At 36.0% G+C, this 288,358-nt stretch overlaps 7 protein-coding genes and 5 long non-coding RNA genes across 23 annotated transcripts in view; 4 read left to right on the plus strand and 8 right to left on the minus strand.

Annotated features, from left to right (window-relative positions):
* Positions 1 to 2,303, minus strand: part of LOC127949532 (CMRF35-like molecule 5) — a 3,688-nt gene extending 1,385 nt beyond the window's left edge. The window contains exons 1-6 of the mRNA XM_052546985.1: positions 2,065 to 2,303; positions 1,649 to 1,984; positions 744 to 875; positions 547 to 642; positions 334 to 389; positions 1 to 201 (exon numbers count right to left, since the gene is read on the minus strand). The exon at positions 1 to 201 is cut by the window's left edge and continues 1,385 nt beyond it. Coding sequence (XP_052402945.1) covers positions 40 to 201; positions 334 to 389; positions 547 to 642; positions 744 to 875; positions 1,649 to 1,984; positions 2,065 to 2,131 — 849 coding nt within the window. The 5' untranslated portion in view covers positions 2,132 to 2,303 and the 3' untranslated portion in view covers positions 1 to 39. The remainder of the gene's footprint in view (positions 202 to 333; positions 390 to 546; positions 643 to 743; positions 876 to 1,648; positions 1,985 to 2,064) is intronic.
* An 8,779-nt stretch (positions 2,304 to 11,082) lies between these two features.
* LOC127949505 (polymeric immunoglobulin receptor) lies at positions 11,083 to 13,929 on the minus strand. 2 transcript variants are annotated; one of them, XM_052546884.1, is made up of 7 exons: positions 13,634 to 13,928; positions 13,084 to 13,398; positions 12,654 to 12,983; positions 12,520 to 12,552; positions 12,054 to 12,155; positions 11,913 to 11,956; positions 11,083 to 11,749 (listed from the first exon to the last, which is right to left on the minus strand). In XM_052546884.1, exons 1-7 carry the CDS (start codon positions 13,716 to 13,718, stop codon positions 11,582 to 11,584), a joined length of 1,077 nt encoding a protein of 358 aa, XP_052402844.1. In that variant the 5' UTR covers positions 13,719 to 13,928; the 3' UTR covers positions 11,083 to 11,581. The 2 variants fall into 2 exon arrangements, with proteins under 2 accessions (XP_052402844.1, XP_052402845.1); XM_052546885.1 differs by lacking the exon at positions 12,520 to 12,552 and having other exon boundaries at positions 13,634 to 13,929.
* A 3,803-nt stretch (positions 13,930 to 17,732) lies between these two features.
* On the minus strand, positions 17,733 to 173,675 carry LOC127948417 (uncharacterized). Its single transcript, XM_052544850.1, has 16 exons — positions 173,513 to 173,675; positions 173,123 to 173,434; positions 118,839 to 119,153; positions 118,449 to 118,760; positions 93,355 to 93,516; positions 92,124 to 92,333; positions 30,800 to 31,108; positions 27,019 to 27,333; positions 26,629 to 26,940; positions 23,307 to 23,624; positions 22,951 to 23,229; positions 22,513 to 22,614; positions 22,198 to 22,241; positions 19,800 to 21,732; positions 18,047 to 18,330; positions 17,733 to 17,805 (listed from the first exon to the last, which is right to left on the minus strand). Exons 1-14 carry the CDS (start codon positions 173,673 to 173,675, stop codon positions 21,436 to 21,438), a joined length of 3,450 nt encoding a protein of 1,149 aa, XP_052400810.1. The 3' UTR covers positions 17,733 to 17,805; positions 18,047 to 18,330; positions 19,800 to 21,435.
* LOC127949594 (uncharacterized) lies at positions 61,436 to 62,377 on the plus strand. Its single transcript, XR_008152391.1, has 2 exons — positions 61,436 to 61,983; positions 62,023 to 62,377. It is a non-coding gene; the product is annotated as an uncharacterized LOC127949594 (long non-coding RNA).
* Positions 80,038 to 82,929, minus strand: LOC127949570 (uncharacterized). Its single transcript, XR_008152325.1, has 5 exons — positions 82,689 to 82,929; positions 81,990 to 82,244; positions 81,596 to 81,823; positions 81,403 to 81,467; positions 80,038 to 80,699 (listed from the first exon to the last, which is right to left on the minus strand). It is a non-coding gene; the product is annotated as an uncharacterized LOC127949570 (long non-coding RNA).
* LOC127949581 (uncharacterized) lies at positions 83,188 to 85,762 on the minus strand. Of its 2 annotated transcripts, XR_008152376.1 has the most exons (5): positions 85,702 to 85,761; positions 84,979 to 85,602; positions 84,708 to 84,775; positions 83,895 to 83,912; positions 83,188 to 83,362 (listed from the first exon to the last, which is right to left on the minus strand). It is a non-coding gene; the product is annotated as an uncharacterized LOC127949581 (long non-coding RNA). The 2 variants fall into 2 exon arrangements; XR_008152375.1 differs by having other exon boundaries at positions 84,979 to 85,762.
* A 17,225-nt stretch (positions 173,676 to 190,900) lies between the features above and the next one.
* Positions 190,901 to 288,358, plus strand: part of LOC127949439 (B-cell receptor CD22-like) — a 336,416-nt gene continuing 238,958 nt past the window's right edge. The window contains exons 1-5 of the mRNA XM_052546735.1: positions 190,901 to 190,961; positions 192,345 to 192,689; positions 192,788 to 193,036; positions 193,118 to 193,372; positions 193,446 to 193,694. Coding sequence (XP_052402695.1) covers positions 190,901 to 190,961; positions 192,345 to 192,689; positions 192,788 to 193,036; positions 193,118 to 193,372; positions 193,446 to 193,694 — 1,159 coding nt within the window. The remainder of the gene's footprint in view (positions 190,962 to 192,344; positions 192,690 to 192,787; positions 193,037 to 193,117; positions 193,373 to 193,445; positions 193,695 to 288,358) is intronic.
* Positions 198,753 to 199,539, plus strand: LOC127949592 (uncharacterized). Its single transcript, XR_008152389.1, has 3 exons — positions 198,753 to 198,841; positions 198,972 to 199,052; positions 199,222 to 199,539. It is a non-coding gene; the product is annotated as an uncharacterized LOC127949592 (long non-coding RNA).
* On the minus strand, positions 220,464 to 281,343 carry LOC127949492 (polymeric immunoglobulin receptor). Of its 8 annotated transcripts, XM_052546856.1 has the most exons (9): positions 281,197 to 281,343; positions 268,732 to 268,774; positions 248,997 to 249,134; positions 228,584 to 228,901; positions 227,733 to 228,065; positions 222,666 to 222,752; positions 222,472 to 222,567; positions 222,228 to 222,274; positions 220,464 to 222,149 (listed from the first exon to the last, which is right to left on the minus strand). In XM_052546856.1, exons 3-9 carry the CDS (start codon positions 249,034 to 249,036, stop codon positions 221,838 to 221,840), a joined length of 1,233 nt encoding a protein of 410 aa, XP_052402816.1. In that variant the 5' UTR covers positions 249,037 to 249,134; positions 268,732 to 268,774; positions 281,197 to 281,343; the 3' UTR covers positions 220,464 to 221,837. The 8 variants fall into 8 exon arrangements, with proteins under 8 accessions (XP_052402816.1, XP_052402812.1, XP_052402810.1 ...); XM_052546852.1 differs by lacking the exons at positions 228,584 to 228,901; positions 268,732 to 268,774; positions 281,197 to 281,343 and adding an exon at positions 240,551 to 240,889 and having other exon boundaries at positions 227,733 to 228,062; positions 248,997 to 249,151; XM_052546850.1 differs by lacking the exons at positions 228,584 to 228,901; positions 268,732 to 268,774; positions 281,197 to 281,343 and adding an exon at positions 240,551 to 240,889 and having other exon boundaries at positions 248,997 to 249,151.
* LOC127949537 (uncharacterized) lies at positions 258,783 to 261,166 on the minus strand. The gene is made up of 3 exons (XM_052546990.1): positions 260,199 to 261,166; positions 260,014 to 260,100; positions 258,783 to 259,366 (listed from the first exon to the last, which is right to left on the minus strand). Exons 1-3 carry the CDS (start codon positions 260,656 to 260,658, stop codon positions 259,146 to 259,148), a joined length of 768 nt encoding a protein of 255 aa, XP_052402950.1. The 5' UTR covers positions 260,659 to 261,166; the 3' UTR covers positions 258,783 to 259,145.
* LOC127949475 (uncharacterized protein DDB_G0271670) overlaps positions 261,466 to 288,358 on the minus strand; it is a 44,470-nt gene continuing 17,577 nt past the window's right edge. The window contains exons 2-8 of one of the 3 annotated variants that reach the window (XM_052546816.1): positions 282,592 to 282,779; positions 268,108 to 268,446; positions 267,214 to 267,546; positions 266,203 to 266,430; positions 262,699 to 262,794; positions 262,442 to 262,485; positions 261,466 to 262,355 (exon numbers count right to left, since the gene is read on the minus strand). In XM_052546816.1, the coding sequence (XP_052402776.1) occupies positions 261,993 to 262,355; positions 262,442 to 262,485; positions 262,699 to 262,794; positions 266,203 to 266,430; positions 267,214 to 267,546; positions 268,108 to 268,446; positions 282,592 to 282,631 (1,443 nt within the window). In that variant the 5' untranslated portion in view covers positions 282,632 to 282,779 and the 3' untranslated portion in view covers positions 261,466 to 261,992. Of the gene's footprint in view, positions 262,356 to 262,441; positions 262,486 to 262,698; positions 262,795 to 266,202; positions 266,431 to 267,213; positions 267,547 to 268,107; positions 268,447 to 282,130; positions 282,452 to 282,591; positions 282,780 to 288,358 lie in introns of all 3 variants that reach the window. The other 2 variants (XM_052546817.1, XM_052546815.1) reach the window with 2 other exon arrangements.
* On the plus strand, positions 269,700 to 271,316 carry LOC127949576 (uncharacterized). The gene is made up of 4 exons (XR_008152368.1): positions 269,700 to 270,033; positions 270,122 to 270,187; positions 270,858 to 270,994; positions 271,110 to 271,316. It is a non-coding gene; the product is annotated as an uncharacterized LOC127949576 (long non-coding RNA).

Here is a 288,358-nt window from a genome sequence, read left to right on the forward strand (position 1 = left end):
CTGTTAATCAACCCGGTGTCCATGAAGCTTCACAGTCTTTCATGGACTGAGAGTTACAGAGCCCACACTTTGATATATGACGGTGGAATAGGTCAGAGTATTATGAGAGTCACGTTCATCAAAAACAGGAAGACCCAAAATATAGCCAGAATGATTATCTGTGCAAACGATCTCTTCATAATGACAGACAACATGAGTGGCCTGAAATAAGAGAAGAAAGAAAACACACTTGAGATAAGCAACATTATGATCAGCAGAGTTAAAGATGATACGTGATTAGAGAGAGAGCGAGAGATTGAGATCCACCTCAGACGGACACATGATGAAACTCACTTCTTTAGTGGACAGATTTTCAGCCAAGACAAGAACGTCTCCTTTCAGCCGCTCTGCTGTTTGGTGACCCGATTGAGATTAAATGAATCATAGGCTTTAATTTGACAAGATGTCCAGTCATGAAAATGCCATATTGTGGCAAATGAAAACAGATAGTCTTTCTTCAATATATAATATGATGTGTGCGTCTGAGAGAGTGAAAGACGGTGTTACCTTCTTTCTTTCGTCTGAATCTGTTGTAAATTAACAATAGGAATCCAAACACCATCAATATCCCCATAACTGACATATTAACGATTGATGTGAAATCTTGAAAAATGGACAAAAAAATATATATTTTTAATGAAACTTGAGAAACGAATGTCTCTGCACATTTAATCAGACTCTCTAAGCCACAGGACTGATCGCACCTGAGAAAAGCATTAACACTGATGATGATGAAGATGAAGATGTGACGGTTCGGTCAGACTCAGTATCTGCTGTCGCTGGTTTGTTGGTCTGAAATGAAGCTGTTGTTGCTGATGGTTTGGGTGACATCCTCTCTGATGTGATTAAAACACAAATCATTAGGTTTAATTCATGTTACATTCACATATAAATGATGAAATCCACATAATCAGCGTGACAGTCCTCAGTGTATACAGATATTGCAGATATTGTGGGAAAAAAATACTTCTGAGATTATAAAAGCAATGCTTTTGTATATTTCAACAGAAACAAATACATGCAGTTTCATTTTACAGTGGCATGAGGTCACACCAGACACTCAGAACAATAAATCAGAGCATAAAATAACAATAATAATAATCAAGCACGTACAATGTCAATATTGGTGGTTTAATCAGAAATTAGTTGGATTAATATTAGCTCTTTCTGCTTTACGTTCATTGACGCTGTTTTCATTGGCCATCTGCTTATAAACACAGAATGTGAAAAATATAAGAAAAAAAAGAAGAAAATAAAAGTGACGTTTAGATTCACTACATGTCAAGAGAACTTGGAAAGCTGCCAAATGTAAGTAAGGCTGATGGCTGAATATATCTTTTACAAACACATAAATCTGAGAGTTTGAGTCGTGTACTTATTCTGTCTATTTTTGAATGAACTCTTTTTCTTCTCAGAGAAAAAGGAAGTGATGTGGGTCAGTATTTTTGTTAGGTGTGTGGTGAACACTCACTCTTCATCATCTGCAGAGGATACTGTGGTTAATTTTATCTCTCATCTCATCTTATATATATATATATATATATATATATATATATATATATATATATATATATATATATATATATATATACAGTACATTCTGACTTACCATGTTTAATTTCCAGGTAAATCTCTCTCTTATAATCAAAATATCCAAATCCAGTCTTTACTCCACACCAGTATTGACCTCGATCCTCTGTTCTCAGATCAGTGATGGTGATGGTGAAGATGTGGGCTGTTTTATTGTCACTCAGAGAGAATCTCTTGTCTTTTGCTGCTGATTCAGATTCAACAGGCTTGTCTTTAATAAACACTATTGGACATTTTCCTCTGCAGAGATACTTCTTATATTCTTCATATTTAGCCTCATACGGACACTGTATCTCAACTCTCCCTCCTTCATGTGCAGTGAAAGTCAAGATCTCACTCGTCTCACATGCCATGACTATAAAAACATGAAGAGAGAGAAACAGCTCATTGCAAACATGGACCTGATTGAGAACAGGCAGACAGAATAACTCTCACCTGACACGAGGAGCAGCAGCTGAAATATGAGGAGTTTATCATCACAGGTCTCCATCGTTCTGTTCATCTGTGTGCAGCTGCTGGTCTCTCAATGAAGAGCTCAAACTCTCTCTCTCTGTGTCTCTCTCTCTCTCTCTGTGTGCGCGCGTGTGTGCCGGTTGAGTGGGCGGAGCGATTGTGAGCGAGCGTTTAGCTGCTGTGAGCTTGGTGAATGTTGCTGAGAGCGTTTTGCACACTGTAAGTTTTTTCTTATACTTTTCTTTTCGCGTTGACCCCCCCCCCCCTTTTTCTGCCTGTTTTTGTGTTTTCATAAGGTTTTCAACGTTTGTTTGGTAGCGAAGAGTGCTGCCAGCGTTGCTGGCTAGCATGGCTTCGGGTGAGACTTTTAGCTTTCAGAAGCTGACGCGCAGGCACGCTGTTCGTTTGTCTCCACCTGGAGGGAGTTCAGTTGAAGAATGTAGTATAGCGGTGGGTGAAACTGTTGGGTTTGAGAGTATTAAATCTGCTGCAAGAATGAATAGTGCTGTTGTGATTTTTTTGGATAGTGTGGACAAAGCTAACCAGTTGCTTGAGAGTGGAGTAGTGATTCAAGGTACTTTTACACCTGTTCTGTCTCTAGTAAGTCCCACAAAAAAGATAATGATTTCCAATGTACCACCTTTTCTGAAGAATGAGATGTTAGAGAAGGAGCTAGGAAGACACGGAAAACTAGTGTCTCCAATTAAAATGATCCCAATCAGTTCCAAATCTCCACAACTCAAACATATAATGTCTTTTCGGAGACAAGTACTAATGATCCCTAAAAAGAGTAATGAGGAATTAAACTTGATTTTCAAGTTTAAAGTAGATGATTATGAATACACCGTGCATGTTACTTCAGAAACAATGAAGTGTTTTGGGTGCGGATCTGTGGGTCACCTAATTCGTTCGTGTCCGGACAAAACAAACAATAGCCAGTTAGCCGCTAATGTAGCGGAACAGACGTCTGTTAGTGCTGACACTAGTGATGTTCTACCGAAAGATCCACCAGGAAATGTACAAATGGTGCAGGGAGATGGAAATGAAGTTAACAATGAGGAGAACGAAGTGTTGGAAAACACAGTGAGTAAAAAAAGTGAACAGGAAGCATGCAGTGATTTGAATGCAGATTTAAATGTGGGTGAAACTGCGACCGGAGTGGCGGAATCTGTGTTGTGTAATGATACTGATGCTATGATTGACAGGGAAGTTGGCAAAATGTCAACTAAGAGGAAAAATCTTGAAAACAAAGCAAATTTGCAGCAAGTAACAAAAGTGTCAAAGCTAAATCTAATGTGTGCTTCCTCTCAGTCTGAGGATGGTTTGATGGAAACGCAAGAAAGTGAATATGAGGGAAGTAGTGACACGCAGGTGGATATGGATTGTGCTTACCCTTTCTCTAAGATTCGTTCCTTTTTACAAAGCACAAAAGGAATGAGATCTGTTAAAGTTGAGGATTTTTTCCCCGATCTAAAGTTGTTCCTTGATTCTGTCAGACTGCTTATGAAAAACCCTGAACAAAGTGATCAATGCATTTTTACTGATCAAGAAATTTACCGTCTAAAAAAATTACTTGTAAAAGTAAGAGCACAATTGAGTGAGGTTAAAGAATGATGTTTAAGAGATTTATTTTTATTAATTTCCTTTTTGTTTATTTTCAAGTGTTATTTGAAAGCAGATTTACTTTCAAAATGTGTGATTTCAAACTGGGCTCTTTAAACATGAATGGTGCTAGGGAGGATGCTAAGAGAGTTTCTCTTTTCAATCTGTTCAAGAGTAAGAGGCTAAATGTAATCTTTTTGCAAGAAACACATAGTACACATGACAATGAAGCTGCTTGGAGAAAACAATGGGATGGGGAAATTTTCCTCAGTCACAAGAGTAGTAACAGTGGTGGTGTTGGCATCTTGTTTTCTAGAGACTTTACACCTATCTCTTGTGATATTGATGAAATAATTGAAGGCCGTTTGTTAAAAATACAAGCTGTGTTTGAAAATGTTAAAATAACTTTCTTCAATGTTTATGCTCCAACTTTAGGCACAGAAAGAGCTATTTTTTTCAACACTCTTAACACTGCTATTAATAATTGTAACAATGATGGTTACTTTTTTCTGGGTGGTGATTTTAATTGCACGGTCAATGCATCCTTAGATAGAAACCATCAAGAACCTCATGGACCTAGTAAGAGAGTTTTAACTAGTTTAATTGAAATGCATGATCTGAGTGATGTTTGGAGAGTTTTTCATCCTACTCAGCATCAATATACTTGACTCATGTCAAAGATAATGTCCTGTCTATGGCTAGGCTTGATAGATTTTATTGTTTCAAGCATCAATTTAATATTCTTAAAAGTTGCTCAATACATCCAGTGGGAATTTCTGATCATTTTCTTGTACAAGTCTCAGTTTTCATCAAAGATGTGAAATGTAAGAGCGCTTATTGGCACTTTAATGTAACATTACTTTCTGATAAAGTTTTTAAAGAAGCCTTTAATTTTTTCTGGAACAATTATTCAAAGACAAAGTCTGAGTATACATCTTTACAACAATGGTGGGACATAGGAAAAATTCAGATTAAACAGCTGTGTATACAGTATTCTCTAAATGTCACAAAGGATATGACTAAATCAATGGAAGCCCTGGAGAATGAAATAGTGATGCTGCAAGATTTAGCAAATTTCACAGGAAATGGAGAACATATTAAAGCTCTCAAAAAGAAAAAATCAGCTCTGTCAAATCTGTTGGGTTTTTCTGCTAAAGGTGCCCTTGTACGTTCCCGTTTTCAAAACGTCATTAAAATGGATGCACCCTCCCATTTCTTTTTTGGCTTAGAACGCAAAAATGGACAGAAAAGACTTATACACTCTCTGCGGTCCAGCAATGGACAGCTGCTAAAGGAGTCTGAAGAAATCCGTAAGTGCGCAGTGACTTTTTATGAAAAGCTGTTTAAAAAAGAATATCAAGAAAATCCAGAGGTGGCACAGTGCTTTTACGAGAACTTGCCTAAGGTCACTGAGGAAGCCAATGCAGAGCTGAGGGCAAGGATCTCGGCTGAGGAGCTACATACTGCACTACAAAGCCTAGAAAATGGAAAGGCTCCAGGCCTCGATGGCCTTCCTGTGGACTTTTACAAAGCTTTTTGGCCTATCATAGGCAAGGACTTGTTGATTGTTCTAAGAGACAGTTTAACCAAAGGACACTTACCACTCAGCTGCAGGAGAGGAATTCTTACACTCCTCCCTAAAAAAGGGGACTTACAAGAAATTAAGAACTGGCGACCCGTGGCTCTGCTCTGCACCGATTATAAACTCTTGTCTAAGGTGTTGGCCATGAGACTTAAAAAAGTGATGGAAGATATTATTCATGTTGATCAAACCTACTGTATACCCAACAGATTGATATCTGATAATATTTTCCTAATTCGGGATATTTTGGACCTCTCCAGTTCATTAGGCTATGAAATTGGTCTGATTTCAATAGACCAAGAAAAGGCTTTCGATAGAGTCGAACATCAATATCTGTGGCAAACACTCGAAGCACTCTTATAGCCATGATCAAGGTTTTATATTGTGACATTGAGAGCTTATTAAAAATAAACGGTGGTTTAAGTGCTCCTTTTAAGGTCCAAAGAGGGATCAGACAAGGTTGCTCACTTTCTGGAATGCTGTACTCTATTGCTATAGAGCCTCTTTTGGATAAATTAAGACAGTCCCTTTCTGGTGTTATTTTTCCTGGTTGTGAGTCAAGTTTTAAACTATCGGCCTATGCTGATGATGTCATTGTCATTGTTAATCAACAAAATGATGTTAATTCCCTTAAAAAAGCAATTAATGACTTTGGTGTTTTGTCGTCAGCAAAAATTAACTGGGGAAAAAGTGAAGCATTAGCCGTGGGTGATGAGCTGAGCAAAGACCTTGTCTTACCTGGTGGGTTAGTGTGGAAAAAAGATGGTTTAAAATACCTTGGTGTCTATCTTGGTGATGACTTATTTTTATGTAAAAACTGGGAAAATGTTTTTGAGAAAGTGGAAGGACGCTTAAGGAAATGGAAATGGCTTTTGCCACACATGTCCTATAGAGGACGGACTTTAATCATAAACAACTTGGTGGCCTCTATGTTGTGGCACCGTCTGACTTGTGTGGATCCGCCAACACAATTGCTTAATAAAATACAGTCAGCACTTGTAGACTTCTTCTGGGATCGTCTGCACTGGGTCCCTCAAAGTGTTCTTTTTCTGTCAAAGGAAGATGGAGGACAAGGTCTTATTCATCTTGCAAGTAGAGGGGCTGCCTTTCGACTCCAGTTTATTCAAAGATTCCTTACTGGACCTGCACACCTTGTTTGGAGACCTTTGGCTCGGACAATACTGGGCCGAGGAGGATATCTGGGTCTCGCTGAATCTTTGTTTTTGATGGACTTAAATGCCTCGGAAATAAACAATCTCCCTAAATTCTACCTTGGACTATTCACAGTGTGGGGGCTGTTTATTAAACAGAGAGCAAAAAATTGCACTTCTCTTTCGTGGCTGCTGAAAGAGCCAATTATATATGGATCCCGCTTTAATGTTGAGCGTACAACAGGACATTCTGTGCTACAGCTTTTCCGTTCTGCTGGGGTAGTGACTCTGGGACATGTAGTTAACATATGTGGACCCAATTTAACTGATTCTGATGGTCTGGCTTCTCATGTGAGAGTTAGATCCACCAGGCTTTTGAATCAGATGCTTAAGGCTCTGAAGTGTGAACTCACAGAAACTGAACTCTCGTTATTAAAGAGTCCCTGTAATGATTTTTGTCAAACAAATGTTGAAGACCCTTTTCCTGTTTTGTCACTTTCTCCTGATTTTAAAAACTGTACTGGTCAACTGTTAGAGCTCAATGAGACTCTCACTAATGAGTTGGGTGTTATGGAGGGCAAAACAATGTATAACATATTTGTTAAAATTTTGAACAAAAACAAACTAAATGGTCGAGCAGTGAAATCAGACCTGTGTGGAGAACGATCTATAAACCACCGTTGACAAAAAAAGATTGGAGATTTACAGTGGAAGGTATTGCATGGCTGTGTGGCTGTAAATGCTTTTGTTTCTGTTATCAACCCTAATGTTAATGATAACTGTCCTTTTTGCTTAAACAGAGAAACAGTCTTTCATTGCTTTTTGGAGTGTGATAGATTGTCTTTTTTATTCGAGCTGTTACAGCAAATGTTCCGATTGTTTGGAGATGCTTTTTCTAAACAAGACTTCATCTTTGGCTTTAGGTACAATCAAAAGGGTAGAATGAAATGCCAATTGTTTAACTTTCTCTTTGGACAAGCAAAAATGGCCATTTACATTAGCCGAAGAAATAAGACAGAGGGGTCTTTGGACTCTGATGCAAATGCAATTTTTGTGAGAATGTTAAAAGCCAGATTGAAGATTGATTTTGATTTTTACAGCATCACAAATAATGTGGAGGAATTCCTGCACATTTGGGGTTACGAAAATGTCTTGTGCTCTGTTGTGGAAAATGTTTTGTTTTTTGGAAATCTATTGGTTTGAGTATATTTTGTGTTGTGTATTTTTATATATATATATATATTTATTTATTTTATTTTTGTTTTTTAGTCTGTGTGGTTTATAATTACCACTAATGGTATTCTTTTGATAAAATAAAGTGATTCAATATCAAATCTCTCTCTCTCTCTCTCTCTCTCTCTCTGTCTCTCTCTCTCATTTGCTTCTCCTACGAAATACAGAGTCAGCAGCAGGTCCCTCTGTTGCTATCTTAATAAATTAAATCTTACATTTACATATATTAATCTAGCAGACACAAATAAATTCAGCCTAGTGTTTAGAAGAGATCAGGGACTTTTTTAACACATATGGACATGAATGAATATATATTTCATCAAGTCGCTCACACTGACCACAGCCAAGAGACATCAAGCATCATTCAGATCAGAGTATGTGATTTTGAATGGAGCGAGGAGCAGATTTTTTAAATGTTGGAGTGTCTTGGTTTTCACAATGCAGTTCATGCCAATAACCTATAGTATAACTGCATATTTAGCAAGAATTCAGGTGTTAAATATATTTAGCTGTCTTGATCAGAGGTGGATGAAGTACATAAATCAAGAACTTGAGTAAAAGTACAGATACGAATAATAAAATATTACTCCAGTAAAAGTAAAAATACTCCTTGTTCACTTTTACTCAAGTGAAAATTCACTGTGAAGCTTACACTGCGATGTTTCTGAGAGAAAACAGAGATGACCGTCTGATCTTCACCAGGAAGAACAAAGTCTTTTAAAGTTTTTTGTATTGCAAAACATCACAGTTATATATGACATGAGAATGAGGCCTGAAGTTAGGAAGAACATTTTAAGGAAAATATAATGATATTTTCATAACGATTTTTTTCTTCTCAATCCTTGTCTGTGGTGTAAAAACACCCCTGATCTAATTCCCCCAGAGGACATCACTTCTCAATCTGATAATTACTGCATGTTCTGAACATCACAGTCTAGATGGTTGAATGAAAATATTTGGTCTTTATATCTAAAAATTACCTCAACTTACTGTAGCACCAGCATTTTTGTTAGCTAGGCAGTTAGCATCAGCTAACAATATTTACTTATTTCCCACATGGTTATGAATAAACATTCATAACTGTCTACTCTGCAAAGGATAGTTAATCCAAACAATACAAACATGTGTACTGTTGATATTCAATATAAAAACAGACGTCACATAGAGCATGCTGAGTATTTTAATAAAACTGTTAACATCACAGCAGTGGGGAATTCAAATGTGCACGAGTAATTTTATTTAATCTGTGCTCTGTTTTTATTTTCTTCTTCCTAAACTTAGATACACTGACTGATGTGTATGCTAGCTCATGCAAACACTTCAGTATCTTGTCATCTTCCACTATGATTAAGCTGTTATTAACCCTTCGCTGATGTCTGGTGTATGGTGGAAATAAAGTGGTCTATGTGTTTGTTCAAATTAATTGTTATTGAATTGATTTTACAATGAGATTCTGCTTTAAACAAAACATAAAACTTGTATTACCCATTCTTTGAATTGTTAAATGTAGACAGATAAAGTGACTCTCTTACATGTAACTGGATTTAACTGACATTTACATAGGCTACACGTGGCAGGAAGTGATGTGGGTCAGTATTTTTGTTGTGTGTGGTGAACACTCGCTCTTCACCATCTGCAGAGGATACTGTGGTTAATTTTATCTTGCCTCTATATCTTTGAGCTCATACAATACTGACACACATGCAAACAGACCTCTCTTATATTTCTTTTGAGTATATTTTTCAATACAGTACTTAACAACATGTACAGTATATTCTGACTAATAATCAGGATTAAACCATCCTGTCTTTACTCCACACCAGTACACAGCAAAATCCCCAGTGTTAATTTAACACTCTGAGTGTGGACTCATATAAACACTAAAGCAGTGTTAAAAGTAACACTGAAGCAGAGTTGAAGTTAATGAGATAATTAAGAAGTTAATTGAGTTATGATTAAGCATTATTGAAGACACCTGATGTTAACAAGCAGAATCACAAACGAGAAAATCACAATTTGTGTGTCACCATTATAGTGTTCAGTGTTTGCTTTAGTTGGGATCTTGACCCTTCAGTTATTAACTTTAGATTTTATGTGGCTGTGGTGACTGAATTATATCATACAGACAGACCACAGCAAAGGCAATCATGTGTGCCATTGATTGTGGTTTGAGCTATTTGTTATAGAGTGACCTGAATGCCTGAGTTTAAGTTTCTTTACTGCATGCATAAATTAAGTGAAAAAGAAAAGTAAGCAACCCAGCATTTCTGACATAGTATGACATACTTTTAATCGTTAGTTCTACGTAAAAAAAAGTAATCTTTTGTTTAGACACACATACACCAGGAATCAGCGTGAGCATCACAACAACGGTGACCATCAAAAAAGCATGTTGTAGCCAATAAAAACTCATCCATGGCTCCCATCATGCATTGCGGCATGAATAAATTATGAGCTGAACTGTCTTTTTAACTTTTTATTCTAACTATATTTTATTTTTGCTGTTTTTATGTTCATTTTTTGTATCTAGTTTTGTGATGTTCAGAGTAGGTCTGTTTATCTGAATATGTTGTTTGTCACCGTTGTTGAGATCCATACGCTGATTATTGTTATCTGTGTGTGCCTAAAATAAAGACTCTTTAATAAAAAATAAAAAAAAAATCAGAATCACTTGCAAGAGATAACTACAAAATGTATCGAAAATACGGATTTTTTTCATTGTGGAAACAAAGCTGTGACAATCAGTAATGGAAATTTTACTTTGAGAAAAGAATGTAAATGAGTTCAGTGACTCATGTCAAACAAGATCACATTAAAACATAATCATCAACACGCAATGATTTTTGCTTTTGGTTTGACACACAAACTTTAAAAGTAAAAAGTTACAAGCCAAGATCCCAACTAAAGCAAACACTGAACACTGTAATGGTGATACACAAATTGTGATTTTTCTCGTTTGTGATTCTGCTTGTTAACATCAGGTGTCTTCAGTAATGCTTAATCATAACTCAATTAACTTCTTAATTATCTCATTAACTTCAACTCTGCTTCAGTGTTTATATGAGTCCACACTCAGAGTGTTAAATTAACACTGGGGATTTTGCTGTGTATTGACCTCGATCCTCTGTTCTCAGATCAGTGATGGTGACGGTGAAGATGTGGGCTGTTTTATTGTCAGTCAGAGAGAATCTGATCATATTTCAGCAGCTGAATTATGAGGAGTTTATCATCACAGATCTGCATCGTTCTGCTTCATCTGTGTGCAGCTGCTGGTCTCTCAATTCTCAAGCTCTCTTCCTCTATTCTCTGAATCTTCATTCAGTAAATGCAATCTTGATCTTAGGACAGAATATGTGCTGCTGAGCACACACGATGAACATGATGAACTTGGCTCTAATGAGAAGGACTACAATATAATCAAAGCTGAGAGACAACAGGCATCGTTCATATTGGACAGTGTGTAACCTGCATGTGACACCTTGGTGTCAGTATGATCTAATAATGACATTAGAGCCCATAATGAGAGGATGAGCCTTCTTCAGTTACTTTAACATAAAACCCAAATGCACATTCATTTGTTCAGCTTTTCTGGTTAATATGTGTCAAAAAGGGAAACAAAAATGTATGTGTTTCTTTTATTGTTTCCCCCAAACAGTCCTTTTTTTATGAATCCAAGCTAAGGTCTTCAGTGAATGACTTGGTTTCAAAATTAATGTCTTTAAAATAATGTAAATTCTGCGCTCTTTAAAGAGCCAATAAACTGAGATTTGGACAATTTGATCTTACTGTGTAGATTTTCATACCAATACATTTATATGACAGTGGAGCACTGTTGATTATTTTATTGAACCAAACAGAACATCCGTAATTACAAAAAAAAAAAAAAAAAAAAAACACTGGCAAAATAGTTACAAACAGTATTCATATAAAGTCATATTTTGGGCTGTTCAGCCAATGAGTAGAAGTCACTGTCAGAGGGGTTTGTGGGTAAATGTGCCGTGTCATAAACTGTGTTTAATCGGAGAGTTTCCTGAGCAGATGTGTCTAATGATGTGTTTCCAGAGGCTGTGATCGTTGCATAATAAACAGATGAAACTTCCTGAAAGGGACAGATTTATTATTTTAATCAAATAACATCTGTGATAAGTTCTATTATGGTTTTTTATCTTTTGTATTACTTGTTATTAACACCAATATAGTTTTACACAGTTTAGTCAATACTGTATCATGCTGATAGATAAACATTGTAGATGCTCTCTTACCTCATCATTATCTCCTGTGCTCCTCTGATCTGACGAGCCTGAGCCTGAGGATGGACATAATGATGAAAGTGAACATATAAGAAATCAGAAGTTAAAACCATTTCAGCATCCGGTTTGGATTCAGAGCGTTGGTTTTCGTACCTTGTGTTTTCTTACACCTCCGCTTGAGCAACAACACACTCAGTCCTCCGGCTAACACCACAACCAAACACACACACACTGTAATGATGATGACGTTGAGATCTGGAAAACACACACCCCGCATTAAAAATGACATTCAAGAAGTCTAATACACAGTGTTATCATGGCCAGCAGGAAATATCTGACCACTGAATGCCATGACTGACAAATCAGACTCAAGTATTTCACAGAGCCATGTAATAAGATGCATTATACAAGACTTCCCAACCAGAATGTCAATTTTTCATTTGTCTTTTTTTTCTGTAATATTTAGCATGTTTTATTCATACTCCGGGCTCATCTGTTTAGCTGTATGTGGTTTGCATCATCACTGAGGTGTATATTGAGTCTGGTGTTTTAATATCACTGTCTTACTACATTAGCGCTGTTATATATTTGTGTGTGTGTGTGTTATTAATGAACTCACCAGACAGGACTGAAGGATCTCTTTGCTCTTGATCTTTCATTGTTGTCCGTAGATGATATAGACATTTAAATTCCACTGTATATCTGACATTATGTGTGTATGTTATATTTAATTTGTTGTTAATTGTTTCTCACCTGTGACATGAAGCTGAATCTCTGTGAAAAGTGGACTGTAGCCGATCTTTGTAGGATTGTTTGTGACACGTGCTCCACAGAAATAAACCCCATCATCATGTCTGCTCACGTTCACGATAGTCACAGTAAAGACTTGCTCCTGTTTGTTCTCATTCAGAGAAAATCTAGGATCGATTGCACCTCGAGGTGTGCTAAAATCAATCAGTGATCCATTCTGGAGTTTAAACAGCTGCTTGATATGATCGTTATATTTCTCTGGATATCTACAGCGGATGACAGCAGTTCCTCCTAAATAAGCAGTCTGTTCCTCTGACGTCCCACAACACGACTCTGAATCATGTAACATTGTGTTGGTGAATAACACGTCTCAGGATAAAGATGTTAAACGTAAAGGTGTGACAGATGAAATAATGTGAATATTCATTCTTACCTTCTGTCACTTCTAATTTCTTCTCCTGAATGGATTTACTGTCAGCTTTACATCTGTACGTCCCGCTGTCATTTACAGTCAGATTTCTAATGAGCACACTAATCAAACAAGTTTTATCATCAGTCAGAGAGAATCTCTCTTCTGGGATCCATAAATCATTATTTTCTTCTGTCATGGTTGTACATTCACTGCCTGACACTTTGCAGAAGCTTTTTGCACGTTGTTCTTTAGTTGTTTCAGGGTTATATTCACAGTGGATGATGACACTTCCTCCTGAGATGCCAGTCACAGCGTCAGCATCATCACCCATGTGACCTGTCAATCAAAATACACTTCCTCTTTTAATAAGGGTCTTATGATCAGAAACTGACAGCAAACTCAAACATGCGCATAAAGAGAAAAGACCTACACATAAATACATCTCTCTCTCTCTCTCTCTCTCTCTCCCTCACACACACACACACACTTCTTGAATTTGATCTCAGCTGAGTAAATATTAAAACACCACTGTCACACACAGACTGATACTGTAAAGAAAGCAGCATCTTACCTTTAATCAGGCAGATTGTGAAGAAGAGAAGGGTCTTCATCATCTTCACTGATGATAAAACTCTCGCTCCTGTGAATCTGTACATTCTTCAGCGGTCAGAGACACAGTGAGATCTTCTGATGTGTCTGATTGTGTCTCTATCTTGTGCTCTTAAAGAGCTTTTAAAAACAAACAGCTCCACCTCTTCCTTTTCCTCCTTGCTAAACTCTTCTGGCTCACAGTGATGAAATACAGTCCTGCTGTCACTGACTCACAGTGGAGTTAAACCAAAGAGACTGACCACGAGCAGCTTCATGTCTGTTAACTCCTGTGCATGATTGAACGTTTCTGCCACACAAATTAACACACACTTACAGAGAGAAGGAAACAAAAACACACAAAATAAAAACACACATGACGTCTGATGCTTGTGTGGTCTGAAATCATGATGCCACTAATCACTGACTGTTACCTAATACATGACCGCGTCAAACCACTGATGTTTAAACTGCACTTTCAAAGCTTGAACAGCAGAGGGGGGCAAACTCAAACAGAAGATATGAAGAATATAATGAAAACAATCTGTCAGACATTGACAAGTTAAAGGTTACTCTGTAGATTAGTGTTTACTGTAAAATCACTGAATATAAACCTTAAACCTACAGTAGTTGCACTGTTGATATCTGTGCAGGTATGAGTAGTGAGAAGTTGTATCAAGCATTACTGGTAGAAATCTGTTGAGCCCTTAAGGCGATAAGGTGGTGAAATAAAATCGGGGTGAGTGGAAATAATTTGGAGTGGGAGAAAGAAAAAAACTGTTTTCTTAATTTTCTTTCTTTATTATTTATTTTGCCTTATCTTGTAAAACTTGCGCGTTCCCTCAAGAAACTTTAAATTCCCTTGCAGAGACATATGCGTTCCTTCACAAAACTTTTGCTTCTCTTTCAAAACTTTTGCAGTCTCTCGCAAAGTCATTTGAATTCTCTCACAAAACCAGACGAGTTCACACAAACACTTCCTGTTTACTTTACAGACTGCAGTGAATCATACAGCTCCATACGTTTGGACTGTAGCGTTTCAGAGAGTTTTCATTTGAACTTTGTAAGATTCTAAAATCCTTCATATAGAGAATATGAACTGAACTGCATGATAAACGTATTCTTCCCCACAGAAAACCTTGTTTAACGTAGATCAATGTAAGAATTATAACTCTATTCAAGGTAAGGTTAATAGATATCTATAACGTTACAGATGATATTCTATAGTTCTTCATCTGGGACTTCATGAGTTTATGAAAGCTAATTATAAAATCATAAAAATGTAAAGTGGAATAAAAACACTTACTAAAATATATTAAATATGTTATCCATTTACCTGCATGTCATGTGACCATTAAAAGGTTAATTCAGCCAAAGATGAACATCAGCCCATGTTTTACTCATCCTCGAAGCATCCTGTATCAGATGAATCCATTCTGAGTTTTATTAAAAATGATCCTGGCTCTTCCAAGTCTTAGAATAGAACTTCGGGAATTGCAATTACCAAACAAGAATGTATGGATTTGCTACAGGAGTCCTTTATTCACGCCTTTGGTTGGGCTTGTTTTTTAACAAGACAAACTACAGATTAACGTATAATTAAAACGTTACAGATGTTTACATTTACTGTAAAGATATTGCACTGTACCATTATTTTATTAATATAAAATAAATATTTTACTAAATGTTTTTAAATCCAACATTGCTATAATATTAAAGCCTCGTGTATAAATAAGTGATGTTCCAAAAAAAAAAAAAAAGTTGCTGTGAGATTTTAAATAGGGTGTTATACCACAAACTGCCACATTAAATCTGCATTGAATTTTTTATGCATTTATTTCTGTCATAGAAGTTATAATGAAAGAAATATTTAGACAGTTATTAAAAAAGGAAAGAAAAGAAAGGCCACCAAATATGGAATCTTGAGACTAAGACCTTTCCAACAATATGTATTTTATCAAGATTATAAAGTATATGTATATATATATATATATATATATATATATATATATATATATATATATATATATATATATATATATATATATATATATATATATATATACATTTTGTAATATGACACTTGACTCCACACATTATTGGGGGCAGACCACTAAAAGTTTTGAAGCTTTAAATTGATATATAATTTATGAAAACTAAAATATGTGTGAAAAAAGAGCACATCTGAGCTCACTGGTGGGCCGGGGACACTAAAGGTGTTTTAATGTTCATCCACTGCTACCATATTCTCCTTTCCCAGCTTCAGTAGCTTGTCCTCCCTGTCACACACTGAACTGTAAAAGGTTGTGTAACAGGGTGGACACATTTCTTATACCACCTGTGAAATATTTGATTAGGTTTAGATTATATTTGACCTTGACCAGTTTATTTCACAATATATTTCACAATAGAAGTATGTTTCATGGGGTTTTCTGAACATTTTGGTAGGAATGAGGTTGATATGTTTGAACCCAGAGTGATAATAGCATGTCATGTGTCCACCCACATCACCTCAGCAGGTAACAGAGAAGGAAGAGTGCAGTAAGAAAGATGAGCTCCTCCTTCACACGAAGGAACTAGTGGAGTCTTGTGTGGTAAATGACCGTGGTGTAAATCTCTGAATTACTGAATCTGACTGTATCTTCACTGAGAGACTCTTCATGCTTCTGGAAACTGACAGCAGTGTACAGGAGCCCATCAGAGGGGATTGTGGGTAACTGTGAGTGAGCGTCGCCTCGTCTCTTGCAGACAGTCAGAGTGAATCCAGCGATCAGCAGCAGAATCACACACACACTAATAATGATGATAATAATGATGATCATGAAGAAATCTGAGAATAAAACACACAAACACAGTGTTTAGTGAAACCCATGAGACATTTATGAATGATATTTACACAGTTATGAGACTGATAATATTCAGGCCCAATTTACATCATTAACATGTTAAAGTGATGTCTAATCTGCAGCATAAAAGGTGAGGTTTGTGGTTTCATGGTTGATTATTTATTTAAATAAAAAATATATGTAAAAAACTTTAATGATTTTAATGCATGCGTTTACATCCAATACACATATCTGTTGTAACACTCAGGTTATAAATAAAGAGCTATTGTGAGACTAAAAACTTCTTATAGGTTTATATATATATATATATATATATAGATAGATAGATAAATAGATAGATAGAGATAGATAGACCTACTATATATATATATATATATATATATATATATATAGACTTATATATATGTGTGTGTGTGGTATAGAACTCACCAGACTGGGTTGAAGCTTCTGTTTGCTCTTGATTTTCCAAAGTCATCCACAAATGAAAGGTCAGGAATCAAAATGACATTGATTAACTTATATTGCATGTACATTTAATGTAATTTGTTGATAATTGTTTCTCACCTGTGACATGAAGCTGAATCTCAGTGAAAAGCAGACTGTAGCCGATCTTTGTAGGATTGTTTGTGACGAGTGCTCCACAGAAATAAACCCCATCATCATGTCTGCTCACGTTCACGATAGTCACAGTAAAGACTTGCTCCTGTTTGTTCTCATTCAGAGAAAATCTAGGATCGATTGCACCTCCAAGTGTGAAACAAGCAATCAGTGATCCATTCTGGAGTTTAAACAGCTGCATTAAATCATCTTTATATTTCTCTGGATATCTACAGCGGATGACAGCAGTTCCTCCTAAATAAGCAGACTGTTCCTCTGATGTCCCACAACACGACTCTGAATCATGTAACATTGTGTTGGTGAATAACACGTCTCAGGATAAAGGTGTCAAACGTAAAGGTGTGACAGATGAAATAATGTGAATATTCATTCTTACCTTCTGTCACTTCTAATTTCTTCTCCTGAATAGATTTACTGTCAGCTTTACATCTGTACGTCCCGCTGTCGTTTACAGTCAGATTTCTAATGAGCACACTAATCAAACAAGTTTTATCATCAGTCAGAGAGAATCTCTCTTCTGGGATCCATAAATCATTATTTTCTTCTGTCATGGTTGTACATTCACTGCCTGACACTTTGCAGAAGCTTTTTGCACGTTGTTCTTTAGTTGTTTCAGGGTTATATTCACAGTTGATGATGACACTTCCTCCTGAGATGCCAGTCACAGCGTCAGCATCATCACCCATGTGACCTGTCAATCAAAATACACTTCCTCTTTTAATAAGGGTCTTATGATCAGAAAATGACAGCAAACTCCAACATGCACGAATAAAGAGAAAAGACCTACACATAAATAATTCTCTCTCTCTCTCTCTCACACACACACACACACACACACACACACACACTTCTTGAATTTGATCTCAGCTGAGTAAATAATAAAACACAACTGTCACACACATACTGAAACTGTAAAGAAAACAGCATCTTACCTTTAATCAGGCAGATTGTGAAGAAGAGAAGGGTCTTCATCATCTTCACTGATGATAAAACTCTCGCTCTTGTGAATCTGTACATTCTTCAGCGGTCAGAGACTGCTAAAAGAGTCACACATCTAGACTAAAGAATCTCCACCTCTTCCTTTTCCTCTTTGCTAAACTCTTCTGGCTCACAGAGATGAAATACAGCCCTTCTGTCACTGACTCACAGTGGAGTTAAACCAAAGAGACTGACCACGAGCAGCTTCATGTCAACTCCTGTTCAGGTCTGAAAGCTTCTGCCAAACAAATTAACACACATTTACAAAAAAAATCAGTTACTGAAACCATGATGCTACTAATCACTGACTGTTACCTAATAAATGATCAAGTCAAAGCACTGATGCTTTAAACTGCATGTTTTTGTTCAACAGTCCAAAGGCAGTCAAATAAAGCATCTGTAATAAAACATGCCTTTTGTTGTATTTTATCAGTCGAGGGAATTCCATATATTATCTAATTCACATTCCTCATTCTCAGCAGATATAAACCATTTGCTCTTATCTCTGTGAGGGGAAGTCATGGCCTAATGGTTAGAGAGTTTGACTCCTAAGGTTGTGGGTTCAAGTCTCGGGCCAGCAATACCACGACTGAGGTGCTCTTGAGCAACCCCAACTGCTGCCCGGGTGTGAACCACAGAGGTCACACATGCATGTTAGTAAAGCCAAAACAGCACAGCTAGGTAGAGGTTCCATTCTGCAAGTTTGTTGTGAGATGTGTCCTCTCCCTTTTCTACCTGTTGCATAGGCAAAGCACATAGCAACTTCTAATCACCAAAACAACACCTATATCTATGGGGGTACAATAGGTGTGATATATAAAAAACATACATTTGAAACTCATATCTTCTTTTGGGTTTGAGCTTTAAGTTTTAAAGATTCTAGGTCATCTGTTAACACTTGCAGCTCCAGATTAATACTGTTATAGTCAGCCATCTCTTTTATCAGCTTCATTATTCTTTAATTCAAAGTTTCTTGTTTCCGCATTAACTTTATCACAGTTCTCAATTTGAAATTCATACTGTGCTGGTACTTCAGGTTTCTACAACAGTGTTCTGCGACTCTTTTCTGGCTTTCTTCCACTTGCAGCCCTTGAATGATGAGATCACCAAAGTCAACATTTATCTTATTTGCGTCACAGTTCCCTATAGAAATAGGCTCAGCCAGGAACTGATCTGAAAATCTCATATTTGCATTATCAACAGAGTATTCAGCACTTTTTAAAATGCAGTTTAAAATATATTTTCAATGGTTTTTTTTATATAATATATTTGCTACAGGATTCCTTTATTCACCCCCCCCCGAAGCCCCCCTGAAGCCATGTGAGGCACGCAGGACTGTTGAACAAAAACACCCCTATTCTAACACTTGGAAGAGCCAGGATCATTTTTAATATAACTCAGAATGGATTCGTCTGATACACCTAGAATGCTTTGATTGTGAGTAAAACATGGGCTGATTTTCATTTTTGGCTGAACTAACCCTTTAAATGATATGGGTCATTCCTACAATTTGCCATTTTTTATACGGGCCTTATGAACAGAAACTGACCACAAATTTAAATGTACAAATAAAGACAAAAGACCTACACATAAACGCACAGCACACACATACAGACACGCTTCGATCTCAGTTTAATAAAAAAAAAATAAAAACATTAAAACAACTGGCACATACAGGTTGACACTGCAATGAAAACAGCATCTTACCTTTAATCAGACAGATTGTGAAGAAGAGAAGGGTCTTAATCATCTTCACTGGTGATAAGACTCTCGCTCATGTGAATCTGTACATATATATATATATAAACAAACAGCTCCACCTCTTCCTTTTCCTCTTTGCTAAACTCTTCTGGCTCACAGTTATGAAATACAGTCCTGCTGTCACTGACTCACAGTGGAGTTAAACCAAAGAGACTGACCACGAGCAGCTTCATGTCTGTTAACTCCTGTTCAGGTCTGAAAGCTTCTGCCACACAAATTAACACACATTTACAGAAAAAAAGTATTATATATATATAAATAAGAGTAGAAAAACACATGGGTGTTTGCATTCAAATGTGGCTTAATTTCCGTCTTTGTATTGTTTTCATCAGTCATGATGCTGTTGACTGCTACTCAATAAATAATCGAGTCAAACCAAGGAAAGGTTTAAACTGCATTTTTTATGCTTGAACAGCAGAGGGCAGAAAACTAAGACGTGTGGTACACAAAGTGAATGATTAGCAGTCTAGTCAAACAACTGACCAGCTGAAGGTGATTGATTATGTGGGTTAGTGTTCCTGTAGGACTATCACTGTGATAAATGAAAACCAAAACCAAAAACTGTATATAACAAACACACACACACAACCTCAGGCGATGACCTGTACAATATACATGATATAAACAAGGCACATATTTAATTTAGCGTGTATTAATACCTCAGTCTCATAACTGGTACGGCTCTTAAACACTCTGCTTTATTTCATATGGTCCTTCTATGCCTATGAGGCATCTCTGAACAAACACAGTGCAGTTAGAACGAATAAATAAACAGTTGCAGTAAGTACATTCAAAATGAAAATACATATGTTATGGTTGCTTTTTCTTCCTTCATTTTTACGCATCAGTTGTTTGCAGATGCTTTTGGGTGCAAGGGTGTGTCGTGTGTGTAAAACAAATGTCCAGTCGAGTTGTTTTCTTCTACATTTCCAGCAGATGCTCTGCTCCTGTGTTTAATTTGTTTATCTACAGTTTCAGTTATCTGTAATTTCATGGCAGTGTGATAAAATGACTAACAATGGTAACCTGAACAGAGAAGATCATGTGTAAACAAATGCTACTAGTTTTTCATCAATTATGAATTTCTTTCACATTTATGAGTGTACAGAAGGGCAGTTCATGTAATACTTCTTATTTTGAGATAAAAAAAAAAATAAGAGAAAAAAAGTACTTTTGCTACAATAAATGGTATTTGATTTGTTGTACAGTATTTATTTATAATTTTGTATCTAATAAAATGCTTTTTTAAGTGTCACTGAAGTGTAAATAATGTTAGGAGTCACTGTACACATTAAAAGTTCACTACACTCGTGACCAGATTCCCAATAAATGTTCTTCATCAGCCTTGACAGTTCAATGAAGAGCATCAGTGGAATCTTCACAATGCACAAGCATTAGCTGAAAACATTCTTTACAATGTTAGAATGTTATCAACACTAAGAAAAACACAGCTCTTTTAAGAACAGTTTATAGAAAGGTTCTTTGGGGAACCAAAAAGGGTTCTTCTTTGGCATCACTATAGCAAATAAAAAAATAAAAAATAAAAAACACCCCTCTGAACCCTTTATTTTTAAGAGTTGAATTAGTTGAGTGACATGCGGGGACTGACCGTGGTGTAATTACAGTAAAAATCCTCTTTATTGGAGGTTACTGTAGCATCGCTGAGAGACTCTTCATGCTTCTGGAAGCGGACTGAAGCATACAGAAGCCCATCAGAGGGGTTTGTGGGTAACTGTAATTTAGAATAGAGTGTGTTGTGTGTATCTGACGAGTCTGTGGGATGCGTGGCAGTGGAATATAACACAGTTTCCTCAGTTCCCACGACTACGCACTGTCTGACATCTCTGATATTCTCATAGTCACATGCAGCATGAAAGGCCTGAAAATAGATGAGAGAAATAAACTAGATTGATTAGGAGGGTTGTGTGATTAATTTAGATATATAAGCTGCATGTTGCAGAGTGAAGCATGGCATTGTTTTCATTTACACATGAGCATTTACAATAATATTAAAAAACAATATTTAGAAACTTTTATATTTGTATTTAATAATAGTAATAATAACAGTTTATTATTATTTTTTATTATTTTATGTATATTTATAGTAACAAAATTTTGACCAAATTGTGCAGCTCTACAAACAAGCATGGCAAACATTGTACTCAGGAGCTGAAGTATTAAGTTTTTGTTTTGCATCACACATTTACTAGTGATCTGTTTTTTTGGCACTGCTGGTCAGTCATTTCTCATGTTCTGGAATTCATTAGATTGGTTCTAGTCCTGCATCATCTGCAAATGAAATTCAACAAAATGTTCAATAAACAAGAAACTAAAGCCCCCTCACCTCTCTGCCGCTCATCTCTGTCCTGTCTGGGGAAGGGTGCTGATCTGTGGATTATAACCAGAGTACAAATGCTCACAACAAAACTTAATACTTTTAATATTCAAAAATATACTAAAGTTGCTTTAAGAGAACAGAATATGATCTGTATAGTCAATTTGGGCCTGTGTGTGCAGTATTACAGTGTCTTCAGGTATAAGGTTGGAAAATTGTCAAATAATTGGTTACAGATAACAATGCAGGCACATTTTCCAATGAATCAGATGAGAACTGGCTAAACTGCTTCAATTTCAATTTGTGTGTGATTTTGATCATCACCTTTTGTCTTGATGTATCCTAATTTGTAAAGTAACAGGACAGACGCTCCCATCAGCAGCAGAGTCACAAAGATGCAAGAGGTGATGATTCTGTCAGAAGCCCCTGGAGAACAGGTGCCAGTAATACCAGTAAAGTAAAAAAAAAAAAAAAAAAAAATAAATAAAATAAAACAGTATGTGCATTAAACCACATTTTACATAATAAACACAGCACCTATATCTCAGCATGTAGTGTTTTAGTTTTGATATTATGTGATATAATTTGCATCTGTGAATTTCCTAAAATCTATTTGTGGCTGCTCAGTTCTTTCACTTCCGCTTTCATAACCTGAGGAAATCCCATAGCTATTAAATCTCTAAATCTACCACGTCAAGACAATCACAGATGCTAATCACCTTTAAATAGAAAAAATGTAGTTCAGGTAAAGGTAAAACATACTTTTGTTGACTTCTAGACAGACTTTAGTGATGACATGATCTCCACACCAGTATATCCCAGAATCCTCTTCTCTCAGATCAGTGATGTTCACAGTAAAGACTCCAGCAGATGCTTCAAAGATGCTGAAAGAGAATCGATCATCTCTGATCGTCTCCAATGAAACTCCATCCTTCACACACATGGAGACTTCATGTGCTTTGCAGAAGCGCTTCTGATCTTCATCCTGATGTTTGCACTGGATTGACACGTCGTCTCCTTCATACTTAGTCAAGTTCAGCTCTGGAAATGATTACAGACACAAGAACATCAATTCACAGCCGGAGTTTGACATCTTCAGATGAAGAAACCTTCCTCACCCTCATTCATGATGACCATCAGATGAGTGTGAAGATAATTGAGCTCTGTTTCTAATGTCACTGCACACCAGTATTTCCCAGCATCCTCTGCTGTCAGTGCAGTGATGGTCCCAGTGAAGACACTTGCAGTGACGTTATCTTTCAGAGTCAATCTGCCAGTCTTGGTCTCTTTCTCTTCTCTCACAGTCTCACTGAGAGGATTTCTGTCTCTAGTGGAGCACTTCCCCTTACAGAGAGACTTTAGCTTTGATTTATAGATTGAATCATAAGGACAGAAGATCTCAGCAGATTCTCCTTCACGTCTCACTACTGGAGGCACTTAAAACAAACATAACACAATCGCTGAATTATTCTGAATATGTTGCATCAACCATTGGCATGCACAGTGTCTACACTCTATTGCTAGTTGGCACAGAATTGTGGCTGTAGTAAGTGCACAGCGAAGAAATAGAAAACAAAACAGCATTGTTATAACCCAAAAGGAATACACAGATAATCGCTGTATAAAAACAATATTACATATAACACTGATGAGAAGGAAAAACTGAACAGGTCTGGGGACTAATTAACAACCACTGAAACTACACAGCAAAATCCCCAGTGTTAATTTAACACTCTTGAGTGTGGACTCATATAAACACTGAAGCATTGTTAAAAGTAACACTGAAGCAGAGTTGAAGTTAATGAGATAATTAAGAAGTTAATTGAGTTATGATTGACCATTATTGAAGACACCTGATGTTAACAAGCAGAATCACAAACGAGAAAATCACAATTTGTGTGTCACCATTATAGTGGTCAGTGTTTGCTTTAGTTGGGATCTTGACCCTTCAGTTATTATCTTTAGATTTTATGGGGCTGTGGTGACTGAATTATATCATACAGACAGACCACAGCAAAGGCAATCATGTGTGCCATTGATTGTGATTTGAGCTATTTGTTATAGAGTGACCTGAATGCCTGAGTTTAAGTCTTTACTGCATACATAAATTAAGTGAAAAAGAAAAGTAAGCAACTCAGCATTTCTGACATAGTATGACATGTTTTTAATAGTTAGTTCAACGTAAAAAAGTAATCTTTTGTTTGGACACACAGACATCAGGAATCATCGTGAGCATCACAACAACGGTGACCATCAAAAAAGCATGTTGTAGCCAATAAAAACTCATCCATGGCTCCCATCATGCATTGCGGCATAAATAAATTATGAGCTGAACTGTCTTTTTAACTTTTTATTCTAACTATATTTTACTTTTGGTGTTTTTATTTTCATTTTTAGTATCTAGTTTTGTGAATTTCAGAGTTGGTCTGTTTATCTGAATATGCTGTTTGTCACCGTTGTTGAGATTCATACGCTGATTATTGTGAAATCAATCTAAATCAAACACTGACCACTATAGTGGTCATACACAAATTGTGATTTTTCTCGTTTGTGATTCTGCTTGTTAACAGCAGGTGTCTTCAATCATAACTCAATTAACTTCTTAATTATCTCATTGACTTCAACTCTGCTTCAGTGTTTATATGAGTCCACACTCAGAGTGTTAAATTAACACTGGGGATTTTGCTGTGTATAGAAAACCAGCAGGCAACATAAAAAACATAAAAAAAAACAGGGAATAGAAAACAAAAACAGACTACATGTGACATTACACCCATCTCCCAGAAGGCATGTCTCCTTGCTCCTTAGAAGAGTCCAACTGAGAAGGGACTGAGGGGCTCTGGAGGTGGGCATGGAGCAGGCGAAGGACAGGAACCAAGAGAAGGATATGGTGGAAGAAATCGGTGTGGCATGACAGAGGAAAGTGCCAAAGAAGGGCCTGGAGCAGGAGGAGCCAGATGCAGACCGAGAGTCCAGCCAGGAAGAAGGCCCATGATGGAGTTGAGGGAGGGAGAAGGCAAGGAGGAGATTTGGATGATGACACCAAGAGGACAACTGACGGAGAAGTGAAAACTCAGGTGATACCGGAGACTGGAGGCTTGGTAGGCCGGGACAAAGTTAGAGCAACTGAGGACCAAGGTGGGAGGAAGAGCCCTATAGGTCTTGAGAAACAAGATGAAACCAGAGTAAAAGACTGTGGTGGAGGCAGGTTGACGATTCACAGAGTCTGAGTCAGAGGGACAAGGAAGCAAGGAAGGATTGACGGACCCTGGTGGAGCAGAGGGAGCATGGAGGAGCTGAAGGGTTTGAAGGTGGATTCCTGTGACCTGGGAATGGCAGACAAATTAGACTCAGGGCTGAGCAGAACCAGTGGGAATGCAGGAAATACATGGCTGGGAGGAACCAGTGGAGATGGGAGAAACAGGGAAAAATCATTAATTGAATCCAATAAATAAACAACCAAACCCTATCAGAAGCAGGCATGTGGGCAGGGCTTAATTCTGTACCCTCAATCTCTCCAAGGATTCCTATGGCATCCCATGATAGGCTCAATCACATCCTCTTGTGCAGGATCATGCTCTCAGTCTGCAGTGGGCATTGCAAATGTTTTTATGCAGGGGGGTGATGGCAGGCTGGTCCATGGATCAAGAGTGGGGCTGGCGATATCCTCTACCGGGCAGATAGTGAAAGTCAATATATTATTCTCAAGCACTCACTCCACATAAGCAGCGAAGATCCCTTGAGGAATTTCCCTTGACAACTTAACCTTTGACAAGGTGATCAGTCCAAAAAAATTAAAAAAATCCATAGGCAGCTGCCCAGGTAGCCAGTCAGGTATGCCATATCTAAATGATCTTTAGTGTGGTTCTTGAGGGAGTGATCATCTTGCTATAGACCAGGAAAGTAAATAGTGTAAAGGGGCAGTGGGTGCTGCAACAAAATAATCTTATCTAGGTTTTGTCTTTCACAGAACATTGGCTGTAGTAAGTGCACGTTGAAGGAGTATATATATATATACAATCACAAATAACACTGATGAGACCTAACAATGAACAGGGCTTAAATACATAGGGAGCAAAAAAATGGAACAAGAGTGGGGACTGAGAAAACAGACAGGAAACACAGGGGGAACAAAACCAATGCATACTGCACATGACACTAGTCACTGTTTTCATGTGGGCATTTATATAAATAGAAATAGAAATAGAAATAAACACAGTATATTTTCATGTGTTCTAAAACAAAAAAGTGAAATCCAAAATAAATATATATATTGTTAATGCAGGGTAATTGGGACATTTTCCCCAGTCATCTCAGTGGCTAAAAGTGGCCAAATGTATCTAAATTTGCCCCATTCCTACATAAGTTTGACATATATAAAGCATGCATTATCTGTTCACTTCATTATTTACTGCAGTGAAATCATCTGAATGCACTCACTGATGAGGTTGAGCTGAATTTGAGTGTTCAGGGAGATGAAAGTCAGATCTGTGTCTCTGGTTTCTGCTCCACACCAGTAAACTCCAGCATCTCTCACACTCACATTACTGATGCTCACTGTAACAACTCTCTCTTCATTTCTCTCTGATGAACCACTCATTTCTGTCACTTTAGATGAGCTGATGTTCTGGCAGATGTGATTATCATCCTCTTTACAGAAATGAACTTTATGTTCCTCTGGGATCTGACAGGTGATGATGACTTCTCCACCGAGATACACAGATCCTGTCACTCTCTTTGGGTATTTTGCATCTATAAACCAAGACAATTTTACATAGAAACTGAACAAATAATTCACATACACAATATGAAGTATTCTCTGTCCCTCACCGTGTTTGACGCTCAGCTGTATCTCAGTGAATCTCTCAGTATAGTCAGATTCTTTCACTCCACACCTGTATGTTCCTGCATCTGCAGCTTTCAGCTCTCTAAAAAACACCATCAAGACTCCTGCTCTGGTGTCGTCATATAAAGAAACATCTCCATTCTCTATCCATTCATCCTGAACTCCTGGACTCTTCCTCTCTGAACATCCGTCTGATTCTTTACAGATGTATTTTGGTTTGGTTTTGTATTGAGGATGTTCACACTTGATCATCAGACGACCTCCAGAGTAGCCACTCACTCTAGACACGCCCACTTTAGCTGTCAAAGTAGATGTTTAAATCGTTTAGAATACACCTTATTAACTCAACATCCATAGCTGAGTTTCCAACACCCTGCATTTTGAAGTATCACATCAAAATCGAGTGATGCATTGCAAAAAGAGATGTGTTAAAAATGACGTGTAGAATTTTAACACGTGTTGAGTGTGCTCAGGGACAACACATGTTATGTTGACTTTATCAACAGATGTGTAATCCATGTTAACACACATTGTGTCAGGTAATTAAATACTCAGAGTTGTTATGTTACAGTGAAACACGCAGATGTAAAAACATTAACCATTTAATCAATAGTCAAGTACAGAATGCATGTGCACACAAAGTACAATAAAACGTTTCAAATTTGATCAAAGGCTGGACAGACTCAATGTGCTGTAAATTATTTAATTAATCATTCCTGAACACCTAATCCACAACACTGCTTTTGCAAAAAATTCATGAAAAGGGAACAGTTATTCAAATTTGCATTAAACTTTAAATTAAAATGTAGCAATTGGAAAAATATTGTACGCAAATAAGTTATGTTTATATAGGTATTCTTTTTTGAGAACATAGCAAACAATGCATACAATGCATAATGATGGTGAGTGCATGTTGGCACTTAATTTAAAATAAAAAGGCCTTTCTCATTCCACAGCATCTGAAATGTTGTTCTACACCGTAAAAAATTGTGCCATTAAATAACAGTAATTTACTGGCAGCAGGGGTGCCAGTAAAGTACTGTTAATTTACAACTCTCAACCATTAATTTACCACTCTTAATTTTTTTTACAGTATTTTACTGTACATTCTACCATGGAGATTAACTCCACTCCCACTGCTTCAAACAGTGATCAGAATTTGTGGCTCATCATTGACTGAAGCACAGGCTCTACTCTCCAGCACAATGGTGAACAACAAAACTACATTAACATATCTCTCTTGTGCAAACACACATTAATACAGTTGAGTTCAATATTTACTCTCATTATCAGTGTATGACTTTGCATATTTTTTTTTCTATGGATGTTCACAATATTTTATTTAAATTAACTTTTTTTCATTTGGTAAATCTGACATTTACATTTTACAGTATATTACTGTTTTTCCTTGAGTTAACGGCAATAAACTGTAGAAAAAACATTTTTTTTTGCTGGCAACCATTAATTTACGGCAACAAACTGTAGAAAAATAACTGTTTTTCTACAGTTTGTTTCCTATAAATTAATTACAGTTTATTACTGTTAAATTATGATTCATGCTGTTTTTACTTCATCTTAAATCTTTTACCCTTTAAACACTGCAACAAAATCCTTAGTTTTAAGTGAACAATAATGTGTACACACTACAGAGTGTTTGAGTAACACTGAATTAGTGAAGTTAATGAGATAATTCTGTGATTAATTTATGATTGAGCATTAGTGATGAACACCTGCTATTAACAAACAGAATCACTAAAGGAAAGAGAAACATAAGGACTACAAATGACTTCAGCCACAGCCTTGAATTCATCAAATCTCTCAAGATCTGATTAAACAACTCCTAAAACAGCTTCACCAGATTCACATTATTAACCAGACTGACTTTTCTGTCCGATGTCTACAGAAGATCTTATTGAGAGTTAAATAGGTTTAGGTGTTTTTTTTTTCCACTACCATGATGGAGGTCAGTGTCTACTTTAGTTGGGCTCTTGAACGTGACTTTTCAACAAATAAGTTTTTTTTTTTTTTTTTACATGCTGTAACAATGCATCTTTGGAACTTGTTTTTTTTTTTTTTTGCTATAACAAGTCAATGGAAGAAATAAATCTGGTATTGTTGTTCATAGATTGACAAAAACAAACACTCTATCTCATCTGATTCAATCCTGTGTCCCTTCTCTTACTGGATACTACAGCAAAATAAGAAACACTGCTGAGCCTTAAGTTATGAAAGACTGTTAAGAAAATTTATCAATGCTTTGTTTTGCTGAAATTTAGACAGAAACATCAAGAATCAGCGTATGAATCACAACAATGGTGACAATCCACAAAATAAATAAACAGATATGTTCTGAACTTCACAAAACATGCTACTAAAACTTAAGACAAAAGCAAAATGATAAGCACATAATAATTCAAGAAAATAAGTGAACAATTCAGGGGCATAATTTATTCATGCACAATGCATGCTGGGAGTCATGGATGAGTTTTATCCTGTGCTGGTACCCAGCATGCTCTGCATCATAAACCTTTTGATTGTTGCCATTGTTGAGATTCATATGCTGATTGTTGATGTCTCTCTTTGAGTGTTGCAGACACCACTGCCCAAAATATTTAAAACTCAAATTGTTGTTAAATCCATATGTTCCGGTTATCACTTTACTGTTCAATCTTATAAAATTGAAGAAACAAAAAATGTATTAATATTTCATTACTATAGCAACACTTTAAGGCAGTCTAGTAGTTGATGCCTGACAGAAACAATCATAATCACTTGACTATCAATATTAATATTAATGTACCAGATGTACTATAAAGATATAAATACAGCAATGAAACAAATTTTAAAGTACAGAAGTCAAGGGTCAGGAGACCAACTAAAGTAAACACTGATCTCCACAATGGTGATGTCAAATGAAACAGTAACATTATCATCTAAATCTCTGTAATTCTCAATAAGATCTTTTGATCTCTGATCTGATAGAAATAAAGTCAGTCTGGTTAGTAATGAGTGAAGTTGGTGAAGCTGTTTGTTGATCGTTTAAATCTTTAGTTGATTTCATCTAAGGCTGTGGCTGAAGTCAGTTGTATTTCATGTGTTTGTCTTGTTATGTTTTTTTTTTCTTCAGTGATTCTACTCATTAACAGCAGCTGTTGATCATTGTCTGAATTCACTCATTAGTTTTCATTCTCTCTGTCAGGTGGACTATATTAGTAAACTCATGTAGGGAATAGTGAATGAGGGTGTAGGGTGTGATTTGAAACACAGCCGATGAGTGTCGACTTTGAACGTTGTTAATTTACGATATATAGCAGCAGGCTACCTTCTCGAAAATGATGAATATTACCCAGAATGCACTGTTTTAATGAGTTACTGTCGAAATTATAATTATATAATTATAATTATAATTGCCTTCCAGAACTGTTAAACGACTGCTTTCCCAAACAGCAGCATCCACCTCCGAAAGCAATTACAGAATTTATTGTTTCATCTGCTCATTCTGAGGAGAGATGTATTATATATGAAAATTATTATATTTAGTAGCTGCTACTTTTCTCAGTGATGTATAGTAGCAGTTTTTCAGGATGTGATGATTTTGTTCTCTTTGACTCATTGGATGGAAACGGTGCTTGTTCACAAATGTTTTGTGCGATATTCCAATTTTGCGCATAAGTAAAATTTACAACTTTAAATGGAAACCTGGTTACTGTGAATCTGCATAGAAATGTTTGATAGCTACATTGTGATTCATCTGAATGCACTCACTGATGAGGTTGAGCTGAATCTGAGTGTTCAGGGAGATGAAAGTCAGATCTGTGTCTCTGGTTTCTGCTCCACACCAGTAAACTCCAGCATCTCTCACACTCACATTACTGATGCTCACTGTAACAACTCTCTCTTCATTTCTCTCTGATGAACCACTCATTTCTGTCACTTTAGATGAGCTGATGTTCTGGCAGATGTGATTATCATCCTCTTTACAGACATGAACTTTATGTTTCTCTGGGATCTGACAGGTGATGTGAACTTCGCCAAGAAATGCAGTTTTATTCACAACCACTGGATATTTTGCATCTACAAACCAAGACAAGTAAACATAAAGATGAGAAAAATTACTTTATATATATATATAAGATTCAGTATTCCATGTCCCTCACCGTGTCTGAGGCTCAGCTGTAGTTCAGTGAATCTCTCAGTATATTCAGATTCTTTCACTCCACACCTGTATTTTCCTGCATCTGCTGCTTTCAGCTCTCTAAAAAACACCATCAAGACTCCTGCTCTGGTGTCGTCATATAAAGAAACATCTCCATTCTCTATCCATTCATCCTGAACTCCTGGACTCTTCCTCTCTGAACATCCGTCTGATTCTTTACAGATGTATTTTGGATTGGTTTTGTATTGAGGATGTTGACACTTGATCATCAAACCACCTCCAGAGTAGACGCTCACACTAGACACGCCCACTTTAGCTGTCAATCACAGATATCACTTCTAATTATAATCAAATCTGACACAAACACAGACTGTAAAAATCTTGATTCGGTTTAGTTTTACTCACTAATAATACGTAGATGAACAGTAGTAATAATGGAGTAACTGTACGAGTGTCTGTTGATCCAAACTCCACACAAATAAACTCCTCCATCATCTGGTGTCACAGCAGTGATTCTCACACTCAAGAGGTTTTGTCTGTTATCATAGATGCTCAATCTTTCTTTCTGATACCATTTGTCATCAGTGGAGATCATCTCATCAATGATGTCATTTCTTGTTTTGAATATGATCTTTCTAAGATACTTTTGATCCTTTGAGTATTCACAGCTGAAAGCAGCAGTTTCTCCACTATTTACTCTCACTGTCTCTGATGCTCCACAACATGAATCTGTCAACATTCAAAGTTTTATTTGTGATGTGAGTAAACTACAGAAAAATATGAATCAAAGCATTGAAAAACTGATCTGATTGAAAGCTTGTATTACTCACCAATAATATGTAGATGAACAGTATTAATAATGGAGTAACTGTACGAGTGTCTGTCGATCCAAACTCCACACAAATAAACTCCTCCATCATCTGGTGTCACAGCAGTGATTCTCACACTGAAGAAGTTTTTATGTTTCTCATCAGAAATACTGAATCTTTCTTTCATCTTCCATCTGCTGTAAATCGTCTCAATGGAGTCTTTTCCTTCTTTGAATATGATCTCAGGATCATGTATATGATTGTATGAATATTCACAGCTGAAGGTGGCAGATTTTCCAATATTCAGCATCACTCTCTTTGACACTTTACAACATGAATCTGTAATTTACAAAATAAGGAAACCAACGTGTTCTGTGTCATAAAACTGCTTATTTAATTTATGCATTTAGCAGTCACTTTTATTCAAAGCGACTTACAGTGCATTCAGACTATAATTTTTTACATATCATGTGTTCCCAGGGTATCGAGCCCCGAACCTTGCGCTTGATAGCGCAGTGCTCTACCAATTGAGTTACAGGAACACTACACTGAAAAAAGTAATATGTAAATTTACTTAATTTTTATTTGGCAAGTTTTTGCACAAGCATTTTTCAAGTAAATTTAACACATTTGGAAATTAAGTAAATCTACTTAACTAAGTTAAGTAAAAAAAATAAAATAATAATAAGTACATTTTCTTGAGTAAAATTTAATTAAATAATATTAAATTAATGCATTTAGCAGACACTTTTATCCAAAGCAACTTACAGTGCATTCAGGCTAACAATTTTCACCTATCATGTGTTCCCGGGGAATCGAACCCCCAACCTTACACTTGCTAATGCAATGTTCTACCACTGAGCTACAGGAACACTTTAAGATTTTGTGAAAAATAAGTGAAAACTTCACTTACTTACTTTTTTATTTTGGAAAAGTTTTTACACTAACAAAAAACCTGAAACAGATATTCTAGAAATTTCTAAATGTAAAATAATTTTTTTTCAAAACAGTTTTATCAAATGAGGGTAAATAAGTCTCTCACTTCTGTCCCTTTAAACAGACAAAAGAAATAGCACTGTAAAACCCGATAAGTAAACTTTACTCAAACCGTTTGAGTAAACAGATTGCCTTGATTTAAACCATGTAAGTTTTAAAACTTTGCATTTAAGTAATTAAGTGATTAACTGAGTGATAATTGTGAATTAGTGATGAACAGCTGCTGTTAACAAACAGAATCACTGAAGAAAAGAGAAACACAAGAACTACTACAACTGACTTCAGACACAGCCTTAGATGAAATCAACTGAAATAAAATACATGAAATCTCTCAAGATCTGATTAAACAACCCCACAAACAGCATCACCAGCTCCACTTATTAATAACCAGACTGACTTTATTTCTGTCAGACGTCTATAGAAGATCTTATTGAGAATGAACTAAGGTTTAGATGTTGATTTATTGTTTCATTTGAAGTAACCATGTTAGAGATCAGTGTTTGCTTTAGTTGGGCTCTTGACCCTTGATTTCTGTCTTAGTCTTTTCTCTGGCTGTTATAACCGTGTGTTTCTAAAACACATTTGTTGTAACTCAAAAGCCCAGAAGAAAAGCCATCAGGTGTTAACCTGTGCCTAGGTGTAGGTTGTTATACTTTATATCGGTGATGATAATCATCAATTATTTATCTGTATGGCGTCTAAAGAAGTAGGTGTTGTGTAATTAGTAGAAGTGATTCTAGTAAAAATGACACCAAGAACCAGTGATTTTGTAATAAACAGTTAATATATATATATATATATATATATATATATATATATTATTTTTTATGGTCACCATTGTTGAGGTTCATAATCTGATTATTGATGTCTTTGTGTGACTGTTTGACACTGTGGCAGACCACACTGTTTGAAAAATCATTCAGATTAACGGATTATCACAGAACCACTGGCTCTTTGAATCATTTTTACTATAATTAATCAAATTACACAACACCTATTTCATCAGAGATTAGACTCTGTACAGTTCAATAATTGATGATTATCATCACCAATATAAAGTATAACAACCTACACCTAGGTACAGGTTAACACCTGATGGCTTCTCTTCTGGGTGTTTGAATTACAACAAATGTGTTTTAGAAACACACGGTTATAACAACCAGAGAAAAGACTAAGAGAGAAATCAAGGGTCAAGAGCCCAACTAAAGTAAACACTGATCTCCACAATGGTGATGTCAAATGAAACAGTAACATTATCATCTAAATCTCTGTAATTCTCAATAAGATCTTTTGATCTCTGATCTGATAGAAATAAAGTCAGTCTGGTTAGTAATGAGTGAAGTTGGTGAAGCTGTTTGTTGATCGTTTAAATCTTTAGTTGATTTCATCTAAGGCTGTGGCTGAAGTCAGTTGTATTTCATGTGTTTGTCTTGTTATGTTTTTTTTTTCTTCAGTGATTCTACTCATTAACAGCAGCTGTTGATCATTGTCTGAATTCACTCATTAGTTTTCATTCTCTCTGTCAGGTGGACTATATTAGTAAACTCATGTAGGGAATAGTGAATGAGGGTGTAGGGTGTGATTTGAAACACAGCCGATGAGTGTCGACTTTGAACGTTGTTAATTTACGATATATAGCAGCAGGCTACCTTCTCGAAAATGATGAATATTACCCAGAATGCACTGTTTTAATGAGTTACTGTCGAAATTATAATTATATAATTATAATTATAATTGCCTTCCAGAACTGTTAAACGACTGCTTTCCCAAACAGCAGCATCCACCTCCGAAAGCAATTACAGAATTTATTGTTTCATCTGCTCATTCTGAGGAGAGATGTATTATATATGAAAATTATTATATTTAGTAGCTGCTACTTTTCTCAGTGATGTATAGTAGCAGTTTTTCAGGATGTGATGATTTTGTTCTCTTTGACTCATTGGATGGAAACGGTGCTTGTTCACAAATGTTTTGTGCGATATTCCAATTTTGCGCATAAGTAAAATTTACAACTTTAAATGGAAACCTGGTTACTGTGAATCTGCATAGAAATGTTTGATAGCTACATTGTGATTCATCTGAATGCACTCACTGATGAGGTTGAGCTGAATCTGAGTGTTCAGGGAGATGAAAGTCAGATCTGTGTCTCTGGTTTCTGCTCCACACCAGTAAACTCCAGCATCTCTCACACTCACATTACTGATGCTCACTGTAACAACTCTCTCTTCATTTCTCTCTGATGAACCACTCATTTCTGTCACTTTAGATGAGCTGATGTTCTGGCAGATGTGATTATCATCCTCTTTACAGACATGAACTTTATGTTTCTCTGGGATCTGACAGGTGATGTGAACTTCGCCAAGAAATGCAGTTTTATTCACAACCACTGGATATTTTGCATCTACAAACCAAGACAAGTAAACATAAAGATGAGAAAAATTACTTTATATATATATATAAGATTCAGTATTCCATGTCCCTCACCGTGTCTGAGGCTCAGCTGTAGTTCAGTGAATCTCTCAGTATATTCAGATTCTTTCACTCCACACCTGTATTTTCCTGCATCTGCTGCTTTCAGCTCTCTAAAAAACACCATCAAGACTCCTGCTCTGGTGTCGTCATATAAAGAAACATCTCCATTCTCTATCCATTCATCCTGAACTCCTGGACTCTTCCTCTCTGAACATCCGTCTGATTCTTTACAGATGTATTTTGGATTGGTTTTGTATTGAGGATGTTGACACTTGATCATCAAACCACCTCCAGAGTAGACGCTCACACTAGACACGCCCACTTTAGCTGTCAATCACAGATATCACTTCTAATTATAATCAAATCTGACACAAACACAGACTGTAAAAATCTTGATTCGGTTTAGTTTTACTCACTAATAATACGTAGATGAACAGTAGTAATAATGGAGTAACTGTACGAGTGTCTGTTGATCCAAACTCCACACAAATAAACTCCTCCATCATCTGGTGTCACAGCAGTGATTCTCACACTCAAGAGGTTTTGTCTGTTATCATAGATGCTCAATCTTTCTTTCTGATACCATTTGTCATCAGTGGAGATCATCTCATCAATGATGTCATTTCTTGTTTTGAATATGATCTTTCTAAGATACTTTTGATCCTTTGAGTATTCACAGCTGAAAGCAGCAGTTTCTCCACTATTTACTCTCACTGTCTCTGATGCTCCACAACATGAATCTGTCAACATTCAAAGTTTTATTTGTGATGTGAGTAAACTACAGAAAAATATGAATCAAAGCATTGAAAAACTGATCTGATTGAAAGCTTGTATTACTCACCAATAATATGTAGATGAACAGTATTAATAATGGAGTAACTGTACGAGTGTCTGTCGATCCAAACTCCACACAAATAAACTCCTCCATCATCTGGTGTCACAGCAGTGATTCTCACACTGAAGAAGTTTTTATGTTTCTCATCAGAAATACTGAATCTTTCTTTCATCTTCCATCTGCTGTAAATCGTCTCAATGGAGTCTTTTCCTTCTTTGAATATGATCTCAGGATCATGTATATGATTGTATGAATATTCACAGCTGAAGGTGGCAGATTTTCCAATATTCAGCATCACTCTCTTTGACACTTTACAACATGAATCTGTAATTTACAAAATAAGGAAACCAACGTGTTCTGTGTCATAAAACTGCTTATTTAATTTATGCATTTAGCAGTCACTTTTATTCAAAGCGACTTACAGTGCATTCAGACTATAATTTTTTACATATCATGTGTTCCCAGGGTATCGAGCCCCGAACCTTGCGCTTGATAGCGCAGTGCTCTACCAATTGAGTTACAGGAACACTACACTGAAAAAAGTAATATGTAAATTTACTTAATTTTTATTTGGCAAGTTTTTGCACAAGCATTTTTCAAGTAAATTTAACACATTTGGAAATTAAGTAAATCTACTTAACTAAGTTAAGTAAAAAAAATAAAATAATAATAAGTACATTTTCTTGAGTAAAATTTAATTAAATAATATTAAATTAATGCATTTAGCAGACACTTTTATCCAAAGCAACTTACAGTGCATTCAGGCTAACAATTTTCACCTATCATGTGTTCCCGGGGAATCGAACCCCCAACCTTACACTTGCTAATGCAATGTTCTACCACTGAGCTACAGGAACACTTTAAGATTTTGTGAAAAATAAGTGAAAACTTCACTTACTTACTTTTTTATTTTGGAAAAGTTTTTACACTAACAAAAAACCTGAAACAGATATTCTAGAAATTTCTAAATGTAAAATAATTTTTTTTCAAAACAGTTTTATCAAATGAGGGTAAATAAGTCTCTCACTTCTGTCCCTTTAAACAGACAAAAGAAATAGCACTGTAAAACCCGATAAGTAAACTTTACTCAAACCGTTTGAGTAAACAGATTGCCTTGATTTAAACCATGTAAGTTTTAAAACTTTGCATTTAAGTAATTAAGTGATTAACTGAGTGATAATTGTGAATTAGTGATGAACAGCTGCTGTTAACAAACAGAATCACTGAAGAAAAGAGAAACACAAGAACTACTACAACTGACTTCAGACACAGCCTTAGATGAAATCAACTGAAATAAAATACATGAAATCTCTCAAGATCTGATTAAACAACCCCACAAACAGCATCACCAGCTCCACTTATTAATAACCAGACTGACTTTATTTCTGTCAGACGTCTATAGAAGATCTTATTGAGAATGAACTAAGGTTTAGATGTTGATTTATTGTTTCATTTGAAGTAACCATGTTAGAGATCAGTGTTTGCTTTAGTTGGGCTCTTGACCCTTGATTTCTGTCTTAGTCTTTTCTCTGGCTGTTATAACCGTGTGTTTCTAAAACACATTTGTTGTAACTCAAAAGCCCAGAAGAAAAGCCATCAGGTGTTAACCTGTGCCTAGGTGTAGGTTGTTATACTTTATATCGGTGATGATAATCATCAATTATTTATCTGTATGGCGTCTAAAGAAGTAGGTGTTGTGTAATTAGTAGAAGTGATTCTAGTAAAAATGACACCAAGAACCAGTGATTTTGTAATAAACAGTTAATATATATATATATATATATATATATATATATATATTATTTTTTATGGTCACCATTGTTGAGGTTCATAATCTGATTATTGATGTCTTTGTGTGACTGTTTGACACTGTGGCAGACCACACTGTTTGAAAAATCATTCAGATTAACGGATTATCACAGAACCACTGGCTCTTTGAATCATTTTTACTATAATTAATCAAATTACACAACACCTATTTCATCAGAGATTAGACTCTGTACAGTTCAATAATTGATGATTATCATCACCAATATAAAGTATAACAACCTACACCTAGGTACAGGTTAACACCTGATGGCTTCTCTTCTGGGTGTTTGAATTACAACAAATGTGTTTTAGAAACACACGGTTATAACAACCAGAGAAAAGACTAAGAGAGAAATCAAGGGTCAAGAGCCCAACTAAAGCAAACACTGATCTCTAACATGGTTACTTCAAATGAAACAATAAATCAACATCTAACCCTTAGTTCATTCTCAATAAGATCTTCTGTAGACGTCTGACAGAAATAAAGTCAGTCTGGTTGTTAATAAGTGGAGCTGCTGATGCTGTTTGTGGGGTTGTTTAATCAGATCTTGAGAGATTTCATGTATTTTATTTCAGTTGATTTCATCTAAGGCTGTGTCTGAAGTCAGTTGTAGTAGTTCTTGTGTTTCTCTTTTCTTCAGTAATTCTGTTTGTTAACAGCAGCAGTTCATCACTAATGAACAATTATCACTCAGTTAATCACTTAATTTTTAAATGCAAAGTTTTAAAACTTACATGGTTTAAATCAAGGCAATCTGTTTACTCAAACGGTTTGAGTAAAGTTTACTTATCGTGTTTTACAGTGCTATTTCTTTTGTCTGTTTTCTTAATTGCAGAATATTTATCATGTGCATCCAGTCCTTCGTGCTGTCTTTGCTGTAAACTGGTTTAAAGGGACAGAAGTGAGAGACTTATTTACCTTCATTTGATAAAACTGTTTTGAAAAAAAATATTTTACATTTAGAAATTTCTAGAATATCTGTTTCGGTTTTTTTGTAAAAACTTTTCCAAAATAAAAAAGTAAGTAAGTGAAGTTTTCACTTATTTTTCACAAGATCTTGAAGTGTTCCTGTAGCTCAGTGGTAGAACATTACATTAGCAAGTGCAAGGTTGGGGGTTCGATTCCCCGGGAACACATGATAGGTGAAAATTGTTAGCCTGAATGCACTGTAAGTTGCTTTGGATAAAAGTGTCTGCTAAATGCATTAATTTAATATTATTTAATTAAATTTTACTCAATAAAATATACTTATTATTATTTTTATTTTTTTACTTAACTTAGTTAAGTAGATTTACTTAATTTCCAAATGTGTTAAATTTACTTGAAAAATGCTTGTGCAAAAACTTGCCAAATAAAAATTAAGTAAATTTACTTATTACTTTTTTCAGTGTATAAAGGTTGACGTCACTGTATTCTGTTTGCAGCTATATCTTTATTTGTGCTTTTTTTAGGCACATGATTGCCTGTTAATAAGCGGAGTAGGACGGGATTTAATGATGTAGGCGATTTGTGATGTGCTTCTTTTCCTTATTTTTAATCTTTATTGTTAACCATATTGATGAGAAATGTGATGCATATGCAAATAATGTAAAGTGCATAGGCTTATTTAATTCAGTTTTGTTCTATAATGTTGTAATCATTTTTTTTCTGCACACACACACATACACTACACTAACACGTTTTCAAACAGAAGCTTGTAACACACATGATATCTATCACAGCATATAATGACCACTAAAAATACAAATTATATATATTTTCATTCAAATAAAAGGAAAATTAAAAGTGAGTTTAATCCAAGCAGCTCTAAAAGATCTTAGAATAGTTCTGCATCCTTCTGAAGGCACTTCGTCTGTGTTCGCGGGGTTGCAGATGCCTGTCAAAGTTGATTTCATTACTATAGCAACAGTAAAACTGTCATGTTGTTATAATGAGAAAACAACTTTTGTTATGTCGAGATAACAAGAAAATTAAGTCGTTATAACGAGTAAACGACTTTCGTTATGTCGAGATGATGACAAAATTAAGTCATTATAACGAGAAAATAAGAAGGAAAAAAAATCATAATTCATGGCCACTTAGAACTTCTGTATGTATGTATATATATATATATATATATATATATATATATATATATATATATATATATATATATATATATATATAGACAGTGAATGCTAGATATATATATAGATAGATAGATAGATAGATAGATAGATAGATAGATAGACATATTGTTAGTAGTCTTATAGAGACTTAAAATGACTGACCTTCTTTCACATTTAAAATCATATCAATAGACCATTTGTCTTTAACTCTTATCATGTATCTTCCAGCATCTCGTTGGTTCAAATCTCTGATGTAGATCATAAGGTTTCCCTCATCGTTTTGAAACAGCGTGAATCGTCCTTCATTAATCCATTTGTAATGTTTCTTATATTTTATTATTGTTCTCCACTCAGATAATCTGGTCATATACTTATAATTTGCACTGAACCAAAGTTCCTTCGAATCAACAAGAACACTTCCTCCAGAATATCCAGTGACATCAATGACTTTTTCTGCAGCTGTCAATCAGATTAATACTGTGATCAGAAAGCTGATGAACAGAAAACAGCATCATTACTGCAGTGATGAAAGAGAAAAGCTCTGACCTGAGATCAGGTAGAAAGTGAAGAAGATGAGGAGGATCTTCATTGTGACTTGAGTTCAGTCTTCTTTCTGCTGAATGATCTCTGTGTGAATCTCTCTGTCTCTACATCTGTCTGCTTTAGTTACTTCCTCTTTATTCAGCTCTTTATCAGTAATGAACAGCCTTACTGGCTCCTCCCCCCATCACCATTGACTGAATATCACATTAATCACACTGAAAGAGTGTCACCTACTGGAGGATACAGTGTCTGATAGTGAGAGATCATACAGGCTTCATGTGCTCTATGTAAGCAAGTAGGGGTACCTGCAACCTGGAGCAATGGGCGTGCCAAAAGGTGGGCGTGCCGAAAGGTTTAGTGAAAACTGGCTGTTCCGCCTAAAGGTGAGCCATACTCTTAATCGCTATTGGCCTATAGATTAATAGAAAGCGATAAATTAAACACATAATCCTATTAAACCAATTGAAATTTATCCAATGTAAAAACAGCGTTATTGATGTGAAGAATATTATTTTTAATTGTAAAGTGTTACCCTAGAAAACTAGATTTTGCCTGATAGAAAAAAAAAAGATATAGTTGACAAAACCACTAAATTATGAAATTAGTCAGAAGAGTTTAGTAAGCTTATGTTACGTGACATAAGCTTACAAAAAGACAGCATTATCCACTACAACATTTATTTATCTTTGAGTTTCAGTTGTCAATTCAAGTGATCACATTCACAATTCACAACTAACATCTGGACTGACAGACTTGCAGTCAACGATACCTACACAAAAGAAAAAACTCATGTTGAGAGATTCAAAGGTCCGTGTACGTTTTGATAGTTTGTTTTCCAATTTGAAATGAAATAAGCAGAAACGAGAAAACGGCCCCTTTATTCGTTTTTCGTTTTTTTGAAAAAAAACGAAAAACGAGATTTCGGCTTGATTTTTTGTTTTTTAGTTCAGAGACATAAAACGAATAAATGACTTCAAAATTCGTTTTCCACATGTGGGCGGTGCTAAGACGCCCCCTTCCGCCGATTGGTCAAGCAAATCTGAGCATGTTACGTCATCAGTTGTCGCTCAGGTCTGTTCAACAAAATAATAGTCCTCTAACGTTACTATGGCTACCGATTCTTAAACTGTGCAGGGCAGGTCCTGTTGGGCTTTCTTCTGTGCAACTTTACGCGTTTTACAGAAATCTTTACATCAGAAATATTAAATATTAGTCTGCCACCAGCCCGTTTTAATTAGCGGTGCGGAGTTAAATCTGTGTGTTGAAGCTGCGCTAGACAGCGCCGAGCGGGAGAGGATCAATGACCAGTGTTCGGTCAGCAGTCAGAACTTGGGTACCGATGATGATGAAATACATTTTTACTGAAAATGACCCGCGAGTATGATTGACAGGACGATAGCGGAGACAATTAGAAGCGCAATATAACGTCTGTAAAAAAAAAAAAAAAAAAAAAAAAAAAAAAAAAAAAAAAAAAATATATATATATATATATATATATATATATATATATATATATATATATATATATATATATATATATATATATATATATATTCATATAAGTGACTTTGTCTTTGTTTTTAATAAAATAATTTTGAACCACAAACCGAGCCTTCGTTTTAAAGGGCGATTTGCAAATATATTTTATTTATTTGTTATAATATGGGTATTTTATGTCACCCGTCTTATTAGTTTGATTATAGTAGGCTTTACGCGATTTTCTTTTTATTATTGTACTATTTTACTGTTGTTTTTTAATTAACAATATATCATAACAACTTAAAAAGATCAAAATCTGCAGAAGATATTAACAAATAACATTGGTGTTGTCATAAGGCTAAATAGGCAAAACACATCTGCTTTACAGTGTGATGGAAATAAACTTTTCTTAAAGCGTGTTGTATGTCACCACAGCTTTATTGGCACCCTTCTATATGTGTTGTATACTGTAATAGACAATTATCCTGCAAAATGATGAGTTTTGGTAAAATAAAAATAAAAAAATCATTGCGATCATATGTCAAATTGTGTTTTGAAATTTAAATAAACAACGTAAGAGGCTTCAGGCTGTCTGATGAACTCTGTATGAACAAACACCCAGCTTTGCAGTATAGGTGGCACAGAAACAGCATCTATAAAAAATATTATAATATTATTATTATTATAATAATATAAATATATATATATATATATATATATATATATATATATATATATATATATATATATATATATATATATATATATATATATGTGTGTGTGTGTGTGTGTGTGTGTGTGTGTGTGTGTGTGTGTGTGTGTGTGTGTGTAAAAGCAGGAAGTCCAGTCCTGGCTGTATAATCAAACAATAAAACGAGAAACAATGAATGCCATCAAGAACATTTTTTTTTCCACAGGAACTTGATCCAGTTCACTTGTTAAAGGATACTCCACTTTAAAATAAATTCTGTCATCATATACTTGCTCTTATGTTTTTTTCAATCCTTTATGAATTTCTTTCTACTCTCAGTCCAGCCTCTCTCATTGTTAAACCATGGTTTATCACATGATCGACTACTGTAGGCCTAATCTCATTCGAGACCACTCTTCTTGTTCCTTGTCCTCCATTTCTGACTCGTCCTCTTCCTTCCCTTGCTCCCCTTCCAACTCCTCTTAGTCGAACTCATCCTCTGGCTCTCCCTCCAACTCCTCTTACTCTGTCTGCATTGTTTGCATCTATTGTCCAAAACCTATTACTTGACCTTTGGCCTATTTATAGGCCACTACTAAAGTTATGATTGGTTGTTGTTAAGTAAAGCAACAAGTGTCTGCACATGTGAGGAGTTAGTGTGAGGCACGGATGAATTAGTGTGGCATTTTGATTGGTTGTGTTTATAAAAGGAAATAAAGAAACTTCCTGTCAGATTTTTGTGTGTTGTATAGAAAATTGTGTGTCGTGTTTTGCAAAAAGTGTTTAACGAAATGAAAACTGAGTAAAAGGCCAAACATTTGTGTATGGTTTTGCAGATTTAGTGTGTGGTTCTGGTGTCTGAGTGTCTTTAGAAATTGGTTTTTAGAAATTGTGTGACAAGTAATAATTTTGTGTAAGCAGTTGAAAAAAAAACTGTAAGCATTTTAGAATATTCCCTTGCTTTGATAATAAATTCTTTGCTGAAATGTATTGGCTTGTGGCTGATCTGATTGATCATAAATGGGCAAGCAACCACAATTTTATCTTTTTTACAAAGTGTTGTTTTCATTTAATGTTTGCATTAGAGTTATTTAAATTAGTATTAAGCTTATTTAGATTAATTTTGTTTCTTACATCTGAAACTTATACTTGCATGATATTTTAATATAAATCACAAAAATTTAAACTTGTCATTACCAAAGACAATTTTTTAAAACCTGTTCTTTATTGCAATACTATTAAAAAACTTGAACCTTAAGTAATTACTGTGATATGAAATTTTGATACTTGTACATGCCTATTACATAATTCACATTTAAACTTTGTTTTACCTGGAATCCGGTGAGCATTCCAGGACTGCACCACACGGTCAAGACAAACTGTAGTAACCTGACAAGATAGCGCAGACACGCAATAACGTTTCAGGTCATCTTCCATGTCCAGTTCCTCCTGGTTCACTAATTGCATCAGTGCCCCTTTCACTGGATAATTCACTCTGTTTTTTACTTCAGGACATATTCTTTAAATTGTGTGATTCTGTTTATTTAAAAGGAAAAAAAGGAAAGCAATTAGACTAGCACAACAGCTACATACAGTTAAGGAAGTTAGTTTATTACATACAATCTTGGACCTCTAGAGCAGTGGATCTTAAATCTGGTTGCTTTAAGGAGGTATTTCTACCTGATTCTACATAGAAATTCTAATGTCGTCGTTGTGACCTACTTCAATCAGTTCATTGAAACATAAAACAGGGGAAAGCCGGTATAACCTAATTGAGTTACATTGACTTAACATACAATTTCCATTAATGCTTGCTCAGGATGGACACATTCGGCACGTGCACCTGCTCATGAGTTCAATCAAAGTGAAAATCGCAATTAACAGCAATACTCTTCAGCACAATGGTAACCACAAAATTTTATGACAGAAAAAATTGACAGAGTTGACACCCAATTAGATGTACAGTATCTGGAGTTGACCCTTTTCATTAACCATTTATGACAGTTAATGTGTCTGTCTCCCTTTTGCTATTTTTAGTTCAAGAACGTTTCCTCTAAAAATTGTAATGTTGAAAATCTTTGGATGTAAATTATTCTACAGCGCATTCAGGAAAATCTAACACTTTTGGCAAATATTATTTCATGATAGGCCCTGTTAATTATCACAGTAAATCTTACAGAGTACAGGCATATGTAATTGAATCAATCGACTGCCAATGCAAATGCCACAGGCCATGACTGTGTCAGAGTCAAGAATGCCTCCGATTTTGTAAATTACCTTCTATCATCTGTTAAAAGTCCCTTTCCTTATCAAATTACTGAAATTATGTTGATAAGATACATGTTCTTTTGTCTAATTAATATTATTATTATTATTAGAAAAGGGGGTTCCTAATGTTTTGGCTCATGGAGGATGCCAAAAGAGAGTGTCTGTGGATCTTTTGCCAAATGCAGTGGAGGCTGCAGACTGGTATGACCGTGAAGCAAGATCTTCATTGACACGAGTTTCAACTTTTGGGCAGAATCCATTTCAGTCAACAGAGGACCAGGTTGCTGTGGAGAGGCAGTTCTCTATGCAGTGTCCTGATATTGCATCTCTTTTTGAACGATGAGGGGGTGGTGTTGGCGCAGTAGATAAGACACATGCCTTTGGTGTGAGAGACCCGGGTTTGAATCCACTGTGAGACACAAATGTGTCCCTGAGCAAGACACTTTACCCCTAGTTGCTCCAGAGGCGTGCAACCTCTGATATATATAGCAATTGTAAGTCGCTTTGAATAAAAGCGTCAGCTAAATGTAAATGTAAATGAACGTGTTGTCAATTTCCAACAAGAAGAGTTCCAAAATGCTTTGAAAATACTAATTGATCTTTTTTGAATTCATGCTTAAGAAAGAAATTCATAAAGGATTGAAAAAAACATAAGAGCAAGTATATGATGACAGAATTTATTTTAAAGTGGAGTATCCTTTAACAAGTGAACTGGATCAAGTTCCTGTGGAATAAAAAATGTTCTTGATGGCATTCATTGTTTCTCGTTTTATTGTTTGATTATACAGCCAGGACTGGACTTCCTGCTTTTACACACACACACACACACACACACACACACACACACACACACACACACACACACACACACACACACACACACACACACACACATATAAATATTTATTTGAATTTTTTCATGGTATAATTATGTAATCTGCTTATTGTGAGCCTAAATTAGTAAATTGGTATTTAATCATTATCAGGGTGACTTGCTACCAACTGCTGGTGTTTTTTATATATATATTAAAAGTAGTGTTTCATGTTGTCACTTCACATTTAATAGCCTCTTAGAATGAAATTGCAATGTAAATTCACAGTGCCTCCTTTGAGCTGCAAAAGACAGTGTGTAAAGTACATCTAAAGCCAGGTCAGATGCTGTTTCTGTGCCACCTATACTGCAAAGCTGGGTGTTTGTTCATACAGAGTTCATCAGACAGCCTGAAGCCTCTTACCTTGTTGATTTAAATTGCAAAACACAATTCGACATTTGCTCGCAATTATTATTATTTTTTTTTTTACCAAACCTCATCATTTTGCAGGACAATTGTCTATTTCATTATACAACACATAAAGAAGGGTGCCAATAAAGTTGTGGTGATATACAACAAGCTTTAAGAAAAGTTTATTTCCATCACACTGTAAAGTGATCTAGAGGAAAAGCAGATGTGTTTTGTCTATTGGCATACATAGCCTATTACGTGTTTTTTTATTTATAATAATCACACCGGGTCACCAACTAATGAAAGATTGAATAAATTAACACATCCTTCTTGACTCTTCAACTGAATGTGATGGTATTTAAGAAGCCTTTAACATTATGTGCTCAACATTAAATCTGTAACATGTAGCCAACATTAAAAATAGGGTTGTGCCGGTGAGGAAAATTTCCCATTGATTAGTTAACTTATGACAACACCAATGTTATTTGTTAATCTCTTCTGTAGATTTTGATCTTTTTCAGTTGTTATGATATATTGTTAATTAAAAAACAACAGTACAATAGTACAATAATAATAATAAAAAAATCGCGTATAGCCTACTTTAATCAAACTAATAAGACGGGTGACATAAAATACCCTATATTATAACAAATAAATAAAATATATTTGGAAATCGCCCTTTAAAACGAAGGCTCGGTTTGTGGTTCACAATTATTTTATTAAAAACAAAGACAAAGTCGCTTATATTAATATATATATATATATATATATATATATATATATATATATATATATATATATATATATATATATATATATCGTCCTGTCAATCATACTCGCGGGTCATTTTCAGTAAAAATGTATTTCATCATCATCGGTACCCAAGTTCTGACTGCTGACCGAACACTGGTCATTGATCCTCTCCCGCTCGGCGCTGTCTAGCGCAGCTTCAACACACAGATTTAACTCCGCACCGCTAATTAAAACGGGCTGGTGGCAGACTAATATTTAATATTTCTGATGTAAAGATTTCTGTAAAACGCGTAAAGTTGCACAGAAGAAAGCCCAACAGGACCTGCCCTGCACAGTTTAAGAATCGGTAGCCATAGTAACGTTAGAGGACTATTATTTTGTTGAACAGACCTGAGCGACAACTGATGACGTCACATGCTCAGATTTGCTTGACCAATCGGCGGAAGGGGGCGTCTTAGCACCGCCCACATGTGGAAAACGAATTTTGAAGTCATTTATTCGTTTTATGTCTCTGAACTAAAAAACGAAAAATCAAGCCGAAATCTCGTTTTTCGTTTTTATCAAAAAAACGAAAAACTAATAAAGGGGCCGTTTTCTCGTTTCTGCTTATTTCATTTCAAATTGGAAAACAAACTATCAAAACGTACACGGACCTTCAAAGAAGAAGTAACCAATAAGTAGAATAAAATATAAAATAAAAAAGACTAACAGTGAGAACTGAAGATGAACACAGAGCTGAGCCAGATAACAAACAAAAGATTGACTCGTTACCGATCGGTTTTCCGATCACCAGTAGTTCTTTCGGACAGTTCGATTCAATAAACCGGTTGAAGAAAACGGTTCACCAGTTCTTTTGTGCTCGAACTAATGAATTCATTGGCGATGATTGCCCTTGATTCAGGGTCCGTGTACGTTTTGATAGTTTGTTTTCCAATTTGAAATTAAATAAGCAGAAACGAGAAAACGGCCCCTTTATTCGTTTTTCGTTTTTTTGAAAAAACCGAAAAACGAGATTACGGCTTCATTATTCGTTTTTTAGTTCAGGGGCATAAAACGAATAAATGACTTCAAAATTCGTTTTCCACATGTGGGCGGTCCTAAGACGCCCCCTTCCGCCGATTGGTCAAGCAAATCTGGGCACGTGACGTCATCAGTTGTCGCTCAGGTCTGTTCAACAAAATAATAGTCCTCCAACGTTACTATGGCTACCGATTCTTAAACTGTGCAGTGCAGGTCCTGTTGGGCTTTCTTCTCTGCAACTTTACGCGTTTCACAGAAATCTTTACATCAGAAATATTAAATATTAGTCTGCCACCAGCCCGTTTTAATTAGCGGTGCGGAGTTAAATCTGTGTGATGAAGCTGCGCTAGACAGCGCCGAGCGGGAGAGGATCAATGACCAGTGTTCGGTCAGCAGTCAGAACTTGGGTACCGATGATGGGGAAATACATTTTTACTGAAAATGACCCGCGAGTATGATTGACAGGACGATAGCGGAGACAATTAAAAGCGCAATATAACGTCTGTAAAAAAAAAAAAAAAAAAAAAATATATATATATATATATATATATATATATATATATATATATATATATATATATATATATATATATATATATAGCCTATATGTATATTAATATAAGTGACTTTGTCTTTGTTTTTAATAAAATAATTGTGAACCACAAACCGAGCCTTCGTTTTAAAGGGCGATTTCCAAATATATTTTATTTATTTGTTATAATATGGGTATTTTATGTCACCCGTCTTATTAGTTTGAATATAGTAGGCTATACGCGATTTTTTTTTTATTTTTTATTGTACTATTTTACTGTTGTTTTTTAATTAACAATATATCATAACAACTTAAAAAGATCAAAATCTGCAGAAGAGATTAACAAATAACATTGGTGTTGTCATAAGGCAAAATAGGCAAAACACATCTGCTTTTCCTCTAGATCACTTTACAGTGTGATGGAAATAAACTTTTCTTAAAGCGTGTTGTATATCACCACAGCTTTATTGGCACCCTTCTATATGTGTTGTATAATGTAATAGACAATTGTCCTGCAAAATGATGAGGTTTGGTAAAAAAAAAAAAAAAAAAAAAAAACATTGCGAGCAAATGTCGAATTGTGTTTTGAAATTTAAATCAACAACGTAAGAGGCTTCAGGCTGTCTGATGAACTCTGTATGGACAAACACCCAGCTTTGCAGTATAGGTGGCACAGAAACAGCATCTGACCTGGCTTTAGATGTACTTTACACACCGTCTATTGCAGCTCAAAGGAGGCACTGTGAATTTACATTGCAATTTCATTCTAGGAGGCTATTAAATGTGAAGTGACAACATGAAACACTACTTTTAATATATATATATATATATATATATATATATATATATATATATATATATATATATATAACACCAGCAGTTGGTGGCAAGTAACCCTGATAATGTTTAAATACCAATTTACTCATTTAGGCTCACAATAAGCAGATTACATAATTATACCATGAAAAATATATATATATATATGTGTGTGTGTGTGTGTGTGTGTAAAAGCAAGAAGTCCAGTCCTGGCTGTATAATCAAACAATAAAATGAGAAACAATGAATGCCATCAAGAACATTTTTTATTCCACAGGAACTTGATCCAGTTCACTTGTTAAAGGATACTCCACTTTAAAATAAATTCTGTCATCATATACTCACTCTCATGTTTTTTTCAATCCTTTATGAATTTCTTTCTTAAGCATGAATTCGAACAAGATCAATTAGTATTTTCAAAGCATTTTGGAACTCTTCTTGTTGGAAATTGACAACACGTTCATTTACATTTACATTTATTCATTTAGCTGACGCTTTTATTCAAAGCGACTTACAATTGCTATATATGTCAGAGGTCGCATGCCTCTGGAGCAACTAGGGGTTAAGTGTCTTGCTCAGGGACACATTGGTGTCTCACAGTGGATTCAAACCCGGCCCGGGTCTCTCACACCCAAGGCATGTGTCTTATCCACTGCGCCAACACCACCCCCTCATCGTTCAAAAAGAGACGCAATGTCAGGACACTGCATAGAGAACTGCCTCTCCACAGCAACCTGGTCCTCGGTTGACTGAAATGGATTCTGCCCAAAAGTTGAAACTGGTGTCAATGAAGATCTTGCTTCACGGTCATACCTGCCTGCAGCCTCCACTGCATTTGGCAAAAGATCCACAGACACTCTCTTTTGGCATCCTCCATGAGCCAAAACATTAGGAACCCCCTTTTCTAATAATAATAAGAATAATAATAATTAGACAAAAGAATATGTATCTTATCAACATAATTTCAGTAATTTGATAAGGAAAGGGACTTTTAACAGATGATAGAAGGTAATTTACAAAATCAGAGGCATTCTTGACTCTGACACAGTCACGGCCTGTGGCATTTACATTGGCAGTCGATTGATTCAATTACATATGCCTGTACTCTGTAAGATTTACTGTGATAATTAACAGGGCCTATCATGAAATAATATTTGCCAAAAGTGTTAGATTTTCCTGAATGCGCTGTAGAATAATTTACATCCAAAGATTTCAACATTACAATTTTTAGAGGAAACGTTCTTGAACTACAAAATAGCAAAAGGGAGACAGACACATTAACTGTCATAAATGGTTAATGAAAAGGGTCAACTCCAGATACTGTACATCTAATTGGGTGTCAACTCTGTCAATTTTTTCTGTCATAAAATTTTGTGGTTACCATTGTGCTGAAGAGTATTGCTGTCAATTGCGATTTTCACTTTGATTGAACTCATGAGCAGGTGCACATGTGTCGAATGTGTCCATCCTGAGCAAGCATTAATGGAAATTGTATGTTAAGTCAATGTAACTCAATTAGGTTATAACGGCTTTTCCCTGTTTTATGTTTCAACGAACTGATTGAAGTAGGTCACAACGACGACATTAGAATTTCTATGTAGAATCAGGTAGAAATACCTCCTTAAAGCAACCAGATTTAAGATCCACTGCTCTAGAGGTCCAAGATTGTATGTAATAAACTAACTTCCTTAACTGTATGTAGCTGTTGTGCTAGTCTAATTGTTTTCCTTTTTTTCCTTTTAAATAAAAAGAATCACACAATTGAAAGAATATGGCCTGAAGTAAATAACAGAGTGAATTATCCAGTGAAAGGGGCACTGATGCAATTAGTGAACCAGGAGGAACTGGACATGGAAGATGACCTGAAACGTTATTGCGTGTCTGCACTATCTTGTCAGGTTACTACGGTTGGTCTTGACCGTGTGGTGCAGTCCTGGTATGCTCACCGGATTCCAGGTAAAACAAAGTTTAAGTGTGAATTATGTAATAGGCATGTGCAAGTATCAACATTTCATATCACAGTAATTACTTAAGGTTCAAGTTTTTTAATAGTATTGCAATAAAGAACAGGTTTTAAAAAAATTTGCTTTGTTAATGACAAGTTTCAATTTTTGTGATGTATATTAAAATATCATGCAATATGGCAAAAAAAAGTATAAGTTTCAGATTTAAGAAACAAAATTAACCTAAATAAGCTAAATACTAATTTAAATAACCCTAATGCAAACATTAAATGAAAACAACACTTTGTAAAAAAGATAAAATGGTGGTTGCTTGCCCATTTATGATCAATCAGATCAGCCACAAGCTAATGCATTTCAGCAAAGAATTTATTATCAAAGCAAGGGAATATTCTAAAATGCTTACAGTTTTTTTTTCAACTGCTTACACACAAAATTATTACGTGTCACACAATTTCTAAAACCAATTTCTAAAGACACTCAGACACCAGAACCACACACTAAATCTGCAAAACCATACACAAATGTTTGGCCTTTTATTCAGTTTTCAATTTCGTTAAACACTTTTTGCAAAACACAACACACAATTTTCTATGCAACACACAAAAATCTGACAGGAAGTTTCTTGATTTCCTTTTATAAACACAACCAATCAAAATGCCACATTAATTCATCAGTGCCTCACACTAACTCCTCACATGTGCAGACAGTTGTTGCTTTACCTAACAACAACCAATCATAACTTTAGTAGTGGCCATAAATAGGCCAAAGGTCAAGTAATAGGTTTTGGATAATGGATGCAAACAATGCAGACAGAGTAAGAGGAGTTGGAGGGAGAGCCAGAGGACGAGTTTGACTAATAGGAGTTGGAAGGGGAGCAAGGGAAGGAAGAGGACGAGTCAGAAATGGAGGACAAGGAACAAGAAGAGTGGTCTCGAATGAGATTAGGGCTACAGTAGTCATTCATGTGATAAACCATGGTCAACGAGAGAGGCTGGACTGAGAGTAGAAAGAAATTTATAAAGGATTGAAAAAACATAAGAGCAAATATATGATGACAGAATTTATTTTAAAGTGGAGTATCCTTTAACAAGTGAACTGGATCAAGTTCCTGTGGAATAAAAAATGTTCTTGATGGCATTCATTGTTTCTCGTTTTATTGTTTGATTATACAGCCAGGACTGGACTTCTTGCTTTTACACACACACACACACACACACACACACGCACACACACACACACACACACACACACATTCACACACTTAAAAGTAGTGTTTCATGTTGTCACTTCACATTTAATAGCCTCCTAGAATGAAATTGCAATGTAAATTCACAGTGCCTCCTTTGAGCTGCAATAGACGGTGTGTAAAGTACATCTAAAGCCAGGTCAGATGCTGTTTCTGTGCCACCTATACTGCAAAGCTGGGTGTTTGTCCATACAGAGTTCATCAGACAGCCTGAAGCCTCTTACGTTGTTGATTTAAATTTCAAAACACAATTCGACATTTGCTCGCAATGATTTTTTTCTTTTTTTTTTTTTACCAAACCTCATCATTTTGCAGGACAATTGTCTATTACAGTATACAACACATATAGAAGGGTGCCAATAAAACTGTGGTGATATACAACACGCTTTAAGAAAAGTTTATTTCCATCACACTGTAAAGTGATCTAGAGGAAAAGCAGATGTGTTTTGTCTATTCGCATACATAGTCTATTACGTGTTTTTTTATTTATGCTATTACAATCACACCGGGTCACCAACTAATGAAAGATTGAATAAATTAACACATCCTTCTTGACTCTCCAACTGAATGTGATGGTATTTAAGAAGCCTTTAACATTATGTGCTCAACATTAAATCTGTAACATGTAGCCAACATTAAGAATAGGGTTGTGCCAGTGAGGAAATTTTCCCATTGATTAGTTAATTTATGACAACACCAATGTTATTTGTTAATCTCTTCTGTAGATTTTGATCTTTTTAAGTTGTTATGATATATTGTTAATTAAAAAACAACAGTAAAATAGTACAATATTAAAAAAAAAATCGCGTATAGGCTACTATAATCAAACTAATACGATGGGTTACATAAAATACCCATATTATAACAAATAAATAAAATATATTTGGAAATCGCCCTTTAAAACGAAGGCTCGGTTTGTGGTTCACAATTATTTTATTAAAAACAAAGACAAAGTCACTTATATTAATATACATATAGGCTATATATATATATATATATATATATATATATATATATATATATATATATATATATATATATATATATATATATATATATATTTTTTTTTTTTTTTTTTTTACAGACGTTATATTGCGCTTTTAATTGTCTCCGCTATCGTCCTGTCAATCATACTCGCGTGGTCATTTTCAGTAAAAATGTATTTCATCATCATCGGTACCCAAGTTCTGACTGCTGACCGAACACTGGTCATTGATCCTCTCCCGCTCGGCGCTGTCTAGCGCAGCTTCATCACACAGATTTAACTCCGCACCGCTAATTAAAACGGGCTGGTGGCAGACTAATATTTAATATTTCTGATGTAAAGATTTCTGTGAAACGCGTAAAGTTGCAGAGAAGAAAGCCCAACAGGACCTGCACTGCACAGTTTAAGAATCGGTAGCCATAGTAACGTTGGAGGACTATTATTTTGTTGAACAGACCTGAGCGACAACTGATGACGTCACGTGCCCAGATTTGCTTGACCAATCGGCGGAAGGGGGCGTCTTAGGACCGCCCACATGTGGAAAACGAATTTTGAAGTCATTTATTCGTTTTATGCCCCTGAACTAAAAAACGAATAATGAAGCCGTAATCTCGTTTTTCGGTTTTTTCAAAAAAACGAAAAACGAATAAAGGGGCCGTTTTCTCGTTTCTGCTTATTTAATTTCAAATTGGAAAACAAACTATCAAAACGTACACGGACCATTCAGCCTTCAGTTTACCCGTGCTCATAACATTAGCACAGAATCAGTTCAGAATCAATCACCAAAAGAATCAGTTCGGTTCAGACGCTCTGTGTCGGTCTGCTTCACGTTGAATCACACATGCAAAGTGTCGCCAGCTCCTCAGTTCTCGAATCGGACACGTCTGACAGAAACGGTTCTTGACTCGTGAACGAGTCATTATCTAACTCGGCTTGGTGTTCATCTTCAGTTCTCTCTTCACAGCAGTTCAGTCAGTGTACTGTTTGAGTAAATGAATTACTCCGGGATATCGGTTTGTTTTAACTCAGAGGGAGTGTCAGCCACATTAAACAAGTTAACAGCTTAAAGGTCCCCTTCTTCGTGATTCCATGTTTTAAACTTTAGTTAGTGTGTAATGTTGTTGTTAGAGTATAAATAATATCTGTAAAATTCTAAAGCTCAAAGTTCAATGCCAAGCGAGATATTTGATTTAACAGAATTCGCCTACAAAAAACGACCTGTTTGGACTACAGCCCTCTATTCTTTTGTCTGTTTTCTTAATTGCAGAATATTTATCATGTGCATCCAGTCCTTCGTGCTGTCTTTGCTGTAAACTGGTTTAAAGGGACAGAAGTGAGAGACTTATTTACCCTCATTTGATAAAACTGTTTTGAAAAAAAATATTTTACATTTAGAAATGTCTAGAATATCTGTTTTTTCCAAAATAAAAAAAGTAAGTAAGTGAAATTTCCAAATGTGTTAAATTTACTTGAAAAATGCTTGTGCAAAAACTTGCCAAATAAAAATTAAGTAAATTTACTTATTACTTTTTCAGTGTAGTTCCTGTAGTAATGACATCACTAAAACAGTTTTTTTGACTAACCTCCGCCCACATGAATTCACAAACAGGGGGCGTGGCCTTGTTGCGCTCCGACGGAGAAGAAGGAAGAGCTGTTTGTTTTTGTCGCCATGTCGTTGAAACGCTTTTTTTTTCATCTCTGAGTACAATCACCTTTGTTTGGGCTTCCCAGGAACGCTGTACTTTGACATTAATGGTTACAATTTATGTTTAACTCGGTTCCCGACCATTATAATGCACATGTAAAACTATGTGCAGCTCATTTTTTGCTGAGGACAGCTTGCTGAGGACAGCTTCCTCAATCTAAATCAGTTTAATGCCGGATTCGCACAAAGATTATTCCTGAAAGATGGAGCAGTTCCCTCTTTGTCTGGAGAAGGCGTTGTTTATGGACCACAACCGGTAAGTGTATTTTATTATTTAAGTTGGTGCGTTTAACAGTTTCTGTAACTTATTACACAAAGGGCAACACTGTTTAGCTTTGTTAACTAGATGTTAGGGATGTGAAAAAAAACAAACAAATGCGATTTTCATGCGCATCTCATCAGTAAAAACGCTCCTGTGATTATAAGTAAATCTCCAGCACATGCTCCTGCCCACTTGCTTCTCAAAACTAGTCCAATCACGTTACCAGGAGGACAGCCTGCTCTAAGCTGCTGTCAAATCACAGCACAGGTACCGCTGGCCCAATCAGAACTCTTTACGTATTTCTGAAGGAGAGGCTTCATAGACCAAGGAAGTCATCAGCCCGTTTTTTGTGACAGTGAAAACAGCAGTATACAGATAGGTGAACTGTGTGAAAAATACTGTGTTTTTTTTACACGCGAACCATGAACACATGTTATATTGCACATTGTAAACACAATCAAAGCTTCAAAAAAGCGCGTAAAACCGGACCTTTAAGTCATTTGTGGATTAATGCGTATTGGAGACGTAAACCTTTTAAAACAATTCAGTTTGATTTGGTGAACTGGTTCGAGAAGATCCGATTACATTGAATGATTCATTCGCGAACCGGATATGATGCTTTGTTTTGCTTTGTTTTGAACTCTCTCTCACAACAGAAGCAGAAGAGAAGACGATGCTGAATAAAGTCATAGTTTTTGCTATTTTTGGACCAAAATGTATTTTCGATGCTTCAAAAAATTCAAAAACTGACCCTCTGATGTCACATGGACTACTTTGATGATGTTTTTATGACCTTTCTGGACATGGACAGTATACCGTACACACAGTTTAAATGGAGGGACTGTTTGCTCTCGGACTGAATCTAAAATATCTTAAACTGTGTTCTGAAGATAAACGGAGGTCTCACGGGTTTGGAACGACATGAGGGTGAGTTATTAATGACATAATTTTGATTATAGGGTGAACAAATCTTTTAAATATATTTGATCAGTGTAATTTAAATCTTCCACTAGAGGGCATTAGTAAACTGAACATTTTGTTCACTGAGGTCATCAAGAGCAGATACTAGAGACTCCTGGAGCTGGAAATGCAGTTAATAATTTGAGTGTCTGACACTTTCATCAGTTGTAAAAAACAAAACAAAAAAACATTAGCAGCCTTTTAGAATCAAACAAACTAGATCTGACTAACATACGACTGAATTTGTTTGCACAGTTTATGCATAAAAAAATGATAGCAGTTTGAGGTGGATTCAGCACCACAGACAGCGACTATCAGGGAAACTTCAGCATCATTGATGGCAGTTGAACTTGAGTTTATCTGCTTCCTTCCCTTCACTTTGACTGTGGTCATACACTTCTGCACAATAATTCCATGCAATTATCAAATATTTGGCCCCAGATTAATTATGTCATATTGACTCATTTCAAACATACAGGAGGTGTGTAAATTAAAGTAACATTTACAACTCCTCCAACCAGCACAATAGAAAATAAATGTATGTTCTGTATCAACTAAAATACAATACAACTAAATGAAGCTTGTTTTAATGAAACAATATTATGTATGATATATATTATATAACAATAATAATATAATGTATAACAATATAATATTATGTCAAGTATATAATGTTTAACATATATTGTTTAGTTACAGAATTGTAACATTAATTTGAATTTGCCCCTAGATGGAGCCAGATGTTTTGTGTTCACGGTCTCGACCATGTGAGTGTTCTTAGGTTATCCTCACATCATGTGGTGGCAAGTTTTCCAAAAGCGCACAATAATCAACAAATTCCATCAGAAAAATGTATAAATCGTTTGATATTTTCTGAAATGAGTAATTTCATTATCTCAGTACATTAGAATATGTTGTTTAATATAATTATATACTGCATGAAAATTTGTTCATCTTAGACATATCACATTTGTATTAGTGAGTATAAATAAGGAGAAAAGCAGGAGTAAAATAAACGCTGAAATTAGCCCCCTCATTCAGCTGGTTCTGAGGCTCCACAAACAGACTTATCAGACTAACACAACTAACACCAGCCTCAGGACACTGGCACCCTCATCCACAAAAATTCGGCCCAACCAAATTATTAATGCAAACTACCAGTTTGTAAGGCCACAATATTGACGAACCAGTCACACCAACCACAATGTTTGCGTGTTTTAGTATTATTTTTTCATAAGGTTATGCTAGGCTGACACTTACGTCCTCTTTTTACCGGACATATCCTCTTTTTGGAGCTAAAAAAACACATCCAGACGGCATTTCTAAATCACCCAAAATGTCCGGGATTCGGCTTTTGCTTTCTAGTCTTTTTTTTTTGCATAAGATCACTGCTCAGGACTGTTTTCTTAATCCTGCTCTTGCTTAATTTCTGACCATTATGGCCTGATCCCGCAAGTGTGTGTTCCGCTCCCGATATTTTTGTGTCGAGTCCCACCTGCACCCACAAACATGCTCATTTTGCATATAATTATTTGCGCATCAGTGAGTCGCTATCAATATGCGGGGTATTGAAATGCTCTTTACCCCACGCCTGGGTTCTTTAAACCGGGGGAGAGGGAAGTGTTTTAATTTATTCTTGTGTTTATGAGAGAATGAATGGCGAGGGTGTGTGAAGGGCGATCATTATAAGAGGGGGGAGTCGGGAGTAACTCGGCTTTATTATGTGTGCAGTGTAGGTTAATGTGATGTTTTCAACAGGGGTCACCATTGTATTAATCTATTGCGTTTGAAGATTCACTGTGTGTGTAGATGAATTGACGTGGGGACTGCGTGTTGTCCCGTGCCTCTTTCCTCTGTCCTCATACTTGCACCTGTCACTTTTTTTAGAAGCTTTATTTATTCCAATTGTAATAAAGTAAGTGATTTCTGTGGTATAATGACTGTAGATTTTTCAGGGAAGTTGTGGCCTGATGGTTAGAGAGTTTGACTCGCAATCGAAGGGTTGTGAGTTCGAGTCCCGGGCCGGCAGGAATTGTGGGTGGGGGGAGTGCATGTACAGTGCTCTCTCCACCTTCAATACCACGACCTAGGTGCCCTTGAGCAAGTCATTGAACCCCCAACTGCTCCCCGGGTGCCGCAGCATAAATGGCTGCCCTCTGCTCCAGGTGTGTGTTCACTGCTCTGTCTGTGTGCACTTTGGATGGGTTAAATGCAGAGCATGAATTCTGATTATGGATCCCCATACTTGGCTGAATGTCACGTCACTTTCTAGTTTAATGATGGAAAAAAACGGTTGGCGCGACGAGGCACATGGTCTAAACAGGTTGTCCCCATTCTCTTAAGGAGCAATGTGTTTTTTGGGCATGACGTGCAATAAACCAATCAGAGTCTCATCTTCCATTCCCTTTAAGAGCCAGTTGCGCTCGTGCCATGAAGGAATTTACAATTTACATTTCGGAATTTGGACCGAGATTAAACGGAGCTGCTTGTATGCGACCAAATAGATAGCATAATTCTGATACATGTGATGACTATCCATTATGACATATAGCCATCTATATATATTGCAATCTTATATGAATTGCAATCCTTTAATTTTTTATATTTGGCAGGTTTGTGTGCTGCTGTGCATCCCTGTGTTTAGTAAGCAAAGTGTATGCGCGTTGTGGACTCGCCTATACTAACACACTCTTTAAATAACAAAGAAAAAACATTGTGACAGACTTTAGACCAGGTTTGAGTTGGTCTTTGGGTCAGTCTATTTTCAGCTTCTTAAAATAACATTGCACCAGTAATGCACCTGAACACACTTCTTTTTTAGACCAGCACGCCCATGGGCGCAAAATTGAGCACAAATGCATTTGCTAATTAAACTGCGAAAATGCGAACAGTGCCGGACTGAAAGTAGCAAACACTTGTGCTGTGCCTTGCGTTGCATTGAGTGTATTATAGGGCCCATATAGGCTTACAATAGCCCAAAGATCTTATTGTCAGGTTTATGTTCTCTTAACCTGGTTCGTGGTTTTGACATTCGCTTTTGTTTACTTCACTTCATAGTTTAATGCTATACTTATATATATACTTATATGTAAACACTATGCTAAATAATACTTTGTTATACATGCCAGGCCAGTAGTTGGCGATCATGAAACACTATACATGTTCACATTTTTGTTGCTTACATAGATATGATACAGGCATCATGTTCAAAAGTTATTGAAGACACCTAAGGTTCACAAACAGAATCACTGAAGGAAAAAAAGGGTACATTTATAGGGTTACCATTATAGTGGTCAGTGTTTGCTTTAGTTGGGCTCTTGACCCTTGACTTTTTAATGTTACATTTTGTGTGGCTGTTGTAACTGAATTATAACAGCTAGACTTGCTAAGAGAATTGCGGTGGTCCTGGTTACAATTTAGCACAATCTTTGTTTGGGCCTGAGCATTATAAATTGAGCCTGTTCTCGGAGACAAATTGACATTCATTAAAGCAACACCGGCAATTCTGCAATAAAAGACCTGGATTTTTATGTGAAATCCAGAGTTTAAGAATTCTGATTAAGAAAAAAAAAATATGACGGAGAAGGCAAACTTTCTCTTTGGCACTAAGTGACATCAAGAACCAGCGTATGATTCTCAAGAATGGTGACAAACAGCATGATGGGATTCATACATTAGTTTTCATTGGTGGCACCCAGAATGCAGTGCAACAAGTTTTTGATGGTCACCATTGTTGAGATTCTCAGGCTGATTCTTGATGTCTGTGTGCCTAAAATATTTTTTTTTCTTTTTAAATGTCCAGACCTCATGCTGTTCAAACATAGGACAACTGTTGCTTGTAAGACAAAACCAACTCCGAAGTCCAGACCAAATGCTGTCAAAAGAAACAACACCACCTGATCTTACTCTTTGTTGGTTTATCTAGTGGCAATCTCATTATTACAGCAACCAAAAAAAGTTTTGTTCAAAAGGTTAAGGGTCAAGATCCCAACTACAGCAAACACTGACCATCGTAATGGTAACCAAAATGTAGATTAATCTCCTGCAATGATTCTGTTTGTTAACATCAGGTGTCTTCAGTAACTCTGTTTTGGTAGCTTGACAACATGAGCTTTTGAACACGATGCCTGTATCATCTCCATGTAATAAACTAAAACATGAATTTGTGGATTACATTTTTGCGCTGTGTCTTAGTCGCCAACTACTGGCCTGGTATGCATTACATAGTGTTCATTAGCATAGTGTTTTGTTTTTGTTTTACATTGAATATATATATAATATATATATATATATATATATATATATATATATATATATATATATATATATATATATATATATATATATATATATATGAAAACTTACTAGCGGCAAGGTAGGCTACATTACTGCCTGCCATATTAAGAGGGAAAAGTCAACAGAACTGCTCCCATGTACACACACACACACACACACACACACACACACATAAACAAAGACACATGAACTCAAACTCTTATACATTCATATGTAAACACACACCACTTTTTGTACATATGGCTGTACTATTGTTTTTCTACACATGTTCATCATACAATCCACTTTTTATTCACTTTTATTTAACTTTATTTAACTGTTCTTTGCTTTTTTTCATGCAGTGTAAAATTTTTCATGCCAATAAATATATTTTGAATTGAATTTAATAAAAAAATTTAAAATTAAATGTTAAAGCACTTAAATCTTATTGGTTCTTGCGTCTGTTGTTAAAGTTCGATATTTGAATATTTAGATAAACAAGATCATACAGAAATACAAATATAACTTATTACTTTAGGAACCACATCTGCTACTGAAGAAGTGTTTTTATAACATAAAATTTATGTAAGTGCTTTCAGCAAAGGGGGCGTTTAGCATCTGATAAGTACAAATTATCTAACACACTCTAAACAGTTTTGATCATGTGCATCCCAATGATGTTGTAAAGGCCAACAGAAGCTATTACAGATGACCAGAATAAAACCTTTTGAAGGAAAAGCTGAAATGTATATTGTATTAATATATAACCATTCTCATAAATTACACACCCATAGTTTCTTTGTATGGAGTGGATTTATGTCCATGTAGGTTATAGAAGTGCAAATTGTTTTTACTGAAATAGTTTAAATTCAAGTGCTAAAGAAAACCACAAGGCAGCATGATCCCAGTGTTTAACAATCCTGCAAATACAAAACACTGAGACATTTACAAGCTAGTTTATTTAATAACCAAGTAAAGATACCCTTTTACGGTAAACCTGGAGATGCATATTTACGTGACATTAACATAAAATTACAAAATGTAACAGTACATATGAATAACATGTAAAAATGTTTAAAGTCATTCTGTGATTTGTAGACTCATTTTTTCTTACTATAAAAGTAACAGTCAAATTACACATGGACAGTCTGTTGATTATAAACATTAAGTCTTTTTTTCTCAATTGATCACTTTTAGTAAATGCTGAAGCTGCATCACTGAATGAGCAGCTCTTCTTGATTGTCTTCTGCTCACAACGATCGTCTTCTGTGACTTGTGTGTCTCACTGTGGGTTTCCTGAATAACCTTCACAGACTGTTCACTGTCTGTGTGATGTTCACAGTCAAACTAAACTTAGACCCTCAACTGACAAACTGTTTTCTGTGGCTTTGAGTTGGACAGAAAAACAGCCTGTTCATCACGCAAACACTCAAAACACACACACACACACACACACACACACACACACACACACAAAAACACCTCTAATGTTTAAGAAAACTTTAACACAAAATAAGAATATAATGTCATTTCGAAGTCTTCGATTATGGAAATCATTTAAAAAAAAAAGAAAAAGTGAATTAAAACTCTCAATAAATTTAATTACCTGATTGTTTTGGTAGTTTATATGTCAATATTTAGATCTGTCCTGAACATGATATAAAAAAAAAAAGTAAAAAAAAAAAGAAAACCATGAAATTATATATTTCAGGCTTTTTGCTTTGCACAAACTATTCATCTTTCTCACGGTCTTTCATGACAATAATCAGATAATTATATTCTTGTACTGTATTTCTAGATTTTTATCTGGGATCTGGCAGTATGTAAACTAGATTCACTCCCTGTGAATTGCTAATAATGCTGTCAATGTCTTCCCTATAATCTTTGTGTAACTATTTTGTATTTACAAATCTAAAGCAGGTCAAATATCGTCAGTATATGCAAAGAGATGAAAACAAGCCATTTTAACTGCTTTGAACAGAGTACAAATGATGATTCTCAAACTTCATGTGTCTCATCATGAAAGTCTGGTAAGTTCTGCTACTAAGAGCTTTAACTTTAACAAAAGCTGCTGTCTCTAGATGTTGAACGGAAACTTTATAGTATCTTCTAGAAGTGTCACTCAGGGCTTTTATTTCCTGTTTTCACCACACCCTCAGATAAACTGAGATGACAAACTATTTTAAACACGTGAAAGAAGCAACATGAGCAGCAGCGGAAACTTTAAACTTTCTCATGATTCACTGAACTGAACACATCTACTCCGATCAATAAAAACAAATGTTTCAACATTAAATTATGAGGCTATTTTATATCAATGAATTGTGAATGTAAACAATATATAAGTAAAAAAAAAGGTTCTGTTTTTTAAATTTCTTTGGTAATGTAATGATCTGTGAACTGTTATAGTTAGTTGAGTCTCATGTGGTACAGTCAGAGTGAATCCAGCGATCAGCAGCAGAATCACACACACACTAATAATGATGATAATAATGATGATCCTGGAAAAATCTAAAAATAAAAAAATAAAACAATCCCGAGATGAATTAAATAAAATCTACACAATTGTTAAAATGTATGAATGGTCCTAGTGTTTCTCTATTCCAACATAAACAGCTGTTTTAACATCTTTGGGTTGTAAGTACATTTAATAGAATAATTGCAAATAAAAGAAAATATATAACTCTGTAATGTTTGATGACCTGTGATCTCTGTCATAAAGGGACCAGTTGTAGAGTCTCCTTCACGTCTCACTACTGGAGCCACTAAAACAATCAAACACAGACATTTAACACACATGATTGTGAACAGTGTTTACTGCAGTGAAATCATCTGAATGGACTCACTGATGAGGTTGAGCTGAATTTGAGTGTTTAGGGAGATGAAAGTCAGATCTGTGTCTCTGGTTTCTGCTCCACACCAGTAAACTCCAGCATCTCTCACACTCACATTACTGATGCTCACTGTAACAACTCTCTCTTCATTTCTCTCTGATGAACCACTCATTTCTGTCACTTTAGATGAGCTGATGTTCTGGCAGATGTGATTATCATCCTCTTTACAGAAATGAACTTTATGTTTCTCTGGGATCTGACAGGTGATGTTGACTTCTCCATCAAGATACACAGATCCTGTCACTCTCGTTGGATATTGTGCATCTACAAAGCAAGAAAACCTTACATAGAAACTGAACAAATAATTCACATATACAATATAAAGTATTCTCTGTCCCTCACCGTGTTTGACGCTCAGCTGTATCTCAGTGAAGCTCTCAGTATAGTCAGATTCTTTCACTCCACACCTGTATGTTCCTGCATCTGCAGCTTTCAGCTCTCTAAAAAACACCATCAAGACTCCTGCTCTGGTGTCGTCATATAAAGAAACATCTCCATTCTCCATCCATTCATCCTGAACTCCTGGACTCTTCCTCTCTGAGCATCTGTCTGATTCTTTACAGATGTATTTTGGTTTGGTTTTGTATTGAGGATGTTCACACTTGATCATCAGACGACCTCCAGAGTAGCCGCTCACTCTAGACACGCCCACTTTAGCTGTCAATCACACATATCATTAAATCTGTTTCAAACACAGATTTTTGTTATTGTATTTATTTATTTATTTTTGCAAGATTTGATTTTTTTTCACTTACTAATAATACATAGATTAACAGTATTAATAATGGAGTAACTGTACGAGTGTCTGTTGATCCAAACTCCACACAAATAAACTCCTCCATCATCTGGTCTCACACCAGTGATGCTCACAGTGAAAAGGTTTTTATGTTTGTCATCAGAAATACTGAATCTTTCTTCCTTATTCCATCTGCTGTAAATTGTCTCAATGGAGTATTTTCCTTCTTTGAATATGATTTTAGGATTATTAATATCATTCTGTGAAACACACAGCTGAAAGTCTCAGTTGTTCCAGTGTCCAGCATCACTATATTTGACACGTTACAACATGAATCTGTGATGTTTTACAAAGATAAAAAATAAACCTTAGAAATTGTTAGTTTTATTAAACTTTGATCTTAAAAATGACTCACCTTCTACATTCAGAATCATATATATACGTTGATTGTGAAGAACATCAATTGCGTATCTTCCAGCATCGCGTTTGTTTAAATCTCTGATGTAGATCATGAGGTTTCCCTCATTGTTTCGAAACAGTGTAAACCGTCCTTCATTAATCCATTGAGCATGTTTCGTATAATTTATCATTGCTCTCCACTCAGGTAATTTGGCCATGTATTTAACAGAGTCACTGAACCAGAGTTTCCCAGAATCAACAAGAACACTTCCTCCAGAATAACCAGACACATCAAAGTATTTTTCTGCAGCTGTCAATCAGATTAAAACTGTGATCAGAAAGCTGCTGAACAGAAAACAGCATCATTACTGCAGTGATGAAAGAGAAAAGCTCTGACCTGAGATCAGGTAGAAAGTGAAGAAGATGAGGAGGATCTTCATTGTGACTTGAGTTCAGTCTTCTTTCTGCTGAATGATCTCTGTGTGAATCACTCTGTCTATACATCTGTCTGCTTTAGTTACTTCCTCTTTATTCAGCTCTTCATCAGTAATGAACAGCTTTACTGGCTCCTCCCTCCATCACCATTGACTGAATATCACATTAATCACACTGAAAGAGCGCCACCTAGTGGAGGATACAGTGTCTGATAGTGAGATATCATATAGGATTTGTTTGCACAGTGTATGCATTGAAAGAAAAGAAAAGAAAAAAAGAAAGGATTGCAATTTGAGGTGGATTCAGCACCATGGACAGTGACTATCAGACAAACCTCAGCATCATTGATGGCAGTTGAACTTGAGTTTATCTGCTTCTTTCCTTCACTTTGACTGTGGTCATAAACATCTGCACTCCATGCAATTATCAAAATATTTGGCCCCAGATTAATTATTTCATATGGACTTATTTCAACCATATGGGAAGTGGTTAAATTAAAGTAACATTTACAACTCCTCCAACCATAATAAAAATTACATGTATCATTTGTATCAACTAAAATACAATACAACTACATGAAGGTTATTTTAATGAAACAATATTATGGATAATATATATTATTTAACAACAATAATACTTTAATGTATAGCAATATTACATAATGTCTAGCATATCATGTTCAACATATATTGTTTAGTTACACAATTGTAACATTAAGGTTTTTTTGTGTTCACGGTCTCATGTGAGTTTTCTTACATTATCCTCACATTATGTGTCAGGCAAGTTTTCCAAGAGCACACAATAATCACCAATTTCCATCAGAAAATGTACAAATCGTTTGACATTGTCTGAAATATGCTGTTTGATATAATAATATAATGCATGATAATTTGTTCATCTTAGACATATTGTTGTTTGTATTTGTAAGTACGTTTATAAAAGCCTTAGCGCGACTGTCAGTTAAACCAGTGCATTCAAGCTCCAAACACTGTAAAATGTGTTGCCGTTAAATAACAGTAATTTCCTGGCAGCAGGGGTGCCAGTAAATAACTGTTTTTCTACAGTTTGTTTCCTGTAAATTAATTACAGTTTATTACTGTTAAATTATGTTGCATGCTGTTATTTCTTCATCTTAAATCTTTAACCCTTTAAACCCCACAACAAAATCCTCAGTTTTAAGTGAACACTTATAATGTGTGCACACTACAGAGTGTTAGAGTAACACTGAATCAGTGAAGTTAATGAGATAATTCTGTGATTAATTGATGATTGAGCATTAGTGATAAACACCTGCTATTAATAAACAGAATCACTAAAGGAAAGAGATACACAAGATCTACAAATGACTTCAGCCACAGCCTTAGATGAAATCAACTGAATAAAAGAATACATCAAATCTCTCAAGATCTGATTAAACAACTACTAAAACAGCTTCACCAGATTCACATTACTAACCAGACTGACTTTATTTATGTCTGATGTCTACAAAATATCTTATTGAGAGTTAAATATGTTTAGGTGTGTTTATTTTTTTTCATCACCATGATGGAGATCAGTGTTTACTTTAGTTGAGCTCTTGAACGTGACTTTTCAACAAGTTTTTTTACATGCTGTGAAAATGCATCTTTGGAACTTGTTATAGCAATATATATATATATATATATATATATATATATATATATATATATATATATATATATATATATATATATATATATATATATATATATATATAACAGAAGAAACAAATCTGGTATAGTTGTTTATAGATTGTCAAGGACAAACACTATTATTTCTGAACCAATCCCGTGTTCCTTCTCTTATTGAACATTGATACTACAGCAAAATAAGAAACACAGCTGAGCCTTAAGTTATGAGAGACTGTTAAGAAAATTTAACTCATTAAAAAAAAAACCTTAGCAGAAAAATAAAGACAGAAACATCAAGAATCAGCGTATGAATCACAACAATGGTGACAATCCACAAAATAAATAAACAGATAAGTTCTGAACTTCACAAAACATGCTACTAAAACATAAGAATTCAAGAAAATAACTGAACAATTCAGGGGCATAATTTATTCATGCTGCAATGTATGCTGGGAGTCATGGATTAATTTTATCCTGTGCTGGTACCCAGCATGCATTGTATCATTAACCTTTTGATTGTCACGTTGTTGAGGTACACATGCTGATTGTTGATGTCTCTCTTTATGAATATGAATCTCAACAATGGTGACAATCAACAAAATGCTTCATGCTGAAGTGCATGCTGGGTAACACCATAGTAAAAACTCCAATCATCAAAAAAGGGAAATTTAGTTTGGTATTTCAAGCTTTTAATTCAACACTGTGTTAATGTTAACTATGAAACACAACTGCAAGTGCTTAAAAGCAATTTTCCTTTTTAATTCTTAAAAGGGTCAAGAGCCCAACTAAATAAAACACTGATCTCCATGATGGTGGCATCATTTTAACCAATAAATAATCTGATCTTCTGTAATTATCAATAACAGCAGGTGTTTATCAATAAAGCACAATCATCATTTAATTAGTCACTTAATTATCTCAATAACTTTAACTCTTTTAGGGTTTTAACTTGAGACTCGTTTGTGACTTGGAAGAAATGACTTTGATCCTCCTCTGGTGAAATCAGCTGCTGAGTTCATGGGTGGAATAACATATGGCAGGACTTTTACTCTCTGACCCCTGGACTTTAGACCTCTGTATGTAATATATCGGCATGTGTAATATATTACACTTGTTGGCCACCAGGTGGTATTGTGAGCAAATGAAGCTTCGAGAAATTAACCCTTTTGTGAACCAATCGGCTGAAAAGCTTAAAGCTTCATGAGGTTTCATCTTTCCTTCACTAACTACAAATGACTTTAAGCACAACCTTGAATGAAATCAATTGGAAGAAAAAAAAAAAAAAAAAAAAAAAAAACAACTTTGTCACCATAATTGTGGTCAGTATTTGCTTCAGTTGTGCTCTTGAGCCTTTTAACAGCTTTGAAAAATCTGCATCTGAGCAAATGCATTACTATTTCACAGCAAACAATTGTGTGATGCAGAAACAAATCTTGATCTAACAGGTAATTTATGCTTTTGATGACTCTATGATCTTGATTTGAATTTCTACATTTTTCTCTAAAAAAAGTGATATCTTACTATACATTACCACAAAATACTTCAATGTAAAAAAAAAAGGTTTTATGAGAATTTGGCATTTAGCTATGGACATTTGTCATATGATTCTCAACAGTAGTGACAAATAATTATTCACCCTGCAGTGCATTATGCATTATGGTAGTTTTTCATGTATTACTCATGTATGATGCATTTTGTTGATTTTCACCATTGTAGAGATTCATATGCTGGTTCCTGATAGCTGTGTGTGTTTAAAAATCACTGGGGGTCAAAATTCTGAATGTGTTACACAGATTTACAATTTATTCCATGTAAATATTAACATTGTACTTTTTTGCGTGTTGTAGTTTCACTGGTATGATTATTTAAAATCTAAGCTAAAGAAAAATAAATATTTTGAATATTATTACACCAGCTCATTGTGCCTGTATGTTTATTGTAGATCACTGATCTCTCTTTTCTACAACACCACATATAAAGCTACAGAGAAAGATCTAGCACAACTAAATCAAACACTGATCTCCATGATGATGGCTTCATTTTAGCCAAATAAAACATCAACATCTGATCTTCTGTAACTTACAATAACAGAAGGTGTTCATCACTAATGCACAATCATCATTGAATTAGTCTCTTAATTATCTCATTAACTTTAACTCTTTGAGGACTTGGGATTTGACTTGAAACTCATTTGTGACTTGAAAGGAATGACTTGGTTCCTCTGGTGAAATCAGCTGCTAAGTTCATGTGTGGAATAAACATATGGCAGCACTTTTATTTCTTAGCCCTGGACTAACCACCTCTGTCTGTAATATATCTGCATATTGTTCACACTTTGGCCACCAGGTGGTATTGTGAGCAAATTAAGCCTCCAAAAATTAATCATTTTGTGAATCTCTTTGCTGGAAAGCTTAAAGCTTCACGAGGCTTCATCTTGCCATCACTACATATAGGCTTACAATAGCCCAAATATCTTATTGTTAGGTTTATAGTCTGTTATGTGGATCATGGTTTTGACATGCTCTTCTGTTTATTTAACTTCATAGTTAACACTATACTTAGTTCGGATTTCATGGCTTAAGCATTTCATCTCATTACATCTAAACACACACACACACACACACACACTATATAATATATATATTTCTTGGTGAAATACTAGTGGCAAGGTACATTAAGGCCTGCCGTATTAAGAGGAAAAGTCAACAGAACTTCTCCCATGTACACACACACATAAACAAAAAGACATTAACTCAAACGCTTGTACACTCATTTGTAAATACACATCACTATTTCTGTACTATTGTTTTTCTACACCTGTTCATCATGCAATTAACTTTTATTTAATGGTTCTTTGATTTTTCATGCAATATACAATTTGGCATGACAATAAAGATATTTTGAATTGAATTTCTTAAAAAAAATGTAAAACTCAAAACTGCACTTAAACCTTATTGGTTCTTGTGTGTGTTGTTACAGTTTGATATTTGAATATTTAGATAAACAAGATCAAACAGAAATACAAATATAACTTATTACTTTAGGTGAAACATCTGCTGATAAGTACAAATTATCTAACACACTATAAACATTTTTGATCATGTGCATCCCTTTGATGTTGGCCAACAGAAGCTATTACAGATGACCAGAATAAAACCTTTTGGAGGAAAAGCTGATATATATATATATATATATATATATATATATATATATATATATATATATATATATATATATATATATATATATATATATATATATAAAGCCATTTGTCATATATTACACACACTATATTTCTTTGTATGGAGTGGATCATTTGTGTCCTAAATGCTAAATAAAACCACAAGGTAGCATGATCCCAGTGTTTAACAATCCTGCAAATACAAAACACTGAGACATTTACAAGCTAGTTACAGTAAACCTGGAAACAGTACATATGAATAACATGTAAAGCATTGTATATGCATTCTGTGATTTGTAGACTCATTTTTTTCTAACTATAAAAGTAACAGTCAAATTACACATGGACAGTCTGTTGATTGTAAACATTAAGTCTTTTTTTCTCAATTGATCACTTTTAGTAAATGCTGAAGCTGGATCACTGAATGAGCAGCTCTTCTTGATTGTCTCCTGCTCACAACAATCGTCTTCTGTGACTTGTGTGTCTCACTGTGGGTTTCCTGAATAACCTTCACAGACTGTTCACTGTCTGTGTGATGTTCACAGTCAAACTAAACTTAGACCCTCAACTGACAAACTGTTTTCTGTGGCTTTGAGTTGGACAGAAAAACAGCCTGTTCATCACGCAAACACTCATGGACACACAAACACACACACACACACACACAAAAACCCCTCTAATGTTTAAGAAATACTTTAACACAAAATCAGATTATAATGTCATTTCAAAGTCTTCGATTATGGAAATAATATGGAAAAATAAAAAAAAAGTTAATTAATACTGTCAATAAGTTTAATTACCTGATTGTTTTGGTAGTTTATGTGTGGATATTTAAATCTGTCCTGGACATTATATTAAAACAAGAAAAAGAAAAAAAAAAAAAGAAAACCATGAAATTATATATTTCAGGCTTTTTGCTTTGCACAAATTATTCATCTTTCTCACGGTCTTTCAAGACAATAATCAGATAATTATATTCTTGTACTGTATTTCTAGATTTTTATCTGGGATCTGGCAGTATGTAAACTAGATTCACTCCCTGTGAATTGCTAATAATGCTGTCAATGTCTTCCCTATAATCTTTGTGTAACTATTTTGTATTTACAAATCTAAAGCAGGTCAAATATCGTCAGTATATGCAAAGAGATGAAAACAAGCCATTTTAACTGCTTTGAACAGAGTACAAATGATGATTCTCAAACTTCATGTGTCTCATCATGAAAGTCTGGTAAGTTCTGCTACTAAGAGCTTTAACTTTAACAAAAGCTGCTGTCTCTAGATGTTGAACGGAAACTTTATAGTATCTTCTAGAAGTGTCACTCAGGGCTTTTATTTCCTGTTTTCACCACACCCTCAGATAAACTGAGATGACAAACTATTTTAAACACGTGAAAGAAGCAACATGAGCAGCAGCGGAAACTTTAAACTTTCTCATGATTCACTGAACTGAACACATCTACTCCGATCAATAAAAACAAATGTTTCAACATTAAATTATGAGGCTATTTTTATCAATGAAATGTGAATGTAAACAATTTAAAATTTAAAAAAAAAAGAAAAAAAAAAACTGTTAAAAGTGAGTTAGTTGAGTCTCATGCGGTGACTGACAGAAGTGTAATCAGAGTGAATCTCACTCTTACTGAATCTGACTGTAGCTTCACTGAGAGACTCTTCATGCATCTGGAAGCTGACAGCAGTGTACAGGAGCCCATCAGAGGGGATTGTGGGTATCTGTGTGTGAGCGTCACCTCGTCTCTTGCAGACAGTCAGAGTGAATCCAGCGATCAGCAGCAGAATCACACACACACTAATAATGATGATAATAATGATGATCCTGGAGAAATCTGAGAATAAAAAACACACAATCCAGAGATTAATTAAATAAAATCTACACAATTATTAAAAGGTATGATGTTCTTACTCTTTTTCTATTCCAAGATAAACACCTGTTTTAAAATGTATGGGGTATAAGTACATTTTATAGAAAAAATTGCGGACCTGTGATCTCTGTCATAAAGGGACCAGTTGTAGAGTCTCCTTCACGTCTCACTACTGGAGGCACTAAAACAATCACACACAGACATTTAACACACACAGCAAAATCTCCAGTGTTAATTTAACACTCTGAGTGTAAAGTCTGTGGACTCATATAAACACTGAAGCAGTGTTAAAAGTAAAACACTGAAGCAGAGTTGAAGTTAATGAGATAATTAAGAAGTTAATTGAGTTATGATTAAGCATTATTGAAGACACCTGATGTTAACAAGCAGAATCACCAAACGAGAAAATCACAATTTGTGTGTCACCATTATAGTGGTCAATGTTTGCTTTAAAATTTGTTTTGGAAATCAAGAGCAACAGTCATTAGGTGGTGATGATTACGTTTTAATGTAATCGTTGTTTGACCTGAGTTACTAAACTAATTTACAGTGTTTTCTCTAAATAAAACTTCCATTATTGATTGTAACAGCTTTGATTCCACAATGAAAGCGTCTGCATTTTCTATTCATTTTGTAGCCATCTCTTGCAAGTGTTTTTTTTTTTTTTTTTTTAATTAAAGAGTCTTTATTTTAGGCACACACAGATAACAAGAATCAGCGTATGAATCTCAACAACGGTGACAAACAGCATATTCAGATAAACAGATCTACTCTGAACATCAAAAAACTAGATACAAAAAATTCACATAAAAACAGCAAAATAAAATATAGTTAGAATAAAAAGTTAAAAAGACAGTTCAGCTCATAATTTATTCATGCCGCAATGCATGATGGGAGCCATGGATGAGTTTTTATTGGCTACATGCTTTTTTGATGGTCACCGTTGTTGTGATGCTCACGCTGATTCCTGATGTCTGTGTTTCTTTATGTAGAACTAACTTTTAAAAACATGTCATATTGTGCCAAAAATGATGAATTGCTAACTTTGTTTTTCCAACTTAATTTATGTATACATTAATGAAACCTGAACTCACTCATTCAGATCACTACATGATAATTAGTTCAAACCACAATCAATAGCACACATGATTACCTTTGCTCTGGTCTGTATGTTATAATTGTGTTACAACAGCAATACAAAGTCTAAAGTAAACGTCTGAAGGTTCAAGATCCCAACTAAAGCAAACACTGACCACTATAATGGTGACACACAAATTGTGATTTTCTTGTTTGGTGATTCTGCTTGTTAACATCAGGTGTCTTCAATAATGGTCAATCATCACTCAATTAACTTCTTAATTATCTCATTAACTTCAACTCTGCTTCAGTGTTTTACTTTTAACACTGCTTCAGAGTTTATATGAGTCCACAGACTTTACACTCAGAGTGTTAACTTAACAATGGAGATTTTCCTGTGCACATGATTGTGAACAGTGTTTACTGCAGTGAAATCATCTGAATGGACTCACTGATGAGGTTGAGCTGAATTTGAGTGTTCAGGGAGGTGAAAGTCAGATCTGTGTCTCTGGTTTCTGCTCCACACCAGTAAACTCCAGCATCTCTCACACTCACATTACTGATGCTCACTGTAACAACTCTCTCTTCATTTCTCTCTGATGAACCACTCATTTCTGTCACTTTAGATGAGCTGATGTTCTGGCAGATGTGATTATCATCCTCTTTACAGACATGAACTTTATGTTTCTCTGGGATCTGACAGGTGATGATGACTTCTCCACCGAGATACACAGATTCTGTCACTCTCTTTGGATATTTTGCATCTACAAAGCAAAAAAACCTTACATAGAAACTGAACAAATAATTCACATATACAATATAAAGTATTCTCTGTTCCTCACCGTGTCTGACGCTCAGCTGTAGTTCAGTGAATCTCTCAGTATAGCGAGATACTTTCACTCCACACCTGTATGTTCCTGCATCTGCAGCTTTCAGCTCTCTAAAAAACACCATCAAGACTCCTGCTCTGGTGTCGTCATATAAAGAAACATCTCCATTCTCTATCCATTCATCCTGAACTCCTGGACTCTTCCTCTCTGAGCATCTGTCTGATTCTTTACAGATGTATTTTGGTTTGGTTTTGTATTGAGGATGTTCACACTTGATCATCAGACGACCTCCAGAGTAGCTGCTCACACTAGACACGCCCACTTTAGCTGTTTATCACAAATAGCACTTCTAGTTATAATCAAATCTGACACAAACACAGACTGTAAAAATCTTGATTCGGTTTAGTTTTACTCACTAATAATACGTAGATGAACAGTAGTAATAATGGAGTAACTGTACGAGTGTCTGTTGATCCAAACTCCACACAAATAAACTCCTCCATCATCTGGTGTCACAGCAGTGATTCTCACACTCAAGCGGTTTTGTCTGTTATCATAGATGCTCAATCTTTCTTTCTGATACCATTTGTCATCAGTGGAGATCATCTCATCAATGATGTTATTTCTTTTTTTGAATATGATCTTTCTAAGAGACTTTTGATCCTTTGAATATTCACAGCTGAAAGCAGCAGTTTCTCCAATATTTACTCTCACTGTCTCTGATGCTCCACAACATGAATCTGTCAACATTTAAAGTTTTATTTGTGATGTGAGAAAACTACACAAAAATATGAATCTAAGCATTGAAAAACTGATCTGATTGAAAGCTTGTATTACTCACCAATAATATGTAGATGAACAGTATTAATAATGGAGTAACTGTACAAGTGTCTGTCGATCCAAACTCCACACAAATAAACTCCTCCATCATCTGGTCTCACACCAGTGATTCTCACAGTGAAGAGGTTTTTATGTTTGTCATCAGAAATACTGAATCTTTCTTTCTTCTTCCATCTGCTGTAAATCGTCTCAATGGAGTCTTTTCCTTCTTTGAATATGATCTCAGGATAATGTATATGATTGAATGAATATTCACAGCTGAAATTGGCAGTTTCTCCAATATTCACAGTCACACTCTTTGACATGTTACAACATGAATCTATCAAATACATAAAGGAATATATTTTATTTATATATAAAACCTTTGAAATGATTAGTGGCTTTGCTACACATAGACGCTGATCTGAAAACTGACCGTCTGTCACATTCAAAGTCATATCAATGGACCACTGGCCATGATACCTAATCCAATAATCTCCAGCATCTCGTTGATTTAAATCTCTGATGTAGATCATGAGGATTCCCTCATCGTTTTGAAACAGCGCAAATCTACCTTCATTAATCCATTTATCATGTTTCTTATCATTTATTATTGTTCTCCACTCGGGTAACTTATACATGTATTTAGCCGAGTCGCTGTACCAAAGTTTCCCAGAATCAACAAGAACACTTCCTCCAGAATATCCAGACACATCAATGTCTTTTTCTGCAGCTGTCAATCAGATTAAAACTGTGATCAGAAAGCTGATGAACAGAAAACAGCATCATTACTGCAGTGATGAAAGAGAAAAGCTCTGACCTGAGATCAGGTAGAAAGTGAAGAAGATGAGGAGGATCTTCATTGTGACTTGAGTTCAGTCTTCTTTCTTGTGAATGATCTCTGTGTGAATCTCTCTGTCTCTACATCTGTCTGCTTTAGTTACTTCCTCTTTATTCAGCTCTTTATCAGTAATGAACAGCTTTACTGGCTCCTCCCTCCATCACCATTGACTGAATATCACATTAATCACACTGAAAGAGCCCCACCTACTGGAGGATACAGTGTCTGATACTGAGAGATCATACAGGCTTCATGTTACAGTATGAGAACGGTATAACTGCAGCCTGGAGATCTCCAAATAGGGGCAGAAAATCCAAAACGGGGTGGGAGCCCCAAAATAGGCTTTCTCCCATTGAGAGACAGGCGCATGACACGCATGCACAATCTTTCCACCAATCCACTTCAGTTTAAACTCCGGCCCACAGCTGATTCTGAAGTTTTTATTGGTTGTATCAGTTAAAGTGTTTCCTAAACTATGCAACAAAAAACACTTAAACACCCCTAAACCTACCCCACACCTTACCTTAACCAGTGAAATTGACTGAATGGCAGGACTGGCGCTGGATAGTGTGGTAAAGATAGTTGTAGTTCAGGATTTAAACAGTTAATAAGATTATGCGAAATGAGACTCACCAGACAATGGCACCTTTTTAGTTATACCCGGCATCACTACCCCCTCCTAGCCTGCGAATTTCATTACCCCATTCATGACCCCATTGCTTGGAATAAAGTGATAGAGTGAAATCTTTCCCCTTCACTGGGACGACTCCTGAGTGATTCTGTTTACAGCTTACATGAAGCAGAGGTTCAGACTTGGGTTCAAACACCACTGGACACAAGCTTTGGCCTCTGCTCTCATGGAGAATGTTTATTACATAGCATATTTTATTTTAGGTGAACTAGAATCAATGTTTAATTTATAAAGGTTTATAAATTAAAGTAACAGTTGAAACAGTAACAATTGGCTGAAGCCACAGCCCATGGTGAAAGTCTTTGCAAAAGGAGACCCCGCCCCATTTTGGAGGTTCTTCCCAATTTTAGAGTTCATGCTATATTTTGGAGATCTCCGGTCTGCAGTTACCCCAACTTGGAGAATATCAAGTCAAATGACATTCGAGCAGTTCAGATCGGCCTGAGCAATTTTATTTTTATTTTTTTATCTCCCACTAGAGGACAACTGTCGATATTAGTTCACTGTGCTTCATACAGTATACAACAAGGCACTCCTGGAGAGACAAAAATATATTTTTATTAGCGGCAAGAAACATCGACGTCTATTTATTAATCTATATATTTTTTATATGCTTTATGCATAACACTAGTAGTAATATGGTATATTTGTGGATTCAGCACCATGGACAGCAGCACTCAGACAAACTTCAGCATCACTGATGACAGTCGAACATAAGTTTTTCTGCTTCCTTCCCTTCACTTTGACTTTGAGCATAACAACATCTTCATTAAAATAATGCCTCTATACAATTATCAAATATTGGGACAAAGTTTCATTCCTCCAGATTCATTCTTTGTTTTTGAACATGCAGGAGGCAAGTAAATCAGTGTCATTTATAATTAATTGAACCAGAACAAAAGAAAATACATGTTTGTTCTGTATCAACTACCACACAATACAAGTCCATAAAACTAATTTGAATGATATTAAGAAATGTAATGTTTAGGCTAGTTTTAGAAATGTAAAATTACTTCATAATAATCACTAGAGGGAGCCAGAGGATTTAATAAGACAGCTGGTAGTGCGTTTAATGTGTGCTACAAAACCCAGTATCTGTCTTATTATGTATATAATGTATAATTAGTAAAGACTTAATTCATTTTATTATAATGTTGTTGTTTTTTGTGTATTAAGGTATTGTGAGACTAACGAGCCTCAGTGCGACCGTTGATAAGCTCCAGAAAGATCGTCCATAATTTCGTGATGTGTCATTGCAAGTCTTTTGAAGACATACAATAAGTTTATGTGAGGAAAAGATCTAAATGTAACAAATAGCTCACTGAAATCTTGTCCTTGCTGATATGTCTGTTCTTTCATAAGACGATTTACCCGCGAACAATCTTTTACATTAAAAACAGACTCGCTGCGCTCAGCGCCATATAAGGACAAATTGGCTCATTGGCTCTCGAGTGTGTGCGTCTTTCCATATTTGAATATTTATAATCTAAATAAACGGAAAGTGTTGTGTGCCATAGTGGATCACAGTAGAGTTGGGTCCGAGTCCACCTTTGTCGAGTACGAGTCAAGACCAAGTCCACAAACATCGAGTCCAAGTCCGAGTCCGAGTCCAAAAGGGGTCGAGTTGGACTCAAGTCCGAGTTCTTAAAGGCCGAGTCCGAGTCGAGTCCGCCCGAGTCCAGAAAGTAATTAAATTAAAAAAGATTATAAATTGGTATTGTAAATTTTTACATTCTATTAATATTTTAACCTTTCAACCCATTAAAACAATGGCAATATAAAAATGTAATAAAAAAAATACCACTGTTACATCTAATCATTGCCATTGAACATTTTTATTTTATGTCAACAGAACTAGTTTCCTATCAAAAAAGGTTTCAAAGGTTTTATTGTATTACAAGTGCATGAAAATACAAATGAACCTATTTTATTATTGTATCACACTATATTGTCCTCCAGTTAAAGATGACATTTCAGTTATTTAATGCCTCTCCCCCACATTCGACAGAGGTAAAGTGCAGCCAATGAGGAGATCCTTAATGATGGCATTATGAATTTCTTGTTGTCTTGGAGAACTTGCATCATAAAGTTGCATTGCTTGTTTGGTCAGTTCTGGTCTTGCTGAGCTGTGCAGCATCTGTTGGTTGCTGCTGCTGTCTTTGGTAGTCGGTTGCATCGGTTTTCGGATCACCAGTACACTGAACCGAAAACCGTTTCTTTCGGAGGCGTCCGATTTGAGAACCGATGAACTGATGATACTGCGCATGCGTGTAATTTTTCAAGTATTTTGTTAAACATCGGAAAGTGTGATAAAACTATAAATATATATATATACGTTTTTTTTTTAAGATAGGGGCTACATGTTTCTAATCTGTATATTGTAGATTATGTATGGGCCAAAGGGGTTTTCAGGGAAGTTGGACAATAATTAAGACTCTAAAGACTCCATGTTTAATATGAATAAGGGATGATTTATGAAATATCTGTTCTGTATTTATAGTTAATGATGACAGATTCACAAACTGAGTTTGTAGTAAACAGAACATGAACACGAGTAGAGCAGCTGATGATACTGAACTGCAGCATGTGCCGGTGTCCTGACATTTTATCCTACCCTGTCAGATTTTCCTACCCGGGTTTTGAGCGATTCTCGTTCTCGAGTCAAGAACCGGTTGTATCAGTTTTCAGATCATCAGTAAACTGAACCAAAAACCGTTTCTTTCGGACGCGTCCGATTCGAGAACCGAGGAGCTGATGATACTGCGCATGCGTGATTCAGCATGAAGCCGACTGACTCACAGCGCGTCTGAACCGAACTGATTCTTTTGGTGATTGATTCTGAACTGATTTTGTGCTAATGTAATGAGTGCGGGTAAACCGAGGGCTTGAATGAAGGGCAATCTGATGAAACGTAAGTTCATTTAATAACAAATACATCGCAATGGATTATGTATCCGGTGAACTGTTTTTTTTTCAACCGGTTTATTGAATCAAACCGTCCGAAAGAACCGGTTCGCGGAAAAGAATCGAACTTCCCATCACTAATCCACACCCAGATAGCAAACAGTCATTGAAACTATGCTGAATCAACATCCCGTTGTCAACATTTAGTCATTGAATCAACATCGAACTCTGATGTTGATTCAACATCATTTTGCACCCTGATTTAATATTGCACTCTAAAAACTGCTGGGTTGAAAACAACCCAATTTGGGTTATTTTGACAACCCAGCGCTGGGTCAAAAAGGGACGAACCCAGCGCTGGGTTGTTTTAACCCAACCAGTTGGGTTATCATATTTAACCCAGCATGCTGGGTTGCCTTTTTTATGGTTTAAAATGACTATATTGCAGGGTTTAAAAAACAGAGCGGGTGTTTTTTTTATCACTGTATTTCAGAAGGAAAACTACTGTATTTAGAAATTGTTCGATATCATTTCGCATGTGCTTGATAAGGCAGCGTTTGTGAGCTCAGCATCGCTCTGCAGCCTTTACCGGAGAAACCTACCTCTCCCGCTCTTAGCGCCTCCTGCTGGCAGAAAATAAACTCGCAGAGTGCAGCCATGTGGGGAAACAATGCATTTCTACGTTAAAATTAACCCAAATTGAGCTAGGCATTAAACCTACAAATGTTGTTCATTTTGAATATCACTTTTACACACAAATAATAATTACCAAAAGGAAAATATTTATTAAAAACAAGAGAAAAGTCAAAAAGTAACATGTTAGAAGAAATGCAGAAAAGGATGGCATTAACAGCTACAGAGTTCATAAACAAAGCATTGAACATTTGATGAATATAACTTAAGATCAAATTGGACTTTGTTCAATTGTATATATTGTATAAAAATATACGAAAACACATACAATAAATTTACAATTAGTTAGGTTTTTTTCCAACTATTCTGGCATGACCGTACACAAATAAATCACAACATTAACTTTGATATTATAACATTTAACAGACGCATGTGTGTGTGTGTGTGTGTGTGTGTGTGAAAGAATATGAGCAGGTGTATGAATGACAGAGTGTAAACTTTTCTACTAAACAACACAGAAACAGCATTTAACTTTTTTTTTTTAACAAATTATGCACTTACAGTTTTTTTCATTGTCCATGAATACAGATCATGCATCACGGTCAATTTTCATGATCTCTTTAGCATAACTGATGTAATCATGAAGAAACCCCATCAGCACAGCATGTGACATCTTCTACATCATCCAGGGCAGCGTCCTCCTTTAAAACCAGTGCTGTTTAGGGGAAAGAAGATTCTCCTCTCTGACCAGCATTCATCCCAGTCACCGCCTGCTCTTCATCAGTGGCCTAAGAGAAATACATTTGAAAAAATTAAACATTTAATTAAACTATCCATTTTCAGGTGGAGGTGTATTCACATGCGTAAGGATAGGTAAATAATCGGTTTTAAAGTTTCAACACTTTGTGAGGTTGTTTAATGTCTCAGTCCACCACAGCTCTCATGAAGTCTATAATGGCAGCACTAGTGTGAGGACATGCGATATTGTTTGAATAAATATTGCTTTCAGAAAGCTTCTTTACTGAAACATTAAAACAGACATGACATTCACATACCTCACAATATTCATGTACATGGAGGGCTGCTCTTCAAACCGTTAGTTCACCAAATAATTAAAATGTTTATAATTTACTCTCCCCATGTTTTTCCAGACTCATACAAACTCTGTTCATTTTTTGGAAAACATGAATATATTTAATATTCTCTTTTTGTGTCCTCCATTGCTGGTCTGGGAGACCAATATTTTATTTTGAACATACATGTTTGCTATCATATAATTTAAGATGTATTCATATATAAATATCAGAATTTACTTCTACAATAACTCTATATTTATGAAGCTTGAAAATACTGATTATCTAAACTATAAATGGATTAACAAATATTATGAGAAAACTAAAAATATATTAATTTATGTTGTAAAGACAGACAAAAGTCTTATAGGTTTGGAATGACTTGAGGGCAAGTAAATTATTTTTGTGTGAACTTTACCTCTAAGAGCGAAGACCAAGAATAATGACTCTCCAAATCAGACAACTCCAAAGTTGGTTTGAGTTCTGCAATGAAAAACACAGACATCAATGGTCTTAATGAAATGAGCACGTAATCACACTGTTGTTGCATCAAAATGTGACGTAAACTGGCAGGAGACAACAGAAAAATTTATTTTCTAAAAATAACTTACATAAAATCTCAAGAGAATGATGATCTCCCATGTCTCTTGCTTTTAACATCTACAAAAACAAAAAACAAACATTATTTTACTCTTAGTAAAACACAACAACAACTGATAACATGAAATTATGAAGTTTACTTGCCTTAAACGATCTTTCCCTCTCTTCAGAAGAAGCTGAGAAAACCTCCTCCTCACACAAGCAGACTTGTGTGTCCTTAACTGCAGTAAGTTTGAGTTCTGCAAAGAGGGGCATCAATGGTTTCAATAAAATATTAACATATACATACATACATATATATATATAAAATCACACTGTTTTTGCATCAAAATGTGAAGTTAACAGGCAGGACACAACAGAAACATAAATTTTCTAAAAAAAAAAAGTAATAATAATTTAACTTACATCAGTCTCAAAAGAATGAAGTTATCTTGTCTCTGGATTTCAACATCTAAAAAAACCACACACATTATTTTAGTCTTAGTAAAAATAAAGATAACTTGATGTTATTCTGAAGTTTACTCTCCTTAAACCGTCTGTCCCTCTCTTCAGAAGAACACCTCCTCCTCATCCTCACACAGGTCTGTGACTCCTCACACAAACAGCTTCTGTGTCTTTAACTCTCAGCGCGAGGACAATGAAGACAGGAGCTGGACAAGTCTGAAATATTACATGTAAAACATACTTTTAACAGTTACCACTTCAACAGCCTCAAAATAATTATGCTAGTCTTTACTACACAATGCCGTTTCCTTTAGGAGACAAACATACATTCAGTTTAACCGCGAAAAAAAAGACAAATTCACAGGAGCGTAACCGTGACCATAACCTTCTGTTAACGCCTCAAAGAGAACAGATAATGTAAAATCTTATGTAAATATGACAAAATACATTCACAGACGTTATATTAAAAGTACATCCTCCGTTCAGTAACGTTACATGAGGCAGTTAAGACCTCCGTGTCCGAGGCGAAAACCGCGTCCGTTTTTTTTTATATAACGTTAAGCTCCTTTGTTTCCGCCTTTCATAAAACCTTCCGCCTTTCATACAACCGGGTAAACAATAAAAGATAACTTTACATTTTGAATATTTAACGTTACTTACCATAGTCTTTCACTCGCTTCTCGCTTCTATCACGCTGAGAAAATGGCGGCTGCTCGCACTGGAGAGAAGTACGATTTTGACGTGACGTGCGTGCTCTCCTTCACGTCCGCGTCCTCAACCCACCCCGCTGGGTTAAAAAAGATAGTTATTTTCAACCCAAACTTGGGTTAAAACATCCCAAAGTCCTATCCAACGGCCTCAACCCAGCAGTTGGGTTGAAAAAACAACCCAGCGTTTTTTAGAGTGTGAAACAATGTTGAAATTCTGTCCATAGATCAACGGAATTTCAATGCTATTTCAATTATCAGGAATATTGAAACAATGTTGAAATTTCAACTGAACCAAGGATCAACGTGATTTCAATGGAATTTCAATCATTTTAAAATGTTAATTTTAAATGTAATGCCATAAATTAAATAGCCTGCTTTATCTACAGCCAGGATGTAAAAATTAATGGAACATTTAAAATCTTGTATAAAACACAGAACACACCACACTATTTAAAATCAAATTAATGTTTATTAGCCTCTCTACTCTTTATTTACACTTCATTGTCATCTGATGCCTGCATAAGTTGTCGTCCAGTCCCTGCTGCCCGGTCTGGCGCATAGCGCAGCCACTTTTGGGTGAAAATTGGGTGATGGTAGCTGTCCCCATCTGCTGAGTAAGAGCATCTAAAACAGAAGATAAAATCACAATGCAAAACAAATATAGCATTTAAGTTAAACAGAACATATATTTGAACAAATTCAGTAGCCTAGGCCTATGATTTTTCAATGATCGGATAAGGCAATAAGTCCTCGTGTTGTAGGCTAGATCATATTTCCCCTATATTCAAAGCACTTTTCAAAACTGCCTGTTCATGGATGTATTCGAATTAAAGGGAGGCAAAAAAGATTAGCTTGCAGTGACCTCTTTCATAAGGAAAATGTATGAGGCCAATTGACTCAAAAATTTTTATGTTTATTATTTCATTGCTTCAGAAGTAGTTGTTAACTCCACAAATGTAATATAACTGGATACTAATTAAATAGTTAATGTAGATTAGAGTTACCATAGACAAAAGATGTTTTGACAAAATAATCATAGACAAAAACCGTTGCATTCAGTTTTTGATGAGGTTTTGGGCTGGAAAACCAATTGCAAGTGGTGCAAGTTGTTTGCAGAAATAAAATAAAATGAAATCAAAAATGTTGTTTTGCTTACTTGGTGTGCAATAGTGATCTGTAAAAGAACAGAAAAGACAAAAATCTCTGTTAAAAACAGCAATTAAAATTCACAATCATACAGTGTGACTGTACTTTATACATATGTACTCAGGTAACCAATCTGTTATTAAAAATATAAAAACAAAGAATATAAACAACATAATATACAAATTAAATATACAGTGGTTTATTCTTTTCAGCTACAGTTGATGTAATAGTAGCATTCAAGAAATAAATGTAAAATATAAGAAACAAAATACACTTTAATGTAGGCCTATAAAATATACAATTCTCATTAAAGCTAATGAATTACGCCCCATTAACTGGACTCCCCCGGCCTCTCAGATCACTATAAATGTTAAAGGGATTTTAATGCTAAAATATGCTATTTTGTATGCTGCACTTTCTTCCTATAGTGAATATCAAGCTACAATATATCTGTTTGTCAGCTCAAATGTTTCAGTGGTAGAACTTTTGCCTGGCGTGTCAGAGGTCCGGGTTTGGGTATTAAAATGAAGTACAATAGTTGTGCAAGTACAATGCTGTATCACTTGCGACGCAAACATCCAAAAGCAAATGAAAGCCGATAAGTACAACTGATGAGTAGTTTACACTTTAGATTAGGGGGTGCAGAAAGCTTTGTAAATTATTTATAATGTTTATTGAGATAATAGTACAATGTTGACATTTCAATGATTTATAAGTGATTAATAATATATTAACTAGTAAATATTAACCCTTAAGGATTTTGTTTGACTCAGTTGTTTACTGAAGGCCCTGAATGAAACCCCAGGGTACTCAGGGTACTCACTGTCTGACAGCAGGTTCACTTAGACTCTGCTCATCATCACTGAAGAGTCCAGGAACAAAACAAGCAATCTGACACAGAGACAACAATATTTACTCTGCAGTTCCAGGTTCATTAGAAGGAAACAAGATAGAGCAGAGGTAAAATGCAGATAAAAGACAGAATAATATATAACAACAATAATAACATATGTGATATAAAAATTCTACTACTAATAATATAATCTTAAAATAACAGAATCTATATTTTTAATTTTAGGATGAGTGTGACTTACGTTTTGATGTCAGGGACTTCTTAAATTTGGTGAAATATATTCTGAAAAAGGCATATTAATGTATTTCATGAGCTTCTTTCATGAGTATTTCATGAGCTTCTTTCATGAGTTTGCCTGTATTTCTAAGTCAGTATCTCCCTTCAGCAACATTTCTGAAGGGAGATACTGACTTAGAAATACAGATTTACTGAAGAAGCTCATGAAATACATTAATATGCCTTTTTCAGAATATATTTCACCAATTTTCTTTTCAAAAATCTTGGAGTTTCACTTTGTTCTGTATAGTTTCTTTCTGTCATCCTGAAATCACAGAACAATTTGTATTAATATCTGTTTATCATGAAATATCAAAACTCATGTGAACTTGTTTTCAGCCGATTAACGTTACACTCTCAGTGTAAGTGACGTCATCGATTCAGTAAATCAGCCTTTTCTAAAAAAAAAAAAAAAAAAACAGACAAATCACCAGCAAAACATTCACAGAGCCATCAAAATATCTCACACACACGACGATTTGATGAAAAGCCCAGAGTTTCATCAACAAGAGCTCAAAATTAGCCTAACATTACCTGAAAACTGCTAAGATAGATGCTAACGGACTTTTTCGAAGACACTAAACCATTTCTATAAAATAAATTTAATTGAAACATGTCAATAACAAGTAAGAAACGTGTCAGAAACATTTGTATATCATATTTGTGTGACTTTAGCGACTAAACTTACCTAAAACAGCGTAAACCGCAGCGAGAGACGGAGATTACTGCTGGCCAGTAACGGTTTTTGTGTTGACGCCCCGCCGTTTCCATGGCAACTCTGCTCCCCGCTCGCGCAGAACTCAGCGCACACACAGCATTCACACAAACAAACATCTCGAGTTAAAACATTACATTTATAATGTACAGCCTCATTCAATAATCACTCACTATAGAGACGGATTATTTCTGGCAGCCTGTAAAAGAGTGAAAAACACGACGAAAAAGCAGTCAGGACTTCTCTTTAATAAACCGCTTTTACATTTTCCCTCTGAGAAACTGCTGGACACGAAAGGCTTTAACATTAATTTACCGTGACCGTTGTCTAAACAAGTTAACGGTAACATTATTTGAAAATGAGCCAGTCTCTTCAGCTGCCCACAGACTGTATAAAACACACCGCGTGCCTGTGCTGTCTGGATTCATATCGAACATTAAGCAAGCTTACCTGTACGCTTGTGCCAAGGCTCCAGAAATGAGCTGTGTCCGGTGCAGTACGTTGGGTATACCACCCGTTGATCTCCCGGTCAACCAAAAATCGATGGATTTTCAATCATATTTCCCGGTCAACTATATTTCGATGCATTTTCTATCATATTTCCTGGTCAACTATATTTCGATGCACTTTCTATCATATTTCCAGGTCAACTATATTTCGATGCATTTTCTATCATATTTCCCGGTCAACTATATTTCGATGACTTTTCAACAACCGCATCCTTTCTCTGTCCACTATAAATCAATTACTTTTCAACACATTCAGGGATCACCCGGTAACCAAATATCAATGCTTAATCAATCATAAAGATAACTATGGATCAATGTTGTTCCAATATTGTTGCCATCAACATTAATAACATCAGGTTTTCATCGATATGATAATGGTGATTCAACATTTATTTTGCATTGAAATTTCAATATCAACCATAATGATGATTCAGATGGAAAAACAATGTTTATTCAATGTTGGCTTGCTGTCTGGGCATTGATATCCAGTGAGTGGTGCGTGTGTTTCGTCTGCAAGCATGAGACTTCTGCCTGCCGGTGTGGTGCAGTAAAATGACAGAAGGGGAGACATTCATTAATTTATCATTTCAATTTTATGCTGATTTTATTTAATACACATGACGTGGACTCGACTGTACTCGGAATATTTTCCGAGTCCAAAATGTTCAAGTCCGTGTCAAGTCCGAGTACAAATTCACCCGAGTGCGTGACAAGTCCGAGTTCATTCAAAATTGGACTCGAGTCCGGACTCGAGTCCGAGTCCAAGTTCGAGTACCCCAACTCTAGATCACAGTTGGACAAAACAAAAAAACAAAAAAAAAAAAAAAAAACGACAGTTTCATACCCGTTTCAAAACACTGATGTATTATGTCGGGTCTTTTGAGTACAAGGTTAATTTACAACAACATGAGAAAATCCAGTGAGACTGAGAGCAAAAGACACCGAGGGGTTCAATATTTTATAATGCACACTTACTTCATTATTACTACAAATGGTTGTACTTGTTAGAAAAACATGATGAGCCTCCATCTAATAAATATTTCAGATGTCTATAGTAAAAAACATTTGAAGAAAGAACTGAGGCAGATATATATATATATATATATATATATATATATATATATATATATATATATATAGAGATAGATAGATAGATAGATAGATAGATAGATAGATAGATAGATAGATAGATAGATAGGTAGATAGGTAGGTAGGTAGGTAGATAGATAAATAAATATACTTTTTTCATATATTAGACACATCATATACATACTGTACAGCATATTTATTTTGGAGTGGAAAATTTGTTAAGGGTGTGTACTGAAAAAAAAAAAAAAAAAATTTCCTGTTTTTGTGATACATGTAGGGGGTCATTGGTTTAAAGGCAAAAGAAAACCACAAGCTGAAGAGCAGCACACTGATGACGTTTATCACACTGACCACATTAATAGAGAACCCAGCAAAGACAAACACTGAGACATTTACAAGCTAGTCACTTAAAAAAAAAAAAAAAAAAAAAAAAAAAAAAAAACATTATAATATCACAACAGAAACTGACATTACACATTCAGTAATTTTGTTACCTTATCTTCTATTCAAGTAGGATTGACATAATCTGTATATTAGTGTGTTTATGTAAAAGTACTAAATGCAGTTAACCATAAAATGGCTGTATTTAAAACCATTTTTTAATTTACATTTCTGTCATTGATTTGTGTTCTGAAAAGTACTGTAAAATCACATGTAGATAATTTGTTGATAATTAACATTTTAACTCTTTTTCTCAATGCATTATCTTCAGTAAATGCTGAAGCTGAATCACTGAATGAGCAGCTCTTCTTTATTGTCATTGCTCACAATGATGTTCATCTTCTGTCTGTGTTCAGTTCTTGTGTGTCACTGTGGGTTTCCTGAAGAAGTCTGCTTAATCTTCACAGTTTTCTGTGGTTTTGAGCTTGATGGAAAAAACTGTGTGTTTATCACACAAACACAAAAAACAACTCGTAAGAAACCTCGTAACAAAAACGATTGTTTATTCAGACTCAGACTTTCTCCTTTGCAGAAATACTAACACCTTTTTATTGTTAGAATTATATTCTTAATGTAAGACTTTTAATAAAAGCTTTGGACAATCAACAAGAAATTGTTTACCAAAATTATATATTTTATAATAAAAATTTAATTATATAATAAAGATAAAAGGAGTTATTGAATCAGAAAAAAAGAAATGAAATAAAACAAAGAGAACCAGATTGAACTGAAAACAACGTCACCAAAAGTATCTGCCAGTAAGTTAATGCAGAAGTTTTCACTGTGCTAAAATAATGACACTATTAAAATCATAAACACATTTATGAACAAATACTAAGAGTTTTAAATGTACAAAGAGTGAAACTCAGAGATGAGAAGAAGAAAACATACATTTTAAAAGCTCTGAACAGATAAATCTGTCTCATGAAGGTTGGATGGACTTGAGTCTTTTTATAAAATAAGTTTTATTAAATCTAATGTCAAAAGCGGCACTGTAAAAAATCTAATGAGCTATTTACTTAAAAACAAATTAAGATAACAATATTACACATATTTTTTCAAGCTTGATTTTTTTTAAAATGTAATCTACCTGAATAAATCATGTGAAATCTCCTAAATTAATTCATCTATGACACAATGAATTTAATATAATTATGAAACGTGCTAATTTATTTTACGTTAGTTCTCAACAGTCTGTGACTTTGAATGAGGTCTGTTTGTATTTTGTTATTTTATACTTTTACAAGACTGCATACAGCCAATCAGCTCAAGTAGGAAACTACTTGAGAAATGCTGGAAAGTACTGCACTAGCACTAGCAAAGCTATCTGCTCATTAAACTAGTCTTAAAGCCTCAGAGGAGTTTCATACATAACCACAAGCGCTACTCTTTTCTGCAATGGAAACTTCAATGTAACAGAAACTCTTACAAATGTCAAACATAACTGAAAATTAAACATTAATACATGCTTTCCTTCACTCAAAAACATAACATAGCATTTCCTTTCAAACTTTACTCTCCATATCCAGCCACATGCAAAGCATGCTGGGAACTAACAATCACCTCTAAAATTAAGCTGCAAAATTGAGCTAATTCTCTTAAAATAAATAGGCAGCCTTCTTTCCTTAATTATTTTAGTTTAATCAGTTCCCCAAATGCAAGCACCAAAACTGCTTAAAAAATTTGGAAAACACATCTCTTGGTTTTATTAGTAAAAAGTCAACTCTGAATCACAATGTCTTTAACAAGATCCACACATTATTTTTTTAATTATCACCTTAATTTATTAATACAAATTACAAGAGCTTAATTCATTTTTTTACAGTGTTCATTTAAATATACACTGTATGTCTCTGTATTTGGAGTGGAAACTTTACAGTATATTCTAGAAGTGTCACTCGGGTTTATTTTCAATCTTCACTGAACTACCTTGATCAAACTAAACGTCTTTTTAACACCAAGTTATGGATTTAAACATATTTTAAATTACTAAACTGCAAACCAAATGTAAAATGTAGGTAACATGATGATCTGTGATCTGTTATAGTTAGTTGAGTCTCATGCGGTGACTGACAGAAGCGTAATCAGAGTGAATCTCATTCTTACTGAATCTGACTGTATCTTCACTAAGAGACTCTTCATGCTTCTGGAAACTGACAGCAGCGTACAGGAGCCCATCAGAGGGGATTGTGGGTAACTGTGAGTGAGCGTCGCCTCGTCTCTTGTGTCTTAATTTGCAGACAGTCAGAGTGAATCCAGCGATCAGCAGCAGAATCATACACACACTAATAATAGTGATGATGATCCTGGAGAAATCTGAGAATAAAACACACAGACACAGTGTTAATAAAATATAATATCAGTCGTAAAGGAACACGTTTTTTTAAGAAGCTGAATTATTCTGCAATAACAAGAGTATTTTTGTCTCTGATCTGCTGACTTACTCATAACCTATATTGTACTTCATCTCTCTGTGAGTCTCATGTGGGTTTCCTGAATAAAGACTGTTAGTTCTTCACAGCTGAATTAAACTGAGAAGCTGTACCTTCAGCTCATCTCTGTGGTTTAAATGTGAAATGAAAAAACTAATGCTTTACTGTTAGTTTGGACACATCTTGTTTTCTCACCTCTCTCACTACAGAGGAAACTATTCACAGCCATATTTAGAGTTTCACAAGAAAACCAGTGACAATAAAGAAGAGACACAGGGCCACTGTCAGAATACAAATAATTAAATAAATTATATACTGTTATTATTTAATTAATTATTTTCTGTTTGGTGTGTATCAGAAGGTTCAGCATTATTACCCAGTGAGAACAAGTTAAACCATGCACTGATATCTTGCAGTTTAGAAAGTTGTCAGATATTGATTCGGTAAAAGCTCTGACTGAGTTTTTGAATTTGAAAACCTGTTTTGAACAATTTATTAAAATAACTGATGTGCTTCCAGAGTTAATTATTCATAAACACAATGTGCACTTGCATGTGCATGTTCTGTGAGGAAAACTTAATACAAACTTGTTTTTTCTTAAAACTATTTCTTGGTACACTGTCTATTTATCTCATCATATCAATGAACTGTTGCTGAAATGGCATTCATGTTTTATACATCAGAATAAACACATTCTACGTGCTGCCACAACGTGTGAGTGATTGTTATTGAGCTGATTTCTGAATATTTAACAATGAAGGAATGATAAACTATCTTACCCTTTTTAACAGTGAGTCTGACTTTAGTGATGATGTGATCTCCACACCAGTATATCCCAGAATCCTCTTCTCTCAGATCAGTGATGTTCACAGTAAAGACTCCAGCAGATGCTTCATCACTGAAAGAGAATCGATCATCTCTGATTGTCTCTAATGAAACTCCATCCTTCACACACATGGAGGCTTCATGTGCTTTGCAGAAGCGTTTCTGATCTTCATCCTGATGTTTGCACTGGATTGACACGTCGTCTCCTTCATACTTAGTCAAGTTCAGCTCTGGAAATGATTACAGACACAAGAAGATTAATTCACAGCCGGAGTTTGACATCTTCAGATGAAGAGACCTTCCTCACCCTCGTTCATGATGACCATCAGATGAGTGTGAAGATAATTGAGCTCTGTTTCTAATGTCACTGCACACCAGTATTTCCCAGCATCCTCTGCTGTCAGTGCAGTGATGGTCCCAGTGAAGACACTTGCAGTGACGTCATCTTTCAGAGTCAATCTGTCAGTCTTGGTCTCTTTCTCTTCTCTCACAGTCTCACTGAGAGGATTTCTGTCTCTAGTGGAGCACTTCCCCTTACAGAGAGACTTTGGCTTTGATTTATAGATTGAATCATAAGGACAGAAGATCTCAGCAGATTCTCCTTCACGTCTCACTACTGGAGGCACTAAAACAATCACACACATATATATAACACACATGATTGTGAACAGACAGTGTTTACTGCAGTGAAATCATCTGAATGCACTCACTGATGAGGTTGAGCTGAATTTGAGTGTTCAGGGAGATGAAAGTCAGATCTGTGTCTCTGGTTTCTGCTCCACACCAGTAAACTCCAGCATCTCTCACACTCACATTACTGATGCTCACTGTAACAACTCTCTCTTCATTTCTCTCTGATGAACCACTCATTTCTGTCACTTTAGATGAGCTGATGTTCTGGCAGATGTGATTATCATCCTCTTTACAGAAATGAACTTTATGTTTCTCTGGGATCTGACAGGTGATGTGAACTTCGCCAATAAATGCAGTTTTATTCACAACCATTGGATATTTTGCATCTACAAATCAGATTCAAGTAAACATAAAGCTGAGAAAAATTACTTTATATACACAATATAAAGTATTCTCTGTCACTCACCGTGTTTGACGCTCAGCTGTAGTTCAGTGAATCTCTCAGTATAGCGAGATACTTTCACTCCACACCTGTATGTTCCTGCATCTGCAGCTTTCAGCTCTCTAAAAAACACCATCAAGACTCCTGCTCTGGTGTCGTCATATAAAGAAACATCTCCATTCTCTATCCATTCCTCCCAAGGGTCATCCCTTGAAATCTGTGCCTTTGGTGTCCCTAAGAAATAATCAAATGTAGATTTCATATAACAACAAATAAATGTGCAATTTAAAAACATAACAATATGTTTTCATTAATATTAAATAAAAAAGGTCAATTATATATGAATTTAAATAATTTAATTAGCATTTATGCTGGTAAAAGAAAGTTTTTGGCTTGTCCCTCATTATGATTTTTCTTTTCCGACAGGACATTTTAATTTGCCAAATGAAGGCAAAATGATATAAAATCACATTTGGAAGATTTTTTTTTTTTTTTTTTTTTTTTTATTGTTAAGCACTGTTTTTGGCATAAGTATGCAGTTTTTCTATAACATACTAATAATTGTATTGGTTTAACCTGATTTCATGTCGTCCCTGTTACCCATATCAAAAAACCCTTGTTTTTACAAAATAATATATTCAAGTGACATCATTTCTAGGAGGTTGCATCATCTCTCAACCTGAATTCCAAACTTAAACACAAGCAAGTTATTTTTACTCTTAGTGTTCTTTTTACTATAGTGTTCTATTTTTGATAATTTATGGGGCTTGACTGAGACATCATGCAGTGTCAATCCTGTTATCATTTTTAAAATGTAAATTTATACAATTATTTCTTACATTTAATATAATCAATATCTACAAGTAAAATTATTTCAAAGTATACAATTTGTGCTTGTTTGAAATCATCAAACCTATTGCTGTCGACCTTTTACTTGTAAGAGTACAGGTTTTGACATGTGGGTAACAGGGGTGACATTTATTAGGTGTGACCCTGTGTTTAAAGATTGTGTGTGTAAAATTATATCATTGAGCTAATGCCTATAATATCATTCAGTGGCATATGAGTTCCAATTAAACTACAGTATCTACTAACGCTTGTATTGTTAACAGGTTTGACAAAAATACCAAACCATGAGGTAGAAAAGTACTCATAAAATATTAAATGATATGGCCTGAGATGGCACAATACAAATTCTTGTCACTTTAAGGTGTCTTAATTTCACGGATATTTAAAAACCAAGTGGAAAAGGCACCGATTTTGTGGAATGACCCCCGAACTCCTGGACTCTTAGTGTCTGAACATCCGTCGGATTCTTTACAGATGTATTTTGGTTTGGTTTTGTATTGAGGATGTTCACACTTGATCATCAGACCAGCTCCTGAGTAGCCGCTCACACTAGACACGCCCACTTTAGCTGTCAATCAGAAAATATCTTATTTAATCTCATTAATCAAATTTGACATCTAGGAAATACTGAAGAAGCAAACAGTGGCTACATGTATTTTCTAGAAGACATTGATACTTTGTGTTACTCACTCATAATGTGTAGATGGACAGTATTAATAATGGAGTAACTGTACGAATGTCTGTCGATCCAAGCTCCACACAAATAAACTCCTCCATCATCTGGTGTCACAGCAGTGATTCTCACACTCAAGAGGTTTTTATGTTTGTCATCAGAAACACTGAATCTTTCTGTTTTATTCCATCTGCTGTAAATACTTTCTATGGAGTCTCTTCCTTCTTTTAATATCATTTTGAAGTTAGTAATATGACGGTATGAATATTCACAGCTGAAGGTGGCACTTTCTTCAATATTCACCATCACTCTCTTTGACATTTTACAACATATTTCTGTAATACACAAACATTAAAAGTTTTGAAATGATCAGTTGTTTTATTGTAATTTGATCTTAAGAATTTGATCTTAAAATGGCTGACCTTCTTCCACTTTCAAAGTCATATCGATGGACCATTTGCCTTCAACCCTAATCTGGTATTTTCCTGTATCACGTTTGTTCAAATCTCTGATGTAGATCATGAGGTTTCCCTCATTGTTTTTAAACAATGTGAATCGTCCTTCGTTAATCCATTTTTCATGCTTCGTATTATACGTTATTTTTCCCCACTCAGGTAACATATGCATATATTTACCAGAGTCACTGAACCAGAGTTTCCCAGAATCAACAAGAACACTTCCTCCAGAATATCCAGACACATCAATGCCTTTCACTGCACCTGTTAGGCAAAGATTGGCTTGATTTTCATACAAAAACGGACTCAGGAACTTTCACAGAAATGGAAGCTGCTCATCCTTCCTGAACCCCCTTTCCCTCTTCTCCTACAGCAGGCTCAAGTCACTGAAAGTTCACAAACACTGTGTCTACACTGGACTCAACAAAGCAGCCAATTCAAATTTGAACTTTGTGTCAGTTTGTCATAAATAGATCAAAGCATTTCACAGAAGGGAATTTGTCGTGATTAGAAGAAAAACAAATTGAACTTGGACAAAAGAAGGAGTCGCTTATACAAAACATTCCAACCAGATGGAATTCGACTCTGGACATGATTTTCTGTTTTTCGCGCTAGCTCATCCCAAGCAGCCAGTAGCCTACTGATAAACATCCCACCCCTCCTGTGACCCATGTGTTGTATTCGGTTGTTTTATTACAGTCTAGCTATGTGTATTGAAACGCAGTGAGTAACAGACTTTCAAAATAAAAAGTACGTTAACGTGCGATAAACTAATTGTCGGCGTTAATTAATTAATGCGTTAACGCGATAAAAACGCGTTAACTTGCCCAGCCCTAATATATATATATATATATATATATATATATATATATATATATATATATATATATATATATATATATATATAATTTAATTTAATTCACTTTCTTGTTTGGTATCATTGGCCAGGAGTGACCTTTGGGTCATGGGATTCTGATGAACCAAAAAGTGTTCTTCTGTTTTAAAACTTACATTTTAAGATTTATTTTCTCTGTTATGAATATTTAAGGGAAAGTGGCAAAAGAGTCTGGGATTCTGTAGGTAAAAAAAAATTAAAAAAATAAAAACGTTTCTCTCTGGAGCTTTGTATCAAAAACACTCACATGCTGCTGTGTCTCTCTCTCCGTGTTCACGTATGCATCTCTCAAGCCTAAAGTAACCTTTGAGTATGAAGTTAAAGCAGAATTGCAGGTGTTTTCAGAAAACATTTCTGCGTTGGTAAACCAGTTCAATGTGTCTGTTTTAAAAATAGGCAAATTCCTGCTTTAAAGTAGCCATAAAGTAGTTTTGATTACTTTTACTTTTGGAATTTAAATGTTATATGACAAAACAGCAATAAACTAAATTTTCACACACTTTAATGATCTCCATGATGGTAATGTCAAATGAAACATCTAAACCTCTGTTAATTCTCAATAAGAACTTCTGTAGACGTCAATCAAACTTATTTGGTTGGCAATGGGAAATTGTATTGCAACCAACAAAGTTCTTAACTTAGTTAGCAACTATGGTTTTAGGAAACGCTCCCCTGGGTAGTAATAACTGAAGCTGGCGATTCTGTTTGTGGAGTTGTTAATCAGATCTTCTTAGAATGTTGATTTTTTTTAATCAAAATTAAGTTGACAGGATGTTTGAGGAACATCATACATTTTAAAAACTTTCCTCTAACATCAAGAAAACTGGACTTTTTATGTTCCTAGAACCGACACTGAATATTTGGAGAATGTTCTTGTAACAAAATTATGTTAGCTTGGATTATACCGCCACTGGATTCTGTGGTTGAGCCAATGGTGAATCCTGCAATACTGTGATCAGAAAGCTGCTGAACAGAAAACAGCATCATTACTGCAGTGATGAAAGAGAAAAGCTCTGACCTGAGATCAGGTAGAAAGTGAAGAAGATGAGGAGGATCTTCATTGTGACTTGAGTTCAGTCTTCTTTCTGCTGAATGATCTCTGTGTGAATCACTCTGTCTATACATCTGTCTGCTTTAGTTACTTCCTCTTTATTCAGCTCTTTATCAGTAATGAGCAGCTTTACTGGCTCCTCCCTCCATCACCATTGACTGAATATCACATTAATCACACTGAAAGAGCGCCACCTACTGGAGGATACAATGTCTGATACTGAGAGATCATACAGGACTCATTTTCCCTATATCAGAACAAATGGCACAATTTCATCATTTAAATTTCCTACTAGAGTGAGCCAGTATGATTTACATATACAACTGTGGCTTAAAGTATTGGCAATTATAGAAATTCTGGCATGCTGGATATCAGGTTCTGGACCAAATCCTGACTGATGGCAATTCATTCTTGCCTTATCTGCTTGTCCATTTGCCTTTTGAGGATTGACCCATAGTTCTCTATGGGATTGATATTCAGGGAGTTGCCTAGCCACAAATTCAAAATCTAACTGAAATGATATCTGAGGCACTTCAAAACCGCCCTTGCCTTGTGACATGGTGTTCCACCATGCTGGAAAATGCTCAGATCACGGCCAGATTGCTCCTGAGTCACTGGAAGAAGTTGTTCTTGCTGGACGTTTTGATACCAATCATGGAAGGTTTTTTTTTTTTTTTTTAAACATGATTTTTACTTGTTGATGTATGTATGTAAATATGTTTGCAAAACACAACATTTATTTCTGTCATAAATGTAAAAAAAAGTTCTTATTGAGATTAACAGAGGTGTTGGTGGTTTATTGAAAACAATAGTTTAGTTTGAAGTCACCATTATGGTGATCAGTACTTAGGCAGTATGACTCTTTTCAGTGTATCTGTTCATTTAACTGTTATAATTATATTTGTTGAAAGTTCTATATTTGTTGAAAAACAGTGAGTAAAAAATGTAATCAGGTGAGGTTGGTTTGCTGATGTTACAAATTTCCTCATCAACTGCTTTTATCTAGAGTCCATCCTATGTTATTAATTTAAAGTTAGTGACTACAGCAAATGTGTTGAAACTCCCAAAATCCTGTAGATTTACATCATAAATAGTTGAGTCTGTTCTTTTTGAAATTACATTCTTCATGAATCCCTCTGGACAATAATGTTTAGACACATAGATACATTAAGAATTAGTGTATGAATCTCAACAATGGTGACATGCTTCATGCCGCAATGCTTTATGAGCATAGACAGTAAAAGAAATGGACACAGCGACCCCATTGAAACTCAACTGAGACAATTGAAGCCCATTTTTAGCGGTTTTTAGCACTTCCGTTTCTGACGCGCAGACTCAAACGAAGCTTGACGACGTCAGCCACCTGTCTGACAGATGTAAATGTTCTAGTAGCTGTGCGTGCAAACTGCCATCGTTAATCTTGCAGAGACGGCGAGCTTGAGCGGGGAGTTCTTTGGCGTGAGTGAGCAGGAGTAAGTATTCTGATTAATTATTTTGTATAGTATTTTAAAATGTAAGCCATATTAAGTTAATTGCCTGCGAGCTTCTCCTCCTGTCTGTACGGTAATGCGACAGAAAGTCGCGTGGTTATGACGCTAGCCTATTTTTTACAAAAACTGTTTCTACGGGGCCATGATGTAACATAGAAGGCAATGGAGCCATTTATACATTGTTGTGTATCTTTAGAAATAAATAATGGACAAACGGAGTCTTTAACCCTTTGAAGTCGATTAATGCATACAGTATTGTTCAAAATAATAGCAGTACAATGTGACTAACCAGAATAATCAAGGTTTTTAGTATATTTTTTATTGCTACGTGGCAAACAAGTTACCAGTAGGTTCAGTAGATTCTCAGAAAACAAACAAGACCCAGCATTCATGATATGCACGCTCTTAAGGCTGTGCAATTGGGCAATTAGTTGAAAGGGGTGTGTTCAAAAAAATAGCAGTGTCTACCTTTGACTGTACAAACTCAAAACTATTTTGTACAAACATTTTTTTTTTCTGGGATTTAGCAATCCTGTGAATCACTAAACTAATATTTAGTTGTATGACCACAGTTTTTTAAAACTGCTTGACATCTGTGTGGCATGGAGTCAACCAACTTGTGGCACCTCTCAGCTGTTATTCCACTCCATGATTCTTTAACAACATTCCACAATTCATTCACATTTCTTGGTTTTGCTTCAGAAACAGCATTTTTGATATCACCCCACAAGTTCTCAATTGGATTAAGGTCTGGAGATTGGGCTGGCCACTCCATAACATTAATTTTGTTGGTTTGGAACCAAGACTTTGCCCGTTTACTAGTGTGTTTTGGGTCATTGTCTTGTTGAAACAACCATTTCAAGGGCAACATGACCTCTTCAAGTATTTTAACATATGCAAACTGATCCATGATCCCTGGTATGCGATAAATAGGCCCAACACCATAGTAGGAGAAACATGCCCATATCATGATGCTTGCACCTCCATGCTTCACTGTCTTCACTGTGTACTGTGGCTTGAATTCAGAGATTGGGGGTCGTCTCACAAACTGCCTGTGGCCCTTGGACCCAAAAAGAACAATTTTACTCTCATCAGTCCACAAAATGTTCCTCCATTTCTCTTTAGGCCAGTTGATGTGTTCTTTGGCAAATTGCAACCTCTTCTGCACATGCCTTTTTTTTAACAGAGGGACTTTGCGGGGGATTCTTGAAAATAGATTAGCTTCACACAGACGTCTTTTAACTGTCACAGTACTTACAGGTAACCCCAGACTGTCTTTGATCATCCTGGAGGTGATCATTGGCTGAGCCTTTGCCATTCTGGTTATTCTTCTATCCATTTTGATGGTTGTCTTCCGTTTTCTTCCACGTCTCTCTGGTTTTGCTCTCCATTTTAAGGCATTGGAGATCATTTTAGCTGAACAGCCTATCATTTTTTGCACCTCTTTATAGGTTTTCCCCTCTCTAATCAACTTTTTAATCAAAGTACGCTGTTCTTCTGAACAATGTCTTGAACGACCCATTTTCCTCAGCTTTCAAATGCATGTTCAACAAGTGTTAGCTGCATCCTTAAATAGGGGCCACCTGATTCACACCTGTTTCTTCACAAAATTGATGACCTCAGTGATTGAATGCCACACTGCTATTTTTTTGAACACACCCCTTTCAACTAATTCAACTAATTGCCCAATTGCACAGCCTTAAGAGCGTGCATATCATGAATGCTGGGTCTCATTTGTTTTCTGAGAATCTACTGAACCTACTGGTAACTTGTTTGCCACGTAGCAATAAAAAAATATACGAAAAACCTTGATTATTCTGGTTAGTCACATTGTACTGCTATTATTTTGAACAATACTGTATGTGCGTTTTGAGTCATTTTCTCCGGATAACCCCCAAATAATATGTGATGACACATTAATCAATCAATCAATCAATCACCTTTATTTATATAGTGCTTTAAACAAAATACATTGCGTCAAAGCACTGAACAACATTCATTTGGAAAACAGTGTCTCAATAATGTAAAATGATAGTTAAAGGCAGTTCATCATTGAATTCAGTTATGTCATCTCTGTTCAGTTGAAATAGTGTCTGTTTTTATTTGCAATCAAGTCAATGATATCGCTGTAGATGAAGTGACCCCAACTAAGCAAGCCAGAGGCGACAGCGGCAAGGAACAGAAACTCTATCGGTGACAGAATGGAGAAAAAAACCTTGGGAGAAACCAGGCTCAGTTGGGGGGCCAGTTCTCCTCTGACCAGACGAAACCAGTAGTTCAATTCCAGGCTGCAGCAAAGTCAGATTGTGCAGAAGAATCATCTGTTTCCTGTGGTCTTGTCCTGGTGCTCCTCTGAGACAAGGTCTTTACATCTGTATCTGGGGCTCTAGTTGTCCTGGTCTCCGCTGTCTTTCAGGGCAGTAGAGGTCCTTTCTAGGTGCTGATCAACCATCTGGTCTGGATACGTACTGGATCCGGGTGACTGCAGTGACCCTCTGATCTGGACACAGACTGGATCTGGTGGCCACGGTGACCTCGGAACAAGAGAGAAACAGACAAATATTAGCGTAGATGCCATTCTTCTAATGATGTAGAAAGTACGGTGTTATGTGAAGTGTTTCCGGTTCCGGTTTACCTAATTAATGCAGCCTAAAAATCCTTTAACGGATTTGGATATTAAAAGTATATTAGTATGTTATGTGTATGCCAGGTTAAAGAGATGGGTCTTTAATCTAGATTTAAACTGCAAGAGTGTGTCTGCCTCCCGAACAATCTTAGGTAGGTTATTCCAGAGTTTAGGCGCCAAATAGGAAAAGGATCTGCCGCCCGCAGTTGATTTTGATATTCTAGGTATTATCAAATTGCCTGAGTTTTGAGAATGTAGTGGACGTAGATGAGTATAATGTAAAAAGAGCTCATTCAAATACTGAGGTGCTAAACCATTCAGGGCTTTATAAGTAATAAGCAATATTTTAAAATCTATACGATGTTTGATAGGGAGCCAGTGCAGTGTGGACAGGACCGGGCTAATATGGTCATACTTCCTGGTTCTAGTAAGAACTCTTGCTGCTGCATTTTGGACTAGCTGTAGTTTGTTTACCAAGCGTGCAGAACAACCACCCAATAAAGCATTACAATAGTCTAACCTAGAAGTCATAAATGCATGGATTAACATTTCTGCATTTGGCATTGAGAGCATAGGCCGTAATTTAGATATATTTTTGAGATGGAAAAATGCAGTTTTACAAATGCTAGAAACGTGGCTTTCTAAGGAAAGATTGCGATCAAGTAGCACACCTAGGTTCCTAACTGATGACGAAGAATTGACAGAACAACCATCAAGTCTTAGACAGTGTTCTAGGTTATTACAAGCAGAGTTTTTAGGCCCTGTGATTAACACCTCTGTTTTTTTCTGAATTTAGCAGTAAGAAATTACTCGTCATCCAATTTTTTATATCGACTATGCATTCCATTAGTTTTTCAAATTGGTGTGTTTCACCGGGCTGCGAGGAAATATAGAGCTGCGTATCATCAGCATAACAGTGAAAGCTAACACCATGTTTCCTGATGATATCTCCCAAGGGTAACATATAAAGCGTGAAGAGTAGCGGCCCTAGTACTGAGCCTTGAGGTACTCCATACTGCACTTGTGATCTATATGATACATCTTCATTCACTGCTACGAACTGATGGCGGTCATATAAGTACGATTTAAACCATGCTAATGCACTTCCACTGATGCCAACAAAGTGTTCAAGTCTATGCAAAAGAATGTTGTGGTCAATTGTGTCAAACGCAGCACTAAGATCCAATAAAACTAATAGAGAGATACACCCACGATCAGATGATAAGAGCAGATCATTTGTAACTCTAAGGAGAGCAGTTTCAGTACTATGATACGGTCTAAATCCTGACTGGAAATCCTCACATATACCATTTTTCTCTAAGAAGGAATATAATTGTGAGGATACCACCTTTTCTAGAAAAGGGAGATTTGAGATTGGTCTATAATTAACAAGTTCTCTGGGGTCAAGTTGTGGCTTTTTTTTTGAGAGGCTTAATAACAGCCAGTTTGAAGGCTTTGGGGACATATCCTAATGACAATGAGGAATTAATAATAGTCAGAAGAGGACCTATGACTTCTGGAAGCACCTCTTTTAGGAGCTTAGATGGTATAGGGTCTAACATACATGTTGTTGGTTTAGATGATTTAACAAGTTTATACAACTCTTCCTCTCCTATAGTAGAGAATGAGTGGAACTGTTCCTCAGGGGGTCTATAGTGCACTGTCTGATGTGATACTGTAGCTGACGGCTGAATGGTTGCAATTTTATCTCTAATAGTATCGATTTTAGAAGTAAAGTAGTTCATAAAGTCATTACTGTTGTGGTGTTGGGAAATGTCAACACTTCTTGAGGCTTTATTTTTCGTTAATTTAGCCACTGTATTGAATAAATACCTGGGGTTATGTTTGTTTTCTTCTAAAAGAGAAGAAAAGTAATCAGATCTCGCAGTTTTTAATGGTTTTCTATAGGATATGCTACTTTCCCGCCAAGCAATACGAAATACGTCTAGTTTTGTTTTCCTCCAGCTGCGCTCCATTTTTCGGGCTGCTCTCTTTAGGGTGCGAGTATGCTCATTATACCATGGTGTCAAACTGTTTTCCTTAACCTTCCTTAAGCGTAAAGGAGCAACTGTATTTAAAGTGCTAGAAAAGAGAGATTCCATAGTTTCTGTTACATCATCAAGTTGTTCTGGGGTTTTGGATATGCTAAGGAATTCGGATACATCAGGAAGATAACTTAAAAAGCAGTCTTTTGTCGTAGAAGTGATGGTTCTTCGATACTTGTAACAAGAAGTAGAATTTACCATTTTGGCTATATGAAGTTTACACAGAACTAAATAATGATCTGAGATATCATCACTTGGCTGAATAATTTCAACACTATCAACATCAATTCCATGTGACAGTATTAAATCTAGAGTATGATTTCGACAATGAGTAGGTCCTGAAACATGTTGTCTAACACCAATAGAGTTCAGAATGTCTATAAATGCTGATCCCAATGCATCTTTTTCATTATCGACATGGATATTAAAATCACCAACTATTAAGACTTTATCTGCAGCCAGAACTAACTCGGATGTAAAATCACCAAACTCTTTAATAAAGTCTGTATGGTGCCCTGGTGGCCTGTATACAGTAGCCAGTACAAACATAACAGGGGATTTATCATTAACATTGGTTTCTCTGGATAATGTTATATGAAGCACCATTACTTCAAACGAGTTATACTTGAAGCCTGCCCTCTGAGAAATCCTGAAAACGTTGTTATAAATTGAAGCAACTCCTCCCCCTTTGCCTTTTAGACGCGGCTCGTGTTTATAACAATAATCTTGGGGGGTGGACTCATTTAAAATAATGTAATCATCAGGTTTTAGCCAAGTTTCTGTCAAACAGAGCACATCTATATTATGATCAGTTATCATATTATTTACAAAAAGTGTTTTCGTAGAAATGGATCTGATATTCAATAAGCCAATCTTTATCATTTGTTTATCCATATTGCATTTGTTTTTTATTTGTTGAACCTCAATTAAATTGTTAACCTTAACTTGGTTTGGACGTTTTTTGTATTTTCTAGTTCGGGGAACAGACACAGTCTCTATAGAGTGATATCTAGGTGAAAAAGTCTCTATGTGCTGAGAATTAACTGAACTCTGTGACGAGAGGCAGCTAGCAGAAGGTCGGTTTAGCCAGTCTGTCTGCTTCCTGACCTGGGCCCCAGTTAGTCAAGTTTATATTTTTTTATCCTTTATTTAGCCAGGAAAAAATCCCATTGAGATATAATAATCTTTTCTTCCAGGGAGACCTGGTCAAAAACGGCAGCACACATATAGTTTCAGACACATAAATAATTAAAACACAAACAATCCAACAAATCAAAAATAGATCGAAGTTCAAGAAAAACATTTACAAGACTCTTTAAATGTAGAATACAGAATAAATTTAAAAGTGCTCAAAGATGGCAAAGACTCTAATTTCAATACATTTTGTAGGTCGTTCCAAACCCTAGGGGCATAAAAAGAAAAAGCATGCTTTCCAAATTCAGTGAATACTCTTGGGACTTTTAAAAAAAGATGCAGCTGCGATCTGGTACCATAATATAAAAAGTTAAAAAAGTTTTGTAATGTATGATGGTAATTTACCAAGGAGTGCCTTTGCAATAAATACATACATGTGTAAATTTCTCCTATGATACAAAGAGGACCATGATAAAGATTCATACAAAATACAATGATGCGTACGGTATTCTGCACCACATACAAAACGTAACGCTGCATGATAGACAGAGTCCAATTTTCTTAGTACAGAGGAAGCTGCATGCATGTAAACAAGATCACCATAGTCAATTATTGTTAAAAAAATACTCTCAACCAGTTTCTTTCGGGCCTCATAGGGAAAACAATTTTTAAAATGATAGAAAAACCCTAGTTTGATTTAATCTTCTTCAGCAATTGATCAATGTGAACATTAAATGCTAATTTTTCATCTAGCCATATACCTAAATATTTATAGGAACCGACTCTTTCAATTTCTGAACCACATAAAGTTGATATTGTTATGTCGGTATCCTTGCGGTGAGTGCGGTTAAAAATCATATATTTTGTCTTCTTTGAATTTAAAACTAATTTTAATTTATCCAACGTATATTGTATAGTATTAAATGCTTATTGTAAATTCATCAGAGCTTGATTTATAGATGCTGCTGCTGTATAAATAATTGTATTTATAAAAATAGAAAATAGGATAGGAGATAGAATAGATCCTTGTGGAACTCCTTTTTTAACTTGAAGAAAAGGAGAATTATAATTTTCTATATTCACACATTGAGTTCGTTCTGATAGATAATTATCAAACCATTTCATAGCAGCTTCACTAATACCTATAGATCTAAGTTTCTGTAATAATAAATTATGATCAACAGAGTCGAAGGCTTTTGAAAGGTCGACAAATAATGCGGCACAGGACTTTTTACAATAAAAAGAGTTTATAAGGGAATAACTGTTGCCGACTTCCACGCTCTCTGAATAATATTTGAAATTAAACTTAAATTAAAAATAGAAGCAATTGGCTCTGCTAAAATACCAGAAGCTATTTTTAAAAAATAAGGCTCAATTTTATCCTCAGTTTTTAAACACTAAGACTATGTGCCATATTTCTAGACAGAAGAGTGGCGCCACCCCAGGAGGGATGAAGACCATCCCCTTTAAACAGGTCAGGTCTGCCCCAAAAGCTCGTCCAATTGTCTATGAAACCTATGTTATTCTGTGGGCACCACTTAGACATCCAGCCATTGAGTGATGACAATCTGCTATGCATCTCGTCACCACGGTAAGCAGGGAGGGGACCAGAGCATATTACAGTGTCTGACATCATGTTTGCAAGTTCACACACCTCTTTAAAGTTATTTTTAGTGATCTCCAACTGGCGAAGTCGAACATCATTAGCGCCGGCATGAATAACAATCGTACTTTATTTACGTTTAGCATTAGCCAGCACTTTTCAATTTGCCAAGATGTCAGGCGCTCTGGCTCCCGGTAAACATTTGACTATGGTGGCTGGTGTCTCTGTATTCACGTTCCGTACAATAGAATCGCCAATAACTAGAGCACTTTCATCAGGTTTCTCAGTGGGTGCATCACTGAGCGGGGAGAACCTGTTTAATGTTTTGATCGGAACAGAAGAGCGGTGTTTTGACCCACGACTACGCTGCCTCACCGTCACCCAGTTGCCCTGCTGCAGGGGCTCTAATGGAACCGGACAATGTACAGGAGTCCCTGAGCTAGACGCATCCAAAGCCGTATCTAGAGCCCTAACATTCTTACTGTCCTCAATTAAAGTTTGGATGCGTGTCTCTAATTCTGAAATCTTCTCTGTCAGCCTAACTATTTCCCTGCATTTATCACATGTGAATCCCTCATCAGCGACAGAGATAGATAAACTGTACATGTGGCAAGAGGTGCAAATAACAATTGTAGGAGAAGCCATTACTCACCGTGCTTGATGAAATATTCTTACTGCGGTTGTTTGATGAACTTGTGGAAAACTGCAGCGTGAAAGAGGAGAGGAGAGGAGAAAAGAAAACGCTAATGACAAGCTAACGAGTGCTAATGCTTTGCAGGTGTACTGCAGTCACGGAAGAGTGAAGATCAAAGTTAATCTGATAAGATTGATCGGTAATATCAGAAATATGGTGTGAATTAAGTTATATTTTACAATTTAAAAAACAAACAAACAGACAGTGATAGTAAGAAAGATTATAAAGAAAAAATATAAAATAAAAACAGCTACACGGAGCTATGATTAGCTACAGAAGGCCAACAGGAAGTAGAGAAAACACTGTCCAACAGCGACACCAACAGGCACCAGACAGTCACCAGACTAGCTCTTGTAATCATCAGCAAGCAACCAATGTTGTCTAACCTGATGTGCTATTGCTGTTTTTGCCTGAATAAAGATTGCAGCAGTTAAAAAAAGACAGTGACAAGCCAAGTGTCAAATTGCACAACTAAAGCCAACACTTACCGCCATTATGGTGACCTCAAACCAAACCATTACTTTTAAACAGACATCCACATCTAACTCTGCTTAAATCTTAATTAGAATGTTAGGGGATAATGTTCTAATAATGGTATTAATAAACATTTTTAGAATGTTTTTAGAGAACGTTATCCTATCTTTTGAGAGAACATACTGGGAATAAAAATAAAACTACCCGCTAAAAACGTTGTGAGAACAATCATGGGAATGCTCTTAGAAAATTTTTTAGAACAAAAAAAGTATAGCTGGGTAAAGGCTGGTTCACACGGCAGGTAAAACTAGGCCAATTTTAGCCCCGATTCACCCCTTCCGACAATCTTAGGATGCTCCGATAATCGTAAAATAATCTGATCAAACATTCCTGCCATGTGTGGTGTGTTAAGACTGCTCTCCTCTGCTCGGAAGAATGTCGGGACCGCTCCGATCTCAAATCGGAGATATCCAACATGTTGGATTTATTTGGCCCGATTTCTTCTTGTGTGTGGTGTCCCCCGAGGACAAACAATCACGCAGCCTGTGGACTGTGGCGTGTAGCCAATCAGAAAGTGAGTTGACGAGGCGGTGAGGAAGTACCAGGAAACAAAATGGTAAATGGACTGCATTTATATAGCGTTTTCAACAGACCACATGGCCATCCAAAGCATTTTACAATTTGCCTCACATTCACCCATTCACACATACATTCACACACCGACGGCGGTGTCTGCCATACAAGGCACCATCCAGCTCGTCAGGAGCAGCTGGGGTTAGGTGTCTTGCTCAAGGACACCTGGACACTTGGTCAGGTGGAGCCGGGAATCGAACCACCAACCTTCCGGTTTGTAGACAACCTACATGAACCACTGAGCCACTGCCGCAAAATCAAAACAGCCGGCGTACAAATAAAGTCGATGGCCATAACTACATCCACCAGAGTACATGGAAACGAATATATGAACGTTTATTTCAACGGTTATTAATCTGTGTAGTACGTAACAACATTTCTATGAGATAAAACAACAACTTACCTCCATATCATGATGTAGCAAGTATAGTCCATGCTCGCGTTGTCTCCACCTCTTTGACTATCGCCTTTTCTTGTTTTTCTTATGTTTTTTTCCGTTAAAAACAAAGCATAAACTATGGCCACTGCATCCTCTTCGTCCGCCATGATTGTTTACTCTGAAGTCACGTTTGATCTCAAGGGATTTTGCGAGATTTCCCGTCTGACCTGGGAATGCTCGGGAGTCAAATCGGTTTGTGTGTTGTGTTGATATTGCCGTGTGGCTGCACACCACACACTGAACGACCAAAACTGTTAGACCCGTGATTTTTTATCGCCGTGTGTGGGGTCTCTCAGGTTTGGAAAATCGGCCGACAATTTTAAAATCGTCCCGTGTGAAGCAGGCCTAAGGCATCTTTAGAGTCTCAGCAGACTTATAACGTAATGGAGCTTCAACATTAAAATGATTTAAAATAAAAGCTTGAAAAAAAACATGTAAGATGTAATACAAAATATACCACATACAGTACAACAGACCAAATTCATACATTATGAAATGTGCATGAGCTACTAAGACTGATCTATTCTCGTATAATGAAAATAAATAAATGAAAACCAAAGAATGAAATGCTGAGACTTGAGTTTATCTGATTTCTTTTCTTCAACTTTAACTTAGGTTTTGAAAACATCTTCATGAACGATGAGTCCATGTAATATCAAATATGAAGTGAAAGTTTCATTCTTCCAGACTATTTTATTTTAAATTTATAAAAAGAATGTAAATCAGAGACATGTATTATTAATCAAAACAGAACAGAAAAATTAATTAAAAACATGCACCTACTCTATCAACTACAATACCATACCATTTTTTTTTTTGTTTATTAAAAAAAAGGAATTTAACCAAATTAAACCCATATTTGCCAACAGGTGGAGCCAGAAGCTTCAATTAGGCATTCATGTTCATGTTTAATTAGATGCTCTAAAGCAATATTTTCACAGACTTTGTATTGGCTCAATGCCTCAACTTAAATTATATTATTCCTAAAGTAATTTCACAAAAAAAAAAAAAAAAAAAAAAAAAAAAAAAAAAAAAAAAAAAAAAATGTCATCCTGTTTATTCATTCTGAAATGCTGCAGTTTTCATTATACATCTACATAGTATGGAATAAATGAATACAGCACCCATTATATGAATGTATTGGCGGCCGTCTCATTGTATTGTTGCGGTCTGCATGTATAGGGCATATTTCTTTCAGGAAATGTAGCTGGATAGAGTAAAATGTTTCATATGCTAATTTACATACTGTAAAAGGAGGCATTAAATCATAATAGTCATTTGCCGTTATTATTATTATTATTATTGTTATTCTTATTCTTATTCTTATTATTATTGTTTTATATTGTGTGAGATTCATAAGCCATGACTGATAGCTGTCAACAGTAAATGAAGTACCATAAAATTCATTGATATGATTCATGCTCTGTAATTACAAGCCCTATAAATACATAAACATATTTATGTGAGAAATAGGTATAAATTAAATTTATTACTCAAATAAAATCTTCCTCTGTCCTGTTAATTTAAATGTCTTTGTTTTCATTTAAACTGATGCTCAGTGCCCTATAAGGAGAAAGGGGAGGAGACAAAACTATGCTTAAACCTCATTGGTTATTGGTGTATGTAGTCTTGCAAAAATTAGAATATTATAATATTGCAGCATGTAAAAACAATGTAAAATGTCCCAGTGCTCCAGAAAGTATGAGGGGGCTGAATAGTTGTGTTTTTAACTTTTGAAAAGAAGGCACACTTACTTATAACTGAAGATGGTTTGAAATACATTTTATATTGTATCTCCATCTTAGCAAGTATTTCAGATGAGATGACAAAAAGCTTTTGAATTCTAAATAGCTGGGATAAATTATAAATATATTTACTAGTTTTCATATATTAAACAAATTGACAGTATGTTTTTATGGAGTGGAAGATCTGTTTCCATTGACTAAGATAGACATTTCTTTTATTTATTTTTTTATCAAACCTGCAGGTGGCTGAAGGTATTTGGTTTGACCAAAGAAATATAAATAGAGCAAAAGAAAACCACACGCTGGAGAGGATCACATGAAGATGATCTTAAGCACACTCTGTGAACATAAAGCACAGAGACATTTACAAGCAGGTCACTTTATCCTAGTTAAGAAGCCAGGCTAAAAAGTTTTATTTATTTATTTACTTACTGACTGAATTTAGAAAAAAAAATAAAAAAATAAACTCTCTCTATTACTGCCCTATAAAAATGTGCTATTATATTTTGAATTTGACCAGATTTGCTTCTTTAAAGTGTGTTGACATAAATGTACTAACAATACAAATGTGTGAAATCTAAAGAATGATTAGACATCCTCTGTTCAGTGTTCATTCTCTGCTCATTGTTATGTTTTTCTTTGATCTGTTTTTGAAAGAAAAAATCAAAGCACACAAATATCCTTTGATAAGAAAAGCTTAATTACTGAATTAGCAGCTCTTAGTCTTTGTCTTCTGTACAATGGATGTTCATCTTCAGTTCTTGTGTCTCTCTGTGGGTTTCCTGAAGAAGTCTGTTTAATCTTCACACTCAAACTAAACTGAGACCCTGAACCTTCACCAGTTTTCTGTGGTTTTGATCTGGACGGAAAAAACATCATGTCTGTTCATCATGCAAACTCAAAAAAACACCTCCAGGTTATGTGACAGAAAGCATCAAACATACCATTTTTAGGTTTCTGAATATTACAGGAGAAACAAATCCTTTAAAACATGCAGATGATTATTTATTTGCATATACTGTGAATATCTAGATCAGTTCTGGGGGTGATACAAAATAAAATGCATAAAATTATTATTCAGATTTCAGAAAGTACAAACTATTCTCACTGTCTTTCATGAAGATAATTAGATAATCATGAATTTATACTGTATTATTAGATGTTTCTCTGGTAACATTGATTTCATCAGTAAAACTAGACTCAGTCATCGTCTGTTTTGAAGTCATGGCAATTATTGACAATTCAAATATAATATAACAATTAATGTAAATAAAAAAATGACTCTGATTCAAGAACTTTAATTAGGAGCAATAAATAAGAAATAGTAGCAAGAAAAGTTTATTTTTGTTTACTTTTCAGTTAATGTTTGAAAAAATATCAGGAAAATGTTTATTTTTCAATTAATAAAATATATGATTATTCTGTAAAACATCAGACAAATTTGCAAGAGCAAGAATGAACTAAAAAAGCAGCATCAGTAAATGTATTTTACATGTACAAATCAGGTCAAAGACAGTCAATATTCAGAAAGATGAGAAAGAAGAGCTTCTATAAAAGAGTCTTTATTAACTGTCTGAGGCTGCTGTGTCTCTAAACGTGGAGTGGAAACTTTACAGTCCTTCTAAAAGTGTCAATCAAGGGTTTTATTTCCTGTTTTCATCGCACCCAGATAAACTGAGATGACAAACTATTTTAAACATGAGAAAGATGCAACATGAGCAGCAGCGGAAACTTAAAACTTTATCATTATTTACACACTGAACGACCCTCACACATCAAACAACTGTTCAACACTACATATGAATAATAATAACATAACATTTTAATAAACAAACTCTGAAAGTTGACATGTAAAAAAAAAAAAAATAAATAAAAATATTATATATATATATATAGTTATAATCATAGTCTATTTTTTTGTAAAATTCCGATGTGAGATGATCTGTGCTCTGTTATAGTTAAACTGTCTCATGATTCACTGAACTGAAATCATCTACTCTGATCAATAAAAACAAATGTTTCAAACATTAAATTATGAGGCTATTTTTTATCAATGAATTGTAAATGTAAACAATATAAAAGAAAAAAAAAAAAAAAAAAAAAAAAAAAAAAAAAAAAAAATGTTGAGTTAGTTGAGTCTCATGCAGTGACTGACAGATGTGTAATCAGAAAATCTCATTCTTACTGAATCTGACTGTAGCTTCACTGAGAGACTCTTCATGCTTCTGGAAACTGACAGCAGTGTACAGGAGCCCATCAGAGGGGATTGTGGGTAATTCATCATTGCTGTTAATTTGAGCTGATCCAGGATCTGAGAGAGAATCATGTCTGCTGTCTGCACATGATGACTTGACATGGATATGAGAGAAAATGTATTTTAAAACAAGAAAATATATCATAAGAACAATGTACAAACACACAAAGTGTAACCCACCACTACATTTTTCTTCTTCTTTCTCTTGTCTGATGTTGAGATTCTTCCTAATTACCCAAAACAAAATGAATTGTTCAGAGAAAGAGAAACTAGATCAACATTAAATGTCAGCAGAAACTTATTGAGTGATGTTTACTGAAGCAGCTCAGAGACAATCAAACTATTTAATTAAATAACTCAAGAGTTAAATAATGAACTCAGGCATCACCTCGTCTCTTGTGTCTTAATTTGCACAAAGTAAGAGTGAATCCAGGGATCAGCAGCAGAATCACACACACATAAATGATTATGATAATAATGATGATCCTGGAGAAATCTGAGAATAAAACACATACAGAGTGATAGTTCAACATGCATTAGAAATACAATTACTTCATTAAACTAAACTAAATTATGGAAGGAAATTAGCATATTTTAGTCTCCATTTTGCAGACATGCACACAACTCTCGTTCATCTCTCTGTGAGTCTCATGTGGGTTTCCTGAATAAAGACTGTTAGTCTGTTAGTTCTCTGAACCTTCAGCTCATCTCTGTGGTTTTGATCTGAAATTAAAACACTGTGTTCATCAAACACTTAACACCTCCTGCATTTATGAGCAATGTCACAAGATTCAAAGATTTCTTAAGCAATAAAGGATTTTTTTACAGAGATTACAAGGAATCACACACACACACACACACACACGCACACACACACACACACACACATGTTTGTTTTTTGTGAAAAGTGGGGACATCCTATAGGTGTAATGGTTTTTATAATGTACAAACTGTATATTCTATAGCACTTCACCAACCCTACACCTAACCCTAACCCTCACAGGAAACTTTGTGCATTTTTACTTTCTCAAAAAAAAATAAAAAAAATAATTCTGTATGATTTATAAACGTTTTGAAAAATGGGGACATGGGTTATGTCCTCATAAGTCACCCTCTCCTTGTAATACCTGTGTCATACCCATGTCATTATACAGAGTTGTGTCCTGATATGATACAAAAACAAGAGCACACACACACACACACACACACACACACAGTTTAAAAAAATACATAAAAATAATACATGTCTGAAATAACATTCCATAAAAATCCAGAGACTCAGATGTGCAGTAGGTCAATAATTTTATCGGATGATAAATTACTACACTGAATTATGTGAAATAATACACACCTTTTAGTGCGTTAAATTTAAGAGAAACTATATATCAGGGTTCCTGAAAGCAAAAACATGGTGAAGTAAAGAAAGGTGGACACTGAACATAGGTGATTCAGATGTGAATGGAGTGTACAGTTTTGAGAGAGTGGTACCATCTCTGTTATTCATATTGTTCCGCAGTGTATTCACAGTTTTAATTTAAGTTTGCTTTAGCCTAATTTTATTTTCAAAATCTGAGCTAAAATATCTATTGTTGCTTTCACTAGGGCTATAAAGATCACGCTTCCCCTTACAGAGAGACTTTGGCTTTGATTTATAGATTGAATCATAAGGACAGAAGATCTCAGCAGATTCTCCTTCACGTCTCACTACTGGAGGCACTAAAACAATCAAACACAGACATTTAACACAAATGATTATGAACAGACAGTGTTTACTGCAGTGGAATCATCTGAATGCACTCACTGATGAGGTTGAGCTGAATTTGAGTGTTCAGGGAGATGAAAGTCAGATCTGTGTCTCTGGTTTCTGCTCCACACCAGTAAACTCCAGCATCTCTCACACTCACATTACTAATGCTCACTGTAACAACTCTCTCTTCATTTCTCTCTGATGAACCACTCATTTCTGTCACTTTAGATGAGCTGATGTTCTGGCAGATGTGATTATCATCCTCTTTACAGACATGAACTTTATGTTTCTCTGGGATCTGACAGGTGATGATGACTTCTCCACCGAGATACACAGATTCTGTCACTCTCGTTGGATAGTTTGCATCTACAAAGCAATATAGGTTTACTCAAAAAGTCAAATAGACACATCAAACATGCAGTTAAAAATGTAAAAAAAAGGTAAAAATGTATTATGCCAGATTACATAGTCAATTAAAAGATATCAAATCAATACAATATATCAAATTCTCAAAGATAAATCTAATAGTAAGGGATACATACCTGACTTTAGGAAAATACATAGAATAGACTTTGTATTTGACTGAGTATAGAACAGAAACTCCCTAATATTGGCTTTCTGGCTACATAATCTTCCTGTATTGTTTTGGCACTTACCTTATATACCCAAATAAGAAAACAAAGAAATCTTCAAATAAGGTGTAAAACATAAAATACCTTTTGGTTTGTTAGGTTCTCGTGACCCATGTATATTTCTATTTCTAATAATACAAGTGACTACTGTGAAATTGAGACCATTTTACCAAAGAGACATTTAAAATGATACCAAACATGAAGTGGAAAAAAAAAAAAAAAACAACATATTCACAAGATGTAACATGACATATGGATAATATTTTAGGGGAAAAGAGTGAGAGCCAGAGGCAGGGAGGGGAGAGGAGAGGGAGGAGAGATAGGTGTTGTTTGCTGGAGATAGGTCTGATCCCTTCTCCAGATCAGGCATGGCATCCATTTTATGTGAGTTACTGGGTTTATTGGCGTCACAAGGAATGCATTAATTGTCTGTGTGACAAAGAAAAAAAGTTTTTTTTTTTGTTGAAATCCTTAAAATTATCTGCTTTGAATCCAGCTGGGTTTCAGGCTGTTGACCCATTGAGTAACTTTAATAAATGACATGTACCTAACAGTATACATTAGATTGGGTGTAACCATACTGTATGTGATGATGTCTTAATCAGCAGCAAGCAACCAGCGTCATTTAACCACATATTCTCTAGCTGTTTTTGCCACAATAAAGATTATAGCAGTTAAATAACAATGCTGACAAGTCAAATTGCACAACTAAAACCAACACTTATCACCATTATGGTGACAAACCAAACTATTACTTTTAAACAGACATCAACATCTAAATATCTGCTCAAATCTTAATTAGAATGTTAGGGGATAATGTTCTAATAATGTTATTAATAAACACTTTTTTATGTTTTTAGAGAATATTATCCTATCTTTTGAGAGAACGTTCTGGTAACAAAAATAAAACTACCCACTAAAAAAACATTGTTAAAACAATCCATGGGAATGTTCTTAGAACATTTTTAGAACAAAAAAATATATATAGCTGGGATGTTTGGATTCTAGATTGGAGTGAATGTTAGATGAGAAGCTGAAGTGGTGAAGCAGGATGTCATCAAAATTCATCAAAACATGTTTTGAATGCTTATATAACTAATTGTTTATTTTGTCACTGTTTTGCATCACACTAGATTATTCATAACCTTAAGTCTAATTTATTGATACTAAGAAAAAAAATAATCAGTGTTGATTTCAGGGGGGCTTTAACATTTGAAAAGCAAGCAGATACTGTAGGTTATTTTATGCACTCTAATGACTGCAGTTGGTTGTAATATTCCATTTCATTTATTCATTTAGCTGACGCTTTTATCCAAAGCGACATATGTCAGAGGTCGCACACCTCTGGAGCAACCAGGGGTTAAGTGTCTTGCTCAGTGACACATTGGTGTCTCACAGTGGATTCAAACTCAGGTCTTTCACACTAAAGGCATGTGTCTTACCCACTGCACCAACAGCACCCCAAAGCAAAAATAATAATAAAAAAAAAAATATTAAGCTTTACTTTCATCTAGCAAATATTTCATATGACTAGAATAGTGCATTTTAGAAAAACAACTGAGAATATATTACAAACATTTTCTTTTTTATATAGAGTGGAAAAACTGGGCCACTGAAAATCAATTTACTGTTATAGATCACACATGCAGGTGACTAAAGAGCTTCTTGTCTTGACCCACATAATATAAGTATAAAAGAAAACCACAAGCTGGAGAGGATCTCATGGAGATGATCGTAAGCACACTCTATTTTATACACACTATTTTTTATTTATTTTTTTACTGACTGACTGAATTTAGAAAATCAAACTAGTGTACAGCTCTCATTATTACTATTATTACTGCCCTACAAAAATGTGCCATGATATTTAGATATAAGCAGAGAGATAATGATGACAAATCTGAGAACACAGTGAAATATAAAGTGAATATTGCAGATGTTGCTTCTTTAAAGTGTGTTGACATAAATGTACTAACAATACAAATGTGTGAAATCTAAAGAATGATTAGACATCCTCTGTTCAGTGTTCATTCTCTGCTCATTGTTTTGAATTTCTTTGATCTGTTTTTGAAAGAAAAAAATCAAAGCACACATGAACGATTCTTTGATAAGAAAATACGGTTTCCAGTCATTTTTTGAGCTGAATTACTGAATGAGCAGCTCTTAGTCTTTGTCTTCTGCACAATGGATGTTCATCTTCAGTTCTTGTGTCTCTCTGTGGGTTTCCTGAAGAAGTCTGTTTAATCTTCACACTCAAACTAAACTGAGACCCTGAACCTTCACCAGTTTTCTGTGGTTTTGATCTGGACCGAAAAACATCATGTCTGTTCATCATGCAAACTCAAAAAAACACCTCCAGGTTATGTGACAGAAAGCATCAAACATACCATTTTTAGGTTTCTGAATATTACAGGAGAAACAAATCCTTTAAAACATGCAGATGATTATTTATTTGCATATACTGTGAATATCTAGATCAGTTCTGGGGGTGATACAAAATAAAATGCATACAATTATTATTCAGATTTCAGAAAGTACAAACTATTCTCACTGTCTTTCATGAAGATAATTAGATAATCATGAATTTATACTGTATTATAAGATGTTTCTCTGGTAACATTGATTTCATCAGTAAAACTAGACTCAGTCATCGTCTGTTTTGAAGTCATGGCAATTATTGACAATTCAAATATAATATAACAATTAATGTAAAAAAAAAAAAAATGATTCAACAACTTTAATTAGGAGCAAAAAGGAAGAAAACATAACAAGAAACTGTTCTTTTTTTGTTGTTTATTTTTCAGTTAATGTTTGTAAAAATATTAGAAAAACTTTTAAATTAATAAAATATATGATTATACTGTAAAACATCAGAAATATCACTGCTATAAAAGAGTCTTTATTAACGCTCTAAGGCTGCTGTGTCTCTAAACGTGGAGTGGAAACTTTACAGTCCTTCTAAAAGTGTCAATCAAGGGTTTTATTTCCTGTTTTCATCACACCCACATAAACTGAGATGACAAACTATTTTAAACACGAGAAAGATGCAACATGAGCAGCAGCGGAAACTTATTATTTACACACTGGCGTGAACGACCCTCACACATCAAACAACACTACTAACGAATTATAATAACTTAATATTATGCATAATATATCATAGTCATAATCATATCAAAGTCTATTTTTGTTTTTAAATACAGATGTGTGAAGATCTTTGACCTGTTATAGTTAGTTGAGACAGCGGTGACTGACAGAAGTGTAATCAGAGTGAATCTCATTCTTACTGAATCTGACTGTATCTTCACTGAGAGACTCTTCATGCTTCTGGAAACTGACAGCAGTGTACAGGAGCCCATCAGAGGGGATTGTGGGTAATTCATCATTGCTGTTAATTTGAGCTGATCCAGGATCTGAGAGAGAATCATGTCTGCTGTCTGCACATGATGACTTGACATGGATATGAGAGAAAATGTATTTTAAAACAAGAAAATATATCATAAGCACAATATACAAACACACAAAGTGTAACTCACCATCATATTTTTCTTCTTCTTTCTCTTGTCTGATGTTGAAATTCTTCCTAATTGCCCAAAACAAAATGATTTTTTTCAGAGAAAGAGAAACTAGATCAACATTAAATGTCAACAGAAACTTATTGAGTGATGTTTACTGAAGCAGCTCACAGAAAATCTAACTATTTACTTAAACAACTCAAGAGTTAAAAAATGAACTCAAGCATCACCTCGTCTCTTGTGTCTTAATTTGCACAAAGTCAGAGTGAATCCAGGGATAAGCAGCAGAATCACACACACATAAATGATTATGATAATAATGATGATCCTGGAGAAATCTGAGAATAAAACACACACAGAGTGATATTTCAACATGCATTAGAAATACAATTACTTCATTAAACTAAACTAAGTTATGGAGGGAAATTAGCATATTTTAGTCTCTCTTTTGCAGACATGCACACAACTCTCGTTCATCTCTCTGTGAGTCTCATGTGGGTTTCCTGAATAAAGACTGTTAGTCTGTTAGTTCTCTGAACCTTCAGCTCATCTCTGTGGTTTTGATCTGAAATTAAAACACTGTGTTCATCAAACATTGACAGTGTGAATAAAATAAAGTGATCTTACTCCTGTTCTTATCTTTGCTGACATTTAAATGCACTTTAGTGGTGACGTGATCTCCACACCAGTATATCCCAGAATCCTCTTCTCTCAGATCAGTGATGTTCACAGTAAAGACTCCAGCAGATGCTTCATCACTGAAAGAGAATCGATCATCTCTGATTGTCTCTAATGAAACTCCATCCTTCACACACATGGAGGCTTCATGTGCTTTGCAGAAGCGTTTCTGATCTTCATCCTGATGTTTGCACTGGATTGACACGTCGTCTCCTTCATACTTAGTCAAGTTCAGCTCTGGAAATGATTACAGACACAAGAAGATCAATTCACAGCCGGAGTTTGACATCTTCAGATGAAGAAACCTTCCTCACCCTCGTTCATGATGACCATCAGATGAGTGTGAAGATAATTGAGCTCTGTTTCTAATGTCACTGCACACCAGTATTTCCCAGCATCCTCTGCTGTCAGTGCAGTGATGGTCCCAGTGAAGACACCTGCAGTGACGTCATCTTTCAGAGTCAATCTGTCAGTCTTGGTCTCTTTCTCTTCTCTCACAGTCTCACTGAGAGGATTTCTGTCTCTAGTGGAGCACTTCCCCTTACAGAGAGACTTTAGCTTTAATTTATAGATTGAATCATAAGGACAGAAGATCTCAGCAGATTCTCCTTCACGTCTCACTACTGGAGGCACTAAAACAATCAAACACGAACATATAACACAAATGATTGTGAACAGACAGTGTTTACTGCAGTGAAATCATCTGAATGCACTCACTGATGAGGTTGAGCTGAATTTGAGTGTTCAGGGAGATGAAAGTCAGATCTGTGTCTCTGGTTTCTGCTCCACACCAGTAAACTCCAGCATCTCTCACACTCACATTACTGATGCTCACTGTAACAACTCTCTCTTCATTTCTCTCTGATGAACCACTCATTTCTGTCACTTTAGATGAGCTGATGTTCTGGCAGATGTGATTATCATCCTCTTTGCAGACATGAACTTTATGTTTCTCTGGGATCTGACAGGTGATGATGACTTCTCCACCGAGATACACAGATTCTGTCACTCTCTTTGGATATTTTGCATCTACAAAGCAAGATAGGTTTACTCAAAAAGTGAAATAGACAAATCATACATGCAGTTAAAGTATCATCTGTCCCTCACCGTGTCTGACGCTCAGCTGTATCTCAGTGAATCTCTCAGTATAGTCAGATACTTTCACTCCACACCTGTATGTTCCTGCATCTGCAGCTTTCAGCTCTCTAAAAAACACCATCAAGACTCCTGCTCTGGTGTCGTCATATAAAGAAACATCTCCATTCTCCATCCATTCATCCTGAACTCCTGGATTCTTCCTCTCTGAACATCCGTCTGATTCTTTACAGATGTATTTTGGTTTGGTTTTGTATTGAGGATGTTCACACTTGATCATCAGACGACCTCCTGAGTAGCCGCTCACACTAGACACACCCACTTTAGCTGTCAATCACACATATCGTTAAATCTGTTTCAAACTCAGATTTTTTATATATTTTTTGTATTTATTTATTATTTTTTTTTGAGATTTCATGGAGTTTTTTTTTTCTACTCACTAATAATATGTAGATGAACAGTATTTATAATGTAATAACTGTACGAGTGTCTGTTGATCCAAACTCCACACAAATAAACTCCTCCATCATCTGGTCTCACACCAGTGATTCTCACACTCAAGAGGTTTTTATGTTTCTCATCAGAAATACTGAATCTTTCTTCCTTATTCCATCTGCTGTAAATACTTTCTATGGAGTATTTTCCTTCTTTGAATATGATTTTAGGATTATTAATATAATTCTGTGAATATTCACAGCTGAAAGTCTCAGTTGTTCCAGTGTCCAGCATCACTCTATTTGACACGTTACAACATGAATCTGTGATGTTTTACAAAGATAAAAAAAATATATATATATTATAAATTTTTAGTTTTATTAAACAAAGATTTTGATTGTAATTTGTTTGACCTTTTATGTTCAGAATCATATATATACGCTGATTGTGAAGAACATCAATTGCGTATCTTCCAGCATCTCGTTGATTTATATCTCTGATGTAGATCATGAGGTTTCCCTCATTGTTTCGAAACAGTGTAAACCGTCCTTCATTAATCCATTTATCATGTTTCGTATCATTTATTATTGTTTCCCACTCCGGTAATTTGGCCATGTATTTAACTGAGTCGCTGTACCACAGTTCCCCCGAATCAACAAGAACACTTCCTCCAGAATATCCAGACACATCAATGTCTTCTGCAGCTGTCAATCAGATTAATACTGTGATCAGAAAGATGATGAACAGAAAACAGCATCATTACTGCAGTGATGAAAGAGAAAAGCTCTGACCTGAGATCAGGTAGAAAGTGAAGAAGATGAGGAGGATCTTCATTGTGACTTGAGTTCAGTCTTCTTTCTGCTGAATGATCTCTGTGTGAATCTCTCTGTCTCTACATCTGTCTGCTTTAGTTACTTCCTCTTTATTCAGCTGTATAACTGAGTCATAGTCATCTGCTTCCTCCCTGTTATTTTGTTTCCCTGATTTACCATCCTTTCAATACAGTTTTTACTTTTCACATTCAGAGAGTTGAACCAGCACAACAATGAAAAGCATAAAAACGACTCAATATATGATCTGTAAAACATGCACATCAATACAATCTTTGCTGCCCCTTCTTACACAAAGCATCAGTGTGTGTAGCGATTCCAGTTACACCTGAATCTCACTCAGGTTCACAGAGACGTTATCCTGAGAGATGTAGAAAACCGCCCCATAGGCTTGATTTGTAGTTGTTGTAGTTGGCAAAATTGTTCAGGTTAACCGTAAATGTTATGCAGTAAGTTTATAGTTATGCATTTCATGTTTCTTGAGTTGATTAATCTAGGTGAGGATGAAAGTGGGTATGAACTGGTGTTGCTTTTGTAAATGTAAATTATTGTAAAAGACTAAATATTGTCATCAACAAACCTTTATCACCTTACAAAAATGAGACAAGATGCAACGTTTATCCTGGTCATGTGACAATGACTATACTTAAATAAATAAAATAAAAAATAGTCTAAATGTGGTTTATAAAATAAAAACTATGCTTAAATGTCTCTTTATTGTCCTTGACCAAAATGAGACAAAACTAAATGTTATACAATTATTTTGTTTCGCTCAACCATGTTGCTATTATTATTATTTTGCAGTGTTTCTGTTTCCTGTGTCTCACTTCAAGGGCTGCATCAGGTCACACTGCGTAGACCCAGGTGACATCACTTCCTCAAGCCCCACTCACGGCAATATTTAGAAGACGACAACAAAGTGAAGTCTGACACAGAGAAAGAGACCGATGTGTGTACTTCTAACATGTTTGGTTGTGTTGTGTTTATCAGTCGAGGGAATTCCATATATTATCTAATGTACATTCCTCATTCTCATTAGCAGGTAATAACCATTTGCTCTTACCTCTGAGACTTGGATATGGATTCCTCCCCGAACACACCTTCTCAGCTGAGTCGAGCCACTTGAGGCTTAGTAGGAATATTCAGTTCCAGAAGAATATGTTATTCATAAATAAATTGCTCTGAGACTCTTCTTTTAATAAAGTTTTAATGCATCACCATTTGTAATGGTTTCGCTTTATTAATAGACAATAGACAATAACTCATAAGCAATAAAAATAAGAAGTCTTCACCACGGAGCACAGCCTCAAACTCAACACTCTTGGGCCTTTTATGGCTCTTGCATACAATTAGTATTTAATCCCATGCTGCCTACCACATTACTCCTTATTTGGTAATGACATATATTCATACACACATGGTACATGACTTTCATCACAGTCTAGACAGAGTGTCAAAAGTTCAGAGTGGAAACATTGCAGGGGTGGTCAACCACACCGATATAAAAATCATCTATAGCACTTTTCAAGCATAGCTGCAGCCCTGCCTTGTGTGAACCACACAGGCTTTCTTTCACTTGCAGCCCTTGGATGATGAGATCAATCAACATTTATTTTATTTGCTTCACAATTCCCTATAGAAATTGGCTCAGTCGGAACTGATCTGGAAACTACTTATTTGCATTATTAACGTGGAACCCTACAGTGGGTAAAATAAATGTTGTAAATTCAAATCAGAGGATTTTTGTGTGTGGAATGGATGTATTCTTGAGTCTATAAGATAAAAATAATATAATAAGATAACCTTGTTTGAAATGGGTTTGGCTTTTACTACAAGGTATGATATTGACTACATGGGTTAAATAAAATTGCATTACTAAGAAGAGACTAAAATACAATTTTCACTGACTAAAACTAGACTAGATGATAATAGTCATGGATTTTTCTGAAGAGTATGAATGGACTAAAACGAATAAAAACTAAAATGACAGCTTCACACAAAGACTAGACTAAAACTAAAATTAAAAACGGGCCACTAAAAACAACACCAGTATGAAGGAAAATGTCTTGTCAGAATAAAGACACATGATCAGAAGTGTCAAACTAAGCTAATTTTCAGCAAAAAGATATGATCATACTCAGTGTCTTCAAGCAGGAGCAGGATGAAACGGAGAAATGACAAACAGGAGTCTCGGGTGAGAAAATTAGTTTGGTTATCAGTAGTGTACTGATCAGGTAAATTAACTGGTAAATCAGAAATTGAAAGCTTGAGTTCATTCATATATTGAGTTGTTTATAGACATAATTACTATTATTATTATTTATTTATTTTAATTCATTTATCTCTATGCATTTATTTCATGTCAAAGATGGTCATGATGACAGATGTGAAGCTTGTTGTTTTGAGATGAATGAACCTGTTTATGTGAACGTAAGGTTAAGTTTGGCGGATGAAATAAGTCATTACCAGGGAAATGTAGGGTATCTTATTATTTCACTTTCTTTCTTTCTTTCTTTCTTTCTTTCTTTCTTTTTGCTTAACATGATGAGGCCATAGTGTTTTTGAAGTCCGGAAAGGCCACATGAATTGATACAGTAGTGTTTTATCCAATGTGTTTCACCTTTTCAATCTTTACGATATAGTTTGTTTGCTAAATTTAGATGTTTTTTCAACCTTATGCTTCATTGTTTGTGTGTTCAAGGCAGAAAATAAAGATCTGATACTGCAATAGTTTGCAGTCTTCTGCCGTTTGATACCTCAGTATAAAGCATAAATAGCAACACAATGAGACACTGTTAGAACGTTACATGCTTTTACATACTTTTTGTGGTATTTTCACCGTTGCTGGTGACCATATTCCAACACTTTTCCACTTTTACTTTTCACTTTAACTTTAACTTTTACAGCTTTCATGTAGATTCCAGTCTTTGTTTGGATTTAAACACATTTTAGCAACAGCTGTCCTCAGGGTGAGGTGTTCAGATCAGTGAATCATTTGAATTGGTTAAGAACATTTATCATTTATCTTTCATCTCTGTTTTTTTAGACACACAAAGTTTTGCATGCTTAAGTGACACACTTGAACTTCCTTCAACATATTCTGGGACCTGCTTTAGGTTGAGGCCCTGATGTGTGAGACACTGAAGGTGTGAGGCCACATTTTTTTTTTTCTCAGTTCCTTTATAGCACTGTGGTATGCATGCTTGCTTGAGACTCAAGTGCACTAAGAGTGTCAGATCACACATTGTCTGAGTCCTTTCCTCTCCCAGGTGATTGTACTGATAAGGAATTGCATGGGTTACAAAATGTTAAAAAAAATGTTGCAGAAATGTTACAAAATAAAATAATCTCAACAATTGTCTCAGTTGATTCTAAAATTCAGAAGCTCATCTATCATGTCAATAGTCTTATTATAATCAATCAATAAAACAACTATTATATACACCTTCCTGAGATATTTGATATTAGTGCAAAGATAAATTTAAGTAAAATATTTCCTATTTATTTTTTTAAATTTATTTATTTTAAAGACTTAATTACAAGCACCTCAATTACTAAATTGTGTCATCTGATACACAAAGTAGGAACTCCTGAATTTCTATGTTTATTCAAAAAAATAAAAAATAAATAAATAAAGCTCTGTCAACACTTGCATTTTTACAACATTATAAGTGTGTTCCATCAAGTAGTCAAAAGTTACATACACACACACACACACACACACACACACACACACACACACACATTTGTTTTTTGTGAAAAGTCATCCCACAGGCGTACTGTTTTTTATACTGTAGAAACTGTATATTCTATGGCCCTTAACCAACCCTACACCTAACCCTAACCCTCACAGGAAACTTTGTGCATTTTTACTTTCTCAAAAAAACAAAAAACAAATACAAAAACAAAACAAAAACTCATTTTGTATGATTTAAGGACTGATGTAAGATTTAACTTCTGTTATATGTCTTCAGTCTAATGACGTCACTGTGATGATGGCCAATTGTTGCTACTATTTGCAGAAGGTGAAGTGTCATAACCACATATTAAAATATAATGTAGATGCATCACATGAGAATGTGAAAACCACAGTGCTGCTTTCATCCTGATCATTTGTAGTGCTATCACTTGTCATGAGTGTTTGTGAAACAGGTAAGAGCTTATTTCATTATCTTTCTTCAGATTCATTATCATCACATATCTTTTGTGTGTTTGTGTTAAAAGATATAACTCACTCTAAGGTTTAACATCAAAAGGTAAAGTAATTTTGTATTTAACGCCTACAGTAGTTCAGAACTTTCTTAAATGTAAATGTTTTTGCTGTTGTTTATTTGTTTTATTTGTTTGGTTGTAAACTCTGACATCAAAGTAAACATTCCATTATCACTGTGTATTGCATCTTCTGTTAGGTTTCATATAAACACAGGAGAACTGGAGTGACTTTCATTAAAATATAAATATTATCTGGCAGCTTAGTGAGTAAATACAGCTGCGGTTAAAACTCTCTGTCTCTAAAACTTTATTTGTTCAAAAATCAAGCTGGTCTTCAGCTAGAAAGACTATTATATTTGGCCAAACTTTGTAGAGTGAATTGTTTTATTTATTTATTTATTTTGTGCTGGTGGGGGGTGGGGGTTGGATGCAATGGCATGTTTTGTATGTTGGTCTAAGCAAACTGAACAGTGAAACAAAAAATAAAAATAAACAAATGTGTTTTTATCTCATGTATAAGGAAAATAAATGCTGGCATTTTACCCTCTCTCTGTCTTTATTTTACAATATTGAGAATGGTAGTAAAACCCACCGAGACATTTTTAATGTTCTAGGAACATTTTCAGCATATAGTTTTATTTTAGTTCCTAAAATGTTTTGCTAAAAGTTAGGATAATATTCTCTAAAAACATTCTAAAAATATATATTTATAACATTGTTACAACATTATTCTCTAACATTCTAATTAAGCTTCCCATCACACTAGATGTGGACTGACATTGCTCAGAAGTCAAATGTTGGTTGAAAGTGAAAACCCAACATCTGATTGGTGTCAAACGCTAGCGTAAATACTCCAAACACAGTATTACCAACTGCACTTATTATAAGCAAGATTTATTTCTGTCACAAATGTAAAAAAGGTTGTTATTGAGATTAACAGAGGTGTTGATGGTTTATTGAAAATAATAGTTTAGTTTGATGTCACCATTATGGTGATCAGTAGTTAGGAAGTACGACTCTTTTCAGTGTTACTGTTCATTTAAATGCTGTAACTATATTTGAGAGCGAGAAGTCATCAGGTGATGTTGGTTATGTGCTGATATTAGAACTTTCCTCGTGTAGTGATCTAATCAATTGGTTTTATCTGGAGTTGAATCTATGCTTTTAATTTAATATTAGTGACTATTGCAGATGCAATGCATAATATTCTACAAATATATATTATATTTTGTCTGTTCTTTTTAAATTATGTTGTTAATGAACCAGAGAGTGCTTAGACACACAGAGACCTCAAGAATTACTGTGTACATCTCAACAATTGTGACATGCTTCTGGGTGCCATGGATGAGTTTTGTGTGATGTACCCAGAATACATTGCAACATGAAGCATGTCATCATTGTTGATATTCATACACTGAATCTTAATGTTTGTGTGACAAAGTATTTTTTTTTCCAAATCATTGAAATAATCTGCTTTAAATTCAGATGGGTATCAGACTGTTGAGCCATTAAGCTGCTTTAATAAATAATATGAAACTAACGCCATACATTAATACAATGATGTATCAATCACTAGCAAGCAACCAGCACCATCTTTCTTTCTTTCTTTATTTATAAAGGGACCATGCACAAGTTATAACATAAATTTTTTTTTCATGTATTGTAGCGGATTTAGCCAAGTATTATTGCCACAATACAGATTATAGCAGTTAAATAACAACACTGACAAGTCAAGTGTCAAATTGCACTACTAAAGCCAACACTTACCACCATTATGGTGACATCAAATCAAACTATTACTTTTAAACAAGGCAAGGCAAAGCATCTGCTTAAATATTAATTAGAATGTTTAGGGGATAATGTTCTTATAATGTTATTAATAAACTTTTTTGGAATGTTTTAGAGAACGTTATCCTATCTTTTGAGGGAACGTTCTGGGAACAAAAATAAAACTACCAGCTAAAAAATCTAACAAGAACAATCCATGGAAATGTTCTTAGAACATTATTAGAACAAAAAAAAAAAAAAAAAAAAAAAAATCAAGCTGGGTAAAAACAGAGAGAGAATAAAATGCCAACTGGGTAAAAAAGGGACAACCCCATCAGTTGGTTTGTTTTGACCCAGCGGTTGGGTTATTTTATCCAGAGGTAGTCCAGGGGCCAAAGAGTAAAAGTCCTTAAATATTTTTGTTCCACTCATAAACTCATAAAAAGATAAAGGAATGACTCAGCCGTGAAATCAGCCGTGAGTGAGTTCATGAGTGGAACAAAAATATGGCAGGACTTTTACTTTCTAACCCCTGGACTTTACACCTCTGTCTGTAATATATCTGCTTGTTTTACACTCTGCTTTTGTTGGCCACCAGGTGGTATTGTGAGTAAATTAAGTTTCCTGAAATTAACCCTTTTGCGAACCACTTGGCTGAAAAGCTTAAAGCTTCATGAGGCTTCATCTTTCTATCACTATCCCTAGTCTTCAAAGAGTTAAAGTTAATGAGATAATTAAGTGATTAATTAAATAAATGATTACACATTAGTGATGAATACCTGCTGTTATTGAGAATTACAGAGGATCAGGTGTTGATGTTTAATTGATAAAAATTATGCCACCATCATGGAGATAATGGTTTGCTTTAGCTGTGCTCTTGACCCTTGACTTGCTGTGTTAGATCTCTCTTTGTAGAAATGTGTGGTGTTGTACAATGGTGAGATATTAGTGGTTTATATATGGTGAGAGAAGCCTCATGAGCTGGCCTGATTTCACTCAGAATTAATTATTTTTAATTTATATGTTTAGGTTTTGCGTTAACAATCATGTGAAACTACAATTATGTGTTCTTGTACATTTTACATACAGACATCGTGAACAAGTATACAAATCTCAACAATGATGACAATTAACAAAATAAGTTTATTTCCCTTCAATATTGCAACATCAAAGTGGCATTCATCAAAAGTTTTTTTTTTTTTTTGCAGTTCTTTAACACCTGAATACAGAAATCAATATTCATTCTGTCACTACAAGTTTTTGATTCATCAATGCACAAATATATACTGTGAAACAATATTGCAATTGTTTAAAACCAAACTACTTTGAATTATTAAAAGGTTCAAGAGACTAATTAAAGCAAACCTTTACCACAATTATGGTGGTATATTTCATCTAAGGCTGTGGCTGTAGTCAGTTGTAGTTCTCGTGCTTTACTTTTCTTCAGTGATGTTGATTGCTAACAGCAGATGTTCATATAATGAGCAATAATAATTTAATGAATCACTTAATTATCTCATTAACTTTAACTCTTTGATGACTTGGGATTTAATTTGACTCTTGGTTCTCTGGTAAAATCAGTTCATGGGTAGAATAAAGATATGGCAGGACTTTTACTTTCTGATCCCTGGAATTTCTACATCTGCCAACCGCTGGGTTTGTCCCTTTTTAACCCAGTGATGGGTTATATTTAACCCAGCATTTTTTGAGTGTTTCTAAACCAGTCACATTGAGTCTGACTAAACCTTAACAAACATCAGCATTTAAACTGACAGTGATAATTATATTGTTCTATAAAAATTACAAATGAATATAATTTTAAAATGATCTTCAAAGATAAAAATACATAAAATAAATCATGAATAAAACTGGTTCATGATGGCTTAAATATGCCCCTGTTGATTTTTGTTTTTAATATTTTTAATTTATTTATTTATTTTCATAGGTGTTGATGTTGATGATGATGTCTATGCTGATGTCAGTCAGAATGGATCATCCTCTTCCTCTGATGTTTCTGATCTTGATTAATGGTGAGTCTCTGCAGCACTTTACCCACCTAGAATTTTTTTTTTTATGTTCTAGGAATGTTTTCAGTGGCAAGGTTTATTTTAGTTCCCAGAATGTTCTGCTAAAAGGTAGGATAACATTCTCTATAAACATTCAAAAAATGTCTATTGATAACATTATTACAACATTATTCTCTAACATTCTAATAAAGCTTCCCATCACACTATATGTGGACTAATATTGCTCAGAAGTGAAAACCCAACCTCTGTTTGGTGTCAAACTCTAGCGTAAATTCTCCAAAAAAAAGTATTACCAACTGCACTTATTATAAACAAGAAAACAAGTTCTTATTGAGATTACCAGAAATGTTGATGGTTTATTATATATATATATATAATTCATATAATGCTATAATCTCTTAACTAATGCGTGAAATTGGTGAAATTATCTGCTTTAAATTCAACTTGGTCTAAGACTGTTGACCCACTAAGTCACTTTAAAAAACAACATGCAACAAACACCATACATTAGATCGGGTGAAACTAGACCACATATGCGATGATGTATTAATCATCAGCAAGCAACCAGCGTCATCATCATCATCGACATGGTCTCTTGCTGTTGCATAATAAAGATTACAGCAGTTAAAGCACAACACCAACAACTCAAGTGTCAAATTGCACAACTAAAGCCAACACTTACCACCATTATGGTGACATCAAACCAAACTATTAAGTTTAAACAGCCATCCACATCAACATCTAAACCTCTGCTTAAATCTTACTTAGAATGGTAGGGGATAATGTTCTAATAACGTTATGAATAAACATTTTTAGAATGTTTTAAGAGAACATTATCCTGTCTTTTGAGAGAACGTTCTTGGGAAAAAAATAAAACTACCAAATAAAAATATTGTTAGAACAATCCATGGGCATGTTCTTAGAACATTTTAGAACAAAAAAATCTAGCTGGGTAGAAACACTGAAGATGTTGCATGCATTTCCCCAACAACTTCTATGATGCACAAGCTGCTGATATTTTGTTCACTATATGAATTTTGTGTTTCAGGGGTTTGTAGTGGTGAATGGGGTGTGAATTACAGACATTCACACATCTGTGCACTAAAGAACTCATCAGTGATACTGAGCTGTAATTACACATACCCTACTGGATATCAGATCAGGGAAGTGTTCTGGACTAAAAACCCTGCAAAAGTTGAAAAGCTTCGAGATCTGTCTGAGGACCCTGAATACAGTCAGAGGCTTCAGTATTTGGGAGATGAACAGCAGAACTGCACCATCAGATTGAGTCATGTGACACAGAAAGATTCACACATGTACTTTTTCAGATTCACAATTAATGTAACATATGGAAATTGGATCGGTTATCCAGGAGTGACTCTGACTGTCACAGGTGACTTTATTGAGGTTTCACTATTCTTCTGTGCATTATGTTGAATAATAATAATTTTATGAAAGCAGCACTAGATACAATGTGTGTGTTGTGTTCAGATCTTCAGGTGGAGTCTCCTGAGACAGTGAAAGAGGGTCATAATGTCAGTCTGACATGTAACAGCAGCTGCACTCTGACTGACAGAGCAACATTCATCTGGTACAAAAACTCACAGCCATTAACTGAGAGAAGAGACAGAAACAATCAACTCCTGCTGCAGTCAGTCAGAAGAGATGATGCAGGCAGATACAGCTGTGCTCTACAGGAACACACTTACATCTCTCCTGCTGTTCAGCTCAATGTCACGTGTGAGTATGGATTCGTTAGTATATTAATTGTTGAGTTTAAGTTTAGGCGGGAAAAATTAAAAATAACTTTAGTCTTTTTTTTTAGACCCACCAAACAGTGTCTCACTGTCCATCAGTCCATCTGGTGAAATAGTGGAGGGAGATTCAGTGACTCTGACCTGCAGCAGTGATTCAAACCCTCCTGCAGAAATCACCTGGTTTAAAGGAGGAATGATTGTAGGATCCGGAAGAATCTACAGCATCTCAAAAATCAGCTCTGATCACAGTGGGGAATACAAATGCAAATCCAGAAATAAACATGGAGAGAAATACTCTGCTGTGACTTTAAATGTCATGTGTAAGTACATTATAAAATTCACGATATTGCACTGTTAAAAATCGCTGTAAAAAAACGGCCAAATTTCAACAGTAACATACTGTTTTTCATTAAAACAGTGCATTCTGGGTAATATTCATCGTTTTCGAGAAGTAGCCTGCTGCTATATATCGTAAATTAACAACGTTCAAAGTCGACACTCAGCGGCTGTGTTTCAAATCACACCCTACACCCTCATTCACTATTCCCTGCATGAGTTTACTAATATAGTCCACCTGACAGAGAGAATGAACACTAATGAGTGAATTCAGACACTGATCAACAGCTGCTGTTAATGAGTAGAATCACTGAAGAAAAAAAAACATAACAAGACAAACACATGAAATACAATGACTTCAGCCACAGCCTTAGATGAAATCAACTGAAGATTTAAACGATCAACAAACAGCTTCACCAACTTCACACATTACTAACCAGACTGACTTTATTTCTGCCAATCAGAGAACAGAGATCGAAAGATCTTATTGAGAATTAAAGATATTTAGATGATAATGTTACTGTTTCGTTTGACATCACCATTGTGGAGATCAGTGTTTGCTTTAGTTGGGCTCCTGACCATTGACTTTTGCACTTTACATTTTGTTTTATTGCTGTATTTGTATCTTTATGATGCATCTGTTACAGCAGTATTAATTTTGATAGTCAAGTGATTATAGTTGTTTCTAACAGGCATGATCTACTAGACTGACTTAAAGTGTTGCTATAATAATCAAATATTAATTTGGTGTTGAAATATTTGAGTGAATGACACTTCAATTTGGTAAGATTGAAAAGTAGTGTGATAACCAGGATTTATGGATTTAACGACTAGTTTTAGTTAAAAAGTATTTCGGGCAGCAGTCCCCACAACACTCAAAGAGAGAAATCAACAATCAGCATATGAATCTCAACAATGGTGACAATCAAAAGGTTCATGATGCAATGCATGCTGGGTACCAGCACAGGATAAAACTCATCCATGATTCCCAGCATGCATTGCGGCATGAATAAATTATGCCCCTGAATTGTTCACTTATTTTCTTGAATTCTTATGTGCTTATAATTTTGCATTTGTTTTAAGTTTTAGTAGCATGTGTTGTGATGTTCAGAACTGATCTGTTCATTTATTTTGTGGATTGTCACCATTGTTGTGATTCATACGCTGATTCTTGATATTTCTGTCTAAATTTCAGCAAAGGTTTTTTTTTATTATGAGTGACATTTTCTTAACAGTCTTTCATAACTTATGGCTCAGCAGTGTTCCTTCTCATGCTGTAGTATCAATTATTAGATCAGAAATAATAGTATTTGTTCTTGTCAATCTATAAACAACAATATCAGATTTTTTTTCTTCTGTGTACTTTTGTTTTGCTATAACAGGTTCCAAAGGTGCATTGTTACAGCATGAAAAAAAAAAAAACCTTAGTTGTTGAAAAGTCACGTTCAAGAGTCCAACTAAAGTAAACACTGATCTCCATCATGGTAGTGAAAAAAACACCTAAACCTATTTAACTCTCCATAAGTTCTTCTGTAGACATCTGACAGAAATAAAGTCAGTCTGGTTAGTAATGTGAATCTGTTGAAGCTATTTTAGTAGTTGTTTAATCAGATCTTGAGAGATTTGATGTATTCTTTTATTCAGTTGATTTCATCTAAGGCTGTGGCTGAAGTCATTTGTAGTTCTTGTGTTTCTCTTTCCTTCAGTGATTCTGCAGGTGTTTATCACTAATGCTCAATCATCAATTAATCACATAATTATCTTATTGACTTCACTGATTCAGTGTTACTCTAACACTCTGTAGTGTGCACACATTATAAGTGTTCATTTAAAACTGAGGATTTTCTTGTGGGGTTTAAAGGGTTAAAGATTTAAGATGAAGAAAAAACAGAATGAAACATAATTTAACAGTAATAAACTGTAATTAATTTACAGGAAACAAACTGTAGAAAAACAGTTATTTACTGGCACCCCTGCTGCCAGTAAATAACTGTTTTTCTACTGTTTCTTGCCGTAAATTAATGGTTGCCAGCAAAAAAAAAGTGTTTTTCTACAGTTTTTTGCCGTCAAGTCAAGGAAAAACAGTAATATACTGTAAAATGTAAACGTCAGATTTACCAAATGAAAAAAAAAGTTAATTTAACTAAAATATTTGTGAACATCCATAGAAAAAAACTTAGGCAAAGTCATACACTGATAATGAGAGTAAATACTGAACTTGACTGTATTAATGTGTGTTTGCACAAGAGAGATCGTTTAGTTTAATGTAGTTTTGTTGTTCACCATTGTGCTGTAGAGTAGAGCCGGTGCTTCAGTCAATGATGAGCCACAAATTCTGATTTTCTGCTGCTTTATATAAAGGCAGTAAATGTGGAGTCGCTGATACAGTGGTGATCTCTGTGTTAAGTACTTCAGCACATACATGTGTAATACAGCTGACAATGAGCTGCAGTGATTTGAGTAAAAGTCATGTATTTAGTTACTTCATTACTGCACATTAAGTGTAAGAAATATTCCTTCTCAGTGGACATAGTACTAACATCGTAGGAATGCTAGTTTAAAAACTCGAACTGTTTGAAGCAGTGGGAGTGGAGTTAATTTCCATGGTAGAATTTACGGTAAAATACTGTTAAAAAATAATAGTGGTAAATTAATGGTTAAGAGCTCTAAATTAACAGTACTTTACTGGCGCCCCTACTGCCAGAAAATTACTGTTATTTAACGGCAAAAAATTTTACAGTGTGAATAATATTTTATCATCTGTATAATGATCAATTTCAGACCACAATAATAACCAAAGCCTCAAAGGTCTCAACAGTGCACTTTTTTTTCTTCTTCTTCTATGTATTTTTTTTTTGTTTTTATTAGATCCACCAAGGAATGTCTCAGTGTCCATCAGTCCATCTGGTGAAATAGTGGAGGGAGATTCATTGACTCTGATCTGCAGCAGTGATTCAAACCCTCTTGCAGAAATCACCTGGTTTAAAGGAGGAATGATTGTAGGATCTGGAAGAATCTACATCAGCTCAAAAATCAGCTCTGATCACAGTGGGGAATACAAATGCAAATCCAGAAATGCACATGGAGAGAAATACTCTGAAACTGTCACTTTAAATGTCATGTGTGAGTCAATGATGGTTCAGTAACTTTTACATTTTTTTTAATAGTATTGCTAATTATATTAATGTTTTAGATCCTCCCAGGAATGTCTCAGTGTCCATCACTGAGTCTGGTCAAATCTGGGAAGGTGATTCGGTGACTCTGATTTGCAGCAGTGATTCAAACCCTCCTGCACCAAACTTCAGCTGGTTTAAGGGGAATCAAAGGTCAGCTGTTGGATCTGGACAGAGTTTCAGTGCACTACAGAGTGGAAGCTTCTACTGTGAGGCTCACAATGAACACGGATCTCAGAGATCAGATGCAGTTACTGTCACTGTTAAAGGTAGAGCAGCTAATTTATTCTTTCTAAAGGGAAGCAAAATAATCTGTTCAGATGTTTTACTCTTGTCTCTGTTGTAGGACGTCTGGTGATATTGTACATATCCATTGGAGTGGTTTGTGGAGCTTCAGTTATCATCACAGTGCTGCTGATTTGGTAAGATGTGTGCAGTATTTGATTGACGGTACTTAACCTCATTTATAACCTTTAACAAAAGAAAAATGTAGTTGTTACCCACTGGGCAAAGTTATGTCCAGTGGATGTCTTTTTATGTCTTTGCTGATGTTGAAAAGACATCCACTGAGGAGCCAGAATGAAAGTTTTTATGACATTTTTTTTTTTTTTTTTGATGTCTTCTGTACGTCCGATTTAGACGTTCAGAAAACCTTACAAGGTTAAAAACTAGTTCAAATGTAGTCAGTAGAAATATTTTCAACATCATTTAAGGTTCATTTAGGCATAACTTATAATGTTTCTGGACCAAATCAGCACTCTCAGGATTTAGAGTCATGTTATTTCAATGTCATTTCCAGACACAGTGTTTGTCCTAAAATCAAGAAAATAAAATAATCTTTATGAAATAATGAAATAACTGACGATTGAGCATGTGGTAAAATCAACTGCAAATCAAAAACATTAAATCTCTGAAGATCTCAGTAGAGGAGGATGAAACATATCCACAAACATGGAATCATTAGATTGACTTTATTTATGTCAGACATCTAGAGAAGCTCTTACTGAGAATTAACGGAGGTTTAAATGTTGATATGTTGTCACCATTGTGGTGGACAGTGTTTGGTTTAGTTGGGATCTTGGTCAAGCTGCTTCTTCAATTAGCCTGTCTTTGCTGTAAATGTGCTTTTGTGAAACACTGCAGTAAAGAGAAACAAACTTAAGAGAGCTCAGGTGGTATCAGTTTTTTTGCTGATGATGAAAAAGTCATCACATATTAAGCACCTGAAGTTACAAAGTTAGCTTTGTTTATTTATTTTTTTCATTTATAACCTCCAAGCCTTTTAAGTCTACAGTACATTGATGTGATGCACATCCAAAATCTTGAATTTTGTAACAAAAAATTAAAAATGTTTTCTACAAGATTTCTATACAATAAAATAAACATAATTGCAACAAAACACTAATATATTTATTTTGCTATACTTTTGTCTGCTAGCACTTGAGCTCAACGCTCTCTGCCACAACAAGAGTGCTTTATAACACACAGTTACAACAGCCAGAGACAAGCTATCACAAGAAGTATGAGGACCAAGATCCCAACTAAACCAAACACTGATCACCACAATGGTGACTTCAAATGAATCAAATATCAACATTTACAACTCTGTTAATTCTCAATAAGAGCTTATCTATATGTCTGACAGAATTAAAGTCAATCTAATGAGTGAAGCTGATGACGCCATTTGTGGAGATGTTTGATCTTCCTTTGCTGAGATCTTCAGAGATTTAATGTATTTAATTTGCAGTTGATTTTATCACATGCTCAGTCGTCAGTTATTTCATTATTTCATAAAGATTATTTTATTTCCTTGATTTTAGGACAAGCACAGTGTCTGGAAATTACATCGAAATAACACAAGTCTAAATCCTGAGAGTGTTGATTTGGTCCAGAAACAGTATAAATTATGCCTAAATGAACCTTAAATGATGTTGAAAATACATCCACTGACCACTTTTGAACTAGTTTTTAAACTTGTAAGGAGGTTCTGTGAACGTCTAAATCTGACGTACAAAAGACGTCAAAAAAAGACATAGCCATAAAAACTTTCATTCTGGCTCCTCAGTGGACGTCTTTTCAACATCAGCAAATACATAAAAAAGACGTCCACTGGACGTAACTTTGCCCAGTGAGTACCCACATAGCAACATTGTTTCGGCCCAGATCCGGCCCACATCTGGCACCCATGGAAAGATGATCTGGCCCACATGCAGAGTGGACTGATGGCACTTGGGTGGACCACTTCTGTTTGCCAGATTTGAGCCACAAGCAGGCCATAGCAATGCCACATGTCAGCCAAGAGTAAAGAAATTAACCAAAAATGGACCTTATCTGAGCCACAAAATCTGTGTATATTAAATATGAAGTCATTTCAGCCTTAATAAGCCTGTTAACAAGCAGAATCACTGAAGGAAAGAAGAGAACAGAAAAAGAGATGAGCAGAAACACAAGAACTACAACTGACTTCAGCCACAAACTTAGATGAAATCAACTGAAGATAAAAGAAGACATTAAATCACTCAAGCTCTCAGAAGAGGAGGATTAAACAACTCCACAAACAGATTTACCACCTTCACTTATTACTAACCAGACTTACTTTATTTCTGTTAGACATCTACAAAAGTTTTTATTGAGAATAAACAGAGGTTTAACTCTAATGTGTTTCACCATAACAGTGATTAGTGTTTCCATTAGTTGGACTTTTAACTCTTATTATATATTTTGTCTTTTTTTGGCTGCTGTGACAGTGTGTTTGTTAAACACATTTGCAGCTTCAAAGAAAGCTAGAGTGACAAGATATCAAGTGACAGCTGTTTTCTGTTGATGGTTTTATAATCATCATGAAGTACACTGGTTCACTGATGTTTTTTTTTTTAGTCTAACAATAATGTTGTTCGAATGATACATTCATATTACAAACCCTGTGTTTCTGCCGTATGAGATCCAGCAGTATTATAACAATCAGTTAAAATCTTTTAACAAGCATGAGCTAAAAAAAAAAAAAAAAAACTTAAACTATGCTGCCACACACATATATAAACAATCAGCACATGAATCTCGATAATGGTGACAATCAGAAATATTTAGATAAACTGATCAATTCAGAACTTCACTGAAAAGCTACTAAAAGTCACAACTAAACAACAGCAAAAAATATAAGAAAATATTAAGAAATAAAAGAAATAATAGGACAATTCAGCTGCATAATTTATTAATGTTGCAATGCATGCTGGGAGTTTTGTACTATGCTAGTACCCAGCATGCATTGCAGCAAGGTACATTTGATTGTCACCATTGTTGAGATTCATGTTCTTACTGTTGATGTATGTGTGTGTCATCATATATTGAGTTTTTCAATCTTCTAACTGATTGTTGTAATATTGCTGGTTCTCATGCTACAGAAACACAGGGTTTGTGATGTAAATATATTAATGAAACAATTGTTAGATTAAAGAAAGTAAATCAGCCTGTTTCATGATGATTATAAAACCATCAACAGATAACCGCCATCACTTGACCTAAATTCATTTTAGCTTTCTTTGACACCACAAATGTGTTTAACAAACACACCGTCAAAGCAGCCAAAAAAGACAAAAGATAAAATAAGAGTTAAGAGTGCAACTAATGGAAACACTAATCACTGTTATGGTGAAACATATTAGAGTTAAACCTCTGTTAATTCTCAATAAAAACTTTTGTAGATGTCTAACAGAAATTAAGTCAGTCTGGTTAGTAATAAGTGAAGTTGTTAAAGCTGTTTGTGGAGTTGTTTAATCCTCCTCTGGTGAGATCTCCAGATATTTAATTTCTTCTTTTATCTTCAATTGATTTCATCTAAGGTTGTTGCTGAAGTCCACATATCTCTTTTTCTGTTCTTTTTTCCTTCAGTGATTCTGCTTGTTAACAGGCTTATTAAGGCTGAAATTACTTCATATTTAATATACACAGATTTTGTGGCTCAGATAAGGTCCATTTATGGTTAATTTCATTACTCTTGGCTGACATGTGGCATTGCTATGGCCTGCTTGTGGCTCAAATCTGAAAAAAGAAGTGGTCCACCCAAGTGCCATCAGTCCAAGCTGCATGTGGGCCAGATCATCTTTCCATGGGTGCCAGATGTGGGCCGGATCTGGGCCGAAACAATGTTGCTATGTGTTTAGCTTTCTACTTGTTGGACAATGTTTTTTATTTGAAATAAAATGTGAATAATGCTCCACAAGGTTGACCAACGAAATATGATCCCATCATAGAAATGCGGTCCAGTATTGTTCTAATACAATATAGAATTTTCATACTCTTTTAACACATTTGTTGCTTTTAAGGAGAAGCAGGATGAAAAAGAGAAAAGAAAATCTCGAAATTCAGGTAAGCAACATTACTTTTATTGTCAATAGTCTCATTAGTATATGAACTGCACTGCACTGCTGAAAAAAGAAAAAGAAAAAAAATAAATAAAAAATAGATAGTATGTTCCCCCGGTGACCTATATTTTAACTACCTCCTCTCAACCTGCACAACATTTTGAATTCACAACAAGCTTACATATTACTCACACTTTGAGTATCACAGTGTGATGTCACTTTGGTCATCGCATGGTCTGGCATGTTGACTGGATAGCAAAAATAGCAATTGTTCATATATCCTGACCACTAGATGGTCCTGTCCTGAAACTACGCAGGTACCCTCAGGTCACTGTTGTTATAAAAGACACCATGGGTGCTTCTCAGTATAACTCCTCGTTTCCTCAATTCTCCATCTTATGACCTGGAAATCAGTCGAGCTCAGCCATCTTTTAGGTCATCTTAATTATCTTATAGCACTGTGAGGAGGCGAGGATTGAGGAGTGAAGAGGCTTCCTGAGGAGTCATGAAGGAGGATACACAGGAGTCTTTTTCTGTGAAATTCTTCTCCCCCTTCACATCTTTCGTAATAATTGACATTTATATTTTAACTTTGCAGTTTAAATAAACCATACATGTCATATATTTCAAAAGGGCATATTGCTTCATTTATAATTATTATGAATGTCTTAACAAACTTTAACAACATAAGGGCAGATCATTTTAGCGCAGCTGATGATGCTCTGATGTCAAGAAAATTCCAATGTTCCTCCTTTGATCCCTCCATCCTCATTTCCATTGCTTGTATTCCGTTATCCTTCCGTTATATCCTAAGGGTGAGTGGGGGTAAGACACAAGGAAATATAGTGAGGAAAGGTAACAAGGACGAACAATTAAGAAATGAGAAGCACCCCAAGTTTGGTTTGAAAATGCTAAAGCATTGCCAGGATACAGTCTCATGTCCATTTGGCCATGCTCTCCATCAAATTTGTTCACATGTTATTCAACTCTGGCTTGACTAACCAACTTGAATTCAGTATATTTTTTGCCAGCATGGTTTGAATATAAGCTGAGACAATTTTAATAATAAATATGTATATATATATATATATATATATATATATATATATATATATATATATATATATATATATATATATATATATATCTCACTGATTCACCCCGAGTCAATTGTGTAGAAATATGCAGTTGAGGCGGAAGCTGAAGTAGAATCCATATGCAGGGTTTATTAAACAGTTCCACAAATCTAAACTCAGTGTCAGCAATGGCAAGTAGTGAAGTCATACACAAGGAAGCATGCAAAAATGCAATCCAAAAGAGTAGTCAAGAGAAACAGAAAACTGGTGATGCACAGGAAAATTAGACAGTGAATCAAACGCTTGGTAAGGCAGGGTAAACTGGCAATACTTCGCAAAGATGCAATGTGGTGGCCAAATTAATATGGCAGCCAAACAGGAAGTAGCTGCAAATGAAGAGCTCACAGGTAAACTCAGGTGAGCGTTCCCTCTGCTGGCCTGGTGTTACAGAAAGCTATAGGGACACTGAGTTCCTGCTTGTTCTGTAAACATTTGTGACTGTTGCTGCTATTATAGCAGTGACCCGACACCAGAGGTGGAGAGTCCAGGGGACAGAAAGTAAAAGTCCTGCCACATTTTTGCTCCACCCATGAACTCAGCAGCTGATTTCACCAGAGGAGGAATCAAGTCATTCCTTCCAAGTCACAAACTAGTCTCAACTCAAATCCCAAGTCCTCAAAGAGTTAAAGTCAATGAGATAATTAAGAGACTAATTAAATGATGATTGTGCATTGGTGATGAACACCTGCTGTTATTGTGCGTTACAGAGGATCAGATGCTGATGTTTTATTGGTTAAAATTATGCCACCATCATGGAGATCAGTGTTTGCTTCAGTTGGGCTCTTGACCTTTGGTTTCTTATGTTAGATATTTATCTGTAAAAGTACATGTGCTGTTATAAAGCAGAGATATCAGTGCTATGCAGAAAACTGTTACTAGCTGGTTTTACATGATGAAGTAATTATTAGGCATCAGCCTGTTTATTTCCAAAACAATTGTATGTATTTATTATTAACAAATGTTCAGTTTTTAAATAACCTACCTTGTGGAACTGTTGGTTTAATCACTATAATGAATACATTTCCTAATGTATGTAACAAATATACATTTTTGATGTACAAATATGACAATCAACAAAACGCTTCAAGCTGAAGTGCATGCTGGGTAACACCATAGTAAAAACTCTGATTATGCACTGTAGCATGAATAATTATTGTAACCACTGTTGAGGATCATATGATGTGCTCATGTCTAAAGTCCCGAGCCTGTACAATTTTTTTTCCCCAATATTTAAGCATTACAATAATATTTGTTTAATAGGACTTTTTTTGTAGTTCAGAAATTATGAACATAATTTAACAAACCAAAGAGAGACAACTTCATGAAGTTAATTAAAATATTTTAGATAAAAAAAGGGCAATTACATTTTCTACTTCAAGCTTTTAATTCAGCAATGTGTTAATGTGTACTACGTAACACAACCGTAAGTGTTTAAAAGCAAATTACTTTGAATTACTAAAAGGGTCAAGAGCCCAACTAAAGCAAACACTGATCTCCATGATGGTGGACTCACCACAATTATGGTGACAACGTTTTTTTTTTCTTTTTTTCTTCCAGTTGATTTCATCCAAGGCTGTGCTGAAAGTCAATTGTAGTTCTTGTGTTTCTCTTTTCTTCAGTGATGTTGATTGTTAACAGCAGGTGTTCATCACTAATGCAGAATTATCATTTAATTAGTCACTTAATTATCTAATTGACTTTAACCCTTTGAGGACTTGGGATTTAACTTGAGACTTGTTTGTGACTTGAAAGGAATGACTTGATTCATCCTCTGGTGAAATCAGCTGCTGGGTTCATGGGTGGAATAAACATATGGCAGGACTTTTACTTTCTGACCCCTGGACTCTCCACCTCTGCCCGACACATATAACTGAGAGCTGCTATCAGTTGTTTATGGTTCAACTACAGCAAATGGAGGTGCCAGAGATCTCTCACAGGAAGAGAAGGTCGAGGTAGGCCCACAGGCTTTGGTGGTTGGGGAGCCCTCGGATATTTGGTTGATATCTGCAGCCTTGCATTGAAAGAGTGGTAGAGTTTGGTCCCAGCATACACCAGTTCCTCCGTTTTCTTTGAGAAGCTTAGTAGTGATGGAGAGAGGGATAATGTGTCCGGTGAGCAGGGCTCTGGCTCTGGTGTTTCCAGTGACTGTGATATGCTGTCCTGTCATCCCTGGCTGTTTTCCATTAATTAATTCATCCATCCAATCATTTCCATTTTTTATTTTTTTTATTTTATTTTTGAGGAAATCAGCCGAAACAATAACTATGAGAATAACTTCTTGAATCTTGAATCTTAACGGTGCTTAAACTCGCGATAGATCAATGTCAGTGAAAATGTCACTCTCTATATATAATTTATATAGTTTTTAATAATCGTGGAAAGGAAAAATTATAATAATTATAGATTCCTGGTGTTATTATTAAATTGTAATTTTGTTAATTACACATTATGTCCCGTTAATTAAAAAAAAAAATATTTACCCTACATGACACCCATGTCTGGTTCTTGCCCAAAAAGACATGTTTGATGTTTAATATATAGTGGCGGAGCCAGGATGTTTTTTATGGGTTGGCCAGGGAGGGACCAGCAAACAGTTTGGGGTGGCTCAGAAATGGATTGTAATGTACTGAATGGTTTTAGTGCTTTAATGCTTAAATGAGTACAATTAATTTATACTTACCTGTAATTACATAAAGAACTGGGTGAATATGACAATTTTTGTATTATTCCTCACCTCCAGGTATTTTAATAAAGGGGCTCACAATAACTTTATTGTTTATTCAGTTTCTAGAAACTCCCAAATCATTGCTCTCCAACACTGCATGAGGCATACATAGTGATAAAAAATTTAAAAAGGCCGAAGTCAACAGTGATAAATGCCAGAATATAACATTTGTTTTTTTATGCATTTAAATATTTACATTTTCCCATATTTGCTAGTATAAGTGCACTGTGCTCACATTTATTTGTGCATTAAATTAAAAAAAAAAAAAAAACATCTGACAAATAGTCTAACAATATCTCATCAGACCACAGTTCACAGTTGTTCTACTGAAGCTGATTTGGCTGCTGTAGCTTTTGCGCTCTTATTTGACTCACGCCTGACGCTGAGGTGAAGCTCAAGTGTGCATCTGAAAATTCTCCCGTTTGATGTGGTCATAGCCTAAAGAGATGTGGTAGTTCAGCATTTAAATAAATGCATTTCTTGTCAAGAAAAAAAAAATGGACAAAAACTGCAGTTTTGAGTGGGGTGGCCAAAGGAGTGGCAATGCTTTTGTTAGTGGTGGCCACCCTGTTAATACATTTGGCTGCTTTTAGCCTTACCCTGGAGTTGGTTCACTTTCCGCCTTTGCAGATCATGCACTAGGGTAGCCAGCTGACAATGTCGATTATTCTCCATTTGTTTTTCTTCTCTAGTCATGTTTGATCTTGCGAGTCTCCATGAGATCTTGTGTCACTGTGAAATCATTTTAACAGTCAGCAAATGTGTGATCTTGCAGTCTGGTCAAAGTGTCTAGTGTGCACTTTCAGAGGATTACTTGGCCTTACTAAGGCTAAAAACCATCTTCATGTCTGTTGTCTCCCATGTCTTTAAAATGGGTTAAGATCTGAATATCGTCTAGAGTGTGGCCAGCCTAACTGGACAGATTGACATCCCTGAAGTTTCACTGACTTGTTATACTGTGATGATTTCACAAGTTCACGCTTACATACAGTATAATTGCTGTCTAGTAAAGGGCTTCAAGCTCGGGAATAGCGTGAACCTTGAGTACCCCCCTCACTGTTTAATTGTAAAATGAACACAAAGAGAGGAGATGAGGTGGAGGAAGGATGTTGCTAAACCGTCAATGGATAAGTCAGCTATATTTATACTATGGTGTTGATTAACTTGATTGTGTTTCACCGGTTTTGATTAGGTTGACACGCTCCTCCCAAACCTTGTTAAAAAAACATCAAGTGTTCCCTTCATTTTTGAGCAGTGTAGTATCTAAAACACTGAAAGTCTGAATGCAGTTGAAATTTGTTTATTAACAATGGTTACATATTTAATCTTTACTAATATCTCTGCTTCTTCAAAGTCAAAGATGGATCATTCCAGACCTGAGGATGACAGATACAAAGCATCTGATGTTGATACGACTGAACGTTTGTATGAGAATGTAATAGTAAGTTGTCATTATAGTCAGTTAATTGGTGTGGACACAAATATGGTTATTGTTATAGATATCATTATAATTATCAACTATTTGTCATTGTTTTATCTATTCTCTCTATTTTTCATCTTTAATGGCAAAGATGAATTATTCCAGAGCTCATGATGACAGACTTAGTGACTATGATGTTGAGTCGACTGAACCTGTGTATGAAAATGTAATGGTAAGTGATTTCACTCTTGATATCAAACGTCTACTAAGTATATGGTGCACAGCATACAATTCCCTGTTTAAGATCAAGTTATTCAAGTCCTTTTATACTGACCAGAAATTTGAAGTGTATAATTTAGTCATGAAGTTATTCACAAAATCACTTTCTTTCTTTTAGCGTTACAGGCCATAGTGTTTGGGACGCGTGGCAAAACATTTTACAGCCTTTTTCTGTTTCTCTGTGGGAGTAGCCTGAATGGTTGACAGTGTCTTGATTTACAGAAATAAATTAAGAAACTGGTTCTATCACAGAGTGACTTACAAATGATAAGCCTTAAGGGGGAGGGGGGGGGGGGGGGTGAAATGCTCATTTTCACTCAATATACTGTTAATCTTGAGTACCTATAGAGTAGTACTGCATCCTTCATAACTCCAAAAAGTCTTTAGTTTTATTATATTCATGAGAGAAAGATAGTCTGTACCGATTTTTCCCGGAAAACCCGACCGACTGGAGGTGTGACGTGTGGGCGGAGCTAAAGAATCACAAGCGCGAGTAGGCTTTTGCGTTGAGAGCATATGAAAACTGTGACATTACCGTGAGGAAAAAAACATCATCCAAAACAAACCATGGCTAACAGTCAGATTCAGCCGTATATTTATTATCCAGAATCAGATCCTGAGGCTGAAATTTAACAAGAGCAGCAGCATCAACGACTACAGCAGGACGTCTCTATGTGGTATCTACTGAAACTGTATATAATTGCTTAGCAGTTTTGGAAAATGACTATGTTCCACTTTATGTCGTCTTTTTTTTTTTTTTTTTTTTTTTAAAGGTTGTCATGTGGAAAGTGCAGTTTGATGCCAACATGGCATGTTGTTTACTTGATGTGCTTACGCGCCGATAGCTAAGGTTTTTTTGGAACAAAAATTCTCCTTCAAACGTACAACTTAATTTTTGAAACTTTGTCCATGTTTAGCATGGAAATCCAAATCTTTAACAGTGTAAAAAACTCAGTATGCATGAAATAGCATTTCACCCCCCCTTTAAGTGCTGATATTTTGACTGTATTTTAAAGCATAAAATTATTTTATGAATTAGAATGAAAATGATCATGTTAGATCTCATTTTATGTTAATTTTACCATATCTGCCTATTCTGTGTTTTTAAAGATTGTATATTGCATTTTTATTAAAGTGTATTGTCATAACACAGGTTGTCTTTACTTTTTATTTACAAATGTTTGACCAGCAGATGTCTCAGCAGGCTGTGTTCAGAACTGATTCATTTTACAAAACAAATTATTCAGTTGATTTAAAGAAAAATAAATACATTAAATTAAATTAAAGATACAGAAAACTGCCTTTCCATGTCACTCGTGTTATTAGAATGAATCAGTGATACTACTCAGTGTTCAGCGCCCTCTACAGAAGCATCTTCAGCTACATTTCTCTCAGTTCACACAAATGTTTTGTCATGCATTACACCCTTGCTGCACGTGAGATTCAAAATCTTGTACTTCCGGGATTAAGCGTCAGCCAGTCAACTTAATGTCATTTGATATGAATGGATAGCTTTCTTAAGGTATTACATTAACAATTCAACAATATCAGCAACGTTTGCCTTCATAACTACAGATGTCAGAGCAATAAGTCTGTGATGTCAGCACTCAGCTGTCCATTTCATATGAGGGTCACATGATCATACAGTCAATACTAGAGAGATGCTGCTGTGGACACACTGTCTTGTTTTCTCATCTCTCCTGCTACATAGTCATGTGACACAGGACAAACATCTACTATTTCAGATTCATCACTGATAAACTGATGACAATTGGACTGGAGTGACTCTTACTATCACAAGTGACTTACACGAGGTTGAGCTCTTCTTCTGTGCTTGACTGTCAATGACTGACCGGGACTGAGCCGGAGGATCAACATAACCCAGTGGAGAACATAGAAGAGCCGAGGAGCTGGAGCCAAAAGATTGGGTGGTTTTAGAAGAGGAGGTGTGAGAGGGAGGATAGGTATGAGCATCAACGACTACACAGACTTGGTACTGGGCAGAACTAGCAGAGACAGGAGATTCATGGCAGGGAGGAAACACAGACTCAAATGCTGAGTTCCCAGTGCGTGATTTTAGGACCAATTTTCACTAGGGCAATAGGTTTTTCTAAATTGCCGCCAGACAATCACGTAGTGAAGACGTGAACTGAGAGAATCGCAGGTGCTCTTGAATTATTTGACACGCTAAGGCCCAATCCCAATTCTATTTTATACCCCTTCCCCTTCCCCTCTGCCTACCCCTTCCCCTTGTCCCTTGAAACAGAGTGTCAAGGGTTAGGGGTAAAAATATTATTTGCTGTCACTCGTAATCATTTGTCGTCTAACTCCTAAAATACACACATTTACTGGTGTGCATTAGAGCCTTTAATTATCGTTCTGTATTAATGAGTTGCTTACTGACATTCACACACACACACATTTTATAATGTGTCTTTTTGTTCGCTGTAGCAGCCATGTTGCTGAGATAATTCATACCCCTTCGTTTGAAGTGTGGTCCTCATTTGAAGGGCTATCTGGCCTTTCCCCTTACCCCTACCCCTCCAACCAAAAGCACTTCGCTCGTTCACGTTAAGGGGTAGGGGAAAGGGGAAGGGCTAAGCGGTAGAATTGGGATTGGGCCTAAATATCTAGACCTGTCTGCGATACAAAAAATCATTTGGTGTGTAATTATTTTTGACACATGAATACATTGGCAATGACCTACAGCCAACGAGAGAGCAAGATACATGGCAGCAGAAAGTTATGTGAGGAATTATATGAAATGTAGTTTGTGGACCACACAGAGTTGCCAGTGTGTCTTACTATTATAAAGTCCCTCTCTTTGGATATTTTGCATCTATAAACCAAGACAACTTTACATAGAAACTGAACAAATAATTCACATACACAATATAAAGTATCATCTGTGACTCACCGTGTCTGACACTCAGCTGTAGTTCAGTGAATCTCTCAGTATAGTCAGATACTTTCACTCCACACCTGTATGGTCCTGCATCTGCAGCTTTCAGCTCTCTAAAAAACACCATCAAGACTCCTGCTCTGGTGTCGTCATATAAAGAAACATCTCCATTCTCCATCCATTCATCCTGAACTCCTGGACTCTTCCTCTCTGAACATCCGCCTGATTCTTTACGTTAAGCTGTCTGATTAATATCTGCTATCTCATAATTGTTATGGTCTCTCAACAGACATTTTTCTAATTATAAGTAACTTTTCAAGTACATCTCAACTTATTCTAACCCTAACCCTAAAAGTCTCCTAAAACTGTATAAACAGCACAGAGTTAGTAGATATTTATGAACAGAATGTGTTATGGGACCATCAAAATAAAGTGAAACCAATCAATTATTGTTATGAACAAACTTATTTTTAACAATATAACATTTCAACTAAATCACAGCTGCTATACTGTAGGTAAATGGATCCCTCCAATGATCAAGATCCCTTCTTGCCCCCAGAGTCCACTTTTGAAAAAAGGAAATAAAACATTCAGTAAACACAGCCCCGTAGTTCATAATGTCCATATTACTCACCATTTATCACATTCAAATTTACTTCAATAACCTCTGAACCTGAAAGTCTAATCTTGTATCTTCCAGAATCCTGTGCATTTAGTTCTCTGATTAAGAGCATGACGTTTCTGTTTTTGTTGAGATACAAAGTATATCTTCCTTCATTAATCCATTTAGCTTGTTTTTTGTTGTCTATTATTATATTCCACTTCTTGTGATTGTTATTAGGTGAAAACCTGCCAGAATCAACTAGTACACTTCCTCCAAAATATCCAGTCACATCAATGTATTTTTCTGCAGCTGTCAATCAGATTAATACTGTGATCAGAAAGCTGATGAACAGAAAACAGCATCATTACTGCAGTGATGAAAGAGAAAAGCTCTGACCTGAGATCAGGTAGAAAGTGAAGAAGATGAGGAGGATCTTCATTGTGACTTGAGTTCAGTCTTCTTTCTGCTGAATGATCTCTGTGTGAATCTCTCTGTCTCTACATCTGTCTGATTTTGTTACTTCCTCTTTATTCAGCTCTTTATCAGTAATGAACAGCTTTACTGGCTCCTCCCTCCATCACCACTGACTGAATATCACATTAATCACACTGAACGAGCGCCACCTAGTGGAGGATACAGTGTCTGATACTGAGAGAATATGCAGGATTCATTTGCTATATACAGTTTTGTTCAAAATAATAGCAGTACAATGTGACTAACCAGAATAATCAAGGTTTTTCGTATATTTTTTTTATTGCTACGTGGCAAACAAGTTACCAGTAGGTTCAGTAGATTCTCAGAAAACAAATGAGACCCAGCATTCATGATATGCACACTCTTAAGGCTGTGCAATTGGGCAATTAGTTGAATTAGTTGAAAGGGATGTGTTCAAAAAAATAGCAGTGTGGCATTCAATCACATGAGGTCATATTTGTGAAGAAACAGGTGTAAATCAGGTGGCCCCTATTTAAGGATGAAGCAAACACTTGTTGAACATGCATTTGAAAGCTGAGGAAAATGGGTCGTTCAAGACATTGTTCAGAAGAACAGCGTACTTTGATTAAAAAGTTGATTAGAGAGGGGAAAACCTATAAAGAGGTGCAAAAAATGATAGGCTGTTCAGCTAAAATGATCTCCAATGCCTTAAAATGGAGAGCAAAACCAGAGAGACGTGGAAGAAAATGGAAGACAACCATCAAAATGGATAGAAGAATAACCAGAATGGCAAAGGCTCAGCCAATGATCACCTCCAGGATGATCAAAGACAGTCTGGAGTTACCTGTAAGTACTGTGACAGTTAGAAGACGTCTGTGTGAAGCTAATCTATTTTCAAGAATCCCCCGCAAAGTCCCTCTGTTAAAAAAAAGGCATGTGCAGAAGAGGTTACAATTTGCCAAAGAACACATCAACTGGCCTAAAGAGAAATGGAGGAACATTTTGTGGACTGATGAGAGTAAAATTGTTATTTTTGAGTCCAAGGGCCACAGGCAGTTTGTGAGACGACCCCCAAACTCTGAATTCAAGCCACAGTGCACAGTGAAGACAATGAAGCATGGAGGTGCAAGCATCATGATATGGGCATGTTTCTCCTACTATGGTGTTGGGCCTATTTATCGCATACCAGGGATCATGGATCAGTTTGCATATGTTAAAATACTTGAAGAGGTCATGTTGCCCTATGCTGAAGAGGACATGCCCTTGAAATGGTTGTTTCAACAAGACAATGACCCAAAACACACTAGTAAACGGGCAAAGTCTTGGTTCCAAACCAACAAAATTAATGTTATGAAGTGGCCAGCCCAATCTCCAGACCTTAATCCAATTGAGAACTTGTGGGGTGATATCAAAAATGCTGTTTCTGAAGCAAAACCAAGAAATGTGAATGAATTGTGGAATGTTGTTAAAGAATCATGGAGTGGAATAACAGCTGAGAGGTGCCACAAGTTGGTTGACTCCATGCCACACAGATGTCAAGCAGTTTTAAAAAACTGTGGTCATACAACTAAATATTAGTTTAGTGATTCACAGGATTGCTAAATCCCAGAAAAAAAAAAATGTTTGTACAAAATAGTTTTGAGTTTGTACAGTCAAAGGTAGACACTGCTATTTTTTTGAACACACCCCTTTCAACTAATTGCCCAATTGCACAGCCTTAAGAGCGTGCATATCATGAATGCTGGGTCTTGTTTGTTTTCTGACAATCTACTGAACCTACTGGTAACTTGTTTGCCACGTAGCAATAAAAAATATACTAAAAACCTTGATTATTCTGGTTAGTCACATTGTACTGCTATTATTTTGAACAATACTGTATAAGGACAAATGATACTGAAGTGAATCAGATAATCCTGAGCATTTAATAGTCTCCCACTATAGGATAATTGAGTATATAAGTTCATAGTGCTCCATGCAGTACCACAAGGTGGTATATTATATATATATATTTTGAATTTTGACTTTTTTTATTAGCTCTAAGAGACATCAACATACATTTATAAGAAAAGAGACCATATATGATTTGATTTTGTCCTTTTATACTTTATGCAAAAAACCCACTAATAATGTGGAATAGTGGATTCAGCACCACGGACAGCAGCTCTCAGACAAACTTCAGCATCACTGATGACAATAGAACATAAGTTATTCTGCTTCCATCCCTTCACTTTGACTTTGAGCATAACAACAGCTGCAAATAATGCCTCTATTTAATTATCAAATATAAGAACGAAGTTTAATTCCTCCAGATTCATTCTTTGTTTTTGAACATACAGGAGGCGATTAAATCAGTATTATTTATAATGAATCGAACCAGAACAAAAGAAAATAAATATTTGTTCTGTATCAACTATATCACACAATACAAGTCCATAAAACTAATTTAAATGAAATCAATAAATGTAATGTTTAGGCTAGAAATGTAAAATGACCTCATAATAATCACTAAAGGGAGCCAGAGGATTTAATGAGACAGCTGGTTGTGTGTTTACTGTGTGCTACTAAACTATAATAAATGCAATGGAGAACAGGCCATTGCAATATGAATATATGATACTGTAAATCTGTGTTTACCGTCAGACCAAGTTTTCTCACATTATTCTCTCACAGACTACAAAATGCAGTCTCTTTATTGTATATTCTTATAATACACTATCCTTAAATACATTTCACAAAATTATCACATTAATAAGAATAATACAGTTTCATATATTAAAACTGTAAAAATCTAGTCTGATATATTGTTTTATATGATATATTATCATTTTAGTATGTAAGAATGTGTTTAATATAATTATTTTTATACTGTATAATTAGTTTATTTGAGTCATATGTTTGAGTTTGTTAAGATACTGTGAGACTCACGAGCCTCAGAGTGACTGTTAGTTAAACCACTGCTGATAAGCTCCAGAAAGATATGTTTCGTGGTGTGTGATTGCAAGTCTTTTGAAGACATAAAATAGGTTTGTGTGAGGAACAGATCCAAATGTAACTGATTACTCATTGAAATCTTGTCCTTGCTGATATGTTTGTTCATTCATAGGATGATTTACTCTTGAGTGTCTGCATCTTTTTTATATTTGGATATTTATAATCTAAATAAGAATTAAACGTGATGTGTGCCATAGTGGATGTATTATTTGGGGTCTTCTGATTACAAGGTTAATGAACAACAACATGATAAATTCCAGTGAGACTGAGAGCAAAATACACTGAGGGGTGTAATATTTTAGTATATGAAAAAAGTGTATGTTCCTCTATAACCACAGAGCTACATCGTGTTAAGACAGTGACAGTCAGAAATCTGAAGCCCCTAATGGTGTTCCCCATGGTTCATCCATTGGTGCTGTATGATCTGTCCTGTATGCAGATTTGCGGAAATACCACTACATATTAATCTACTAGAATAAATCAAATATAACAATTTATTATCAGTCAGGTAAAAATGTATTATGCCAGATTACATAGTCAATTAAAAGATATCAAATTCTCAAAGATAATTCTATTAGTAAGTGATACATACCTGACTTTAGGAAAATACATAGAATAGAGTGTGTGGACACACTCCCTAATATTGGCTTTCTGGCTACAGAATCTTCCTGCGTTGTTTTGGCACTTACCTTATATACCCAAATAAGAAAAACAAAAATATCTTCAAATCAGTTGTAAAAACATAAAATACCTTTTGGTTTGTTAGGTTCTCGTGACCCATGTATATTTCTATTTCTAATAATACAAGTGACTACTGTGAAATTGAGTCCATTTTACCAATTGCAGACAGACCTTTAAAATGATACCAAACACGAAGTGGAAAAAACAACATATTCACAAGATGTAATATGACATATGGATAATCTTTTAGGGGAAAAGAGTGAGAGCCAGAGGCAGGGAGGGGAGAGGAGAGTGAGGATATATAGGTGTTGTTTGTTGGAGATAGGTCTGATCCCTTCTCCAGATCAAGCATGGCATCCGTTTTGTGTGAGTTCCTGAGTTTATTGGCTTCACAAGGAATTAATTAATTGTCTGTGTGACAAAGAAAAGTAGGTTTATTTTTGTTTTTTTTAATCTTTAAAATTATCTGCTTTAAATTCAGCTGGTTCTCAGACTGTTGACCCATTGAGTAACTTTAATAAATAACATGTTACTGACACTATACATTAGATTGGGTGAAACCAGGTAATCAGACCACATACTGTGTGTGATGATGTCTTAATCATCAGCAAGCAACCAGTGTAATTTAGGCACATGTTCTCTAGCTGTTTTTGCCATAATAAAGATCATAGCAGTTAAAGAGCAACACTGACAAGTCAAATTGCACAACTAAAACCAACACTTATCACCATTATGGTGACATCAAACCAAACTATTACTTTTAAACAGACATCAACATCTAAATATCTGCTTAAATCTTAATTAGAATGTTAGGGGATAATGTTCTAATAATGTTATTAATAAACAATTTTTGAATGTTTTTAGAGAAGATTATTCTATCTTTTGAGAGAACGTTCTGGTAACAAAAATAAAGCTACCCGCTAAAAACATTGTTAAAACAATCCATGGGAAAAATATATATATATAGCTGGGATGTTCGGATTCTAGATTGGATTGAATGTTGGATGAGAAGCTGAAGTGGTGAAGCAGGATGTCATAAACATTTTTGGAATTTTTTTTTTTTTGTTTTTGTTTTTGTTTGAATGCTTATATAACTAATTGTTTATTTTGTCACTGTTTTGGATGACACTAGATTATTCATAACCTTAAGTCTAATATATTGATACTAAGAAAAAAATCAGTGTTGATTTCAGGGGGACTTGGATAATGTAGGTTATTTTATACACTCTTATGACTGCAGTTGGTTGTAATACTAAGCAAAAACAATAATAAAAAATATATTAAGCTTTACTTTCATCTAGTAAATATTTCATATGACTAGAATAATGCATTTTAGAAAATCACCTGAGAATATATTAAACATATTTTTTTTAATCACATCATCTTTTTATAGAGTGGAAAAACTGGGGCACTGAAAAACTATTTCCTGTTATTGATCACACATGCAGGTGACTAAAGAGCTTCTTGTTTTGACCCACATAATATGAATGCAAGTACAAAAGAAAACCACAAGCTGGAGAGCATGTCATGTTGATGATGTTTAGCACACTGACCACAAATTCACCACTTTACTGTATTCATCTGTTTGCTGTACAACACAACAACATATTTAGATCTGTTAGATCTCTGTTGACTGACTGATTTCAGAAAAGCAAACTATCAGTGCCATAATATGCTGAAAATTATGATAAAAACAAAACATCTTAATAAAAAACAATTTAACAGAACAAAACTGTAGATGTATTTTTTTTTTCTTATAAAGGTAAGTTACTTATATCAATTTTCTAAAGGCACTTAAAACTACAAATATGTGACATTTAAAAGATTTTACAGACATTTTCTGTCACTGAAGAATTTCTATTTATAATCTCACTTCATCTCCTCCAGAACATGTTGAAAGTGAATGAGCAGCTCTTAGTCATTATTGTCTTCGGTCCACAGTGATGTTCATCTTCTGTCTGTCTGTGTTCAGGTTCATGTCTCTCTGTGGGTTTCCTGAAGAAGTCTGTTTAAACTTTACAGTCAAACTTATCTGAGACTGTGAAACTTCTTTTGTTTTCTGTGGCTTTGAGATGGACGGAAAAACAGCCTGCTCGTCATGCAAACAACTTGAGCATTCGTGAGAAACTTTGTGAAAAGAATATCAGATTAAAATACAGCTGTGACTGCTGGATGTTAGTTTAATGTGAATATTTAAAACAGAAATTATATAAAACAAGAATAACATGAATACAATTTGTATAAAAACAAGTAAAACTTTTTTTTTTTTTATCTTTCATGATGACCATTATGACTGCATTTCTGAATGTTTCCGTGGAATCTGTTAATACTGAATATATATATATATATATATATATATATATATATATATATATATATATATATATATATATATATATGTCACATCCACACAAGGAGAGGAGAAGACGGGTAAGTACTTTCGTGAAGCTTTATTAACATAGGATTTCAACAGAGCTGGTAAGTGTGGTCACAGACGGTGAATCTTCAAGCACTGATCAATAGGTGAGTTCAAGTACAAAGCTAGGCCTGACAACAAAGAGTCACTTCCCTTAATCGCTGTATCTGAATCTCCACAGAGTCACAATACGGTCCACAAGAAGCAGGCAGAAGATCCACAAAGAGCGTCCATGTAATCTTGATTCCAGCCGGTGAGTGAATGAGTGAGGTGAGTATTTAAAGGTGTGGTGATTGCTGGTGCAGGTGCAGGTAATCAGTATTCAGGTGACGGTGCACGTGAGCGGTGCATGGGAGATTGAGTGGATGGTGACTGGCAATGGTGACTGGGGCTAAGGGAACGAGCTGAGGGTGTGACACTACCCCCCGCCCCACGGGTGACTCCAGGCATCCTAGAGCGGCGACGGGGACGACCACGACCTCTGGGAGCCGGGCGGTCCGGGTGTTGTCGGTGGAAATCTTCGAGGAGAGCCGGATCCAGGATGTCATTGCGTGGTACCCACGACCTCTCCTCGGGACCGAACCCCTCCCAATCTATGAGGTATTCCAGGTGGCCGTTCCGCCGCCGGGAGTCGAGGATCTCTTGGACCTGGTAGATGTTGTCTCCGAGGATTTCGGGTTGGTCTGGTGGGGGAGGTGGTTCTGGTTCTGTGGAGGAAGGAGAAACTGGATCAGTGTGACGTTTTAGCAGTGAGACGTGAAACGTGGGTGAGATCCGGTAGTGTGGTGGTAGGTCCAGGCGGTAGGTGACGGGATTTATCTGAGAATGGATGGTGAACGGCCCTATGTAGCGGGGACTCAGCTTTTTGCAGGGCAGTCGGAGGCGGATATCCCGAGTGGAGAGCCAAACCTTGTCTCCAGGTAGATAGACGGGATTAGGCGATCTGCGTCGGTTAGCGGCCTCTGTATGCCTCCGAACTGCCCGTTGGAGATGGACGTGAGCTGAGTCCCACACCCTCTCGCTCTCCTGGAACCAGTGATCTACCGCGGGCACTTCAGAGACTTCTCCAGACCAGGGAAACAGCGGTGGTTGATAGCCTAAAACACATTGAAAAGGGGTTAAGCCTGTAGTGGTTTGGCGAAGGGAGTTTTGGGCATACTCAGCCCACGGCAGATACTGGCTCCAGGTATCCTGGTGTTGGGAGCAGTAAGTACGGAGGTACCGTGAGATCTCTTGAATCTTCCGCTCGGTCTGGCCGTTGGTCTGAGGGTGATATCCAGAAGATAAACTGACGGATGTTCCGAGGAGTTGGAAGAACGCTCGCCAGACCCTTTAATGGGATTAGTTTGCAGAATTTAGAAAAACGATCAACAACAACTAGAATGGTAGTGTACCCCCTTGAGGGGGGAAGGTCAGTGGCGAAATCCACCCCCAGATGGGTCCAGGGTCGGCGAGGAATGGGTAGTGGTTGTAATTTACCCACGGGAAGTTGACGAGGTGTGGTGGTAACGGCGCAGACCGAGCATCCGTGGATGTACCGGGTAACGTCACGAACCATGTTAGGCCACCAGTACTTCTGTTGGATGAGCGAGAGGGTTCGCCTGCTGCCAGGGTGTCCTGAGCCAGGTGACGTGTGCGTACTTTCCAGTAGGGGGAGTCGCTGGTTGGTGGGCACGTACATTAGACCCGTGGGTACCTCCGGAGGTGCAGGCTCCTCGAGGGTGGCGGCTCGAATTTCCTCGTCGATCTGCCAGAGGATGGGCGCGAGGAAAACGGAGGGTGGTAGAATTGAATCAGGCTTGTTGGTGTCCAGATCTGGTGAGTACATACGGGACAGGGCATCTGCTTTAGTGTTCTTGTGACCGGGTTGATACGTGATCTGGAAATTAAAGCGAGCAAAGAAGAGTGACCACCGAGCCTGACGAGCATTGAGTCTTTTGGCATTCTGTAGATATTGGAGATTTTTGTGGTCGGTGACAACAGTGAATGGGAACGGAGCTCCCTCTAGCCAGTGCCGCCACTCCTCAAGGGCGAGTTTAATGGCCAACAACTCACGGTCTCCGATTCCATAATTGCATTCGGCAGGAGAGAGTTTCTTAGAAAAGTACGCACACGGATGGAGTGAGCAAGGTTCACCAGACCTTTGAGACAACACGGCTCCAATGCCGTGATTGGCCGCATCAACCTCTACGACGAACGGTTTGGACGGGTCAGGATGTCGAAGAATGGGTGCCGAGGTGAAGAGGTGTTTAAGATGGCTGAAGGCCTCTCGAGCTTGGGCTGTCCAGCGCAGCCGGCGTTGACCTCCTTTTAGAAGGGATGTTAGAGGAGCCGAGTGCAGGCTGTAGTTCTTGATAAAGCGCCGATAGAAATTGGCAAAGCCAAGGAAACGTTGGAGTTCTTTCACCGTTGTGGGCTCCGCCCAGTTGGCCACAGCATCTACCTTGGCTGACTCCATCTGAACTCCCTCCGCAGAGATCACGTATCCGAGGAAGGAGACGGTAGTGCAGTGAAACTCACACTTCTCAGCTTTTAGGTAGAGGTGGTGGTCTCGGAGTCGTTGTAAGACGTGGCGGACATGGGTTTGGTGTTCTTCTATGTTCCGGGAGTAGATCAGGATATCGTCTATGTAGACAATGACGAATTGGTGGAGATAATCACGGAATATTTCGTTCATGAAACTCTGGAAGATGGATGGACTGTTAGCAAGCCCATAGGGCATAACCTGATATTCGTAGTGCCCGGCAGGGGTGATGAAGGCAGTCTTCCACTCGTCTCCCTCTCGGATACGGATCAGATTGTAGGCACTGCGGAGGTCGAGTTTGGTGAACACCTTGGCTTCCCGCAGTTCCTCCAGAGCCGCCGGAACGAGTGGTAACGGGTAGGCGAACTTGACGGTGGCGTCATTTAGCACTCGGTAGTCGATGCATGGTCGAAGTCCGCCATCCTTTTTGGGGACGAAGAAGAAACTGGATGCAGCTGGAGATGTGGACGGCCTGATGAACCCCTGATCGAGAGCCTCCTGGATGTATTCCTCCATTGCCACCTGCTCAGGACGGGAGAGTGGATATATTTTCCCATGTGGTAGCTTGGCACCTGGCAGCAGGTCGATACAACAGTCCCAGGGCCGGTGTGGTGGTAATCGGGTGGCTTGTTCCTTGCTGAACACATCGGAGTAGGAGGAGTAAAGGGCAGGTCTACCCATGGAGGTGGAGTGCAATTGAAGGTGCGGCGGCGCAGACTGTGAATTCTGGACTGGTGGACGGTGAATGTGACTCTGGCATCTCGGGTCCCATGCCTGGATCTCCCCTGTGCTCCAGTTGATTTGTGGGTTATGTTGGGCCAGCCACGGCCTACCCAGGACGACGTCAACAGTAGCGCGAGGAAGTACGAGGAGGGCCAGTTGTTCCCGATGTCCGTGGGGCAGAACGAGCTCCAGTTTGTGTGTCCTTTTAGTTATTTTGCCACCGCCCAATGGTGATCCTTGGATGGTAGTGATACGGTAAGTGGTCTCGTTCTGGACGATGGGTATACGGTGCTTGGTTACGAAGTGAGATGAGACGAAGTTGCTTGCGGCTCCGGAATCCACCAGGACATGGATGGAAAGATTGCGTGAGTTAATTGTGATCTGGGCTCTGATATGAGGTATGTGAGATACAGATGGGGTAATGGAAACTGTACTCACCATTGGGCGAGGCGGACGGACCGGGCAGGCGTGGATCAGGTGAGTGGCCTCGCCACAGTATAAACATAGCCGCTGCTGAATGCGGCGTCTCCGTTCAGAGGCATCTAGGCGGTAGGAGTCGGTGTCCATGGGTTCCTCCTGGTCTCGTTGGGGCGAGGGCGTTCTGGCTGATGGAGAGATGGTATATGAGGCCGGGGAGGCACAGGCCGAGAGGTGTTGAGCAACATTTATAGTTTTTCTGATGAACGTCTCGAGATTGACATTATCGTCGTAAATGACCATTTGCTTTCTGATCTGGGGCTTTAAACCTTTACGGTATGCAGCTAGCAGGGCAGTTTGGTTCCAACCACTGGTGGCGGCTAATGTCCGGAAACGGAGAGTGTAGTCATGTATTTCCGTGGCTCCCTGGCGGAGATTTAAGAGTTCATCATGGGTTGAAAGAGGAGTTAGAGCCACCCCGAACACTTCCTGGAGGTGGGTGACGAAGGCGTCGAATGAGGATAGAACCGGACTCTGGGAGTTCCAAAGGGCCTCTGCCCATTGTAGCGCTCGTCCGGTGAGGAGAGAGATCATAAAGGCGACTTTGGTGGCCTCATTGGGGAATTTACTGGTATTTGCGTTGATGAACAGTGAGCACTGCAGAATAAACCCACTGCAGCCACTCGGTTCACCCGCATAGCACGCGGGACGTGCAAGGGGCGTGCTGTTGGTGGTGGTAGCACTAGTTTCGGTGGGTGGTGAAACTGACTGTAATACTTGGCGGAGAGCAGTCACCATTTCGGTGAACGGGTCCGAAGCCGCTCCCTGAGCAGCAGCGTTAACATCCATGGGAGATATGAAGTTCTGTTTTCTGGGCTGGAATCCTGTCACATCCACACAAGGAGAGGAGAAGACGGGTAAGTACTTTCGTGAAGCTTTATTAACATAGGATTTCAACAGAGCTGGTAAGTGTGGTCACAGACGGTGAATCTTCAAGCACTGATCAATAGGTGAGTTCAAGTACAAAGCTAGGCCTGACAACAAAGAGTCACTTCCCTTAATCGCTGTATCTGAATCTCCACAGAGTCACAATACAGTCCACAAGAAGCAGGCAGAAGATCCACAAAGAGCGTCCATGTAATCTTGATTCCAGCCGGTGAGTGAATGAGTGAGGTGAGTATTTAAAGGTGTGGTGATTGCTGGTGCAGGTGCAGGTAATCAGTATTCAGGTGACGGTGCACGTGAGCGGTGCATGGGAGATTGAGTGGATGGTGACTGGCAATGGTGACTGGGGCTAAGGGAACGAGCTGAGGGTGTGACAATATATATATATATCTTGTTTATATGAAAATGATTAATGAAATGAAAAAGGCTAAATTATTGAATCAGTTACTTCATAAAACTTTTGTAAAGTTTGCAATTTGCCAAAAAAAAAATAAATAGGAAATGTTATTAAAATTATATTTCTCATAATCTATAATTTATTAGTATATCTTGTATGTCCAAATCAGGTAAATATATAATGAAGTAAATAATAAATATCCAGAGAGATGATAAAGAGAAAACAGCTCATTTTAAAAGCTCTGAACAAATTCTCAAGCTTTATGTGTCAAATCATAGTCTCTTTGAATTTCTGTCTGTTTATAAGCTGCTATTAAAGAGGTTTTATTACATATATGTTAACATATGTGACTGACAGATGTGTAATCAGAGTGAATCACATTCTTACTGAATCTGACTGTAGCTTCACTGAGAGACTCTTCATGCTTCTGGAAGATGACAGCAGCGTACAGGAGCCCATCAGAGGGGATTGTGGGTATCTGTGTGTGAGTATTACTTCGTCTCTTGTGTCTTACTTTGCACACAGTCAGAGTGAATCCAGCGATCAGCAGCAGAATCACACACACACTAATAATAGTGATAATAATGATGATCCTGGAGAAATCTGAGAATAAAACACATATGGCTTTTGTCATTTTGTATATGTCTGGTCTTTTTATACTGTTTACTTGTCTGTATATATACATATTTACATACATATATATATATATATATATATATATATATATATATATATATATATATATATATATATATATATATATATATATATATATATATATATATATATGATAGGTAAAAATTGATAGCCTGAATGCACTGTAAGTCGCTTTGGATAAAAGCGTCTGCTAAATGCATAAAATTAAAATTAAATTTGTGCAATTAGCAGACGCTTCTATCCAAATATATATATATATATATATATATATATATATATATATATATATATATATATATATATATATATATACCTGTTTTCATTTAAACTGTGTTTCTCCTTTCAATTTTGTCATTTTTATTTATATACAATGTTTATTATTCTGCTATTACTTTAGTAGATGATGTAACTATAGAGGAGTCAAGTTTTAAATAGCAAGATGCAAACATTATAATCAGATTCAATGATCTGCTAAGCTAAAAGTGCTACCGCCAGACCCAGAGATCGTCTGAATGTATTCGGAAATGGTAAAACTCAACAGTTTAACTGTAGGGGAGTTGGAAAATTAGCCTATTTTCTAAATTAGTGGAGTGTTCCTTTAAAGCGTTGAATAACCGAATATCAGAACATATTTTATTTAAACTGTGAAAGGATGTCAATACACAACATTTTTCAAGTTTAAGTCCAACAAAGTTCAGAAGACGTAAAATAAAATGTGCACATCCTTAATAAAATGTGGTAACACTTTATTTTGATAGTCCACTTTAGACATTCTACTAGCAGTAAGTAACTTTGCAACTACATGTCAACTAACAGTTAGTAGAGTCTTAGCAGACTGTCTGCTTAATATCTTCTAACACTTTCTTTGTCAACTAACTGTCAACTTATACTAAGCCTAAACCTACCCCTAACACTAACCCTTAACCTACCCTAACAGTCTACTCTGAGAGTTAGTAGACATGTAGTTCCAAATTTCTGAGATTTAGTTGATATGTAGTTGACATGTAGCTACAAAGTTACTTATAGTCAGTAGAATGTCTAAGGTGGACTATCGAAATAAAGTGTAACCTAAAATGTCCCTTATACTTCTACGTGGGATGAATAAAGTCCCCTTGTAGTGAATCCATGCATTTTTCAAATATAATAAACACTTTTTTCTCACTTCCACTGACTGTGGTGGATGACGTACGACATATGCGTTGTGCGCGCGACTAGAGAAATGCAGGAGCATTAGCAAAAGAAAGCATCCTCTTGGCTTATATTGAAATCCTCCGACATTTTTCTTTACAAATCCTCGTTTTGTATTTCTAATTCATGACCAGTGTTTTATTTTGTTTTGTCTCCACGTTTGTCACTAACCACGCAACACCAATGTCTTATTTCATCCACTGGAACAGCTTTCATGTACGATAGTCAGTGCAAGTGATAAAAAAAGTGTTCATCTGAAAGAAGAAAGCACATTTAGCTGGGATGCTTTGAGGGGGAGTAAGACAAAGGCTAATTTCCTTTTTTGGGTGAACTAACCTTTTAATAGTTTGGGCTCTGTTGCTTATTTTCACCTTTAATATTTTAGTAACATCCAAATGAAAGGGGTTATTTGTATAATTCACAACATTAGTTTAGAGAAATGTTTCCTTAAGAAAAACTGACATGTGGCTGAAGTATTTTCAATTTAATCAATACGGTATAAAATTATGTAATATCACATATATTGAAACCACAATTTTTTCTGATAATTAACACATGAAAAAAAAAAAAAAAAAAAAAACTCTAATACCATTGCTGATGAGGTTGAGCTGAATTTGAGTGTTCAGGGAGATGAAAATCAGATCTGTGTCTCTGGTTTCTGCTCCACACCAGTAAACTCCAGCATCTCTCACACTCACATTACTGATGCTCACTGTAACAACTCTCTCTTCATTTCTCTCTGATGAACCACTCATTTCTGTCACTTTAGATGAGCTGATGTTCTGGCAGATGTGATTATCATCCTCTTTACAGACATGAACTTTATGTTTCTCTGGGATCTGACAGGTGATGATGACTTCTCCACCGAGATACACAGATTCTGTCACTCTCTTTGGGTATTTTGCATCTACAAAGCAAGATAGGTTTACTCAAAAAGTGAAATAGACAAATCATGCATGCAGTTAAAGTATACTCTGTCCCTCACCGTGTCTGACGCTCAGCTGTATCTCAGTGAATCTCTCAGTATAGTCAGATACTTTCACTCCACACCTGTATGTTCCTGCATCTGCAGCTTTCAGCTCTCTAAAAAACACCATCAAGACTCCTGCTCTGGTGTCGTCATATAAAGAAACATCTCCATTCTCCATCCATTCATCCTGAACTCCTGGACTCTTCCTCTCTGAACATCCGTCTGATTCTTTACAGATGTATTTTGGTTTGGTTTTGTATTGAGGATGTTCACAATTGATCATCAGACGACCTCCTGAGAAGCCGCTCACTTCATACACATTCAATTTATCTGTCAAACACAAATATCATTAAATCAAATATAGATTTTAGAATTGTACAACTAGATTTTATAGTTTGTTTCACTCACTAATGATATGTAGATGGACAGTATTAATAATGGAGTAACTGTACGAGTGTCTGTCGATCCAAACTCCACACAAATAAACTCCTCCATCATCAGGTCTCACAGCAGTGATTCTCACACTGAAGAGGTTTTTAGACTTAGATTCAGAAATACCAAATCTTCCTTCCTTATTCCATGTGCTGTAGATCATCTTAATTGAGTTTTTTTCTTCTCTAAATATGACCTTGACATTATCAATATGATTGTATGGATATTCACAGCTGAAGGTGGCAGTTTCTCCAAAATTCACCATCACTCTCTTTAACACTTTACAACATGGACCTGTAATTCACACATTTTTTTTTCTTTTTTTTATGAATTAAAAAAAAAATATTTCAAATGATCAGCAGTTCTATTACACATATTTTGATCATAAAATGACTGACCTTCTTCCACATTTAAAGTCATATATGTTTGCCAGCTGTGAAGAACATCAATTGCGTATCTTCCACCATCTCGTTGATTTATATCTCTGATGTAGATCATGAGGTTTCCCTCATCGTTTTGAAGCAGTGTGAATCGTCCTTCATTTATCCATTTATCATGTTTCGTATCATTTATTATTGTTCTCCACTCCGGTAAATTGGCCATGTATTTAGCGGAGTCGCTGTACCAAAGTTTCCCAGAATCAACAAGAACGCTTCCTCCAGAATATCCAGTGACACTGAAGCATCTCACTGCAGCTGTCAATCAGATTAATACTGTGATCAGAAAGCTGATGAACAGAAAACAGCATCATTACTGCAGTGATGAAAGAGAAAAGCTCTGACCTGAGATCAGGAAGAAAGTGAAGAAGATGAGGAGGATCTTCATTGTGACTTGAGTTCAGTCTTCTTTCTGCTGAATGATCTCTGTGTGAATCTCTCTGTCTCTACATCTGTCTGCTTTAGTTACTTCCTCTTTATTCAGCTCTTAATCAGTAATGAACAGCTTTACTGGCTCCTCCCTCCATCACCATTGACTGAATATCACATTAATAACAAATAAAAGAGCGCCACCTACTGGATGATATAGACTCTGATCCTGAGACAATAATCCCCAGCTGCAGACAAGTGGGTATAACTGCAAACTGAAGATGGCGGGGTCTCCTTTCGCACAGACTTTCACCATTGGCTGTGGCTTCAGACGATTGTTACTGACTTACATTTCAAATAAAACTTTATAAATTAAAGATTGTTTTTAGTTCATCTAAAATAAAATATTCTATACAAATAAACATTATCCATGAGAGCAGAGGCCTAAGCTTGTGGCCAGTGGTGTTTGGACCCAAGTTTGAACCTCTTCATGATGTAAACGGGAATCACTCAGGGGCCGTCCCAGCAGAGAGGGAAGATTTTACTCTATCGTTTTATATCAACGGGGCCATCCTTGGTCATGAAATTTGCAGGTTAGTAGGGGGTGGTGATACTGGGTTTAACTAAAAAGCTGCCATATTATATTGCATAATCTTACCCACTGGGCAAAGTTATGTCCAGCTGACGTCTTTTTTTATGTCTTTGCTGACGTTGAAAAGAAGTCCACTGAGGAGCCAGAATGAAAGATTTTATGACGCCTTTTTTTGACGTCTTCTGTACGTCTGATTTAGACTTTCACAGAAACTCCTTTCAAGTTTAAAAACTAGTTCAAAAGTGGTCAGTAGACATATCAACATAATATAAAGGGGGGGTGAAATGCTCGTTTTCACTCAATCTCCTGTTAATCTTGAGTACCTATAGAGTAGTACTGCATCCTTCATAACTCCAAAAAGTCTTTAGTTTTATTATATTCATAAGAGAAAAATAGTCTGTACCGATTTTTCCCGGAAAAACACGACGGACTGGAGGTGTGACGTGTGGGCGGAGCTAAAGAATCAGGAGCACCAGTAGGCGTTTGTGTTGAGAGCGTTTGGAAGCTGTGACATTACCGTGAGGAAAAAACCATCATCCCAAACAAACCATGGCTAACAGTCAGATTCAGCCGTTTATTTATGATCCAGAATCAGATCCCGAGGCTGAAACTGAACGAAAGCAGCAGCAGCAACGACTTTCTCTGAGTGGGACTCGAACCCGGGTCTCCGGCATGGGAGGGGACGCACTAACAAGGAGGCAGAGATATTTGAAGCAGTTTTACTCACCGCCTGCGGTTCCAACACATGATCGTGACCCTTTTTCGTTGGGATTGCATCATCCTTAAGAAATAAACGATAAACAAATCCTTCGGCAAACTGGGCCTTGTTGAAGCCATGTTGAAATAATAAGGTTTGTAAGGTCGGAATAGTCTGGTTTTAAATTATTGTCTGCACCCTTTTACCTAAATATATTATTTCAGACTTATGTGTCCTCTATAAGCTTGCGTTCTGCAAGTGAAAGTCACTTGATTGTGCCATCCCAAAGAAGCACAAAGTCACTTTCACACACTTTTACATTCACTTTTCCCTGCTGATGTAATGACCTGCCCAACTCAATGTGAGCAGCATAGTTCTTAGCCATCTTCAAGAATCGGCTTAAAACACATCTCTTTCATATTTATTTGAAACTCTAAATCCAACTAGCACTTTTTATTCTATTTTAATTCTACTTTATCTATTTATTTAATCTTTTTTATTTAAAAAACCCACAAATTTCTATTTTTTTTTCTATTCTATCTACTTGTTTTTCTTATGTGTATGTATAATATACTGTATATATTGTACTGTGTTAGGCTATCAGAGACTTATCATTTGGACTTACATATTATTGCTCTTTTGTTAGTTTTGACTGTTTTTGTTGTACTCGTAAGCGTCTGCTAAATGACTAAATGTGAAATGTTAATATATAATGTGAATTCTGTGTCATTTGGTGCTTCTGACACTATAACAGGCAGCTGTGGATTCAGCACCACAGACATCAGCTGTCAATCAAACTTCAGCAGAAATTATTACAGCTGCACAAAAATGGGCAAAGAGTGAAATGCTGTAAATTAGTGCTCTGCATTTATCCCACGCAAAGTGCCCACACACACAGCAGTGAACACACACAAACCATAAACATACACCCGGAGCAGTGTTCCAGGAACATGGTTCAGGAACATCACACTAACCTTTAAATAACATTCTACTAATGTTAAGGAAACTGGATATTTTTATGTTCTTGGAATGTTACAAATAAACGTTCTTAGAATTTTTACATCAATACTAAGTTCTGTTAGCTGGGTCGCATTACATCTAGAACCCATCCTACCCACAATAATTCACAGTGATCAGACAGGATTTATCTGGGGATGCAACTCATTTAAAAACTTACTGTGTTTGTTTAAAGTAATATACACACACCCCGACACCAATGAAGCCATTATTTTTCTCTCAATGCCGAAAAAGCATTCGGTCAGGTAGAGCCAAACATTTTGCTTTCCTGAGGATATGATTTCTTGGACCTTTACACTTTTATATTCTGCCCCAGTAGCCTCTGTTTGCACAGTTTTTTTTTTTTTTTTCAGAATATTTCTCCTTGTATAGAGGTTCAAGACAAGGTTGTCCGCTCTCACCCTTCTTGTTCAGAATTTCCTTTGAGTCTTGTTATTTCACCAATCTTCTGTTTTTAGTGGCATCACTCTAAATGGAATTGGGCATAACATTTCTCTTTGTATGCAGATGATGTTTTTTATATGTTTCTAACCCAGCAACATCACAACCCTATATTGGCAGTATTAGAGGATTTCAGGAAATCTTGGGTTATACAATTAATAAACATAAGACAGAGTACTGGGAATGTTTTTATTTTATTATTCTGCTTCTTCTTCTTCCTTTGAATACTTTATTTATAGGCATTTCTTTTAACAGGCGGGAAATGAATACAGCAGTTTTACAGCACACAGTTATAACAGTCAGAGACAAGCTTACACAAGAAGTCTCTGGACCAAGATCACAACTAAACCAAACACTGATCACCACAATGGTGACTTCAAATGAATCAAATATCAACATTTAAACCTCTGTTAATTCTCAATAAGAGCTTATCTATATGTCTGACAGAAATAAAGTCAATCTAATAAGTAAAGCTGGTGAAGCTGTTTGTGGAGATGTTTGATCCTCATCTTCTTAGATCTTCAGATATTTAATTTATTTGATTTGCAGTTAGGTTAATGAGCATTTTTCTGAAATGACACACCTTGATTAAAACGATCAAACTTATGTTTACTTGTTCTTGTAAACATTCAGAGTTTAATGTACAGACTTATTCATTTTTATCATTTTCTCATCTGTTTGCTGTCTGATGATGATCCCACTTATAATATCACATCGGAAACTGACATTACACATTCAGTAATTATGTTACCTTTTCTTCTGTTAAATTAGTATTGACATAATTTGTATATTGGTGTATGTAAAAGTACTAAATGCAGTAAACAATACAACGGCTTCACAACTGCATTGTATAAATCTTCTACTAAAATATGCCAGTATAATTAACATGTGTGGCAATGGCCTAAAGTATTGGTAATGACAGAGAATTTTATTTTTATGAGAGAAAAAAAATGCAAAGAGTCAGTATTTACACCTATTTCTTCATACCTTTTGCTATTCGATCTGGTATGCTGGATGTCAGATTCTAGACCAAATCCTGACTGATGGCAATTCATCTTTCTGCTTGTCTGCTTGTTCACTCTCCTTTTGATTCTTGTGGATTGACAGCTTCTCTATGGGTTTGAGATTCAGGGAGTTGCCTGGCCACAAATTCAAAATTTAACTGAAATTATATCTGAGCCGTTCTTGCCTTGTGCTCATGTCATGCTGGAAAATACTCAGATCATGGCCAGATTGCTCCTGAGTCACTGGAAGAAGTTGTCCTTGCAGGACGTTTTGATACCATTCATGCCAGTGTTTGAAAAACATAATTTTTTCACAACAAAATAAAAAAAATCACAATTTGTGTGTCACCATTATAATATTTCTACAAGTGTGACTGCATCATATAATAATTGCTGTTAATAATGTTTATTGCCTGGTTGACTACGTCTTATTTTTTCAGAAAAATCCTGTATGCGCATAAACTGACAGTCAGCACTTATAAGCTACTACTAAATATTTTAGAACTTAATTTTCTGTAAAGTTGCTTTGCAATATGTATCATAAAAAAGCACTATACAAATAATCTTGAATTGAATTGAATAACAGATACATCATACATGCAGTTAAATCAGTTAGTCTCTGTTCCTCACCGTATAATCAGATTATTTCACTCCACACCTGTATGTTCCTGCATAATTGTATAAATATTGTAGAACTTAATTTTCTGTAATGATTTGTATCGTAAAAAGCACTATACAAATAAACTTGAATTCATACATCATGAAATGTGCATGAGCTACTAGGATGGATCTATTTCCATATACATATATTATAGTGACATAAATAACAATCAGTTTGTCACTTGAGGTGTTGTAGGTTAGTTTCTGACGCGTAAGATCCAAACAAAACATCGTCCTACAAAGTCAGATTTATCAGATTTATTCATCACAGGTTGTACTGGTCATTTTAACTCATTGTTTAGCTGCACAATGCACTTATGATAACATCAAATGCTGCCACATAATCACATCCAAACACGGTCAAACACGATCTCCAGACACGGTCAAAAAATGTTGTGCTTCCCTCTAATAACAGACCTGCCCTCTCTTACTCTTTACCTACCTATATACTCATTTAGGCCCACACTCCACCCAGTGGTAAAACACAGAATTACAATAGAGCATAATTGCTCTTACATATATTCACAAAAAATTTTTTCATCTTGTTTATTTATTCTTAAACACTGCAGATTGCATTATAGGCTACATCTACATAATATGAATAAATGAATACAGCACTTACCCCATTTGAAAGTCGTGACATTTGCCAAGTATGGTAACCCATACTCAGAATTGGTGCTCTGCATTTAACCCATCCATGGTCACACACACACACACACAGCAGTGGGCAGCTATATATCCAGCACTTGGGGGTTCAGTGCATCAAGAGCACTTCAACCATGGGTATTGAGGGTGGAAGAGAGTGCTGTTCAATCACTCCCCACCACCTACAACTCATGCCAATGCCAAGACTCAAACCAGCATTGTTGTGTGGCGGTCTGCATGCATAGGGCCTATTTCTTTCAGAAAATGTAGCTGGATATATGCCAGGCCACTGTTTGAGTCATTTATATATGTAAATTTAAGAGTAAAATATGTAATATTCTAATTTGCATATGCATTTCATCATACTAGTCATTTAACATTTTTTTTTTTTCATTTCTTTCTTTTTTTATTATTGTGTGGGACTCATGGTCTGACTGTTAGTTACACCATTGCTGTCAGGGCCGGCGCATGCCTATAGGCAAACTAGGCAGCCACCTATATGGCGGCAGCTCAGCCAGGGCGGCAAGAGAGTGAGAAGGCGAGAGATGGAGAGAGAGAGAGAGAGAGAGAGAGAGAGAGAATTATTAATTTAATTTTTTTGTTTTACATTAGGTTACAATTATCACACTTATATCAACAGCATTTTTTTACCCACTCCAATTTAAATTCACTTTAATTTAAATTCCCTCCCGGCAGTGCTCTATTAGTAGGCTATGTGCGTGCAAAATACTTTAATGTATATTCAAAAATTTCAAAATGAATAAAATTAGGCTATCTGGTCATGAGTACAAAAGACGAACGCTTTTAAATGAGAAACAATGAGGCTCCTTTTTGAGATTCATCGCCTCTGTTCCGTGGATTCCGTATTTGGATTTTAAAATGACATTGAATCTCTCAAAGAAAAGGAGAATACAATAGTTCTTCAGGGTTCCTTAAGACTGAAAAAGGCCCTGACTCATGGAGACTCGCGGGACGTTTTTGGGCATGAATTGTTTGAAGAGCTGACTGCTTTGGGCAGACGCCTGGTTGCTGGATCTAAACCACTGGATGCGCTTAAATTCATCTGTGAAAAAGGGAAGAAATACATTTTTCCAAATGTTTTTGTAGCATTAAGAGTGCTTCTCACTCTCCCCTTCACTGTGAGCTCTGGAGAACGCGGTTTCTCAAAGCTTAAACTGATTAAAAAATATCTCCGAAGTACAAGTTAAACTCGAGGACGCAATCAAAGCATTTGTCGCTGCGAAAGCCAGACGCGCGCACTTCTGAAATTTAGGCTAGTTGTGTGAATGTATCTTTGTGTGTATCAGTCAAGAAAAAATAGAAACCTCCATTACTTATGAGCTAAAAAGTTGTGTGCATATGTTTAGTTTTATTCTGTACACCATTATAAAACAGAAATTATATGCAGCTGTTGCATTGTGTATTTTTTTCACGTTGCAGTATAAAAAAAAAAACCACGTTTTTTATTTTAGTGTAATTTTATAGATTAAAAAAATATATAATTTGTTTACATGCATCTTAAGGATACATAATTTGAGTGTGAGCTTGGGGCGGCACGATCGTGCTCTGCCTAGAGCGCCATTTGAGCTTGCGCAGGCCCTGATTCCTGTCAAGATCAAAAAATCCTACAGTAGTATAAAAGTCATTGATATGATTTGTGCTCTGTAATTGCAAGCCCTCTGAATACATAAAGCACATTGGTGTGGGAGATAGGCCTAAATGAAATGTATTACTCACATAAAACTTTATATTCTATCAAAAGATATACACCAGTGAACATTTTTTTTTTTTTTCATTTCATTTTTTTCATTCAAACAGACTCTCAGCACCTTATAAGGAGAAAGAAGAGGAGTCAAAACTGAGCTTGAACCTCATTGGCTTTTGCGTGTTTCTTGTTATATTTTAACATTCCTTATCTATATAAGAGAAGGTTTACTCTTTTCTTCACAGAGTAAAGTTTAGCACCATGTAAAACAATGTAAAATGTACCGGTGCTACAGAAAGCATGTTGTGTTTTAAACTTTTGAAAAGAAGGCAGATCTTTTAAATTGCACACTTAATGTAGTTACAACTACAGTTGGTTTGAAATGAATTTGATATTGTACCTCCCTCTAGCAAATATTTCAGATGACCTGACTAAAACCTTTGGAGCTTAAACCTTTTGAATTCTGATACATTATAAATATAATTACTAGTTTTCATATATTAAACAAATTGACAGCAAGTTTTTATGGAGTGTAAAATCTTTGTCCATTGACTAAGATAAACATTTAATTTTTAATCAAACCTGCAGGCGGCTCAAGGTATTTGATTTGACCAAATACATATAAATAGAGCAAAAGAAAACCACACACTGGAGAGGATCTCATGTAGATGATCTTAAACACACTCTATTTTATACACACTATTTTTTGTATTTATTATTTTACTGACTGACTGAATTTAGAAATGCAAACTAGTGTACAGCTATCATTATTACTATTATTACTGCCCTACAAAAATGTGCCATGATATTTAGAATATAAGCAGAGAGGTAATGATGGAAAATCTGAGTACACAGTGAAATATAAAGTAAATCTTGCAGATGTTGTTTCTTTAAAGTGTGTTGACATAAATGTACTAACAATACAAATGTGTGAAATCTAAAGAATGATTAGACATCCTCTGTTCAGTGTTCATTCTCTGCTCATTGTTATGTTTTTCTTTGATCTGTTTTTGAAAGAAAAAAATAATAATCAAAGCACACATGAACAATTCGTTGATAAGAAAATACGGTTTCCAGTCATTTTTTGAGGTAAAGTACTGAATGAGCAGCTCTTAGTCTTTGTCTTCTGCACAATGGATGTTCATCTTCAGTTCTTGTGTCTCTCTGTGGGTTTCCTGAAGAAGTCTGTTTAATCTTCACACTCAAACTAAACTGAGACCCTGAACCTTCACCAGTTTTCTGTGGTTTTGATCTGAACGGAAAAACATTATGTCTGTTCATCATGCAAACTCAAAAAAACACCTCCAGGGTTTGTGACAGAAAGCATCAAACATACCATTTTTAGGTTTCTGAATATTACAGGAGAAACAAATCCTTTTAAACATGCAAATAATTGTTTATTTGCATATACTGTGAATATCTAGATCAGTTCTGGGGGTGATTCAAAATAAAATGCATAAAATTATTATTCAGATTTCAGAAAGTACAAACTACTCTCACTGTCTTTCATGAAGATAATTAGATAATCATGAATTTATACTGTATTATAAGATGTTTCTCTGGTAACATTGATTTCATCAGTAAAACTAGATTCGGTCATCGTGTGTGTTGAAGTCATGGCAAATCTTGACAATCCAAATATAATATAACAATTAATGTAAATAAAAATGGACTCTCTGATTCAACAACTTTAATTAGGAGCAATTAAGAAGAAATAATAGCAAGAAAAGATTATTTTTGTTTATTTTTCAGTTAATGTTTGAAAAGATATTAGAAAAACATGTTTATTTTTTAATTAATAAAATATATGATTATACTTTAAAACATCAGAAAAATTAGCAAGAGCAAGAATGAACAAAAAAAAGCAGCATCAATAAATGTATTTTCCATGTACAAATCTAAAGCAGGTCAAATAAAGTCGATATTCAGAAAGATGAGAAAGAAAGTGTTTAAGAGCTGCTATAAAAGAGCCTCACACATCAAACAACTGTTCAACACTACACTATGAATTATAATAATGTAATATTATACATAATATATCATAGTCATAATCATATCAAAGTCTATTTTTGTTTCATTTAAAAAAAACACAGATGTGTGAAGATCTGTGATCTGTTAGTTGAGTCTCATGTGGTAAATGACTACGGTGTAATCAGAGTGAATCTCACTCTTACTGAATCTGACTGTATCTTCACTGAGAGACTCTTCGTGCATCTGGAAGATGACAGCAGTGTACAGGAGCCCATCAGAGGGGATTGTGGGTAACTGTGAGTGAACGTCACCTCGTCTCTTGTGTCTTAATTTGCAGACAGTCAGAGTGAATCCAGGGATCAGCAGCAGAATCACACACACACTAATAATGATGATAATAATGATGATCCTGGAGAAATCTGAGAATGAAACAAACACAGGATTATACAATTACTTGATCAAATTAAACTAAATTATGGAGGAAAATTAGCATATTTAGTCTCTCTTTTGCAGACATGCACACAACTCATGATTCATCTCTCTGTGAGTCTCATGTGGGTTTCCTGAATAAAGACTGTTAGTTCTTCACAGCTGAATTAAACTGACTCTGAACCTTCAGCTCATCTCTGTGGTTTTGATGTGAAATTAAAACACTGTGTTCATCAAACATTAAACACCTCCTGCATTTATGAGCAATGTCACAAGATTCAATGGTATCTTTGTGCAATAAAAGTCGTGGCCTAATGGTTAGAGGGTTGGATCCCAATTGAAGGGTTGTGAGTTCTAGTCTCGGGCCGGACGGAATTGTGGGTGGGGGGAGTGCATGTACAGTTCTCTCTCCACCTTCAATACCACGACTTAGGTGCCCTTGAGCAAGGCATCGAACCCCCAACTGCTCCCCGGGCGCCGCAGCATAAATGGCTGCCCACTGCTCCGGGTGTGTGCTCACAGTGTGTGTGTGGGTCACCATACTTGGCTGAATGTCACTTCACTTTCTTTCTTAAAGGATTATTTTATGAGATTACAAGGAATCACACACACAAATTGAAAAAAAAAAAAAAAAATGTCTGAAATAAAATTCAATAACAATCCAGAGACTCAGATGTGCAGTAGGTAAATTATTTTTTTTTCTGAGGATAAATTACTACATTGATATCTAGAACTATATCTGTGAATGGCCCTCTTAGTGTCACACTGGAAGATCTGTGTGTTTATATTTGACAGTGTGAATAAAATAAAGTTCTTACTCCTGTCCTTATCTTTGCTGACATTTAAATGCACTTTAGTGATGACGTGATCTCCACACCAGTATATCCCAGAATCCTCTTCTCTCAGATCAGTGATGTTCATAGTAAAGACTCCAGCAGATGCTTCAAAGATGCTGAAAGAGAATCGATCATCTCTGATCGTTTCCAATGAAACTCCATCCTTCACACACATGGAGGCTTCATGTACTTTGCAGAAGCTTTTCTGATCTTCATCCTGATGTTTGCACTGGATTGACACGTTGTCTCCTTCATACTTAGTCAAGTTCAGCTCTGGAAATGATTACAGACACAAGAAGATCAATTCACAGCCGGAGTTTGACATCTTCAGATGAAGAAACCTTCCTCACCCTCGTTCATGATGACCATCAGATGATTGTGAAGATAATTGAGCTCTGTTTCTAATGTCACTGCACACCAGTATTTCCCAGCATCCTCTGCTGTCAGTGCAGTGATGGTCCCAGTGAAGACACCTGCAGTGACGACATCTTTCAGAGTAAATCTGTCAGTCTTGGTCTCTTTCTCTTCTCTCACAGTCTCACTGAGAGGATTTCTGTCTCTAGTGGAGCACTTCCCCTTACAGAGAGACTTTAGCATTGATTTATAGATTGAATCATAAGGACAGAAGATCTCAGCAGATTCTCCTTCACGTCTCACTACTGGAGGCACTAAAACAATCAAACACAGATATTTAACACACATGATTGTGAACAGACAGTGTTTACTGCAGTGAAATCATCTGAATGGACTCACTGATGAGGTTGAGCTGAATTTGAGTGTTCAGGGAGATGAAAGTCAGATCTGTGTCTCTGGTTTCTGCTCCACACCAGTAAACTCCAGCATCTCTCACACTCACATTACTGATGCTCACTGTAACAACTCTCTCTTCATTTCTCTCTGATGAACCACTCATTTCTGTCACTTTAGATGAGCTGATGTTCTGGCAGATGTGATTATCATCCTCTTTGCAGACATGAACTTTATGTTTCTCTGGGATCTGACAGGTGATGATGACTTCTCCACCGAGATACACAGATTCTGTCACTCTTGTTGGATATTTTGCATCTACAAAGCAAGAAAACCTTACATAGAAACTGAACAAATAATTTACATATACAATATAAAGTATTCTCTGTTCCTGACCGTGTTTGACGCTCAGCTGTATCTCAGTGAATCTCTCAGTATACTCAGATTCTTTCACTCCACACCTGTATGTTCCTGCATCTGCAGCTTTCAGCTCTCTAAAAAACACCATCAAGACTCCTGCTCTGGTGTCGTCATATAAAGAAACATCTCCATTCTCCATCCATTCATCCTGAACTCCTGGACTCTTCCTCTCTGATCATCCGTCTGATTCTTTACAGATGTATTTTGGTTTGGTTTTGTATTGAGGATGTTCACACTTGATCACCAAACCACCTCCTGAGAAGCTGCTCTCACTAGACACGCCCACTTTAGCTGTCAATCACACATATCGTTAAATCTATTTCAAACTCAGATTTATATATATATATATATATTTTTTTTTTTTTGAGATTTCATGGAGTTTTTTTTTTTTTCTACTCACCAATAGTATGTAGATGAACAGATTTAATAATGGAGTAACTGTACGAGTGTCTGTTGATCCAAACTCCACACAAATAAACTCCTCCATCATCTGGAGTCACAGCAGTGATTCTCACACTAAAGAGGTTTTTATGTTTCTCATCAGAAATACTGAATCTTTCTTTCTTTTTCCATCTGCTGTAAATACTTTCTATGGAGTCTTTTCCTTCTTTGAATATGATTTTAGGATTATTAATATAATTCTGTGAATATTCACAGCTGAAAGTCTCAGTTGTTCCAGTGTTCACCATCACTCTATTTGACACGTTACAACATGAATCTGTGATGTTTTACAAAGATAAAAAAGTATATATATTATAAATTGTTAGTTTTATTAAACACAGATTTTGATTGTAATTTGTTTGACCTTTTATGTTCAGAAACATATATATACGCTGATTTTGAAGAACATCAATTGCGTATCTTCCAACATCTCGTTGATTTATATCTCTGATGTAGATCATGAGGTTTCCCTCATTGTTTCGAAACAGTGTGAATCGTCCTTCATTAATCCATTTATCATGTTTCGTATCATTTATTATTGTTTCCCACTCCGGTAATTTGGCCATGTATTTAACAGAGTCGCTGTACCACAGTTCCCCCGAATCAACAAGAACACTTCCTCCAGAATATCCAGACACATCAATGTCTTCTGCAGCTGTCAATCAGATTAATACTGTGATCAGAAAGCTGATGAACAGAAAACAGCATCATTACTGCAGTGATGAAAGAGAAAAGCTCTGACCTGAGATCAGGTAGAAAGTGAAGAAGATGAGGAGGATCTTCATTGTGACTTGAGTTCAGTCTTCTTTCTGCTGAATGATCTCTTTGTGAATCTCTCTGTCTCTACATCTGTCTGCTTTAGTTACTTCCTCTTTATTCAGCTGTATAACTGAGTCATAGTCATCTGCTTCCTCCCTGTTATTTTGTTTCCCTGATTTACCATCCTTTCAATACAGTTTTTATTTTTCACATTCAGAGAGTTGAACCAGCACAACAATGAAAAGCATAAAAACGACTCAATATATGATCTGTAAAACATGCACATCAATGTTTCATCCACATTAAATTATTTCAATTTCATTAAGCAATACAATCTTTGCTGCCCCTTCTTACACAAAGCATCAGTGTGTGTAACGATTACAGTTACACTTGAACCTCACCCAGGTTCACAGAGACGTTATCCTGAGAGATGTAGAAAACCGCCCCATAGGCTTGATTTGTAGTTTTGTTGTAGTTGGCAAAATTGTTCAGGTTAACCGTAAATGTTATGCAGTAAGTTTATAGTTATGCATTTCATGTTTCTTGAGTTGATTAATCTAGGTGGGGATGAAAGTGTAATGTATGTACTATTGGGTATCAGCATTCTGTGATAAGCATCTCCTCTATTGGTGACTTATACAGTGTTGTATTGAAGTTAATAGTTCAGAGTAAAACAATGTGAGTTGACACAACTCAATTGTCTGCTGTGTATCATTCATCTGCCAGCATGCACAACAAAAGTGAATCAAATTAATCTGTTCAGGTCTTTTACTCTTGTCTATGTTTTACGATGTCTGGTGATATTGTACATATCCATTGGAGTGGTTTGTAGAGCTGCAGTTATCATCACAGTGTTGCTGATTTGGTAAGATGTGTGCAGTATTTGATCACAGACTATGCAATCTTCTTCACAAATATTGGGTATGAACTAGTGTTGCTTTTGTCAATGAAAATTAAGACTAAATATTGTCGTCAACAAACCTTTATCACGTTACAAAAACAAGACGAGATGCAACATATATCCTGGTCATGTGACGATGACTATAATTAAACAAAAATAAATAAAATAAAAACTAGTCTAAATGTGGTTTACAAAATAAAAACTATGCTTAAATGTCTCTTTATTGTCCTTGACCAAAACGAGACAAAACTAAATGTTATAACATTATTTTGTTTCACTCAGTCATGTTACTATTATTATTATTTTGCAGTGTTTCTGTTTCCTGTGTCTCACTTCAAGGGCTGCATCAGGTCACACTGCGTAGACCCAGGTGACATCACTTCCTCAATCCCCACTCACGACATTATTTAGAAGACGACAACAAAGTGAAGTCTGACACAGAGAAAGAGACCGATGTGTGTACTTCTAACATGTTTGGTTGTGTTGTGTTTATCAGTCGAGGGAATTCCATATATTATCTATGTACACTCCTCAGTCTCATTAGCAGGTAATAACCATTTGCTCTTACCTCTGAGACTCCGATATGGATTCCTCCCCAAACACACCTTCTCTGCTGAGTCGAGCCACTTGAGGCTTAGTAGGAATATTCAGTTCCAGAAGAATATGTTATTCATAAATAAATTGCTCTGAGACTCTTCTTTTAATAAAGTTTTAATGCATCACCATTTTTAATGGTTTAACTTTATTAATAGACAATAACTCATAAGCAATAAAAATAAGAAGTCTTCACGGGGTACCGCCACAAACTCAACACTCTTGGGCCTTTTATGGCTCTTGCATACAATTTGTATTTAATCCCATGCCGCCCCCCCCCCCCCCCACCACATTACTCCTTATTTGGTAATCACATGTACATGACTTTCATCACAGTCTAGACAGAGTGACAAAAGTTCAGAGTGGAAACATTGCAGGGGTGGTCAACCACACCGATATAAAAATCATCTATAGCACTTTTCAAGTATAGCTGCAGCCCTGCCTTGTGTTAACCACACAGGCTTTCTTTCACTTGCTGCCCTTGGATGATGAGATCAATCAACATTTATTTTATTTGCTTCACAATTCCCTATAGAAATTGGCTCAGTCGGAACTGATCTGGAAACTACTTATTTGCATTATTAACGTGGAACCCTACAGTTGGTAAAATAAATGTTGTAAATTCAAATCAGAGGGTTTTTGTGTGTGGAATGGATGTATTCTTGAGTCTATAAGGTAAAAATAATATAATAAGATAACCTTGTTTGAAATGGTTTGGCTAAAATAAAATTTTGGTTTTGTCTATACTACAAGGTATGATATTGACTGGGTTAAATAAAATTGCATTACTAAGAAGAGACTAAAATACAATTTTCACTGACTAAAACTAGACTAGATGATAATAGTCATGGATTTTTCTGAAGAGTATGAATGGACTAAAACGAATAAAAACTAAAATGACAGCTTCAGACAAAGACTAAAACTAAAATTAAAAACGGGCCACTAAAAACAACACTAGTCTGAAGGAAAATGTCTTGTCAGAATAAAGACACATGATCAGAAGTGTCAAGTGTTATTAAACAGTTAAGACAAACTAAGCTAATTTTCAGCAAAAAAATATGATCATACTCAGTGTCTTCAAGCAGGAGCAGGATGAAACGGAGAAATGACAAACAAGAGTCTCGGGTTAGAAAATGAGCTTGGTTATCATTAGTGTACTGATCAGGTAAATGAACTGGTAAATCAGGAATTGAAAGCTTGAGTTCATTCATATATTGAGTTGTTTATAGACATAATTACTATTATTATTATTTATTTATTTTAATTCTTTTATCTCTATGCATTTATTTCATGTCAAAGATGAATCATTCCAGAGGTCATGGTGACAGATGTGAAGCTTGTTGTTTTGAGATGAATGAACCTGCTTATGAGAAAGTAAGCTTAAGTTTGGCGGATAAAATAAGCCATTCTTTCTTTCTTTCTTTCTTTCTTTCTTTCTTTCTTTCAGCTAAACATAATGAGTCCATAGTGTTTTTGAAGCCCGGAAAGGCCACATGAATTGATACAGTAGTGTTTAATCCAATGTGTTTCACCTTTTCAATCTTTACGGTATAGTCTGTTTGATTAATTTACATGTTTTTTCAACCTTACGCTTCATTGTTTGTGTGTTCAAGGCAGAAAATAAATATCTGATACTGCAATAGTTTGCAGTCTTCTGCCGTTTGATTCCTCAGTATAATGCATAAATAGCAACACAATGACACTCTGTTAGAACTTTACACACCTTTTGTGGTATTTTCACCGTTGCTGGTGACCATGTTCCAACACTTTTACTTTCTTTGGTAAATTAAACTGTGTCTGTGATTTTAATTTAAATGTCATCAGAGTGCCACTAAAAGCAGCACAAATGATTGGTGAGTGAAGAACATCTTGGTCAAATTTAGGTGATTAGAGTTATGGTTAAATTATGACGTTGTACTCTTCCATTGTCCTCAACTATCATTATAGATGTTGTTTATTATTATTATTTTTATCAGTTCTATTATTAGCCTGCTGTCATGTAGATTCCAGTCTTTGTTTGGATTTAAACATATTTTACCAGCAGCTGTCCTCAGCATGGTGTGTTCAGATCAGTGAATCATTTGAATTGGTTAAGAACTTTTATCATTTATCTTTCATCTCGGTTTTTTTAGACACACAATATTTTGCATGCTTAAGTGACACACTTGAACTTCCTTCAACATATTCTGGGAACTGCTTTAGGTTGAGGCCCTGATGTGTGAGACAGTGAAAGTGTGAGGCCACATTTTTTTCTCAGTTCCTTTATAGCACTGTGGTATATATGCTTGTTTGAGACTCAAGTAAACTGAGAGTGTCAGATCACACGCAGTCTGAGTTCTTTCCTCTCCCAGGTGATTGTACTGATAAGGGATTGCATGGGTTGACTGCTAGCAGAAATGTTACAAAATAAAATGATCTTAATGATTGTCTCAGTTGATTCTAAAATTCAGAAGCTCCTCTATCATGTCAATAGTCTTATTATAATCAATCAATAAAACAGCTATTATATAGACCTTCCTGAGATATTTGATATTGGTGCAAAGATGTGTGTTTTGTACAATATTTCCAATTTTCCAATATTTTTTAAAGACTTAATTAAAGGCAGCTCAATTACTAAATTGTGTCATCTGATACACAGAGTAGGAACTCCTGAATTTCTATGTTTATTTAAAAAATAAATAAATAAAGCTCTGTCAACACTTGCACCTAACCCTCACAGGAAACTTTGTGCATTGTTTTAATTTCTCAAAAAAAAAAAAAAAATAAAAAAAAAAAAAAAATAAATAAATAAATAAAAAAATAAATACATGATAAAAAAAAAAAAAAAATCTTCTGTGTGATTTAAAAGCATTTAGAAAAATGGGGACATGGGTTATGTCCTCATAAGTCACCCTCTCCTTGTAATACCTGTGTCATACCCAGGTCATTATACAGTTGTGTCCTGATATGACACAAAAACATGAGCACACACACACACACTTATGGTCTTCACATTTGCTTGAACACTTGGGCCAAATACAGGAAATATGTCATGCAAAAAAAGTATACATGTGAGTATTTGGACAGGCCCTGCGGGTATCTTTAGAGCAATTCAACTGATATAGAGGACTTATTATAAATAAATGAATAAATAAATAGGAAGGAGCTGAAACTGAAAGCATGAGGAGTTTTAAAGCTGTTCCTTTTTAACTACCACATTTCTATTAATTAGTCAAGAATAATCAAATGCAAAATCAAGTAATAATTAGCTTGGTTCATTGGGAACATATGCATATGTTTGAAAACATTATATGGCCTGATGCATGGATTTTCAATATAAGGACTAATGTAAGATTTAACTTCTGTTATATGTCTTCAGTCAAATGACGTAACTGTGATGATGGCCAATTGTTGCAACTACTGTATCTCCAGAAGGTGAAGTGTGATAACCACATATTAAAATATAATGTGTGTGCATCACATGAGAGTGTGAAAACCACAGTGCTGCTTTCATCCTGATCATTTGTAGTGCTATCACTGGTCATGAGTGTTTGTGAAACAGGTAAGAGCTTCTTTCATTATCTTTCTTCAGATTCATTATCATCACATATCTTTTGTGTGTTTGTGTTAAAGAGGAGATAACTCACTCTAAGGTTTAACGTCAAAAGGCAAAGTTATTTTGTATTTAACGCCTACAGTAGTTCAGAACTTTATTAAATGAAAACATTTTTGCTGTTGTTTATTTGTTTTGTCTGTTTGGTTGTAAACTCTGACATCAAAGTAAAAATTCCATTATCACTGTGAATTGTATCTTCTGTTAGGTTTCATATAAACACAGGAGAACTGGAGTGACTTCCATTAAAACATTATTTAAGTATGTAATGAATCTATATCTAAACTGAAAGCTTGATCTGTGTTTTTATGACAGTGAGGACTTTTAATATGGTTATTTATTTAACAGAGAAAATATTTCTTATATAAAATATGACTTTGTCACAGATATGGAGTTTGGTGATATGGAGTGTGTACGGTGTGTGAACAGATGTGTGAAAAAGTAACTAAAAGCATAATGTGCATAATTTATATATATATATATTAGGGCCGGGACTTTAACGCGTTAATTGAGATTAATTAATTACACAAAAAATAACGCGTTAACTAAGATTAATTAATTACAGAAAAAAAAAAAAATCCCGCATTTTTAATAAATTATTTTAGCACCGCGGAGCGTTTCTCACTGGATGAGTTTCGGCGGGACGATTATGCTGGAGCACCAACTAGCGTTCGCATATCACTGCAGCATATCGAGCCTCAAGTATCACCTCAACGCAAAACATATAGCAGCTAGCGTGGACTTTACATTTTATGTTGAACTATGTATTATTTTGTTGGTGCAACAGTTTATGTTGAACTCTTTATTGTTTTGGCCAAGGTTATTGAGAGTTGGACTTAGTATGTTATGGCCTCTGAAGCAACAGAGAGATGTTTTCTAATAGTCAGTGTTTCTAATGTTCTGAATTTAATTGACAGTATTGTGTTTTACTTAAAAAAACACTTTACAGAAGGTTCCAGCACCTATAAGCTACCTGAATTTCTGAAATGTACTATTTCTAAATTGTTTCTTAATATGCTATTGCTACACTTCATGGCAAAAATTGCACTGGTCTGCTAGACTTGGTTGAACAAAAATAAACAATATTTTGTTGCTTAAGCTTATGTATTCAGTCATTATTCAATGGTATACTATAAATCCATGTGAAAAAAAAATACTTCTCACTGTTCTCAGGTCAAATATTTATATGCGATTAAAATGCGATTAATTTCGATTAATTAATTACAAAGCCTCTAATTAATTAGATTATTTTTATTTTTTTTAATCGAGTCCCGGCCCTAATATATATATATATATAAATATATTATCTGGCAGCTTAGTGAGTAAATACAGCTGCGGTTAAAACTCTCTGTCTTTAAAACTTTATTTGTTCAAAATTCAAGCTGGTCTTCTGCTAGAAAGACTAATATATTTGGCCAAACTTTATAGAGCGAATTGTTTTATTTTATTTCATTTTATTTTTTGTGCTGGTGGGGGGTTGGGTTTGGAAGCAATGGCATGTTTCGCATGTTGGTTTTAAGTGAACTGACCAGTGAATAGGAAACAACAAATAAAAATAAACAAATGTGTTTTTATCTCATGTATAAGGAAAATAAATGCTGGCATTTTACCCTCTCTCTGTCTTTATTTTACAATATTGAGAATGGTAGTAAAACACACCGTGAATGTTTTAATGTGCTAGGAACGTTTTCAGCAGCTAGTTTTACTTTAATTCCCAGAATGTTCTGCTAAAAGTTAGGATAATATTCTCTAAAAACATTCTAAAAATGTCTATAGATAACATTGTTACAACATTATTCTCTAACATTCTAATAAAGCTTCCCATCACACTAGATGTGGACCGACAGAAGTCAAATGTTGGTTGAAAGTGAAAACCCAACCTCTGTTTGGTGTCAAACTCTAGCGTAAATACTCCAAAAACAGTATTACAAACTTCACTTATTATAAACAAGATTTATTTCTGTCATAAATGTAAAAAAGTTATGATTGAGATTAACAGGGTTGTTTATGGTTTTTTGGAAATAATAGTTTAGCTTGACGTCACTATTATGGTGATCAGTACTTAGGCAGTATGACTCTTTTCAGTGTTGCTGTTCATTTAACTGCTGTAACTACATTTGTTACAGCAAAAACAGTGAGAGTGAGATGTCATTAGGTGATGTTGGTTATGTGCTGATATTAGAAGCAATGCATAAGCTCCTACAAATTTATATCATATTTTGTCTGCTCTCTTTAAATTACATTGTTAATGAACCAGATAATGCTTAGACCACAATAATTACTGTAAACATCTCATCAGTAGTGACAAGCTTATGCGTGCCATGAATGAGTTTTATGTGATGTACCCAGAATACATTGCAACATGAAGCATGTCATCATAGTTTATATTCATACACTGAATCTTGATGTTTGTGTGATAAAGAATTTTTTTTTTTTTTTTTTTTTAATCCTTGAAATAATCTGCTTTAAATTCAGCTGGTTATCAGGATGTTGAGCCATTAAGTTGCTTTAATAAATAATACATAACTAACAACATACATTAATACGATGATGTATTAATCACTAACAAGAAACCAGCGCCATCTTTCTTTTTTTCTTTCTTTCTTTATAAAGTGACCTTGCACAATTTTTAACATACAACTTCCATTTCATGTATTCAGCCAAGGGCTAATTTCCATCCATAGTCCCCCAATCTAACCACATGTTCTTTTGCTGTCCTTACCATAATACATATTACAGCAGTTAAAGAACAACACTGAGAAGTCAAGTGTCAAATTTCACAACTAAACCAACACTTATCACCATTATGGTGACATCAAACGAAACTAATACTTTTAAACAATGCAAGGCAAGACATCTGCTTAAATCTTAATTAGAATGTTAGGTGATAATGTTCTAATAATGCTATTAATAAACTTTTTTGGAATGTTTTAGAGAATGATATCCTATCTTTTGAGAGAACGTTCTGGGAACAAAAATAAAACTACCTACTAAAAACAGTGTTAGAACAAGCCATGGGAATGTTCTTAGAACATTTTTAGAACAAAATAAAAAAATCTGGGTAAAGACAGAGAGAGAGTAAAATGCTAACTGGGTTAAAAAGGGACAAACCCAGCAGTTGGTTTGTTTTTACCCAGTGGTTGGGTTATTTTGTACAAAGGTAGGTAGTCCAGGGGCCAAAGAGTAAAAGTCCTGAAATATTTTTGTTCCACACATAAACTCAGCAGCTTATTTCACCAGAGAAGGAACCATATCATTATTTCGAGTCTCAAGTTACATCCCTAGTCCTCAAAGAGTTAAAGTTAATGAGATAATTAAGTGATTAATTAAAAGATGATTGCACATTAGTGATGAACACCTGCTGTTAGTAAGCATAAAGCTTTAAGCTTCTCAGCCAAGTGGTTCACAAAAGGGTTAATTTCTGGAAACCAAATTTGCTCAGAATACCATCTGGTGGCGAACAAGTGTAAAAAACAAGAAGATCTATTACAGAGGTGTAAAGTCCAGGGGTCAGGAAGTAAAATTCATGCCATATTTTTGTTCCATCCATGAACTCAGCAGCTGATTTCACCAGAGGAACCGAGTCATACCTTTCAAGTCACAAATGAGTCTCAGGTTACATACCAAGTCCTAAAAGAGTTAAAGTTAGTTAGATAATTAGGTGACTAATTATATGATGATTTTGCAGTAGTGATAAACACCTGCTGTCATTGAGAATAACAGAGGATCGGATGGTTTATTGTTTAAAATGATACCACCATCATGGAGATCAGTGTTGTCTTTAGTTGGGCTCTTGACCCTTTTAATAATTCAAAGTAGTTTGCTTTTAAACACCTGCAGTTGTGTTACATGGTAAATATTAACACGTTGCTGAAAGCTTGAAAATAGCAAACTAAACTGCCCTTTTATCATGTAAAACATTTAAATGACCTTCATGAGGGTGTCTCTCTTTGGTTTGTTAAATGATGTTCAGCTATTACTGAGCTACAACAAAAGTCCTATTTAACAAATATTATTGTAATGCTTAAATATTGGGGGAAAAAATTGTACAGGCTCAGTATTTTAGACATGAGCACTTATCATATGATCCTCAACAGTGGTTACAATAATTATTCATGCTACAGTGCATGATGGGAGTTTTTTACTATGGTGTTACCCAGCATGCACTTCAGCTTGAAGCGTTTTGTTGGTTGTCACCATTGTTGAGAATCATATGCTGGGTCATGATGTCTGTGCGTCTTATTCACAATGTATGTTATTTCAAAACTGAGCATATGTTAAATGAAACATAACAACACTTGCACTTTTGCAGATAAATATCTAACACAAGAAGCCAAAGGTCAAGAGCCCAACTGAAGCAAACACTGATCTCCATGATGGTGGCATCATTTTAACCATAAAACTTCATCATCTGATCCTCTGTAATGCACAATAATGGCAGGTGTTCATCACTAATGCACAATCATCATTTAATTAGTCTCTTAATTATCTCAATGAATTTAACTATTTGATGACTTGGGATTTGTCTTCAGACTCGTTTGTGACTTGAAAGGAATGACTTGGTTCCTCTGGTGAAATCAGCTGTTGAGTTCATGAGTGGAACAAAAATATGGCAGGACTTTTACTTTCTGACCCCTGGACTTTACACCTCTGTCTGTAATATATCTACTTGTTTTACACTTTGCTTTTGTTGGACACCAGGTGGTATTGTGAGCAAATTAAGTTTCCAGAAATTAACCCTTTTGTGAACCACTTGGTTGAAAAGCTTAAAGCTTCATGAGGCTTCATCTTCCCATCACTAACTTTAAGTATAACAGTAGCAAACTTTGAGTACACAACTAGTTTACCTCTATGTTTGTAGTTTGTACTGCAATTATAATACAGGTGAACTTAATTTGCTGATAGTTTACTATTTAAATACTTAGTACACTTATACTGCAAGTATACTCATAAGCAGAGGTGGAGAGTCCAGGGGTCAGAAAGTAAAAGTCCTGCCATATATTTATTCCACCCATGAACCCAGCAGCTGATTTCACCAGAGGAGGAATCAAGTCATTCCTTTCAAGTCACAAACAAGTCTCAAGTTAAATCCCAAGTCCTCAAAGAGTTAAAGTCAATGAGATAATTAAGTGACTAATTAAATGATAATTCTGCATTAGTGATGAACACCTGCTGTTAACAATCAACATCACTGAAGAAAAGAGAAACACAAGAACTACAATTGACTTTAAGCACAGCCTTGGATGAAATCAACTGGAAGAAAAAAAAAACCTTCCACCATCATGGAGATCAGTGTTTGCTTTAGTTGGGCTCTTGACCTTTTTAATAATTCAAAGTAATTTGCTTTTAAACACTTGCGGTTGTGTTACGTAGTAAACATTAACACATTACTGAATGAAAAGCTTGAAGTAGAAAATTGAATTGCCCTTTTTCATCTAAAACATTTTAATTAACTTCATGAAGGTGTCTCTCTTTGGTTTGTTAAATTATGTTCAGCAATTACTGAACTACAAAAAAAGTCCTATTAAACAAATATTATTGTAATGCTTAAATATTGGGGGGGGGGAAAAAACTGTACAGGCTCAGGATTTTAGACATGAGCACTTATCATATGATCCTCAACAGTGGTTACAATAATTATTCATGCTACAGTGCATGATGAGAGTTTTTACTATGGTGTTACCCAGCATGCACTTCAGCTTGAAGCGTTTTGTTGATTGTCACCATTGTTGAGATTCATATGCTGGGTCATGATGTCTGTGCATCTTATTAGGAAAAGATTTCAAAAATATATATTTATTACATACATTAGGAAATGTATTCATTATAGTGATTAAACCAACGGTTCCACAAGGTAGGTTATTTAAAGACTGAACATTTGTTAATAATAAATACATAAAATTGTTTTGGAAATAAACAGGCTGATGCCTAATAATTACTTCATCATGTAAAAGCAGCTAGTAACGGTTTTCTGCAAAGCAATGCTCGCACTGTTTTATAACAGCACATGTACTTTTACAGAGAAATATCTAACACAAGAAGCCAAAGGTCAAGAGCCCAACTGAAGCAAACACTGATCTCCATGATGGTGGCATAATTTTAACCAATAAAACATCAGCATCTGATCCTCTGTAACGCACAATAACAGCAGGTGTTCATCACCAATGCACAATCATCATTTAATTAGTCTCTTAATTATCTCATTGACTTTAACTCTTTGAGGACTTGGGATTTGAGTTGAGACTAGTTTGTGACTTGGAAGGAATGACTTGTTTCCTCCTCTGGTGAAATCAGCTGCTGAGTTCATGGGTGGAGCAAAAATGTGGCAGGACTTTTACTTTCTGACCACTGGACTCTCCACCTCTGTTGATATCTCAACCATAATAATAACGTTGGATTTTCGTTGAAAATGAAAATCCATCGACTGTTTGATGTCAAGCTCCAATGTTGGGCAGATGCTGAATTTTGACTGGAATAGCCCATAAAAAAAATAATAAAAAAAATGGTGAAATGCATGGCAGTACACGTATTACCAGCTTCACTTATTACTAACCAGTTTGACTTTATTTCTGTCAGAATACTACAGAAGTTATTTTTGAGAATTTACAGAGGTTTAGATGTTGATGTTTTATTTGAAAATGTTTGGTCACCATTATTGTGATCAGTGTTTGCTTTAGTATGGTAGTTTGACTCTTGGCTTTGGAAGTTTGTGGTTCCTGTAATAGTGTTTACCCAAACACATCATTTGTTATAAAAAGAGCCATAAACAAAGATAAAGTTATATACTTTTCATCATCATGAAGAAAAATGATTGAGGAAAATTATTTGTGTTGTCATTAACCCAAAGTGTTTATTAATTATTAATGAACATTATTCATGAAACATTACTTTCTTTCTTCAGATCAGACATTCAGAATACTTTGAATTATTAAAAGGTTCAAGAGACTATTTAAGGCAAACCTTTACCACAATTATGGTGGCATCTTGTGTGTGTTTAAAAAAAAGGGGAAAAAATCAGTATATTTCCTCTAAGGCTGTGGCTGTAGTCAGTTGTAGTTCTTGTGTTTCACTTTTCTTAAGTGATGTTTTTTTATTTTATTTTTTTATTTATTTATTTGAAAGTGGACAGTGTACATTGATAAACATTAAAACAATGTAAATGTACCCGAGTTAGCTCAAAAGTGCTAATTTTCATTGGTAGTCCCCTAGCCAGATTTGAACAAGGCAACCTTTCAAAATAATCACAAGTCAAAATCACACACACACACACACACGCACACACACGAAAAGTGCATACAACACATTAGGGTTAATAAGTACAATTCATATAAAAATTATATAATATTTAAATACACACATTAAAGCATTAGTGCCCACAAGTTTGGCTCTCTACAAGCCATTTTTTTTTTATTATTATTTTTGAATGAAAAGAATGACAAGGACTCTCTAATTGTTGCCGGCACTGTGTTCGATTGCTGAACTGCTCTTACGGAGAAGACAGCCTGACCTAAAGCTGTTTTTCTCTGGGGTATGATGCACTGATTCCCTCACTGCCCCTCTAGTTACCCTACACTGTCAGAAATAGGGGTACAGAAGGAGTCCATTTCTGTCCCCCAAGGTACAATCTACACTAACGTACCCCATAGGGCTTATTATTGGACCTCAAGGTACATGTATGTACCTTTTTGAGGGTCAAAAAGGTACATATATGTTCCCAAACATTAAAAGGTAAATATATGTACCATTTCTTTTAAAGGTTAAGGTACAATTTGTAGAGCCAGCCCTGATTGGCTGCTTGAGTCTCAATTTAAAAGAACGTCCGGTTTCTTCTGTTTCTTTCTTTTGGCGGAGACGAAGTCAGCACGGTAACGCATGGTTCTTACCAGATTGGGTAGTCCAGGTGCCAAAGAGTAAAAGTCCTGCCATATTTTTGCTCCACCCATGAACTCAGCTGCCGATTTCATCAGAGGAGGAACCAAGTCATTCCTTCCAGTCACAAACGAGTCTTGAGTCAAATCCCAAGTCCTCAAAGAGTTAAAGTTCATGAGATAATTAAGTGACTATTTAAATGAAGATGCAATAGTGATCACTGAAGAAAAGAATAACACAAGAACTACAACTGACTTTAAGTACAGCCTTGCATGAAATCAACTGAAAGAAGAAAAAAAAAACTTTGCCACCATAATTGTGGTGAGTATTTGCTTCAGTTGAGCTCTTGAGCCTTTAAGTAATGTTTAAAAATTTGCTTCTAAACAATTGAATTATTGTTTTGAAGCAAACATTTGTGCAATGCAGATACAACTCTTGATCTAGCCGGTGACATATGCTTATGATGACTGTATAATCTTGATTAAATTTCTTGATTATACGTTTAAAGAGAAGGGTTCGTGGTTTAGTTGTTAGAGAGGACTGCCATGTATTCACTGCTCTGTCTGTGCACTTTGGATGGGTTAAATACAGAATATGAATTCAGAGTACAGGTCACCATAATTAACTGTATGACACTTTCACAAAAACAAGATAAATCTCATTATGCAAAAGCAACCATTTAACACTTCAATATTACGAAAACAAAAAAACTCATTTTGGAATTAGGCATTTATCCATGAACATTTATCATGTGATCCTCAACAGTGGTGAAAATTATTATTCATACTGCAGTGCATTATGGGAGTAATTTGTGTATTGCAACATGAAGCATTTTGTTGATTGTCACCATTGTAGAGATTCATATGCTGGTTCTTGATATATGTGTGTGTGTGTCTAAAAAGCACTGGAGTTCAAACTTCTATGTGTGTTATAAATAAAAAAAAAAAAAAATCCATACTCCGTAAATATTAGAGCAAACCTTTTTTTTTGCTGTAGTGTCACTGGAATTATTCAAAGCCTAGATATATGATAAGAAAAAAAATATATATATTTGATACATAGTTAAACCAGCTCATTGTGACTATATGTTCTTCATATATCACAGTTCTGTCTTCTCCACAACACCCCATGTAGAGCTACAGAGAGAGATCTAGCACAATTAGTCAAGGGTCAAGAGCACAACTAAACCAAACACTGATCTCCATGATGGTAAAATAAAACATCAACATCTGATCCTCTGTAATTCTCAATAACATTCAGCCATTCAATAGTCACTTAATTATCTCATTAACGTTAACTCTTTGAGGACTTGGGATTTAACTTGATAGTCGTTTTATGACTTGGAAGGAATGACTTGGTTCCTCTGGTGAAATCGGCTGCTGGACTTTTACTCTTTGGCCCCTGGACTTCCCACCTCTGTACAAAACTGGTCTCTTAAGGTACCAATCACAAGGGTACAAATTTGAACCCTATGCCAATGGTACAAAGCTGTACCCTTGAGGGTACAGCCCCAGTGACAAGCTATTGTACCCCTAAAGGTACAATTATGTACTTTATTTTCTGAGAGTGTACCCTTAAGGTTACAGCTTTTGTACCCTTGGTATAGGGTACATTAAACATCAACATCTGATTCTCTGTAAAGATCAATAACAGCAGGTGTTAATCATTAATGCACAATCTTCATTTAATTAGTCACTTAATTATCTCATTAACTTTAACTCTTTGAGGACTTGGGAATTGACTCAAGACTCGTTTGTGACTTGGAAGGAATGACTTGGTTCCTCCTCTGGTGAAATCGGCTGATGAGTTCATGGGTGGAACAAAAATATGGCAGGACTTTTACTCTTTGGCCCCTGGACTTCCCACCTCTGGTTTTTACAGGGCTTTCAACCAAGGAGGTCCTTCAAAAAATATCAGAAGCAGACATAGAAGTAACCGACGTCGAGATGTACTGCATTCTGAGTCTATTCCATTGTTTTGGCAAATCAATTATCTCTTTAACAAAGACAACATGTGGATCCTTTGTCCTATGAGCGTCACTTTCATGCATGCAGTGTCAAGACTGTTAATAAAAGGACTATACTGAAACCAGGAGATGAAATGGATTTTCAGGCAAATTACACTCACTCATTAGATGATCATTTCTGTGTTATAATTAGACATTGTTTTTAAAATGAAAAGGATTTAGTAAATTCTGATTTTAATTCAGCGTGTGTGTTATATATTATAGTCAACGATTGTACCGTTTTTGAAGGGTAAATTTTTGTACTGTTAAATAAAGGTACAAAATTGTCACCACAGGTACACAACTGGTCTCTTAAGGTACAAATCACAAGGGTACAAATTTGTACACTATGCCAAGGGTACAAAAGCTGTACCCTTGAGGGTACAGCCCCAGTGACAAGCTATTGTACCCCTAAAGGTACAATTATGTACTTTATTTTCTGAGAGTGTAACCTCACTGGATCTAAAATGTATAAAATCCAATAGTGGAGGAGGTGCTAAGCCATTTCTAATTTTATAAATAAACAAATGTTTTTGGATTTAATTGGATTATCCCAGGTAAGTAACTGATATTTATTCAGAATACTATGGTAGTGATATGGATTTTTATCCAGTATTTTTAATGCTTGTTTGTATAATATTGGTTTTATTATTGTACAGTGAGTATTGGACCAGCTTATTAAACAATATGTTATGTGGGATAAAATAATGGAAAATAAATATAATTTAGCTGCTTCTGTTGACATGAAATCTCTAATGAATCTGAAATTTGCTAGACTGAACTTAATCCTATTACTAACTTTTTTGATGTGTGATTTGAAATTGAGATTTGAATCTATATAAAATTCTAAATATTTATATTCTGCGACGACCTGTAACCTTTCTCCAGATATAAAAAAAAATCAAGTTCTATATTTATATTATTTTTAGAAAAAAACATGGTAACTGTTCTAGATATATTCAATATCAAATACCAAACGATGACATGTCTGACTAAACCTTAACAAACATCAGCATTTAAACTGACAGTGATAATTATATTGTTCTATAAAAATTACAAATGAAGATAATTTTAAAATGATCTTCCAAGAAAAAAAATAAAATAAATCATGAATAAAACTGGTTCATGATGGCTTAAATATGCCCCTGTTGATTTTGTTTTTTAATATTTTTTATTCATTTATTTATTTTTGTAGGTGTTTCTATGCTGATTTCAGTCAGAATGGATCCTCCTCTTCCTCTGATGTTTCTGATCTTGATTAATGGTGAGTGTCTACACATCAATTTACCCACCTAGAAATGTTTTATGTTCTAGGAATGTTTTCAGTGGCAAGGTTTATTATTGTTCCCAGAATGTTCTGCTAAAAGTTAGGATAGCATTCTCTAAAAACATTCTAAAAATGTATATTGATAACATTGTTACAACATTATTCTCTAACATTCTAATAAAGCTTCCCATCACACTAGATGTGGACTGACATTGCTCAGAAGTCAAATGTTGGTTGAAAGTGAAAACCCAACCTCTGTTTGGTGTCAAACTCCTAAAAACAGTATTACCAACTGCACTTATTATAAACAAGAAAAAAAAAAAAGTTCTTATTGAGATTAACAGAGTTGTTGATGGTTTTTTGGAAATAATAGTTTAGTTTGACATCACCATTATGGTGATCAGTAGGCAGTATGACTCTTCTCAGTGTTACTGTTCATGTGACTGTTGTAGCTATATGTATTACAGCAAAAACAGTGAGAGAAAAATTTCATCAGGTGGTGTTGATTGTTTGCAGATATAAAAAAAAATAATTTATGTAATTGTCTGATCAACTGGTTTTAGATATGTGTGTGTGTGTGTGTATATATATATATATATCTTTGTGTATTATTTTTAAATTATATTGTTAATGAACCACAGAATGCTTAGACATACGGAGATTTCAAGAATTAGTGTATGAATCTCAACAATGGTGACATGCTTCATATAATAATATAATGCTATAATGTCTTGACTAATGTGTGAAATTGATGAAATTATCTGCTTTAAATTCAACTTGGTCTAAGAGTGTTGACCCACTGAGTCACTTTAAAAAATGTAACAAACACCATACATTAGATCGGGTGAAACTAGACCACATATGTGATGATATATTAATCATCAGCAAGCAACCAGCATCATCATCTACATGGTCTCTTGCTTTTATTGCATAATAAAGATTACAGCAGTTAAAGCACAACGCCAACAACTCAAGTATCAAATTACACAACTAAAGCCAACACTTACTACCATTATGTTGAAATCAAACCAAACTATTAAGTTTAAACAGACATCCACATCAACATCTAAACCTCTGCTTAAATTGTTATTAGAATGGTAGGGGATAATATTCTAATAACGTTATGAATAAACATTTTTAGAATTTTTTTAGAGAACGTTATCCTATCTTTTGAGAGAATGTCCTGGGAACAAAAATAAAACTACCTGGTAAAAACATTGTTAGAACAATCCATGGGAATGTTCTTAGAACATTTTAGAACAAAAAATAAATAAATCTAGCTGGGTAGAAACACTGAAGATGTTGCATGCATTTCCACACCAACTTTCATGATGCACAAGCTGCTGATATTTTGTTCACTTTATGAATTTTGTGTTTCAGGGGTTTCTAGTGCTGAATGGGGTGTGAATTACAGACATTCACACATCTGTGCACTAAATGACTCTTCAGTGATACTGAGCTGTAATTACACATACCCTACTGGATATCAGATCAGGGAACTGTTCTGGACTAAAAACCATGTAAAAGTAGAAAAGCTTCGAGATCTGTCTGAGGACCCTGAATACAGTCAGAGGTTTCAGTATTTGGGAGATGAACAGCAGAACTGCACCATCAGACTGAGTCATGTGACACAGAAGGATGAACACATGTACTTTTTCAGATTCACAACTAATGTAACATATGGAAATTGGACCGGTTATCCAGGAGTGTCTCTTACTGTCACAGGTGACTTTATTGAGGTTTCACTCTTCTTCTGTGCATTATGTTGAATAATAATAATTGTATGAAAGCAGCACTAGATATAATGTGTGTGTTGTGTTCAGATCTTCAGGTGGAGTCTCCTGAGACAGTGACAGAGGGAGATTCAGTCCATCTGACATGTAAAAGCAGCTGTGCTCTGACTGACAGAGCAACAATCATCTGGTACAGAAACTCACAGCCATTAACTGAGAGAAGAGACAGAAACAATCAACTCCTGCTGCAGTCAGTCAGAAGAGAGGATGCAGGCAGATACAGCTGTGGTGTACAGGGACACACTTACATCTCTCCTGCTGTTCAGCTCAATGTCACCTGTGAGTATGGATTCGTTAGTATATTAGTTGTTGATTTTATGTTTAGGGGGACAAATTAAAACTAATTTTAGTCTTTTTTAGACCCACCAAAGATTGTCTCACTGTCCATCAGTCCATCTGGTGAAATAGTGGAGGGAGATTCAGTGACTCTGATCTGCAGCAGTGATTCAAACCCTCCTGCAGAAATCACCTGGTTTAAAGGACTAATGATTGTAGGATCTGGAAGAATATACAGCATCTTAAAGATCAGCTCCGATCACAGTGGCGAATACAAGTGCAAATCCAGAAATAAACATGGACAGAAATACTCTGAAACTGTCACTTTAAATGTCATGTGTGAGTTAATAATGGTTCAGTAACTTTTACATTTTTTTTTTAAATAGTATTGCTAATTATATGAATGTTTTAGATCCTCCCAGGAATGTCTCAGTGTCCATCACTGAGTCTGGTCAAATCTGGAATGGTGATTCGGTGACTCTAAATTGCAGCAGTGATTCAAACCCTCCTGCACCAAACTTCAGCTGGTTTAAGGAGAATCAAATGTCATCTGTTGGATCTGGACAGAGTTTAAGTGTAATACAGAGTGGACGCTTCTACTGTGAGGCTCACAATCAACACGGATCTCAGAGATCAGATGCTGTTACTGTCACTGTTAAAGGTAGAGCAGCTCATTTACTCTTTCTAAAGTGAAGCAAATTAATCTGTTCAGGTGTTTTACTCTTGTTTCTGTTGCAGGACGTCTGGTGATATTGTATATATCCATTGGAGTTGTTTCTGGAGCTTCAGTTATCATCACAGTGTTGCTGATTTGGTAAGAGGTGCGCAGTATTTGATTGACAGTACTTAACCTCATTTATAACCTTTAACAAAATAAACATTTAGTTGTTAGTTTAGCTTTCTACAAATATTGAACTTGTTGGACAACATTTTTTATTTGAAATAAAATGTGAATAATGCTCCACAAGGTTGACCAAAGAAATATGATCCCAAAAATGCACTCCAGTATTGTTCTAATACAATATATATTTTTTATACTCTTTTTTAACACATTTGTTGCTTTTAAGGAGAAGCAGGATGAAAAAGAGAAAAGACAATCTCGAAATTCAGGTGAGCACAATTACTTTAATTGTCAATAGTCTCATTGGTGACTTCACTGAACTGCTGAAAAAGAAAGAAGTAAATAACAAAATACATAAGGCAATCTGTTAGCTGGGGTGCACTCATATCGTGAGGTCATCACATGACCATGACCATGATAGTGTTGAGAATCAGGATATTAGTATGTTCCCCCGGTGACCTATATTTGAACTACCTCCTATCAACCTGCTCAACATTTTGAATTCACAATAAGCTTACATATTACTCACACTTTGAGTATCACAGTATGAGGTTAGTGCAATGTCACTGTGATCATCACATGGTCTGGCATGTTGATTGGATTATAAGCAACAATAGCAATTGTTCATATATCCTGACCACTAGATGGTCCTGTGCTGAAACTATGCAGGTAACCTCAGGTCACTGTTGTTATAAAAGACACCGGGATCTCAGTATACCTCCTTGTTTCCTTACTTCTCCATCTTATGACCTGGAAACCAGTCGAGCTCAGCCATCTTTTAGGTCATCTTAATTATCTTATAGCACTATGAGGAGGCGAGGATCGACGAGTGAAGAGGCTTCCTGAGGAGTCATGAGGGAGGATACACAGGAGTCTTTTTCTGTGAAAAAAAAAAAAAAAAACCTGATGCACATAAATTTTTCTCCCCCTTCACATCTTTTGTAATAAGATGTGCAGTTTAAATAAACCATGCATGCCATATATTTCGACAGGGCATATTGTTTCATTTATAATTATTTCAAATGTCTTAAAAAACAAACTTTAACAACATAAGGGCAGATCACTTTAGCGCAGCTGATGATGCTCTGATGTCAAGAGAATTCCAATGTTCTTCCTTTGATTCCTCCATCCTCATTTCCATTCCTTGCATCCTTCCGTTATATCCTAAGACAAGGAAATTTAGTGAGGAAAGGTAACAAGGATGAACAATTAAGAAATGAGAAGCACCTCAAGTTTGGTTTGAAAATGCTAAAGCATTGCAGGGATATTGTCTCATGTCCATTTGGCCATGCTCTCCATCAAATTTGTTCACGTGTTATTCAACTCTGGCTTGACTAACCAACTTGAATTCTGTATATTTTAGCCAGCATGGTTTGAATATAAGCTAAAAAAAATAAAAAAAAAATAAAAAATAATTCTTACAAAACTTGTAGGACAAGTTTGAAAAGATTTGGAAAAATCTTGGGAAAAAATGCATTCAACTCAGCATGAGCCATGGCAAGTCATTTGCATAAACATCAGTGCAAATTCGAGCTGTTGGTTGCACTATAATGATTTCCCCTGCAGGAGAGATGTCAACGGTGATGCACTCATGGTGTAGTTTCTGATGAAACTGATGGGTAAGGTCTGATGGGTAGACCTTACTCTTGGGTGGCATGTCATTGGGCAAATGATCAATGGTGGTGTAGCTGGTAGCTGTGAAGCTTTGGTCTTGCTGAATACATGTGAAAAGTCCTGATAGTAGGCGGGGATTTTAAAACCGAAGGCAGAAGCTGGATCTTCAGCAGATGTTGCCAGAGACGGTTGAGGCATATTGACAGGCATATTGACAATATTCATAAAAGTCTGTCAGTTCTCTATGATTCCAGGATAATACAGGATAGTGAGTGGATAGCCAGGGGTATCCTTGGATGATTTCATATCGGGGTGAATAATGCTTTCTTTGTTGAACAATCCAATCTGTTACAGAGCAGATGCAGTTTGTCTGGTGACACCTCCCTCAGTGGGTTTATTTTTGACATTGCTGATGCAAATGATGGGCAGACAAGGTAGTGTGGTTAAACTGTACTTCTTGATCATATCCTTGATGAACAGATTCAAGGCGGTGCCAGAGTCAATCAACTCTGTAAAGTAGTGGGACCATCATTAGTGGTTAGCTGAACAGGAATGACAAATGACTTTGAGATGGGAACAGAGAACTGACCAATCCGGCTGATAGCAGAGATGAACCTCTGGGTGGGCATTCAGCATTATGATGGCCTGTTTCACCACAGTAATAGCACAGATTCAGTTGACGGCGTGGAGTTCTCTACTCATCAAAAATGTATTTGCATGGGCTCTTGATGATCAGAGGGTGCAGAGAGGGACTTACACAATGGCTGTCAAGTGAATTTACTCTTGGATGTGTTTCTGAGCAAATTATCCTAAGAAATGAATTCAAAAAATATTAAGTCCTCAACCTTGCAGGCTAACTCAGCCTGAAGCTCCAAATTCAAACTCTGTTTCAACACAGCCTTCAATGACACATCATTCCATCCACTTTGTGTGGTAAAAGTTCTACATTCAATGGCAAAATATGCAGTTGAATGGTTCCCTTGTGAATGTGAAGCAATTGTGTAGAAATATCATCGCCCCCCTCAGGACATTCAAATACTTCACTAATTTGTTGTAACATAGACTCAAAAGACAATCAAAATCAGGAATCCATCTCCCAAACTGCCGAAGCCCTGTCAATCACCTTACCAGATAACAAAGAAATTAAGAACATGCACTTACTTTCCTCGGAAGAAAACTGGTCTCTTTGGCTTTCCACGTAGATAGGGACTTGACTAATAAACCCATGTCAATGAGCAGGACTCAGCCAGAACAGTGTCCATTAACAATGCTTGTTGTGGCTGCATGATGTTATCAATGTCCTTGTGGGATGTGTCAACCATATGATGACTAGAAAGCTGATATGAAGTTCTGTGGTCACTAATACTTTGTCCAGGTTTGTGTGTGCCATTCAGGTTTAGTGGACAGCGGGAGAGCAGGTCTCCATTAGCACTGGATTCAACAGTAAAAGCTGTAGCTGATGCATTCATTTGTTGAGAACCATGCTTTGCTGCCCTTTCAGGTGTTTTAAACTGGATGTGGAGTTTTTCAGAGTTTAACCCCTTTGCATTCAAGGATCGTCAACGGCCCCAGATTATTATTGTTTCACTTTCACAGAACATTAAACTGTGAAAACTCTCTTACTTGATCAGTTGAAAGTTTAAAGACTCTAGCTTCGATACTTGACCAATGTTTTGATAAAACTTTGTTGGAGTGACATTTATTTAGAAATTTATGTGAGTAATACAAAATTATAAATATGAATGAGTCATTTTTGGAATAGAAATTCACCAAGCATGTATATTCAGTCACGTCAGCAGCGGCTTATTTGTGTTCACATAAATTCAATGAACAGCGTTAATAAGGATTTATAGTCCAAAGTTGCATATCTACAGAGATATATAGATATATTTACTCATGTTTACTTCATATTTCTTCAGACAGAATTCATCATTTCTATTAATTTCCCACTGATTTACGTGATCTAGTGATAATGATTCGCTCCTAGCGCTGTGTGTTTATTGAGCCAAGCTGTACAAGCTGCCGCTGACAGAGACCTGATTCGTCCGTGTCTTGTCCATCATCACTCTGCATCACATGCCGCCCCCTCAAAACCTCTGATGTATTTCCTGTACACTTTTGTGTTTATATCTGACCACAACAGCACAGAGAAAATATTGTATTATATTAAATATTGAAAATGTACATCTGAAATGCTAACTTGTGCAGCGATGTAAAAGGCTATAAATAGCACATTTTTACAACAGTAAACAACCTAATTGTGTTCGCAAAAGGAAGTTATGACAAACACTCGTTCAGGGTTTAAAGTAAGTTTTGAGTATAAGTGTACTAGTAATTTAATAGTCTGATGTAGCTTGATGTTAACTCTAATGCTGTTATCTCTAAATGCATTTCTTGTCAAGAAAAAAAAAATGGACAAAAACAGCAGTTTTGAGTGGGGTGGCCAAAGAAGTGGCCATGATTTTGTTAGTGGTGGCCACCCTGTTAATACATTTGGCTGCTTTTAGGGGTTGGTTCACTCTCCGCCTTTGCAGAACTTGCACTAGGGTAGCCAGCTGACAATGTCGATTTTTTCTCCATTTGTTTTTCTTCTCTAGTCATGTTTGATCTTGCGAGTCTCCATGAGATCTTGTGTCACTGTGAAATCATTCCAACAATCAGCAAATGTGTGATCTTGCAGTCTGGTCAAATTGTCTAGTGTGCACTTTCAAAGGATTACTTGGCCTTACTAAGGCTACAAATCGGTTGAAACCATCTTCATGTCTGTTGTCTCCCATGTCTTTAAAATGGCTTAAGATCGGAATATCGTCTAGTGTGTGGCCAGCCTAACGGGACAGATTGACATCCCTGAAGATTCACTGACTTGTTATACTGTGATGATTTCACAAGTTCACGCTTACATACAGTATAATTGCTATCTAGTGAAGGGCTCCAAGCTTGGGAATAGCCCAAACCTTGAGTACCCCCCTCACTATTTAATCGTAAAATAAACGCGAAGAGAGGAGATGAGGTGGAGGAAGGATATTGCTAAACCGTCAATGGATAAGTCAGTAGTTATACTATGGTGTTGATTAACTTGATTGTGTTTCACCGGTTTTGATTAGGCTAACACGCTCCTCCCAAACCTTGTTAAAAAAACATCAAGTGTTCCCTTCATTTTTGAGCAGTGTAGTATCTAAAACACTGAAAGTCTGAATGCAGTTGTGAGTTGTTTATTAGCAATGGTAACATATTTAATCTTTGCTAATATCGCTGCTTCTTCAAAGTCAAAGATGGATCATTCCAGACCTGAGGATGACAGATACAAAGCATCTGATGTTGATACGACTGAACGTTTGTATGAGAATGTCATAGTAAGTTATCATTATAGTCAGTTCATTTGTGTGGACACAAATAAGGTTATTGTTATAGATGATATTATAGTTATCAACTATTTGTCATTGTTTTCTCTATTCTCTCTCTTTTCCATCTTTAATGGCAAAGATGAATTATTCCAGAGCTCATGATGACAGTCTTAATGACTATGATGTTGAGTCGACTGAACCTGTGTATGAGAATGTAATGGTAAGTGATTTCACTCTTGATATCAAACGTCTACTGACTAAGTATATGGTGCACAGCATACAATTCACTGTTTAAGATCGAGTTATTCAAGTCCTTTTATACTGACCAGAAATTTGAAGTGTATAATTTAGTCATGAAGTTATTCACAAAATCACTTTCTTTCTTTTAGCGTGACAGGCCATAGTGTTTGGGACGTGTGGCAAAACATTTTACAGCCTTTTTCTGTTTATCTGTGGGTCCAGCCTGAATGATTGACAGTGTCTTAATTTACAGAAATTAATTTAGAAACTGGTTCTATCACAGAGTGACTTACAAATGATAAGCCTTACAAGCTAAAATTTAATTTTACTGTATTTTAAAGCATAAAATTATTTTATAAATTAGAATGAAAACTATCATGTAAGAATCTCATTTGATGTTAACTTTACCATATTCTGCCTATTCTGTGTTTTTAAAGATTGTATATTGCATTTTTATTAAAGTGTATTGTCATAACACAGGTTGTGTCTTTACTTTTTTATTTACACATGTTTGACCAGTAGATGTCCTCAGCAGGCTGTGTTCAGAACTGATTAATTTTACAAAACAAATGATTCAGTTGATTTAAAGACAAAAAAAATAAATTAAATAAATTAAATTAAAGATACAGAAAACTGCCTTTCCATGTCACTTGTGTTATTATAATGAATCAGTGATACTACCCAGTGTTCAGCGCCCTCTACAGAAGAAACTTCAGCTACATTTCTCTCAGTTCACACAAATGTTTTGTCATGCACTACACCCTTGCTGGACGTAAGATTCAAAATCTTGTACTTCCGGGATTACACATCAGCCAGTCAACTTAATGTTAATGAAATAAGAAAGTTAGATCCCTTTTTACTGAAGATATTATCTCGATATCTCCTGCAATCTCTTACTGGAATAATTTATTTAAAAATTTAAAGCGGAAAAAGATTTGGTCCTTAAAACAAAAATATTTTTTCACCAATAAAGTGAAAGAAGTATCATTTAAAATACTAAATAAATTTTACCCTGTTAATTATTTTATGATTAAATATAAAAACAATATTGAGACAAGATGCTCATTCTGCCAAGTTCACATAGAAACTGTTTTTCACTTATTTTGGACATGTTCCTATGCTGAACATCTATGGAAAGATGTGGAAACATTTATTAAAAATAATATCCAACAATACATATCTGTTACTTTTAAATATATTATTTTTGATACATCTTTGTATTGTTTGCATTCACAATAAAAAAAAAAAAAAAAGAGAAGCTGATAGCACATTGAAGTCCGGGGGGACTTCAATGTACACACATATATATATATATATATATATATATATATATATATATATATATATATATATATATATATATATATATATATATATATATATGTGTGTATATATATATATATATATATATATATATATATATATATATATATATATATATATATATATATATATATATATATGTAATATGCACTTCTCATGATTGGGTAATCGCGGCAGCTACATTTGTTTTTCTGATTAATTGTTTTGCTCTATGAGAAAGACAAGGTAACAAAATATTCGGGGCTTATGCCCCCTTAGCCCAGCCCTAGCGCCGCCCCTGGAATGCGTTTTTTTTTACGGCCTGCTAGCGGATCATTATGGGCCGTTCACATCACGTCTTTTGTGTGCGCAAGTTCGTTATTTCCAATGTAGGCGCGCGGTATGCGCGCTCATAATGGAAGCAACGCGCTCACGACGCGCACCGCATCGAGTTAAAAACATCTAAACTTTTCAGAATGCTGCAAGCGCACTGCAGGTCATGTGACAATAACTAACCAATCAGCTTCATCCTTTCCCGTATCAACGTTGAAAGCTCAGCTAACATTAAGGAAAAGCTGTTCATAGCTGTATATGGATTGCCATTTTGAAATGAATTTAGTAGCAGAGCTACTGCGAGCGACTTTTAGTGCTGCAAATCCATTTATCATTTGCTGAAATTTCTACGTCTCCATTGAGAGAGAGCGTGTCATGGATGCTTAGCAACGACAGACGCCCCAGGAGCACTTCTGCCCGAGCGCTTTGGAAAGAAGGAGAAAGCGGCGTGACTAGCGTTTTCCACGCGTTTTTAGTCGCGAACTATTGAAGACAAAAGCGATGACCCTCGGTACCTCTCAGGCTGACATGTTGATGTGATGTGATATCTGATTTAAGTGGGCGTGGTGTGTGTAAGGTAGAGAGGACATGACTGATGATAGTGTCCTGATCCAGTCACGACGCTATTCTCAGCCTGTGCTCCAGCTGAGTAATCAACTTTATTTAAAAAAATAATTTATATATTTTATATTCAAACTGAAAACATGATTTGATTAACACTCAAGTCATTCAAGTCATCGTGTCTCAAGTCAAGTCAAGTCCCGAGCCTTTAACTTCCAAGTCCGAGTCAAGTCTCAAGTCCTAAAAATAGCGACTCGAGTCGACTCGAGTCCAAGTCACCAAGTCACAAGTCCCCATGTCTGGGTTTTATTGAGGCTATGTCTGAAGTCAGTTGTAGTTCCTTTCTCTCTTTTCTTCATTAATTATGCTTGTTAACAGCAGCTGTTCACTTCATTATTTAATTGCAATGTTAATAGTCTTTCAGTGAACTCAACTGAATTAAGTTCAGAGTACTTAAATGGTTTAACCCTTTCGAGTCGATTAACGCATATATGCGTTTTGAGTCATTTTCACCTGATAACCCCGAAAAGAACTTAAATTACACTCTCAGTTTTAATCGTACAGATAAGAGCAATACATCAATCGAATCTGTAAAGGGTCTAGTTTTTTTTGGATACAGACATAATAACAAAAAACCTTTGTGCACTTATAAAATAAAGATAACAAACAAGGTGCGCTGTCTACAGTCTTTGTCTCCGCTGATCGTCATGTACAAACATTTCATTAAAATGAACTGTAACTCCGTGAATACTCAACGAAGAGACATGAGAGAGATATCTATAGAAAGCCTGGAATGTCTACTTTTAAACTAAACAAGTGCTGCCGAAAACAAATATTCTGAGATAAAGTAATCCATATGAAAACAACGCGATGTCTGTTTTTCAAGTCTCCCTTCATTATATCTAATGTGACCACGCCCCCGCGCTGAACACGCTATTCAGATTCAAACTGAAGCGCGCGGCTTGAATACGCCAACACAGAAGAAAAAGCAGCCAGACTATTCTTCAAGTTTTTATTTTATTTTACTGTTTGCTTCGCGATGAGAGGACTAAGACATAATTCACCCCAAAAAGATGTGATGTGGTTGAGGATTTGAGAAATGGATTTCCTCAGAAAAAAGAATGAAGCACTTTATTCAGCAGAGATCATAAACAGAGTAAGTCTCTCTTTATTTATTTGTACTAGTTTTCACATAACGTGTAAACATTTTACTAGTTAGACTTTTTCCAAATACTTTTTCCAAACTATAATTCCTGACTAAATGTATAATCAAGTGAAACATTATGAAGTTTCAATAACAATATACAATACTATACCATTCAAAAGCTTGATGTAAATAATATAACTGTGACAAATAGAGATAACTCTAACAAATGTAAAAACAATGCAGTTCTTTCGATTTATTCCCCCTAAAAAAACCTGAAAAATATTATCAGCTCTTTTCAACATTAATAATAATAATAATAATAATGATGATGATAATAAATGGGGTTTATTTGGTAGAAAATAAGATTGTTAAAAGGATTTCTGAAGGATTGTGTGACTAGAGAAAGGATGCCAAAAAATTTGAAAGTCAGCTTTGATTGTTCCTAATAAACTGTTTAACTGCTCCCCCAAGTGGATATTAAATTATGTTGTGGGATAATTAAATATATTCTTAATAAACTACAAACATAAAATTATATACTTTTATTTTGTTCTCTTTCTTGTAAGTCCTCCCTCACAGTGGCACAGCTGAATGAGAGGCTCATTATGCAGCTCATTATGCAGGCCTTTGTCTTCTCAGGTGTAAATCACAATGATATTCATGATAGTTGACGCCTACTCGCATATGACTTTTACCAACAAAAAGTGTTTCAGAAAATTTAAATCAATATATTGTTTTCTGTGAGTGAGTAAACAAGGTGATTTTCACATAATTTAGAAAGAAAAATTCTAGGCTACAAGCTCCAGTTCTCAACTTTTCCGGCAACCAATTTTATGTATGTGTTTTATTCCCTTATTCAAGTGATTTAACATTTTTAGTTTTTCACTAACCATGCATAACATTTTTTTTCTCAAAAATACAATCATGTACATGCATGGGTTTCACATATTATTATAGCCCAGTTTGTGCTGATTACAGTGATATTAGACTTTACCCATTTAGATATTTATAAGAAACTGAAAAAAGCACAAATGTCAGGGCATGACAAAACTTCTCCAGGCCCCAAAAATACCCTTAGACTCCAGAGGGTTAAGGATATCTGTTTACTCAAACGGTTTGAGTTAAGTTACTTGTCGGGTTTTACAATGTATTAAAGCATTGAAGTCAAACAAAACTGTCAGTTCCATTACACTATTTAACAATTCAGCATATGATAATAATTGGAAAGGAATTAATTTAGCAATTAAACATATTAACTACATTTTTAAAAATATAGCAAAAAAAGGCTCATTTAAATGAAACAACCACATATAAACACAAAAATAGAGCTAAACAAAAACCTTCTGAAAAGTGGTTTGACCATGAATGTAAAACAATAAGACAGTTCTGGAGCATGTGGAACAGTCTGAACAAGACAAAACCACAAGAGTTAGCCACACAAGATGGTCAGATTTGGAAGGACTACTTTGAGAAGCTCTAAATTGAATGCTCTTGAATCATGTATAAAAAAAAAAAACAACCAAAGTCCACTAGATTATCTAATAACCCAACAAGAACTTAGTGAAAAACTGAAATCCCTCAAATGTCAGAAATCCTGTGGCCCTGACAACATAAAGAACGAGATGCTTAAAAACAGCTCTCCTGAATTGCAAATTGCATTACTCAAACTTTTTAATTTGATTTTGAGTTCAGGTGTTTTTCCTGAGGTCTGGAACACAGGACTCATCTCTACAATCTTTAAAAGTGGAGACAAAACCGATCCTAATAACTACAGAGGGATCTGTGTAACCAGTAATTTAGGAAAAGTATTTTGCTCTATAGTTAACTCTCAGATTTCATCTTTCTTAAAGCAGCACAATGTCACCAGCAAATCTCAGATTGGCTTCCTCCCTAAACACCGAACCACTGACCATATTCACAGACTACACACGCTAATAAATGAACATGTACACCAGAAGAAAGATGGAAAAATATTTGCATGCTTTATAGATTTTAAGAAGGCTTTTGACTCCATCTGGCCCTACATGAAATGAAACTATATGTGGATATATGTGCATATATTAAACATATATGCAGTGTATATGCACATATATACTGCATATATGCTGAATATATGCGTATATATGCCACATATAGGCACAATTGAGGTGCATATATGTACATATACAGGAAATATAGGTCTCCTGTATTGCTTCGTCATATAGCTAATGGCAGGATCTGGTCATTTCGTAGCTCATATCTAATTTTTGACTGTCATACATGATGCCTAGCTCATATTTATTTTTTTGTTTTGTACTATTTGATTGATCTCGAGTAAATAAATAATGTACATTTATACATTTTGGACTTTTATTTATGTTGCCTAGCAGCTATGGATTTTAATTTTACTATTATAGGTGAACATGTAGGTGCATATATACGTGCATATATGTACCTATATAGGTATATGTATACACATATATATGTGTACATATATGTACACATATGTGTAAATATATGTGTACATATATGTACATATATGTGTATATATATGTGTATATATATGTGTACATATATGTACATATAATATAGGAAAAATGCCAATTTTATATATGTCACATATATTAAAAACCTATATCAAAACCTATATTGAAACATATATGTTTATATAGATTTTTTCCATGTCGGGCATAATGGACTGTTTTATAAAATCATTCAAAGTGGCATAGGGGGTAAAATATATGACTTAATTAAAAACATGTATAACCAAAATAAATGTGTAGTAAAAATTGGCCAGCAAAGGACAGAGTATTTTCCTCAACAGCGAGGAGTGAGACAGGGCTGCTGCCTCAGCCCGACCTTATTTAACATATATATCAATGAACTGACAGATCTACTGGACCAGTCCAACAGTCCAGGACTACAATTACACCACACAGAGGTCAAATATTTACTGTATGCAGACAACTTACTAATTCTGTCTAAAACACCAGAAGGTCTCCAGAAAAACCTTGACATTTTACCTAAATACTGCCAGGATTGGGCCTTAGACATCAACATCCCAAAAACTAAGATTATGATATTTCAGAAAAAGCCCAGAAATCTAGAACATAAACATTTATTTACTTTAAACAACAAAACACTTCAACATACTTTACTATACTTATATTGGTCTGGTTTTAACTCCCACTGGAAATTTCAAATTGGCAATTAAAAAATTACTTATAAAAGCCCACAGGGCACTACACGCTATACGCATGATTTTTTTTTTTTTTTAAATAAACATCCCCATCAGAATCTGGACAAAGATCTTTGATAGTGTGATTCTGCCCATTGCCCTGTACGGAAGCGAGATCTGGGGCCCAGCGAGTAACTCCAGCCATAAAGACTGGAACAAACACCCTTTAGAAGCTCTGCATGTGGAGTTCTGCAGAAGCATCCTTCACGTGCACAGAAACACTCCTAATAACGCCTGCAGAGCCGAGTTAGGCCGTCTTCCCCTAAACTTCATCATTAAAAAAAGAGTTTTAAAGTTTTGGATCCACTTAAACTCTCTTTCGGAAGATTCTTTTCATCATAAAGCACTTATAACTAAAAAAAAAGAGTGCTCAAAAAAGTAATCTTTGTGTAATGGTTTCAGAGCTGACTAACAAAGCACTCGATATCACCAATCCTGAAAAACATAGCAGAATCAAGGAAATTATGAATGAAAAGAAGGAGACATACATACAGTATTGGGAAGAACAAACCAAAGACCAAAGTCGTCTCCAGTGTTTTCTGAAACTCAATAGAGACTACAGTATGGCTGACTATCTGCTCTCAGTCAGGAATATAACACACAGACAGTTACTGACCAAGTACAGACTGAGTGACCACCAGCTGGCCATAGAGAGAGGACGACACAGAAAGAGCTGGTTACCTAGAGAAGAGCGAGTCTTTAACGAGTGTAGATCAGGATCAGTTGAGACTGTGACAAATACACATCTCTGAGAGACTCACTGTACAGTCAAATACAGCAGAACACTCCTGAGTTCCAGTCACTCCATGAACATGACAAATTAAGAATATTACTGGGTGAAGGACCTGTTTCCTCTGTGGTAGCACATTGTATTTACAAATGCCACAAATTAAGAGGAAAAGAGTGAACACATCTACATTAGCAGTACCATCAATGTTTATACACAGCAAAATCCCCAGTGTTAATTTAACACTCTGAGTGTGGACTCATATAAACACTGAAGCAGTGTTAAAAGTAACACTGAAGCAGAGTTTTTTTTTTTTTATTAAAGAATTTTAATTTTAGGCACACACAGATAACAAGAATCAGCGTATGAATCTCAACAATGGTGACAAACAGCATATTCAGATAAACAGACCAACTCTGAAAATCACAAAACTTGATACTAAAAATGAACATAAAAACAGCAAAAGTAAAATATAGTTAGAATAAAAAGTTAAAAAGACAGTTCAGCTCATAATTTATTCATGCCGCAATGCATGATGGGAGCCATGGATGAGTTTTTATTGGCTACAACATGCTTTTTTGATGGTCACCGTTGTTGTGATGCTCACGCTGATTCCTGATGTCTGTGAGTCTAAACAAAAGATTTCTTTTTTTTTTTTTTTTTACGTAGAACTAACTATTAAAAACATGTCATACTATGTCAGAAATGCTGGGTCGCTTACTTTTCTTTTTCACTTAATTTATGTATGCAGTAAAGAAACTTAAACTCAGGCATTCAGGTCACTCTATAACAAATAGCTCAAATCACAATCAATGGCACACATGATCGCCTTTACTGTGGTCTGTCTGTATGATATAATTCAGTCACCACAGCCACATAAAATCTAAAGTTAATAACTGAAGGGTCAAGATCCCAACTAAAGCAAACACTGACCACTATAATGGTGACACACAAATTGTGATTTTCTCGTTTGTGATTCTGCTTGTTAACATCAGGTGTCTTCAATAATGGTCAATCATAACTCAATTAACTTCTTAATTATCTCATTAACTTCAACTCTGCTTCAGTGTTACTTTTAACACTGCTTTAGTGTTTATATGAGTCCACACTCAAGAGTGTTAAATTAACACTGGGGATTTTGCTGTGTAGAAATGTAAATGGATGTATTTTACATGTATTTTTATTTTTTTCTTATGGATATATATTATATGTATTTTTGTTTTGTTTGTTTCTATTCTGCTATGTACAGTGCTTTGGCAATATGTACCTATGTATGTCATGCCAATAAAGCAATATGAATTGAATTGAGAGAGCGAGAGAGACAGAGAGAGAGAGAGAGAGAGATACCAAAAGTTATTATTATTGTATATTCAAACTCAATCAGCTGAACAAAAGATCTTAAGTTGGGAGACATGTGACCTTACTCAGTGAATTAAGTTAAGTGAACTAATTCATTTAAAAGTTGAGTAAACTCAAAAAAGTTGTGCAAATTACCTTGTAATTTTAAGTTAAGTCAACTTTTTTTTTTTTTTTTACAGTGTAAAACTGATAAGAAAACAGTTCTTCATTTTTAAAATTCAGTTTTCTGGGAAGAAGAACCCATTCATACAATATTATAGACAATAATGGAAATTATCACGGATGTCAGATAAAACCTCTACCTCTATCATCTGCACTAATTTATACACTTACTGGAAGAAGATGCCTTTATCTGACTGGAATGATGAGACATGCAATAAAACAGCTGTAAATTACAGTCCATAAAGTTGTTAAACTGCTCCACCCGAGATAAGGTAATGTCTTACACACAGTAATGATGCATTTGCATACCGAAACTGAAACCATCCATATATTATTGATATTCATATGTGAATTTACAGTTACTTGTAAACTGGGATGTTACAATTTACATTATGTCACCAAGCTTCTTTAAATAGACCTACAGTTTGGGCAAATGTTGGTCAGAAACCCCTGCGGCACATGCTGATTGTTCTCCCGAAGGACCTTTTATCACTTAAATCACACTCTGATCGTTCAGAAGACTGTTTTAGGATTTGAGAATATTGCCAAATCAGATCAGTGCTTCAGATTAAGGTAAGCTTGTAAGTCATGGGTTGTGGGAACAGCAGGGAAGGATGCGAGAACTGTGAGGACAACTGTGATAACAGCTGCAGCTGCGGATGTCATGACACCAGTGGGGAAGAAAACCTTGAAAAGTGCATAAAGTGTATGAAAACCTTTCGAAAGTGCCTGAAACGCATGGAGGATTGTCCTGACATCATGGATCAGCTGGGACAATGCTTTGGATGTGGTTCAGAAGAGTGAGTAACATTTGATTTATAATCAATCTATTAATCACTGCTTCTCACAATATGACATTTTCTTAAACTCCCTCTGGACTGAGAAACGTTAATCAATGTTTATTAAAAATGAAAGCAAAATTTGTGCCTAACCATGAGTTCTTATTACACCTTTAACAGGCCATTTAACGCAGTAACAACAACAACATCAATAATAATAATAATAATAATAATAATAATAATAATAATGATGGAGACAATATACAGTTTTTAGTGGGAAAAAAATCAGCATCATTACGACTCAAGGATTGATGTCACGATTAAACTTCATTAAACTTGTTTAAATGTATTCTTTAAACAAGGGGGAAAGACAATTTCTTAATTAAGAAAATAATTATAAATTATGTAATATATAGGAAACACTCTCTTGTAAGATTTTAAGGATTTTTAGTGTAAGGTTGATTTTTTTTTTACTTTAAAGGAAAAATAATATAGTGTGTGTATACCTATAATAATTATTATTTTTTTCCTAAGGGAAACTGAGTGATCATGATTCTGGAGGCGATGCAGCGTTCAGGACGGGTTACAGATCCAGCGGAAAGGAACATCCTCCTGCTAATAAAGACCATGTTATCTGTACAAACATATTTGCAGCCAGAAGTCCAGAATGAACAAAATAGAACATTGATTTAAAGATTTAAAACATTTAAAACTGTATACAGCAAAATTTAAATGTTGTAAATAGTACATTAGTGAAAAATTAACACTGTCAGTGTTTCCCCAATAAACACCTTTGAAAGTGTTTACACCTGAAAAGTGAAGAATCCTCTGTTAAATAAACACTACTGAGTGTTTATGTAAAGCACTACAGAGTTTTATAGAATCACTGAAGCAGTGCTAGAGTTAATGAGGTAATTAAGTGATGATTGAACATTAGTGATGAACAGCTGCTGTTAATGAACAGAATCACTGCAGAAAAGAGAAACAAGAACAGAAACGAGGAGCAGAAGCACAACTACATGAAACATTTTACAGATTCATATAAAAGATTGCTTTAAATAAGTTCAACAAAAACCTGTTAATACAGAAAGCCCTTGACCCTTGTGTTTGGGCTCAAAAAGGATAAAGAGAATCACTCATGCATTTTTTTTTTTTTTTTATGTATTTTGGGCATTACTGTCTCGATTTAACCTCTGAACCAAGTGTTAAATGCAAATGTATAAAACATTTTTGCAACATGTCATCATAAAGATGTTTCATCTCATGTCTTTTGCTCTTACATGTATCTTACATCTTAACGAGAGCCTGTCTCAGACTGTCCGACTCAGATCACATTCAGACAGCAGCAATAAAAACATAAAAAAACATGTATTTTCTCGAGCCTTGAATCTTGAACCTCTTTCCCTCAGATTTCACTCTCAGAATGCATTTAACCAAAACAAAAACTGTGTATCAGCATGCAATGCAGCATGAATAGCTAATGCTCTTTTGATACACTGCAAAAAAATATATAAATAAATAAAATAATAATAAAATAATAATAATAATAATAATAATAATCCACATGCAGTATTTCAACTGCAGTTCATTTGCCTTAAATTAAGAACAGTCAAATTGGCTGTACAAGTTCTTTCAGCGTATATAACATATAACTATAACATATAAAAATTTGTTCATTCTGGTAGAAAAAAATATTAAATCTTAATATTAATCTTATTTTATCCTATTTTATATCTGTTAATGTGAAACCCTATGTTGTCATATTTTTATAGTGTACTTTTTATTTTATTTTTGGTTCACTTTTAGCAGTTTGTGATTCTGGAATAATGTTCAGAGTTGATCATTTTTGTTGTTCAGTGTCACCATAATGTTTTGTATGTAGAGGACTGATATCTGTGCATCATTAGGTGATGCTTAAAATCCTCTATAACAAGATAATTTCACATTGTTCACAGATGTATCTTAGTATTACATTCATTGTTGTGAAAAAACCATCATAAATTAATTATGAGTTACTGGTAATTATTTATGCTTAAACAAAGCTAAAATAAAATCATTATATGCATGCTTAAAGTAGTTTGACTAAATTAAATCAACCAGTTAGCTTATTTCAGATTCTTTATTGTCATCGTTTTAAGACGTCTTCATTATTTCAAATCTTATGATCATGAATTTGAATGTGATATACAATATCTAAATCCAAAGTAAATGGAGCACTAATCACCATTTAAACAATTCAATGTCTTACTGTCACAGTTATGTTCTGCTATGTGGTCTCTTTTATAGTCAGTTCTTTTATCTTCAATTTCTGTTTCTCTGCTCTGTTTAGTTTCAGTTTCCTTGGTTGCTGATTATGTTTTGTTTGTTTCTATGCAACTTGCTCTCTGTTCTCTTCAGAACTATCAGCGTACGTGTGACCTGCTGACCAGAGTCCAGGGGGCGTGACCGATTGCACACAATATTACATACATTTTATATATATATATATATATATTACATTTTATATTATCATCTCACACATGGATCTGCATTTTCTATAACGTATTTCTATAATAAAAATACATATCTGATATGACAATATATAATTAGCATCAAACAATATTTTTTTTTTCAGGGATTAGAGATTAAACTGAAAAAAGAAAAATGATCTCACAACCATCAATTAGGTGGCGATATGCACTAAACATGTAAATGACCATTGAACAAAAGAAGAAGAAAGAATCCGCATCCTCCTCAGCATCCATTTCCACAGGGACTCGTCATCACAGACACACTGGGAGTGAAAAACTGCCCTGGATTTTCTCCAAAATAGACAATATTACAGCATTCCTGTCACATTTATGGCAAATAACACCACAAGACCCATTGTGACCCTGCTAACAAAATCATTAGAAAACATCACTGAAATTTGAATGATTTCCATTACAAATACCACTACAAACCATCAACTTTTAACCATTAAAACCATTAAATAATTGTATCATGTAGTGTGTTACATTAGGATATACATTAGGATTTAGTGGTTTTAACAAAAGCCACCAACACAAAGCGACAAATTAAAAGCAGAGACCAACAGTAACCACTACAGTTTCCAGTAAAACAAATAAAATTATCTGGTCATTATATCCAGTAACACCATTACAAATAATGTGGTTTTCTTTTTCTTTTCTTTTTTTCAGTAGGGGATTTAAATAAATATATTACTGTATGAACTAAAATACTTGAAATCTATAGAAAGAGCAGAATGTTACATGGCCTTAAATTGAAACAATTTAATTTAAGTGTTTTTAAGGACCCGCGGAAACCCTATGAACAAACGGTTCTGTCATGCATTTTGAAAAAAAAATAATAATATTTTGTTGACTATGCATTTTTTGAGGCAATTTGAGGCAAGTGCAACTCTGGCATCCTCGCTGTTTGTGCGTAGTAATGAGATGGCGGTTTAAATAACAGATTTCCAAACAACCCCAAACATATAAGTATCCACTTGAACCTGTTTACATTAGAGTGCATGTCCTACTATACTGAAATTAATATGGCGAGCAGCTGGGAACCTCTCCTAGTTGGAGATGGCATTGACATTATAAACTGAAAGCAATCTTTACAATACTTACATTTCATATATTTTAAAATTGATCTTTTGTCCCCCTTTTGTCGGCTGTCAGCGTCACTTTATCTGACACTTTTTCTTTGATGATGAACCAGCAGGCCGACAGCCAATGGATGGATGGCTATTCTGGACTTCTCCAGAACCTCCAGATGGCCACTCTGCCCCTGCTCATTATTTGTCTCTCTGTTGAGAATGTCTTGAGGCTTAACTAGCAACATACTCTGGCTGCATCCTAAAACTTGGATCACAGTACTCTATCTGTCAAACAAACTAAAACCGAAAGCACAATATGGCTTGATCCCTTCATTAATTCTGTTTGCACTGCATGTTTCTAAGCACACACAACACACAGGTGATCAGCTCGTGCTCCGGGGTTTTCTGGGCCTCAGAATTCTTCTTCTTCTTCTTCTTCTTCTTCTTCTTCTTCTTCTTCTTTGAGTTTTAATGGCGCTTGCATCCAAGAGTGTTGCATTACTGCCATCTTTTGGATTATTCTCCAGCAATGTTATTCCAGTTTACTTCCTCCTGCTTGTTTTCCTCTGTAATATATTCCTAATCAAACCCGTTCTTATTAAGAAATTACAAATAATTTTCTTGCTTTGTCTAATCACTCCACTTTGCAGTATATCTTTAAAGGGGGGGGGGGGGTGAAATGCTCGTTTTCACTCAATATCCTGTTAATCTTGAGTACATATAGAGTAGTACTGCATCCTTCATAAATCCAAAAAGTCTTTAGTTTTATTATATTCATAAGAGAAAGATAGTCTGTACCGATTTTTGCCGGAAAAACACGACCGACTGGAGGCGTGACGTGTGGGCGGAGCTAAAGAATCACGAGCGCGAATAGGCTTTTGCGTTGAGAGCGTTTGGAAGCTGTGACATTACCGTGAGGGAAAACCCATCATCCAAAACAAACCATGGCTTGCAGTCAGATTCAGCCGTTTATTTATGATCCAGAATCAGATCCCGAGGCTGAAACCGAAGGAGAGCAGCAGCAGCAATGACTCGCTCCGAGTGGGGCTCGAACCCGGGTCTCTGGCATGGGAGGGGACACACTAACAAGGAGGCAGAGATATTTGAAGCAGTTTTACTCACCGCCTGCGGTTCCAACACACGATCGTGACCTTTTTTCCTTGGGATTGCATCATCCTTAAGAAATAAACGATACGCAAATCCGTCGTCAAACTGGGCCTTGTGAACAAGCATCTTCGAAATGCAGGGAACAAACAAAAACACTTGCACAACTCCGTTGATGCTCTGTAAAAATAAACTCCATCCACTGGTCCCTTAATGCTGTTTTTTTTTTTTTTTTGGTAATCTGTGCAGGGTTGTCTTGCCCTGGCAACCAAAAACACACTTCTTTTGTGACTTTTCGCGACGCTCTCGCTCTGATCAGTGAATCGCTCTGATCAGTGAAATGTCTGTGCTGCTCAGCCTCGCTATACGGGAGCGCGCGCTCTTCCGGCAGAAGTGCGTCAGGACCCATATAAGGAAATTCCGCTCCATCTAACGACACAGAGCCATACTCGAAAAAAAACTTTCCGAAACTTGTAACAAACCGGAAGGAGTATTTTGGGAACAAAAATACTCCTTCAAATGTACAACTTAATTTTTGAAACTTTGTCCATGTTTAGCATGGGAATCCAACTCTTTAACAGTGTAAAAAATAGCAATAGCATTTCACCCCCCCTTTAATATATGTCTCTGCCAACCCATCTTTCCTTAATTATTCCTGAATATTTATCCTATGCTCTTCATATCTTAAATTTAACTAACCTTTAATAGCAAATTAAAAGTGTTCCAAAAATGTTCTATTATCCCAATGTCTGACAATTTTCAAAAAAAAAAAAAAAAAGACAAACAGTAGGATGTTTCCCTATAATGTGTAATGTACTATTTGAATCACTGTGTCCTATTCTCTTGTCATCACTATTACTTCTCCCCTAGTCCCTGCCCAATTCCTCTCTGTACCAAACTTTATTTTGAATGGCATAAAAATGTCTTCCTTTAGCTTCTCTGTCAAACTGATGTTGCCATTCTCTCATGGCTTCAGATCTTTATATTTACTTTAGTATTCTCTTATTTAATTGCTTGTTTAGCTAATTTATCCACTCTCTCATTGCCCAAAATCCATATATGAGCTGGAGTCCCGATCAGTCGAATGTCATTACATTTTTCCTTTACTTTTGTCTATATTGTCAATATTGCATATAACAGGTTCTGATGGCTATTGGACATACCTGAGACTGTACAGTGCTGACAATGAATCACTTCCAATTAAAACTTGAATTATTTTGTCCTCCTTTCTTATCCATTCTAATTCCATCATGATAGCATATAACTCAACTGTAAACACATTCAGATCATCTGTGGTGATTTGCTTTCCTCACCTGCTTGATTATCTATAAAAAATGGCTGATACAGTCCTTCTTGTTCCAAGATCTTTCGACCAACCTGTATACATTTGAATATAGTCTCTATAATTATCATGCACATATCTGTCTAAGCTACAAGGTCTAAACTACTATTTACTGTTTTGATTTGATGTAATTTAAAGTCAACTTACATAATTTCAGTCTTCTATACTGGAAAGTCAGGCCAATCTTCACTTGGGCAGAACTGTTTTCTCTCACTCCCTAATCTCTAGCTGCCTCATCTCCTATCCGTCCAAAACTAAACTTTGGCACCCTTTCCTTTTCCCAGCTAGCTTGCAATACTCTAATAGTAGGATCCCTTACGAAAATAAGTTTATTCAAGTGTGCTATAAGTATACTTCTATTAAAAATAGGAAAGTATACTTTTAGTTTACTTTTTATGTACTTCTCAGAAATGCTCTTTATATACTTCTCAGAAATATACTTAAAATTACCTTTAAGTATACTTGACTTATACTTACAAAAAGTCTAAATATATTTGAGCCATACTCCTAGAATCTGTGTTTTCATTGTTTTATGGTAGAGGGTGCTAGTATGCATCTTCTGTACAACATTTTCAAAAATACACAAGTGAAGAAGAAAAAGAAACACCACCCAGCAGGCACAGTACATCAATGTGACGTCAGGAAGACGCTGGACTCCAACTAGTCCAACGTCAGTCAGACGTCTTATTTTGGTTGAAAATTGAAAAATGACGTCTAAACCCAACTTTGTTTGATGTCAAACTCCGACATCAGACAGACGATGAGTTTTGGTTGGAATAAGCACCACACTGCAAAAATGGGTGAAATGCATGGCAGCACATTAAATATCTCAAGATCTCAGCAGAGGAGGATTAAACAACTCCACAAACAGCGTTACCAGCTTCACGTATTACTAACCAGACTGACTTTATTTCTGTCAGACGTCTACAAAAGCTCTTATTTAAAATTAACAGAGGTTTAACTCTAATGTGTTTAATTTCCATAACAGCATAACAGTTAAACACCATACATGCGATTAGTGTTTCCATTAGTTGAGCTCTTAACACTTATTATATGTTTTGGCTATTGTGACAGTTTGTATCTCGAGCACATTTGCAACATTAAAGAAAGCTAAAGTGACATGAGATCAAGTGATGGCTGTTACCTGTTAATGGTTTTATAATCATCATGAAATAACCTGATTTGCTGACGTTTTTAAATCTAACAATTATGTTGTTCCATTAGTACATTCATATTACAAACCCATGAGCTCAAAAAACTTAACCTATGGTGACACACACAGAGATCAACAATCAGCGTATGAATCTCAACAATGGTGACATGCTTCATGCAGCAATGCATGCTGGGAGCCATGCGTTTTATACTATGGTGGCTCCCAGCATGCATTGCTGCATGGAGAATGTCACCATTGTTGAGATTCATATACTGATTATTGATTTCTATGTGTCTCGAAAGCTTTTTCTCCCAAAATGTATTTAAAAATAAAAATTCAGAATGTCTGATCTGAGGGAAGAAATATTTTCTCTTGAATATTGTTCAGTAATAATAAATAACCACTTTGGATCAATGACGATAAAAATAATTTTCCTCAATCATTTTTCTTCATGATGATGAAAACTATATCACCTTATCTTTGTTTATGGCTCCTTTTATAACAAATTATGTGTTTTGGTAAACACTATTTCAGGAACCACAAACACACTAAGCCAAGAGTCAAACTACCCAACTAAAGCAAACACTGATCACAATAATGGTGACCAAACATTTTCAAATAAAACATCAACATCTAAACCTCTGTTAATTCTCAAAAATAACTTCTGTAGACGTCTGACAGAAATAAAGTCAAACTGGTTAGTAATAAGTGAAGCTCGTAATACGTGTACTGCCATGCATTTCACCATTTTTTTATGTTTTTTGTTTTTTTTTTGGGGGGGGAGGGGTTGTGTATTCCAGTCAAAATTCAGCATCTGCCCAACATTGGAGCTTGACGTCAAACAGTCGTTGGATTTAGACGTCAACCCGATTTTCATTTTCAACCAAAATCCAACATCTAACCGCTATTATTATGTTTGAGATATCAATCACTGGTCGATGACCATAATGTTTGTATAAACTGTAGGTAACAACTGGAAAAATGTACATCTAGGTCATAAAAAAACAATAATACCTACACTTAAATATTTTCTTCTCAGCGATGTCATCAATTGCTCTTGAGCGAAATCTCCTCATCCGTTGTCTTACAAGTAAAAGTACAGTACACTTACAAGTAAAAGTAGCAAACTTTGAGCACACTACTAGTTTACCTCTATGTTTGTAGTTTGTACTGCAATTATACTAAAAGTGAACTTATAGGTATACTGATAGTTTACTAATTAAATACATTGTACACTTTGAATTATAGCCTCAGTAAACTACTAGTTTAGTAGTTTTATACTGCAAGTATACTCATAAGTTTTCTTTAAGTGAACTTTACATCATACTTTATGTAAGTACACCACTATGTCGCTATTTAGGTTTTAATTTGTATATATTTTGTTATATGAATATCTGAACATATGAAATTGAATATGAATATACAATATCTAGATCCCAAGTAAATGTAATCACCAAGTAATCACCATTTAAACAATTAAATGTCTTACTGTCACAGTTATGTTCTGCTATGTGGACTCTATTTTATAGTCTGTTCTGTTATCTTCAGTTTCAGTTTCCTTGGTTTCTGATTATGTTTTGTTTGTTTCTATGGTTACAAATCATCATCGCCTGTCTAGTGTCTCAAAGTGAAAGCAATATGTGTCTGACTTCTGGTAACCTGCTGCTTCTTCACAGAGATACATTGTACAAACAAGGACAAACAGCACTAAATTTATCTTAAACTTCTTTATGATGCTATGACATAAAAATGTCGATACGTGCAATTAAGACTGTAACGCTCATTCCAGTAACATAAACAATAAAACAATAAATCAATTATCATTATCCATTTGGAGCTCCACCACATGGCAGTAGATTTTCTGTTAAGTGGTTTTATTAGTTTATTCATTATGATTTTTCATGCATCTGTAAATGCCTGTGTGAGATGATCTTTAATCCCATAAATGCACACATTAAAATCTCCAGCATTCAGTTTGTGAGTGTTAAAGTAGTGGGACCAACCCTGTTCCTGGGGGGTATTCCAGAAAGCACATACCCGGATATGGAGGATAAGCAAACAGAGAAAACAGCTCTGGATTCCAAAAATGAAAGTAACTTTCAGGGTGATGCAAAAAAGACTTCAATCCTGGTCAGACGGTGTGGTGGTATTTAGTATGCAAATTTATTCAAAGAATATAGGAAGTAAGACAACAGATTATCTCTTGCAAACAGATTATTAAGTATTAAAATCAGCTTCAAATATAAAGAATACAATTCCAAAATTGATATAGTTTTAAAACCAGTCCATATATGATGGATTTTACTCATCTACGATTAGTAGGGGAGTAACGGTACGTGTATTCGTACCGGACCGTTTTGGTACAGGGCTTTCGGTTCGGTGCACGTGTGTACCGAATGACGGAATGCAATATTTTGTGCGTGGAAAATAAGTACATTTTCGTGTTTCCAAACCAACAATGGCGGAAGTCTCCGCGTTCAGCGCAAATCCCACCCTGCAGCTGATTCTAAGACCGGCGACACACTGGATGCGTGGCGCAAGCGTCTCAGCTGCGTGCGGCTCCTATGTTAACAGGTTAGAACTTGCAGACTGCCTGCGTGAAACGCACATCTCAGGCGCGGCTCGAGCTGCGCGTAAAACTCGTGCATGCTAGAAATTGAACCAACGCCTATTTTTCACGCGACACGCGTGTTGGAAGCGTTTCCAGGCAAAATAGAATAGGAAAATATGTTTATATGTCATTTTGTACACAAATACATATTAATTCATGACACTTTGATGTTTGAAAGTCTATAGGTTGACATAAATTCAGATATAAATGTAATTTAAAAAATAAATGAATTATTATAGATTTTCAAATATTGCACCTGTCAAACATACGTAGTCTATTTTGCCATCAATACTGTTGATGGTGTCCTTTATCAGTAGGCTTTATATTTTTGCTCAACATGAAGTATAGATATTGTTGTCATGAAGACAAGAGCCTGGTCTGTCGGCGGTGTCCCTCTGTCACCTACAGCAGCAGGCACGGCTCGGTTCTGGTGAAGCAGGCCTACAAGCTGGGATTGGTTTGAGACTGAGAGTATTTTATTTAGTGGAGAACTTTGCAGCAGTATTTTAGTTCTAATTATTTTTTTATTTTATATATATTTTATTAAACAGTATGTTAAAAAAGTGCATAGTAATAAACAACCTGCAGTTTAATCTTTGCATTTCTTTCCCTTACTGTACCGAAAATGAACCGAACCGTGACTTTAAAACCGAGGTACGTACCGAACCGTGATTTTTGCGTACAGTTACACCCCTAACTAAAGGTAATCAAACTGTTAGAACAATAATAGAAGGTATATAGATATATCAAAAATCAAACATTACAAGTCAAGGTATCTGATTTGAATAAAACCTGTAAGAAGTTCAAAGTATTCAGTGAGCCCAGAATACAAGAGAAGGTAAAGATGAAAAACGGAGTTCAGCTAGCATAGACTAGACTGAACTCAGTCTTCCAGGGGAGGGGATTGAGTCTCTCTTATAGCCCTCCAAAACAATAAACCTTGTGACTAAACTTCAGCCACGCCTCAAATAGATATAAAAACATTGGTCATATGTCTCCTATCTATCCAAAAATACCAGATGAGCCTTGCAGTCCAGTTTCACTTCCACATTTTGGAAGGTCAAAACATACAGGTTTTGAGTAATGAACCAGGCTCGGAGTTTTTAAAAGCCTCAGGAATCTTTTGCAGGTGTTTAGAGTTAATTAGTTGATTCAGATGATTAGGTTAATAGCTCGTTTAGAGAACCTTTTAATTATATGCTAATCTTTTGAGATAGGAATTTTGGGTTTTCAAGAGCTGTATGCCAAAATCATCAGTATTAAAACAATAAAAGACCTGAAATATTTCAGTTGGTGTGCAATGAATCTAAAATATATGAAAGTTAAATTTTGATAATTACATTATGGAAAATAATGAACTTTATCACAATATGCTGATTTTTTTAGAAGGACCTATATGATCACTGATGTTTTGACTTTGCTCAGTTAAATGCAGGGTTACAAATACCTCAGGAGATTGGCTGTATTGTCTCCCTTATCAAAACCCAAAATGATTAAAACTAACTCAAGATACAGACATGTGGAACTAAAACTCAGACAAACAGAATAATAAAGCTCAAAATATAAACGTTTTGTGGAACTAGATGGAAATCTACTGCATCTTTTTGTTCTATTTCTATATTGATGCAGAAGTCTTCTAAAGTCTGCAAGTCACAAACAAGTATCAAGTCAAATCCCAAGTCCTCAAAGAGTTAAAGTTAATGAGATAATTAAGTGACTAATTAAATGATGGTTGTGCATTAGTGATAAACACCTGCTGTTACTGAGAATTACAGAGGATCAGATGTCAATGTTTTATTGGTTAAAATTATGCCACCATCAGTGTTTGAATTAGTTGTGCTCTTGACCTTTGATTTGTTGTGCTAGATCTCTCTCTGTAGCCTTATATGTGGTGTTGTAGAGATGATAGATGAGAGATATACAGTAAACATATAGGCACAATGAGCTGGTGTTATTATATTCAAAATAACGTGTTTTTTCATAAGTTTAGATTTTTAATAATCGTCCCAGTGAAACTACAGCACACAAAAATTGTACTACAGCATTTACAGAGAATAGATTTTAAATCTGTGCAACACATACAAAAATTTGAACTCCAGTGTTTTTTTAGATACACACATATATCAAGAACCAGCATATGAATCTCTGCAATAGTGACAATCAACTAAATGCTTCATGTTGCAATACATGAAAACTCCCATAATGCACTGCAGTAAGAATAATAATTTGTCACCACTGTTGAGGATCATATGCTAAATGCATAATCCTAGAGAGTTTTTTTTTTCTTAATATTGAAGCAAGAATTAAACTGAGAATTGAAGTTTTTTTTTAAGAATAATAAACTTGAATCAAGATCATAGAGTCATCAAAAGCATATGTTACCTGCTAGTTTGTCTCTGCATTGCACAAATGTCTGCTGTGTAACAGCAGTGCATTTGCTTAAAGCAAATTTATCAAAACTGTTAAATGGTTCAAGAGCCCAAATTAAGCAAATACTCTCCACAATTATGGTGATAAAGTTATTTTTTTTATTTTCCTTCCAACTGATTTCATCAAAGGCTGTGCTTAAAGTCAGTTGTAGTTCTTGTGTTTCTCTTTTCTTCAGTGATGTTGATTGTTAACAGTAAGTGTTCCTCTGGTGAAATCAGCTGCTGAGTTCATGGGTGGAATAAACATATGGCCGGACTTTTACTTTCTGACCCCTGGAGTATCCACCTCTGCTGGTGGCCAAAGAGAGCAAACGAAATGCAGATATATTACAGGCCGAGGTGGATAGTCGGGGCCACTTCATCTACAACGATATGGTTGACTTGATAGCAAATGAATGAAACTATTTAAACTGAACTGAGATGTCATAACTGAATTCGATGATGAACTGCCTTTAACTGTCATTTTGAATTATTGACACACTGTTTTCCTAATGAATGTTGTTCAGTTGCTTTGACACAATTTTTTTTGTTTAAAGCGCTTTATAAATAAAGGTGACTTGACTTGTCAGATCTTGGACATTTCTTTGTCTGCTCTTTGGGACACTAAACAAAAACTCACTAAAAGCCGAAACCAAAGAGAAACATAATTAAAAATATCTCAGGATTAACCACCATAATTTGTTTTGTAATATTTCTATTGTCATATATTTAATATGTAACATTATAGAATGTATTAATATCATATATTAATAGTTTTTTGAAAAAAAAAGTTGACCGCTAATGGTTTTTCATTATGATTAAACAGTTCGCTATAGCTTGCTCATATTTCACATGCATGTCACACAAATAGTTCATACTCTTATATTTACATTGCTCTGACAGATAATAACTAGACATTCTATACAAGAGAGGTTCAGAAATTCTAGATTTAAGCTCATATGGTGCCATCAAGCTCATCAGTCAGTGAGATGATTGACAGCAGCGTATTCACTGTAATCCTGATTATTCCTCAATCTGACACCTTCAGGACAGTCTGCTTTCTTCTGGAAATTCACAACGGAGTAATTCAGATCCTCAGCAGATGTGATGAAGATCTGAGAGTCACCAGTGTCTTTCTGAACTGTAGCGTAAACACAGTCAGGAGAAACAGAAGGGTTTGTGGGTAACTGAGCTGTGGCATAAACACAGTCAGGAGAAACAGAGGGGTTTGTGGGTAACTGTTTGTGAGAGTCTTTAATCTCCTCATAATCACAGCCAGTGTTTGAAACCTGCAGAGAGACAGATAAATTATTTACAGTTCTGTTATGGAAGACTAATATTTATTCAACATATTGTTTTATACAAACCACTTCATGTTTTTCTGCTCCAGTCTGAGATGATGAATCACCGCCTGCTAAAGAAAAGAGTCTAAATTAATAACATTATTATTTTACAGTTCAAAACTGATATATATTTGAAATGTTTTCACACATCATCAAATATCTGTATTTTGTAGCTGTAGCCATTAGGTGGCAAAAGATTCATAGTGAAAACTAAAATAAATTTGAAACCTGATATAAATGTGAGTTTCTGTTTCTAAAGGAGTTTTACCTCGAGACTGATGCTTCTTATAAAGAACCAGTAACAAGACACCAATGATGATCAGAACCAGAAGAACCAGAACCAGAGAGATAATCAGATATAAACCTGAAAACAGATTATAGGAAATAATGGAAATAACTCACAAATCTGGTTAATCTGAGCTCAATATCAGATCATATGTTTATTTTTTAGCACACAAGCACCTTTTAACGTGTTAGGAGACTCTGATGTGATGGTAGATGTAGAAGTGTTGAAAACAGAAGCAGGTGATGATGTCGTTTTCTGAACATCTGTGTCCAAAACATTAACATGAAGAGACAAACTGTTTATTTATTTATTAATTTCTGATTCTTTATTTTTCACACAGATCTTGATATCACATGTCTCAGTAATGTGAAATCCCCAGAGTGTATTTGGTCCCACTCTAATACATAGAGTTGAAGTAGCGCTGAATCACGGTGAAAGCTAATGAGATAATTAAGTGATTAATTAAGTGCTGATTGAGAATTAGTGATGAACAGCTGCTGTTAACAAACAGAATCACTGAAGAAAAGAGAAACACAAGAACTACTACAACTGACTTCAGACACAGACTTTGATGAAATCAACTGAAATAAAATACATTAAATCTCCATCTCCACTTATTAATAACCAGACTGACTTTATTTCTGTCTGATGAATGCAGAAGTGAGAATTATCAGAGATGTAAATGTTGATGTTTTATTGGTTAAAATGATGCCACCATCATGGAGATCAGTGTTTGCTTTAGTTGGGCTCTTGACCCTTGACGCTTGTGTTAGATGTCTTTTTACAGCAATGCATGTGTTGTTAAAAAGTAGTGACGTTAGCACTATATGATGAGAATATGGTTATACAAACAGCTTGATCCTCTTAAGATGTCTTGCCCCTTTAAGACTTGTTGCCATTTTATCATTGCGCAGCAAAGTTGAACAAAAAAAACATGAGCCGATCCAATAAAAGCATGATATGTGTGCATGCATCCTGTAAGTGAGTTGTTCTTGTTAAATTATGCTTAATATTGAGATTAAGTTGGAATCTTGCCGGTATTTGCAGATATGATAATCATTTTCTATTGATTGTGCGTGCATAACCAGCGTTTGTTTACATGCACGTTATGCATATATACCATGATATTTTACAATTGCTTTATTTCTACTGTTCTCATGTTCTACATTGAGATAGACTGTTTTTAGTTAATCTGTTTATTGTGAATTGCAAGTATAAGTGTGTTAATGAAGATTATGTGGTAAAATTACCTATTCAGATGCTAATATGCCAATCCATTGAGCTGTAGCATTTCACTTATTTTCAGTAATATTGCTAGTAATGTTAACTTGTTGGGTTTGAAATCTGTATTATTCACCTTATTGTATTTGTTATCTTTATACAGACCAAACCTATTACATGCTCCATGGTAAAGTTAAGTCCTCAAAGAAAAAACTGTTGTCGATTGAGTCTGACTGGACTACCAGTGCAAGTGATCCCTTCCACAGTATTTTATTGATAACTCACATTCCAAATCCTACAATAGCTGTTTTAATTTAACACTGTTTAGGGTGGGACTAAACATACTCTAAGCAGTGCTGATTTAACTCTGTTGGTTTTACTGATATCGTTCATACACCATCTGTCCTGAATTAATGTTTGCTAAAACAGACACTCAGAAAACAAAACCGCAGCTGGTTCATTTTAGTGTTTGCAATTAATGCTGGGTACACACCAAAAGATAATCGGGCTGATTTTGGTCCGATTTCCCCCCTTCCGACAATCCTAGCCATGTCCCGATTATCTTGATCAGGGCCGTGCAGAGACCTTTGGAGGGGCAGGTGCTCAAAGTGTAAAAGGGGCACATGGAACAAGGCTTTAAAAGGCGCTGTTCAAAATATCAATACAGCAATATATTGTGATGCATTCCTTGCGGATTCATGTATCGATATGGATGGTTATTGATACAGCAGCAAATGCTTTGATGCAAAGAAACAATAGAGAAGACAATTTTAAGTTTAAAATAATAATAGCTCTGGGATTAGAAACTGAAATGTCTTAAATTGTCCCAACCTGATGGCTGTTTCTTCTCTGTTTCAGCATTAATCTATTATTTTAACCATCACTACTATTCTTGCACCTAATCAATAAGTCCACCTTAAATATTGATACAAAACATAAAAAAACTGATCCACTGGAATATAGTGATTAATATTATTATTACTGTTGTAGTTGTTATTGTCTAAAATTGAACACCTTTGCAATGTAAACAAATGACAGGCTACATTTGTTATTCATCTCCTTCATACTGCACTTTGATGTCAGGTATATTATGCATTTTTTATTGACACTGATATTTTTACATTTATTTCCAGAGAGATATTATTGAGTTTACAGGCTAAAGTGGTCTTGCTGTTGAAAGCACTGTTGCTATTGTAGAAAAAATATATATTTGCGTCACATTTAAAATATAATTATATAATTAATTCCTGAATTGTTTTTATTTTTATAATGGTAATTCAGAGAATGAGAAAACCTGAATAAGCCTAACCAGTGTTGTGATAATTATTTTTAAGGCACTCAACGTGTTAAAAAATAAATAAGTACTGTAATATAATAAAAGTTTAGTCAAATAACATAAAAAAGACCAGACCCTTCGATGCCTGTGAAACTTTTCTCCCTCAAACAGCTAACGTTAGTGTTACTTTTACACTACAGGCTACACACAGCAACATATCTGCATGTTCTCACATCACATCGTTCTTGTAAAATAATAATAAGTAAATAAACATCAAAATCACTTCGCTGAGAATGAAACACCACTTACCAGCTGCCACGGTTCTGAAAATATACAATTAAAAATGCGCGTGCGGCCTGAGGAATTTTCCCGGTCAGGTGAAAGGTCATCATATTGGTCATTTTATTTACGACTAAATTATTATTAATAAATTGTAATAATATAATGATTGGGCGTTGACAAAAGGGTATGTTATTACAAAAAAAAAAAATAGAGGAAATTTTGCTTTGACAAAAGGGCACTTTTGGGGCAAAGGAGCAGGTGCTCAAGTGAACCGCGGTTCTTTCGGACAATTCGATCAAATAAACCAGTTGAAAAAAAAACGGTTCACCGGTTCTTTTGCGCTCGATGTAATGTCATTAGCGATGACTGTCCTTAATTCAAGCCTTCAGTTTACCGGCGCTTATAACATAAGCACAGAATCAATTCAGAATCATTCACCAAAAGAACCAGTTCTTTTCAGACGAGCTGTGAGTCAGTCTGCTTCAAACTGAATCACACATGTGCAGTATCATCAGCTCAATGAGCGCTTCAGAACTCCTGACCTGATATTTAGATATACTATTCTTCAATAAATATATTTGTTTGACAGGGAAGCTGTGCGCAAACAGGAATATACATTATTTTTTCAAAAAAAAAAAAAAAAAAAAGCACCCCAGAAAAAAGGGCACTTTCTCTCCAGGAATAAAAAGGGCAGGTGCTCAAGCCCCCTTTGATGTCTATGTGTGCACGTGCCTGATCTTGATGGTTCTACAGATTATCTTATCAGATTTTCCCTTGGTGTTAGGTGTGTTAAGAGTGTCCAAGCTTGATCAGAAGAAAGTTGGAGCCGTCCCGATCGCGAATCGTAAAAAATGTCAACATGTTTAATATTTATAATCAGAAATCCCGATGTGTGGAGGGAACTCCGAGGACAAACGCATGCACGATCTGAAGATTATCACGTGAAACAAAACAATATCATTTTACTTGTACAGACCATCCCCATGACTACACCCAAACCCTTTTATTTTTTTCCCGTGAATTTTCTGTGAAAATCATTCCAAACACTATCATTGCAATTTCTTCCTGCATATCGTCTGCAATGCTTATTCTGAAGTCTTGCGAGATTTTGCAAGATTTCTTTTTTCACATTCGAGACTCTGTTTGAAAATCTGTTTGTGTGTGGTTTGCTGTCTTTGTCACATCATGGCACACCACAACAAAACTAGGATTTTTTTATCCTTATGTGTGTGGTCTATCACATTTTTAAAATCTTATAAGATGTAAAAAAATATTTTGGTGTGTACCCAGCATTAGAAATAAGCACATGAGCAAATTAAGCATGAACATTACAAAATAGCACAAGGGACAGCCAAAAACTAGTAAAAGTGTGGCAAAGCAATAAATCAAAAACTGCACTTCTGCTGCACATCTAAATGGCAATACTGTAGTAACACTGAGGACAAACGATCACCAACCACTGCTGCAATACTGAATGACCACACAGTTTCAAACTGTCTCTAGATGCCCGTTTCCTGCATTCACACACTGCTGTAGCCTTTCGCAAGAAAATAGCTTGTACATACTACAACTACAACTCAATCTAGACTCTAGAGCAGGGACGTCAAACTCAGTTCCTGGAGGGCCAGAGCCCAGCAGAATTACATTCAAACCTAATTAAAAACACCTGATCCAACTAATCAAGTCCTTCAGGCTTGTTTGAAAACTACATGGTATGTGTGCCTCAGCAGTGTTGGGACAAAACTATACAGGGCTCCGGCCCTCCATGAATTGGGTTTGACACCTCTGCTCAAGATTTTAACTGGATTTCCCCAAACAGGACACCTGGTGGTTCACAAAAGAACAGAAAATAATTTATATTTTGATTAAAAGCTGATAATCAAAGTGTGAAAAAAATACAAATTAATTGATCACCAAAAGCAATAAATATTTTATTTACGTAAGCTGAAAAAGTAAATGTGTTGTTAAATTTACTTAATATCTCAGGGGAACTTTTAAAATGTTTAAGGTTAAACATCTCCAGCTAATTATAATATGAATAAATAATAATCCTTTTGTAGACGTCTGACCTAGAAAATTAAACCCACTGCTTGATGGCGTTTTAAGATGTTATATGTTTAAAAAAATTATAATATAAATTTACTGGCAGGACAAAAACACCTGAACAGCTCATGATAAAATTAACCAAATAAATGATTCATTCACATACAGTATAAATAACCACATGAAGAATAAAACAATCAGAAACACTGACCACTGCTTTTGCAGAACAACATTATAATTCTACACAAAACTTGTTTTACTGAATATAAACTGCAGCAGTTTTGCAATTACACTTCCATTTCTGTACACTTCCACTTTTCTTTTCTCAGTCAAGCAGCACAGAATACAGTGATCTGCTGATTGAAAGCTAGATGTGATTTTGAATTATGTTGATTATTATGAGTGTGAGAGTCATCTGTACCAGTGACGGTGACGAGGACTCGTGTGATGAAGCTCTTGTGTCCTGGATCAGACTGAACTCCACACCAGTATTCAGCTGAATGTTGTTGAGTCACATGACTGATGATTCCCGTCAGGAGCTGCTGCTCTCTGTCATCATACAGCTGCATCTGTCCCTCAGCGCTCCATCTTCTGCTCTCCTTCACAGACGTCTCTTCAGCACAGAGATCAGATCCAGATCTCCTGCAGACAAACTTCACATCAGCACTGTGGGATTGTGGGTATCTGCAGCTGATGTTCACAGATCCTCCTGCAGCAGCGGAGAGACTGATGCTCTTCTGACAACAATCAGCTGCTTGAGAGACAAATCAAGTTCACATTAAACACCAGATTCATCAGTTCAGCACAGAAACAGATGCATGAAACTGTAGTCTTCAGAAACTTTGACTGTAATCTTATATTCTCCAGAATCGTTCTCATTCAGTTCTCTGATAAACAGACGTAAGAGACGAGCAGATCTGTCATCATGAACAGAGAATCGACCGTCATGTGTCCATTCTGCTGCTCTGTCAGTGTTTATTAGAGGAAAACATCGATCTGCTCCAGTTTTAGAGATGTGTTTATAATTTTTTATCATGTTTATTGTGTTTTGTCTCATATTTGTAGTTTATAATGATGTTTCCTCCTGAATATCCCGTTACAGAACTGATTTGTTGACCTGATAAACACAAACTCAGATATCAGAGTGTAAAGAATGAAGTCAGTAATGATACTTCATCTTCATTTAAAGATATGTACATGAGTAACAACACAGTCAGTGTTGAGTGTGTGATGTTGATGATCATCATGGGTTTGAGAGTCTCAGTTACTCACCTGTTACAACATTCAGATTCACTTTAGTGTAGGAATCTATTCCTGATCTCTCAACTGCACAGTAATACGTCCCAGAATCCTGTTCTCTCAGATCTCTGATGGTCACAGTGAAAACTGCTGCTGTTGTGTCGTCATACAGAGAGAATCTTCCAGAATCAACCCATTTATCTTTAATATCCGTCTTGATGAGGTCAGAGCATGATGACCACTGTCCTCTACAAAAATACTTGTTCTTGTCTGTATATCTTCTATCATATCTGCATGTGATGCTGACTCCTCCTCCTGAATATCCTGTCACACTGATGGAGCTCAACACACCTACAACAAACCAGCATCTTAATACAACAATCACATATTTATATCAGAATGAACATAGATGAAAGTTTTTCAGAGTGAAATCATGAGCTGAAGTGAAAGTCTGTGCTGTTTCGAGTGATTTACTGAGTTCAGACTCTCACCAGGAATCATCAGCAGAGTGAAAGTCCAGATGATCTTCATTCTTCTCTCTTCTTCAGTGATCTTCTCTGTTGTTAGTAGATTCAGTTCTTCTGAAGCTCTCGATGTGTGTTCAGATGAGTTTTAGTGTTTTTTCCTGGTCACATGTTTAACACGAACAGATGAATGTGACAGAGACGCCCACTTCCTCTGAGAGAGAGAGAGAGAGAGAGAGAGAGAGAGAGAGAGAGAGAGAGAGAGAGAGAGAGAGAGAGAGAGAGAGAGAGAGAGAGAGAGAGAAATAAACAGGGAAGTTAAACTATTATTTCACACATGCTTCAAATGAACATGCAGGACAAGCAGACAGAACAGACACATACAGAAAATGTGATAATTAGTAGCTTTCTTCAGGTACTATATGTAGACTATATTGAGAGACTAAATTAATCTTGGAGAAAGAGAAACATCTGTGGTCAAGATGAAAACAGGTGATAGTTCAGATTATCTGTCTGGCACTGTTTGAAAAGAGTCTATAAAGGCAGAGATCAAGTAAAGTCATTTTTTTATTTGCATATCTCTTTCCACATTCAGTGCTGTTTCGAAGCAGATTTACAATAAAGCACACATTCATATCTAAAGTCTTAAACTGTGGGGAAAAATACATTATTTACACATCAGAAGATACCTACACTCTCAGAAAATAAAGTACATAATTGCACCTTTAGGGGTACAATAGCTTTTCACTGGGGCTGTACCCTTGGCATAGGGTACAAATTTGTACCCTTGTGATTTGTACCTTAAGAGACCAGTTTTGTACAGAGGTGGGAAGTCCAGGGGCCAAAGAGTAAAAGTCCAGCAGCCGATTTCACCAGAGGAACCAAGTCATTCCTTCCAAGTCACAAATGACTCTCAAGTTAAATCCCAAGTCCTCAAAGAGTTAAAGTTAGTGAGATAATTAAGAGACTTATTACATGATGATTGTGCATTAGTGATAAACACCTGCTGTTATTGAGAATTACAGAGAATCAGATTATTTATTGGTTAAAATGATGCCACCATCATGGAGATCAGTGTTCGGTTAAGTTGTGCTCTTGACCCTTAACTCGTTGTGCTAGATCTTTCTCTCTAGCTCGGCATGTGATGAAGTGGAGAAGACAGAACCGTGACATACGAAAAACACTTAGTCACAATAAGCTGGTTTAATTATAGCTCAAATTTGTTATTTTTTTATCACATGTGTAGGTTTTGAATACTTCCAGTGAAACTACAGCATGCACAAAAAATGTTTGTGTAACACATATAGATCTTTTAAAACCAGTGCTTTTTAGACAGACACAGATAACAAGAACCAGCATATGATCCTCTACAATGGTGACAATCAATGAAATACTTCATGTTGCAATACATGAGACTCCCATAATGCACTGCAGTATGAATAATAATTTTCACCACTGTTGAGGATCACATGATATATGTTCATGGCTAAATGCCTAATTCCAAAACATGTTTTTTTTTTTTTCTTCTTCTTAAAGCATTATATGGTGGTATTTGCATAGTGATATTCTTCTCTTTTTTTGTGGAAGTGACATGCAATTAAGTATTTTGACCCATACTCAGAATTCGTACTCTGCATTTAACCCATCCAAAGTGCACACACAGAGCAGTGAATACACGGCATTCCTCTCTAACAACTAAGCCACAAACTCTTCTCTTTAAATGTAAAATCAAGTAATTTTATCAAGATCATACAGACATCAAAAGCATATATCACCTGCTAGATCAAGAGCTGCATCAGCACTGTACAAATATTTGCTGCAAAACAATAATGCAATGGTTTAGAAACAAATTTAAAAAACTGTTTAAAGGCTCAAGAGCTCAACTGAAGCAAATACTCACCACAATTATGGTGTCAGTTTTTTTTTTTTTTTTTTTTTTTTTCCAGGCTGTGCTTAAAGTAATTTGTAGTTCTTGTGTTTCTCTTTTCTTCAGTGATGTTGATTGTTAACAGCAGGAGTTCATCACTAATGCACAATCATCATTTAATTAGTCTCTTAATTATCTCATTAACTTTAACTCTTTGAGGACTTGGGGTTTGACTTGAGACTCCTCTGTGACTTGAAAGGAATGACTTGGTTCCTCTGGTGAAATCAGCTGCTGAGTTCATGAGAGGAACAAAAATGTGGCAGGACTTTTACTTTCTGACCCCTGGACTTGACACGTCTATCTGTAATATATCTGCTTGTTTTACACTCTGCTTTTTGTTGGCCACCAGGTGGTATTGTGAGCAAATTCAGATTCCAGAAATTAACCCTTTTGTGAACCACTTGGCTGAAAATCTTAATGCTTCATGAGGCTTCATCTTGCCATCACTACTTCTATCTTATAATCTCTTGAATATGAAAACACAATAAATCCATTTGTCTTAAAATGGTGCATAGTGCAGAACAAAGTGCAACCATTAAGTTGACCCAACAGGGTACTCTGTATCAATAAGTTAATTAAAAATGAATAAACACAAATAATTAGAAAGAAGGAAATATTACATCTATATAATAAAAAGGGTATACCTGAAAGAAAATGATGCATTTAACTGTTTGGTTACCAACATTCTGCAAAATATCTTCTTTTGTACTCAACAAAAGAAAGGAACTCTTTGAAACAATGAAACTATGAATAGGCACATATTGATTAGGTCAACTGAATTAACCTTGACAAAAATCCTTCATATTCATGAAATTAATGATATTGTTTTAAAATATATGATTATTTAAATACGTATCATTTGTAGGCTACACACAGCAAAATCCCCAGTGTGAATTTAACACTGAGTGTGGATCATATACACACTGAAGCAGAGTTGAAGTTAATGAGATAATTAAGAAGTTAATTGAGTTATGATTGAGCATTATTGAAGACACCTGATGTTAACAAGCAGAATCACCAAACGAGAAAAATCACAATTTGTGTGTCACCATTATAGTGGTCAGTGTTTGCTTTATTTGGGATCTTGACCCTTCAGTTATTATCTTTAGAATTTGTGTTGCTGTGGTAACTGAGTTATACAGACAGTTGGAGTCCAGGGCCAAGCTTTGCAGTGGTTCACCTCATAAGGAAGAGAAGAGACTGCAAAAGAGTTCAGTTATTAAGGTCAAGCAACGATTACATTAAAACATAATTACCACCACTCAATGATTTTTGCTCTTGGCTTGAGACACAAATTTGAAAATGAAAAAGTTACAAGCCAAGATCCCAACTAAAGCAAACACTGACCACTATAATGGTGACACACAAATTGTGATTTTCTGGTTTGGTGATTCTGCTTGTTAACGTCAGGTGTCTTCAATAATGGTCAATCATATCTCAATTAACTTCTTAATTATCTCAATAACTTCAACTCTGCTTCAGTGTTACTTTTAACACTGCTTCAGTGTTTGTATGAGTCCACACTCAGAGTGTTAAATTAACACTGGGGACTTTGCTGTGTAGAGATGGTTCTGTGATTAGTGGTAAATGTCCATCAGCTGCTTTCAAATGGAGCCGCACTTAATATGCAAAGCCGTAGTTCGTTGGCAAGCTACAAAATATCGCGTTAATTCTGCTTTAATATGAACAGATGAATGTGACAGACGCCCACTTCCTCTCAGAGAGAGAGAGAGAGAGAGAGAGAGAGTTCATAAAAAGAGAAGTGATGATAATATGTTAAAATAAGCGTGCAAGACCCATGGACATTTGACAATTCAGTTTATTTTTTCAAAGCATTAATTGAGAGATTTCTACAAAAATATATCTATAATTCTTATTCAGACTGAAACTCACAGACTGTAAATTGACAGCGACATCTAGAGGACAAACGTGCAAACAGCAGCGGTTACCATGGTGACCAAATAAACACACTGTTGATTGATTAAAATAGCAGTGAAATCAAAATGCACTGTTCTTTTTAAACATTCTTCACATTGACAGTCAAAAGTCTGACCTGCAAGACTGTCTAAAATATACAGCAGAAGACAACCACAAAAATAACACAAATACTAATCAGAGAAGCTTGAACACAAAATCAAAACTTTCAGTTGATTGAGATTCTCTGCTGTGTGTCATCAGTCAGTGAGATGATTGACAGCAGCGTATTCACTGCAATCCTGATTATTCCTCAATCTGACACCTTCAGGACAGTCTGCTTTCTTCTGGAAATTCACCACGGAGTAATTCAGATCCTCAGCAGATGTGATGAAGATCTGAGAGTCACCAGTGTCTTTCTGAACTGTAGCGTAAACACAGTCATGAGAAACAGAGGGGATTGTGGGTAACTGAGCTGTGGCATAAACACAGTCAGGAGAAACAGAGGGGTTTGTGGGTAACTGAGCTGTGGCATAAACACAGTCAGGAGAAACAGAGGGGTTTGTGGGTAACTGAGCTGTGGCTTAAACAATGATTGATGAATCAGAGGGGATTGTGGGTAACTGTTTGTGGGAGTCTTTAATCTCCTCATAATCACAACAAGTATGAGAAACCTGCAGAGAAAAAAAAAATTTATTAACAGCTCTGAAGATTTTCATTATGGAAGACTAATATTTATTCAACATATTAGTTTATACAAACCACTTCATGCTTTTCTGCTCCAGTCTGAGATGATGAATCACCACCTGCTAAAGAAAAGAGTCTTAATTAACAACATTATATCACATTTCTACATTGAAGTCTGTTTTCACGTATCATCAAATATCTGTATTTTGATAATGTCTCGTTGCAGTCTGTAGATGGAGACAGACTCAAAATGGAAAAATAGGAACAAATCTTTGTTTTAAAGGTCCCCTTCTTCGTGATCCCATGTTTTAAACTTTAGTTAGTGTGTAATGTTGTTGTTAGAGTATAAATAATAACTGTAAAATTCTAAAGCTCAATGTTAAATGCCAAGCGAGATATTTGATTTAACAGAATACTGATAACAGATGTGTGTAAACTGTTTAGCTTTGTTAAAGGGACAATAAGTAACTTTTTAGGTATTTTATTATCTAAAATCAATATTTTTATTCATAAATATGCCCTCAATGGTGTACAAATACCTATGCCAATGTTTAAACTAATCCTCGTAAATGAAGAATTTATTATCTTTATATACATGGGACGGGTAGGTTGACGCAGGCTTCCATGTAGTTCCGCCATCTTGCAAAACTATAATAGCAGAGAGGGACAAAAAGTACCAAGCCAACGCGTTTCCACAACGCGTTTTCGGTCAGAGCCAGAAACGCAGGTGCAGAGCAGTGAGAGGCGCTTGAAACTGCACCGGCAAGTTTAAAAGTCTGGATTGCATTCTTATTATGGACCATACATATGCCGCGCCACAGGAGAAGAAAACATCGTCGCCAAAACAGTAAAAAATAGAACGTAAAAGGAAACGTGACCGTAGATTACAGAAAACAAGAGTTAATGTCGGGGAAGCTTTTTCTAGGTGGAAAGAGCTAATGCTTGATAAAGATTTCAAAAGAGACGCTGAAGTGGCCAGTTTTTTTCTCGACAGGTAAGTCAGTGTTACAATCTATATTACAATATTTTTTTTATATCTAACAATGCACATTATTCAGAAAATATAACGAATAAAGAAGACATAACTACTAATTACAATATTTCATGTTTTCCACAGTCAGTAATTCATACTGTAACATTCGTTTGTTAGTTGTCATGTTGCAGTTTTTTTGAAATAACACACCTGTTCACCTGAAGGAAAACTCGACGAAGTGCTATTAGAAGACATCCTGTCAAAGCTTTTTGGTACATATCGCCTACCGTAGATGCAACGCGCATTTGAAAAAGCGAGGCGCTGGAGAGCAAAATTAGTTTGAATGCAAAATACAATTTCACCACTAGATGGGAGTAATTCATACTTAGTGTCCCTTTAACTAGATGTTAGGGCTGTGCAAAAAGACGAATGCGGTTTTCATGCGCATCTCGTCAGTAAAAACGCTCCTGTGACTATAAATACATCTCCAGCACGTGCGTTCTAGGCCAATCACGTTACCAGGAGGTCAGCCTGCTCTAAGCTGCTGTCGAATCACAACACAGGAACTGCTGGCCCAATCAGAACCCGTCACGTATTTCTGAAGGAGGGACTTTATAGAACAAGGAAGTCATCAGCCTGTTTTTGTGACAGTGAAAACAGCAGTATACAGATAGGTGAATTGTGTGAAAAATACTGTGTTTTTTTACACGCGAAACATGAACACATGTTATATTGCACATTGTGAACACAATCAAAGCTTCAAAAAAGCGCGTAAAAAGGGATCTTTAAACGCCATATGAAGTGAGTTTCTGCATCTAAAGACATTAAGAAGGAGCTTTACCTCGAGACTGATGCTTCTTACACAGAAACAGAAATAAGAGACCAACGCTGATCAGAACCAGAAGAAGCAGAAGCAGAGGAACGATCAGAGAAGAGTCTGTAAACACAGGAGAAACGATCAGGTCCATCAGTCAGATCACTCTGAGCAAACATCAGATCAGATCATGGCCTTATCTTGACGTTTGTGAGGATTGACCGGACTATGAAACTGGGCCTGCAGGTTTCAAGGTTTCACGCTGTACATTCACACAAGTGCTGTAAATAATGTTCTCATCTCACACTTGCACATCTGTTATGCTCATATAAAGCTGAATGTACAGATTGTTCAGATTGTCATAAACAGACTTTTTGAGCACAACATTACTGTAACCCCGCTCTGTTTAAAAATACTGTAACCTGAGGTTAAACCGTGTGGAAACACCCCAAAAATATACCACAGCATTTTATTTTTGAGGATGGAAATGAAGAGTCCCACCTAGTTAAGACTTCTAAACTTTATTCTTGAACTCACAAGCTACTGGAAGTCAAATATTTGTTAATGACACACAAATGCTGCAGACGTCTTGATAGGCTACAAACTGTCAAAATGCAAATTCACTTCAACAGGTCTACATTTACAAGAAGACAATTAGTTTATTATTATTATTATTATTATTATTAATAATAATAATAATAATAATAATATTTTACATACATTTTTAAATGTATTTAATTACTTTAATTATGCCAGAGTAAAAAATCTAATTTTTTAATGTTTAGAAATATCATTCAGGTGTCAGGAGATACACCATGAATCACATGACTGTATTTCAGCACCTGCAGATGTGAAACTGGATGGAGATGATTTGGAAACTCTTGTGATCAGTGGAGATGTGACTGATGAGAAAGAAGAAGCAGATGATGATGATGATGATGATGATGATGGTGATGATGATGATGATGATGATGATGATGATGATGACGTTGATGACGTTGATGATGATGATGATGATGATGATGATGATGATGACGTTGGTGATGATGATGATGATGATGATGACGTTGGTGAATTTGTTTTCGGAATATCTGTATATAAAGCAATGAAACAATGCATCCTACAGTCTTGTAAGTCCGTTAACTGATAGCATTTGCCCCGTAATATGTGTACTCTATTATTATTATTATTATTATTATTATTAGCCTAGTATTATTGGTTATATGCTTTCATTTCATTTATATTATTTTTTTTGCTTCAATTTCGATCTCTTTGCTTAACATTCTGAATACTTTTATAAATAGCAGCATACTGTAAATACTCAACATTAACATAAAATGTCATAAATGCATAAAATGTAAATGCATAAATTTTATATGTATAAATAATATAATAATTTCTTTGTTAAAAATAAAATATTACTGAATTCATCTCTGATCATCCTGGGTTGCTATGGTCACGCAGGTTTGTTTACGCATTAAACTCATTGCCACGAGAAAAACATGTTCCCTCAACACAGCATCTCAAGGCCACGACATAATATGACGTTCCCAAGAGTTATTATTTTGTGGCCACGACAAAACGAAGCAAACCGCAAAAGTCACTTTACGGGCACAGTAATTTCACATAAATTTCATCACAGAATTACGATATTATTTTATATAGATTTTTTTTTTTTTTTTTTTTTTACAATAGTATTATTAAATGTTTCTAACTGTTTAAGAGTTTAATAAACTGTTTCTTGAGTGCATCACACTGATTTTAGAGACAGTGATATATGGTGGACAGACATGAAAATGTTATTCACATTCAGATGTGTCCTGATTTTATATATAATGATTTATTATTACATTTCATTTCAGAGATGAATGTGATAATTAATAGTTTTCTTCAGGTACTTTATGTAGACTAAATTAATCTTGGAGAAGAGAAACATCTGTGGTCAAGATGAAAACAGGTGATAGTTCAGATTATCTGTCTGGCACTGTTTGAAAAGAGTTTGAAAACAATATTTTGTGATTGTGCTTGATTATGATGCAAGCGATGCATAAAATACACACTTCTTAAAAATAAACAAATAAATAAATAAACCAGATGCTCCAGTCTATAAAGATAAAGTTTTTATTACATTTAATAGCTTCAATTATACAAATCAAATTTTTTTTTTTGGTATTTAGTATTTAGGAAAACATTGCCATATGGCAACAGTGTACCACGATGGAAAATGGCCAAAACTGTTTTTTTCTTTTTTTTTTTTTTCTATTAAATTATGATTATCTTTTCTATTTAAATTGACATTTATTTTAGATATTGATAGATTTTTATACTTGGAACTCAGGCAAACCAAAAGAAAGTAGGTTCCTATCATTTAACCTTCAAAATGGTACTTAAAAGTGTTATAATAATGCTTGTGTAGCGGGTCCCGGCTAGGTCTCCGCTGGCAGATATATAGATAATCCTCTGATAGGAGTGCTCTGGAAATATTAGAAATATTACAGAGAAATCAGTGACACAGGACAGCAGTTACTCATTCTCCATTCACTTGGATTATGAGCTCATCTTGCTCTGCGCATCGCTAAATGACCCAGTGTGACGCTACTCATGTTTACTGCCACCCAGTGTCCATTTTATGGAATACATGTCATTATGTGCTTTTTCCATAATCTCTCATTAATATTTAATTATACAAGTCAAAATAAAATAAAATACTATTTCAATAAAAGGAAAGGAAACAAAAAGTAACAATCTCAACAAAACTTATCTTGTGAGTGTCACACTTGCAAACGGACAAAAAAATGCTTTTGAACCATATATGCATATCAAATTCATCAACTGTTTATTGTTTTACATCCACAAAGTTTCCAACAACAAAAACAAGTATTTTATACAAGTTTAATATAGTATGGTAGCTTGGAACATGCACTAATACCACAGAACATGAAAACATAAAATACAGGTATTACGATCTGAAGCAAAGTAAAAAGTGAAAGTTGTGACATTTGCCAAGTATGGGAACCCATACTCGAAATTGGTGCTCTGCATTTAACCCATCCAAGTTCACACACTCAGCAGTGAGAAGAATAGAACACACCATGAACACACACCCGGAGCAGTGGGCAGCTATATATCCAGGGAAGAACTGGAGGTTTAGTTCCTTGCATTTTTATTTGCATATCAGCTTTCATATTCAGTGCTGTTTCTGAGCATATTTACAATAAAAAAAAAATCATGTCTAAAGCCTTAAACTTTGGAAGAAAAAAACTACATTAAATGTTTACATATCAGAAGAAACATAGATCTCATCTGGAGGAAACTCTGATGTTACAGTCAATGTGTATTTGCTAAATATGATCTGTTCACACATGTGTGTGTCATTTGATGATCAGTGTTTATTTCAGACACCGAATAATGAACATCTCAGACTCCTTTAAAATAAATCAGGTTCTGACACACATTCTCTGTAGAGGAGATTCAACCGATGATGATGATGATGATGGTGTTGGTGATGAGGATGAAGATGATGATGAAGTTGAAATTGTCTTTAAAATATCTGTACATAAAGAAATAAAAAATGGATTTTTAAAGGATGTTATTTTCACACACATAACTTTATATAATGGGTCTCATAGTAAGTATATATATGTTACTGATGTCACACATTCACTTCCCAGAATGAATGTTTGCTGATACACGCTCAGAGAATAAATCTGCCAGCTGTCTGTTTGAGTTTCTGTGACTGAAGCCTGTGGTTTCTCAGTGAATAAAAGAGTTCATAGCATCTTTAACCGCAGCTTCTTCACTATAGTACAAGACTGCTGAAATGACTCGCAGAAGTGATGAAAAACCTGTACTAACACTGCATCAGGATGAGCAAACTTGATCTAGTTTAAAAACTGTAGTTATAATGTGTCAGAATGACCAACTAATGCTGCAACAACAAACACTGTTGAAATATGCAATTACCACATGAAGAACAAACTACATGCAGATCTGCAGGTCCTGCATTCACACGCTGCTGTAGCCTTTCCCAAGATAATTCTAGTAAATAAATGATCCATACACATACATGCATGAAGAACCGTATGAATAAAACAGTCACAAACACTAACACTGACCACTGCATTTGCAGAACAACATTATAATTCTACACAAAACTTGTTTTACTGAATATAAACTGCAGCAGTTTTGCAATTACACTTCCATTTCTGTACACTTCCACTTTTCTTTTCTCAGTCAAGCAGCACAGAATACAGTGATCTGCTGAATGAAAGCTAGATGTGATTTTGAATTATGTTGATTATTATGAGTGTGAGAGTCATCTGTACCAGTGATGCTGACGAGGACTCGTGTGATGAAGCTCTTGTGTCCTGGATCAGACTGAACTCCACACCAGTATTCAGCTGAATGTTGTTGAGTCACATGACTGATGATTCCCGTCAGGAGCTGCTGCTCTCTGTCATCATACAGCTGCATCTGTCCCTCAGCGCTCCATCTTCTGCTCTCCTTCACAGACGTCTCTTCAGCACAGAGATCAGATCCAGATCTCCTGCAGACAAACTTCACATCAGCACTGTGGGATTGTGGGTATCTGCAGCTGATGTTCACAGATGCTCCTGCAGCAGCGGAGAGACTGATGCTCTTCTGACAGCAATCAGCTGCTTGAGAGACACATCAAGTTCACATTAAACACCAGATTCATCAGTTCAGCACAGAAACAGATGCATGAAACTGTAGTCTTCAGAAACTTTGACTGTAATCTTATATTCTCCAGAATCATTCTCATTCAGTTCTCTGATAAACAGACGTAAGAGACGAGCAGATCTGTCATCATGAACAGAGAATCGACCGTCATGTGTCCATTCTGCTGCTCTGTCAGTGTTTATTAGAGGAAAACATCGATCTGCTCCAGTTTTACACACATCTATCAAAGGATTCTCTTCTAGCGTCTTATATTTGTAGTTTATAATCACATTTCCTCCTGAATATCCTCTCACAGCACTGAGTTTTTCATCTGTAAAACAATATAACTTTTCAATATTAACACATTTCTGGTCACTTTGCTGTAACATTTATGAATTAAGGTCTAAATTCTATAAGTATAAATCTTACATCAGGATTATATTTGTATTCACATTCATGATAATAAATCACACTAATCAGAGTCAGTGTTGAGTGTGTGATGTTGATGATCATCATGGGTTTGAGGCTCTCAGTTACTCACCTGTTACAACATTCAGATTCACTTCAGTGTAGGAATCTTCAGCCCAAGATCTATCAACTGCACAGTAATACGTCCCAGAATCCTGTTCACTCAGATCTCTGATGGTCACAGTGAAAACTGCTGCACTTGTGTCGTCATACAGAGAGAATCTTCCAGAATCAACCCATTTATTTTTCTCTTCAGTCTTGATGAGATCAGACCACCATTTAGTCAATGATGTAACTGACCACTCTCCTCTACAAAAATACTTGTTCTTGTCTGTATATCCTCTATCATATCTGCATGTGATGCTGACTCCTCCTCCTGAATATCCTGTCACACTGATGGAGCTCAACACACCTACAACAAACCAGCATCTTAATACAACAATCACATATTTATATCAGAATGAACAGAGATGAAGGTTTTTCAGAGTGAAATCATGAGCTGAAGTGAAAGTCTGTGCTGTTTCGAGTGATTTACTGAGTTCAGACTCTCACCAGGAATCATCAGCAGAGTGAAAGTCCAGATGATCTTCATTCTTCTCTCTTCTTCAGTGATCTTCTCTGTTGTTAGTAGATTCGGTTCTTCTGAAGCTCTCGATGTGTGTTCAGATGAGTTTTACTGTTTCTTTCCTGGTCACATGTTAAACACGAACAGATGAATGTGACAGAGACGCCCAGTTCCTCTGAGAGAGAGAGAGAGAGAGAGAGAGAGAGAGAGAGAGAGAGAGAGAGAGAGAGAGAGAGAGAGAGATAGCGAGCGAGAGAGAGAGAGAATTTGAATTTTAACAAAACTTTTATTACAAATTCATCTCACAGCACAATTAAATTACAATGTGCATAAATATTAAGAGCACCCTCAACTCACAATAAATGTGTAAAAAACAAATCACCCTCAGATACAGAACACAAAGCCTCGTTGCAACACCAAATACCTTCAAAGGTTATGAGATCATCCATTTGCTTGTAATAAGCAAAATCAATCAATATTCTTGCTTTCACCATGTTTGAAAACATTGCTACTACATTCTGTCGGTGGTTTATAAAGTGCTCTCCACTCAGGTTTTCTATCTACATTCAATTTAAAAAAATCACGCCATGGAGTATCAATTTTCTTACTTAACACCTTTTTGTTAAAAATAACAACACAATACTTATACAAACTTTTCCCAGAACAAGAAAAGAAATCTACACACAGGGATTGAACAGTTTTTAAAAACACTCCAGAAACCTCTTCTAGATTCGGTGAAAGAGACAGACAAGGAAAAGAGTCTTCAGGATCTGGTTCACAGTGACCATCACCATACTCAACCAACCAAAGTCTTTCCGTTGCATTGAGGAGCATCTGCCACTTCACCAATAGTTGTGCAACTAGACGGGTTGATCGAATCCCCAGATGTTGAGCCGTTGCTTCATCATTCATGAAATCCATTCCTGATACTTCCAGTAACTGTCCCAAAGTGATGATTTTACTGTCAGTGAGTGTCTTGTTAAGTCCTGGGTACAGTCCACTGGCAGACAAATCCAGGCGTGCTCCACGGATTAAAGGCTCTTCTAACAGCCAATGAAGTGACTCTGAATCCTCTGTTTTTTTAAAAACAAAAAGACTCCACACTTTAAAAATGTTCCTATAAAAAACTGGTAATCCAGAAGTGTTCAATTTCAGTGGGTCGAGTAAAAAAAGAGTTTTATCTAGTCCCAGATTCTCAAGTTTACGCAAAATCACATATGCAACAGCACACCATCTACATTCAACTGAACCAAGAAGAAGTTTTTGAATTAATTGCAACCGAAAAGTTGCTACTCTACTTTGAAGGTGTATTAAGCCCTGTCCACCCTCCTCCTTAGGCAAGAACAACACATTCTGTGGGATCCAATGCAATTTATCCCAGAAGAAGTCTACTAAAATTTCCTGGATTTTTACTAGCAGATGCGATGGAGGATCAATACATGCAACCCTATGCCATATTGAAGAAGCAACTAAATTATTTATAATTAATATACGTCCTCTATATGACATTTTTGGAATTAACCATCTCCATTTATCTAGCCGGCCTTTCACTCTTTCAATGACTCCTTCCCAATTCTTTTGCACTGTTAACTCATCACCAATATACACTACTAAGTATTTAAAACCTGATTTTCCCCAAACTAACCCTTTCGGGAGATCTGGTTTCCCACCTGCCCACTCACCTAAAAGTAAGGTTTCACTTTTACTCCAGTTTACACTGGCAGAAGATAACCCTTTAAAAGTCTTAAGTAAACCTGACAAAACTTGGATGTCACTTTGCCTACTAATCATAATTATGACATCGTCGGCATAAGCTGACAATGTAAGATTCTTTACACAGTATGGCAAACGTAAACCATAAAGTTTGACCCGTATTTGCTGTAAAAGTGGCTCTATTGCCAAAGAGTAGAGCATACCAGACAATGAACACCCCTGCCGGACACCTCTATGAACTTTAAAAGGAGCACATAAACCACCGTTCACTTTAAGAATACTCTCAACGCCACTGTAAAGAACTTTAATACAATTTATAAAATTTTGACAAAACCCAAAAGCCTCTAAAACTCTCCACAAATAGCGATGTTCAACACGGTCAAATGCTTTCTCCTGGTCTAATGAGATTAACCCACAGTCTAGATTCACCATCTTGGAGACCTCTAAAATATCCCGAATCAAAGAAACATAGTCAAATATTAACCTACCAGGAACACAGTAGGTCTGGTCAGGGTGGATGACACCATCCATCGCTCCTGCCAGCCTGTTAGCCAAGGTTTTTGAGAGCAGTTTGTAATCGCTACAGAGTAGCGAAACGGGCCTCCAGCACTTTATGTCTGTAAGGTCTCCTTTCTTGGGCAGGAGGGTTAGCACTGCTCTACGGCAGCTCAGAGGCAGCTGGCCTTCAGCCAAGCTTTCATTCAATACCTCCAGAAGGTCTTCACTCAGTTCTGACCAGAAGGACTTATAAAAGTCTACTGGCAGGCCGTCAATGCCCGGCGCCTTACCAGACTCCATTCCTTGTAGAGCCTTGTACATTTCACCCATGCTCAAAGCACCAGAAATCTCAGCATTGACTTCCTCACACACCTGGGGTAAGTCGCTGAAAAAAAATCACTGTCACTCCTGTATTGTGGCCCAAGTTCATTTTTATACAGGTTTTCATAGAACACAACTGCTCTCTTGCGAATGTCCGCAAAGTCTGTCAATAAACCTCCAGACTCAGAGCACAGAGCATGGATGACTCTGCTCTGACGGTTCTTTTTCTCCAGGTTAAAAAAGAACTTGGATGGAGCATCCATTTGGTCCACACTCTGGAATCTTGACCTGACCAGAGCCCCCTGTGTTCTGATGTTCAATAAATCAGCCAGCTGTGTCCTTTTCTTTGACAATGAATCTAAATACCTCCGGCCATCAGTTGACTCAGCTAATTCTAAAAGTTTTAAAATGTCAGTCTCCAAGGTGTTCATAATCAAACTTGTCTCTCTAGTGACGTTTTAAATATACTGCAAACAAAATTGTTTTATTTGGGCTTACCCAAAATCCCACCACTGTCGTAGACACTTAAAAGAACCCTTTGTGGTTCTGAACTCATCCCAGAACAGTTTAAAGACGTTCTTAAAGTACCTGTCACTTAACAAAGTAGTGTTAAGCTGCCAGTATGCACTTCTTGGTTTAATGGAGTTTAAAAACACTGAACACAGCACCATACTGTGATCAGAAAAACTCAATGGGGTAATTAAACATTTCTTTACAATATTACAGTGATGCTTAAAAACATAAAACCGATCCAATCTTGCCAGCGAAATCACACTGTCACGAACATGAGTCCAAGTATACTGTTTTTGTGCCCCATTAAATTGTCTCCAAACATCACATAGCTCATGGGTCTTGACAAACTGGATCAAACGATTACGAGACGGCAAGTGAGGTTCAATATGGTTTCTGTCCAAGTTTGACTGTGTACAGTTAAAGTCACCACCCACGAATAAATATTCTTCTACACAGCATTTCTGTAAGACCGAACACAAAGTATTTAAAAATATCAGTCTTTCTATTGGTGCGGTTGGAATATACACGCAAATAAAAACAAAAATAAAGTTCTCAAAAATAGCTCTTACTTTTAAAAGCCTGCCCTTAACTACTTCATCCACCTGATAAGAAGTTGGATTGAAAGCTTTAGAAAAAAGAATAGCCACCCCTCCACTGACGGAGGTGTTGTGGCTCAACACAGAGACCCCATCCCACTCCTCAGCCCAATCAGCAGCATTCCTCAAATCACAATTCCTCAATGTGTTTCTTGCAACATAAGAACATCTATTCTTTTTTGTTTAACTACTTCAAACATAGCTGTTCTTTTTCTAATTTCTCTTACTCCATTTGTAAAGTCGCAATATTCACTTCACTCATGCTTGGAGAAATGAAAGAGACTAAGACACAAATTAGCACTCCATACACACACACCACATTACTAGCTGGGCTGCTATACTTTCTCACTACCATCATTGGCATGGTCAGAAGTGAGTTTACTCACAATCTTTTTTAGTCGATATAACTCCTTGTTTGTAAACAAACTCTCCGACATAAAAAACCTGGTTTTATCAACGAACTGCTTCGTGTCAGAAAAATAATCAGCTACACAGACCCCTCTCTTGTTTTTAGTAGCTTTTAAAAACAGTTTAATGTCTTCGACTTCACAACCTCGACTAGAGAAGTCACTCTGAGAGAGACTGACGCTAGAATCAGAAGATTCACTGTCACTTTCACCACAACAAACATCCACGTCAGCTTTCTTAGCTCTAACCGTCTGAAACTCGTCAGATGTTTTCCTTTTCGACGGAACTTTGAAATCTCTGTCTCCATTTCAATGCCATCACCAAACGAATCGAGCAGAAAAAGGTTAGGTAAATTGACACTTTTTGGTGTATTCGATGTTTTAACATCACCCAGTCTATTTTCCTCAACCACATTTTCAGGTTCTTTTACCTGGATCGCCGCACTCTCGGCCGCGAGTGGATTCACTGCAGCTCTGTCCTCCACCGCACCTGTCTCCGCCGCCCCCGTCTCCGCCGCACCTGTCCCCGCTGCACCCGTCTCTGTCGCACCTGTCTCCGCCGCACATGTCCCCGCTGCATCCGTCTCTGTCGCACCTGTCTCCGCCGCACCTGTCCCCGCTGCAACCGTCTCTGTCGCACCTGTCCCCGCTGCACCCGTCTCCGCTGCACCCGTCTCTGTCGCACCTGTCTCCGCCGCCCCCGTCTCCGCCGCACCTGTCTCCGCCGCACCTGTCCCCGCTGCACCCGTCTCTGTCGCACCTGTCTCCGCCGCACCTGTCCCCGCTGCACCCGTCTCTGTCGCACCTGTCCCCGCTGCACCCGTCTCTGTCGCACCTGTCCCCGCTGCACCCGTCTCTGTCGCACCTGTCTCCGCCGCCCCCGTCTCCGCCGCACCTGTCTCCGCCGCACCTGTCCCCGCTGCACCCGTCTCTGTCGCACCTGTCTCCGCCGCACCTGTCCCCGCTGCACCCGTCTCTGTCGCACCTGTCCCCGCTGCACCCGTCTCTGTCGCACCTGTCTCCGCCGCACCTGTCCCCGCTGCACCCGTCTCTGTCGCACCTGTCTCCGCCGCACCTGTCCCCGCTGCACCCGTCTCTGTCGCACCTGTCTCCGCCGCACCTGTCCCCGCTGCATCCGTCTCTGTCGCACCTGTCTCCGCCGCACCTGTCCCCGCTGCAACCGTCTCTGTCGCACCTGTCCCCGCTGCACCCGTCTCTGACGCACCTGTCTCCGCCGCACCTGTCCCCGCTGCACCCGTCTCTGTCGCACCTGTCTCCGCCGCACCTGTCCCCGCTGCAACCGTCTCTGTCGCACCTGTCCCCGCTGCACCCGTCTCTGTCGCACCTGTCTCCGCCGCACCTGTCCCCGCTGCACCCGTCTCTGTCGCACCTGTCTCCGCCGCACCTGTCCCCGCTGCACCCGTCTCTGTCGCACCTGTCTCCGCCGCACCTGTCCCCGCTGCACCCGTCTCTGTCGCACCTGTCCCCGCTGCACCCGTCTCTGTCGCACCTGTCCCCGCTGCACCCGTCTCTGTCGCACCTGTCCCCGCTGCACCCGTCTCTGTCGTACCTGTCCCCGCCGCACCCGTCTCTGTCGCACCTGTCTCCGCCGCACCTGTCCCCGCTGCACCCGTCTCTGTCGCACCTGTCCCCGCTGCACCCGTCTCTGTCGCAGAGTTTTCTGTATTTTTACCAGGACACGCACGGATCAAGTGCCCCGCTAATCAGCATTTAAAGCACTTCATCTTGTCCGTGGTACCCAGGGCCAGATTAACACTTTGTTGTACCCTGGGCAACAATATTCAAGGGACCTATCATCACGACCCCAAGATCACCATAATATGGTCATATACAGAATATATTACTGTAATATACAGTAAATATACTCAATACTTCAAATTCTAACTGTCATCAAGTGTATTTTGATTTACAAATATGTAAATGCTCATAGAACTACAAATGCACTACTATGTCCCCTATCAAAGACATTCACTCACATATGATGCTATGAAAACAAAACACATCAGCATCTCTATAATCTGGTAAAATTGACCACTACATTGAGAGGGAGGGAAATATTCTCCATTTTCACAAAAATGAATAAATAAGCAACCACTTTCAAACCATTGTTTATTTAACAACATTTATCCCCAATATAAATGTATTGAATTGATAGAGCTATAACAGAAGACCACAGACAACACATCAAGAAACAACTTGGTCCTCAGCTCATTTTAAGCAGAAATCACCCTGACCGGGTGACCCTGTTTCCTCAGAATTCAACAAGGCAATCAAGTTATTAGTCCAACACAAACAATCTGCCAGTTATCCCTCCACAACAATTTACAGCATTTTAATGAAGCTGACACCTCAAGGAAAAAGCTCATTTTAACAATATATCACAGCACAATTAACCAGTTTAACATTTTAGTGCTACATAAACATTTAGAAATCTGGGGGAGAGAGAGAGGGAGAGAGTGAGGGAGAGGGTTAATAAAGAAGGAAGTGAAAACTAGCATTTCACACAAAATTGACATGAAGCTGGTGGACACAGACAAAATAGACAGAAGTACATAAAGCTCATTATAAAGGCATTTTTTTCAGAGATTTTAACATAAATTATTATTTTCTCAGAATCATAATTAAGGTTTCAAACTGTTTAAGAGTTGAATAAACAGTTTCTTGAGTGCATCACATTGATTTTAGAGACAGTGATATCTGGTGGACAGACATGAAAACCGCAGCAGCTCTTACTGAGATGTTATTCACCTTCAGCTGCTGATTATATACAATGATTTATTATAATTTATTTTTATGTCAGATACATTTTATCGCTAATTGCTTTCTTCACGTACTATATACAGAATATAACTGAGATACACTGTAAAACCCGACAAGTTAACTCAACTCAAATCGTTTGAGGAAACCAATTGCCTTAAACCGTTTAAGTTGAAAAAACTAACAGTTATGAGTACTCTGAACTTAATTCAGTTGAGTTCACTGAAAGCAGATATACATTGCAATTAAGTGATTAAGTGATTAATTGAGTGATAATTGAGCTTTAGTGATGAACACCTGCTGTTAACAAACAGAATCACTGAAGAAAAGAGAGAAAGGAACAACAGCTGACTTCAGACACAGCCTCACTCAAACCTGACAAGTTATGTTAACTCAAACCATTTGAGGAAACTGATTGCCTTAAACCATTTAAGTTGAATAAACTAACAGTTACGAGTACTCTGAACTTAATTCAGTTGAGTTCACTGAAAGAAGATATACATTGTAATTAATTAAGCGAGTGAGTGTAGAGAATGAAGTCAGTAATGATACTTCATCTTCATTTAAAGATATGTACATGAGTAACAACACAGTCAGTGTTGAGTGTGTGATGTTGATGATCATCATGGGTTTGAGAGTCTCAGTTACTCACCTGTTACAACATTCAGATTCACTTCAGTGTGAGGATCTACTTTTCCATAAATATCAGTCCCACAGTAGTAAACGTCAGAATCCTGTTCACTCAGATCTCTGATGGTCACAGTGAAAACTGCTGCTCTTGTGTCGTCATACAGAGAGAATCTTCCAGAATCAACCCTTTTATTTTTAATATTTGTCTTGATGAGGTCAGAGCATGATGACCACTGTCCTCTACAAAAATACTTGTTCTTGTCTGTATATCCTCTGTCATATCTGCATGTGATGCTGACTCCTCCTCCTGAATATCCTGTCACACTGATGGAGCTCAACACACCTACAACAAACCAGCATCTTAATACAACAATCACATATTTATATGAGAATGAACAAAGATGAACTTTCAGTTTGCTTTTAAAGTTTTTCAGAGTGAATTCATGAGCTGAAGTGAAAGTCTGTGCTGTTTCGAGTGATTTGAGTTCAGACTCTCACCAGGAATCATCAGCAGAGTGAAAGTCCAGATGATCTTCATTCTTCTCTCTTCTTCAGTGATCTTCTCTGTTGTTAGTAGATTCAGTTCTTCTGAAGCTCTCGATGTGTGTTCAGATGAGTTTTACTGTTTCTTTCCTGGTCACATGTTTAACACGAACAGATTAATGTGACAGAGATGCCCACTTCCTCTGAGAGAGAGAGAGAGAGAGAGAGAGAGAGAGAGAGAGAGAGAGAGAGAGAGAGAGAGAGAGAGAGAAGTGATACTAGTATTTCACACAAAATTGACATGAAGCTGGAGGATTCGGACAAAATAGACACAAGTACATAAAGCTCATTATAAAGGCTTTTTTTTTAGAGATTTTAACTATTTAAAATATTATTTTCTCAGAATCATAATGTTTCTAAATGTTTAAGAGTTTAATAAACTGTTTCTTGAGTGCATCACATTGATTTTAGAGAGAGTAACATCTGGTGGACAGACATGAAAACCGCAGCAGCTCTTACTGAGATGTTATTCACCTTCAGTTGAGGCTGATTATATACAATGATTTATTATATTTTTTTATGTCAAAGATACATTTTATCGCTAATTGCTTTCTTCACGTACAATATACAGAATATAACTGAGAGACTAGTTTAATATTTGAGAAAATAACAATATGTGATTTATTTTAAATTAAATGAACATACTCTTGCACAGGACAGAACTGGTTTATTTGTTCAGTCTGACGGAGCTCCACATAATAACAGTGTCTCAATCCGTGTTGTGAGTTTATGATCATCTGTCTGCCAGTGTTTGAAACTTTACTGAAAACAGTATTTTGTGATTAAGCTTGATTTTGAAGTCATTAATGCTAAAATGCACACTTCACTTCTTAAAAGAGTTTTATCTCAGACTGAATCTAGACGCTCCAGTCTAAAAAAAAGACTAATATCACACAAAGTAAAGTAAGTTGTTAAAAGAGTCATATTTGTTTGAATATTGCTTTTCACATTCAATGCTGTTTCAAAGCAGCTTTACAGAAAATCTCATATTAATGTATTTAGCCTTAAATACACAAGTGACACACTGGAAATCAGAAGAAGAAAAAAACTACATTAAATGTTTACATATGAGAAGAAACATAGATCTCATCTGGAGGAAACTCTGATGTTACAGTCAATGTGTATTTGCTAAATATGATCTGCTCACACAGTGTGAGTGTCATTTGATGATCAGTGTTTATTTCAGACACCGAATAATGAACATCTCAGACTCCTTTAAAATAAATCAGTTTCTGACACACATTCTCTGTAGAGGAGATTCAACTGATGATGAAGATGATGATGATGAAGATGTTCGTGATGATGTTCTTTCTGTAACATCTGCAAATAAAACAAAACAATGAATTTCTACAGGATCATGTCTCACTCAGATCGTCACATGTCTCATGGTAAATATAAGTGTTGCTGATGTCATTCACTACCCAGAATTCATGTTTCCTGATACTGATACTTGCAGTTTAAATCTAGATTAAAGACCCATCTCTTTAACCTGGCTTACACATAACATACTAATATGCTTTTAATATCCAAATCCGTTAAAGGATTTTTAGGCTGCATTAATTAGGTAAACCGGAACCGGAAACACTTCCAATAACACCCGATGTACTTTCTACATCATTAGAAGAATGGCATCTACGCTAATATTTGTCTGTTTCTCTCTTGTTCCGAGGTCACCGTAGCCACCAGATCCAGTCTGTGTCCAGATCAGAGGGTCACTGCAGTCACCCGGATCCAGTACGTATCCAGACCAGATGGTGGATCAGCACCTAGAAAGGACCTCTACTGCCCTGAAAGACAGCAGAGACCAGCACAACTAGAGCCCCAGATACAGATCCCCTGTAAAGACCTTGTCTCAGAGGAGCACCAGGACAAGACCACAGGAAACAGATGATTCTTCTGCACAATCTGACTTTGCTGCAGCCTGGAATTGAACTACTGGTTTCGTCTGGTCAGAGGAGAACTGACCCCAACTGAGCCTGGTTTCTCCCAAGGTTTTTTTCTCCATTCTGTCACCGATGGAGTTTCGATTCCTTGCCGCTGTCGCCTCTGGCTTGCTTAGTTGGGGTCAGTCACTTGCACACATAGACATCAAAGGGGGCTTGAGCACCTGCCCTTCTTATTCCTGGAGAGAAAGTGCCCCTTTTTCTGGGGTGCTTTTTTTTTTTTTTTTAATAATATATATTCCTGTTTGCGCACAGCTTCCCTGTCAAACAAATATATTAATTGAAGAATAGTATATCTAAATATCAGGTCAGGAGTTCTGAAGCGCTCATTGACATCAATAAATAACAGACCGCATTCTACATTGTGTGAATTCTATGGAGGAGAGGAGCAGAAGTTGAAAACAGAGCTCAGGGTTTTTCATGCATCTCTCCCAAACACATCCACCATGAAGGAGATGTTAAAGACACTGAGAGACAACAGTGGACAGGATATCTTTCCAACACTGGTGGAAATGATAAGAACTTATGCATCAATTCCAGTGTCAACAGCAACAGTGGAGAGGTCATTTTCCAAGCTCAAACTGGTTAAAGACACACTCAGAAGCCTATGCACTGAAGAAAGGCTTTCTGATCTCCTCCTCCTGGCTATTGAGAAAGACATTCCTGTAAACCACAGTGAAGTAATAAACATCTACAGAGACATGGCCCCCAGAAGGTTGTCGCTGTAAGGGAGGAAGGAGAGACAGCCAGGGAATGGAAGTAACAGATTTTATTTTGAAGTAGAAGACCCTTTTTTGTAAGAATTTTATTAAGTTGCTGTATTTTTGTATTTTTTCAAATACATTTTGCAGTGATTTTTTTCAGTAAAGTTAACAAAGTAGCAGCAACAACCCTCTTCAGTTTAGAGTGAATATTTGTGTTGATTTAAAAGTGTTATGTGTTCTGATAAAACCAAAATAATTAAAATTATGTAGTGCCTTGTGAAAATAAATAAACAAATTATTAGTAAAACACACCCCTCTGCTCAATGCAGTTATTTTGGTTATTCTAAATATATACTTGAAACTAGTAGCATAGAAAATATTTTCAAAACATGCACATTGTGGGATGGTTTCCTTTGCTGCTCTAGTGAATACTAAGGAGACCATGGTTTCTGTGTGAACTGATTATTGTGTACACATCTTTTGAAAATTAGAGTTTGAGGAACATAAAAGGATGTTTTCCTAATGAATGTTGTTCAGTGCTTTGAAACAATGTATTTAGTTTAAAGTGCTATATAAATAAAGGTGACTTGACTTGACTTGACTACAGAGACACTCAGAAAGCATAAGCTGTCTGTTTGAGTTTCTGTGGCTGAAGCCTGTGGTTTCTCAGTGAATACTGAGCAGACTTGAACTAGTTAAAAGCTGTAACAGCAAACACTGTAGAATTAAGAAAACTAGAAACTGCTGCTGCTTTCAGACTGAATCCAGATCTAGAAAATACTGGATACTTAAAGAAAGAAATGAAGAAAAAAACACACAAACACTGTCCTCTGCTTTACTCTGTGTGCAGTTTCTCACTGATCAGAACAGCAACATTATTCTACACAAAACTGCACTGACTGCAATCATAAACATTTAGAAAAAAACTTCCTCTTTTTATCTGTGCTTTGTGGTTTTTCTTTGTTGAATAGACAGAGCATGTAAAAATAACTTGTTGAACCTGAACAGAATCTTTTTCGTACAAACCTCACTGATCACTTTCAAGTCAAGATACAAGATACAAGACACACTGTGATCTGTTTAATAGAAGTTTAATGTCTCCTTCCTCTAATTGGGAACTTTATGAGTGACTCCCAGGTTATGTAATATGATGGGTTGTATTAACTTAAATTTGTAATGCTATCTATTTCATGCTTATACTTCAATATAGCAGGAAGAATGAATTACTCACCACAAATAAATAAATTAATAAATAAATTAGACTTGAATTTACTTGAATGTCAGCAATAGACAAAAATGAAAAAAAAAAAAAATACACTATATATTATTTTCAATAATCTTCTGTGATTCCCTTTTTCAAAATGAGATTTACGTGCAAATCAACAGTCGACAGTATCAAGGGGGAAAAAAATAAAGAACGTTTCCAACCCAACAGAATAAGTTGTGTAAATATTTGTACTATTTAAAATAATAGTTTTTTATTTGAATATATTTTAAATGTAATGTATTCCTGTGATCAAAGGTGATTTTTCAGCATCATTCCTCCAGTCTTCAGTGTCACATCCTTCAGAAATCATTCTTAATATGCTGATGTGCTGATTATCAATATTTAAAACAGAAGAGTACATTTTTTCAGCATCCTTTTAAGAATATAGGGATTCAAAGATCAGCATTTATGTGAAATAAAAAGCTTTTGCAACATTATACACTATATCATTCAAAATCTTAGTATATATATATATATATATATATATATATATATATATATATATATATATATATATATATACATATATATATATATATTGTTAATTAAATGATAGAAGTTAATACTTTTCTTTAGCAAGTATTCTTTAAATTAATCACAAGTGATGATAAAGACATCATTTTACAAGAGATTTCTATTGCAGATCAATTCTGTTCTTCTGAACTGTCTATTCATCAAAGAAACCTGAAACAATTCTACTTCTACTAATTCTACTGTTTTCAACATTATCAAGAGTTTTTTTTTCTTCTTGTCTTTTTTTTAGCAGCAAATCAGTATATCAGAATTATTTCTGAAGGATCGTGTGACTGGAGTAATGATGAAAAAAAAAATCAGCTTTGAAATCTCAATAAATTACAATTTGAATTAGAAATAGAAAACAGTTGAATAGGCTAATTAAAATATTTTAAAATGTCACTGATTTGCAGTACTTTGGATCAGATAAATGCAGTCTTAGAAATTCATAACTGCTGGACAATAACAAATAGTAATGCTTTGTTTATATATTACAAACACTTTTTATCACATAATAAGGCAGAATAGATTATATATTGTAATAAATGCTATGTCATTTAGCACTGCATTGTTCATATACTTTATTTATCACCTGCTGAAGATTTTTTTGGAGTTGAAAAAAAAAAAAAAAAAAACGGAAACAACTGTTTTCATACAGTGATAGCTGGACGCTGTTGTCCATATTAGGAGTTTCCTGTTATGAGTTTCTGCACGAGAGCGCGCTCTGGCTTCGAGTATGAATGAAACACACAATGCAGGAGAGTTAAGAGTCATCCAGCTGCAGCCCCGCAGACTCACTTCTTGCTAGACACCAATGGCTGGACACCAGTGGATGGACAGCAGACGTCATTTCCGTATCGTCATTCACTTTTCAAATTGACGTCATTTCCGTATCCTCTTTCACTTTTCAATTTTAACGCGCCATATAGATGTCAGCAGTAAGAAAAAATAATAAACTGTTGATGATTTATAGGTCATGTCAGAATTCAAATGCACAAACTAGCTAGTTAAAAAAAAAACGTCTTGTTTTCAAGGTACTGTGTCGTGTTTTTTAAAGGTATAAGTGAACTCTGGTGTGCCTCAATTCTAGAGCTAACGTTAGGTTGCTACAATAGATTTTCCAATTAAATTGTTCTTTGAGTGGTATGATTTAATATTGTAAACATGTTTTTTATTCACTTGGATGTGTGAAGATTGTACCCAGTTAATGAGATCTCATAGAACAGTCTTGGTAGAGAATAGTCTAAAATGCTAGGTTGTCTATGCACACGAGAGTTTGCTAGCTAACTATGTTTTTTTTTTTTTTCTTTTGAAGTAGTACTTTTCCCTATGCAGGTGTAAATGCCTGATGTTTAATATGTTTATGATGATGTTTAAAGCGCTTTGGTGGCCATGGGTTTGTTGAAAGCGCTATATAGCCTAAATGCAGTCCATTTACCATTTTACATATTTTGTATAGGAGAATGTTTACATTTATATAAGTTTTTTTTTGTTTTTTTTGTTACCACACTATTTTTTACAGTCCATCTACCACACACAACTTTTCACCTACAACATCAGTTCCTTTTTTTTTTTTTTTTAGTTAATAATTGGATTTTTGTAAACTCTTATGAATTATAAGGTACTACCGGTATTTCATATGTGTCACTATACTTATTACGTAAACAATCTATTAATACTACCCTCTTCTTAAAGGCAAATCACATTAGTGTGGGTAAAGGGACGGAGCTACCACCAATACAGAAATGCACAGAGTGCTGCAGCCGGTATCACTGCCCGCTGTGCAATTCAAACACAGTGGGGTACTGTGGAAACAGAAGACGTGGAGACCTGCGAGGGGTTTATAGAGACCCTGAATTTCCTGAGCATTGCCCAGACTGCCAGTTTTAGGGGGCAGGAATGAGGTGTGGTGTGCACCGTGTGCAATAGTTTATTTGGAACTGTTCATGTTTTATTTCCTCTTGAAATAGGGACTTCCCCCACAACCTTAAGGAGCCTGACTGTGGCATCTTCATTCTGATCATCAGATTTGATAAATTTTACTAATTAGATTGTGTAATTTCCAATAAATATTGCAAAACCATGAAGTGTTTATTTGATCTGGATTGTTTGGTAAATTGTCGGATCATGTGAATCTACGTATATTTTAAAAACAGAAGTGGTTACATTTACAAAACATAAATAAAAAATAAGGATTGAATATCCAAATGGGCAAGGCAAAAAACTGTGGTCAATTAACATGTACAAGTCTGTTGTATTGACAAAACGTTATAGTCCATTGATCTAGGCTGAATTTAAGTCACAAAAAATAGTGATATGATCTGAACAATATATATTTTCATGGTGGTTCTTGTGAATGCAGTTTGCATGAATTATTGATGTTATAATATTAAGTATATTATTGAGAATTGTTTTATGTGAAGAGATATGATAAAGATAATATTTCAATTTGCACACAGTTTTTATATTATATATTTTAAGTCATAAAAGTAAAATGACAATACGGAAAATACGTGTGCAATTAAGCCTGCAAAGAATGCTGTCTATCCACTGGTGAAAACAGAAAATAAATATGCTGTCTATCCTTATGTGAAACTATAAAATAAATATATGTCTATCCAGAGGTGAAAATATAAAATAAATATGCTGTCTATCCAGAGGTGAAAATATAAAATAAATATGCTGTCTATCCAGAGGTGAAAATATAAAATAAATATATCTCAATCCAGAGGTGAAAATAAGAAATAAAATTGCTGTCCATCCAGTGGTGAAAACGGAAATGACGTAGGCAGTCTATCCACTGGTGTCCAGCCAGTGGTGTCTAGCCGGAGGTGAGTCTGCGGGGCTGCAGCTGGATGCTATTGGGAGAGTTTAGCGATCCATGATGTTCATGTCGCCTTCTCTGTCCGAAAAAAAAAAAAACATCAGGTCATGCGCAGACTATCCTGTCTCCTTGAGTTTAAATCTATATTTATTCGCACAAGCTCTTGAAAAACTCTATACGAATACACTTGCCCGAAAAAGTGCGGGGGACGAATTTCCTTGATGATAAAAGTGTGTGTGGGGGGGTACAATCCCGTTTAGGATGAACATCAGTAAAACACCATCAGTTTGAGCCCAGCGCTGTCTCCATGTGTTCTGGGCATCTCCTCACAGACTCAGAGGACAATGCAGTGACAGTGGATCGAGGCACATGTCAAACACTCTGGAGACCATCTGTATGATATATCAAGAGAAACACCAGGGTCTGGATCGTGGCACCCATCATTAAACACATGTCCAGCGCTGGCACATTCAGCTCTATCCTGCACAGGGGTCAGGTCTGATTTAGAGAAAGAAGGAAAAGAGAAATTGTTTAGCTCCATGACAACGTAATTAATAGAAGAAATATTGAGATGCTTAAATTAACTACTTTTAGTAACTAGCAATACCATATTGGGTAAAATCTACTAGTCATGTTTAAAAACCCCAAAAATTAAAATTCCAAACCTGGAACAATTTAAGTGTGAGTAAATGATTACAGAATTTTCATTTTTGGTTGAACTATCTTTTAAGTAAAAGTATTATCTTCTATACTCTAATATACTTAAGGTATTGAGAGTAAAGGTATGTACAGTATTATTCTGAAAAATAATTTGTCAGAATGGTTTTACATTAATATTACTTCTGCTCTACTGTGTATGTTGCAGTTTACTTCTAAATATATTCAATGTTATTCAATTTAAAGTTGCCTAGTAATACACTGTTGGGTAATCTACAACAATGCATCATGTTGCAAAATACAATATTTTTGTAGTGCTGCTCTCCTGTGATAAAAACAAAACGTATTACTTTATATTTGTACCAGTAAACTTAACTAATGTTCTTCCTTACAGTCCAGGATTGTCCTCTCGTCAGCTCTCCTCTCGTACTGTTGCTATGCAACAGAGTGCTAATCGGAAACACCAGGTGACGGAATTAGGAAATCCTGAGAAGACGGAGCATCTCACGCACTTCGGAGAGCCCTTCGTGCACTTCCGAGACCTGGGGCTGGTTGCATAAATCTATTTAAGACTAGTCTTGCAAGTTAGTCGTCTATTTTTTTTTTTCTTTAAGACTGGTATTTACTTTTTAAGTCAGTTGCATAACATTTTAGACTGGTCTAATTTAAGACAAAAAAGTAAGACTGGTTCCCCCTTGGCTAACTTTCCTTTACAATCTATGTTGCCATGGAAACGAATAAACTGTCAAGTGCTCTAGATTCACAAATGTGGCCCGACTTTGTCTTGCGGTATGGCACATTTTAATATTTGCTTTTATGAAAGGGCAATAAGAAGAGAAAGAGTTTTCAAAGATCGTTCAAACCCATTAGAAGTCCTTTCTGAAAAGGAACTGCTGGAGAAGCTAAGGTTTCCTAGACATGCAATACAAGAACTAGCAATGGACTTGGAGGAGCATTTGAGGCCTGAAACTTCAAGAAATTTCAGCATCTCTCCACTTCTACAAGTATGTCTAGCTCTATGCTTCTTTGCCACAGGATGTTTTATAAACACAGCTGAAGACTTAATTGGGGTACACAAGTCTACAGCATCAAGAATTATTCGTCAGGTTGCCTGTGAACTGTCAGGAAGACTTCCACTTTATCCGACTGATGTCTCTACCTTGAACAAGGTGAAGGCAGATTTTTTCAACATTGCAGGATTTCCAAATGTAGTTGGAGCCATTGATGGAACACACATTAGGATTCAAGCACCTTCAACTCATGAGCCATTGTTCGTTAATAGGAAAGGCTATCACAGTATTAACGTGCAGGCTATTTGTGATGCCAAACTAAGAGTGCTCAACTGTGTTGCTCGTTGGTCAGGATCAACCCATGACTCTAGAATTTTAGTGAATTCCCAAATTCATGATGCATTTGAGAGAGGAGAATTGCATGGTGTGCTCTTGGGTGACTCTGGTTATCCACTAAAACCCTGGCTACTCACACCTTTCTTAAATCCAGTCAGTGTGCCTCAAGCTCGGTACAACACAGCCCATACCAAAACAAGAAATGTTATTGAAAGGTGTTTTGGAGTCCTGAAACGAAGATTTCATTGTCTGCTTGCAGAGCTCAAAATGAAACCAGAAAAAGTCTGCAACATTATCTGTGCATGCGTTGTTTTGCACAACATGGCAAGGTAATAAATATGTTTTTAACTGTAATTAAAACTCCTAGCTACATATTCCCCAATGATTTTAAATTAAATGAGTAAAATATCATTTTCCATTTAATAGAGATCTTGCACTCCCAGACATGGAGGATGACCAAATTTGTGAAGAACCCACTTTGGAGATTACTGAGGCAGGAGGGGAAGATGGATCTGGGCGTTACATTCGACAGATGATTGTAGAAAACATTTTCTCAGTTTGACTGAGAACAATGAAAGAATTTATACTTTTAAATTAAGGGGACATATTATAATTTATTCATTGAGACAATACTTACAAAATATTTGATGCATAGTATCAGTACAATCAGCTGAAATATGATATAATCTTCAAATCACTACACATTAACTTACACTAAAATTCTTCAAATCTCTTAAATATCTCTAAAGATTCTGTATGTAAACATTACATATGTAAATTCAAAATTAAATACCAGTACTTATTAAATAGACAATTGTTTGATTAGTTATTGGACAATGTTCGATGAGATCTATAGTTCATGTCCAAGTTTTTGTAGCTCCAACTTTAGCTTAGTTTTCTCTAATTCTAGTTTTTGTATTTCTAATTTTAGTTTAGTCTCTTCCAGTGTTAATATTTTATATTGTTTTTCAAGTATATTGTTCATGGTTATCTTGCTTGGAGTATCTTTCTGTCTCTCGGTGTCTGAGCCACTTCCCACAGGTGCCATTTGGGTGCTGTCCAAATCGTCATCTTTAAAAATAAATTTAAAAAAGAACAAGCACAACATTAGCAAAATTTGAAAAGTAACAGGCACTGTATTTTTTGTTGTACTTTTTTTCTGATAAAATGCACTACATGCTACTTCACCCTTTTGTAGTTCATTCATTTTAGACAAAAACACACACAAAACAATTACTTAGCTATGTAAACTGGGACACTGCATAGACTTCTGGTTTTTTTGTGTGTCACAGGCTATGTAACATTGAACAGGTTAAATGGTCTTTATTGACAAAAGTAGTCTGATTATATATAATCTGAAAACACTTTCTTGCTGCAACTAGCCTACACTGAAAAAAGTAATAAGTAAATTTACTTATTACTTTTTTCAGTGTAGTGATTGCACAGCACGTGATTTCCCCTAACCTGTGTCCACTTATTGTATTTTCTAATATTTGTATTTTATCGTAACCGTTTTAAGCAATAAAGTAGCCTACTCGATGCTAGTGCTGTATCTTGAATAAGTCCGCTTCGCGTCATGCCTTCAGCCATGACTCACAATAGGCTACAGCACAGCCGCTTGTGCGTTATTGCTTACTTGAACACCGTTAATCTGTTTTAAACTAAAAACATTGTTGTGAGGAATAGTAGAGGGCTGAAAGATTGAAAGCATAGCTTACCTTCACTTTGTGTTGTTTGGTCATCCTGGCTTGTAACAGGAGCTTCGTCATTTTGAGAGACCAATGTCAGTGTCACCTCGCAGTCAACTAGAAGATAATAAGTGTTACTCAATCTAAAACAGAGCAGTACCCTACAGTGTTTAAAATGAAGCAAAAACAATCACCATCGAAACATTATTACTCACGAGACTGTCCAAGCGGGCTTGATGTGACAGCGGTATGAGACTGTGTATCTTCCACCGCTGTGGGTAACGTCCGCCCGGATACTCCACTCTCCCTCCCCCCGGGGATTCCCCAAAACATCGGAGATTCGTCTCCGTATATTTCGATGATCATTTTCGTTGTCCTTTTCAATTTAGGAGATGGTCCTCCCCCTGTTGCTGGGTTTGTTCGCTTAAAAAATTCCTTTTTTGCCTCTTGAACCATATTTTTAAACCGTTTTTGAACATCTTTGACGGATCGGTTGACAGATGGGTTGACACTGTTAACTCTTTCTGTAATTGTTGTCCAAGCTTTGTGTTTTTTGCTATTGCCGTTGTAATCGTTAAATTTGTTCATTAGAGTCGTTTTAGCAGCATTGTATTCCTCTAATATACAAATATTTTCCGCAAAGGAAAACTGTGACGAGCGCGAACTGTCGGCCATTTTGTTTAAGTTGTTTAGCGTCTTATTTTTCCCACAAATCACTGCGATTTAGACTGTCTTAATAAAGATAGGTGTGAGCTTATTTTATGCAATGGTCTTTCTTCAGTGACTTTAGTTAGTCAGACTATTTCTTAGACACAGTCTTAAGATAATGACTATGTTTATGCAACCGGCCCCAGGTCTTCGAAATCCGTGGCCTTCGAAGTGTGTACACTAAACTTTGAGACACAGCTTATGTGCTCATTAGCCCCCCCACGAGAAAGAAAACGCGGGTCAATTATGCCCTTCCAGACTTTGTCTATGAAGCAAAGCAAAGTAACAGAGTTTGGCATTACCAGGCTAGTTTACCTTATCTCCAAGCACATTTTCCTACAGTATATTTTAACCTAACTTTATACAGTTTTACACTTTTATCTTGATCAGAAACCCATAATACATTCCCACATGGGCTACAGAAGCTAGCTGTGATTTTAAATAAAATTAAAATTAATCTGAGTGAGAAAGTCATCTGTACCAGTGACGCTGACGAGGACTCGTGCGATGAAGCTCTTGTGTCCTGGATCAGACTGAACTCCACACCAGTATTCAGCTGAATGTTGTTGAGTCACATGACAGCGACATCTAGAGGACAAACGTGCAAACAGCAGCGGTTACCATAGTGACCAAATAAACACACTGTTGATTGATTAAAATAGCAGTGAAATCAAAATGCACTGTTTTTTTTTTTTTTTAAATGAACATTACTGTATTTATCATGTATTTATCATGATTTATCTGTGCACACACACACACACACACACACAAATATATATATATATATATATAAATATAGTGCATTCATATCATATTTGCATACAATATCATGGCTTCATCTTAGTTTACTAAATGTTCTTTTCTAAGTTATCAAGCTTTTAATCTATCTATTAAACACTGAGGAAAAAAGCAGTAGCTGCTGCATGTGTAAAAATGTGTGAGCTTTTAAACACTGAGACTTAATAAAAGTTTCAGAAGAACCGCAGCTGCCAGACGTGTAGTTTAACATTAACAAAACTAACTGATCACAGGCGCATATTCTTTTATCTCAGAAATATTCAGTACATATTTACATCAAATGCTGACCAAAAACACAGAGGTTGTTCTGATCATTTCTTTGCAGAACAAAACACTGCTCTGTCATTTAAACATTCTTCACATTGACAGTCAAAAGTCTGACCTGCAAGACTGTCTAAAATATACAGCAGAAGACAACCACAAAAATAACACAAATACTAATCAGAGAAGCTTGAACACAAAATCAAAACTTTCAGTTGATTGAGATTCTCTGCTGTGTGTCGTCAGTCAGTGAGATGATTGACAGCAGTGTATTCACTGCAATCCTGATTATTCCTCAATCTGACACCTTCAGGACAGTCTGCTTTCTTCTGGAAATTCACCACGGAGTAATTCAGATCCTCAGCAGATGTGATGAAGATCTGAGAGTCACCAGTGTCTTTCTGAACTGTAGCGTAAACACAGTCAGGAGAAACAGAGGGGTTTATGGGTAACTGAGCTGTGGCATAAACACAGTCAGGAGAAACAGAGGGGATTGTGGGTAACTGAGCTGTGGCATAAACACAGTCAGGAGAAACAGAGGGGTTTATGGGTAACTGTTTGTGAGAGTCTTTAATCTCCTCATAATCACAACCAGTGTGAGAAACCTGCAGAGAAAAAAGTTATTTACAGCTCTGAAGAAATTCATTATAAAATACTTTAACATTTATTCAACATTTTAGTTTATACAAACCACTCCATGTTTTTCTGCTCCAGTCTGAGATGATGAATCACCGCCTGCAAAAACAAAAGTCTAAATTAACAACATTATATCACATTTCTACATTGAAGTCTGTTTTCACATATCATCAAATATCTGTATTTTGATCATGTCTCTTTGCAGTCTGTAGATGGAGACAGACTCAAAATGGAAAAATAGGAACAAATCTTTGTTTTAAACACCATATGAAGAGAGTTTCTGCATCTAAAGACATTAAGAAGGAGCTTTACCTCGAGACTGATGCTTCTTAGAGAGAAACAGAAATAAGAGACCAACGCTGATCAGAACCAGAAGAAGCAGAACCAGAGGAACGATCAGAAAAGAGCCTGAAAACACAGGAGAAACGATCAGGTCCATCAGTCAGATCACTCTGAGCAAACATCAGATCAGATCATGGCCTTATCTTGACGTTTGTGAGGATTGACCGGACTATGAAACTGGGCCTGCAAGTTTCAAGGTTTCACGCTGTACATTCACACAAGTGCTGTAAATAATGTTCTCATCTCACACTTGCACATCTGTTATGCTCATATAAAGCTGAATGTACAGATTGTTCAGATTGTCATAAACAGACTTTTTGAGCACAAAATTACTGTAACCCCGCTCTGTTTAAAAATACTGTAACATGAGGTTAAACCGTGTGGAAACACCCCAAAAATATACCACAGCATTTTATTTTTGAGGATGGAAATGCAGAGTCCCACCTAGTTAATCTTAAACTCTGTGGACCCAGTACTGGGTCTAAAAATAGCCTGCAAAATGTTCATGTGTCACTTGCAAAGCCTTCCTTATATGGTATCAGCCCATATATGGGTTCATTTGAAAGCTTAGAGTGTTTTATTTACAAAGAATACCATTCTTTGGGGTTTTATGATTCATAAAGTTGTAAAATTAAGCTTTTCAGAAGAATGTGTATTTAAAATAATTTTCACAAAACAGGCAAGTCATATATCACAAGAAAGCTCTCATTCTCATTTGATGGGCCTGAGCGGCTGTCTTAAAATATATCCATCGGATCTCATTTGTGAAGCACTATTTGTCTCTTGAGCTGTCAGTCTGAGCTGTGTGCTCCACTCAGAGCTGCTGAATTTAACATCTCTGCGTCAACAGCGGGAGAGGGAATGGACAGTGAGTGCCCATTTCCACATCCGCTGGGGCAGCGGTGGTCGATGGGATACAGTAAATACACATGGATTATTCCAGTACTGTGTGGATGAACATGTATTCGTCTGTATATGCTCCGAAGGTCGTTTACCAGCGTCCAGCTCCCGGATTAGCGCTGATAATAAGTCAAAACAAAACAAAGATGGGATGCTGGAAGATGACAGATACAGATGATGGAGACAGGTCAGATGTCCTAATCAGTATACCAATACAGAATGGACATAAATGAAATTATATGAAACTGGAGATTGTGGATTCTATTTTAGATTGTGATAGACCAGATATATTTCATAATTAAAAGCAGTTTGCTAGTTTGCAGTTTGACTTATCCTCTTTCAAAGATTGTTCTGAACACACACACACACAACAAAACACTTTGTATTGAGGTGGTTCATCATATGAAAAACTAAATAAAAAATACTAATCGTCACTAGCAGCAGCTTTGTATGTAACTTCAAAGTGTTTTCTGTAAAATAAAATACAGATATTGCATATTTCCCCTCTGCATGTATGTATAGGAACATTTCATATTTGGGAAGGTGGATATTTTATACAAAAAGGGTATTATACCTTCCTTCAGTTGGAATGGAATAACTTTTGCATAGATTATAATAGAAACAAATTTCCTTTTTCCTCTATTAGCTGACATGTGCTGGAAACACATAAAATAGGTCTGAAGCTGCTAGGCCCTTCATTGCCTGAGCATCTTCCATTTCAAACTTCAGTTTATAAAAAATAAAATAAAGCTCCTTGTTTTTTTCCCTATTTATTTTAACACAGACAACATATCAAATCATTTTTATCAGGTTCAACAGTGTTTATGTAATGTCAAAAGGTTTCCTTTAAAATTATATCAAACATTTGTATGTACACCTCTGCATGTGGGAATGGGAAGCTTTTGAATTTAGGTAGGAAAATGGCAGGCGGAAATCCCCAAAATAGCATTTGAGCTTAACTGGTCGAGGGGCCGTTCACATGTCGCGTCTTTTGCGTGCTCAAGTTCGTTATTTCCAATGTAGGCGCGCGGTATGCACGCTCATAATGGAAGTGGCACGGTCGTGATGCGCACTTGGTGCGATGTGATTGTTTTTTCCAGGCGCGTCCGCACCGCATCGAGTTAAAAACATCTCAACTTTTCAAAATGCTGCAAGCGCACCGCGGGTCATGTGACAAGAACCAACCAATCAGCTTCATCCTTTCCTGTAACAATGTTGAAAGCTCAGCCAAGATGAAGGAACAGCTGATCATAGCTGTATATGGATTGCCATTTTGAAATAAATTTAGTAGCAGAGCTACTGCAAGTGATTTTTAGTGCTGCAAATCCATTTATCCTTTGCTGAAATTTCCGCATCTTCATGGAGAGAGCAGGTCATGGTTGCTTAGCAATGGCAGACGCCTCAGGAGTGCAGCTGCCCAAGCGCTTTGGAAATAAGGAGAAAGCGGTGCACCTAGCATTTTCCACACGTTTTTAGGTGTGATATGTGAACGGCCCCTAAGATTTCTAAACCTTAGGCCGGTGACCAGGGGCGTTGCACAAGATCCCGGGCCCTATGTATAGGCAGTCCTGATGGGCCCCCATGCCCCCCCCCCCCCCCCCCATGAACATATCCAGGTAAAATAATATATATCCCAATGGCCCTCTCTTCCTTTGGGGCCCTGGTAATCAGTCCTGGTTTTACCCCGAGTCCGATGCCCCTGCCGGTGACACACTGGCTGTGTGGCGTGAGTGTGGCGTTTCTGCTGCGTGTCAGTTGCATGACGGCTGCTTCACGTTTTCTGTGTCTTTACACACCAGAATCGCTGGTGCGCTGCTGCTACTGTAGGTGACATAGAGGGAGACCGATAGACCAGGCTCTTGTCTTCCTGACAACAATTTCAACTTTTTTACACACCTACACCTTCATGTTAAGCATACATGTAAAGCCTACTAATGAAGCACATCGTCCACAGTATTGAAGGGCAAAATAGAGTATGTTTGACAGGTGCAATATTTGAAAATCGATAATTATTTATTTATTTTTTAAATTACATTTATATCTGAATATATGTCAACCTATAGACTTTCAAACATCAAAGTGTCATGAATTAATATGAAGTTGTGTACAAAATGACATATAAACATATTTTCCTATTCTATTTTGCCTGGAAACGCTTCCAACACGCTTGCGTGTCGCGTGAAAGATAGGCGTCGGTCCTATTTCTAGCATGCACGCGTTTTCCGCGCGTCTCACACAGGCAGTCTGTTTGCTCTAACCTGTTAACATGGGAGCCGAATTACAAACGGTCACGCCACGCAGCTGAGACGCTTGCGCCACGCATCCAGTGTGTCGCCGTTATTCTTGAACTCACAAGCTACTGGAAGTCAAATATTCGTTAATGACACACCAATGCTGCAGACGTCTTGATAGGCTACAAACTTTCAAAATGCAAATTCACTTAAACAGGTCTACATTTACAAGAAGACAATTAGTTTATTATTATTATTATTATTATTATTATTATTATTATTATTATTATTATTATTATTATTATTTTACATACATATTTCAAAGTATTTTGAAATATTGCACCTGCAGATGTGAAACTGGATGGAGATGATTTGGAAACTCTTGTGATCAGTGGAGATGTGACTGATGAGAAAGAAGAAGCAGATGATGATGATGATGATGATGATGATGATGATGACGATGATGTTGGTGATGATGAAGGTGATGATGATGATGATGATGATGATGATGATGATGATGACGTTGGTGATGATGATGATGATGGTGGTGGTGAATTTGTTTTCAGATTATCTGTATATAAAGCAATAAAACAATGCATTTCTAAGGTTTTTATTTTATTTTTATTTTTTACACAAACATCTTGACATGACTTTTTCCCATGGTATATGTTACTGATGTCACACATTCACTTCCCAGAATGAATGTTTGCTGATACAGAGACGCTCAGAGAATAAATCTGCCAGCTGTCTGTTTGAGTTTCTGTGACTGAAGCCTGTGGTTTCTCAGTGAATAAAAGAGTTCATAGCATCTTTAACTGCAGCTTCTTCACTATAGTACAAGACTGCTGAAATGACTCGCAGAAGTGATGAGAAACCTGTACTGATACTGCATCAGGATGAGCAAACTTGATCTAGTTTAAAAACTGTAGTTATAATGTGTCAGAATGACCAACTAATGCTGCAACAACAAACACTGTTGAAATATGCAATTACCACATGAAGAACAAACTACATGCAGATCTGCAGGTCCTGCATTCACACGCTGCTGTAGCCTTTCCCAAGATAATGCTAGTAAATAAATGATCCATACACATACATGTATGAAGAACCGTATGAATAAAACAGTCACAAACACTGACCACTGCATTTGCAGAACAGCATTATAATTCTACACAAAACTCATTTTACTGACAATAAACTGCAGCAGTTTTGCAATTACACTTCCATTTCTGTACACTTCCTGTTTTCGTATCTTTGCTCAGTCAAGCAGCACAGAATACAGTGATCTGCTGATTGAAAGCTAGATGTGATTTTGAATTATGTTGATGAATCTGAGTGAGAAAGTCATCTGTACCAGTGACGCTGACGAGGACTCGTGTGATGAAGCTCTTGTGTCCTGGATCAGACTGAACTCCACACCAGTATTCAGCTGAATGTTGTTGAGTCACATGACTGATGATTCCCGTCAGGAGCTGCTGCTCTCTGTCATCATACAGCTGCATCTGTCCCTCAGCGCTCCATCTTCTGCTCTCCTTCACAGACGTCTCTTCAGCACAGAGATCAGATCCAGATCTCCTGCAGACAAACTTCACATCAGCACTGTGGGATTGTGGGTATCTGCAGCTGATGTTCACAGATGCTCCTGCAGCAGCGGAGAGACTGATGCTCTTCTGACAACAATCAGCTGCTTGAGAGACAAATCAAGTTCACATTAAACACCAGATTCATCAGTTCAGCACAGAAACAGATGCATGAAACTGTAGTCTTCAGAAACTTTGACTGTAATCTTATATTCTCCAGAATCGTTCTCATTCAGTTCTCTGATAAACAGACGTAAGAGACGAGCAGATCTGTCATCATGAACAGAGAATCGACCGTCATGTGTCCATTCTGCTGCTCTGTCAGTGTTTATTAGAGTAAAACATCGATCTGCTCCAGTTTTACACACATCTATCAAAGGATTCTCTTCTAGCGTCTTATATTTGTAGTTTATAATCACATTTCCTCCTGAATATCCTCTCACAGCACTGAGTTTTTAATCTGTAAAACAATATAACTTCTCAATATAAACACATTTATGGTCACTTTGCTGTAACATTTATGAATTCAGGTCAATATTACTTATAAGTGTAAATCTTAAGGATTGTATTTGTATTCACATTCATGATAATAAATCACACTAATCAGAGTCAGTGTTGAGTGTGTGATGTTGATGATCATCATGGGTTTGAGAGTCTCAGTTACTCACCTGTTACAACATTCAGATTCACTTCAGTGTAGGAATCTTCAGCCCAAGATCTATCAACTGCACAGTAATACGTCCCAGAATCCTGTTCTCTCAGATCTCTGATGGTCACAGTGAAAACTGCTGCTCTTGTGTCGTCATACAGAGAGAATCTTCCAGAATCAACCCATTTATCTTTCTCTTCAGTCTTGATGAGATCAGACCACCATTTAGTCAATGATGTAACTGACCACTCTCCTCTACAAAAATACTTGTTATTGTCTGTATATCTTCTATCATATCTGCATGTGATGCTGACTCCTCCTCCTGAATATCCTGTCACACTGATGGAGCTCAACACACCTACAACAAACCAGCATCTTAATACAACAATCACATATTTATATCAGAATGAACAGAGATGAAAGTTTTTCAGAGTGAATTCATGAGCTGAAGTGAAAGTCTGTGCTGTTTCGAGTGATTTACTGAGTTCAGACTCTCACCAGGAATCATCAGCAGAGTGAAAGTCCAGATGATCTTCATTCTTCTCTCTTCTTCAGTGATCTTCTCTGTTGTTAGTAGATTCAGTTCTTCTGAAGCTCTCGATGTGTGTTCAGATGAGTTTTAGTGTCTCTTTCCTGGTCACGTGTTTAACATGAACAGATGAATGTGACAGAGACGCCCACTTCCTCTGAGAGAGAGAGAGAGAGAGAGAGAGAGAGAGAGAGAGAGAGAGAGAGAGTTAATAAAGAAGGAAGTGAAATAGTATTTCACACAAAATTGACATGAAGCTGGAGGATACAGACAAAACAGACCCATGTACATGAAGCTCATTATAAAGGCAGAAAATATCATTTCCTCAGAATTAATTAAGGTTTCAAACTGTTTAAGAGTTTAATAAACTGTTTCTTGAGTGCATCACATTGATTATAGAGACAGTGATATCTGGTGGACAGACATGAAAACAGCAGCAGCCAGGGGCGTAGCAGCCATTTTAAAAGTGATTTGACCCAAAGCTGATGTTCATAATGAATTCTAAATAGAATACCATTTGGCATTTTACTTTTTCAAATTTGGGAACATGACATGATAGCTTACAGGAACCTATTTTTGTTAAATCATACTCGAAATTTAAATATACTGCAGGACTTTGAGACCAATGGGAGACCATCTATAATTTTTTTTTTTTTTTTTTTTTTTTTTTATGAAATAAAGATATTTTATGATATTTACAATATTTCAGTTGCACTACATTTGAACAATAACTTTTTTTTTTTTAACAGTTGGACAAAAACAGGTGTTAAATGAGTATACAGATTACATCTACAGTAATTGTATACAACATACATTTTATGAAAAATAAGAGACAGATAATCTGTGAAAAAATCAAGCTCCTCTGGCTCCTCCCAGTGGTCCTATTGCCATTGAGTAACCCCAGAGTGCAGTCTGGACGATGGGGCGGGGCGAAATTCGAGGCGGAGCGACACGTGTCGCCCCGCCCATATTTGTTTTCCCCGCCTTTGACATTTTCCTCCGAGCCAGCAGGGGGCAGTTTGCGTTGAAAAAAAACAGAACGGTGGCAACTACAGCAGCAGAGTAATAACGCTATTACGTTGATTGCTTCAGGTGAGTAAAAGTGGATGTGTAAATATCTTATAATATGAAATGCGATGTTCGATCATTTATTTATCCATGGTACGTTCAATTTGAATAATTATTGTTAATAATTGTTATAAATTGCTCATTTTATTGTTCTTTGTGGTACACTCTGCACATGGCTTTAGTTCATAGGTTCGATTTTACAGAGGTATGGCATCACATTTGTCAAGTTATTTGAACAGACATGCATGATTTTTGTGTGTATATTATTATTATTATTATTATTATTCAGGATGACATGATCAGGAGGTGGTGGTGTTCTGTTCTCCTGGACAGCTTCACTCCGCAAATGTATGTAGCTGTTTGAATGTTGCTACATGAAACATTACTCTGTACTATATCTAGCAATATACCTACCTCTTGACATTTGTTCTTTTAGAGCTCAACCACTGAGGGGAGGAACTTCACCATTCACCATGTCTTCAGGCAGAGTCCAGCAAAGCAGGTTATTTGTGCACATACATTCATTAAGAACTAATAATTACATATGTGTGTACATGCAGAGGTATTTTAGTTGTTCAGATGTGAAATTGGTATTATGTACAAGTACTATATTGGTCAGCACTGTGGATTATTTAATATATAGCTATCAGTTAACATCAGCATCAAAGACATTTAAAAACATTTCAGTTTAATTCATTTTCAGTGAGTTTTTTAAATAACTTCTGTTTGCGATCTAATGTGGATTTTGTTCACCATATAAGACAGAAATATTTATATTCAATGTAAAAGATCTTCATGTGGATCATGCATACAAATATATACAAATATCTTACTGGATTATTACAATTAATGGCAAAATGAATGTGTGGAAATGTAAACTAATATATCCTACTGACACACAACAGCAAAAGATATAAATAATTGGCTTAAAACTGTTTTTTTTTTTTTTTCAATGTGAAAATACTAACATGCCTAATACTTCTGCACAGTACTGTATATATTAACATTTTATTAGTGTTATTATAAAAGAATGAGTATGCAGTTGTGACAACAATCTATAGAGTTTTTAATGAGAGTTTTAAAGCAGGTTGTCTGTAGTCAGTGTTTATATAATGTTTAATAACTTTTATATACATGTATAAATAAACCTATGTATGTTTTTGATTCAACAGCTTCCACTGGAAATCCTCAGGGAAGTTATTTTGTCGGCGGGTGACTCTGCATATTTGACACTTTCTGTGGTTTGCAGATGGTTTAGGGATGTGCTCCGAAGTTTTTCGGAAAGCGGCACAGTTTGCCTGGCTAGACAGTAAGATTTCCCCGTTTAATGCTCATTCTCCAATTGAATTTTGTAGTAGAAGGCTGTTAAACTTTTTTTGTATTATTATTATTATCTTTCATGTATTTTGTCTTTACACTATAAGTTGTGGCCAACTGGAAGAATTGTCCTCCTGTCTACCGGAACGAGTTCAGACGGATGTACAGCATCAGGGAACGCTTGCAGTGCAGAGCCCTTTTCAAGTTTAACCCACCAGGGTACAGGGAAGAGACCGGCGTGGTGATCTTCTGGGCTTTTGTTTACACAGGATTTTGTTCCAAGGACTGTATTTTTTTTTTTTTTTTTTGCGGCATGAAACACATTTGTGTGATAAGTTCATTGAAGGGAAATAGAGAATGGGCTGAGATAACTGGTTTTGATGTATTAATTGATGTCATTTAAAGTTAAACTTTGCAGTGTATAATGTTTTAATAAAAAAGCTATGGAAAACACGTGCATGACAACAGGTTTCAGTCATTTACATCAGTCTATCATTCTTTAAGGTTGCTCATATTTGATGATAACATCATTTGCTATGCAATGCTCATAATGGATTCTTAATTTAGTTGTGACAGGATTGTGAGGATTAATGAGGTTTTCAGTAGTGCAGTTCAGAAAACAAATAAAAGAAAGTAACAAGTGTTTTTGGGCAAGTTCTTTAGAACCTGTATAGTTCCTTCCTTGCAAAAAGTAACCATGGATGTATTGTAGTAAAAATATTTGTTGGCATATTAATTACTGTGAGCTGTAATTATAAAAACACCATAGTTTTACTATAGTTACTGTAGCAGAACCATGGTAAATTTTCGTAGGGGCTAAGGGAATATTCAGAATATTATTGGTGACGTTCAGAGACTGGTGACAATTTGTTACACACACACACACACACACACACACACACACACACACACACATATATATATATATATATATATATATATATATATATATATACACACACACACACACACACACACACATATATATATATATATATATATATATATATATATATATATATATATATATGTATGTATATATAATTTGAATATATAAATCAAGGTACTCCATGACTATCTACATAACCATACTTCGCATAATATTGCCGTGTCATTTTCAAACCAGCGAGTAATGCCGAGGTAGCGTCTACACTAATGCCATTGAGGGAGTAGACCATTTATTTCTATTCTGTTCGTCGTAATCCAAAACTCTTTGTCTTTATACGGTATGTTGTGGAAATGCAACAATAAATGCAAAAACACAACATTTATATTCACTTTTTAATTTATATTAAAAGTTTATTCATCTGAGTGTCTACTTCCGAATTCCAATCCTGCTAATAGCGTCATAATTCTCTATACCAAAAAGCTGTAAAATCGTCACTCATCTGTACACCAATAAGCTCATCTTAATCATAAACCAATAACCGCTGAGGTGGGCGGGGCGACACGTGTCGCTCCGCCCCAACGTGTCGCCCCGCCCCATCGTCCAGACTGCACTCTGGGATACTTGTTGCCATTTGCAGAAATACATCACTCCCGGTAAAAAACAACCAATCAGAGCTGCGGTCCGTAACTTTGTTTGTGTTCAAAATGTAGAAAAATGTATATAATTAGCGAGTACAACATGAATCTATTTTCCAAACCGTGTTTTTGGCTTGTCCTGAATCACTAGGGTACACCTATAATAATGTTTATATTCGGACTATTTTAGATCGCTTCGGGGGTACCGCGGCGGAGTAACCCAGTACCTTTGTGATTCTTCATAGACATAAACAGAGAGAAGTAGTTCCGGCTACGATGTTCTTCCGCAAGATGCAAGCAGTTATGTGTATTAACCGCTAGAGCGTCAAAAGTTCCCTACTGCAGCTTAAGATAGTCAATCTGCTTTTTTTTTTATACAAATCTCACCTGTACACATTCTGGAGAGGTTGAGCAACTGCCCCCTCTCTCTGCCAGTGACGTCACAGCCTGCCTTTCCTACAGACTAGTTAGGACATAAAGTAACAGTTATGAATTAAAAGAATATGAATTTTAAGATATTCATTGCAAAACAAATATGATTTATTGTGAAATGATAATTTTACTCCGCGAGCAGCACGTAGACAAACAAAAGACAGCAGAAACCAATAACATTGTTACGTCTTATTTAGCAGACGCTTTTATCCAAAGCGACAATTAGGAGAGCATTTAACACACTGAATGACATGACGAGGTCCATACGGGTTCAATAGGTTAAATCATAACATGAAAACTTTATCGCGCGATTCGTGTCATCGCGACATACTGTAACATACTTACAGTGTGTGTTTGAAAAAAGGATGTAATCGTCCTTTGCTTTTTTCTGGGGTGCATTTTATCCCAGACGGCCTAATAGCAAAGTGAACAAACGAACGAACGAAAATTCAGAAGAGTAACAAGAGATTTGAAGCTCATAGCAGACGCGCCCAGGAGATGATTCGCTCTGTGATTGGCTGAATGTTACTTCACTCAAATCTAAGTAACAAATCAGAGAACACTACAGGAAATATTCACGCTGGATCCTAAAAAAAAAAAAAAAAAAAAAAAAAAAAAATTAGCAGGGGTCAGAATCACCTGTTTCTAAAAGTGCGGGGGACGTGTCCCCCCCCCGTCCCCCCCGGTTGCTACGCCCCTGGCAGCAGCTCTTACTGAGATGTTATTCACATTCAGCTGCTGATTATATACAATGATTTATTATTGCATTTTTTATGTCAAAAATTAATTGTATCACTAATTGTTTTCTTCAGGTACTATATACAGAATATAACTGAGAGAATAATTTTATATTTGAGAAAATTACAATCTGTGATCAATATGAAATTAAATAAACAAACTCTTGCCCTGGACAGAAATGGTTTATTTGTTCAGTCTGACGGAGCTCCACATAATAACAGTGTCTCAATCCGTGTTGTGAGTTTATGATCATCTGTCTGCCAGTGTTTGAAACTTTACTGAAAACAGTATTTTGTGATTAAGCTTGATTTTGAAGTCATTAATGCTAAAATGCACACTTCACTTCTTAAAAGAATGACAGTTTTATCTCAGACTGAATCTAGACGCTCCAGTCTAAAAAAGACTAATATCACTCAATATCACAAAAGAGTCATATTTGTTTAAATATTGCTTTTCACATTCAATGCTGTTTCAAAGCAGCTTTACAGAAAATCTCATATTAATGTATTTAGCCTTAAATACACAAGTGACACACTGAAAAAAAAAAAAAAAAACTACATTAAATATTTACATATCAGAAGAAACATAGATCTCATCTGGAGGAAACTCTGATGTTACAGTCAATGTGTATTTGCTAAATATGATCTGTTCACACAGTGTGAGTGTCATTTGATGATAAGTGTTTATTTCAGACACCGAATAATGAACATCTCAGACTCCTTTAAAATAAATCAGGTTCTGACACACATTCTCTGTAGAGGAGATTCAAATGATGATGAAGATGATGTTAATGATGATGAAGATGAAGATGGTGATGGTGATGTTGATGATGATGGTGATGATGATGATGAAGAGGATGGTGATGATCGTGATGATGTTCTTTCTGTATCATCTGCAAATAAAGCAACAAAACAATGAATTTCTATAGGCTGATTTCTCACAGAGATCTTGAGTCACGTGTCTCATGGTAAATACAAGTGTTGCTGATGTCATTCACTACCCAGAATTCATGTTTCCTAAAAACCTGACAAGTTATGTTAACTCAAACCATTTGAGGAAACCGATTGCCTTAAACCGTTTACGTTGAAAAAACTAACAGTTATGAGTACTCTGAACTTAATTCATTTGAGTTCACTGAAAGAAGATGTACATTGCAATTAAGTAATTTAGTGATTAACTGAGTAATAATTGTGACACTGAAGACTGGAGGAATGGTGCTAAAAAATTCACCTTTGATCACAGGAATACATTACATTTAAAATACACTAAGATAGAAAACAGTTATTTTAAATAGTATAAATATTTCACAATATTACTGTTTTTGATGTACTTTGGATGAAATAAAGACAGACTTGGTGAGCAGAAGAGACTTCCCACATAGCAACATTGTTTTGGCCCAGATCCGGCCCACATCTGGCACCCGTGGAAAGATGATCTGGCCCACATGCAGTGTAAAATAATAGCACTTGGGTGGACCGCTCCTGTTTGCCAGATTTGAGCCACAAGCAGGCCATAGCAATGCCACATGTCAGCCAAGAGAAAAGAAATTAACCAGAAATGGACCTTATCTAAGCCACAAAATATGTGTATATTAAATATGAAGTCATTTCAGCCTCAATAAGCCTGTTAACAAGCAGAATCACTGAAGGAAAGAAAAGAGAAAAAGAGATGAGCAAAAACACAAGAACTACAACTGACGTCAGCCACAACCTTAGATGAAATCAATTGAAGATAAAAGAAGACATTAAATCTCTGGAGATCTCAGCAGAGGAGGATTAAACAACTCCACAAACAGCTTTACCAGCTTCACTTATTACTAACCAGACTGACTTTATTTCTGTTAGACATCTACAAAAGTTTTTATTGAGAATTAACAGAGGTTTAACTCTAATGTGTTTCACCATAACAGTGATTAGTGTTTCCATTAGTTGGGCTCCTAACTCTTATTATATATTTTGTCTTTTTTTGGCTGCTGTTTGTTAAATACATTTGCAGCTTCAAAGAAAGCTAAAGTGACATGATATCAAGTGACAGCTGTTTTCTGTTGATGGTTTTATAATCATCATGAAGTACAGTGGTTCAGTGATTTTTTATTTTTTTAAAATCTAACAATTATGTTGTTCCAATGATACATTCATATTACAAACCCTGTGTTTCTGCCGTATGAGATCCAGCAGTATTATAACAATCAGTTAAAATCTTTTAACAAACATGAGCTAAAAAAAAAAAAATAACCTATGCTGCCACACACATATATAAACAATCAGCACATTAATCTGAATAATGGTGACAATCAGAAATATTTAGATAAACTGATCAATTCAAAACTTCACTGAAAAGCTACTAAGTCACAACTAAACAACAGCAAAAAAAATAAGAAAATATTAAGAATTAAACAAAATAATAGGACAATTCAGCTGCATAATTTATTCATGTTGCAATGCATGCTGGGAGTTTTGTACTATGCTAGTACCCAGCATGCATTGCAGCAAGGTACATTTGATTGTCACCATTGTTGAGATTCATGTTCTTACTGTTGATGTCTGTGTGTCATCATAGATTGAGGTTTTCATGTTCGTTAAAATTTTCTAACTGATTGTTGTAATATTGCTGGATCTCATGCTGCAGAAACACAGGGTTTGTGACGTGAATATGTTAATTAAACAATTGTTAGATTAAAAAAAAAAGCATATCAGCCTGTTTCATGATAATTATAAAACCATCAACAGATAACCGCCATCACTTGACCTAAATTCGTTTTAGCTTTCTTTGAAGCTACAAATGTGTTTAACAAACTCACCGTCACAGCAGCCAAAAAAGAGCCCAACTAATGAAAACACTAATCACTGTTATGGTGAAACACATTAGAGTTAAACCTCTGTTAATTCTCAATAAAAACTTTTGTAGATGTCTAACAGAAATAAAGTCAGTCTGGTTAGTAATAATTGAAGCTGGTAATGCTGTTTGTGGAGTTGTTTAATCATCCTCTGGTGAGATCTCCGGAGATGTAATGTCTTCTTTTATCTTCAATTGATTTCATCTAAGGTTGTGGCTGAAGTCAGTTGTAGTTCTTGTGTTTTTGCTCATCTCTTTTTCTGTTCTCTTCTTTCCTTCAGTGATTCTGTTTGTTAACAGGTTTATTAAGGCTGAAATTACTTCATATTTAATATACACAGATTTTGTGGCTCAGATAAGGTCAATTTCTGTTTAATTTCTTTACTCTTGGCCAGAGGTGGAGAGTCCAGGGGTCAGAAAGTAAAAGTCCTGCCATATATTTATTCCACCCATGAACCCAGCAGCTGATTTCACCAGAGGAGGAATCAAGTCGTTCCTTTCAAGTCACAAACAAGTCTCAAGTTAAATCCCAAGTCCTCAAAGAGTTAAAGTCAATGAGATAATTAAGTGACTAATTAAATGATAATTCTGCATTAGTGATGAACACCTGCTGTTAACAATCAACATCACTGAAGAAAAGAGAAACACAAGAACTACAATTGACTTTAAGCACAGCCTTGGATGAAATCAACTGGAAGAAAAAAAGAAAAAAAAAAACCTTCCACCATCATGGAGATCAGTGTTTGCTTTAGTTGGGCTATTGACCTTTTTAATAATTCAAAGTAATTTGCTTTTAAACACTTGCGGTTGTGTTACGTAGTAAACATTAACACATTACTGAATGAAAAGCTTGAAGTAGAAAATTGAATTGCCCTTTTTTCTTCTAAAACATTTTAATTAACTTCATGAAGGTGTCTCTCTTTGGTTTGTTAAATTATGTTCAGCAATTACTGAACTACAAAAAAGTCCTATTAAACAAATATTATTGTAATGCTTAAATATTGGGGGAAAAAAAAACTGTACAGGCTCAGGATTTTAGACATGAGCACTTATCATATGATCCTCAACAGTGGTTACAATAATTATTCATGCTACAGTGCATGATGGGAGTTTTTACTATGGTGTTACCCAGCATGCACTTCAGCTTGAAGCGTTTTGTTGATTGTCACCATTGTTGAGATTCATATGCTGGGTCATGATGTCTGTGCATCTTATTAGGAAAAGATTTCAAAAATATATATTTATTACATACATTAGGAAATGTATTCATTATAGTGATTAAACCAACGGTTCCACAAGGTAGGTTATTTAAAGACTGAACATTTGTTAATAATAAATACACAAAATTGTTTTGGAAATAAACAGACTGATGCCTAATAATTACTTCATCATGTAAAAGCAGCTAGTAACGGTTTTCTGCAAAGCAATGATCGCACTGTTTTATAGCAGCACATGTACTTTTACAGAGAAATATCTAACACAAGAAGCCAAAGGTCAAGAGCCCAACTGAAGCAAACACTGATCTCCATGATGGTGGCATAATTTTAACCAATACAACATCAGCATCTGATCCTCTGTAACGCACAATAACAGCAGGTGTTCATCACCAATGCACAATCATCATTTAATTAGTCTCTTAATTATCTCATTGACTTTAACTCTTTGAGGACTTGGGATTTGAGTTGAGACTAGTTTGTGACTTGGAAGGAATGACTTGTTTCCTCCTCTGGTGAAATCAGCTGCTGAGTTCATGGGTGGAGCAAAAATGTGGCAGGACTTTTACTTTCTGACCCCTGGACTCTCCACCTCTGCACATCTGGCACCAGTGGAAAGATGATCTGGCTCACATGCAGAGTGGACTGATGGCACTTGGGCGGACCGCTCCTGTTTGCCAGATTTGAGCCACAAGCAGGCCATAGCAATGCCACATGTCAGCCAAGACTCTTGGCTGACATGTGGCATTGCTATGGCCTGCTTGTGGCTCAAATCTGGCAAACAGGAGCGGTCCGCCCAAGTGCCATCAGTCCACTCTGCATGTGAGCCAGATCATCTTTCCACTGGTGCCAGATGTGGGCCGGATCTGGGCCAAAACAATGTTGCTATGTGGGATGTTACACGTTTTCCTTTTAGTCTAATGGTTTTCTATGGGAGGAAAACGCTTAACACGTAATCAAACACATTGCATTCTTATTCTGGACTCATCTGCCTGTCAGTGAATAGAATGCTTTATTATTAATTTGTTTACTGAGTTTTGTCTTTTAAAAAGACTGTTTTAATGCATTAAGCCACATTAAATGTAGATCGATGTCCCGAATCATTCCTGCTGATTGAAAAGAATCAGCTCAATGGTCACAAAATGGATATCGGAAAAGATACCAATTTAATACAAATAGATGATACTTTATAAAGTTTATCTCAATATTTGACAGTGGCTGTGAGACTGAGTTATGATTAAGCATTATTGAAGACACCTGATGTTAACAAGCAGAATCACCAACTGAGAAAATCACAATTTGTGTGTTACCATTATAGTGGTCAGTGTTTGCTTTAGTTGGGATCTTGAACTTTCAGTTATTTACTTTAGCCTTTGTGCGGCTAAAGCAACCATGTGTGGTATTGATTGTGGAGTGACCTGAATGCCTGAGTTCAAGGTTCTTTACTGTATACATAAGTGAAAAAAAGTAAGCAATCCAGCGTTTTAGGTGTATGGGTATGGGATGTTTTTAAAAGTTAGTTCTACATAAAAAAAAGTTTCGTTTAGACACATAGACATCAAGAATCAGCGTGAGCATCACAACAACGGTGACCATCAAAAAAGCATGTTGTAGCCAATAAAAAATCTCATCCATGGCTCCCATCATGCATTGCGGCATGAATAAATTATGATCTGAACTGTCTTTTCAGCTTCTTATTCTAACTATATTTCATATTTGCTGTTTTTATGTGAATTTGTAGTATCTAGTTTTGTGATGTTCAGAGTAGATCTGTTTATCTGAATATGCTGTTTGTCACTGTTGTTGAGATTCATACACTGATTCTTGTTATCTTTGTGTGCCTTAAAATAAAAAAAATGTAATAAAAAAAGTCAGAATCACTTGCAAAAGATGCCTACAAAACAGCCAGTATAGAGAATACAGACTCTTTCATTGTGGAATCAAAGATATTAGTCATTAATGGAAGTTTTACCTAAAGAAAATAGCTTAAATGAGTTCAGTGATTCATGTCAAACAACGATTACATTAAAACATAATCATCACCACCCGAAGACTTTTGCTCTTGGCTTGCCAAACCCATTTTAAAATTAAAAAGTTACAAGCCAAGATCCCAACTAAAGCAAACACTGACCACTATAATGGTGACACACAAATTGTGATTTTCTCAGTTGGTGATTCTGCTTGTTAACATCAGGTGTCTTTAATAATGCTCAATCATAACTCAAATAACTTCTTAATTATCTCATTAACTTCAACTCTGCTTCAGTGTTACTTTTAACCCTGCTTCAGTGTTTATATGAGTCCACACTCAGAGTGTTAAATTAACACTGGGGATTTTGCTGTGCTAATCGTCTTACTGTGGATAATCAACCCAATTAATTTGCTATATTCATATGTTAGCCTAAAGATCAGCTTAATTTAACAAAACAATCATTTCAGGGACATGGCGAGTTACAGGCTAATGTTTTGTTTTGTTTTTCTTCTTTTGTGCATTATGAAGGCTTTATAAAACTGTACAGCGTTTTTAGTTTTTAAACCGCATTATCCATCATACACCAATTACGCACACATTTCCTATCATGTAAGTCTATGAAAGACGATTTAACCAATCAGAGTATGTGTGGGGCGGAGCTGCATGTGCATTTTCCAACTGAAGCCCGAACAAGAAGAGTGTTTTGTTTCACATTTTGAAAGGAGATTTTGCTGTGACCTTACTCCAGAGTCCTGAAAGGTTTTGGGAAAAGTTATTTTATCAACTCAGAATACCTGTGTTTACAGTGGAAGTGTGAGGCGGCTGAGCCGGCGCATAACACACCTCATAACCAAACGCTATGTGATTGGCTTATGGGTAACCGATGATTTTAAACGGCAGACAAGCCTCAAGTAAATTAGGTGTCGTGAACTGGAATGCATTGTCTGAACAATACAACCAGAGTTTCCGGGTGTCAAGTTCTCTGACCCAGTGCCTCCGGTGCAGTGAGATATTTAAAGACTGTCTTGTAGTACATTATAAAACAGTATGCAATAATTACTGAGTGTTAATTATAATTTTAATTCAAATTATTAAATAGATGCCACTATATAAGTATAAAAAGGTGCCATTAAAGTGTAATATTAGTTTACACTATGTATGTAACTTTATCACACAATGCAAATTACAAGCGCATGCACGGTAAACACATACGTGACGTTAGCGAGGGATGTCTCCTTCCAGACTCTGTCTATGAAGCAAAGTAGCAGAGTATGGTATAACAGGCTAGTTTAGGTTATCTCCAAACACAATTGCCACAGTATATTTTAACCTAATATACTGTGGCAATTTATACAGTTTATACAGTTTTACACCTTTGTCTTAATCAGACACCCATAATAGATTCCCACATGAGCTACATAAGCTAGCTGTGATTTTAAATAACATTAAAATGAATATGAGTGTGAGAGTCATCTGTACCAGTAACGCTGACGAGGACTCGTGTGATGAAGCTCTTGTGTCCTGGATCAGACTGAACTCCACACCAGTATTCAGCTGAATGTTGTTGAGTCACATGACTGATGATTCCCGTCAGGAGCTGCTGCTCTCTGTCATCATACAGCTGCATCTGTCCCTCAGCGCTCCATCTTCTGCTCTCCTTCACAGACGTCTCTTCAGCACAGAGATCAGATCCAGATCTCCTGCAGACAAACTTCACATCAGCACTGTGGGATTGTGGGTATCTGCAGCTGATGTTCACAGATCCTCCTGCAGCAGCGGAGAGACTGATGCTCTTCTGACAACAATCAGCTGCTTGAGAGACAAATCAAGTTCACATTAAACACCAGATTCATCAGTTCAGCACAGAAACAGATGCATGAAACTGTAGTCTTCAGAAACTTTGACTGTAATCTTATATTCTCCAGAATCGTTCTCATTCAGTTCTCTGATAAACAGACGTAAGAGACGAGCAGATCTGTCATCATGAACAGAGAATCGACCGTCATGTGTCCATTCTGCTGCTCTGTCAGTGTTTATTAGAGTAAAACATCGATCTGCTCCAGTTTTACACACATCTATCAAAGGATTCTCTTCTAGCGTCTTATATTTGTAGTTTATAATCACATTTCCTCCTGAATATCCTCTCACAGCACCGAATTTTTCATCTGTAAAACACAAATTCTGGCAAATTATCACTCAATTAACACAAATCTGGTCATTTAAGTAAAAAAAAAATATCTGTTTCATTATTAATGAATGTAAGTTTATGAATTATGACTGTAAATATTACATTAAAATTAGAAGATATTTATTATATCTTAGAGGATTACATCTTTGAGTCACAGTAATCAGAGTCAGTGTTGTGTGTGTGATGTTGATGATCATCATGGGTTTGAGAGTCTCAGTTACTCACCTGTTACAACATTCAGCTTCACTTCAGTGTAGGAATCTACTTTTGCATAAATATCAGTCCCACAGTAGTAAATGCCAGAATCCTGTTCACTCAGATCTCTGATAGTCACAGTGAAAACTGCTGCACTTGTGTCGTCATACAGAGAGAATCTTCCATCATTCACCCATTTATCTTTAGTATTAGTCCTGATTTGGTCTGTGCACTCTGACCACTCTCCTTTACAAAAATACTTGTTCTTGTCTGTATATCCTCTATCATATCTGCATGTGATGCTGACTCCTCCTCCTGAATATCCCGTCACACTGATGGAGCTCAACACACCTACAACAAACAAGCATCTTAATACAACAATCACATATTTATATCAGAATGAACATAGATGAAAGTTTTTCAGAGTGAATTCATGAGCTGAAGTGAAAGTCTGTGCTGTTTCGAGTGATTTACTGAGTTCAGACTCTCACCAGGAATCATCAGCAGAGTAAAAGTCCAGATGATCTTCATTCTTCTCTCTTCTTCAGTGATCTTCTCTGCTGTTAGTGGATTCAGTTCTTCTGAAGCTCTCGATGTGTGTTCAGATGAGTTTTACTGTTTCTTTCTTGGTCACATGTTTAACACGAACAGATGAATGTGACAGAGATGCCCACTTCCTCTGAGAGAGATAGAGATATGGTTAATGAAAAAGGAAGTGAAACTATTATTTCACTCATGCTGCATATGACCATCCAGGGCCCTTCTAAAGAAAGAGAAGTTTATTCAAGTGTGCTATAGTATAGGTCGTTTAAACTTAAAAAAAAAGGAAAGTATACTTTCAGTCTACTTTTTTACTTATGCACTTCACATAAATATACTTAAAATGACATTTAAGTATACTTGACTTACACTCAGAAAAGTCTACATTGTGCTAAAGTTTACTTGTGCTACAAGAACGTTTCCATTGTGTATGGTAGAGGGCGCTATTACACACCTACACACAAAATTTCCAAAACACAAAAACAGCAAAGAAGAAACCGAAAATCAATAACATTAACATTATCAACTAACATTATCTTTTTAACCCATTGAAGAGGTAATAATGATTGTCAAGCTTTTGGACTCCATCTACATATTGATTATCATTCTGAATTCAGTTTATATATTTCAGATATGCTCACTGAATATAAGCCTAACAGAGCACTCAGATCATTAGGATCGAGTCAGTCAGAAATGCCAAGGGTTCACACAAAACTAGGGGAGTCTGCCTTTAGTTACTATGCTGCCCGCGGAATCAGCTTCAAGAAGAGATCAGATGTGCTAAAACACTAGTCACATTTAAATCTAGACTCAAAACTCATCTGTTTGGCTGTGCATTTATTGAATGAGCACTGTGCAATGTCCGAACTGATTGCACTATATTTTCACTGTTTATTTTATTTTATTTTATTTTATTTTATTTTATTTTATTTTATTTTATGTAAAATCATTTTCTAACTGTTTTAAATTAATTTTAATAATTTTAAAAGTTTTACAATTGCTTGTTTTATTATTGTTATTGTTTTTCTTTATTATTATTTTACTTTGTTTTATGTAAAGCACTTTGAATTACCATTGTGTATGAAATGTGCTATATAAATAAACTTAGTCTATAATTTAAATAATTTAGTCCTTTTTCAGTTTTTTTAATGTTTATTTCTTTCTTTATTTTTTATTTATAAAACTTACCCACATGTTTATAAAAAAGTGTTGCATGAAGCTAGAATCTTTTTGTTTACAAGCAGATACCCTGTTATTTCTTTTGATGTTTTGTATGTTCAGATTTTCATATAACAAAATATATCCACATTTTTAAATAGAGACATAATAATATACTAAGTATTCATAAGTATGATGCAAAGTTAACTTAAAGAAAATTTACAAGTAAATTGCAGTATAGTACTACTAAACTAGAAGTTTCCTGAGACTATACTTCAAAGTGTACAAAAATGCTACAAGTATCTAATTAGTAAAACATCAGTATACATATAAGTTCACTTTTAGTAAAATTGCAGTACAAACTAAAACATGCAAACTAGTTTACTAAATTTTACTAAATTACATTTTTTTACTACTGTAACACTTAAAGTATACTTTTTTATAGTAGAAAGTGGGCCAATTTAGTCCCAAAGAGAATTGAAACAGTACACGTACAAGTATACTACTAGAGCACTGATATTTGTATACTTGCTACATAAGTATAATAAAAAAAAAATACTTGAACTTTACTTAAGTATACTTAATAAAATAAACTTAAACTGTACTTATTTTTGGTAAGGGTCACAAAACAAAGCAAACACATGCAGATTTAATTTACATAAAAAAAGTAATATTCAAGGTTATTAAAAAATAGCTTCTTGAGGTCATCACATTCATTAGAGAGAGTGACATCTGGTGGACAGACATGAAAATAGTGCCGTCTTCTCTTTGAAGTCTTTTTTTGGTTTGGGCCACTACCCCTCAGAATGTGTGTGCATGGCACTGAACCTGGGGAAAGTCGTGGCCTGATGGTTAGTGAGTCAGATTTGAAATCCAAAGGTTGTGATTTCAAGTCTTGTACTGTCAGGAATTGTAGGTTAGGGTGTGAATGTACAGCACTCTCTCCAGCTTCAATTCCACAGTGAGGTGTCCTTGAGCAAGGCACTGAACCCCCAACTGATCCCTGGGTGTCGCAGCCTAAATGGATGCCCACTGCTCCAGGTGTGTGTTCATGGTGTGTGTGTGTGTGTGTTTGGGTTAAATGCAGAGCATGATTTCTGAGTATGGGACACCATGTCATGTCACTTTCACCTGACAGTAATCAACAGAGTGTGTTTATGATTATCTGTCTGTTTATGATAATTGATGAAACTTGTCTGAAAACAGTATTTTGTGTTTGTGTTTGATTATGATGCTAGCTATGCATAAAATGCACATGCATTTTCACCTCAGAATGAATCTAGATGTTCCAGTCCAAAAATACAGATATCAGTGTAAATAAAGAGATCTCTTTTGCAGTTTATAATGTAGCAATCATTAAATGAAAACAATCTGCAGAGTTGTTAATCAAAAACATGGATGATAAATAAAGATATTGGGTGTTTTTGGATCAGGTCCCTAGCTCCTGAGGTGGTGAATCAGTAGGCTATATCGTGTACTCCACGTTGACTACAGGTAAGCCCAGACTCACTACACCTTGGGACACTACACTGTCACACTGGTATTTATCAACATCTGGCAGGACCGATATCTTTGTAAATGTATATTATTATTTGAAGTATGTTCTAAAATATATGTTGAACTTCTTAAGACCTGAGATTTTTTTTCCATCTTTCCATCTTTATGTTGGATTCATAAGTTATGCTATGTCCTTAGTAGGGGACATTGGGACTCAATTTCTTTAGAAAAATAAAAAGACATGAATGAACATGCATAAAAGACCTCTGAGGAAGGCTAGTGGCTAAACTTTCTGGACAGCACAATGAGCACTAACTACTGCGCCTGGAGATGTGAGTCTAATGTTGTAACATCAGAATTATGACCTGTTATTACTATTACCTATATTCAGTCTGTTTTTCTTCACATATATATATATAAAGACCTTGCTACATAAACTGTATTAGACTAACTAGGACTTGACATAGCAATCGTTGAATTTTTGTTGGTCTGATTGATTGTTGTTATTCTCATTAAGTAATTTCAGATAAAGTGTCTGCAAAACAAATTAATATAAATAAATGTAAATGCACTACAGAATGCATACTCCTTCATTCTTTCGATTTGTAAATTCTGATATCCAAGTTATCCCCAAGTGGAGGGTTTCCCACTTTTTTTCCCAGAAGTTGTACCTGAATGCCTCCTGAAGTTGTATTTCTGAAAATACCAAAAAGCACAAGAAGGCAGCATAAATGCAAATATTAATTCATTGAGATTAGGACACAAAAATGAACTGAATGCAATGTTTTATTTTAACTCATTAATAACTTTTACAAATAAATAATTATTTTCAACTATTTTCTCTAACAGCTTCAACATCTTCTCCTATCTCTCTTCTGCTCTACTCTCACACTCTCTTGCATATTCTGTTTCCTCCGTAAAAAAAAAAAATGCAGAATTGTATCTCCACCCTTCCTCTTTTTAGTCCTCTCCTCTGTTCCCTGACCTCAAGTACCCCTGCTTTCATTTGATGACACAAGGTTTCTCTGACATGCATGAGGCAATTAAAACTGAAAGTGTTACTGAGGCTTTAGACCCAATAGACTCATGCATGTCAGGAAACCACTTCCATGAGATAGTCGTGTCACCTCCTCCATTCGTGGATACTCCAGATTGGAGAGTTTTCAATTCCTTAGAAATAACAGAACTGTGTAAGAATCCACCTGCCAGCCCAAAAAGCTGAATCCACACAGCAAAATCTCCAGTGTTAATTTAACACTCTGAGTGTGGACTCATATAAACTCTGAAGTAGTGTTTAAAGTAACACTGAAGCAGAGTTGAAGTTAATGAGATAATACTGCTTCAGTGTTTATATGAGTCCACACTCAGAGTGTTAAATGAACACTGGAGATTTTGCTGTGGCAGCTGCCTGGTCGAAGGTACAATGCGTATTCGGTCTTTTACTTGCACTTCATAATTTATAATGTATCAGGATTTAGTTTAAATTTTAGTCTAGCTCTGTGTACAACATGACTCCAAATTCACTTGATCATTAAATTTAGGCAATATTTCTATTCACAAGCTGATCTCAGATATCATTTATTTTATTAAAGGGGGGGTGAAATGCTATTTCATGAATACTGAGTTTTTTACACTGTTAAAGAGTTGGATTCCCATGCTAAACATGGACAAAGTTTCTAAAATTAAGTTGTACGTTTGAAGGAGTATTTTTGTTCCAAAAAAACCTCTTCCGGTTTGTCACAAGTTTCGGAAAGTTTTTTTCGAGTATGGCTCTGTGTGACGTTAGATAGAGCGGAATTTCCTTATATGGGTCCTGAGGCACTTCTGCCGGAAGAGCGCGTGCTCCCGTATAGCAGAGCACTGAGAGCACAACAGACTTCACTGATTAGAGCGAGAGCGTTGCGAAATGTCACAAAAGAAGTGTGTTTTTGGTTGCCAGGGCAAGACAACCCTGCACAGATTACCAAAAGAGAAACAGCAATTAAGGGACCATTGGATGGAGTTTATTTTTACAGAGCATCAACGGAGTTGTGCAAGTGTTTTTGTTTGTTCCCTGCATTTCGGATTGCACATCATTTATTTCTTAAGGATAATGCAGTCCCAACGGAAAAGGGTCACGATTGTGTGTTGGAACCACATGCGGTGAGTAAAACTGCTTCAAACATCTCTGTGTTATTAACTTAGCTATCAGCTTGTAAGCACATCAAGTAAACAACATGCGATGTTGTCATCAAACTGCACTTCCCACATGTACATCTTAAAAGAAAAAAAAAAAGACGACATAAAGAGGAACTTAGTCATTTTTCCAAAACCGCTAAGCAAATATATACAGTTTCAGTACATACCACATAGCATACCAACTTTGCTGATGCTGCTCTTGTTAAATTTCAGCCTCTGGATCTGTGTCACAGCTTCCACATGCTCTCAACTCAAAAGCCTACTCGCGCTCGTGATTCTTTAGCTCCGCCCACACGTCACGCCTCTAGGCGCTCGTGTTTTTCCGGGAAAAATCGGTACAGACTATCTTTCTCTTATAAATATAATAAAAATAAAGACTTTTTGGAGTTATGAAGGATGCAGTACTACTCTATAGGTACTCAAGATTAACAGGATATTGAGTGAAAACGAGCATTTCACCCCCCCTTTAATTTAGATATGTGAGCATTCTGGAAATCCCATACTTTCAAGTATTCATTCATTATGGACCAGGTACCACACAGGAATTGCACTTCATCTGATAGTGAACCCACAGACAAACTCGTCAGTGCTGAACTCACTCAGATGATGCAGAGTGGTTATAATACCTTTAATCTACTCAAAAATGATTTCAGAAACATCATGGGATTCTGCTTTTTGGGCCGCCGGGTGGATTCTTAATGTATCTCATTATGAGAGTTTTGTACAGTTGTGCAGTGAAAATGTCTGTGGTAAAGGGGTACAGGAGCATGTGACCTGTCTTTGAGCTTTGTCGACAGCCAGAGACGACACTAAATTTGACTGAGACAGTCGCCGTGAAATTCTCTATGCAGAAACAAACCTGGCCTTGAATGAAATGCATTTAGT

This window comes from Carassius gibelio, chromosome B1 (assembly GCF_023724105.1).
Source record: "Carassius gibelio isolate Cgi1373 ecotype wild population from Czech Republic chromosome B1, carGib1.2-hapl.c, whole genome shotgun sequence".
NCBI classification, from domain to species: domain Eukaryota; kingdom Metazoa; phylum Chordata; class Actinopteri; order Cypriniformes; family Cyprinidae; genus Carassius; species Carassius gibelio.

Excerpts from the sequence above, each read along its gene's own strand:
- LOC127949537 (XM_052546990.1), bottom strand. The coding sequence starts at position 260,658 with ATGGCCGACAGTTCGCGCTCGTCACAGTTTTCCTTTGCGGAAAATATT. Across the intron at positions 260,101-260,198 it reads AAGCCCGCTTGGACAGTCTC|TTGACTGCGAGGTGACACTG; the intron begins GTGAGTAATAAT and ends ATTATCTTCTAG. Across the intron at positions 259,367-260,013 it reads CCAAACAACACAAAGTGAAG|ATGACGATTTGGACAGCACC; the intron begins GTAAGCTATGCT and ends TTATTTTTAAAG.
- LOC127949505 (XM_052546884.1), bottom strand. The coding sequence starts at position 13,718 with ATGTACAGATTCACAGGAGCGAGAGTTTTATCATCAGTGAAGATGATG. Across the intron at positions 13,399-13,633 it reads CACAATCTGCCTGATTAAAG|GTCACATGGGTGATGATGCT; the intron begins GTAAGATGCTGC and ends TTTGATTGACAG. Across the intron at positions 11,750-11,912 it reads GCACAGGAGATAATGATGAG|GAAGTTTCATCTGTTTATTA; the intron begins GTAAGAGAGCAT and ends TGTCCCTTTCAG.
- LOC127949492 (XM_052546850.1), bottom strand. The coding sequence starts at position 249,036 with ATGAAGATCATCTGGACTTTCACTCTGCTGATGATTCCTG. Across the intron at positions 228,066-240,550 it reads GAATCTGAATGTTGTAACAG|CAGCTGATTGTTGTCAGAAG; the intron begins GTGAGTAACTGA and ends TTGTCTCTCAAG. Across the intron at positions 222,568-222,665 it reads GTCTCCTAACACGTTAAAAG|GTTTATATCTGATTATCTCT; the intron begins GTGCTTGTGTGC and ends ATCTGTTTTCAG.
- LOC127948417 (XM_052544850.1), bottom strand. The coding sequence starts at position 173,675 with ATGGAGAATGGAGATGTTTCTTTATATGACGACACCAGAGCAGGAGTC. Across the intron at positions 118,761-118,838 it reads ACAGCTGAGCGTCAGACACG|ATGCAAAATATCCAAAGAGA; the intron begins GTGAGGGACAGA and ends CTTGCTTTGTAG. Across the intron at positions 23,625-26,628 it reads AATTCAGCTCAACCTCATCA|TGCCTCCAGTAGTGAGACGT; the intron begins GTGAGTGCATTC and ends GTTTGTTTTAAG.